The following is a 288,358-nucleotide window of genomic DNA, read 5'->3' as shown; positions in this document are numbered from 1 at the left end:
CTCGCTGGGGGCTCCAAACTGGAGAACGTCGTTGGAGGCTCCGGACTGGAGGCCGTCGCTGGAGGCTCCGGACTGGGGACCGTCGCTGGAGGCTCCGGACTGGGGATCGTCGCTGGAGGCTCCGGACTGGAGACCGTCGCTGGAGGCTCCGGACTGGAGACCGTCGCTGGGGGCTCCGGACTGGGGACCGTAGCTGGAGGCTCCGGACTGGGGATTGTCGCTGGAGGCTCCGGACTGGAGACCGTCGCTGGAGGCTCCGGACTGGAGACCGTCGCTGGGGGCTCCGGACTGGGGACCGTAGCTGGAGGGGCCTGGTCCTTGAAGGAGGCACTGGATGGACCGGGCTGTGGGGGAGCACTGGAGATCTGGTGCGTATCCCTGGCACCACTCTTCCCGGCTGAATGCCCACTTTAGCCCAGCACCTCCAGAGCGCAGGCATAGGTCGAACCAGGCTGTGGGGGAGCACTGGAGATCTGGTGCTTACGACATGCACCTCTCCTCTTGGCTGAATGCCCACTTTAGCCCGGCACTGGCGGAGCGCAGGCATAGGACGCACTGAGCAATCACAGCGCACCGGAGACACAGTGCGCAGAGCCGGCACAGGATACCCTGGGCCGAAACGGCGCACCGGAGACCAAGCGCGCTGAGCTGCCACAGTCTGCCCTGGCTGGATGCCCACTCTAGCGTGGTACTTACGGAGAGCTGGCTCCGAGCGCACCGGGCTGTGCATGCGCACCGGAGACACTGTGTGAAAAATGTTTGGGGCTGCCTCTCGTGCCTGCTTCGATGACTTGCCTCCTCATACCGTCGCCTCTCAGCTTTAGCTGCTTCCAGTTCCTCTTTCGGACGGTGATATTCCCCAGCCTGCTTCCAGGGTCCTTTCCCGTCCAGGATTTCCTCCCAAGTCCATGAAATCTGAACCTGCTGCTCCTCCTTACCACGCTGCTTGGTCCGCTTGTGGTGGGTAGGTCTGTCACGATCCTCTTCCTGGAAATGACTGGACCAAAGCGCAGCGTGGTACGTGTTCATGATATTTTAATAAACTGAACACTGAAACAAAAATAACAAAGAGAAAAACAAATAGTTTTTCTCTTTGTATGATTATGAGTATGATTCTCAATCAGAGACAACGATAGACAGCTGCCTCTGATTGAGAACCACACCCGGCCAAACACAAAGAAATAGAAAACATAGAAATAAAGAAACTAGAATGCCCACCCTAGTCACACCCTGGCCTAACCAAAATAGAGAATAAAAGCCTCTCTATGGCCAGGGCGTGACACCCTCACTCCCTGAACTTGCTTCCCGACTCTCAGCGCGCTCATTACAGTTGTGTAGTAAGCTGTTAGTAGCCCATGTGCCTCACCCTAATAATTTAGTCAATTTTCACCTCTTAATTTCGCCTACTGTTCTGACTTGGTGGTGCACATGTAGCCTATAACCTGTTTTTGAGAAATGTATCCTTGAAAATTTTAAGAGCTTCATTGTCTGCTTATTTGCTCCCTTTATTTATCCTACGGTTCTGACTTGGTGTACAGGGAGAACACTGTAAGAACGGCCCATGTTCTGAATTCTGTCGCTGTACATTTCAAAAGTGCTCAACAAATAGTTATATTGACTAAATTGAAATTACGGATTGCCTCTATCCGCTTTTCGACCCCTTATGCCGTAGTTAACTACATCCGGCGCTGACAGAGATGGTTGCCTAGCTTCGCGTTCCTAGGAAACTATGCAGTATTTAGTTTTTTTATGTGTTATTTCTTACATTGTTACCCCAGGAATTCTTAGGTTTTATTACATACAGTCGGGAGGAACTATTGGATATAAGAGCAACGTCAACTCACCAACATTACGACCAGGAATACGACTTTTACGAAGCGGATCCTCTGTTTGGCCCACCACCCAGGACAATGGATCGGATCCCAGCCGGCGACCCAAAACAACGGCGCCGCAGAAGGGGCAGACGGAGCGGTCTTCTGGTCAGGCTCCGTAGACGGGCACATCACGCACCGCTCCCGAGCATACTACTCGCCAATGTCCAGTCTCATGAAAACAAGGTAGACAAAATCCGAGCAAGGGTTGCCTTCCAGAGAGACATCAGAGACTGTAACGTTCTTTGTTTCACGGAAACATGGCTCACTCGAGACACGCTATCGGAGTCGGTACAGCCACCTGGTTTCTTCACACATCACGCCAACAGAAACAAGCATCTCTCTGGTAAGAAGAAAGGCAGGGGTGTATGCCTTATAATTAACGAGACGTGGTGTGACCATAACAACATACAGGAACTCAAGTCCTTTTGTTCACCTGACTTAGAATTCCTCACAATCAAATGCCGACCGCATTATCTACCAAGAGAATTCTCTTCGATCACAATCACAGTCGTGTATATTCCCCCCCAAGCAGACACATCGACGGCCCTGAACGAACTTCATTTGACTCTATGTAAACTGGAAACCACATATCCTGAGGCTGCATTTATCGTAGCTGGGGATTTTAACAAGGCTAATCTGAAAACAAGGCTCCCTAGATTTTATCAGCATATCAATTGCGCGACCCGGGCTGGCAAAACCCTGGATCATTGTTACTCTAACTTCCGCGATGCATATAAGGCCCTCCCCCGAAAAGCTGACCACGACTCCATTTTGTTGCTCCCAGCCTATAGACAGAAACTAAAACAGGAAGCATCCCATGCTCAGGTCTGTTCAACGCTGGTCCGACCAATCGGATTCCACGCTTCAAGATTGCTTCGATCACGTGGACTGGGATATGTTCCGCATAGCGTCGAACAACAACATTGATGAATACGCTGATTCGGTGAGTGAGTTTATTAGCAAGTCCATCGGTGATGTTGTACGCACAGCGTCTATTAAAACATTCCGCAACCAGAAACCGTGGATTGATGGCAGCATTCGCGCAAAACTGAAAGCGCAAACCACTGCTTTTAATCAGGGCAAGGTGATCGGAAACATGACCGAATACAAACAGTGTAGCTATTCCCTCCGCAAGGCAATCAAACAAGCTAAGCGTCAGTATAGAGACAAAGCAGAGTCGCAATTCAACGGCTCAGACAAGAGAGGTATGTGGCAGAGTCTATAGTCAATCACGGATTACAAAAGAAAAACCAGCTCCCTCGCAGACCACGATGTCTTGCTCCCAGACAAACTAAACAACTTCTTTGCTCGCTATGAGGACAATACAGTGCCACTGACACGGCCCGCTACCAAAACCTGCGGGCTCTCCTTCACTGCTGTCAACGTGTGTAAAATATTTAAACGCGTTAACCGTCGCAAGGCTGCAGGCCCAGACGGCATCCCCAGCCTCGTCCTCAGAGCATGCGCAGACCAGCTGGCTGGTCTATCCCAGTCTGCTGTCCCCACATACTTCAAGAGGGCCACCATTGTTCCTGTTCCCAAGAAAGCTAAGGTAACTGAGCTAAATGACTTCCGCCCGGTAGCACTCACTTCCGTCATCATGAAGTGCTTTGAGAGACTAGTCAAGGACCATATCACCTCCACCCTACCTGACACCCTAGACCCACTCCAATTTGCTTACCGCACTAATAGGTCCACAGACGACGCAATTGCAATCACACTGCACACTGCCCTAATCCTTCTGGACAAGAGGAATACCTATGTAAGAATGCTGTTCATCGACTACAGCTCAGCATTTAACAACAAAGTACCCTCCAAACTCGTCATTAAGCTAGAGACCCTGTGTCTCGACCCCGCCCTGTGCAACTGGGTCCTGGACATCCTGACGGGCCACCCCAAGGTGGTGAGGGTAGGTAACAACATCTCCACCCCGCTGATCCTCAACACTGGGGCCCCACAAGGGTGCGTTCTCAGCCCTCTCCTGTACTCCCTGTTCACCCAAGACAGCGTGGCCATGCACGCCTCCAACTCAATTATCAAGTTTGCAGACGACACTACAGTGGTAGGCTTGATTACCAACAACGACGAAGACGGCCTAGAGGGAGGAGGTGAGGGCCCTCGTAGTGTGGTGTCAGGAAAATAACCTCACACTCAATGTCAACAAAACAAAGGAGATGATCGTGGACTTCAGGAAACAGCATTGGGAGCAGCCCCCTTTCCACATCGATGGGACAGTAGTGGAGAGGGTGGAAAGTTTTAAGTTCCTCGGCGTACACATCACGGACAAACTGAAATGGTCCACCCACACAGACAGCGTGGTGAAGAAGGTGCAGCAGCGCCTCTTCAACCTCAGGAGGCTGAAGAAATTCGGCTTGTCACCAAAGACACTCACAAACCTTTACAGATGCACAATCGAGAGCATCCTGTCGGGCTGTATCACCGCCTGGTTCGGCAACTGCTCCGCCCACAACCGTAAGGCTCTCCAGAGGGTGGTGAGGTCTGCACAACGCATCACCGGGGGGAAACTACCTGCCCTCCAGGACACCTACACCACCCGATGTCACAGGAAAGCCATAAAGATCATCAAGGACAACAACCACCCGAGCCACTGCCTGTTCACCCCGCTATCATCCAGAAGGCGAGGTCAGTACAGGTGCATCAAAGCGGGGACCGAGAGACTGAAAAACAGCTTCTATCTCAAGGCCATCAGATTGTTAAACAGCCATCACTAACATTGAGTGGCTGCTGCCAACATACTGACTTAACTCCAGCCACTTTAATAATTGATGTAATAAATGTATCACGAGCCACTTTAAACAATGCCACTTTATATAATGTTTACATACCCTACATTACTCATCTCATATGTATATACTGTACTCTATACCATCTACTGCATCTTGCCATCCTGATGTAATAAATGTATCACTAGCCACTTTATATAATATTTACATACCCTACATTACTCATCTCATATGTATATACTGTACTCTATACCATCTACTGCATCTTGCCTATGCCGTTCGTGTCACGCTCGTTATAATGAGTGGACCAAGATGCAGCGTAGAATGGTTCCATCCTCTTTATTTTGAAGTGAAACTCAAAGAAAACAATAAATGCAAAACGAAACGTGAAGCTGCTATAGTGCTCACAGGCAACTATACATAGTCAAGATCCCACAAAGCACAAAGCGGAAATGGCTGCCTAAATATGATCCTCAATCAAAGACAACGATAAACAGCTGCCTCTGATTGGGAACCATACCAGGCCAACATAGAAATATAAATCACCTAGATGACCCACCCTAGTCACACCCCGACCTAACCAACATGGAGAATAAAAAGCTCTCTATGCTCAGGGCGTGACAGTTCGGCCATCACTCATTCATATATTTTTATGTACATATTCTTATTCATTCCTTTACACTTGTGTGTATGAGGTAGTTGTTGTGAAATTGTTAGGTTAGATTACTTGTTAGATAATACTGCATGGTCGGAACTAGAAGCACAAGCATTTCGCTACACTCGCATTAACATCTGCTAACCATGTGTATGTGACAAATAAATAAATACATTTTTTTTTTTTTTTTGAGTTTGTACATCTCAATTGTCAGTAGAAACCACATTTGTCAGCCATATCAGCTATGTTTTTTTAACAGGCAGTAAATGAGGCTGAATAAACTGTTTCGCTGCCAGACAAGGCTCCGCTGATAGCCAGATGTAGCAGTGGTAAGGTGTCGGGACTGCTGTTGCGACTCTGCTGTTGGGACAGCTTTAAGTAGGCCCTAGTGCAATTGATGTATTGTTTAGTGTTGTGTTGTGTTGTGTTGTGTAGTGTAGTGACTTTACTGGCATGCATCCCACATATATATATTTTTTTGCACCACCAAGATTTACATGCTAAAATCGCCACTGCCTGTGTCATATCATACATGCTGCTTCTCCACAACAGAGCACAGAGACAGAAACATGATTAGTATCTAGGCTATAATGGTGTAATTAATGCACAATGTCACTCTGCTGAAAGTCCTGCTCAATGCCTTATATAGCGTATTCAGAGCAAGAGATGATAAAACACACTTAGGTAATCAATATATCATTATGTTACAGTCACTTAGATCCCTGAAATAAGTAATAAAAACTCATCAGTAATGTAATGATTTCAACCCATGAACGATTCACTGTGTAGGTATGTGTACTGCCCCTAGATATAACTAGCTTTATTCTACAAATCCATAGCAACGCATGGTTCTTTGTATTCACCCTGATAGCAAGGGCAATGTCACAAGATGTCTCAAAAGATATCAAAGTGAGAACATTCTCTTTCATCAAATAAAAGATGTGCACACCGGTACAGTGGCCTTGATATGACATTATATATATGACATATGACATATACTGTAATTAATTATTCTCTGTGAAACCTTATTATTCAACTCTGTGGATATCAAATGCTTTCCAGTGAATACTAAATATGACTGTGTATTCACCATCATTCTTTCCCTCCTAAACAAGAATACATTTTCTCTAGTCATTTTTCCTGCTTCTACATCTGAATTGCTTGCTCTTAGGGGTTTTAGGCTGAGTAACGTATCTGTATAAGCACTTTGTGACAACTGATGATGTAAAATGGGCTTTATAAATACATTTGATTGATTTAGTATTGTACTATTTTGTGTGTACCTTTTACAACTAACAAAGCTACATTTGCTAGGATTTGCATAATATGTCATTCGTAATCTATAACACAAAAAGAATGCTGTATTATCTTGCAATCGTGTACAGTATGTGGAGTTCGAGACTCTTAGAGATAAAGTTTTAAATGTTCCTGTTCAACTATCTCAACTATTTATGTTGGCCATCCATTCCTTCAGACGTTCAGTCTTGGAGTTACTTGCTTTAGCCTTATCTACCTAGCTAACCTATGGGTCTCCTGAGATCCCAGCTCAAGTGCCAATTATACCAACCTGTTTTTCTTTGGTAATTGAATGCCGAAGTCTAAGGCATTGTCGCCATTCAGACCCAATAATTCTCATCCGTGCAGAAGAAAATAAATATTTAAATGTTTCTTCCTGTGCAGTCAGGCATATCACTCTCACAGAATATTGCATTTCGTTTTTCACCACCAGCGCACTCAATACATCCTTACAAAACTATATTACTTGAAATCCTTCCCCAGCAAGATATATTTTCACCCCCACAAATCGGCTTTTTATTCAAGCATAGCCACTTAGTTAACAGCACAGTGAGAGTTCACAATGTCTGGTTTTGTCAAATGCAAACTCCATAATCTCACTCACTTCTGATTATAGCTCCAACCAGAGTTTGTGAGCGGAGCGTGCCCAATTTGACTGGAGCGTGGAGCGAGATTCCCAAAGGCTGGACCATCGGTCTTCTCGCCCGCTACAATTTCTCTCCAAGTAGCGCTCACTTCAAGAGTTCAGGGCATGCCCTTACAGCTTGCATTTGTAGTCTACTTGTGTGCTGCTATAGCCCCTTGCTTTAGCTACTGTCATGGAAGTCGCTAAATATTTTCATAAAGAAACTGATAAAACACACAGATGCTAAATTAAAGTAATTTACAAAGATGAGGACCAAGAGGAAGAGAGGGAATGCGGTGATTTAGTGTCCACAACTAAAGAATAATTGTGGAATCTGAAAAGGCACATATCCCAAAAGCATGCTACATGCACATGCTAAAAGAAGTGAACGAGGTGGGTAGATAACTAAGTGTATCACTGTGGCAAAGTATTTATAAACTAAAAATCAAATCTCTTTAAAGTTTCGTTCATTTTCGTTCTATTACCTATTCAATAGGCCATACTTGATTTTTGCCCAATAGGCCTGGCATATTTCCACGTTCAAGGAGCTTTTCATTTGATTAAGTCATTTTTCGTTTAATTTGTATTTAATTCTAATTAAGTCACAGCCTATATGCACAATTTATAGACTATAATGACTGAATACAGCAAAATGTGGTTTAAATGCTGAGAGCTTTATGTCCCTGCCAGCCTATTGTGTTGCACTCGCAAATGCTTCACAATGTATTTCTTTGTAGGCTATAGCCTTGAAATAATTGAAATAATATAGCCTTCCTAAATAATTCATTTTCGTTCCTTCTTAGGCTCCCTGCCTGGCTCCTGACCTATTTAGAATGTGTATATGCTGTTTAATATGACATGTGCCTATTTGAAATGATGTTCAATTCTTACATTCACCTTTTCATGTTTATTCAAATACTTTTTATTCAAATCCATATGGTTTGGTTTCAATACTTAAAAACCAATTGGTAGGTTCACGTTATCTTGCAAAAATAGATGGGTGTTGGTTAAATTGTGATTTTAATGAACGGAGCGAATTTGGAGCAGCGTTTTTTTGTTGTAGCTGTGAGCCGGAGCGGTTTTTAGCGGAGCGGTAGGAAAGCACATGGAGCGCTGAAGCGATGAGCAGGACTTCCAACCGCTCAACTCCCCTCACATGTTCTGCCTCCAACACCTCTGCATGTCTAAGCAGCATTAGAAAAGATGCTCTGCTCATCGGATCAGAGAACAACCTCATGAAGTTGATGCTCTGGTGATGTCACTGGTAGAGGCTTCAAGGTAAGATATGACATTCAACAGAAATAAACTCTGAGTAATAGAAACCATCCAAAAAACACTGCCATCTCAGTTAACTGCAGCAGCAGCACACCTCAGCCTTGAAATGTATATCAACCACAACAGGTAAAGCCAGCAGCGACAAAGTCTGAGGCTAGTAGGAGTGTTAACTGTATAGTACTACCTACCCAAACACAAGTACTGACAGCTCACATCCTCTCCAACCTTTGTCCTCATTTTATTCAACACAGGATTAAAGTTTAACACCTGACGTTGGACAATTCTGAGCCTCTAATCAGGACGTTAGTGAGGCACTAGTTTGAACACCTACTGTCTCTCTCTGCCATCATTGGTAAGGAAAATAAAAAATATTTTCACCCAACTAAATCCAATGAACATGGTGACATTTTTTTTTCATGTTTGTTGACAACTCAATCAAATGTACAGTACCAGTCAAAGGTTTGGACACACCTACTCATTCAAGGGTTTTTCTTTATTTGAACTATTTTCTACATTGTAGAATAATAGTGAAGACATCAAAACTATGAAATAACACCTATGGAATCATGTAGTAACCAAAAAAGGATTTGATATTTTTCAAAGTAGCTACTATTACCTTGATGACAGCTTTGCCCACTGTTGGCATTCTCTCAACCAGCTTCACAAGGAATGCTTTTCCAACAGTCTTGAAGGAGTTCCCACATATGCTGAGCACTTGTTGGCTGCTTTTCCTTCACCCTGCGGTCCAACTCATCCCAAACCATCTCAATTGGGTTGAGGCTGGGTGATTGTGGAGGCCAGGTCATCTGATGCAGCACCATCACTCTCCTTCTTGGTCAAATAGTCCTTACACAGTCTGGAGGTGTGTTTTGGGTCATTTTCCTGTCGAAAAACACATGATAGTCCCAAGATGCGCAAACCAGATGGGATTGTGTATCACTGCAGAATGCTGTGGTAGCCATGCTGGTTAAGTGTGCCTTGAATTCTAAATACATCACAGACAGTGTCACCAGCAAAGCACCCCCACACCTCCTCCATGCTTCACGGTGGGAACCACACATGCAGAGATCATCCGTTCACCTACTCTACGTCTCACAAAGACATGGCGGTTGGAACCAAAAATCGCAAATTTGGACTCATCAAACCAAAGGACAGATTTCCACTGGTCTAGTGTCCATTGCTCATCTTTCTTGGCCCAAGCAAGTCTATTCTTCTTATTGGTGTCCTTTAGTAGTGGTTTCTTTGCAGCAATTCGACCATGAAGGCCTGATTCATGCAGTCTCCTCTGAACAGTTGATGTTAAGAAGTGTCTGTTACCTGAACTCTGTGAAGCATTTATTTGGTCTGCATTCTGAGGCTGGTAACTCTAATGAACTTATCCTCTGCAGCAGAGGTAACTCTGGGTCTTCCTTTCCTGTTGCGGTCCTCATGAGAGCCAGTTTCATCATTGCACTTGATGGTTTTTGCGACTGCACTTGAAGAAACTTTCAGTTCTTGAAATGTTCCGTATTGACTAATCTTCATGTAAGCAGAAGGCAGACGTTTTACGTGCCCCCAACCGATTGTGTTTTTTTGTTCGTTTATCTGCGTTGATTGTAACTTCTTTTTTTACTAATTTTGTACATAATGTTGCCGCTACCGTCTCTTATGACCGAAAATAACTTCTCGACCTCAGGACTGCAATTACTCACCATTGACTAGCAGAATCCTTTTTCTTCTTTCACGACTCTGACGAGCCCGAGGCAAAAGATATATGACTCCCTCGGGAACAGGCCCCGACCCTAGTAATCTGCATGAAGAGGAGGCAGAGAAAGAGAGGCCGGAGAGCGGGCTGCCTTCTGAGAAGTCGGAGGCGATCAAATAAATCCCCACTTCCAGCAATTCTTCTAGCAAACATGCAATCTTTGGACAATACAATGGACGAGTTACTGGGAAGATTAAACTACCAACGGGACACTAAAAACTGTAACATCTTATGCTTCACAGAGTCGTGGCTGAACGACGACAATATCAACATACAGCTGGCTGGTTATACAATGTACAGGCAGGATAGAACAGCGGCGTCTGGTAAGACAAGGGGCGGCGGTCTATGTATTTTTGTAAACAACAGCTGGTGCACGATATCTAAGGAAGTCTCAAGCTATTGCCCACCTGAGTTAGAGTTTCTCATGATAAGCTGTAGACCACACTACCTACCGAGAGAGTTTTCATCTGTATTCTTTGTAGCTGTTTACATACCACCGCAGTCAGAGGCTTGCACTAAGATAGCATTGAATGAGCTGTATTCTGCCAAAAGCAAACAAGAAAACGCTCACCCAGAGGCGGCGCTCCTAGTGGTCGGGGACTTTAATGCAGGGAAACTTAAATCAGTTTTACCAAATTTCTATCAGCATGTTAAATGTGCAACCAGAGGGAAATAACTCTGGACCACCTACACTCCACACATGGAGATGCATACAAAGCTCTCCCTCGCCCTCCATTTGGCAAATCTGACCATAATTACATCCTCCTGATTCCAGCTTACAAGCAAAAATTAAAGCAGGAAGCACCAGTGACTATATCAATAAAAAAGTGGTCAGATGAAGCAGATGCTAAGCTACAGGACTGTTTTGCTAGCACAGACTGGAATATGTTCCGGGATTCCTCCAGTGGCATTGAGGAGTACACCACATCTGTCATTGGCTTCATAAATAAGTGCATCGATGACGTCGTCCCCACAGTGACCGTGCGTACATACCCCAACCAGAAGCCATGGATTACAGGCAGCATCCGCACTGCGCTAAAGGGTAGAGCTACCGCTTTCAAGGAGCGGGATTCTAACCCGGAAGCTTATAAGAAATCCCGCTATGCCCTCCGACGAACCATCAAACAGGCAAAGCGTCAATTGAGGACTAAAATCGAGTCGTACTACAGTGGCTCTGACGCTCGTCAGATGTGGCAGGGCCTGCAAACCATTACAGACTACAAAGGGAAGCACAGCCGAGAGCTGCCCAGTGACACGAGCCTACCGGACGAGCTAAACTACTTCTATGCTCGCTTCGAGGCAAGTAACACTGAAACATGCATGAGAGCACCAGCTGTACTGGAAGACTGTGTGATCACGCTCTCCACAGCCAATGTGAGTAAGACAATTTAGACAGGTCAACAGGGCCAGACGGATTACCAGGATGTGTACTTCGAGCATGCGCTGACCAGCTAGCAAGTGTCTTCACTGGCATTTTCAACCTCTCCCTGTCCGAGTTTGTAATACCAACATGTTTTAAGGAGATCACCATAGTGCCTGTGCCCAAGAACACTAAGGTAACCTGCCTAAATGACTACCGACCCGTAGCGCTCACGTCTGTAGCCATGAAGTGCTTTGAAAGGCTGGTCATGGCTCACATCAACACCATTATCCCAGAAACCCTATACCCACTCCAATTTGCATACCGCCCCAACAGATCCACAGATGATGCAATCTCTATTAAACTTTACACTGCCCTTTCCCACCTGGACAAAAGGAACACCTATGTGAGAATGCTATTCATTGACTACAGCTCAGTGTTCAACACCATAGTGCCCTCAAAGCTCATCAATAAGCTAAGTACCCTGGGACTAAACACCTCCCTCTGCAACTGGATCCTAGACTTCCTGACAGGCCGTCCCCAGGTGGTAAGGGTAGCTAACAACACATCCGCCACGCTGATCCTCAACATAGGGGCCCCTGAGAGGTGCGTACTCAGTACCCTCCTGTACTCCCTGTTTACTCATGACTGCACGGCCAGGCACGACTCCAACACTATCATTATATTTGCCGATGACACAACAGTTGTAGGCCTGATCACCGACAACAACGAGACAGTCTATAGGGAGGAGGTCAGTGACCTGGCCGTGTGGTGCAAGAACAACAACCTATCCCTCAACGTGATCAAGACAAAGGAGATGATTGTGGACTACAGGAAAAAGAGGAACGAGCACGCCCCCATTCTCATCGACGGGGCTGCAGTGGAGCTGGTTGAGAGCTTCAAGTTCCTTGGTGTCCACATGGTGTCCACCAACAAACTAACATGGTCCAAGCACACCAAGACAGTCGTGAAGAGGGCACAACAAAACCTATTCCCCCTCAGGAGACTGAAAAGATTTTGCATGGGTCCTCAGATCCTCAAAAGGTTCTACAGCTGCACCATCGAGAACATCCTAACTGGTTGCATCACTGCCTGGTATGGCAACTGCTCAGCCTCCAACCTCAAGGCACTACAGAGGGTAGTGCGAACAGCCCAGTACATCAATGGGGCCAAGCTTCCTGCCATCCAGGACCTCTATACCAGGTGGTGTCAGAGGAAGGCCCTAAAAATTGTCAAAGACTCCAGCCACCTTAGTCATAGACTGTTCTTTCTGCTACCACACGGCAAGTGGTACCGGAGCGCCAAGTCTAGGTCCAAGAGGCTTCTAAACAGCTTCTACCCCCAAGCCATAAGGCTCCTGAACATCTAGTCAAATGGCTATCCAGACTATTTGCATTGCCTCCCCCCCTTCCCTCTCCACACCACTGCCACTCTCTGTTGTCATCTATGCATAGTCACTTTAATTAACTCTACCTACATGTACGTACTACCTCAACTAACCGGTGCCCCTGCACATTGACTCTGTACCGGCACCCCCCTGTATATATTGTTATTTTTTACTGCTGCTCTTTAATTACTTATTTTTATTTTTATCTTTTATTCTTATCCGCATTTTTTGAAACTGCACTGTTGGTTTGGGGCTCGTAAGTAAGCATTTCACTGTAAGGTCTACACCTGTTGTATTCGGCGCATGTGACTAATAACATTTTATTTTATTTTATTTTATTTAAAGTAATGATTGACTGTCGTTTCTCTTTGCTGATTTGAGTTGTTCTTGACATAATATGGACTTGGTCTTTTACCAAATATGGCTATCTTCTGTATACCAACCCTACCTTGTCACAACACAACTGAATGGCTCAAATGCATTAAGAAGGAAAGAAATTCCACAAATGAACTTTTAACAAGGCACACCTGTTAATTGAAATGCATTACAGGTGACTACCTCATGAAGCTGGTTGGGAGAATGCCAAGAGTGTGCAAAGCTGTCATCAAGGCCAAGGGTGGCTACTTAGAAGAATCTCAAATATAAAAAATATTTGGATTTTGTTCAAAACGTTTTTGGTAACGACATGATTCTTTATGTGTTATTTCATAGTTTTGATGTCTTCACTATTATTCTACGATGTAGAAAATAGTAAAAAATAAAGGAAAACCCTTGAATGAGTAGGTGTGTCCAAACTTTTGACTGGTACTGTAAATCAAACTAGAAGTTGAAATGACGTCTGTGCCCAGTGGGTTATTTTGGCAGTTGTGTGTGTGTGTGCTTATATTTGTCCTATTTCGAAATGTTTTTTTTTTGTTGCATATCCCACTCTTCCTGAGACCCTCGGAGAGTGGGGCCACGGCCAGGGTCTGCCATTATCAACGGCGACCCTGGAGCAATTAGGGTTAAGTGCCTTGCTCAATGGCACATCGACAGATTTGTTCACATTGTCGCCTCGGGGATTCGAACTAGCGACCTTTAGTTACTGTGTGTGTGTGTGTGTGTGTGTGTGTGTGTGTGTAATGCAGTGCGGAGTGGGGTCCACAAGACAGTGGTAGATCCTGGGCGGAGTTGCTGTAAACCACTACCCTACAGAGCTTCCCGTCGTCGCTCACTCGACGCGCTCCCGCATTTTACCTGTTAGCCAAGCCAAGCGACAGAGCAGATGTTATACAACTGTAACTGAACACAGTTAGTGAATATCTCAGTATTTAACCCTGACGTTTACGGAAGGAAGTTAACTGATCGATATCAACGAACATATTATCAAACTTTAGGAACAGCAGAACAAGGATATCTGACATTTGCCAGGATGCACTTTTCCAGCTGTCTGTGTACCCTCCTCGTCGCGCTTGTCTACCAAGGTACTGTATGTAGCCTAACATGCATCATATTTTACATTGTTTAAAAGAAAACTGTTACATTTTATCAACATTTTTAATAAAAACTTAATGGGAACTACATGGGGATTATGAGTATGTAGACGATACATCTAAAGTGAAAATGCTCGTTATTCGATTGGCAATATTGATTTCCACGGAGGTTTGTGAAGACAAAGTTGTAGTTAGTTATAGTCATGGTTAGAGGGTTATTTTTTAACCATTATTGCGCATAGCATAACTACTGTGTGCATAAGGGTGTACAGCCTCTGGCCACACTTCGTGTGAGTATAGAATAGGTTTCGCCAGGTGATAGTGATGTGCTCTCAATTTGGGAGAGCTGTCCTCTCGTTTATTACAATACTTACAACAGTAAACCGAGTTTTCACAATAATTTGTGTGGTAAACTTGTGTGGCAACGTTCACCCCCAAACATGTACATTATGCACTCAAAGCGCACACTTACCAGTGTTTCCCCACGAGGCAGGCGCGCCTTGCATCCGCTGTCTAATGCAACACTTGATAAATTATTATGTACTGCTTAAATAATAGAATATATGCCTTCCAAATTAGGAATGTGAGTGAATTACTATTTGAAATGTGGACCTGATTTGGTGCATAACCGAGTTGCAGTCAGATAACCTGCTATCTGACATATCTCATAGTAAGATGTTATTCCACACACCCTTTTCAACATTAACATGATGGATATGTGTTGTGTTCCTTCATGGGGCCCCATCCCTTGTATATTATACAGTCTATTGACCAAATAGTAGCTGAAATTATTTGAAGCCCCTAAGAGTTAATCATTTCAGTGTTTTTGTCATGCTGAATGGGTTCAATTGAATGAATGCTGGAGATGGGTGGGGTGGTGTTATGGGGTGATTTCGTGGTGAGTCAGTTCTAGGAACTGGGGGCAGGGATGATGGGGTATTATAGGAATGAGAGTGCTGTGTGTTGGGGGAGGGGGGTAACTACATTAGATGAGGAAAAATATAGAAATTTGGCTGTTTTACGTTCTGTACATTTCTTTAAATAAATACTTTTTCCAAGCCAACAGGTACACACCATGTGTTTAAACATTCAGTCTCAACATTTAACTAAACTGCAGTGGAGCTCTGAATAGTCCATCGGGAGAGGGAAGGGAAACCTGGTCTCAGAGCATTTCGTAATATTTTGTATGTAAATCCGAGACACTGCATTTAGTATGATATGTTACGTTTCGTATGGTATGTATTAATTTGTGTATGTCCATCACCCATTTCGTTAGCTAGGCTAAGGGTTAGGGTTAAGGTTAGGGTTTGGATTAGGAGTTAGGTTAACCTGTCTGGGAATGGGGTTCGCCAACAGCCAATGAAATTGCAGGGTGCCAAATTCAATCAACAGAAATCTCATAATTCAAATTTCTCAAACATACAAGTATTAGACACCATTTTAAAGATAGACTTCTCGTTAATCCAACCACAGTGTCCAATTTCAAAACGGATTTTCGGCGAAAGCATAACATATCATTATGTTAGGTCAGCAACTAGTCACAGAAAGCATACAGCCATTTTCCAACCAAAGAGAGGAGTCACAAAAAGCAGAAATAGAGATAAAATTAATCACTAACCTTTGATATTCTTCATCAGATGACACTCCCGGGACAACATGTTACACAATACATGTATGTTTTGTTCGATCAAGTTCATATTTATATCCAAAAACCTCAGTTTACATTTGGCTTAGCCTCCAAAACATCACGTGAATTTGCACAGAGCCACATCAATTTACAGAAATACTCATAATAAACATTGATAAAAGATACAAGTGTTATTCACAGAATTAAAGATATACTTCTCCTTAATGCAACAGCTGTGTCAGATTTCAAAAAAACTTTATGGAAAAAGCAAACCATGCAATAATCTGAGTACGGCGCTCAGACAACAAATCAAGCCAAACAGATATCCGCCATGTTGGAGTCAACAGAAGTCAGAAATAACATTATAAATATTCACTTACCTTTGATGATCTTCATCAGAATGCACTCCCAGGAATCCAAGTTCCACAATAAATGTTTGATTTGTTCGATAAAGTTAATCTTTATGTCCAAATACCTCCTTTTTGTTCGCGCGTTTAGCCCAGTAATCCAAATTCATGGCGCGCGATCACTAGGTGCAGACGAAAAGTCAAAAAGTTCCGTTACAGTCCGTAGAAACATATCAAACGAATTATAGAATCAATCTTTAGGATGTTTTTAACATAAATCTTCAATAATGTTCCAACCGGAGAATTCCTTTGTCTTCAGAAATGCAATGCTGAAATGCAAAGCTAACTCTCACATGAACGCGCATGGTCAGCTCATGCCACTCTGGGAGAGACCTTACTCAATCCCCTCTCATTCGCCCCCACTTCACAGTAGAAGCATCAAACAAGGTTCTAAATACTGTTGACATCTAGTGGAAGCCTTAGGAAGTGCAATATGACCCCATAGACACTGTGTATTCGATAGGCCAAGAGTTGAAAAACTACAAACCTCAGATTTCCCACTTCCTGGTTGGAGTTTTCTCAGGTTTTCATCTGCCATATGAGTTCTGTTATACTCACAGACATCATTCAAACAGTTTTAGAAACTTCAGAGTGTTTTCCATCCAAATCTACTAATAATATGCATATATTAGCAACTGGGACTGAGTAGCAGGCAGTTTACTCTGGGCACGCTTTTCATCCAAATGTGAAAATGCTGCCCCCTATCCCAAAGAATTTAAAGGGTTAAGGTTAGGAGAAGGGTTAGCTAAAACTGTAAAGGTTAGGGGAACAGTTAGCTAAGATGCGAAGTAGTTGTAAAGTAGCTAAAAAGTAGTAAGTAGATGAAAAGTTGCTAATTTGCTATAATTCTAAAATTGTCCGTGATGAGATTTGATCTCGCAACCTCTGGGTAGCTAGACGTTGGCGTTATACGCCCAACCAACCACCCTCATTTTGTTTTAGCCTTAAGTAACTATGTGTCTTATGTAACCATACCATACGTAACATATCGTACTAATGGAGTGTCTCGGAATAACGTACAGAATAATACGAAATGCTCTGAGACCAGGTTGGGAAGGGAGGTGGGTGATCTGACTTAGGTCCTCCTCTGTCTGACACTGTTACATGACATGCCTGTCATTGTAAATTACAGTGTGCCTCACTTGTCACTGTCACCCACTCTCAGTTGTTTTTATTTGAACTGGGTGGGAAAAAAGAGCATCCCCTAAGATAATAGCATGTCACGTGTTGACAGTTTTTCTAGTTGGACTGTGTGTTGTAGCTCCGTTGCCATTTGCCCCTGGTTTTAATTTGGTTTATAGCCCTCCACACCAACATTTGATGAGTAAACATGATGCTGGCAGACAGGCCGTCCTCCATAAATGGGGAAACCATGTGTCTGTTTGCTTGTTCTATGGAGGATTGATGATAACTTTTCAATGTGCTGGTTACTCATTACACCTTCATATGCAGTGTCATTTTAAGAATCACTAGGCAACCCTCTAGTTATCTATCTTCGTCAAATCACAGAATCCCGTTTCATCTATCACTACATGCCTCATTGTAAATGTTGAATTGTAGGTTTTAAACTAAGTGCTCTGTTTGTGAAGGTAGTTTTCAGAATAGACACCATCAGTCAGTAATTAGATACACTGTTGATCTTTTATTCCAAAAAGTATCCTCTGGCAGGCAGTTTAGGTCAATCATGACCAAAGCCTCCTACCACCTGAACAGTTTCTTTCCCTGGGCTGTGTCCCTCACCAACCGGCCATCTGGCCCATAGAAACTAAAGGACTATGCACTCTATGCTGCACACAGCAAACAGCTACTGTATCTTTGAATGGTACACAGAATAACTGCACTATTACTGCATTTAGATACAGTTGAAGTCGGACGTTTACATACACCTTAGCTAAATACATTTAAACTCAGTTTTCACAATTCCTGACATTTAATCCTAGTAAAAATTCCTTGTCTTAGGTCAGTTAAGATCAACACTTTATTTTAAGAATGTGAAATGTCAGAATAATAGTAGAGAATAATTTATTTCAGCTTTTATTTCTATCATCACATTCTCAGTGGGTCAGAAGTTTACATATACTCAATTAGTATTTGGTAGCATTGCCTTTAAATTGTTTAACTTGGGTCAAACGTTTTGGGTAGCCGTCCACAAGCTTCCCACAATAAGTTGGGTGAATTTTGGCCCATTCCTCCTGACAGAGCTGGTGTAACTGAGTCAGGTTTGTAGGCCTCCTTGCTCGCACACGCTTTTTCAGTTCTGCCCACAATTTTCTATAGGATTGAGGTCAGGGCTTTGTGATGGCCACTCCAATACCTTGACTTTGTTGTCCTTAAGCCATTTTTCCATAACTTTGGAAGTGTGCTTGGGGTCATTGTCCATTTGGAAGACCAATTTGCAACCAAGCTTTAACTTCCTGACTGATGTCTTGATGTTCCTTCAACATATCCACATCATTTTTCTTTCCTCATGATGCCATCTATTTTGTGAAGTGCACCAGTCCCTCCTGCAGCAAAGCACCCCCACAACATGATGCTGCCACCCCCGTGCTTCACGGTTGGGATGGTGTTCTTCGGCTTGCAAGCCTCCCCCTTTTTCCTCTAAACATAACAATGGTCATTATGGCCAAACAGTTCACTTTTTGTTTCATCAGACCAGAGGACATTTCTCCAAAAAGTACAATCTTTGTCCCCAATTGAAGTTGCAAACCGTAGTCTTGCTTTTTATGGCGGTTTTGGAGCAATGGCTTCTTCCTTGCTGAGTGGACTTTCAGGTTATGTCGATATAGGACTCGTTTTTACTGTGGATATAGATACTTTTGTACCTGTTTCCTCCAGCATCTTCACAACGTCCTTTAATTTTGCACTTTTCTCACCAAAGTACATTTATCTCTAGGAGACAGAACGCGTCTCCTTCCTGAGCGGTATGACGTCTGCGTGGTCCGAAGGTGTTTATACTTGCGTACTATTGTTTGTACAGATGACCGTGGTACCTTCAGCCGTTTGGAAATTGCTCCCAAGGATGAGACAGAATTGTGGAGGTCTCCAATTTTTTTTTTTTTAGTTTAGGTGTCATGATGTCAAGCAAAGAGGCAATGAGTTTGAAGGTAGGCCTTGAAATACATCCACAGGTACACCTCCAATTGACTCAAATGATGTCAATTAGCATCAATCAGAAGCTTCTAAAGCCATGACAGCATTTTCTGGAATTTTCCAAGCTGTTTAAAGGCACAGTCAACTTAGTGTATGTAAACTTCTGACCCACTGGAATTGTGATACAGTGAATTATAAGTGAAATAATCTGTCTGTAAACAATTTTTAGAAAAATTAATTAAATAAAAATGCTTTGCTTTATCTTGGCCAGGTCGCAGTTGTAAATGAGAACTTGTTCTCAACTAGCCTACCTGGTTAAATAAAGGTGAAATAAAAATAAATAAATAAAAACTTGTGTCATGCACAAAGTAGATGTCCTAACCGACTTGCCAAAACTATAGTTTGTTAACAAGAAATTTGTGGAGTGGTTGAAAAATTAGTTTTAATAACTCCAACCTAAGTGTATGTAAACTTCTGACTTTAACTGTATACTATATATACAAAAGTATGTGGACACCCCTTCAAATTAGTGGATTTGGCTGTTTCAGCCACACCCGTGTCTGACAGGTGTATAAAATTGAGCCCACAGCCATCTCCTTAGACAAACATTGGCAGTAGAATGGCCTTACTGAAGAGCTCAGTGACTTTCAATGTGGCACTGTCATAGGATGCCACCTTTCCAACAAGTCAGTTGGTCAAATTTCTGCCTTGCTAGAGCTGCCCCGGTTAACTGTAAGTGCTTTTATTGTGAAGTGGAAATGTCTAGGAGCAACAACAGCTCAGCCGTGAAGTGGTAGGCCACACAATCTCACAGAACAGGACCGCTGAGTGCTGAAACGTAGCACTTAAAAGTCGTCTGTCCTCGGTTGCAATACTCACTACCGAGTTACAAACTGCCTCTGGAAGCAACGTCAGCACAATAGCTGTTCGTCGGGAGCTTTGTGAAATGGGTTTCCATGGCTGAGCAGCCGCACACAAGCCTAAGATCACCATGCACAATGCGAAGCGTCGGCTGGAGTGGTGTAAAGCTTGCCGCTACTGGACTCTTGAGCAGTGGAAACGCATTCTCTGGAGTGATGAATCACGCTTCACCATCTGGCAGTCCGACGGACAAATCTGGGTTTGGCGGATGCCAGGAGAACGCTACCTGCCCTAATGCATAGTGCCAACTGTAAAATTTGGTGTAGGAGGAATAATGGTCTGGGGCTGTTTTTCATGGGTCAGGCTCCTTAATTCCAGTGAAGAGAAATTTTAACGCTACAGCATACAATGACATTCTAGATGATTCTGTGCTTCCAACTTTGTGGCAACAGTTTGGGGAAGGCCCTTTCCTGTTTCAGCATGACAATGCCCTCGTGCACGAAGCAAAGTCCATACAGAAATGGTTTGTCGAGATCGGTCTGGATGAACTTGACGGCCTGCACAGAGCGCTGACCTCAAACCCATCGAACACCTTAATGAAGAATTGGAACGCTGACTGCAAGCCAGGCCTAATCACCCAACATCAGTGCCCAATCTCACTAACGCTCTTGTGGCTGAATGATAGCAAGTCCCCGCAGCAATGTTCCAACATCTAGTGGAAAGCCTTCCCAGAAGAGTGGAGGCTGTTATAGCAGCAAAGGGGGGACCAACTCCATATTAATGCCCATGATTTTGGAATGAGAATTGTTCAACGAGCAGGTGTCCACATACTTTTGGTCATGTAGTTTATATTCATTCTGATACTATAAATATTATTTGTATATTTGTTTACCCACTGCTCATTCTCTTATAGTGTTATGCTCACTCTACCTAGTTGTATATAATGTAGGTAAACTTTGTTTAAATTCCTCTGTCTGTATTCTGTCTCTAAGTGTTGTCTATCACTAGCAGCACCATATCACCAAGTCACATTCTGAGTATGTGTAAATGTACTTGGTGATTCTGATTCTGTTGTTTTAGAGGGAAACAGATGCTAGAAAAAACAACTCCTGTTCAGGTTGTTAAAAGCAGTTCCTCCGGCTCAAACACTGAGAGCTGTGACCCTCGGCCTAGACCAGATAGTGCTGAAAAACAGGGCCCTGAATGTCTTTTAGAACAAATAGTCTGTATAGATGCATTTGTTATTTTGTTCCCTGCTTTCCACCCCCCCCTCCCCCCAACCCCCCATGGAATAGACACCATTCAGTGTCACACCTGGTATTACTCGTCAAGCTTGCTAAAGGACTAATCCGGCCGCTGTTCTCGTGGGGACCACACTTGAAATGTATTCATCCACTTTCTCACTCTCCGCAACCAGTTTTTGTCATGACATTATAGATAAGTGTTCAGATGACTGGTGCAGAGGAAGACTTGGGTGATCTGTATTCTCAGTTTGCACTTGTGATTTTGTGCCTATTTATTTGTATGACTGTGCATTTCACGTCTTGTTTAGAGGCGGTTGTTCTATCTCCCATTGACTCCTTATGCAATGTGACCCTTCATGCAACATTTTGTTTCATAGATGGAAAGCACAATAACATGAATCTATTCATCCTTAATCGTAGATGTTTATGATCCAGATTCTATTTACAAAGGAAATTGTATGCGGGTGGTGCAAGACAGTGATATCAGATAATACAAATGTAATATAATTATTAACTAGATGTCCTACAGTGATATGCTAATTACATGTTTTATGACAGTATTACAGGGCGGTGACATATTAGAATAGAAATAATGTGCTATTAACCATGAGGAAAATGTCACTCTTCTTAGCTCTGAACATAGAGGATGTCACTCATGATGACATCATCATTTGTACATTAACCTTAAGTTTACAGGCCTTCAATCTGCAGATCATGATATGATGTGAGAAATGTCATGATACTGAAAATATGGATGTTTTTAGTTAGTTATTTGTGCCTTGCATTACAGTATCGCCAGTTTTGGTATACAAGACTATAGACTTATTTCTATGAGTGTCTTTCACGCCTTTTCTGAATTCATTTCCTACCCCTCATTTAGATATGAATTATTGAAAAGGGCCTCAATCACACATCATACCCAATAAACATACCCCTTTTATCCAGCTTTACAAATTCTCAACTCACACTGGTAGCTCTTAATTTCCTTCAAAGGCAATGCGGGACCGTCAATGTTGTGTTTGAACTGACATTTTATGTATGTCATAGGAAATTGCCATGAGCAATGTGTTAGAGTTTAAATGGTTTCATTCTCTGAGGGTATCACATGCTTTTCTCAGTCTTCCCAAAGTATCATTCATGTTCTGGGGGGAAAAATAAAATAACTTGTATATTTCGATAAGGGTCTTCTCGCTTTTGGCAATCTGGGAGAGGGAGGACATATTCATTCTAGTAAAGCAATTGCACTATTGTGGCTCTGCGTCTTTTTCATTTAATTCAGATTAGGGTCACAGAGACTCATTTCGTTTTAATCCACTTTGAGGCCTCTCGAGAAAAGGGGTGGGTCAAAGATAGAACCTATCCTTTTACCCAAATGCAGTGGATGAGGGTGAGCTAGCCAATAGGGCAGGGTTCCCCAACTGGCGGCCCGCGGGCCAAATCGTCTGTCCCCATATGACAACCCGTTTTGGTTCTGGGTAGAACCCTTTTGGGTTCCATGTAGAGGGGTTCTACATTGAACCCAAAAGGGTTCTACCCAGAACAAAAATGGGTTCTTCAAAGGGTTCTCCTAAGGGGACAGCCAAAGAACCCTTTTAGGTTCTAGATAGCACCTTTTTTTCTAAGAGTGTACCTGAGTGAGAATAGGCTGTGATGTGCACACGTCTAGCATACTAGATTTATTCACTCTGGTTCAATCTCTGATTTCTCCCCTGTAATGTTCAATTCTCAGTATTCACTTAGTTTAGGGAAAAGTATTGGTACTTTCTGTTAAGAGCTCAGGATTCACTGACGTAGATGTAAAATGTTTCCGCTCTACAGAGCTGTAGTCAGGCAGCAATGAGAACATGTAAGCCAGCCCAGAAAACAGTGTATTTCCGCAATGTAAAAGAGAGTATTTACAGACTGGACACACACAGCGATAAGATGTACAGCTTTGCTTAGAGAAAATGAAAGGGCTTGTGTGGCCAATGTAATCAGTCTCAAGCAATGACTCACCGGTGAAAAAAGTATTTTGTCTGCCTGTGACAGTTTTACACACGAGGGTATCAGTAAAACAGCCAAAGGAGTCTCAATTACGCTAGCTAGTGTGATTGGCTCGTCCCAATTTTAGAGAGTGGGAGATACGTTCTGTTTCAACAGTCACGATTGAGATTTCCCCTTAATCCCCCCTTATCCAGAAAACTCACAACTCGGTTTGTATTGTCACTGGTTAGACAGGTAATAAAGGCCTGGGTGGGTTTTCATTAGACAGCTTAAGATATAGGACATGTTTTACATATAGATTACATTTCCAGTCACACATTCCTGCGTGAAAGCCAAAATGTTACAATTTTGTAGAAAAGCACAGAACACCCTGGTATTTCTTTGAATGAAGATGCCAGCCTTAGAGTCTCTATCTATTTCACTCCCCATTTTCTCACAGCAATCTTTCTTCATCATAGCACTTCTGCTATTCACACACAAAAAAATGCTTTATTTGTTATATGAAGGGAGTGACTACATTTTTGAGAAAGCCTTAACAACAGGAGTGAGATGACTGCAACAGCACTGTCTCCCTGGTCCCTTATGCCGAAATGCACCCATTGAAATGCATGAGTGTATCTTTGGTTTTGGTGAAAGCCTACAGCGCACTGGAATCAGCTCTGCCCCTGTTTTGGGACAAAAATGTGAGGTTGTTTCTCGCTTTTGTTATTCACACTATCCCTCCTGCTTTCTCTAGTTTCCTGCGGACTCCCCCCGACGGTATTGTGAAGCAAGTTTCTTTTGAAACAAATACATGGTATGATGGTGACTTCTCCTGCCAACTCCTCTCTTTGTCATGAAGATGGAACAGCACACACCCCTCTGGGAGGGCATTGAGGATCTTCCCCCTGTTCGCCCACCTCATATGCGCAAGGCAAGCCAAGCCTACTGGGGGAAAGTAGCTCTGGTCCATATGAAAAGCTAATGACATGGCTCATCCGAATGACACAATGATCTTAGTTGAAATATTCCATTGGAAAGCCGTAAGCTTTTTACTAGGTGTGATTTAATTAGAATAGTTCATTAGCTATAGCATTAGCTGGATTGGTAGTCACACATGGTTCCCCAAGGACCCGCTATTTTTGACACGTGAGTTCTCAGAACTCATAGAAGATCATTTCTATTCTTCTTCTTTTCCTCACATTGCCTGATGTTTTCTGAAAAGAGACAAAGCAAAAACAGTGTGTCCCATTATTGAGAGCCTATTAAGAGGCAGGGGAGCCCCAAGCACCAGGAACTTAACCTGACCCACTAAAGGTCAATGGGTAAACTGCCAAGATTTACACTCCCAATAAAGTGATTATATTGCCACCTATTTACATGGGGTCAGGGCTGAAACGGATGGTACTATTCTACCACACCCATTTTTTACTCGCTCTGCAGTCCAGAGTGGTCTATTGTGATGACAATGGCATTGTCCTAAAGATAAAGCAGAAATTCGAAGCGGTGGGCAATAAAATGTCATGCAATTTTCCCTTTCCCATTCACTTTTAAATCGCTTTCTGTTTGGTCAGTAACGTCAGTAGTGACTGGTCTCTATTCATTCCAACGTTATTTTGCAATTTTCAGCCATGAAAAGACAGTGTCATATTTAGTGTTGCTCCATGAAGAATCCTGCCCCAGGGATCCAAACAGAAGTGTTTTATGTCTGCATTTGACCTCAGTAGTCCCCCATTCTAGCACTGCTGATGTCCCTCATCTATCCTTCTGAGATGGCGGCACACTGTGGTGCCTGGAGCTATCTATGATTACATGGTGCTTCAGATGAACTTGCAGGAGTTGTCATTCAATCCCAGAGTCCCTAACTTTCAACAAGGGACAGACATGCAGTCACTGCATATCTCTGCTTTCTGGAGAATAAACGCCTGCCATTTTTGCATGCCAGGGTATGTAAACTGGTAAAAATACAGCACATTCACATGTCAAGAGTGCAGAGTGTACTCTTCCCTAGTTGCTTTGAAGCATTCTTTTTGGTCTTAAACGTCTTGCTCAGGAAGTTTCAAATGCATGCTTCCTCTCATGCGTTGGATTCCTGGCTGTAAATCCCAGGTGGTAAAGGGCTTTGTAAAAGAGTGTTTTTTATGCTGAAACTTATCTGGCTGTGGAGCTCTCGCTGCCTGGAATTCAAAGCCTTGTATTAGCCTTGGATGTATGGAGTTCCTTCACCTGATGGGTACATGAAAAAGCCAGCACCAAGGCCTTTGTGATCATTTGTAACAATACATTTTAGTGAATATTTTATAGATTCTAAACAGAAAGCTGAATTCTTCCTTTTACCAAATGATAAAAAGTACTTTAAAAGGTTTCTGGTGAGGTTGAGAACTAGATATATTCACTGGTCAGTCACTGGTTGATTCTGGTCTTAAGGGCGGGATACTCATAAAACTACCCTGTGAGCGCGAACTGCAATTTACTGTTTATATAGAAGGTATATACAGTACAGTGTAGTTTTAGAATGAACTCTAAATACTCAGAATTCTTCACACCAGCCCTATTATCTTAGATGTTGAACCACTTCACATTCAGTGAAGTAAAATTATGCTCTTGCAAATGTGTCACTGTATGGACGCCGTTGATGATGAATGCCATGTAAAACTGGGTTTGATTAGCTAGTTGCTACTGTGCAGTAGTTGTATTCTAACACTTCCATTGTCAGTGTCACACCTGCTCCCGCTCTTCCACCCTGGCGCTCGAGGGCGCCAGGCTGGCCTGCATTACGCACTCCTGCCACCATCCTTTACGCACACCTGCCTTCCCTCATCACGTGCTTCAGCGATATTAGACTCACCTGGACTCACTCAATCACCTGTTTATTACCTCCCCTATATTTGTCAGTTCCCCAGCTCTGTTCCCCACTGCTGCATTGTTTGTCATATGTCCGTGTTACCCGTGTGCTGACGCTGTTCCTGTCTTGTTCTATGTCTGTTCCCGAATAAATGTCTGACTCCCCGTACCTGCTTCTCCTGTCCGGCGTCGGCTCTTACAGTCAGACATTAGTGGGTAGGCGAAGAACCTCTTGTGCACTAATTAGATGGAGAACCTAATTGTCTAATGGGACCCATCTTGAGAGGTCAAGTAGCCCCATGTTCCTGCAGAGAATTCTAAAAAGTACTTTAACTCCCATCGGAGCTGTTAAACCAGGGTTTCCCAAACTTGGTACTCGGGACCCCAATGGGTGCACGTTTTGGTTTTTGCGTTAGCACTACACAGCTGATATAAATAATCAACTAATCATCAAGCTTTGATAATTTGAATCAGAACCCATGGGGTCCCCAGCACCGAGTTTGGGAAACACCGTGTTAAACTGTAAAATTTTCGCGCTCATCTTTCGAGACAGTTTAAGATGGAGCACAGGAATCTTCAATGAAACACTAGAATCTGCTCTACAATAATGGAGTCGTTTGCTTTAGAAAAACCTTTCATGTTAGAGAGAAGGAATAATGTTTTCTAAGGAATCACAAATAAATTCAGCTGCATAGTTCCGTGTCAAGTAAATGCTGCATTATTCGAAGTGCCAGCCCAGTATATGAGAGCAAATGAATTGTCAAATAAACTTCCAGGTGTTTCATTTTGAGTAATGGAGGTGCCATAATCCATTATGAATTTGTTTGCCTTCTCACCTGTAGTAGATACAGCGAGGAGAGGATATCGCTTTTCCTAATGTAATGATAGTGATTCATTTAAATCCTCCGGGTTAAGCAATAAGAGATTCTCACAATGGAAAATGCATAACAATTGACTAGTCATATTAGTTTATGTGTTGTAGGGATGAATGGGTATGGCATTCCCCCTCTCTCTCTGAGGAAATCTCTGGATTACCTATCCCATGCTCCAGGCCTTGCCACGGTGTGTTTGCCTATAAACAGATATGACACAGGCAATGCATCACAGTGGAGATCATCACTACCCCTATCTGCCATTACATGCACATTTACCCAGACAGTAATGTCTCCAGATGTCCTCGCCAGTAATTGGATCGCTTTGTCACCCTTCGGCACCAGACAGCACTTTTCCGGATTCTGATATACATACATTCTTCATTGATGTTCATGCTTCATACAGTGTTGTTTTATGTTGTGATCCCCACTCAGAATGTTGCTGTTGCTTGTTCTTTTGTCCGTGTGGACTGTTGAGAGGCTGTTGTTCTGTACGTACGGAATGTTCTAGAGGAGGTTTTTCATTTGACTATTCAAAGTATGAGGATCCGGCCCAAGGGCTCTCCAAGCCAACAGACTCTTTAATCAGGAGATGTTTGCTGCGTGGATTGATTCTGTTGGAAGGATATGAGTCATACAGCTGAAATGTTGCTTATCGACAGGCTTCTGTGAAGTTATTGTGTCTTTCTGCTGCTGGTGGCAACTCAGCTCATTATCAGGGGAATCTACAAAGCTCCTGTTCAGAAGCACCAGTGTTGTAAATTGTTCTCTACAGACAGACAGGAGGGGATAATAGGGAAATACGCATAGCATGGCGCCAGGCTAAGTGGTTTAAAGCACTTATGTTGATATATGGCTGCTCCTCTTGTGTGATGATAGCAGGAGAAAATGTAATGGCCATCGAGTCATTTGTAGTAAAACTAATGAAAATATGTTACGCCTGAGAATGAATGCTCATAAGCAAGAGACATCGAAGTGAATGGTAATTCTCAATGTGAGGTGACAGTTCTAACAATTGATTGATTTGAAATTAAAATACAAGTGTTCAACTTCTCTCCTTTGAATCTGAAGAAGGTAACAATCTTACCAGAGCATAACATTTTTATACAAGTCCAGATTTAATGTTCTCTCCCACACAGTATATAAAGTGTATTAATTGTAGTTTTATAATACCCCTGTGTTTTCAAGCCTTTGAAAAAGGTTTAATTGGACGGCAGTCTGCAGTGAACTTACATAAGCAATTTTGCTTTGTAATTGTGAAGTGAAGTGTCGCTGAAGTATGCCATTTTCTTGAAGAGCTTGAATGACATTTGAATGTATGCATATTCTCATATACATTTTTGTGGCAATGCCATGTTTTATAATAATGGGTCAAAGGCAAACTGTAACGATTGTCTATTTCGTCCTCCTCATCGGACGAGGAGAGGCGAGAAGGATCGGACCAATATGCAGAGTGGTTCGTGCTCATGATGATTTATTAAAACCGAAACTGAACACTGAAATACAAAACAATAAACGAAGTGCAGAAAACCGAAACAGTACCGTGTGGTGAAAACACTAACACGGTAGACAAACACCCACAAAACACACGTGAAACCCAGGCTGCCTAAGTATGATTCTCAATCAGGGACAACAATTGACAGCTGCCTCTGATTGAGAATCATACCAGGCCGAACACAAAATCCCAACATAGAAAATCACACATAGACAACCCACCCAACTCACGCCCTGACCATACTAAATAAATACAAAAACAAGGGAAAACAGGTCAGGAACGTGACACAAACATATATTACTCTTGTTGTGTACTGTATGTAGTAGACTTACCATTTTAGGCTTACTGTAATCCCGACAAAATCACGGCACAGAAATTATTACAAATGGCGTGCCTAGCATGCACCATTGCACGCATGTTGATTTTGTACCCCCACACCAGACACGATCAGGACATGCAGGTTGAAATATCAAAACAAACTCTGAACCAATTATATTAATTTGAGGACAGGTCGAAAAGCATTAAACATGTATGGCAATTTAGCTAGCTAGCTTGCTGTTGCTAGCTAATTTGTCCTGGGATATAAACATTGGGTTGTTATTTTACCTGAAATGCACAATTATGCACAACATAATCTATAGATAAAATGGTAAACTGAATTTCCTCCTTCCTCAGGCTTCTTTTTTACTTCTTTGGACTTTATATGGCGGTTGGCAACCAACTTTACGGTGCATTACTACAACTGATTGGAGTGTGGACATCAATTCATCTGGGGTATATGCTCTTAAAAACCATTGAGGAGATGGGAGTGGCCGGACTTGCACCGCGTTGAGCGTCACAAATAGAACCTATTTCTATTTTAGCGCCTGGCCACGCAGACGCTTGCTGAGGCTCGCGAGCAGTGTGGGTGCAATGATTGAATAACATGTATGTGTACATTTATTTTGCAACGTTCGCACATGCGACGCGAGTGGTGTGGTCAGAATGTTAGTGAATGCAGCTTCTTGAGGATTTAATCACATCTTATGAAGGTTGATAGTAAATTAATTATATTTTCTGTACAGTTGCCTGTTGGGGAATCGCTTAGCATTGCACTCTTTAATTGACTGAAAGCCTACTTAAATTGAAAAACACATCTGCAGGTATTAAAACCTACTGACCCCCAAGCTTTATAGCCTGTATCATGCTCAACCAGTTTAAAAAATACCATTGTTTTTTGTCAGAAGTTGTAACTGTCGCCCTTTGCCAGCGAGGCCAGGCGTGGAGAGAGTGAAAGTGTTGTGTTTTCAACTCGTGCTGTCCTGGAGGGATCCATGTTAGTCAGTGGACTGTGTGCTCAGTCTGTTATTGGACCTACACAGCGTTCTTTCTCTCCTTAATCTCTGTGTTTATCTCTCTGAGGGAGTGGGGTGGGGGGAGGGGGATCACTGCACTCTACTCTAGATCCATGGCTCAACATTGACCTCAGGGTCAACAGGCAGAACCTTCGGCAGCCTAGCCCAGAACCTTAGAATGGCTGTTTGTGACCTGGGGGGGGGGGGGGGGGGGGGGGGGGGGGGGGCTCTCCTTTGAGGAAGGTGGGTCATAATTTGGTGCTGGTGACATGCGGGGCCAGCACTGCTCATCAGTGATGGACGTCGGTCACACCTGTCCCAGGTGAATTACTACCACACACAAATTTTACTGCCCAAGAGGGATATCTTTCACTCATAGTCCAGCCAAAGAATAACACATTCTCGAGTGTTGTTCGTTTCTCTTCCAAAGAGTGTGCCAAGTCCCACTCAGAAAGCTTTCTCTGTTTTGTCCAGTACATTGGATGTTACTTCCCGTTAGCACTTTATTTGGTTAGTGCATCTGTAAATGCTCTACAGACTATCAGTAACATTTCAACTAACTATCTACTAACCCTAGCTTTAACACTAACCTTAACCCTTATCCTAACCCTAAACTTCACCATAGCCCTAACCTTAACCCTAACCCTTATTCTAAACCTAACTTAACCTCAGCAAGCAGTTGCTTATCAACAGATAGTTTGTTGATAGTATTACCATCTGTAGAGCATTTGGACTATCCATTTACTAAAGCAGAGTAAACAATGTTATTGCAAGGAAGACACTCAAGACATATGTTCCTTTTGGAATTGATAGCAACAGTAACTAGAAGCATGATATCCCCCTCGTAAATCAAATCAAATGTAACACAAGAAAATAACAATAACGAGACTATATACAAGGAGTACCAGTACCGAGTCAATGTGCAGGGGTACAAAGTAGTTTAGGTAAATGAGGTAATACAGTATGTACATGTAGGTAGGGGTAAAAGTGACTAGGCAGTCATGATATATAATAAACAGAGCGACATATAGTGTGTCTATGTGTCTGTGTGTGTTTGTGTGTGTTTGTGTGTGTGTGTGTGTGTGTGTGTGTGTGTGTGTGTGTGTGTGTGTGTGTGTGTGTGTGTGTGTGTGTGTGTGTGTGTGTGTGTGTGTGTGTGTGTGTGTGTGTGTGTGTGGCGTCAATATGCTTGTGTGTGAGCATATGTAGTGTAATTATGTGTGTTGGAGTGTCAGTGTAGTATGTGTGAGTGTGTGGGTAGAGTAGTGAATGTATCAGGTATCAAGGGAAGACCCAGATGCAGACACGTCGAATTGACAATGGTTTAATATTCCAACAGGGGCAGGCAATAGACAGATAAAGGAAGGCAGGGGTCAGTAAACCAGAGGTGGGGAAAAGGTACAGGTTGGCAGGCAGGCTCAGGGTCAGGGTAGGCAGAGGTCAACAATCCAGAGGTGGGGCAAAGGTACAGGTTCGGCAGGCAGGCTCAGGGTCAGGGTAGGCAGAGTGGTCAGGCAGGCTCAGAGTCAGGACAGGCAAGGGTCAAAACCAGGAGGGCGAGAAAAAGAGAGACTGGGAAAGCCAGGAGCTAATAACAAAAACGCTGGTTGACATGACAAACAAGAAGAACTGGAAACTGACAAACAGAGAACACAGGTATAAATGCACAGGAGATAAATGGGGATGATGGGCAACACCTGGAGGGGGGTGGAGAAAATCACAAGGACAGGTGAAACAGATCAGGGAGTGACAGTACCCCCCCCCTAGGGGCGCCACCTGGCGTTCTACCTGGGCACATACCTGGTGGACCGGGGTGTCGGCATTGAAAATCTGCGATGAGACCTGGGTCCAGGATGTCCCTAGCGGGGACCCAGCACCTCTCCTCCGGGTCATAACCCTTACAGTCAACCAGGTACTGGAACCCCCTGCCCTGAGGTCGAACCTTCAGGAGACGCCTCGCCGTGTAAGCTGGTTGACCGTTGATGAGACAGGGGGTGGGCCTGGAAACAGGAGACAAAGGGCTGTGAGACATAGGTTTGACTCTGGACACATGAAGGGTGGGATGTATACGAAGGGTACGGGGCAACAGAAGACGAACAGAAGAGGGCTAATAATCTTGGAGATGGGAAATGGGCCGATAAACCGAGAGGAAAGTTTGCGGGATTCCACCCGGAGGGGCAGATCCCGGGTGGATAGCCATACCTTCTGCCCAAGACGATACTGGGGAGCCGGGGTCCGATGGTGATCCGCTTGTCGTCGTTACCTGGAGGTGGTCTTGAGGAGGGCCGACCGGTCTCTCATCCAGGTATGACGACAGCGGCGAACAAACATCTGGGCAGAAGGTACGCCGACCTCTTCCTCCTGCTCGGGGAAGAGCGGGGGCTGATACCCCAGGGAACACTCAAACGGATATAGGCCCGTGGCAGAACAGGGAAGAGTGTTGCGGGCGTACTCAACCCACACCATCTGCTGGCTCCAGGAGGTGGTGTTGGCAGAGACCAGGCAGAGCAGAGTAGTTTCAAGATCCTGGTTGGCTCGCTCCGACTGGCCATTGGACTGTGGGTGGAACCCAGAGGACAGGCTGGCCGACGATCCAATGAGGGCGCAGAATGCCTTCCAGAACCGGGACTAGAACTGAGGACCCCGGTCGGAGACCATGGCCCTAGTCCTCACCCTCCCATCAAACAGGTCCCAGACGTGCTTAATCGGATTGAGATCTGGGCTCTTCGCTGGCCATGGCAGAACACTGACATTCCTGTCTTGCTGGAAATAACGCACAGAATGAGAAGTATGGCTGGTGGCATTGACATGCAGGAGATGCATGTCAGGATGAGCCTGCAGGAAGGGTACCACATGAGGGAGGAGGATGTCTTCCGTGTAACGCACAGAGTTGAGATTGTCTGCAATGACAATAAGCTCAGTCCGATGATGCTGTGACACACCGCCCCAGACCATGACGGACCCTTCAGCTCTAAATTGATCCCGCTCCAGAGTACAGGCCTCTGTGTAACGCTCATTCCTTCATCGATAAACGTGAATCCAACCATCACCCCTGGTGAGACAAAACCGCGACTCGTCAGTGAAGAGCACTTTTGCCAGTCCTGTCTGGTCTAGCGACGGTGGGTTTGTGCCTATAGGCGACGTTGTTGCCGAAGATGTCTGGTGAGGATCTGCCTTACAACAGGCCTACAAGCCCTCAGTCTAGCCTCTCTCAGCCTACTGAGGACAGTCTGAGCACTGATGGAGGGATTGTGCGTTCCTGGTGTAACTCAGGCAGTTGTTGCTGCCATCCTGTACCTGTCCCGCAGGTGTGATGTTCGGATGTACCGATCCTGTGCAGGCGTTGTTACACGTGGTCTACCACTGCGAGGACGATCAGCTGTCCGTCCTGTCTCCAAGTAGCGCTGTCTTAGGCGTCTCACATTACGGACATTGCAATTTATTGCCCTGGCTACATCTGCAGTCCTCATGCCTCCTTGCAGCATGCCTAAGGCATCTTTCTTTTGGTGTTTTTCAGAGTCAGTAGAAAGGCTTCTTTAGTGTCCTACGTTTTCATAACTGTGACGTTAATTGCCTACCGTCTGTAAGCTGTTAGTGTCTTAGTGACCGTTCCCCAGGTGCATGTTCATTAATTGTTTATGGTTCATTGAACAAGCATAGGAAATAGTGTTTAAACCCTTTACAATGAAGATCTGTGAAGTTATTTGGATTTTTACGAATTGTCTTTGCTGAGTTTATATACATTGTAAATAGTCCGGGTAGCCGTTTGATTAACTGTTCAGCAGTCTTATGGCTTGGGGGTAGAAGCTGTTAAACTCAAATCAAGTTTTATTTGTCAAATGCGCCGAATAGAACAGGCGTAGACCTTACAGTGAAATGCTTACTTACAAGCCCTTAACCAACAATGTAGTTTTAAGAAAATACAACAAAAAAAGTTCAGAGATAAGAATAACAAATAATTAAAGAGAGGCAGTAAATAACAATAGCGGTGCTATATACAGGGGGTACCGCTACAGAGTCAATGTGCGGGGGCACCGGTGTCGAGGTAATTGAGGTTATATGTACATGTAGGTAGAGTTATTAAAGTGACTATGCATGATAATAACAGAGAGTAGCAGCAGCGTAGAAGAGGGGGGGATGCAAATAGTCTGGGTAGCCATTTGATTAGATGTTCAGGAGTCTTATGGCTTGGGGGTAGAAGCTTTTTAGAAGCCTCTTGGACCTAGACTTGGCACTCCGCTACCGCCTTCCATGCGGTAGCAGTGAGAACAGTCTATGACTAGGGTGGCTGGAGTTTTTAGGGCCTTCCTCTGATACCGCCTGGTATAGAGGTCCTGGATGGCAGGAAGCTTGGTCCCGGTGATGTACTGGGCCGTATACACTACCCGCTGTAGTGCCTTGCGGTCGGAGTTGCCATACCAGGCAGTGATGCAATTTGTCAGGATGCTCTCGATGGTGCAGCTGTCCCCACATGCTTCAAGAGGGCCATCATTGTTCCTGTTCCCAAGAAAGCTAAGGTAACTGAGCTAAACGACTACCGCCCCCGTAGCACTCACTTCCGTCATCATGAAGTGCTTTGACAGACTAGTCAAGGACCATATCACCTCCACCCTACCTGACACCCTAGACCCACTCCAATTTGCTTACTGCCCCAATAGGTCCACAGACGACGCAATCGCAACCACACTGCACACTGCCCTAACCCATCTGGAAAAGAGGAATACCTATGTGAGAATGCTGTTCATCGACTACAGCTCAGCATTTAACACCATAGTACCCTCCAAACTCGTCATCAAGCTCGAGACCCTGGGTCTCGACCCCGCCCTGTGCAACTGGGTACTGGACTTCCTGACGGGCCGCCCCCAGGTGGTGAGGGTAGGTAACAACATCTCCACTCCGCTGATCCTCAACACTGGGGCCCCACAAGGGTGCGTTCTGAGCCCTCTCCTGTACTCCCTGTTCACCCACGACTGCGTGGCCATGCACGCCTCCAACTCAATCATCAAGTTTGCAGACGACACTACAGTGGTTGGCTTGATTACCAACAACGACGAGACGGCCTACAGGGAGGAGGTGAGGGCCCTCGGAGTGTGGTGTCAGGAAAATATCCTCACACTCAACGTCAACAAAACAAAGGAGATGATCGTGGACTTCAGGAAACAGCAGAGGGAGCACCCCCCTATCCACATCGACGGGACAGTAGTGGAGAAGGTAGTAAGTTTTAAGTTCCTCGGCGTACACATCACGGACAAACTGAATTGGTCCACCCACACAGACAGCGTGGTGAAGAAGGCGCAGCCTCGACTCTTCAACCTCAGGAGGCTGAAGAAATTTGGCTTGTCACCAAAAGCACTCACAAACTTTTACAGATGCACAATCGAGAGCATCCTGTCGGGCTGTATCACCGCATGGTTTGGCAACTGCTCCGCCCACAACCATAAGGCTCTCCAGAGGGTGGTGAGGTCTGCACAACGCATCACCGGGGGCAAACTACCTGCCCTCCAGGACACTTACACCACCCGATGTCACAGGAAGGCCATAAAGATCATCAAGGACAACAACCACCCGAGCCACTGCCTGTTCACCCCGCTATCATCCAGAAGGCGAGGTCAGTACAGGTGCACCAAAGCAGGGACCGAGAGACTGAAAAACAGCTTCTATCTCAAGGCCATCAGACTGTTAAACAGCCACCACTAACATTGAGTGGCTGCTGCCAACATACTGACTCAACTCCAGCCACTTTAACAATGTAAAAATGTATGAAAAAAATGTATCACTAGCCACTTTAAACAATGCCACTTCATATAATGTTTACATACCCTACATTACTCATCTCATATGTATATACTGTACTCTATACCATCTACTGCATCTTGCCATCTTGATGTAATACATGTATCACTAGCCACTTTAAACAATGCCACTTTTATATGTTTACATACCCTACATTACTCATCTCATATGTATATACTGTACTCGATACCATCTACTGCATCTTGCCTATGCCGTTCTGTACCATCACTCATTCATATATATTTATGTACATATTCTTCATTCCTTTACACTTGTGTGTATAAGGTAGTTGTTGTGAAATTGTTAGGTTAGATTACTGTAACGGCTGTCTAATTCCTCCTCCTCGGATGAGGAGGAGCATGGATCGGACCAACACGCAGCGAGGTATGCAGACATAAAGAATTTATTTAACAAGACGAACACTGACACGAAATACACTTGAATAGAATACAAAACAACAAAACGACGTAGACAGACCTGAACTTGAGAACTTACATAGACACGAAGAACGCACGAACAGGAAAGACTAGCCAAACGAACGAACAAACGAAACAGTCCCGTGTGGTAGACACAGACACAGGAACAATCACCCACAAACAAACAGTGAGAACAGCCTACCTTAATATGGTTCTCAATCAGAGGAAACGTCAAACACCTGCCTCTAATTGAGAACCATATCAGGCAACACATTTAACCCAACATAGAAACACATAACATAGAATGCCCACCCCAACTCACGCCCTGACCAACTAAACACATACAAAAACAACAGAAAACAGGTCAGGAACGTGACAATTACTCGTTGGTTATTAATGCATTGTCGGAACTAGAAGCACAAGCATTTCGCTACACTCGCATTAACATCTGCTACTCATGTGTATGTGACAAATTAAATTTGATTTGATTTGATCGTTTCAGTTTCCTGAGGGGGAATAGGTTTTGTCGTGCCCTCTTCACGATTGTCTTGGTGTGCTTGGACCATGTTAGTTTGTTGGTGATGTGGACGCCAAGGAAATTGATGCTCTCAACCTGCTCCACTACAGCCCCGTCGATGAGAATGGGGGCATGCTCGGTCCTCCTTTTCCTGTAGTCCACAATCATCTCCTTTGTCTTGATCACTTTGAGGGATAGGTTGTTTTCCTTGCACCACATGGTCAGGTCTCTGACCTCCTCCCTATAGGCTGTCTCATCGTTGTCGGTGATGACACTGTTGTCTCATCGGCAAATGTAATGATGGTGTTGGAGTCGTGACTGGCCATGCAGTCATGAGTGAACAGGGAGTACAGGAGGGTACTGAACACGCACCTCTGAGGGGCCCCCGTGTTGAGGATCAGTGTGGCGGATGTTTTGTTACCTACCCTTACCACCTGGGGGCAGCCCGTCAGGAAGTCCAGGATCCAGCTGCAGAGGGAGGTGTTTAGTCCCAGGGTCCTGAGCTTAGTTATGAACTTTGAGGGCAGTATGGTGTTGAACACTGAGCTGTAGTCAATGAATAGCATTCTCACATAGGTGTTCCTTTTGTCCTTTTGTGTGAAAGGGAAATGTGGAGTGCAATAAAGATTGCATCATCTGTGGATCTGTTTGGGCGGTATGCAAATTGGAGTGGGAATAGTGTTTCTGGGATAATGGTGTTGATGTGAGCCATGACCAGCCTTTTCAAAGCACTTCATGGCTACAGACGTGAGTGGTACAGGTCGGTAGTTATTTAGGCAGGTTACCTTATTGTTCTTGGGCACAGGGACTATGGTGGTGTGCTTGAAACATGTTGGTATTACAGACTCAAACAGGGAGAGGTTGAAAATGTCAGTGAAGATACTTGCTAGTTGGTCAGCGCATGCTCGCAGTACACATCCTGGTAATCCGTCTGGCCCTGCGGCCTTGTGAATGCTGACCTGTTTTAAGGTCTTACTCACATCAGCTGTGGAGAGCGTGATCACACAGTCGTCTGGAACAGCTGATGCTCTCATGCATGTTTCATCGTTACTTGCCTCGAAGCGAGCATAGAAGTAGTTTAGCTCGTCTGGTAGGCATGTGTCACTGGGCAGCTCTCGGCTGTGCTTCCCTTTGTAGTCTGTAATAGTTTGCAAGCCCTGCCACATCCGACGAGCGTCAGAGCCGGTGTAGTACTATTCAATCTTGGTCCTATATTGACACTTTGCCTGTTTGATGGTTCATCTGAGGGCATAGCAGGATTTCTTATCAGCTTTCGGGTTAGAGTCCCGCTCCTTGAAAGCGGCAGCTCTACCCTTTAGCTCAATGCGAATGTTGCCTGTAATCCATGGCTTCTGGTTGGGGAATGTACGTACAGTCACTGTGGGGACGACGTCATTGATGCACTTATTGATGAAGCCAGTTCCTGATGTGGTGTACTCCTCAATGCCATTGAAAGATTCCCGGAACATATTCCAGTCTGTGCTAGCAAAACAGTCCTGTTGATTAGCATCTGCTTCATCTGACCACTTTTTTATAGACAGAGTCACTGGTGCTTTCTGCTGTAATTTATGCTTATAAGCAGGAATCAGGAGGATGGAATTATGGTCAGATTTGCGAAATGGGGGGCGAGGGAGAGCTTTGTACGCGTGTCTGTGTGTGGAGTAAAGGTGGGCTAGAGTTTTTTTCCCTCTGGTTGCACATTTAACATGCTGATAGAAATTTGGTAAAACTGATTTAAGTTTCCCTGCATTAAAGTCCCCGGTCACTAGGAGCGCCGCCTCTGCGTGAGCGTTTTCCTGCTTGCTTATGGCGGTATACATCTCATTGAGTGTGGTTTTATTGCCAGCATCAGTCTGTGGTGGTATGTAGATAACTACGGAAAATACAGGAGGTTTTTGGTCCCGGTACCGCTTGCCTTGTGTTAGCAGATAGAACTGTGTATGACTTGGATGGCTGGAGTCTCTTATATAGCCTTAGACTTTGGGCGACTTTGGTGGAGTGCTGTAGCTCATGTTCATTTTCAACCTGTCACAGCAGTCCTCCAAAACATGTGATGTCAGTTGGTGGACATTTTAAAATAAACAGACAGGATGCCCATGCAGGTATTTAATCCTCTGTGTGTATTATCTGCATTCCGTGTGCTCATTCATGTTATCTGGCCTGTGTAGCCTTCTGAATGACCTCTGACCCAGTGTTTAGAATGTCAAGCAGAACACAAATACTCCGAATTCAACCGCTAATGCTCTCTTATTACCAACCAGGCTGTGGAACTTATCGGAATGGAAGACAGACCTGGTCTGTTTCATTGGGAAGGGTTGAAAGATCAGTTCTGTCATTAGATGTTCCACAACACAGTACACTACTTACTGGGATCATAAGGAAGCATCAAGCACCGCTATGGCAATTACACAAGATGAAAGCCATCACCGGCACTCTTTTACAACATAATAAGACATATATTATTGATAGCCAAAGTGGGCCTTGCTTTAAAATCTGACAATAATGAAACTGTAGGCTCTGCTGAGTGTATACATCCATTAATCATTAATTTTGCATCAGGGAAATGTCAGCTCCTGCTTCTTACACCATCTAATGAAGCACTTTCAGATCAATAGCTGGACGGTGTTTTGTTTACACATTGATATTAGTGATCAGCCTTGGGGTCTTATCACCTGACTCCCTCCACACACGCCGCCATCTACAGAGCCAGGGGAGGAGTGGGGCTGCTAGCATGATCCAGGCTAAGGAAAAGGTTTAGTTTACCCTAAACAGAGGTATTTTGTGGCACCAAGTGTGATCGGTATCTACCAGCACCGTATGCAACCATATGCAGATAGTATAAATACAAGGGGCCCCTCCAGCACCCATGGAAGGCAAATGTTCAAAGCACCAGGTACTGGGGGAGAGAGAGAGAGAGGGGAGGGGGGGTAATAGTGAACCCTGCAGGGGATGCTTTAGGAGAAGACACGTACCTGTAACTGAATCAAATCAAATCAAATCAAAGTTTATTTGTCACGTGCGCTGAATACAACAGGTGTAGTAGACCTTACAGTGAAATGCTTACTTACAGGCTCTAACCAATAGTGCAAAAAAAGTATTAGGTGAACAATAGGTAGGTAAAGAAATAAAACAACAGTAAAAAGACAGGCTATATACAGTAGCGAGGCTATGAAAGTAGCGAGGCTACACACAGACACTGGTTAGTCAGGCTGATTGAGATAGTATGTAGATATGGTTAAAGTGACTATGCATATATGATGAACAGAGAGTAGCAGTAGCGTAAAAGAGGGGGTTGGCGGGTGGGGAGGGGGGGCACACAATGCACATCGTCCGGGTAGCCATTTGATTACCTGTTCAGGAGTCTTATGGCTTGGGGGTAAAAACTGTTGAGAAGCCTTTTTGTCCTAGATTTGGCACTCCGGTACCGCTTGCCATGCGGTAGTAGAGAGAACAGTTTATGACTGGGGTGGCTGGGGTCTTTGACAATTTTTAGGGCCTTCCTCTGACACCGCCTGGTGTAGGTCCTGGATGGCAGGCAGCTTAGCCCCAGTGATGTACTGGGCCGTACGCACTACCCTCTGTAGTGCCTTGCGGTCAGAGGCCGAGCAATTGCCGTACCAGGCAGTGATGCAACCAGGATGCTCTCGATGTTGCAGCTGTAGAAACTTTTGAGGATCTAAGGACCCATGCCAAATCTTTTTTGTTTCCTAAGGGGGAATAGCCTTTGTCATGCCCTCTTCACGACTGTCTTGGTGTGTTTGGACCATTCTAGTTTGTTGTTGATGTGGACAACAAGGAACTTGAAGCTCTCAACCTGCTCCACTACAGCCCCATCGATGAGAATGGGGGTGTGCTCGGTCCTCCTTTTCTTGTAGTCCACAATCATCTCCTTAGTCTTGGTTACGTTGAGGGATAGGTTGTTATGCTGGCACCACCCGGCCAGGTCTCTGACCTCCTCCCTATAGCCTATAGTCTCGTCGTTGTCGGTGATCAGGCCTACCACTGTTGTGTCGTCTGCAAACTTAATGATGGTGTTGGAGTCGTGCCTGGCCATGCAGTCGTGGGTGAACAGGGAGTACAGGAGGGTACTGAGCACGCACCCCTGGGGAGCTCCAGTGTTGAGGATCAGCGTGGCGGATGTGTTGTTACCTACCCTCACCACCTGGGGGCGGCCCGTCAGGAAGTCCAGGATCCAGTTGCAGAGGGAGGTGTTTAGTCCCAGGATCCTTAGCTTAGTGAGGAGCTTTGAGGGTACTATGGTGTTGAACGCTGAGCTGTAGTCATTGAATAGCATTCTCACATAAGTGTTCCTTTTGTCCAGGTGGGAAAGGGCAGTGTGGAGTGCAATAGAGATTGCATCATCTTTGAATCTGTTTGGGCGGTATGCAAATTGGAGTGGGTATAGGGTTTCTGGGATAATGGTGTTGATGTGAGCCATTACCAACCTTTCAAAGCACTTTGTGGCTACGGACGTGAGTGCTACGGGTCTGTAGTCATTTAGGCAGGTTGCCTTTGTGTTCTTGGGCACAGGGACTATGGTGGTCTGCTTGAAACATGTTGGTATGACTCAATCAGGAACATGTTGAAAATGTCAGTGAAGACACTGACATTGTCAGAAGACACTGACATTGTCACAGTGAAATGTCAGTTGGTCAGCACATGCCCGGAGCACACATCCTGGTAATCCATCTGGCCCCGCAGCCTTGTGTATGTTGACCTATTTAAAGGTCTTACTCACGTCGGCTACGGAGAGCGTGATCACACAGTCGTCCAGAACAGCTGATGCTCTCATGCATGCCTCAGTGTTGCTTGCCTCGAAGCGAGCATAGAAGTGATTTAGCTTGTCTGAAACATACTAGGTATCTGAATGCAGGTAAAACACCAGTCATTCATTCACGAACAGCAATGGGTTAAGAGCAGCCTATAGCTTTACGCTTGTTCTTCTCTGTTTTAAACTGACTACTCCAAAGGTCCTTTCCTTGTCGTTGTTGACATAATAGGCCAGCTACGACGGTTTGGGGGTCCAGGTTTACTTGTGAAGTGGTTTGTTACAGGGACATTGTTAGAAAGGGCTAATAATGAAATGGAACTGAATGGTAAATTGAATATCAAACGAACCCAGTCTGAGAGAGAGGACAGATACTGGCCCTAGAAATTGTGCTCATGCTCTGCTGCTTGTGTGCTAGCTTTGCCTCAGGCAGGGAATGATAAGAGAAGAATTTTATGGCTGGCCGTATGGAGAGAAAAAGTCAGACACCTCCTTTCTGATGCAATACCTGTTGAAGAGGTGTGTTGAGAGTAGGAACACTTTGATGTCAAGAATGTTGTCTTCAAGTGCCAATACCATTTTGAAGTTGCCTCAATAACACTTTTGTCACAGCGCAGTCAGACCAAACCTGTCAGAATGGATCAGTGTGCTATGTAATGATTTACCTGTGAGGAGGCTAATGTCTTTGTAAAGAATAGAAAGGCCCGCACACTTTTAATGCTCCCAATTCATCTCCTTGTCTTTTCCATAGACATGGCGGAATCAATTAAATTTCTGCAGCAATTAGGAGAAACATGTTCTTTAAAGGTCACATGTCGACATAGGTGTTGAGCAGAAATAACACTTTCCCTCCTGAGGTAAGAATGTCTGATTTGTCAGTTCATTCAAAGTCAGACTCCAAAACGTGGTTCTCACTTGGTAATCAAGCCCTCCCACACTGTTCTTTCACTCTGTAGTCTAACTAGTTCAATGTTACATTAAGTGCTTCCGTAATATACGGTACGTAACTCATAGACTACTAGACTGAGGTAATCTCAGTTTCTGCAGAAGCAGCAGAATTAAGTCATTGCTAAAAACCTGGAGGCGGTGAATTAGTTTAGGAGTTAATGGACCACAAGGGAAGCAGTGTGGCTGTATTTTGTTAATGGTATGATGTTGGCTTTAATGGCACCCCGTTAATGGGAGATATTGGTGGATCTTTGGGGTCAGTACTGTGAGCCTCCCATGATCTGGCTCTCCCTTGTCTGGAGAGACATTCCTTAACCACCCCTCCCCTTGGGTCCCACTCCCCAGCTGCACCCCTCAAATTCATAATTCACAACATAATGTATGTGATTTCAGAGTGCACTTGTCTCGTAACCCGACAGAAGGCTGCTGTTTCTGAAAGCAGTTCCTGTACCCTCCCTGCTCATCCACGGACGTAATTTATGAGTTTTTTAAAGAGGCTTTTCTGGAACTTGCGTCGGGTTTGAGTGCATAGAAGAGGACATTTGAAAGACTAATGATGCCCACAAGATCAATTTCAGGCCAGCCAGCCTCATGCTGGTCTTTCTAAATTGGTGGCTTTTCTTTTTTCTTATAATGCTTTTTCTCTTCCTGTCTGTCTCGTCCACATACATACGCTAACATACCCTCATTCACCCTAATGGCTACTGACCATCCTCTTTTCTGTACTGCAGTATGGCCTTTCGGTCCTCAGATGTAATGGCAAAGCACAGCATAGATATAGCTTTGTAGTGTCCCAAATTTGAACTCGTGTGTCTGTATTCGTACATAAATCCAGCTATACTAATATAGGTAGCTAACAAACTTTCTATAAAAAATATCAAACTAAACTGTAAAATATATATACAGTTTAAGTCTGAAGTTTACATACACTTTGGTTGGAGTTATTAAAACTTGTTTTTCAACCACTCCCCAAATATCTTGTTAACAAACTATAGTTTTGGCAAGTCAGGTAGGACATCTACTTTGTGCATGACACAAGTAATTTTTCCAACAATTGTTTACAGACAGATTATTTAACTTATAATTCACTGTATCACAATTCCAGTGGGTCAGATGTTTGCATACATTAAGTTGAGTGTGCCTTTAAACAGCTTGGAAAATTCCAAAAAATTATGTCATGGCTTTTCGAATCTTCTGATAGGCTAATTGACATAATTTGAGTCAATTGGAGGTGTACCTGTGGATGTATTTCAAGGCCTACCTATATCCACAGTAAAACAAGTCCTATATCGACATCACCTGAAAGGCCGCTCAGCAAGGAAGAAGCCACTGCTCCAAAACCGCCATAAAAAAGCCAGTCTACGGTTTGCAACTGCACATGGGGACAAACTACTAGGCTACCTGCCGCACCAGGCCGGCAGGTAATGCACAAACAATGCACAGACTGCTGGGGTGGCAGCGTCATGTTGTGGGCGTGCTGCAGGAGGGACTGGTGTACTTCACAAAATAGATAGCATCATGAGAAAATAATATGATGTGGATATATTGAAGCAACATCTCAAGACATCAGTCAGGAAGTTAAAGCTTGGTTGCAAATGGTTCTTCCAAATGGACAATGTCCCCAAGCATACTTCCAAATTTGTGGCAAAATGGCTTAGGGACAACAAAGTCAAGGTATTGGAGTGGCCATCACAAAGCCCTGACCTCAATCCCATAGAAAAATGGTGGGCAGGACTGAAAAAGCGTGTGTGAGGAAGGAGGCCTACAAACCTGATTAAGTTACACCAGCTCTGTCAGGAGGAATAGGCCAAAATTCACCCAACTTATTGTGGGAAGCTTGTGGAAGGCTACCTGAAACGTTTGACCCAAGTTAAACAATTAAAGGCTATGCTACCAAATACTACTACATCCCTAGATATTCCTCTTTCTAAGTGAGTACTCTGCTCAAGCATGTGAACATTTTTAATTAAACAATTTCAGTTATTTGGAAGTTAGAGATACAAGATTTTCTCTCACGATTGCGCTGTCAGCAAGATTCAAAACATAGGATAAATTGCATGTTGGAAATGGAAAATTCAAGTATTAATAATTTACAGAAATGATCTGGCAATGCTTTCCTCGTTTCATCACTGTAAAATCGACTGAGCTATTTTCGGCATTTACTGTTGGCAGCAAAGATCAGTAACACACATTTGTTTTGTTCAGTGACTCCTGATCTTGAATGCAATTGAGCTGGAACCTGTGTGAATATCAAGGCCTTTTTGTTCTCTGTGACACTGGGATGTGGAAAACTTCTCTCATGGGACAGCAGGTGGGGGAAAATGAGGCACCTGTTCACAAACAATGCACAGACTGCTGGGTAATTTGTTTGCCTCACCCGGCGATGGCTTAGGGCTCAAAGGAGACAAGCAACAGAGAGAGGCTTCATATTGTCTGCCTCTGTGTGTTTACTCTTCAAAATAAACTCTGGCGATGGAGAATCTAGAATAGACTTTTCAGCAGGTGTTGCTGGTGCCTGTATTGTGGAGTGATAGAAGAAATGTGTTAAAGGGCAATTCCAACACTTTTCAACATCATTTTCATTATCTCCAGTACCATACCAGTGTCACTGTCTACATATGTGAAAACGGTGCATTTCTACGCATTATAAAATAAATATGAAGTTAAAAAGTTCTACCCGATGACATCATCAATAGGTAAAACATTTTAGAAACAGTGATTTTCAAACACTAGGAGATTCGCGGTGACATGGGGAGCAAGAAGACACCCTCCCTCTGGCTAGAAACTCATTGAAGTTTTTGAAAATCACTGTTTTTTTAACTTTTAATCCTACCCTTATTAGTGGAACCCTGTTGGGTGTCTTTTCAAGGCCACATCTTAGAGAGTAGTAGAATAGTATCATTATGCACCGTTCAAACAAGCACAGGTAACTGTGTATCGTGCACCACAATTTTTTTTTATTGACATTGAGCAGTTGAAAGATGACTAGTTTCTACTCTCATGTTCCTTGGTCTTTCTTGTCCTTTTTTCCTGAGTATTTCCTGCTACCACAAAGAGAGGGAAAATGGGGGACCTGATCTTGTCTCGTGGCAAGTCTGCACAGGTACTGATTGAGCTCTCCTCAGGAACTGTCTTGGACAGAGATGACAGGAGGGGGAATTTCAGTCATTAGATGACGCAGGACGCAGGACAGGTGGGACTGCAGGCTAGGTATGGTATGAGCCCTTAGACTTACGGTGTTGACTTCTTTACATGAAGATCTCACCAGTCATCACTAACAGGCACAGAGGCTCAGCTCAGGAGAAGTCCCTTTTCAGCTGAGGTATATTGTCCCTGCTCCTCTCAGAGCTGCATGTTCAATATGTCTTGTACATTTCTGGAGTGACTGTCAGTGTAACACAGCCGTTTTTTGGTGTGGTCAGTGAATAGAGTATTCACTATAGCTGCATCTTTCCTTTGTGTTATTTTGTTCTTCTGGTACACAGGAGGAAGCATTTACAGGAACTCACAAGGACTGTGTTTCTTACAATGCCCTTCCGTGCATCAACAACTCCATATTATTTACTACTCGTCATAGAGGCTGCAATTTTGTCAGTTCTGTCGGTTGTTTCGAAAATGGGGCTGTAGGCCTAAGTGTTGCTATACTAGCTGTGTGGAGAAAATAAAGCCAATGTTCCAGATAGATTGCACTCTGCACTGTATATTTACTTTTTAGCACATGACTCCTCTGTGTTCATCCAGACCCCATAGCCATTACAATCACTACACAAGGTCATAGCCGCGGGAAGTAGTTTGGGGGTGGGGGTCCTGAAAACATCGTGTAGCCCTCGCTACAGATGGCTATATCGGTCCGCTAATACAGGACTAGTAAAGGCCCAGTGCACTACTTTTTAAAAATATATATTTTTTCCCAGATTTTTCAGGGGGTGCTGCAACACCATCAGCACCCTTACTTCCCGCGGCTATGCACAGTTTTATTTCATAGTCACTGAAAATGGCCAGATATTGATCTAATATATGTTATCCTTCTGGAGGTTTTGTCACCATACATGATTGACTAATATCTGGGGAATCTACAGTAAGTCACATCTGCTATAGAGGACTGATTCATCATTGCACAATTCAACAGAGCCCTGGAAGATGCTAGTTTTGGTCTCAGTGTTAAACAAACTATATAAACATTTAAATTGATCTTTTTCAATTAACAATTGATCGCAAAATATATAGTGAGTGAGAAAGTGAGAAAGGAACATTGGGTTCCTCCTAATTTTTCTGCTTCTCAGACTCTCAGTACAAAATGTTTTAGTCATAATTGCCCTCGGACCTAGAAGTGTTGACCTGAATTGATAAGAACCCAGCTTAAACCAGTCTATAAAAATCTCAATGTGTGTGCTTTCTGTTTTCCCACTCATTTCAGTTGCATTTACCCTGTGTGTCGTGTCTAATCATTACCTAGCTGGACTGGAGCTAGGCTGCAGAACAACATGTAGCTTGTCAAGGGACAGCATCAGGCAGAAAAACATGTAGCTTGTCAGGGGACAGCATCAGGCAGAACAACATGTAGCTTGTCAGGGGACAGCATCAGGCAGAAAAACATGTAGCTTGTCAGGGGACAGCATCAGGCAGAAAAACATGTAGCTTGTCAGGGGACAGCATCAGGCAGAACAACATGTAGCTTGTCAGGGGACAGCATCAGGCAGAACAACATGTAGCTTGTCAGGGGACAGCATCAGGCAGAACAACATGTAGCTTGTCAGGGGACAGCATCAGGCAGAAAAACATGTAGCTTGTCAGGGGACAGCATCAGGCAGAACAACATGTAGCTTGTCAGGGGACAGCATCAGGCAGAAAAACATGTAGCTTGTCAGGGGACAGCATCAGGCAGAACAACATGTAGCTTGTCAGGGGACAGCATCAGGCAGGAATAATGGACACTAAAAAGCACAACACAGATGGCCGGGTACTCCCATGGTATAGCCTGCGTGGTGCGCTGAACAAAAAGGACCCTGTGTGATAAGGTGTGCTGTCAGTTATCCATCAGTGAGATGATTACACCCCTTCCTCAGAATGAGAGTGAGAGAGACAGAGAGAGGGAGATAGAAAGAGATGTACAGCTGTGTGTCACAAACCTGTTCAACTGGTAGCTCTATGCATGTCAAAAAGGTTTACGAACAGGAATCAGTTAAAACATGGTTTACTTGGAATCATTGTGCAAATTAGGATATGAAACGTCGCAGCTGTAGCCCTGCCATTGTAAATTGGCTTACAATGAGCTTGATGAATCATTGACTGAGCCCCATTGATAAAGCATGGACAAGACAAACATACAGTAGTTCAGCTTTTATCTTCAGCCTCACATTCCAATCTAGTTACATTAGTTAGCTCATAGTACTGAACAGCTATGAAGAAATGGTAGGCTAAACTGCTCTGTATTGTTTTGTTTTTTCAGATTCGTTTGTTAAATTTGTTAAATTAGTTTGTTAAATTACTGTTCTCTGTGCTCACACAAGAGACTCTAGGAATATGGGAATCAAAATGCTGTGCTTCTTGGTTAATAATTCAAGAATAGATGGAAGGAAAAGAAAAATGTCATGCAGAGTTAAGTTTCCTTTGATTTCTGCTGCCTATACAAGTAGTGTTCACTGTAGGAGTCTGGCCTTTCTGCAACCAGTATTGATCTAGTTAGAGTGGTTCTCCTAGCTGCTCTCTAACCCCTGCATTCCCAGCTATTTGCCATGGTGACTTTGTGGACATGCACCATGGGATCACCATTCATTGCACAGCCCATCAGTTTCAGCACTTAATAAGTGTGAGCTTATTTTTGTATCTCTCGCCGAAGAGGTGTGTGGCACAGAAAGAGAGAGAGATAGAGAGGAAGAGGAACAACAGGGAGAGGCAGAGGAGAGGAGTGCAGACAGGGTTTGGTGTGGGGGGGGGCTGATTTCCCCAGTGAGCGCGTATCTCCTCAGGGACAGAGACACCTTAATCAGGAACATGAACTCCTGTCCTGTGGTGCCGGTGCCTCTCTGTCTGTCTCTCTATATCTCTGTCTGTCTGTCTGTCTGTCTGTCTGTCTGTCTGTCTGTCTGTCTGTCTGTCTGTCTGTCTGTCTGTCTGTCTGTCTGTCTGTCTGTCTGTCTGTCTGTCTGTCTGTCTGTCTGTCTGTCTGTCTGTCTGTCTGTCTGTCTGTCTGTCTGTCTGTCTGTCTGTCTGTCTGTCTGTCTGTGTCTCTCTCTCTCTCTCTCTCTCTCTCTCTCTGTCTTTCTTTTATTTAATTTCCCAGATCCACTGTATGCAGTATTAACTCATTTCACATTGAACCTGAGGATTTGACAGATGATTTCACATCAGAACTGGTGATCTGATCTGAACTTATTAAAAGGTCCAATGCAGCTGTTCTTATCTCAATATCAAATCATTTCTGGGTACAGTTAAGTAACTTACTGTGAATGCTTTCAATAAACATTTTCAAAAATTAACAAAAATAGCTTCTTAGCCAAGAGCAATTTCTCACTCAATAATTTTGCTAGGACTGTCTGGGAGTGGTCTGAGTGGGGAGGGGAAAACTGAAAACAAGCTGTTATTGGCAGAGAGGTTTGGAACTCTATTTGTTATTGGTCTATTAACTAATGTACAGCATGGTGATGTCACCAGGTAGGCCAAAACTCTATCCCACCAAAACAGGCAGAAATTTCGGGAGGTCTTTTCAAATAGCTTTTACACTAAAAGGGCGTTATCAGCATTTTCACCATTTCACAGTATTATTCCAACCTCATAGTGTGGAAATATATATACAACATAGGAAAATCACATTTTTGACTGCAATGGGCCTTTTAAAGTTTCAGAGGACATAGTTTGATAGGATAATGTGTTACAGTATGGTTGTGATACTATGCTAATGTAGCAGATGTCCCACAAAGACAAGAAGACTGGTCTCGGCACCAGTGTAACTGTTACGATCGTTGGTTGAATTAATGGACCAAGGTGCAGCGTGGTAGGCGAACATCTTACTTTTTATTAAAATGAACACCGAAAAACAACAAAATACAAAACGAACGTAAAGTTCTGCAGGCTACACAGCAACTATACAAAATCAAGATCCCACAAACTAAGGTGGAAAAAAGGCTGCCTAAGTATGATCCCCAATCAGAGACAACGATAGACAGCTGCCTCTGATTGGGAACCATACCAGGCCAACATAGAAATACAACATAGATTGTCCACCCTAGTCACACCCTGACCTAACCAAATAGAGAATAAAAAGGCTCTCTAAGGTCAGGGTGTGACAGTAACAGATGTGATTGTACTTCTTAACTCTCTTGCTGTGTGTTTAAAAAAAAAGACTGGCCAGCCAGCAATCCCAGTTGATTGGTGTTTATTCTGACGATAGACACATTAGATGTGTTGTCCTGCACATTAGTATGTTGATGGCTGTAGATTCGGGAACTAACAGTAAATTGGCAGTTGAATATGTGTGGTTATTAGGCCTACTGTGGGTCGACACTGATAGTGACTAATATTTAACCTGATAGAAATAGGAAACAGAGAAAGTTGGGGGGTAGCCTATAATTAAGAAATTCGATAGTGCCCATCCCTGCAAGTTAAAAAGCTGTACAATTTAAATTCTGCATTTCATTAACTTAACTGTCGGAAAGTTGATGTTGATATGCTTCAGTTTGCTGCCATATGACTGGTTTCACATTTGTCTTCAGCGATTATAAGGTCAAATATATCTAAAATAAGTGTCATTTATATTTACAATTCCCTGATCCAAACGGATTACTCATTTACCTACTTATTATCAATAGCTTTAAACAAGCTGTAAAATACAGTGCAAAGAGAATGGTGTTATTTCTATCAGGAAAAAATTCAGTTGATGCTTTTTCCACTTGGAACCGGTATGTTCGTTAGATCTTATTTATGGTCTCCTTGCACGTAAAGGTGGTGGAATTATGAGGAAATTGAGTCAAGGTCAGGATAAGGCGTATCTGTAGACACACCTCCATCACACCTTAATTTATTAGATCTCCACCCCAAAGGAATAGCGGGTGAATGGCATGCTATTCTCATGCTTAAGTTCAAGGTCAGTATATGCGTAGAGAGAAAAGTGCATAAAAAGGGAATTATGTTTCCCAAATAGAATTTTCTTTGGATGTCAATGCAACCAAATATCAACATTTGAAGAAGATATTTTGTGCCACTGACTTAGTCTGTCCTTAATTCCAGTTTGTCTACAAATTAATACTTCAACTTGTCTGTTAGCATGGAAATAACTGAATTAGCAGGGAGCTAATGCGACCATTACATTTAGAACATGCTAGCTAACTCAGTCGTACAGCACTAACATACATACAAAAGCACATCACTGGAAGCCCCCAATATCTAACCGGGTTCTGTAAACATACATATATATACATACATACATGCATATATATATATATATATATATATATCAATATCAGACTGGGAAGAATTGCCGTTCACGATCTCCCCCCCCATCTGCAAGCATGACCAATGGCATAACACCTTATTAATATGTAAATTCAGCGAACCAATAGGAATACATAAACATCGAATACATATTTGCAGAGGCAAGTGGAAACATAACCAACCTTGTTACACTCATTATAGACCTGACATTTTAAATATATTTCACTATTTAATTCCTGAAAAATACCATGACGTGTTAACGTCATAATTCCACTGTCCCGCAGCCCAGGTAGGAAATTCATAAACTTTATCTCCCACGGGAAAATGGTGTCTAAACATTATTAGTCCATGCTACTATTTGGTTTGCAACAATTGGGGGTTGTATAAACCTAACTGTGCAGCAATGTATCATTTTACAAATGTGATCTCTCCTGGACCAGTAGGGTAGCTAGCCCAAGAATGAACATGAAACTAATAATTCACCATGGAAACCGTAAACTCTTAGAATTCCATTAATGAATTAACCAGCACAGTGCGGCTAGCAACAGTGCCTTCAGAAAGTATTCACGCCCCTTGACGTTTTCCACATTTTGTTGTGTTGCAGCCTGAATTTAAAATGGATTAAATTGAGATTTTTTTCACTGGCCTACACACAATACCCCATCATTTCAAAGTGAAATTATGTCTTTCAAAATTGTTACTTATTAATTAAAAATGAATAGCTAAAATGTCTTGAGTCAATAAGAATTCAACCCCTTCGTTATGGCAAGCCTAAATAAGTTAATGAGTAAGAATTTGCTTAACAAGTCACATAAAAAGTTGCATGGACTCACTCTGTGTGCAGTAATAGTGTTTAACATGATTTTTGAATGACTACCTCATCTCTGTACCCCACACATACAATTATCTGTAAGGTCCCTCAGTTGAGCAGTGAATTTTAAACACAGATTCAACCACAAAGACCAGGGAGATTTTCCAGTGCCTTGCAAAGAAGGGCACCTATTGGTAAATAGGTAAAGTACAGACATTGAATATCCCTTTGAGCATGGTGAAGTTAATTATTTACACGTTGGATGGTGTATCAATACACCCAGCCTCTACAAAGATGCATGCGTCCTTCCTAACTCAGTTGCCAGAGAGGAAGGAAACCGCTCAGGGATGTCACCCTTTAAAACAGTTACAGAGTTGAATTGCCGTGATAGGAGAAAACTGAGGTTGGATCAACAACATCGTAGTTACTCCACAATAATAGCCTAATTGACAGAGTGAAAAGAAGGAAGCCTGTACAGAATACAAGTATTCCAAAACATGCATTCTGTTTGCAACAAGGCACTAAAGTAATACTGCAAAAAATGTGTCAAAGCAATTAACTTTTTGTCCTGAATACAAAGTGTTATGTTTGGGACAAATCCAATAGAACACATTACTGAGTAGCACACTCCATATTTTAAATTCAAGCATAGTAGTGGCAGCATCATGTTATACGTATGCTTGTAATCGTTAAGGACTGGGGAGTTTTTCAGGATAAAAAAGAAACGTAATGGAGTTAAGCACAGGCAAAATCCTAGAGGAAAATCTGTTTCAGTCTGCTTTTCACCAGACACTGGGAGATTAATTCACCTTTCAGCAGGACAATAACCTAAAACACAAGGGCAAATCTACACTGGAGTTGCTTACCATTTTCATTTTCAATACATTTGCAAAAATGTCTAAAAACATGTTTTCACTTTGTCATTATGGAGTGTTGTGTGCAGATGGTTGAGAAAATGTTTATAATTAATCCATTTTGAATTAAGGCTGTAACAGCAAAATGTGGATTAAGTATAGGGTAATGCATACTTTCAGAAGGTACTATAGATGCCAATGATTTGTTTAGCATAGCTATGTCAAATTAATAGAATGATTAGAATTAACGACTGGGTCAAAACATGAGAAAATAACTAGCAACTTCAGAATTTTTTATGAAAAAAAGTATAATATTTGTATTAATATGTTGGCAAGCACTTTATAAAAGCAATAAGGCCCTTGAACCCGGCGACTATCGTGTGATAACTCCCTACTAAGGGCTGTTCTTAGGCCTGAGGTGATAATCCTTTTTGGCTTATTTCTTAAGTAGTTATACACACCGTTCTACTACTAATGTTCTGTAACGACCCTGGGTTTATAACCGCGGAAATCGACTCTGCCGCTCGAGCATGCTTTTGCGGCACAATCGATAACGCGCCGAACTTCGGGCTAGAAGGTTCAGGGTTCGAGACCTGCTCCCTGTTGTTTCATTACACTGGTGTCAGAAGTGATCGGACCTTGCATCCACGACAGTGCGTGTGCTTGGCCGGTGAACTCGTTCCTGTAAGACGTAGAGTCGCAAGCTAGCGCGAGGACGCGCTCTTTGAAAGGAGGGAGTGGTGTAACGACCCTGGGTTTATAAGCGCGGAAATCGACTCTGCCGCTCGAGCATGCTTTTGCGGCACAGTCGATAGCGCGCCGGACTTCGGGCTAGAAGGTCGAGGGTTCGAGACCTGCTCCCTGCCTGTTTCATTACAGTTCTTTGTTTTTATACAGTGGCTTGCGAAAGTATTCACCCCTTGGCATTTTTCTATTATGTTGCCTTACAACCTGGAATTAAAATGGATTTTTGGGGGGTTGTATCATTTGATTTACACAACATGCCTACCACTTTGAAGATGCAAAATCTTCAAATTCTCGTGAAACAAACAAGAAATAAGACAAAAAAACTGAAAACTTGAGCATGCATAACTATTCACCCCCAAAGTCAATACTTTGTAGAGCCACCTTTTGCAGCAATTACAGCTGCACGTCTCTTGGGGTATGTCTCTATAAGCTTGGCACATCTAGCTACTGGGATTTTTGCCCGTTCTTCAAGGCAAAACTGCTCCAACTCCTTCAAGTTGAATGGGTTCCGCTGGTGTACAGCAATCTTTAAGTCATACCACATATTCTCAATTGGATTGAGGTCTGGTCTTTGACTAGGCCATTCCAACACATTTAAATGTTTCCCCTTAAACCACTCGAGTGGTGCTTTATCAGTATGCTTAGGGTCATTGTCCTGCTGGAAGGTGAACCTTAATCCCAGGCTCAAATCTCTGGAAGACTGAAACAGGTTTCCCTCAAGGATTTCCCTGTATTTAACACCATCCATCATTCCTTCAATTCTGACCAGTTTCCCAGTCCCTGCCGATGAAAAACATCCCTATAGTATGATGCTGCCGTCACCATGCTTCACTGTTGGGATGGTGTTCTCGGGGTGATGAGAGGTGTTGGGTTTGCGCCAGACATAGCGTTTTCCTTGATGGCCAAAAAGCTCAATTTTAGTCTCATCTGACCAGAGTACCTTCTTCCATATGTTTGGGGAGTCCCCCACATGCCTTTTGGCGAACACCAAACGTGTTTGCTTATTTTTTTCTTTAAGCAATGGCTTTTTTCTGTCCACTCTTCCGTAAAGCCCAGCTCTGTGGAGTGTACGACTTAAAGTGGTCCTATGGACAGATACTCCAATCTCCGCTGTGGAACTTTGCAGCTCCTTCAGGGTTATCTTTGGTCTCTTTGTTGCCTCTCTGAATAATGCCCTCGTTGCCTGCTGGTCCGTGAGTTTTGGTGGGCGGCCCTCTCTTGGCAGGTTTGTTGTGGTGCCATATTATTTCCATTTTTTAATAATGGATTTTATGGCGCTCCATGGGATGTTCAAAGTTTCTGATATTTGTTTATAACCCAACCCTGATCTGTACTTCTCCACAACTTTGTCCCTGACCTCTTTGGGGAACTCCTTGTTCTTCGTGGTGCCACTTGCTTGATGGTGCCCCTTGTTTAGTGGTGTTGCAGACTCTGGGGCCTTTCAGAACAGGTATATATATACTGAGATCATGTGACACTTAGATTGCGCACAGGTGGATTTTATTTAGTTAATTATGTGACTTCTGAAGGTAATTGGTTGCACCAGATCTTATTTAGGGGCTTCATAGCAAAGGGGTGAATACATATGCACGCACCACTTTTCAGTTTATTTATTTTTCAGAGGTTTTTTAAACAAGTTATTTTTTAAATTTCACTTCACCAATTTATACTATCTTGTGTATGTCCATTACATGAAATCCAAATAAAATTAATTTCAATTACAGGTTGTAATGAAACAAAATAGGAAAAACACGAAGGGGGGTAAATACTTTTGAAAGGCACTATAGCTTACAGTTTATTCACTGTTAGTCAGCACCTCTACACTAAATCATTTTCTCTTGGTGTGCGCCAGCTTATGCTTTTTATTAGACTGTTTTTGATACTAAACTTTAAATGGAGTGCACACATCATTTGTAATTAAAAACAGAGTGGAGTGTTAAGGCTAGTAATTTAAATGGCTGATTATTCAGTTCATGGTTACCATTGTGTCATGTTGATGGTCACCTGCTCCTGTTGCTGAGGATAACCTTATCTCAACAGGCAGCAGGAGCTTTATCCTCTGCAATTGTGTAATTTAGCACATTGCGATTCGTTCCCATTGTTGTCCATTGCACTCTGGACAGTCTTTTTTTTCATACAAAATAATTTAAAGTTCTCCAAGAGGGTGAACACAGCTTTATTTGACTATTCAAAAATAACAATTTGAATATGAAATACAAGGAGTAGCTAATATTCAATGGAAATAGGATAACTTGACAACTGCTGTGTTCGAGATTATACTGTATGGTTTTGTGTTCTTGGGGGTGTAAGGTTTAGAACTTGAATTTCAGACTTTTGGTGAAACATTTATATTGAATAATGTTGTGTTCTTTTGTAAATCCTTGTAACTCCTTTTGTCACTGTCCAGTATTTGCAGGTATACCAGGTTATATTACTGTGTTCAGTTTGATGTGTAACAGAAGGGGTATTGAGTGTTGAAAATCCCACGTTGGGCTATTAGATCTGATGTGCACATACAGTACAGGCTGCAGGATGCCACTGGTCAATCTGGACAGATCTGTGTGGAAGCGATGGTAACCATGGTAAAAGCATTTACTCCCATTCAAAAGGGATTCAAATTCAATGGGGCATGGGAAACAAATGAAAACACTTCCAATGGTTGCTTACTGCGTGCTAACAGGAAGTCAGTGTATTTCTTTGGGAAAAAATAAATACTAAATTGATGTGGCATGTGCAAGCAGCAGTGCTTGACTTGGGCCGGAGTTGTCCGGAGCGCTGTACCGCCACTTCAACATTTTGGGGAATTGCGTACCACCTCTATAAACCTTTTTAACTTCTTCTGGCTGCAAGCCCTAAGTCGGGATCAATATGGCAACAGCCACTTCAAGTGCAGGGCGCGAAATTCAAAATATATTTTTTAGAAATATTTAACTTTCACACATTAACAAGTCCAATACAGCAAATGAAAGGTACACATCTTGTGAATCCAGCCAACATGTCCGATTTTTAAAATGTTTTACAGCGAAAACAGCACGTATATTTATGTTAGCTCACCACCAAATACAAAAAAGCACTAACATTTTTCACAGCACAGGTAGCATGCACAAAGCCAACCTAACTAACCAAGAACCAACCAAACTAACCAACAAACAACTTCATCAGATGACAGTCTTATAACATGTTATTCAATAAATCTATGTTTGGTTCGAAAAATGTGCATATTTCAGGTATAAATCATAGTTTACATTGCAGCTACAATCAGAAATTGCACCGAAATCTGCCAGAATAATTACAGACACCAACGTCAAATACCTAAATACTCATCATAAAACATTTCTGAAAAATCGATGGTGTACAGCAAATTAAAGACAAACATCTTGTGAATCCAGCCAATATTTCCGATTTTTTAAGTGTTTTACAGCGAAAACACAATATAGCATTATATTAGCTTACTACAATAGCCTACCACACTACCGCATTCATTCATCAAGGCACGTTAGCGATAGCAATAGGCACGTTAGCGATAGCGAATAAACCAGCAAGATATATAATTTTTGACTAACCTTGATAAGCTTCATCAGATGACAGTCCTATAACATCAGGTTATACATACACTTATGTTTTGTTCGAAAATGTGCATATTTAGAGCTGAAATCAGTGGTTATACATTGTGCTAACGTTGTGCTAACGTAGCATCTTTTTCCCACAACGTCCGGATATTTTTCTGACACTTTTTCTGACACACATATTCTGACCAAATTACTATTCATAAACATAACTAAAAAATACATGTTGTATAGGAAATGATAGATACACTAGTTCTTAATGCAATCACCGTGTTAGAATTCTAAAAATAACTTCATTACGATATGCAGTTTACGTTATGGCGAGAGAGTACCCAAAACCTGGCCGCAAACGACTAGTTCACATGTACGACAGATATATGAAATAACATCATAAAATGGGTCCTACTTTTGATGATCTTTCATCAGAATGTTGTACAAGGGGTCCTTTGTCGGGAACAATCGTTGTTTGGATTTAGAATGTCCTCTTCTCCAGTCAATTAGCACGGAAAGCTAGCAAAGTGGCGCTAAGCTCTCCTTCCTGAACAAAGGCACACAACGCAACACGCCTAACGTCCCGAAAAAAATTCAATAATCTAATGAAACTATATTGAAAAAACATACTTTACGATGATATTGTCACATGTATCAAATAAAATCAAAGCCGGAGATATTAGTCGTCTATAACGACAGCTGTACAGAAGGCAAATCCAGGTCCCTTCGCGCGCTCTCCAGAAAACAGGAAACTGGTGACACGTCATGCCAAGAGCTATTATGCGACGCCAGATCAAGTTACACACTCCATTTCTTCTCTCACTCCTTGTCGACATCTAGTGGAAGACGTATGAAGTGCATCTAAACTAATAAATATCAAGGACTTTAATAGGCAGCCCCTAGAAGAGAGCATCGATTTCAGATTTTCCACTTCCTGTCAGGAAGTTTGCTGCAAAATGAGTTCTGTTTTACTCACAGATATAATTCAAACGGTTTTAGAAACTAGAGAGTGTTTTCTATCCAATAGTAATAATAATATGCATATTGTACGAGCAAGAATTGAGTACGAGGCCGTTTGAAATGGGCACCTTTTATCCGGCTACTCAATACTGCCCCTGCAGCCCAAACAGGTTAACAGCATTTTGAGGAGCAGCAGAAGTGAACCCTGGAACCCCAGAGAACTTCCGGTGAGTTTGTAAACAAGAGCTGTTCCGTCATAGCTGAAAATAGCTAGTTGGCTAAGCTAACTTAGTCTATTTTTTTTTTTTTTTACCATAGCATTCGCGAGTGGGATGGTCCTTACATTTCCCAAAGAAGCCTCGCAGTAGGCTGCATTGCCTGCATGGATAGTAACATTAGCAGCAGCAGGAGGTGGCAGAGCCAGGATAATGTGTAGCACATCTCTTGCTTTGGAGTAAGATGAATGTCAAAACCCACTAATGTAAGGGGTGCGTACTGGTGGCAGAGAAGTCAGGCGCAGGAGAGCAAAACTGATTTACAACGGCGCAGTTTAATAAATAAAACCATCGTTAACAGTACAATAATCAATGGGTAAAACCCGTCACACACCAGCATAACGTGCACAAGCATTGCAATAAACAATTCCGGACAAGGACATGGGGGGAACAGAGGGTTAAATACACAACATGTAATGATGGAATTGAAACCAGGTGTGTGGGAAGACAAGACAAAACAAATGGAAAATGAAAGGTGGATCGGCGATGGCTAGAAGACCGGTGACGTCGACCGCCGAACGTCGCCCGAACAAGGAGAGGGACCGACCTCAGAGGAAGTCGTGACAGTACCCCCCCCTTGACACACGGCTCCAGCAGCGCGTCGACACCGGCCTCGGGGACGACCCGGAGGGCGAGGCACAGGGCGTTCCGGACGAAGACGGTGGAACTCCTGCAGCATTAAAGGGTCCAACACGTCCTTGACCGGATCCCAGCACCTTTCCTCCGGACCGTACCCCTCCCACTCCACGAGATACTGAAGGCACCTCGCCCGACGCCTCGAATCCAGTATGGAGCGAACGGAGTACGCCGGGGCCCCCTTGATGTCCAGAGGGGGCGGAGGAACCTCCCGCACCTCAGACTCCTGGAGCGGGCCAGCCACCACCGGCCTGAGGAGAGACACATGGAACGAGGGGTTAATACGGTAATCGGGGGGAAGCTGTAACCTATAACAAACCTTGTTCACTCTCCTCAGGACTTTAAATGGCCCCACAAACCACGGACCCAGCTTCCGGCAGGGCAGGCGGAGGGGCAGGTTTCGGGTCGAGAGCCAGACTGCGGTGGCGGTCTGTGTTCTCTTTTTGGCGCAGCACGGCCTGCTGAAGGTGAACACGGACAGCTTCCCATGTCTCCTCCGCGCGCCTGAACCAGTCGTCCACCGACCGAGGCAGGAGCCTCGGTCTGACTCTGATGCCAAGGCGCCAGAACCGGTGGTACCCCAGTACGCACTGGAAGGGAGAGAGGTTAGTGGAGGAGTGGCGAAGCGAGTTCTGTGCCATCTCGGCCCAGGGCACGAACGCCGCCCACTCCCCCGGCCGGTCCTGGCAATAGGACCGCAGAAACCTGCCCACATCCTGGTTTACTCTCTCCACCTGCCCATTACTCTCGGGGTGAAACCCTGAAGTAAGGCTGATCGAGACCCCCAGACGTTCCATGAACGCCTTCCAGACCCTAGACGTGAATTGGGGACCACGATCAGACACTATATCCTCAGGCACGCCGTTGTGCCGGATGACATGCGTAAACAAGGCCTCCGCAGTCTATAGGGCCGTAAGGAGACCGGGCAGAGGGAGGAGACGACAGGACTTTGAGAACCGATCCCCAACGACCAGGATCGCGGTGTTACCCTGTGACGGGGGAGATCGGTTAGAAAATCCACCGACAGGTGCGACCAAGGCCGTTGTGGAACGGGTAAGGGGTGTAGCTTCCCTCTGGGCAGGTGCCTAGGAGCCTTACACTGGGTGCACACTGAGCAGGAGGAAACATAAACCCTCACGTCCTTAGCCAAGGTAGGCCACCAGTACCTCCCGCTCAAACAGCGCACTGTCCGACCGATCCCAGGATGACCAGACGAGGGTGATGTGTGGGCCCAATAGATCAACCGGTCATGAACAGCAGACGGGACGTACAGACGCCCAGCGGGACACTGGACGGGAGCGGGCTCTGCACGTAACGCCTGCTCAATGTCCGCGTCCAGCTCCCACACTACCAGCGCCACCAGGCAGGAGGCGGGGAGTATGGGGGTGGGATCCATGGGCCGCTCCTCTGTGTCATGCAGCTGGGACAATGCGTCTGCCTTCACGTTCTGGGAGCCTGGTCTGTATGAAAGGGTAAACACAAAACGGGTGAAAAACATGGCCCACCTTGCCTGGCGAGGGTTCAATCTCCTCGCTGCCCAGATGTACTCCAAATTGCGGTGGTCAGTCCAGATGAGGAATGGGTGTTTAGCCTTCTCAAGCCAATGTCTCCACGCCTTCAAAGCCTTGACGACAGCCAACAGCTCTCGGTCCCCCACATCATAGTTTCGCTCCGCCGGGCTGAGCTTCTTCGAGAAGAAGGCACAGGGGCGGAGCTTCGGTGGCGTACCCGAGCGCTGAGAGAGCACAGCTCCTATGCCAGCCTCGGACGCGTCCACCTCCACTATGAACGCCAAAGAGGTATCCGGATGGGCCAGCACGGAAGCCGAGGTAAACAGAGCCCTCAGGTGACCAAAAGCCCTGTCCGCCTCAGCCGACCACTGCAAACGCACCGGGCCCCCCTTCAGCAGTGAGGTAATGGGAGCCGCTACCTGACCAACACCTTGGATAAACCTCCAGTAGTAGTTGGCAAACCCTAAGAACCGCTGCACCTCCTTTACCGTGGTGGAAGTCGGCCAATTACGCACGGCTGAAATGCGGTCACTCTCCATCTCCACCCCTGAGATGGAAATGCGATACCCTAGGAAGGAGACGGACTGCTGGAAGAACAGGCACTTCTCAGCCTTGACGTACAGGTCATGCTCCAACAAGCGACCAAGCACCCTGCGCACCAGGGACACATGCTCGGCTCGTGTAGCGGAGTATATCAGAATGTCATCAATATACACCACTACACCCTGCCCGTGCAGGTCCCTGAAAATCTAGTCTACAAAGGCCTGGAAGACTGATGGCGCATTCATCAACCCGTACGGCATGACGAGGTACTCATAGTGCCCTGAGGTGGTACTGAAAGCCGTCTTCCACTCGTCTTCCTCCCGGATACGCACCAGGTTGTAAGCGCTCCTGAGATCTAGTTTGGTAAAGAAGCGCACCCCGTGCATTGACTCATTCGCTGTGGCTATGAGCGGTAGCGGGTAACTATACCTCACAGTGATCTGGTTCAGACCCCGATAGTCAATACACGGGCGCAGACCTCCCTCCTTCTTCTTCACAAAAGAGAAACTCGAGGAGGCAGGTGAAGTGGATGACCGAATGTACCCGTGACGCAGGGATTCGGAGACATATATTTCCATAGGCTCTGTCTCCGCCTGTGAGAGGGGATACACGTGACTCCTGGGAAGTGCTGCGTCTACCAGGAGATTTATCGCGCAATCGCCCCATCGATGGGGTGGTAATTGAGTCGCCTTCTTTTTGGAGAAGGCGAGAGCCAAATCGGCATATTCAGGGGGAATGCGCACGGTGGAGACCTGGTCTCCACCGTAGTAGCACCAACAGAAACCGCTAAACACCTCCCCGAGCACTCTCGCGACCACCCCGTGAGAGCCCTCTGTGGCCAAGAAACAGTGGGATCATGACAAGCTAACCAGGGTAGGCCTAGCACCATGGGAACGCAGGAGAGTCAATAAGGAAGAGACTAATTCTCTCCTTGTGACCCCCCTGCGTCACCATACTCAGAGGAGCGGTGGCCTCCCTGATCAACCCTGACCCTAATGGTCGACTATCTAAGGCGTGAACGGGGAAGGGAACAGCCACGGGAACAATGGGGATCCCTAAACTATGGGCGAACGATCTATCTATAAAATTCCCAGCCGCGCCTGAATCGACGAGCGCCTTATGCTGGGAATGCGGGGAAAACTCAGGAAAAGTGACATACACAAACATATGTGCGACAGAGGGCTCTGGGTGAGAATGGTGCCGGCTCACCTGGGGTGACGCCAGAGCGCCCTGCCTGCTGCCTCGATACCCAGAGGAACCAACCCGGCACCGACCGGCAGTGTGACCTCTGCGGCCACAGATGGTGCACGAGCTGGAACCCCCTCCGGTCTCCCTGCGCACCGCCCCTCCCAGCTCCATGGGTATAGGAGAGGGGGTGCGGGGGGATGGAACCAACAGACCCCGATCTGAACGTCTGTGGGTAGCCAGCAGGTTATCCAGCCGGATGGACAGGTTCACCAGCTGGTCGAACGTGAGGGTGGTGTCTCTGCAGGCCAACTCCCGACGGACGTCCTTGCGCAGACTGCAGCAATAATGGTCGATCAGGGCCCTGTCGTTACATCCCGCGCCGGTAGCCAGGGTCCGAAAATCCAGGGCGAACTCCTGGGCGCTCCTCGTCCCCTGCCTCAGATGGAAGAGGCGTTCACCCGCTGCTCTACCCTCAGGCGGGCGGTCGAAGACTGCAGGTGAACTCCTCAAACTGGTCCAACGCCGCATCTCCCTCTCTCCACACGGCATTCGCCTACTCCAGTGCTTTCCGGGTGGACGGTTGCCAGGTATAAGTCCAGCTCCAAGAGGAACCCCTGGCAGTTCGCAGCCGTCCCATCGTATTCCTGGGGAAGGGAGAGACGAATTCCACTGGGACCAGGAGAAGGAGGGGCGCGTAGTTGCTGGTGGAGGCGCTGGGAGAAGTCCCTGTCTCTCCCAGCAGTCCATTGTCTGGACAACGCAGTCCATGGCGGTGCCAAGATGGTGGAGCATTGCTGCGCGCTCCCGGACGCGCTCCTCCACCCCTATACCCGGGGAACCTGCTCCTGCTGACTCCATAAGTTTGGTCCGGAATTCTGTAAGGGGTGTGTACTGGTGGCAGAGAAGTCAGGCGCAAGAGAGCAAAACTGATTTACAACGGCGCAGTTTAATAAATAAAATCACCGTTAACAGGACAATAATCAATGGGTAAAACCACGTCACACACCAGCATAACGTGCGCAAGCATTATAATAAACAATTCCGGACAAGGACATGGGGGGGAACAGAGGGTTAAATACACAACATGTAATGATGGAATTGAAACCAGGTGTGTGGGAAGACAAGACAAAACAAATGGAAAATGAAAGGTGGATCGGCGATGTCTAGAAGACCGGTGACGTTGACCGCCGAACATCGCCCGAACAAGGAGAGGGACCGACCTCGGAGGAAGTCGTGACAACTAACCATTTACATAGGTGTTCTTTGTATGATATGAAATAAAGTGTTTAATTCAGCGTTGTTTATTTTTTGGTTATTGAACATTCCCTGTTTGTCTGTTTTATTTGTTTGTCATTCACTCTCATTTTGTCTGATGATACTGCACAGATTTGTCCTTAATCATTGGTGTGGGTGTAACAATCCGTGAATGGCTGACCTAGGATGCAACCTCTGTACACAACAGCACTTCATACCCACAAAGCAGCGTCCATTATCATACCAAAACTATGATCTTGGTTGGGCTAAGATAACAGTACTTTAGGTGTGGTCAGGTGAGATCACCACACGATGGCTACTAGGGCTTTCTTACTTTGTCTTTCCTTGATCCTATCTCCTCACCTTTATTGTATTGCAACTGTATTGTCCCTCCCCTCGCACCTTCTTCTCCAATGGGTTTTTAGAAGGAGACGAGGAAAGGAGTCGAGGAAAGATTAATTGAGAAAGAGCTGAAGAATAGCCTAATTGACCAATAATCTCTCCCAAAACATGAATATTTGAACCTTATATATAATACAAATGTCTAGTTAGATACCTTGCTTTGAAGTAGCCTACTTTATCCATTTGATCCCTGATTCGTTGAACGAGGGAATAATTTTAGAAAGACAAAAGTATTTGGTCATAATGTTGCAATATTTTATATCAAGGGTGGGAACCATCCTCCAGGATAGCTACTGGGTATGCAGACGTTTGTTCAAGCCCTGGTCTAACTACATTGTAGCCTAAACATCAACAGGACCTTGATAAGCAGACTTGGGCTGGATCAATAGCCAAGCCTGCACACCCAGGAGCTCTCCAGATAGAGGGTTGACCATATTTTGACAACATGTGACTAACAGTGCAGTTCTACTTTGTGGAGAGGTTAAGTGCCTTGATCAAGGGCACAACGGCAGGAGATGTAGGTCTACATGGGATCAGACACAGCAGCCTTCCAGTGTCAATAATGCTTACTTTTTTTTATTTTTTATTTTTTTTATTTTAATTTTATCCCCTTTTCTCCCCAATTTTCGTGGTATCCAATCGCTAGTAATTACTATCTTGTCTCATCGCTACAACTCCTACAACAAGGTCGAAAGCCATGCGTCCTCCGAAGCACAACCCAACCAAGCCGCACTGCTTCTTTAACACAGCGCGCCTCCAACCCGGAAGCCAGCCGCACCAATGTGTCGGAGGAAACACCGTGCACCTGGCCCCCTTGGTTAGCGCGCACTGCGCCCGGCCCGCCACAGGAGTCGCTGGAGCGCGATGAGACAAGGATATCCCTACCGGCCAAACCCTCCCTAACCCGGACGACGCTAGCCCAATTGTGCGTCGCCCCACGGACCTCCCGGTCGCGGCCGGCTGCGACAGAGCCTGGGCGCGAACCCAGAGACTCTGGTGGCGCAGTTAGCACTGCGATGCAGTGCCCTAGACCATTGCGCCATCCGGGAGGCCCCAATAATGCTTACTTTTTAATGTATATTAAAATAATAGTCATGGAAATTTGGTTAAAAGTAATGGAAAATGTAAATAAACTCTGAATAATCAGGTCTCTATAGCATATAGTCATTTGTGAATTTTGGTGAACATAGTCTAATGGACCGACTTGGAAAAAGACAGCACTTCTTTCATCCCAAATCAAGCACTGGCATGCAGTGTAGCTGTCACGAACGTTGTCAGGGAAATGACCGGACCAAGGTGCAGCGCAGGTGAGCGTACATTTCTTTATATTTTAAATGTCGCCAACAAAAACAAGAAACAACAAAAAACGAACGTGAAGCTGACTAGGGCTATACAGGCCACTAACACAGACAACTACCCACAACTAAGGTGGAAAAACAGGCTGCCTAAATATGATTCCCAATCAGAGACAACGATAGACAGCTGTCCCTGATTGAGAATCATACCCGGCCAAAACATAGAAACAGAAAACATAGAAATAAAGAAACTAGAATGCCCACCCTAGTCACACCCTGGCCTAACCAAAATAGAGAATAAAAGCATCTCTATGGCCAGGGCGTGACAGTACCCCCCCCAAAGGTGCGGACTCCGGCCGGAAAACCTGACTCTATAGGGGAGGGTCCGGGTGGGCATCTACTTCGGTGGCGGCTCCGGTGCGGGACGCAGACCACGCTCCACCTCTGGCTCCCCCCACTTTGATGGCGCCTCTGGACTGGGGACCCTCGCTGCAGGCCCCGGACCGGGGACCCTCGCTGCAGGCCCCGGACCGGGGACCCTCGCTGCAAGCCCCGGACTGGGAACCTTCGCTGCAAGCCCCGGACTGGGGACCCTCGCTGCAGGCCCCGGACTGGGGACCCTCGCTGCAGGCCCCGGACTGAAGACCCTCGCTGCATGTCCCGGACTGGGGACCCTCGCTGCAGGCCCCGGACTGGGGCCCCTCGCTGGCGGCTCCGGACTGGGGACCGTCGCAGGAGACTCCGGACTGGAGACCGTCGCTGGAGGCTCCGGACTGGAGGCCGTCGTTGGAGGCTCCGGACTGGAGGCCGTCGCTGGAGGCTCCGGACTGGAGGCCGTCGTTGGAGGCTCCGGACTGGAGGCCGTCGTTGGAGGCTCCGGACTGGAGGCCGTCGCTGGAGGCCCCGGACTGGGGACCCTCGCTGCAGGCCCCGGACTGGGGACCCTAGCTGCAGGCCCCGGACTGGAGGCCGTCGCTGGAGGCTCCGGACTGGAGGCCGTCGCTGGAGGCCCCGGACTGGGGACCCTCGCTGCAGGCCCCGGACTGGGGACCCTAGCTGCAGGCCCCGGACTGGAGGCCGTCGTTGGAGGCTCCGGACTGGAGGCCGTCGCTGGAGGCTCCGGACTGGAGGGCGTCGTTGGAAACTCCGGACTGGAGGCCGTCGTTGAAGGCTCCGGACTGGAGGCCGTCGTTGGAGGCTCCGGACTGGAGGCCGTCGCTGGAGGCCCCGGACTGGGGACCCTCGCTGCAGGCCCCGGACTGGGGACCCTAGCTGCAGGCCCCGGACTGGAGGCCGTCGCTGGAGGCTCCGGACTGGAGGCCGTCGCTGGAGGCTCCGGACTGGAGGCCGTCGTTGGAGGCTCCGGACTGGAGGCCGTCGCTGGAGGCCCCGGACTGGGGACCCTCGCTGCAGGCCCCGGACTGGGACCCTAGCTGCAGGCCCCGGACTGGAGGCCGTCGTTGGAGGCTCCGGACTGGAGGCCGTCGCTGGAGGCTCCGGACTGGAGGGCGTCGTTGGAAACTCCGGACTGGAGGCCGTCGTTGAAGGCTCCGGACTGGAGGCCGTCGTTGGAGGCTCCGGACTGGAGGCCGTCGCTGGAGGCTCCGGACTGGAGGCCGTCGTTGGAGGCTCCGGACTGGAGGCCGTCGCTGGTTGCTCCGGACTGGGGACCCTCGCTGCAGGCCCCAGACTGGGGACCCTCGCTGCAGGCCCCGGACTGGGGACCCTAGCTGCAGGCCCCGGACTGGAGGCCGTCGTTGGAGGCTCCGGACTGGAGACCGTCACTGGAGGCTCCGGACTGGAGACCGTCGTTGGAGGCTCCGGACTGGAGGCCGTCGCTGGAGGCCCCGGACTGGGGACCCTCGCTGCAGGCCCCGGACTGGGACCCTAGCTGCAGGCCCCGGACTGGAGGCCGTCGTTGGAGGCTCCGGACTGGAGGCCGTCGCTGGAGGCTCCGGACTGGAGGGCGTCGTTGGAAACTCCGGACTGGAGGCCGTCGTTGAAGGCTCTGGACTGGAGGCCGTCGCTGGAGGCTCCGGACTGGAGGCCGTCGCTGGAGGCTCCGGACTGGAGGCCGTCGTTGGAGGCTCCGGACTGGAGGCCGTCGCTGGTTGCTCCGGACTGGGGACCCTCGCTGCAGGCCCCAGACTGGGGACCCTCGCTGCAGGCCCCGGACTGGGGACCCTAGCTGCAGGCCCCGGACTGGAGGCCGTCGTTGGAGGCTCCGGACTGGAGACCGTCACTGGAGGCTCCGGACTGGAGACCGTCGTTGGAGGCTCCGGACTGGAGACCGTCGTTGGAGGCTCCGGACTGGAAGCCGTCGTTGGAGGCTCCGGACTGGGGACCGTCGCTGGAGGCTCTGGACTGGAGACCGTCGCTGCAGGCTCCGGACCGCGGATCAATACTGGAGGCTTTGTGCCATGGATCCTCATTGCAGGCTCCGGGCCATGGACCATCAATGGAGGCTTCGTGCCATGAATCATCACTGGAGGCTTCGTGCCATGGATCATCACTGGAGGCTTTGTGCCATGGATCATCACTGAAGGCTTCGTGCCATGGATCATCACTGGAGGCTTCGTGCCATGGATCATCCCTGGAGGCTTCGTGCCATGGATCATCACTGGAGTGAGGAGACGTATGGACAGCCTGGTGCGTGGAGCTGCCACAGGGCTTACCAGGCTGGGGAGACATACAGGAGGCCTGGTTCTGGGAGCAGGCACAGAACTGACCAGGCTGGGGAGACATACAGGAGGCCTGGTTCTGGGAGCAGGCACAGGACTCACCAGGCTGGGGAGACATACTGGAGGCCAGGTTCTTGGAGCAGGCATCGGATACACTGGGTCGTGGAGGCGCACTGGAGGTCTCGAGCGTAGAGCCTGCACAACCCGTCCTGGCTGGATGGTTACCTTCGCCCGGCAAAGGCGGGGGCGCTGGCACAGGACGCACTGGGCTGTGCAGACGCACCGGAGACACAGTGCGCAGAGCCGGCGCAGGATATCCTGGGCCGTAGAGACGCACTGGCGGCCAGATGCGCTGAGCCGACACCATCCGTCCTGGCTGGATGCCCACTCTAGCCCGGCCGATGCAGTGAGCTGGAATGTAGCGCACCGGGCTGTGAACGTGCACTGGAGACACCGTGCGCTCCACCGCATAACACGGTGCCTGACCAGTACCACGCTCCCTACGGTAAGCACGAGGAGTTGGCTCAGGTCTCCAACCTGACTCAGCCAATCTCCTCGTGTGCCCCCCCAAAAAAATGTTTGGAGTGGCCTCTCGGTCTTTCGTGCCAGCCATGACCCTGTGTAATCCTGGGCCATTTTACTCGCTGCCTCCGCTTTCCTCGCTGCTTCGAACCTGCTCCCCCGGCAGGCGATCCTTTCCCGCCAGGATCTCCTCCCACGTCCAGGATCCTTTCCCATTCAGGATGTCCTCCCGTGTCCAGTCCTCCTTACCACGCTGCTTGGTCCGTTTGTGGTGGGTAGTTCTGTCACAAACATTGTCAGGGAAATGACCGGACCAAGGTGCAGCGTGGTGAGCGTACATTTCTTTTTATTTTAAATGTCGCCAACAAAAACAAGAAACAACAAAAACGAATGTGAAGCTGACTAGGGCTATACAGGCAACTAACACAGACAACTATCCACAACTAAGGTGGAAAAACAGGCTGCCTAAGTATGATTCCCAATCAGAGACAACGATAGACAGCTGTCCCTGATTGAGAATCATACCCGGCCAAAACATAGAAACAGAAAACATAGAAATAAAGAAACTAGAATGCCCACCCTAGTCACACCCTGGCCTAACCAAAATAGAGAATAAAAGCCTCTCTATGGCCAGGGCGTGACAGTAGCGTCTGTAGAGATAGCATACTCTTGTTGGGGAGATTAGATCCCCTGATGTTGCAATGGAGGCGATTCATTTACTGTAAAATTGCTCAGGACAGTTGAGTACTTTGTTTATTGTTTACGTATGGGGTTAAGGCTTTTTACCAGTAAATCTAGCAGGTACAGTTTGTTAATTGCCGTCCTTTAGCCTCCAGTCTAGGTGTTTTGTTAGTTCCATGGCTCTGCTAGGGCATTTCCTTTCCTAACCACCCCCTAACCCCGACCTGAACTCTGAAAAGGCTGAAATGTGAGTGCTGTTGATGCCTAGCTGAGCAACACCTTGTAGTCAGTTGCTCCATGATGTCGTGTCTTTGGCATCATTAAAGGTGAAGACTGTTATTTTATCAAATCAATTTTCTGTAATTATTATTACATGATTAAACTAATCATGTCAATTGAATTAACTAGGAAGTCGGGGCACCACAGAAAATCTTCAGATTACAAAGTTATACTTTTCCGAATATAACTCTTCAGATATTTTAACATCTGATCAATTAGTCTTCTATTTCTGAATTATTCTTTACCTCACGTCAGTCTCATTTGAACATCGTAAATTGTTGGTTATCTGCACAAACCCAGCCTTTACTATAAATCATCCATACACCAATCAGCTTAATCATTTATTTACTAACTAACTAAATAATCACAGAAATGCATAATCAAACAAACAGTAGATATTGGTTACTAACAATGATAGGGAAGATTCCCTAGTGGGCTAAGCCGATATGACGGCTTAGTGGACAAAGGGAAGTGGGTGTGGACATTGAAATGCTTGTCATTCGCACATGAACGAGGATATTCTCTCATTCGAGGATAATTGCAAGTACATATTTACGGTGTATGTCATTGTTGGCTTCTCTGTTGGAATCCGGTCCGTCTGCTGGAGAATTCATCTGAGTCTCTCTCTCTCTCTCTTTCTGTTTCCCTGAAGATCAAAGTATTTCGTGGTGAGAATGGATACTTCAGAGTACCATTCAGAAATGTTATCATAGAATAGGTGTTTCGGCGGCTGTCGGTATTCTCGTCCCAGGTTTACATCATTTCTAGCTGCAGACTAGTAATTAGTATCTAAGATTTGCTCTTATTCTGTAGGGATCAATAGTCTCAGAGTTCAACCATTTCCAGACGTGTAGCCAATGTTCCATGTGGTATAGTTTTTTAGTTTTGGGTCTCAAACCTGTGCCACCTCAGCTTACACCGAGGTATGCATGGTCTTAACTAATCACAATCACAGCTCACGCTGTGGGTTTGCTTAGTCTGAAGAGGATTTCCTCAGGAGGGTTTTTTATTCGTTACAATAGAAAAGGCGGTTCCATGACGCCAGATCATGGCTGTGCTCACGGGGACGGGTCAATGACTTAGTTAAACTTTAAAGGGAACATCACATTATATCATTTCACAAATAGTTTCATATTTACTCATTCATTTTATACAAGAATTAGATGCAAACACCATAATTGAGAAATGTACACATTCAGAGATATATTATGTGTGTTTCCTGTCCTTCGTGAGGTCACCAAATGAAACACATTCAACATAACTGTCCCTTAAGTGTCCACTGACCCTTCCCACATTCTCACAAGTGGACATATAGTTTCATTTTCCCATTTTGGGGATTTAGGAGTTCGGCCACGTGAAATCCTTTGTTCACTCTGTGGTCTCTCTCTCTGCATGAAAAGGGGAAGAGAGTCTCCGCCAGGAATTTACGACCTGAGATAACAGAACCTGGGTGTAGGAGAGAGTGAGAGAGGGGGAAGCTATGATCTACACCCAGAAAGGGCCACATCATGACAATGAGGACCTCTTTTTTCCCCCTCTCTATGCCTGTGTGACAATCCCTTCCATCAGTCTCTCTCTCTCTCATGCTGGACTTTGCCCCTGTTTTCTCACTCTCTCATGCTGGACTTTGTCTACACAGCAACATATTGTACAGATTGGGGGTGGGAAAGGTTGTGAAGTAAAGTGGCTGTAAATAAGCAATTTCAAATGTTGGCTACACTTGTGCATTTCGTTAATGTGCTACAAGGTAGACTGACACCTGTCAATTAACAACCTGATAGATTAGAGATATTTCTGAAGATGAGTTGACATTCCCCACAACAATCAGTAAGACCTGATTTCTTTTGAAAGTCAATAGATCTCGGGCTGTGTTAAATATAATTAGATTTTCCCACTGACAAGGCCTCCTGAGTGGTGCAGTGGTCAAAGGCACTGCATCGCCGTGCTAGCTGTGCCATTAGAGATCCTGGTTCGAGTCCAGGCTCTGTCGCAGCAGGCCGTGACCGGGAGACCCATGGGTTGGTATACAATTGGCCCAGCGTCGTCTGGGTTAGGGGAGGGTTTGGCTGGCAGGGATGTTCTTGTCCAATCGTGCTCTAGCAACTCCTGTGGCAGGCTGGGTGCAATGCATGCTGACATGGTTGCCAGGTGTATGGTGTTTCCTCTGACACATTGGTGTGGCTGGGTTAACCTCTAATTCCTCCCAAACCCGGATCCGGGAGCACCCCCATCAGTAAAAAAGCTGACTAGCATAGCCTAGCATAGCGTCACAAGTAAATACTAGCATCTAAATATCATTAAATCACAAGTCCAAGACACCAGATGAAAGATACACATCTTGTGAATCCAGCCATCATTTCTGATTTTTAAAATGTTTTACAGGGAAGACACAATATGTAAATCTATTAGCTAACCACGTTAGCAAAAGACACCACTTTTTTTACTCCACCATTTTTTTACTGCATCAGTAGCTATCACAAATTCGACCAAATAAAGATATAAATAGCCACTAACCAAGAAACAACTTCATCAGATGACAGTCTGATAACATATTTATTGTATAGCATATGTTTTGTTAGAAAAATGTGCATATTTCAGGTATAAATCATAGTTTACCATTGCAGCCACCATCACAACTCTCACCAAAGCGACTAGAATAACTACAGAGAGCAACGTGAATTACCTAAATACTCATCATAAAACATTTCTGAAAAATACACAGCGTACAGCAAATGAAAGACAAACATCTTGTGAATCCAGCCAATATTTCAGATTTTTTAAGTGTTTTACAGCGAAAACACAATATAGCATTATATTAGCTTACCACAATAGCCAGAAACACAACACCATTTACCAGCAGCAAAGGTTAGCGATCGTAACAAGCAAGCAAAAGATATATAATTTGACTAACCTTCATAAACTTCTTCAGATGACAGTCCTGTAACATCATATTACACAATGCATATAGGGTTTGTTCGTAAATGTGCATATGTAGCGGCACAAATCGTGGTTATACAATGTGAGTAGTGGCCAAAACTTCAAGCAATCTGTCCGGCGCCATCTTGGAGAGGCACCTAATCTAATCGAAAACTATTCATAAACTTGACTAAAAAATACAGGTTGGACAGCAAATGAAAGATACATTAGTTCTTAATGCAACCGCTGTGTTAGATTTTTAAAATTAACGTTACTGCGCAATACAGCGTGCGCTAAAGCGAGACCGTACCGAAATTCATGGCGGAATTATTGTTTAACATTTGTCAACATAAATACAAATTAACAGCATAAAGACTTCTTACTATTTGACGAGCTTCCATCAGAATCTTGGGCAAGGTGTCCTTTCTCCAGAACAATCGTCTTTTGGTTGAAAGATGTCCTCTTCTCCTGTAGAAATAGCAGCTAACGCTAGCTATGTGCAGGAGAGGTGTCCAACTCGTGAAAGCGCGTGACAAAGAATTCCAGAAAATCGCAATAAACTGATATAAACTGCTATAAGTCGGTTTAAATTAACTACCTTATGATGTCTTTAACACCTATAACGAATAAAAACATGACCGGATATATCTAAAGGCCTATAACCGGAGCGTTCTAGAGCCACAGCCAGATGTCCTCCCTGCGTCAGAGCGAAGTGAAAAAAGGCCCGACACTTTGTTCCGAGGTCTTTTATAAGCTCTCAGTTCTGCCTAGCAACCCCATTTCAACTCTCACTATTCGCTGACACCCAGGGGAAGACGTATGCAGTGCATCTCAACCAATAGAAGACAGGTAGATTTATAAACAGATCTCAGAACAGCAAGAAGATTTCTGCATTCTCACATCCTCATAGGAAAAATGCTCTAACTCGAGTTCTGTTTCACTCACAGATATAATTCAAACGGTTTTAGAAACTAGAGAGTGTTTTCTATCCAATAGTAATAATAATATGCATATTGTACGAGCAAGAATTGAGTACGAGGCCGTTTGAAATGGGCACCTTTTATCCGGCTACTCAATACTGCCCCTGCAGCCCAAACAGGTTAACAGCATTTTGAGGAGCAGCAGAAGTGAACCCTGGAACCCCAGAGAACTTCCGGTGAGTTTGTAAACAAGAGCTGTTCCGTCATAGCTGAAAATAGCTAGTTGGCTAAGCTAACTTAGTCTATTTTTTTTTTTTTTTACCATAGCATTCGCGAGTGGGATGGTCCTTACATTTCCCAAAGAAGCCTCGCAGTAGGCTGCATTGCCTGCATGGATAGTAACATTAGCAGCAGCAGGAGGTGGCAGAGCCAGGATAATGTGTAGCACATCTCTTGCTTTGGAGTAAGATGAATGTCAAAACCCACTAATGTAAGGGGTGCGTACTGGTGGCAGAGAAGTCAGGCGCAGGAGAGCAAAACTGATTTACAACGGCGCAGTTTAATAAATAAAACCATCGTTAACAGTACAATAATCAATGGGTAAAACCCGTCACACACCAGCATAACGTGCACAAGCATTGCAATAAACAATTCCGGACAAGGACATGGGGGGAACAGAGGGTTAAATACACAACATGTAATGATGGAATTGAAACCAGGTGTGTGGGAAGACAAGACAAAACAAATGGAAAATGAAAGGTGGATCGGCGATGGCTAGAAGACCGGTGACGTCGACCGCCGAACGTCGCCCGAACAAGGAGAGGGACCGACCTCAGAGGAAGTCGTGACAGTACCCCCCCCTTGACACACGGCTCCAGCAGCGCGTCGACACCGGCCTCGGGGACGACCCGGAGGGCGAGGCACAGGGCGTTCCGGACGAAGACGGTGGAACTCCTGCAGCATTAAAGGGTCCAACACGTCCTTGACCGGATCCCAGCACCTTTCCTCCGGACCGTACCCCTCCCACTCCACGAGATACTGAAGGCACCTCGCCCGACGCCTCGAATCCAGTATGGAGCGAACGGAGTACGCCGGGGCCCCCTTGATGTCCAGAGGGGGCGGAGGAACCTCCCGCACCTCAGACTCCTGGAGCGGGCCAGCCACCACCGGCCTGAGGAGAGACACATGGAACGAGGGGTTAATACGGTAATCGGGGGGAAGCTGTAACCTATAACAAACCTTGTTCACTCTCCTCAGGACTTTAAATGGCCCCACAAACCACGGACCCAGCTTCCGGCAGGGCAGGCGGAGGGGCAGGTTTCGGGTCGAGAGCCAGACTGCGGTGGCGGTCTGTGTTCTCTTTTTGGCGCAGCACGGCCTGCTGAAGGTGAACACGGACAGCTTCCCATGTCTCCTCCGCGCGCCTGAACCAGTCGTCCACCGACCGAGGCAGGAGCCTCGGTCTGACTCTGATGCCAAGGCGCCAGAACCGGTGGTACCCCAGTACGCACTGGAAGGGAGAGAGGTTAGTGGAGGAGTGGCGAAGCGAGTTCTGTGCCATCTCGGCCCAGGGCACGAACGCCGCCCACTCCCCCGGCCGGTCCTGGCAATAGGACCGCAGAAACCTGCCCACATCCTGGTTTACTCTCTCCACCTGCCCATTACTCTCGGGGTGAAACCCTGAAGTAAGGCTGATCGAGACCCCCAGACGTTCCATGAACGCCTTCCAGACCCTAGACGTGAATTGGGGACCACGATCAGACACTATATCCTCAGGCACGCCGTTGTGCCGGATGACATGCGTAAACAAGGCCTCCGCAGTCTATAGGGCCGTAAGGAGACCGGGCAGAGGGAGGAGACGACAGGACTTTGAGAACCGATCCCCAACGACCAGGATCGCGGTGTTACCCTGTGACGGGGGAGATCGGTTAGAAAATCCACCGACAGGTGCGACCAAGGCCGTTGTGGAACGGGTAAGGGGTGTAGCTTCCCTCTGGGCAGGTGCCTAGGAGCCTTACACTGGGTGCACACTGAGCAGGAGGAAACATAAACCCTCACGTCCTTAGCCAAGGTAGGCCACCAGTACCTCCCGCTCAAACAGCGCACTGTCCGACCGATCCCAGGATGACCAGACGAGGGTGATGTGTGGGCCCAATAGATCAACCGGTCATGAACAGCAGACGGGACGTACAGACGCCCAGCGGGACACTGGACGGGAGCGGGCTCTGCACGTAACGCCTGCTCAATGTCCGCGTCCAGCTCCCACACTACCAGCGCCACCAGGCAGGAGGCGGGGAGTATGGGGGTGGGATCCATGGGCCGCTCCTCTGTGTCATGCAGCTGGGACAATGCGTCTGCCTTCACGTTCTGGGAGCCTGGTCTGTATGAAAGGGTAAACACAAAACGGGTGAAAAACATGGCCCACCTTGCCTGGCGAGGGTTCAATCTCCTCGCTGCCCAGATGTACTCCAAATTGCGGTGGTCAGTCCAGATGAGGAATGGGTGTTTAGCCTTCTCAAGCCAATGTCTCCACGCCTTCAAAGCCTTGACGACAGGCAACAGCTCTCGGTCCCCCACATCATAGTTTCGCTCCGCCGGGCTGAGCTTCTTCGAGAAGAAGGCACAGGGGCGGAGCTTCGGTGGCGTACCCGAGCGCTGAGAGAGCACAGCTCCTATGCCAGCCTCGGACGCGTCCACCTCCACTATGAACGCCAAAGAGGTATCCGGATGGGCCAGCACGGAAGCCGAGGTAAACAGAGCCCTCAGGTGACCAAAAGCCCTGTCCGCCTCAGCCGACCACTGCAAACGCACCGGGCCCCCCTTCAGCAGTGAGGTAATGGGAGCCGCTACCTGACCAACACCTTGGATAAACCTCCAGTAGTAGTTGGCAAACCCTAAGAACCGCTGCACCTCCTTTACCGTGGTGGAAGTCGGCCAATTACGCACGGCTGAAATGCGGTCACTCTCCATCTCCACCCCTGAGATGGAAATGCGATACCCTAGGAAGGAGACGGACTGCTGGAAGAACAGGCACTTCTCAGCCTTGACGTACAGGTCATGCTCCAACAAGCGACCAAGCACCCTGCGCACCAGGGACACATGCTCGGCTCGTGTAGCGGAGTATATCAGAATGTCATCAATATACACCACTACACCCTGCCCGTGCAGGTCCCTGAAAATCTAGTCTACAAAGGCCTGGAAGACTGATGGCGCATTCATCAACCCGTACGGCATGACGAGGTACTCATAGTGCCCTGAGGTGGTACTGAAAGCCGTCTTCCACTCGTCTTCCTCCCGGATACGCACCAGGTTGTAAGCGCTCCTGAGATCTAGTTTGGTAAAGAAGCGCACCCCGTGCATTGACTCATTCGCTGTGGCTATGAGCGGTAGCGGGTAACTATACCTCACAGTGATCTGGTTCAGACCCCGATAGTCAATACACGGGCGCAGACCTCCCTCCTTCTTCTTCACAAAAGAGAAACTCGAGGAGGCAGGTGAAGTGGATGACCGAATGTACCCGTGACGCAGGGATTCGGAGACATATATTTCCATAGGCTCTGTCTCCGCCTGTGAGAGGGGATACACGTGACTCCTGGGAAGTGCTGCGTCTACCAGGAGATTTATCGCGCAATCGCCCCATCGATGGGGTGGTAATTGAGTCGCCTTCTTTTTGGAGAAGGCGAGAGCCAAATCGGCATATTCAGGGGGAATGCGCACGGTGGAGACCTGGTCTCCACCGTAGTAGCACCAACAGAAACCGCTAAACACCTCCCCGAGCACTCTCGCGACCACCCCGTGAGAGCCCTCTGTGGCCAAGAAACAGTGGGATCATGACAAGCTAACCAGGGTAGGCCTAGCACCATGGGAACGCAGGAGAGTCAATAAGGAAGAGACTAATTCTCTCCTTGTGACCCCCCTGCGTCACCATACTCAGAGGAGCGGTGGCCTCCCTGATCAACCCTGACCCTAATGGTCGACTATCTAAGGCGTGAACGGGGAAGGGAACAGCCACGGGAACAATGGGGATCCCTAAACTATGGGCGAACGATCTATCTATAAAATTCCCAGCCGCGCCTGAATCGACGAGCGCCTTATGCTGGGAATGCGGGGAAAACTCAGGAAAAGTGACATACACAAACATATGTGCGACAGAGGGCTCTGGGTGAGAATGGTGCCGGCTCACCTGGGGTGACGCCAGAGCGCCCTGCCTGCTGCCTCGATACCCAGAGGAACCAACCCGGCACCGACCGGCAGTGTGACCTCTGCGGCCACAGATGGTGCACGAGCTGGAACCCCCTCCGGTCTCCCTGCGCACCGCCCCTCCCAGCTCCATGGGTATAGGAGAGGGGGTGCGGGGGGATGGAACCAACAGACCCCGATCTGAACGTCTGTGGGTAGCCAGCAGGTTATCCAGCCGGATGGACAGGTTCACCAGCTGGTCGAACGTGAGGGTGGTGTCTCTGCAGGCCAACTCCCGACGGACGTCCTTGCGCAGACTGCAGCAATAATGGTCGATCAGGGCCCTGTCGTTACATCCCGCGCCGGTAGCCAGGGTCCGAAAATCCAGGGCGAACTCCTGGGCGCTCCTCGTCCCCTGCCTCAGATGGAAGAGGCGTTCACCCGCTGCTCTACCCTCAGGCGGGCGGTCGAAGACTGCAGGTGAACTCCTCAAACTGGTCCAACGCCGCATCTCCCTCTCTCCACACGGCATTCGCCTACTCCAGTGCTTTCCGGGTGGACGGTTGCCAGGTATAAGTCCAGCTCCAAGAGGAACCCCTGGCAGTTCGCAGCCGTCCCATCGTATTCCTGGGGAAGGGAGAGACGAATTCCACTGGGACCAGGAGAAGGAGGGGCGCGTAGTTGCTGGTGGAGGCGCTGGGAGAAGTCCCTGTCTCTCCCAGCGGTCCATTGTCTGGACAACGCAGTCCATGGCGGTGCCAAGATGGTGGAGCATTGCTGCGCGCTCCCGGACGCGCTCCTCCACCCCTATACCCGGGGAACCTGCTCCTGCTGACTCCATAAGTTTGGTCCGGAATTCTGTAAGGGGTGTGTACTGGTGGCAGAGAAGTCAGGCGCAAGAGAGCAAAACTGATTTACAACGGCGCAGTTTAATAAATAAAATCACCGTTAACAGGACAATAATCAATGGGTAAAACCACGTCACACACCAGCATAACGTGCGCAAGCATTATAATAAACAATTCCGGACAAGGACATGGGGGGGAACAGAGGGTTAAATACACAACATGTAATGATGGAATTGAAACCAGGTGTGTGGGAAGACAAGACAAAACAAATGGAAAATGAAAGGTGGATCGGCGATGTCTAGAAGACCGGTGACGTTGACCGCCGAACATCGCCCGAACAAGGAGAGGGACCGACCTCGGAGGAAGTCGTGACAACTAACCATTTACATAGGTGTTCTTTGTATGATATGAAATAAAGTGTTTAATTCAGCGTTGTTTATTTTTTGGTTATTGAACATTCCCTGTTTGTCTGTTTTATTTGTTTGTCATTCACTCTCATTTTGTCTGATGATACTGCACAGATTTGTCCTTAATCATTGGTGTGGGTGTAACAATCCGTGAATGGCTGACCTAGGATGCAACCTCTGTACACAACAGCACTTCATACCCACAAAGCAGCGTCCATTATCATACCAAAACTATGATCTTGGTTGGGCTAAGATAACAGTACTTTAGGTGTGGTCAGGTGAGATCACCACACGATGGCTACTAGGGCTTTCTTACTTTGTCTTTCCTTGATCCTATCTCCTCACCTTTATTGTATTGCAACTGTATTGTCCCTCCCCTCGCACCTTCTTCTCCAATGGGTTTTTAGAAGGAGACGAGGAAAGGAGTCGAGGAAAGATTAATTGAGAAAGAGCTGAAGAATAGCCTAATTGACCAATAATCTCTCCCAAAACATGAATATTTGAACCTTATATATAATACAAATGTCTAGTTAGATACCTTGCTTTGAAGTAGCCTACTTTATCCATTTGATCCCTGATTCGTTGAACGAGGGAATAATTTTAGAAAGACAAAAGTATTTGGTCATAATGTTGCAATATTTTATATCAAGGGTGGGAACCATCCTCCAGGATAGCTACTGGGTATGCAGACGTTTGTTCAAGCCCTGGTCTAACTACATTGTAGCCTAAACATCAGCTGCTCAACAGGACCTTGATAAGCAGACTTGGGCTGGATCAATAGCCAAGCCTGCACACCCAGGAGCTCTCCAGATAGAGGGTTGACCATATTTTGACAACATGTGACTAACAGTGCAGTTCTACTTTGTGGAGAGGTTAAGTGCCTTGATCAAGGGCACAACGGCAGGAGATGTAGGTCTACATGGGATCAGACACAGCAGCCTTCCAGTGTCAATAATGCTTACTTTTTTTTATTTTTTATTTTTTTTATTTTAATTTTATCCCCTTTTCTCCCCAATTTTCGTGGTATCCAATCGCTAGTAATTACTATCTTGTCTCATCGCTACAACTCCTACAACAAGGTCGAAAGCCATGCGTCCTCCGAAGCACAACCCAACCAAGCCGCACTGCTTCTTTAACACAGCGCGCCTCCAACCCGGAAGCCAGCCGCACCAATGTGTCGGAGGAAACACCGTGCACCTGGCCCCCTTGGTTAGCGCGCACTGCGCCCGGCCCGCCACAGGAGTCGCTGGAGCGCGATGAGACAAGGATATCCCTACCGGCCAAACCCTCCCTAACCCGGACGACGCTAGCCCAATTGTGCGTCGCCCCACGGACCTCCCGGTCGCGGCCGGCTGCGACAGAGCCTGGGCGCGAACCCAGAGACTCTGGTGGCGCAGTTAGCACTGCGATGCAGTGCCCTAGACCATTGCGCCATCCGGGAGGCCCCAATAATGCTTACTTTTTAATGTATATTAAAATAATAAATAGAATTGAGTACGAGGCAGTTTAATTTGGGAACGAAATTATTACAAAGTGCAAATAGCACCCCCTAATTAAGCGGGCATTGTGTCAAGAATAATTTTTGTATGTATTTTTTTACTTTTACCCCTTTTTCGTGGTACCCAATTGGCATTTACAGTCTTGTCTCATCGCTGCAACTCCCGTACGGACTCGGTAGAAGCGAAGGTCGAGAGCAGTGCGGCTTGGCTTGGTTGTGTTTCGGGGGACGCACTGCTCTCGACCTTTGCCTCTCACGACTTGTACGGGAGTTGCAGCGATGAGACAAGACTGTAACTGCCAATTGGATTCCACGAAAAAGGGGTAAAAGTTTAAAAAAATATATATACAAAAATATTTTCCCACTGACTGAGTAAATGACCATGTGTTTTTCTCTCTCTCTCAGTGAGCGCTATGGATACTGTTATCGGCCTGTATGGAGAGACCGTTGAGGTGCCATGCAACAATGGAGCCCCCAAACCAAAGGACCTGTTCATAACAAAATGGAAATACGTAAGTTGTTCATATACACTGAGTGTACAAAACATTAGGAACACCTTCCTAATATTGAGTTTCCCCCTTTTGCCCTCAGAACAGCCTCAATTCGTCAGGGCATGGACTCTGCAAGGTATCCCACAGGGATGCTGGCCATTGTTTACTCCAATGCTTCCCACAGTCGTGTCAGGTTGGCTGGATATCCTTTGGGTGGTGGACCATTCTTGATACACAATCCATCCACCTGACAGGCGTGGCATATCAAGAAACTTATTGAACCGCATGATCATTACACAGGTGCACCTTGTGCTGGGGACAATAAAAGGCCACTCCAAAATGTGCAGTTTTGTCACACAACACAATGCCACAGATGTCTCATGTTTTGTGGGACTGTGCAATTGGCATGCTGACTGCAGGAATGTCCACCAGAGCTTTTTTCCAGAGAATTTAATGTTAAGCCGCCTCCAACGTCGTTTTAGAGAATTTGACAGTGCGTCCAACTGGCCTCACATCTGCAGACCACGTGTATGGCGTTGTGTGGGCGAGTGGTTTGCTGATGTCAACGTTGTGAACAGAGTGCCCCATGGTCGCGGTGGGGTTGTGGTATGGGCAGGCATAAGCTATGGACAGCAAACACAATTGCATTTTATCGATTGCAATTTGAATGCACAGAGATACCGTGACGAGATCCTGAGGCCCATTGTCGTGCCATTCATCTGCCGCCGTCATGTTTCAGCATGATGTCGCAAGGATCTGTACACAATTCCTGGAAGCTGAAAATATCCCAGTTTTTCCATGGCCTGCATACTCACTAGACATGTCACCCATTGAGCCTGTTTGGGATGCTCTGAATCGACGTGTACGACAGCATGTTCCAGTTCCCGCCAATATCCAGCAACTTTGCACAACCATTGACGAGGAGTGGGACAACATTCCACAGGCCACAATCAACAGCCTGATTAACTCTATATGAAGGAGATGTGTCGTGCTGCATGAGGCAAATGGTGGTCACACCAGATATTGACTGGTTTTCTGATCCACGCCCCTACCTTTTCTTTAAGGTATCTGTGACCAACAGATGCATATCTGTATTCCCAGTCATGTGAAATCCATAGATTAGGGCCTAATGAATTTATTTAAATTGACTGATTTCCTTATGAACTGTAACTCAGTAAAATCTTTGAAATTGTTGCATGTTGCATTTATATTTTTGTTCAGTATATATGTATACACGTCCTCTTCAAGTTTTCAAGCTTCCAGAGCAGCAACAGTGTAAAAATAATGATTAGATATTCTAAAATAGCTATTAATAAGTCATAAACTAAGTCTATTTAGCTCCTTCACCATTAGTGGGTGAATGATATGTTCAATGGTTTCTATACCAAGTCCTACAGTAGTGCAGCTCAGTTAGCAATTTTTTTTAAACCCAAACTGTTTTATATTTCCAGGACAATGGAGACCTGCTGACCCAGCTGAAAGACCAGGATGCCTCTGTCATAGCCACTGACAAGTACAAAGACCGTGTCAGCATGGCCGAAAACTCCAGCCTGCTGATTGCTGCAGCATCACTGAAGGACGAGAAGACTTTCACCTGCATGGTGGTGGCTGGGGCTGACATCTCAGAATACCCTGTCAAACTCCTTATCCACAGTGGGTACATAAGGGCAATATTGCAGCCATACTAATGCATGCTATGGAATGGGCCTTTGAGGTACAGGTCAATGCTGTGCTGTGTGATATGATGGTTAGCCAGAGTGATAGTAAGTGCTTTCTGAGATGCCTACAGCTTGTTAATGTTATTAACTGTTCTACAGAGGCTCCAACCGGAGTGGAGATCACAGCCCTAGCCGCAGAGCTGGAGATTGGCAAACCAACCCAGGTAGGTTCATATGCTTTGCTTATGCCTACATTATATTAAGCAGGAATATCAAGGGAAATTGTTCATTGGAGATGAAGTATCTTGAGGCAAACTAAAGAAGGACGGTGCGGCTGGAATGAAGAGTGCTTTGAAGTGATCCTGATGAATTAGTAAACAGCAGAATATCCCTCCTCCAATTAAAACAGCCATGGGATGGATCTAAGAGGAGGTTTAAAATGCTTTGGGCATTTCATGCTACATGGGGGGGGGGTTCACAAATGCAGTAGATCCACCACAGATGAGAACTAGTTTGCACAGATATTTGATCAATTAAGCAACAAAAATATTGGAATTTTATTGGGCTACTTTTATAACGTAAGGATTTTCCAACCTTTCGTATGTGTAACGCTCGTCGTGGGTGGAAGAAGAGGAGGACCAATGCGCAGCGTGGTAAGTGTCCATATTGTTTTAATAAGAATACTGAACACTGAACAAAAACAATAAAACGACAAACGAACAGTCCTGTACGGTGAAGCAAAACACAGAACAGAAAATAATCACCCACAACACACAATGACAAACAGGGTACCTAAATATGGCTCCCAATCAGAGACAACGACTGACACCTGCCTCTGATTGAGAACCATACTAGGCCCAACACATAGAAATCTAAAACAGAACAAAACATAGAAAAACAACATAGAATGCCCACCCCAACTCACGCCCTGACCAAACTAAAATAAAGACATAAAAAAGGAACTAAGGTCAGAACGTGACAGTACCCCCCCCAAAGGTGCGGACTCCGGCCGCAAAACCTGAACCTATAGGGGAGGGTCTGGGTGGGCATTTACCGCGGTGGCGGCTCTGGAGTGGGACGAGGACCCCACTCCACCATAGTCTCGGCCCACTTCTGTGACACCTTAGGAGCGGCAACCCTCGTCACCGACCCTGGATTGGAGACCCTAGTAAAGGGCACCACTGGACTGAGGGGCAGCTCCGGACTGGAGGGCGACTCCGGCAGCTCCGGACAGGAGGGCGACTCCGGCAGCTCCGGACAGGAGGGCGGCTCAGGCGGCTCCTGACTGACGGGCGGCTCAGGCGGCTCCTGACAGACGGGCGGCTCAGGCAGCTCCTGACAGACGGGCGGCTCAGGCGGCTCCTGACAGACGGGCGGCTCAGGCGGCTCCTGACAGACGGGCGGCTCAGGCGGCTCCTGACAGACGGGCGGCTCAGGCGGCTCAGGACAGACGGGCGGCTCAGGCGGCTCAGGACAGACGGGCGGCTCAGGCGGCTCAGGACAGACGGGCGGCTCAGGCGGCTCAGGACAGACGGGCGGCTCAGGACAGACGGGCGGCTCAGGCGGCTCAGGACAGACGGGCGGCTCAGGCGGCTCAGGACAGACGGGCGGCTCAGGCGGCTCAGGACAGACGGGCGGCTCAGGCGGCTCAGGACAGATGGGCGGCTCAGGCGGTTTAGGACAGACGGGCGGCTCAGGCAGCTCAGGACAGACGGGCGGCTCAGACAGCTCAGGACAGACGGGCGGCTCAGGCCTGGAGAGAGAACCTGGAGGGAGGAGACGGAGAGACAGCCTGGTGCGTGGGGCTGCCACAGGACCCACCAGGCTGGGGAGACCTACAGGAGGCCTGGTGCTTGGAGGAGGCACCGGAAGGACCGGGCTGTGGGGGAGCACTGGAACTCTGGTGCGCTGCCTTGGCACCACTCCCCCAGGCTGGATGACTACTCTAGCCCGGACCCTCCAGAGTGCAGGCACAGGTTGAACCGGGCTGTGGGTGAGCACTGGAGATCTGGTGCATACTACGCGCACCTCTCCCTTAGGCTCAATTCCCACATTCGCCCGGGCACGAGCGGAGCGCAGGCATAGGACGCACTGCACCCTCCCAGCGCCCCGGAGACACAGCACACAGAGCCGGCGCAGGATACCATAGACCGAAACGGCAATACGCCCTGGCTGGATGCCCACACTCGCATGACACTTTCGGGGGGGGGCTGTCCTATAGCGCACCGGGCTATGGGTGCGTACTGGCGACACCGTGCGCTTAACCGCATAACACGGTGCCTGACCAGTAACGCGCTGCTTACACTAAGCACGAGGAGTGGGCTCAGGTCTCCAACCTGACTCTGCCACACTCCCCGTGTGCCTCCACCAAATAATGTTTTGGGGCTGCCTCTCGTGCCTGTCGCGCTGCCGTGCTGCCTCCGCACAGCTTTCGCTGCCTCCAGCTCTGCCTTGGGGCGGCGATATTCCCCAGCCTGTGCCCAGGGTCCTTTTCCGTCCAAAATCTCCTCCCATGTCCAGGAGTCCAGGACTCACTGCTGCCCGATACCACGCTGCTTGGTCCTTGGTTGGTGGGTGATTCTGTAACGACTCTCCTCTTCTTCTGACGAGGAGTAAGAGATATCGGACCAATGTGCAGCGTGGTAAGTGTCCATATTGTTTTAATAAGAATACTGAACACTGAACAAAAACAATAAAACAACACATAAACAGTCCTGTACGGTGAAGCAAAACACAGAACAGAAAATAATCACCCACAACACACAATGACAAACAGGCTACCTAAATATGGCTCCCAATCAGAGACAACGACTGACACCTGCCTCTGATTGAGAACCATACTAGGCCCAACACATATAAATCTAACAACAGAACAAAACATAGAAAAACAACATAGAATGCCCACCCCAACTCACGCCCTGACCAAACTAAAATAAAGACATAAAAAAGGAACTAAGGTCAGAACGTGACAGTATGCCCTTGTGGATTGTTCTAAAATAGGATTTTTCCGCATTTTTCCTCACTTTGTTTTATCGTCTGCACAGCTAGGGCAGTGCAGCGCCCCTGATGCCAACCCAGCTGCCAACATCACATGGTTCAAGAACAAGAAACATCTGGTGGCGGATGGGAAAGGTACGTTATTGAAGTTCTGATGGATTATTTGTGGTAAACAACTGCAGGGGGCTGAAGATTGCACATTCACACATTTCACTTGTTTGGTGTGAGATTCCACAAGAACCGAGTAGTGAAATATCACCTCTCGAGCTACATATTTTCTTCAATTCTCATAAATGTGTCTGTTTCTACAGGATCCAAAATGTCAGTAACTTGGTGATCATATTATTGTTTATCTGTGTGTCGATATGCTACTCTGTAACCATACCATTTCTAATCAGTATTGTTGTTATTTTTAGGCATTATAATCAGTTCCAAAGTGAAGGTGGACGAAGTCACTGGCCTCACCACCACTTCCTCCACTCTTCAGTACACAGCTGAGAAGGGAGACACAGATGCTCTGTTCACCTGTGGGGCCCTGAACGCATTGTCCTCCCCAGTCTCCTTCACTGTCACCTGTAAGTAACCAGAGAGCCACCAAACTACTCCAACTACCTAAAATAGCCCAACTACCTAAACTGCTCCAACTAACTACCCAAACTATCCCAACTACCTAAAAGGCCCCAACTAACTAGCCAAACTGCCCCAAAGACCTAAACTTCCCAAACCAACCTCAAACTCCCTCAACTACCCTTACTACCTAAACTACCCAAGATGCCCCAGCTACCTTAACTGCCTCAACTATCCTAACTGCCTGTAACTGCCCTAACCCGACACAACTTCCCTAACCGCTGTCTGTCCTAGGAAGGCTATTGATTTGCTATCAGCCTCAGCAGCCAGCAGTCAGTGTATCGACAACCAGATTGATGGCTGTTTTATTTTCAAGTTATAGTCCGATCATTTGTGCCTCTGTGGCTCTTTTCTTGCAGCCCAGACAGACAAGAATAATGACACAATAATGACACTAATTTAAAAATGATGTGTCCATGAGTCTGTTGTGGGAGTGATTCGGAGCGTAGCGTTCGAGGAATAGCATAGTCGATGTTATTCACTCGAAATGGCCCTTTCAATATGGCCCTGTTTGAATCCTGTTTTTAAAGAAATGTTGGCAATTTGGCTTGTCTGGAGCAGCATCATTGATGTTTGAAAGGAAAATTTTGTCTAGCGCCTCGGGGTGTGGCTGCCGTTCGACCAGCTCCGCCGCTGCATTCAAAAGCAGCCATCGCCACAAGAACACACTCAGAAATGGAGTGTACAGCCCTGAGGACTTCACTAGCTTGGCTAGTCTGCTTACTGTGATGGTCTCAGAAGCCCTGTCTGCCCAGGGTCACTGTGTTTCAGGTCTCAGCCTCAGTCTCTCCTCTCTCCATCTCTGCTGTTCTCTTGCTCCTGTTCTCTCTCTCCTGGTCTTTCTCTCTCTCCTCTCCCTACAGACCCCACAGAGAGGGTCAGTCTACATGTCATTTCTAAAGGGCCCCTTATGGAAGGAGACAACGTGACTCTGAAGTGCAAGGCCGACGGGAACCCACTTCCCACCAGCTTCAACTTCCACATTCAGGCAAGCTCTCAATGACATGACTCCACTATCCTCCCACACAACCAGAAACCCCACCTGGCATATGCCCTTAGTTCCTAATCTGACCCCTTTAATTACTTGCCTTCTACTGCCATTGTCCTCTTTAACCCAGTCAAACCCTACACCTGGTCAAACTCTACATGTCTTACACTATCCACCCTGTCTGTGAAGCGCTACATTAACCTAGACTCAAGCCCATCTGAGAGTTTCAAAATGTATCCCTTCCTTATGTTCCTAAAGAGAAAGGTGGTGAAGGTGGAGAACTCTGACTCCTACACTGTGACTGATGTCACACGTGACAGCACAGGGGAATACAAGTGTTCTATCATTGACAATGCCAAGATGGAAGACTCCAAGAACATTACCATCAATTGTAAGTCACTCTTTATCTACAGATATCTTGATCAATGTTTTAAGCTAGCTAGCATTAGTTCTTCAATTAAGTTATGTATTATCTTCAACTGAAATACTGCCAGCAATTTATTTAACAATGCTAGGCCAGCAATGGATTCATGGGAAATACCAGCCATAATGATAGCCCATTTCCTGCTACTATAGATTGCGTTTGGAAGTGTGTGGGAAAATTACTTATCATCTAATTCATAATTCATTCTTTGTCCGGCTGTATAAAGTCATTAGGGTTATTTTTCTAAAAGGGGAACATTGTCAGAGTATATTTCCGTTTGCAACCGCATCCCTCAGCAGGAAAGGACATACGGTTTGTTAGAGAGAATAGAAGCCGAGCATCTCGTCTCACGCTGTGAGGTGAAAATACTTGGAAAGCCCACGTCCTTTAATGCGTTAAATAAGCTGGATCAATGTGGACGTGCTGAGGCTTCTATAGGGAGCTGATATGGTTTTCAACAGGAGTGCTGTGGCCCCTTCTCCTCGAGGCGGTTAACTGCCTGTTTACAGTGTGTCTTTCTCCTCCCTTCCTCCCTTTCAGACCTGGATATGAGTTTGAGCCCCTCTGGGAAGGTCATGAAGAGCACCGGCGAAAGCTTGGCTCTGAACCTGCAGACCGATGCGTCTGGAGAACTCAGGGTGTCCTGGACTAAGGTAAGACTAAACAGTACCAAAGTTTTTATAAGGCCTAGATTTATGTTTTTGGTTGAAAATGTGTGATAAAACCTTATCAAAGCAATAAGATGACTTCAGCGTGTTTTTCATAATTTAAATGTATGTGAAGGGCGCCTAGCGGTTAAGAGCATTGGGCCAGTAACCAACAGATCGCTGGTTCAAATCCCCGAGCCGACTACATGAAAAATCTGGCGATGCATCCTTGAGCAAGGCACTTAACCCTAATTGCTCCTGTAAGCTACTCTGGATAAGAGTGTCTGCTAAATGACCAAAATGCAAATGTAATGGTTGATCTTATATCATTCCAGGACAATGGCAAACTAGACAAAATCCCTAAGTTTGACAAGCTGACCTACTCTGATTCTGGAAAGTATGAGGTTGTGGTCACCATGGGCGCTCTCATCAAGAAAGCCTCTTTCGAGCTGGTCGTTGAAGGTAAAGACTTTGGGACATTTACTCAGTTAAGGCTTTTGTGCTCTTACTGGGCACATTCAACACTGTTTTTCAAAGATAGATTTTTGTACCTGTTCCTAATGATAGACTTTTATTCAAAGATACTGATTCCCCAGTAGCTGTTTCACTTCAGGGAGAGGCTTTCTCCATATTTGTTTGTGTTGTCCATACATCATGTGGTGTTGTTGCATGGCATGGTGCGATCATTTTCTTGTTCGTTTTGGTGTAGCTGAGGAGGCCATGCGTCTTCTTGCAGGTATTCCAGTCATCCGGCGGTTGGCCAAGCAGCGTGGCGAGGACGGCCAGCACAAGGTACTGACCTGCGAGGCTGAGGGCTCCCCCAAACCCACTGTGGCCTGGAGCGTCAACGGCACCTCGGTATGAACAAACACAGACATCTTCACTAAGGTGCCAGGACACTCCACTGACACACAGGAGGTGACATTAGACTTCACACTCACAGGGACACTCATTATACAGATCACACTGTATTTATCCATCAGTTACTGTAAAATGCACAACACCCTTATCTATCCTGGAATAGCAGCAAAGACTCACAAAATCATTAGTTTATCTGGAATTCTCTCAAAGCAACACCTTGTGCCATGCACCCATTTTTCTGTGGCGTGCCACCACATGAATGGAACGGAACACACAAATCCTCGCCATCTTTCCGGATGTGTTACTGCCGATATGAAAGCAGCTCCTGACCTTATAAAAACAGTCAATTTAAGCTTCCTTTTATTGGAATCTGTCAGGAAGCCAGGGAACTCTAAATCTGGGAGGTTTACAGTCAATGAACCTTTGGATGTCTTTGTAGTGAATCAGTGCTTGTGGTATTTTACTGTCCACACTATTTCAGACAGACAAACTTCCCCCATAATGTCTTTCACTATGTTACTATTTGTGACTTCCTAAGTAACTTCTCTTCTTGAACATTTTCTGACTGACACTTCCCAAACTGATGGGCTCAGTGTTTTTGTAGATAGGTTTCCTTCTCTCAGATGTACACCACGTTTATTATGCATTGGTCTGTCATGAAGACAAAGGATTTTTGTTCTTGGCGTACCTGAGCCAGTGTGTGTGTGTGTGTGTGTGTGTGTGTGTGTGTGTGTGTGTGTGTGTGTGTGTGTGTGTGTGTGTGTGTGTGTGTGTGTGTGTGTGTGTGGTCATGGGACATGACCACACACACACCCATTGGGTCTGCATGATCAATCCACTCCAAAGCTGCACTGACCTCTTTCAATGAATATTCTACGGCTGAGTCACTCACACACAGTAATTTAGTCACAGCTCACATTTCTGCGCATCTGGGGACAAACACACCAGTGCATTCAAAGTTTAGAGTTGTATAAAACCTGTTCACAGTAAATAGGATAAGACATCAAATGTAAACTTAGTGCTGGCTCTTTTCATAGCAGACGCACCATATCGTATTCTTAGAAGATGTGAAAAGGGTGTTGCCTGTTTGTTTGGGGGTTTCTCTAGTCCTCTGCCTCTATGCCCTGAAGGTACTCCTTATCACGAATAGGTTGAGCCTCACGAAAATACAACACCACCTCCTAGTGGTAGTACATGAAATATACATATTTTATTTGATTCTAGCAACATTCATTATGCCATGGAATAATATAAGATTCCATATATTCCTCGCAATAGAATTCTATGACATGCATCTTTGTGCTATTACTGGAGAGGAAGCAGCTATGTTTTGCATGGCATTTAAATCTCCATCAGATACACAAGATATACGATAAGCCATTGTACACTAACAGCTGCGTCTATTTAATTTTCAGGCTGATGAAAGTCCCTACGTCAATGGGAAGATCTCACACAAGCTGACCATTGTGCCTACAGTCAACCTGACCGTTGTCTGCACTGTGTCCAATGAGCTTGGCCAGGACACCAGGGCTATTAACGTGTCGACCTGTAAGTACAGTGTGGTGGTATGGCCTAAAATTCCCTGTCCTATCCCCTTCCTTCCTCTCTAAAGGGTAACTCACTAATCCTTGTGCGGATCTGGTCGATCACCCTCTCCTGATGCTAACAAATTCCCCCACTGTCTGTATGCATGATGATTAGTAAAAAAGTATGGAAATGTTTTATGGAGGGAACCTTGGCCATGGGGACCTAGTTCTTGTCTCTAGCCAACCTAAAACATGCTACTATGCATACTGGACATACTATGCATGCTCCTTGGCAATAATTTCCCTTTGGTTTCTGCAGTATTTGATTAGATAAATCAGTACAGACAGCCATATCTCACTCATCTTTGTGTTTTTGGAAAAGCATTTTTCCCTTTTTCATTCTTCTCCCTCACTTTTGGTCTGTTTGTCAGGATGCTGGACTCTATCCTTTCCCCCCTCTGATGTCATGTTCTCAGTTTGCATGCGACCAGGAAATCTAAACAACCAACACCGTGTTACAGTCAATCTAGAGTCTAACATAGCCGATAACACACTGTCTGACCAATAACATTATACAGTATACTTAATTGATTTCTGGGTTGGACGTTAATATAACTTTATATCTGATTTCAGTATTTGAGGAGGTGAGAATGGATAAACAAGGTAAGTTGTGATGATCTTATTTAACATTTCCTGTAGCAAGATGGAGGAGAGGAGGGATTCTGTAGAAAAATATATAAGCTTCCCAGAGAAAGTGGAATCTGCTATTGTGCATTATACCCTCCAGAGCACAATCTCAGATTAACATCATCCACAAATTGCCCCACTGCTGAAACGCTGTTGAACAACAAGATGTGGTGCTGGGGGTGTAGGAAATATTTGTTAAGATAAACATACACATTCTGAGGATCAGAAGGAGTGGAGCCACCAGCATCCTGACAATCTCTCAATGTTATCCATCCTTTCATTTGCCAAAATTGTATTTATTACATATTCACAAGGAGCAGTTCACATTTATCTAAATCATAATACAGAAGGTTACAAATTCTATAACAACCATTGAATTTTGCAGCATGAATGTGTATACCTTATTCATTCATATGTATTCGTTGACATTTATACACAGGTTTGGGGAGTAACTGATTACATGTAATCAGTTACATGTAAACTGATAATTTTTTCTTCTTCTGTAATCAGTTACGTTACCAGCAAAAATATTGTAATCAGATTACAGATACTTTTGAAAAAGTAGATTATTGGATTATTTTTAAATGTAGAAAGGATGTTTTGTGAAAAAATACATTGACACCTTTCTATTTTCTTAATGACATTCAATTCAGCATTGAAAAAAGGCCCACGTTTAACTCCATTGGCCTCCCACAGTGAAAAAGCTGAAATTCACTACTTTCGTTGATCTGCTTGCTCTGCTCTCATATTTATCCTCATGTTTTACCATTTTATTTTGGGACTCAAGTTTGTTCCACCTGAGTGTTTTACTTGCCATTACTGTGATATGTTGTTGTTGTTTATCTACCTTAGTTGAATGCACTGACTGTAAGTCGCTCTGGATAAGTGTGTCTGCTAAATGACCAAAATGTAAGTGTTTTGCAAGTGTTCATTTTTACATTTACATTTTTGGTCATTTATCAGACACTCTTATCACACCATTGTCAGCAGACTTCTGATACCAATGCAGGATGAAAGAGGGACACAAAATTGTGAACCGCTATAAAATAAATGGTATAGAAAAGTATTTTTTTTGTTTTTTTGTAATACAGGTCTCGAAAGTATATTGTTACCAAATACATTGGATGTAGTAGTTCAGGCTGGTGAAATACAAAATACTCAAAAGTAATTGAAATACGTCCATCTCTGGTCAGAGACCACTAATGATGACACACCAAATGCGTTTGATCGATCCTTTTTGTCTTCTTCTAATGCCTCTTAATAGTTAAGTAATCAAAAAGTAAGTAATCAGATTACATTACTGAGTTTGGGTAATCCAAAAGTTACGTTATCGATTACAGTTTTGGACAGGTAACTCGTAACTGTATCAGATTACATTCCGAAAGTAACCTACCTAACCCTGTTTATACATACGCAAATTTATTTTTTGCAGTCTCTTCATTTGCAGAATGTTCTCTCCTTGTTTCTGATGTTTCTCCTCTCTCTCTGTGCCTTTACAGGCTCATCAGATGACAGTGACACAACAAAGTTGGTGGTGGGAGTTATTGTTGGTCTGCTCCTGGCCACTGTAGTTGTGGGTCTAGCATACTGGCTGTACCTGAAGAAATCCAAGTAAGTTAATTAAATCAAAATGCCATTCATATATAGCATGTTATGGTGATGTATGTATTATTATTGGAGGGCTGTGATTTGTGTTAAACAACCTGATTTGTGTTAAAAGGCAAGGCAGCTGGAAGACTGGTGAGAAGGAGGATGGATCCACTGAGGAGAGCAAGAAACTTGAGGAGAAAATAGAGGAGAAGCTGGAGGAAAACAGCCAGAAAGTTGAGGTGTAAAGAAAAGGAATGTTTAAAGAATGAGAGAAAAAAAAGGTAAAGAACATGTCTTGAAAAACACGTCTATTACTGTATATTATAATATTTACTTCTTATGTTTTAGATTAAAAGATGCCGTTAACATCATCACAATTTTTCTGCAGTGCGGAAGCGGCAACTAGAAGCTTTTGCTCACTTCTGTTAAAATTTGAAAAGGGGGCATTGAACTGGATGAAGACCATTTGGATTTGGACTTATCCACAAAACTTTATTTCCTCTGAATATTGAAAGAAAAAAACTGTCTAAATGAAATGTGTTGTACATAAGCCTAAATTGTCTGCGCTATGGATAAAATGTGTTAACTTTCCTTTGTAATAGTTTTTGTTTCAAGTGTTGGTTAAGAAGGATTTGGTCAAATTGAGAAAAATGCCAATTGGAGTGCTTGGCTTGGATTTAATTAACGTTATTGCTATTACATTTACATTTAACATTTAAGTCATTTAGCAGACGCTCTTATCCAGAGCGACTTACAAATTGGAAAGTTCATACATATTCATCCTGGTCCCCCCGTGGGGAATGAACCCACAACCCTGGCGTTGCAAGTGCCATGCTCTACCAACTGAGCCACACGGGACCTATTAGAATAACTACTGGACCAGATGCCTTTTCTGTAAGGATGTGTGCATTGACCTATACCTCCCTGACCCTCAATGCATTATAGAGGATCTGAAGGTCTTCACCGCTGTTCCATCTCAGTTCCATATCATCAACACAACCAAACACCCATTAACACAACCGAACGCAGTCAATACATTTTGTCAATTTTTTATGGAACATACACTGCCATTTTGTGTAGTCTCCATTGGAAAAATAAACTGTTGAATATTTTAATGAAAGGGCTAAGGGAAGGGTATAGGCTACATAACTAGCTTTAGTTGTAACGTAATATGAGTTAAGCATTATACCAAGATGCATCACTTTGCATTGCAGGAAGTAGAAGATCTGTTGTACAAATTATTTCATGACATGTTACATGGTTCCTGTTTGTTTTTTGTACATTTTTGCCATCAAAAGTATCAGGAGATAGAGTGATGCTGTTAGAGTGATGCATGCAGAGTGATGAGTGATGCATGCAGTACACTCTGACCATCTGTTTGTGTATCAGTGGGTTGTGTTTAGTTTGGACATAACCACTACATTACAGAATATGTCTTATCTCAGTTGTATTCATAGTGTTAAATTCTGTGCTTTTATGTCATTTTTTATGTGTAAAGAGACAAGTTGTCCAGCAGTTGCATACTTCACAACTTAGGTCAGGGTTATGAGTAGCATTTACTGAACCTGCAAATATATCAGACCTAGATGTAAATGTGATTTGTTTTGGTTATTTTTAGCTATTTATATTGTTCAAGATTACAAGGTTAGCATCTCTGTTAGTTATATTCAATTATTCTCACAAATTTAACCACTTTTTAACCGCTTTAAAATTTAACCGCTTTAAAGGTACTGAACAATTGATAGTAATTTCTTGCAGTTATTTGACAATAATAATTATAATGTAAGCCTTCTGTGGATTTTGAGCCTTCTGTAGATTTCTATGAGATTTACCACATATCTCATACTGTCAGCTTGCTGTTTGTGTCCTACGTTGTAGTTAATGTGAAACCAACAAATTGGAAATAAGACCAAAGAGGGTAAATATTGCCATGCAAGTATTGTAAATACTGGCTTTTGTTTTTGTACTTTTGTTTAAAATAAAGTGTAGCCTACATTTTGAAGACTCATGTTAAAGAATGTTTTGTTGGCTCTGTCATTCTGCTCACAATACATCATAAAAAGTATCGCCATCAGATATCTTTGAGAATAGGTACATATGCACCCCAAAATCCCAGAGAATCAGTCGCTATTCATTCGTATCATCCATAAATCCATATTTTACAATTGGACCACTATTGGGCATTCCTCAACACTAATAGCAGGGCACTGGTAAGTCAATTCAGAATCACACAGGACCATGATAATCAGAAATCCAGAACTGCACATAGAAAGGATGTATGCTGCCATCCATTGGCCAAAGAACATAGCACAAGGATTTGCTTCATCATCATTCAGAGATTAAAAATGTTACTAATAAGATCCCACTTGGATATTTCAATCAGGTTGCTTTCAGTAGTTTGATCTGATTTATGAATATCTTGTCACATGTTAAATGTTACTAGTAAATTCATGTCAAGAGTCAAGTTTTGCAAAACTGAGTTCATAGAACCTTAGAGAACCTTTAAACTGACAGCCATACAATATAGGCTAAAGATAAATAAAATGTGGATGCCCTTTATACAGCTAGTCTGCTGTCCTGATCAGGAATGTACTTTACAGATGGGTTCTTCTATGCAACAATATCACACAGCTTGTTTATACTCAGGAATCATGATGTCAAGTCTGACTGTAAAAAAGACTAGGTCTGTATGTCTTGCATTTCATTTTCTGAAAATGTGCTATTGCAGTCATACAGTTTTATTACTGTCTCAAACATGGATGCAATAAAGTTTGGCAAATTCCTGCAACACAACTAACTATTCATGCATTTTTTTCGAATTTAGAAATCCTATCTAGATTATTGTATTCTACTTTAGAATGTTATAATTAAATTGAGACAATTTATTCATTAGAATTACTGATTGATTGACAGCACACAACGTTGAATCTATGGTTGAATTGTCCTCGCCATTGGTTCATCCGGGGATTTGATAGATTGATTGACAGTTGTCATAGTAACAACTCAGGCAATCGCCATTTTGTCAGAAGGTCTTTTCAAATGTTGTCCCTTCCCGCCGGAATAATGCAATCACTGGATATACCATTGACATTTGTGTTGAAAACGATGCGTCGAATGGATCGGATTAGGACAAGTAAAAGGCAAATGATTTAGCATAGTTTAAATATATCTAGTGGGAGCCGCACTTATAGTTGCCAGTGTTTCTGGTCTACCGGGCCGGTTCACTGCGCAGGTTTGGGACGCGCGCCATTTTGTGAAAATTGACATACATTTTTTTGTCCAAAATAAGCGTGTATCTTAGGGCATGATATTGGTTTCATATTTTGGGGTCTTCATTATTTTTCGTTATGGTTGCCTACGTCCGTGTTTCCCGTGATGAGCTTGCAAGAAAACGGAACAATTTTAATGTAGCTACCTTTTATTTAGCGTTTGAATTCCTAGCTACAGAATCGTGTTAGCTAACTGGCTAACCGTCGCTAGTTAATAGTAGCCACGTTTGTTTAGTCAACTAGATAGCTAGCTGGCGCTAGTCGTCAGCTGATGCTAGTCGAAGTTGGGTGGATAACAAATTTTGTTGGTTGGGGACGCATTTGATCGTCAAGAAGTTTTACTTGGATGGCCATTTTTTTTTTACTTGGTTTGCCAGTGGAGAAGACTTTTCACCTTCGCGTTTCGGGAATTAGGTTGACTGTGACTGACTTAACTTAGCCGACGACAGTGGGGGCGGAGAAGCTCAAGCTGGATAAGTTGCCCTACCATACAGGTTAATTGACTTTAAATGAAGATCGTGCCATCAGAGGTGAGCCCGTGTATGAAGCTGACTATGTGTGTTGTGTAAAAAAGGTAGCTAACGTTACATGGGTGGTAATTAGCTAATGTAACTTACGGTCATCTAGCTAACGATCAGCAGCAACCATTGCATTGGCCGGATGTCGTAAGAATGTTGCTAACATTAGCCAGTACAGATTCGCTAGCTAACGTTAGCGCTCTGGATCTAGCTACACCTAACATTTTTTTAAACCTAGCTAGTTAGTTAAAAAAATCTAACAGCATTGTCCTTTAGTTGTAACTAACGTTAGCTAATATTATCTAGCGGCTAACGTTACGTCAAAGTGTTAACGTAAGTTCATAGCTAGCTAACGTTAAGTATTTATGGGCAAGCAAAGCTGACGCGTTAACTACTGTAGCTAGCTTACGTTAACCTGTTAGAAAGTTGGGCGCAAGATAACGTGGTAGCAAACGTTTGAATATACGATCGTTAGCCAGTTAACAATTAGGGCCCATAACCAGCGTTATTGGCTTGCTAGTTAACGAACTCGCTAACTGGTCATCTAACGTAGCTGGCTAGTAAGCTAACGTTAGGCCCATACAGATCGCTCGCAGAAGACATCGTCACTGCACTCACTGGCGAGAGGAAACGGATTGCTTGCCTTAACGTACCAAAGCTAGATGGGTAACGTTAGCTACTGAGTAAGCTAGCTATGTAGTATTTGTCATTGTAGACGAAGCCAGACTGCCACTGACAACTGCTCTCGAGAAGGCTAAACTGATGATTTGCTTTCGAAATTCCAACCATGGCGAGAAATACTCCATCACCTGTGAGTAGCTAGCTAACAGTTAACAATTCCTTATTTTGAATTGATGACAGGCCGTTTTGAGTGTGCAAGTATGTAGCAAAACTGAATATTTTTAATAAATAAAAAATGTTATAGGGTAGACAGTTAGATATGAAGTTACATACAACACTTAAAATTCGAAATTAAACTATTTCCATGTAGATAGGCCTGTGTTCATGCTTAAACTCAATAGTCATGAAAGGAACTGTTCAGAAGACGGTCCTGAAAACGGAATGTTTCGATCGTTTATGCTTCACAAGCAATTACCTTGGTTATCCTTAGTGGTACAGTTGGAAGCATTTGGAAGCATTATCTTTACTTTATATGCACAGTTCTGAATAATTTAAATGGTGTACAGTTTGTGTTCAAAACACTTTTGCGTTGCAATGTGGGCTTGTACTGCATATCATATTTAGCACGCATTCCCACACTAAAACTACTTAAGCTCACTGTCTATACATAATGTAATATTTTATTAGCTAGTTGCTGTTGAGTCATTCGGGTCATCTTCATGACATGTGTATATAAAGTTAATGAAACTCCAGAACTTTGACAATGACTAAAGACATTCTGAGAGGAGATCTCTAGTTTTACTAGGTCACAACAATGGTCAAGCTGATTTGACCTGCTTGTTCGGATGGCACCTGTTTTGGTGTGAAACCATGTTTCTGAACTGTTCTTGCAAAAAGTCAACAGCCTCATACATCATAGATTTATAAGGTTATTTGTGTTAGGCATGTTGAGAATCATTGGTTCACTGAGATTAACCAGACTGACTGGAAAAAGGTGATTGTTGGAGTGATTATAGTTTTCTAAATTTACAAAATATGTGCATTTTACTATCCAGTAGTTTCAATTTTTTGCCCTTGCCTTTGCAATGTTTTGGTATTTTTCCTCCCTCTTTTTTCCGTCAAGTTTTTGTTCTTTTGGAAAGTAGATCCCACCTAAAATGCACAGTCAATGAATGATACTTATCTCCTTTTTGTTCTTTATAGTGGGTTGTGGTTTGCTGCTGGACTCTCCTTCCAGGATGATATGAAATTTTACAGGAGACGATGCATCCAGGTTAGCTGCAATAACTGACATATTTTATCTTTCGTGGGGAGGAGGCACTCTTCTTAATTCCCCCCCACAGCCTAACCATATCTTGTCAATCAGAAATATACATGAAACATAATGCTTCAATTATTAAATAAATTACCTGCTTACTTCAAAAACAACTTTCAGTTGTCTGTCGGTGCAAAGCAAATTGCACATGAAGACATTTCCACCATAAATTATGTCAGTCACAGTAGAGTTATATTATTTATTAGACTTTCCACATGTTCAAATTCAGTCTCTTTCAATTCTTGATTACCACTGCCTTGTCGTGTTCCTCTCGACCATTACAGTGCATTCTCCCTGGAATTTTGGTTGCATTATTAAGTTTACAATTTGGAATTGGGATTACATGAAATGGAGTGAAGTTTAAAATAGAACCATGGTGCACCTCAAGATGTCAGCCAAGAAAGTGGAGAAGAAGGAAAGAAATGCCAGTCATCCTTGGACTAGTCTTTTGCATTTAGTGAGCTTGGAAGCATGCTCGAACAACTGGCAAGCTTTGTTGAACAATTACACAAAGGACAAGTGTGAACTGACCAGCCCCAGATATAATAATAGTACATAATTATATAAAGGCCTATATAATATTAAATGTACAATATTATACATTTGTCACAATTTATAAAGTATAGTACTGTACTACTTATCGTGATTAAGTAGTAGGGTTAGAATAGGCTACCATATTAGTTTTTGTCAGATTCTGAGGTCACCCCCACAATCAGTTATACCTAATACATGTTTTATTATTGTAAGTATGACATGTCAGAAATTGCATATTACAATTGTATAATTCTAAACTGGATTCTCCTGCACTAGCTACTGTACATTTTTATTTCAAAGGATTTTCTAATATCTCTCTGGATATATTTGTTCCTCCACAGCTGGGTCAGCTCTGTCTCTAGTGCTCTCAGATGGAGTGCAGGTTTTGGGCTGTGCTGCTATTTTGCTGCCAGGCTCTAGTGTGCTGAAAGCGGCCTCTAAGTGTGCCAAAGTTCAATTTTATTTCTTGTTTATTTCTTGGTTTCTCATTGGAAAATGGGAGCTGCTCTGCCCTGGCAACAAAGTAGGTTATTTGCATACTGCGTTGTGATTGGCCTGTGCGTTGATGGGCTTGCCAAATCACGCTGTATCTCTGTGGTGATAGGCTATGCTAATTAGGTGCTGTTGCTGGGATTCTGAATAGTGGTTACTGTGTAGCGCTGGTGAATTGTGTTTTCTGGTGAGAGATGCTGATAGATGAACAAGCTATGTAATAATTTTCTGATTCCTTTTCACATAAAGAGAAGGATGATTTACTTCCCAGGGTGTATTGATATTTCCTTTTTATTCCTGATTTAAAAGTACATATTTTACAGCACCCCCTCCACAAAAAGGCTAATGAAAATATAAATGCCTATATTTTCTTTACCATATGAACATGTTTTTATGTGTGTATATATGTATGTGTGTTTTTTTGTTTTGTTTTTTTGTTGCCTTTACACAATGTACAAGGGCACAGATATTTTGTGTTATTACTAGTATAAGCCAATAACTTCCATTTGATACAAAGAGGCCCTCATGGAAGCTAATACAACAAACATATCATTTGACTAATAGGACTATTTAACAGTAATTTCATGGGCCTATATGTCTTCCTACTCATGTCAATGTATGAGGTAAATTACACTGACCGTAACATGTTAGTTAGAATATATCACCCTTGCCTAGTTAAATAAATAAAAGTTTGAATTTATCAACATCGTATTTCAGAATTGTAGATAATCATTGAGATTCATACTGCATAGTAAGGGTTAAAGGTCAGTGTGCTGAAGTGTCTTACACTTCTAGACCTCTTGAAGTGGTATTTTAGATCAGTTTGTCAAGGCAGGAAACCTTCCATTGACAGAAATCAGTCTGGAAAATTTTATTGAGTTGTCACTACTTCAGGGGAAGTTTGTATAATGTATTATTTTTTTTACAATTTCAGTGTTAATTCATGTCAATGTTGATTTCTTTCAGGAGGAGAGACTTCAGCATGCAAACCTTCGTCCGTCCGGCTTGCGCCCTCTTTTTCTTTCCACGCTGCTGGTCTTCAGATGGCTGCTCCAATGCCCCATACGCACCAGCAGTACAGTGACCGCCACCAGCCGAGCACTGACCAAACTGCTGCGGTCCTACCGTACAACGACCAAACGCAACAGCTCACTGCCAACCCGGTATACAAGCAACACAGAAACCTTTCAATTTGTTACAGACACAAACGTTAAAAAATGTACAGAATCATACACTTTTTAATACACACACGTGCACAATAGAAATCAGAACTTTAACTAGCCTGTCATTTCGATTGCAAAATGTAAGAAATATTTTTTGTGTTGTCAGAGATCATGTTTTTTTTTGTGTGTGATTTGTTGTTACAGAGGCACATGCCCCAGTGCTTTCGTGACCCTACTTTGGCTCCCCTGCGGAAGCTCTCTATAGACCTTATCAAAACCTATAAACAGATCAATGAGGTGAGACTGGTTTCTGCTGTTCAATGTACTGCAATTGTCACAAAATTTCATATTTGAGTGTTTGAATTGCAGATGTAACAAACAATGCAAGTTTAGAATATTTTTCATATTCTCAGTTAGATCAGGAAGTACATAAGCTCATGTCTGTATTTGGTTTCTTTCCTGGACTTTAGGTCTATTATGCAAAAAAGAAGCGACGGCACCAAACAGGTCAGGGTGAAGACTCCAGTCACAAGAAAGAGAGGAAGGTCTTCAATGATGGCTACGACGATGACAACTACGATTACATTGTCAAGAATGGGGAGAAGTGGATGGACCGCTATGAGATTGACTCCTTGATAGGCAAAGGGTCATTTGGACAGGTACACTTTTATAAATGATTATTCCCATGATCAACTTTGGAAGTTGCTCTCATTTTGAGCACTTGGGCAGCTAGTGCTTAATAAAACAACAAGAAAATATGTTGGTGTTTTTTCTCTCTTTTGGATTGCTGTAGGTTGTAAAAGCTTATGACCGTGTAGAGCAGGAGTGGGTTGCCATCAAGATCATCAAGAACAAGAAAGCTTTTCTCAATCAAGCCCAGATTGAAGTGCGCCTCCTAGAGCTCATGAACAAACATGACACTGAGATGAAATACTACATAGGTAATGCACTCTAGTGCTTCTCTGTTGTACAAGCCATTATGGCGCACTGTCATGTTTTAAACTAATCTCTCTTGAATGTGTATCAGCCACACCTGACTCACACTATTTCTCCTGTCATGTAGTTCACCTGAAACGTCACTTCATGTTCCGGAACCACCTCTGCCTGGTGTTTGAGATGCTCTCATACAACCTGTACGACCTGCTGCGAAACACCAACTTCCGTGGTGTCTCTCTCAACCTGACCAGGAAGTTTGCTCAGCAGCTTTGCACTGCGCTGCTGTTCCTGGCCACACCCGAGCTCAGCATCATCCACTGTGACCTGAAGCCAGAGAACATCCTGCTGTGCAACCCCAAGAGGAGCGCCATCAAGATAGTGGACTTTGGCAGCTCCTGCCAACTGGGACAGAGGGTATGCTAATCTACTTATTGTCTTGGTCCAAAAGAGTTTAACCTTGTATCTTGCACAAGTCTCATTTTTTGCGTATATTCTGTATACCTCTGCCATATGTTCTGTTTTCAAGATTGTTGTAATGCTGATGTCTATAATGATATTGATAAGAATGGGTTGTGGTTGACTCTTTCTCCTTCCTCAGATATACCAGTACATTCAGAGTCGTTTTTACCGCTCCCCAGAGGTGCTGCTGGGCATGCCCTATGACCTGGCCATCGACATGTGGTCCCTTGGCTGCATCCTGGTGGAGATGCACACTGGGGAGCCCCTCTTCAGTGGAGCCAACGAGGTACAGTGTGCTTGACTGACTAGCTGGAGGTTGTTTTAAATATAGCCAACTTTGAGTGAATAAATTTGATACATGCAATTAACATTTAATCCATGGCGATATTTGTTCTGTTCTATAATTCTCAGGTGGACCAGATGAATAAGATAGTTGAAGTTCTTGGTATCCCCCCCAATCACATTATGGACCTAGCCCCAAAAGCCAGGAAGTTCTTTGAGAAGCTATCGGATGGCACATGGAGTGTTAAGAAGACCAAAGATGGCAAAAGGGTGAGTCTGCTGTAGTTCCCTTCTCAATGTGGTGTCCTAACATTGGCTTTTGGTAGTGTTGTGTATTCAGGTTCAAGTACCTGACAACCCCTCCCTGTGTCTCCCCCTCGTCTCTCCTCTGAGCAGTATAAGCCTCCAGCCTCTCGGAAGCTCCACTCCATCATGGGTGTAGAGGCCGGTGGTCCAGGTGGCCGGCGGGCGGGGGAGTCTGGCCATGCTGTTGCTGACTATTTGAAGTTCAAGGACCTGATCCTTCGTATGTTGGACTATGACCCCAAGAGCCGCATCCAGCCCTACTACGCCCTGCAGCACAGCTTCTTCAAGAAGACTGCAGACGAGGGGACCAACACGAGCAGCAGTGTGTCTACCAGCCCAGCGCTGGAGCAGTCCCAGTCCTCTGGAACCACCTCCAGCACCTCCTCCAGCTCAGGTAACACTCCCTGGCTCAATCGACCCTCTATCTCTCCTCTGAATATTGCGGTTGTGGACTCATGTCTCAGTTGTCCCTTTTCAGTGCACTGGTGGGAAACCAAACCGATGGTGGTGCTTAAAGTATTTTCAACCTTTTCTATGTTCAGTCATTTTTGCATTGTCTTTGAGTGTGATGGACTTAGTCTGAAGTTGTGCCCTCTTCTCTTGCAGGAGGGTCGTCTGGGACAAGTACCAGTGGTAGAGCGAGGTCAGACCCCACCCATCACCACCTACACAGTGGAGGGCACTTTGGGGCAGTAATGCCAGCCATCGACGGTGACACCCTCTGTCCACAGGTGACATGTCTTTGTCATTCATTTGAATAAGCTAATTAATCAATAGACTACCTGTTGTAAGTCCTAATGTAGTCAATATTATTTAAGTGTAATTAAATGCACTGGGAATTTAATTGTAACATTTTCCAAGGAGCATTTCATATTTTAGTCATTTAGCAGACGCTCTTATCCAGTGCAACTTAGTTAGTGCATTCATCTTAAGATAGTTAGGTGGGACAACCACATCAGTCATAGTAAGTACATTTTTCCTCAAAGTAGCGATCAGCAAAGTCGGAGCTTGTACGAGAGACATTAATTGATTTCTCTGTGGTGCACTGACAGGCAAGAAAGCCTTACCCTCCCCCATTGGTGTGGGGAGGTGGGGTCGGACCAGAGCCGGTGACCGGAGAGACCCACCCAGTCCAGGAGACCACCTTCCACGTCCCCCCTCAGCACCCCAAGGCCCTGCACCCCCACTCCCACCCCCATCATCACCACGGGCAGGTGATGGCCACACGGCCCCGCCCGCGGCACTACACCTCCCCCACACACAGCTCCTCCACACAAGACTCCATGGAGGTGGTGCATGGCCATCTGTCCATGACCTCCCTGTCTTCCTCTGCCTCCTCTTCCTCCACATCTTCCTCTTCCACTGGGAATCACGGCAACCAGGCCTACCAGCTCCGCCACCTGCCTTTTGGGCATCATGGCGGGCTGAGCATGGGGATGGGCGCCTTCTCGAACCCCCGGCAGGAGACAGGCATGGCTGCCCACCCCGCTTACCCCATGGGCACAAACACGGGGCCGGCTCACTACCTACCGGAGGGCCACCTGGGCTTGAGGCAGGGCATGGACCGGGAGGAGTCTCCCATGACTGGAGTGTGTGTGCAGCAGAGTTCCATGGCCAGCTCGTGACTGCACTGACATTTGGCTGTGTGTTCCCCCTGTGCGTCATTTTTAAGGTGGTGTTTTTTACAACAGGTGTGTCGAACAAAAGCTGCTCACGTCAGAAGGGAGATATCACTCAACCGCTACTAAAGAGAAAAACCTTTGTTAAAAGAATGTGATTTCCGTCATTTTTCTTTTTGCAATCATTAGGCACATGATAATGTTGCAGAATAAGCATAGTAAAATTGAGGCATCCATCTACCATTTCACAAAATTCATGTAACAAATAACCACCATCTGGTATTAGGTGGCAAAATCTACTGGTGAGCATTTGGGGATGAAGTTAGAAGCAGTTTTACAGGTAGCTGTCTAATGAAATGCTAACACATCCTCTTATTTCAAACTGGAATTTCTGACATTTTTCTTCCACAGGTTGTAGATTGTTTTACCCTTTTTTAAAGTGAATTTTCACAGAAGAGCTGCTTTTAAAACCTTTAGCTTGACCAGGAGGAAAGTGTTTGCGGTGATATTTCGTGTTGTCTGTCGGTATTGTGTAACTCTGTGAGAGGGGAGCACATAGCAGTGGAGTTCCTATAGTGTGCGCTGGCCCAGACAGTGGAGGGGATACCCTGCAGGTGAAAGATGTCGGGGGGGGAGTGCTGCCCCCCTGGTGAGCTGGTCCCGGCCCTGGCCTGGCACAGACGAGAGAGCAGAGATGGGCTCTGGAGAAGAAAAGGGTCCGGCCCAGCGTGAGGAAGACTGGTTCAGTCAGTGGCTGGTTCTCAGATAACCTTTTGGCCTTACGACTCATGGACTTGGAATGGGTCGGAGCTGGATATTATCATTTGAATTAAGATGGCTTTCCACTATTTTTATCTGTAGACAGCCCTTAATTGTTTAAGGAGAATAAAAATTATAGAAAAGGGTCATTTAAGAATGAAGATTTGAGGCCTTTCTCTACAAAGATTTCTCATCTATGGGGCCCCACGTTACAGGGTCTTCTTGTACACACCAATCTCCTAAACATTACTTCCTTCAAATCTTGTTCACAGTTTAAGGATTTTGTGGTGAAAAAAAAAAATCAATTTTTTCCATTTTTTCCCCCGTTTGCATGTAGTTCCTCATCTGAACACCTGCACAAATGTCTCCATCTTAAACACGGAAACTGAAGAGGGGAAAAAATGTTAAGTGACTGCCTTTCTTTCTCCTCAAATTATGCTGTGAATTTTACAAGAATTTATTTCCCCTTTGGATATTTTTTTTTATACCAAATCAGTTTTATAGCATATTAGGTGTCTGTAACCAATAATGTAGCAGTTCACCACTTTTGACTCAGTTTATCAAGATCTTATTTTAACGTCAATACAAAACCGCTGCAATATATTGCTTTAGCAAAACTGGAAACCGTTAAGTTCAACAACTGTTAGCTACCGTATATTCTAAACAGATTTGATTTCTATGTTTTTCCCAAACCTGTTTCCATATTAATTGGTAGATTATTTTGGGGAGTCTCTTTTAACCTTGGTATGTATAGAGACATTGGTAGTTACTCTGCAGGCTCCGGAGTAGCAGAATTAAAAGCTGATGGTTCAACGTAGACCACTGCATTCTATTTCTGCATTTCTCCCAATTATACTATTTTAAAGGGTTCTGCTGCCTTTCATACATAATTTGGCAACATGCTAGCTACTGCCATAAAACTCAAGACTATTGTAGTCTCATTACCCTGGCAGTGTACAGACAATTGCAGTAAATATGATTTTCTAAGTGATTTGGAAGTGCACCTCCTTGTGAGCCTGGTCCTATTCAAATGGGAAGGGTACCAGTCAGCCCTCTTGCTAATGTCCTGAGCATGTGTGCAACTTTGGCAGACATGCATGTCTGTAGAACTCTACCGTTAGTAGAGGCATTTTCGTTCATTTTATTTTATATCAGGGATTTTGAAGTGCTTTTTTTAATGTTTTTTTTTTTTTAAATTTTACTCTGGAAAGTAACAAGACCAAAGTCCTGCTCATAACAGCCTTCTTAGTTACACACAGACCGCAGGACACTTCTATTGTCATAGTTCAGGGGAGAGACCATCACGAGGGAAAATCATGTTTGGTATAACCACAAACTCAAATGTAAAGCTACCTGTAATGATATTTAAATTTTATCTGAATGTTTAGGTTATAATCACAATCATTTTTCATACCCCTCCATGATTTTTGAGACTCAGAAACTGCCAGTGGTTTTGCTGACACTCATACTGGTACTAAACATTCCAAAATAAAGATTTAAAAAACCTCTTAAGTGTGAGCCTGTTTCAGATCATGCTGATTGACCTCTGATCTAGAGCAGTTGTCATGAAATGCAGCCCCTTTTTAATAGTGGAAATAGAATTTATGTATATATTTATATTTTTTTAATAAAGGAAGTATAGAACTCACTACCTTGCTCCTGCTGGTATGTTGATTATGTTTGTCAATTTGGTGACCGTTCAGTGGGCAAGATCTCAGTTTTCTTAGTCAGTGGTGTAACGTGGCCTCTGGGCAGAGGTACTTGACTACATCAGGACAACACTATGAGGTAGGGTTTGAATCAAACAGGGAAAGCTAGATCTTCAAACCTTAATTTTTACAGGGTATATTGTAAGTGCATGTACATCCACAGACTTTACTTTTTGGTTGTATGAAAAGCACATGGTTGGGGAAAAAGTGGTTCCATTTTCAATAAGGCTGTTATGTTTGTGGGTTTCACACAAATGTTTGAGTACTTGTTGACATATCCTCACCCTACAGAAGCCCAAGTCCTCTGATTTTCATTTGAATATATTTTCCTTCAATTTTTGATTTCACATTTTATAAAAAATTTGTACATGCACTATAAAACTGAACAGCATGGAGAAAAGGATAAGTCCATGTATCCACAGATTGTAAGATCTAGTCAAGACTTTGCTGTGTATATGACAATGCCCTTTGTATTATATTAAGACCGTCTTATGTATGATATATAAAAAGAAGTTAATTGAACTGTTGTGAGCCTCTGTTCCTCTACACTTCTTCACACACACCAGTGTGTATTTCTTCCAGGAATACACTGTCTTGTACCAATGCTATTACCACCACAAATAAAAAATAAATGACCACGATAGTGGACACTTGTGCTCAATAACTGTTTAACCTCATAACTCCTTTGTGTAGCCTATTATTATAATTCAAACTCATTGATAAACTCGGTTTAGCACAACAAATCAAGACTGTATAGTACTAGTGTTGACAAAAAGCCTGAGTGATTCTTGAATAATACACAACAGCAAGCTACATTTAATGGGTGTAGATTAGCTTTAGATGAGTAGTATTATAGAGTATTGTGATTGAAATTACTGTATGAACGTGATTTGTCGTTAATTTGGCCAAATCATGACTATGATATACCTTACCTTATCCAACCTTTCAGTTCCACCACCCACATATGCGATGACATCACCTGGTTTCAATGATGTTTCTAGAGACAATATCTCTCTCATCATCACTCAATACCTAGGTTTACCTCCACTGTATTCACATCCTACCATACCTTTGTCTGTACATTATTCCTTGAAGCTATTTTATCGCCCCCAGAAACGTCCTTTTACTCTCTGTTCTAGACGACCAATTTTCATAGCTTTTAGCCGTACCCTTATCCTACTCCTCTGTTGCTCTGGTGATGTAGAGGTGAATCCAGGCCCTGCAGTGCCTAGCTCCACTCCTATTCCCCAGGCGCTCTCTTTTGATGACTTCTGTAACCGTAATAGCCTTGGTTTCATGCATGTTAACATTAGAAGCCTCCTCCCTAAGTTTGTTTTATTCACTGCTTTAGCACACTCTGCCAACCCGGATGTTTTAGCCGTGTCTGAATCCTGGCTTAGGAAGACCACCAAAAATTCGGACATTTTCATCCCTAACTACGTTTTCAGACAAGATAGAACTGCCAAAGGGGGCCGTGTTGCAATCTACTGCAAAGATAGCCTGCAGAGTTCTGTCCTACTATCCAGGTCTGTTCCCAAACAATTTGAACTTCTACTTTTAAAAATCCACCTTTCTAAAAACAAGTCTCTCACCGTTGCCGCCTGCTATAGACCACCCTCTGCCCCCAGCTGTGCTCTGGACACCATATGTGAACTGATTGCCCCCCATCTATCTTCAGAGCTCGTGCTGCTAGGCGACCTAAACTGGAACATGCTTAACACCCCAGCCATCCTACAATCTAAGGTTGATGCCCTCAATCTCACACAAATTATCAATGAACCTACCAGGTACCACCCCAAAGCCGTAAACACGGGCACCCTCATAGATATCATCCTAACCAACCTGCTCTCTAAATACACCTCTGCTGTTTTCAACCAAGATCTCAGCGATCACTGCCTCATTGCCTGCATCCGTAATGGGTCAGCGGTCAAACGACCTCCACTTATCACTGTCAAACGCTCCATGAAACACTTCAGCGAGCTGGTCTTTCTAATCGACCTGGCCGGGGTATCCTGGAAGGATATTCATCTCATCCAGTCAGTATAGGATACCTGGTTACTTTTTTTAAATGCCTTCCTCACCATCTTAAATAAGCATGCCCCATTCAAGAAATATAGAACCAGGAACAGATATAGCCCTTGGTTCTCTCCAGACCTGACTGCCCTTAACCAACACAAAAACATCCTATGGCGTTCTGCATTAGCATCGAACAGCCCCCGTGATATGCAACTTTTCAGGGAAGCTAGAAACCAATATACACAGGCAGTTAGAAAAGCCAAGGCTAGCTTTTTCAAGCAGAAATTTGCTTCCTGCAACACAAACTCAAAAAATTTCTGGGACACTGTAAAGTCCATGGAGAATAAGAACATCTCCTCCCAGCTGCCCACTGCACTGAAGATAGGAAACACTGTCACCACTGACAAATCCACTATAATTGAGAATTTCAATAAGCATTTTTCTACGGCTGGCCATGCTTTCCACCTGGCTACCCCTACCCCAGTCAACAGCACTGCACCCCCCACAGCTACTCGCCCAAACCTTCCCCATTTCTCCTTCTCCCAAATCCAGTCAGCTGATGTTCTGAAAGAGCTGCAAAATCTGGACCCCTACAAATCAGCCGGGCTAGATAATCTGGACCCTTTCTTTCTAAAATTATCTGCTGAAATTGTTGCCACCTCTATTACTAGCCTGTTCAACCTCTCTTTCGTGTCGTCTGAGATTCCCAAAGATTGGAAAGCAGCTGCGGTCATCAACCTCTTCAAAGGGGGGGACACTTGACCCAAACTGGTACAGACCTATATCTATCCTACCCTGCCTTTCTAAGGTCTTCGGAAGCCAAGTCAACAAACAGATTGCCGACCATTTCGAATCCCACCATACCTTCTCCGCTATGCAATCTGGTTTCAGAGCTGGTCATGGGTGCACCTTAGCCACGCTCAAGGTCCTAAATGATATCTTAACCGCCATCGATAAGAAACAATACTGTGCAGCCGTATTCATTGACCTGGCCAAGGTTTTCGACTCTATCAATCACCACATCCTCATCGGCAGACTCGACAGCCTTGGTTTCTCAAATGATTGCCTCGCCTGGTTCACCAACTACTTCCCCCGATAGAGTTCAGTGTGTCAAATCAGAGGGTCTGTTGTCCGGGCCTCTGGCAGTCTCTATGGGGGTGCCACAGGGTTCAATTCTTGGACCGACTCTCTTCTCTGTATACATCAATGATGTCGCTCTTGCTGCTGGTGAGTCTCTGATCCACCTCTACGCAGACGACACCATTCTGTATACTTCTGGCCCTTCTTTGGACACTGTGTTAACTACCCTCCAGGCGAGCTTCAATGCCATACAACTCTCCTTCCGTGGCCTCCAATTGCTCTTAAATACAAGTAAAACTAAATGCATGCTCTTCAACCGATCGCTGCCTGCACCTGCCCGCCTGTCCAACATCACTACTCTGGACGGCTCTGACTTAGAATATGTGGACAACTACAAATACCTAGGTGTCTGGTTAGACTGTAAACTCTCCTTCCAGACTCACATCAAACATCTCCAATCCAAAGTTAAATCTAGAATTGGCTTCCTATTCCGCAACAAAGCATCTTTCACTCATGCTGCCAAACATACCCTTGTAAAACTGACCATCCTACCAATCCTCGACTTCGGTGATGTCATTTACAAAATAGCCTCCAATACCCTACTCAATAAATTGGATGCAGTCTATCACAGTGCCATCCGTTTTGTCACCAAAGCCCCATATACTACCCACCACTGTGACCTGTACACTCTCGTTGGCTGGCCCTCGCTTCATACTCGTCGCCAAACCCACTGGCTCCAGGTCATCTACAAGACCCTGCTAGGTAAAGTCCCCCCTTATCTCAGCTCGCTGGTCACCATAGCAGCACCCACCTGTAGCACACGCTCCAGCAGGTATATCTCTGGTCACCCCCAAAACCAACTCTTCCTTTGGCCGCCTCTCCTTCCAGTTCTCTGCTGCCAATGACTTGAACGAACTACAAAAATCTCTGAAACTGGAAACACTTATCTCCCCCACTAGCTTTAAGCACCAGCTGTCAGAGCAGCTCATAGATTACTGCACCTGTACATAGCCCATCTATAATTTAGCCCAAACAACTACCTCTTTCCCTACTGTATTTATTTATTTATTTATTTTGCTCCTTTGCACCCCATTATTTCTATCTCTACTTTGCACATTCTTCCACTGCAAATCAACCATTCCAGTGTTTTACTTGCTATGTTGTATTTACTTCGCCACCATGGCCTTTTTTTTTTGCCTTCACCTCCCTTATCTCACCTCACTTGCTCACATTGTATATAGACTTATTATTCTACTGTATTATTGACTGTATGTTTGTTTTACTCCATGTGTAACTCTGTGTTGTTGTATGTGTCGAACTGCTTTGCTTTATCTTGGCCAGGTCGCAATTGTAAATGAGAACGTGTTCTCAACTTGCCTACCTGGTTAAATAAAGGTGAAATAAAGAAATAAAAATAAAAAAGAGATAAATCAACTGGAACTTCTTACTTGATAAGAATGTTGATCAGCTTATTCTATGACGTGGCTCGTTGGTCTAGGGGTATGATTCTCGCTTCGGGTGCGAGAGGTCCCGGGTTCAAATCCCGGACGAGCCCATCTTTTTAAATTTGGAGAGCAACGGTAGATGGAAATAGTTCAATGTTGTACCATAGCAACAACGTCGTAAAAATTGTTCATTTGGTGAAATTACATAGAATATAACAGATTTAACAATAACCTTTTCACGCCGCGAGTATAATTTTTCATCGTTTTAACTCGTGCAAATGTATAGAGAAGTCACCATGTTTCCATCCACAACGTTGAACCTTATTTAATTTCAGACATAAAAAGAGGGCTCGTCCGGGATTTGAACCCGGGACCTCTCGCACCCTAAGCGAGAATCATACCCCTAGACCAACGAGCCAGATAGAACAGAGTTGCCACATGTATTTCATTTATTCACACTTTTATCGAAGCACGTCTGTATTGGCTGTATTATGATTCTGAACTGTAGCGGTTTAAAATGTACTATACTTCGCATTTTATGTCCAATTGCCATGACAAACCATGTCTTTTTTTGCAATTTGGGGCACCTCTGATTCGAGTGTTACCAAATCGTTAGTGTAACGTTGAAGACAGAGCGGCCATCTGCAAGCCTCTGTTCACGGGTTTTAGGCTGATCCGAGGTAAGTTTTGCTTTTAACCCTTACAATGTAAATGTAGAATTGTTGTCAGTTAGAACTGATCTTGGATCTGTACGTAGAGAGAACGCCAATGAGCACGTGACGTGACATACATTGTTTGTGGAATGGAAGCAGTTCGGTTTCCTCTTTCTCCTCTGATGAATCCTCCAGGCCACGCTTAGCACTGTTGCGCGTTTTTTTAGGTTAATTTAAAAGTAACAGGTAGCTAGCTTGTGTAATTTACATTATTTAAACGTAAAACATATTTATAAATACTAAATTGATTTGAAATTGAGTACACGTTTATGCACAATGCCCAATTTTTGCGCGGCTCCAAATTGCACCAGAAAGAGCACTCAATCCGATTTGGCTTTTTTCAGATTTCCAAGAGATCCAGAAAGGTATTACAAAGTTTGATCATCACATTATGAACCCACACTTTTCTCGGGGAGTAATCAATTATTATATAGCTGGCTAAATATAGCTATGTTGTGTTCAGTAGCACGCTAGTCATAGCTAACTTTAGTATATGGAAAATGGCTAGCTAGCCTGCTTGTTAGCCTGCACACTTGTAACGAGCTAGGTGGTGTGTGTGGAGCTGTAAAGATAAGTTAGCCCCCATTGCATTCATGGTGTTGATCCATCGTACCTCTAGTGATACGATTGGGAAATATATACAGGTACCATTTAATTAATGGTTCTCAAACTCTGGTCTTGGCGAGTGAATGGGCATGCTGGTTTTTGTTCCACCCCAGCACTAACACAGAAAAATAATCAATTCAACATTCAAATGTATTTATAAAGCCCTTCTTACATCAGCTGATGTCACAAAGTGCTGTACAGAAACCCAGCCTAAAACCCCAAACAGCAAGCAATGCAGGTGTAGAAGCACGGTGGCTAGGAAAAACTCCCTAGCCAGAACCTAGGAAGAAACCTAGAGAGGAACCAGGCTATGAGGGGTGGCCAGTCCTCTTTTGGCTGTGCCGGGTGGAGATTATAACAGAACATGGCCAAGATGTTCAAATGTTCATAGATGACTAGCAGGGTCAAATAATAATAATCACAGTGGTTGTCGAGGGTGCAACAGATCAGCACCTCAGGAGTAAATGTCAGTTGGCTTTTCATAGCCGACCATTCAGAGTATCTCTACCGCTCCTGCTGTCTCTAGAGAGTTGAAAACAGCAGGTCTGAGACAGGTAGCATGTCTGGTGAACAGGTCAGGGTTCCATAGCCACAGGCAGAACAGTTGAAACTGGAGCAGCAGCACGGCCAGGTGGACTGGGAACAGCAAGGAGTCATCAGGCCAGGTAGTCCTGAGGCATAGTCCTAGGGCTCAAGTCCTTGTGGAGAAAGAAAGAAAGAGAGAGAGAATTAGAGAGAGCATACTTAAATTCACACAGGACACCGGATAAGACAGGAGAAATACTCCAGATATAACAGACTGACCCTAGCCCCCCAACACATAAACGACTGCAGCATAAATACTGGAGGCTGAGACAGGAGGGGTCGGGAGACACAATTAATCGTCATCTTCAGTCTGGATCTTGATTATTTAAAACAAATAGTTTTCAGGTAACTAGGCCTATCAACAAGAAGCCAACTAACCCCTCCTAATATGGTTTGTTCAGATGTAGGCTCTGGGTTGAGAACTGTCGCCGGGCCGATCTGGAGGCAAAAACATCAGACCAACTCAATAAACACTACAGACTGTGTGCCAAACACTTTGACCCGGCTATGGTTTGTAAAACAGTAAGTGTGTGTCAAACCACAAAGATCTTTGTTTGAAACATGTCTACCTCACTGAACAATCTCTTTGTAGAGATGATCATAATCTTACATTTGAGAGGTCTTGAGCTGTGTTTTGATATTCATGTATTTGAATAACTAGTTTTTTCTTCATTATTGTTTTTCAGAGCCCTTACAGAACAGTACTGAAGGATACTGCTATTCCAACCATATTTGATTTAACAAGCCACCTCAAAAATCCTCATAGCAGACATCGCAAGCGGATCAAAGAATTGGTATATCTTTTCTTTTTTGCAAGAACTTTATATACTAGTGTTGCTTCAAAAAGGAACATTTTTGTGGACTACTACTGGCTTCATTTCTGTAGGTCTCTTTTCAATGTAATAGTAAATTGTCTAATAATAAACATTGTCTTATGTTTTAAATAATTGTTTTAACAGACTGAAGAAGACATAAGGAGAATTAAAGAGAGAAGATGTAAGTTGCATTGTTTTTGTTTAAAAGTATTGTTGTATCCATACACCTGTTGAACATGAACATCAAATTTAATTTTTTGGTTTCCTTGCAGTGGCATCCTCCATTGAACAGCTCCACTCAAAGAAAGACATTGAGGCAACCGAGGGTCAAGATGCCGCTGAGGAGGAAATCAAGCTGTCCGCAGAGGAAAAGAACTTCCGAGATTACCTGAGGTCTCTTTTTGAGATCGTTGTCATGCTAGGAAAGCAGAACATCCCATTGGAGACCAATGTCCCAGAAGGAGTAGAGAGAGATCCCAGTAATTTCCAGGCCCTATTGGAGTACCGCATTAATGCTGGCGACGAGGCTCTGAGGAGGCGGTTTGAGGCCACAGCAGTGAATGTGGAGTACCTCTCCGCGTCCCAGCAGAGCCAGCTCCTTGAAGTCTGCGAGGGCACTGTCAGAGAGGAGGTCCTCATGGAGGTGAGAGAGAGTCGCTTTTTCTCACTGGTCACAGGGGATCTGGTGGAGTTTGCTAGGGAGAGACACCTGCCTCTCTTCCTGCGGTTTGTAGACCAGTCCAATGCTCTCAGGGAGGAGTTCTTGGACTTTCTGCCGTTCGAGGGGGACGAGGCCTCACTGGTAGAGAAGCTGGAGACCCAGGTGACAGACGGGTGGGGGCTGAGAATGGAGGACTGCCGCGGCCAGGCTCATGTAGCCACCGGCACCTTCGCCACTAAGATGAAAGCTGTGGCAGTCGGACTGATGGGAAAGTACCCCATGGCAATGCACACGCCTTGTTCCACCTGCGCACTGAATATCCACCTGGCCAACAGCCTTCCCTTCCCCAGCGTGCAGGTTGTCATGGCAACCCTGAGAAAGATTGATGTCTTCTTTAAGCAGTCTCCCTCTTTGCAGGCTGAGCTGGAGAAGGCCATCTCTGTTTACCACCAAGAAAATTATGAGAAGGCAGCCGAGCTGAAGGAGGCCTGTAGCTCTAACTGGACAGAGCAGCACAACGTGTTTGAACTGACTGTGGACCTGCTTGAGTCCCTCCTGCTGTGCATGGACTGCATTCGGGACAATGAGAATGTCAAGTTCCCTGATGCTGTAACTGGGGACGCCTACTCGATCGCAGAGACCCTGGCTGACTTCGAGTTCATTGTCACCTTGGTCATCCTGAAAAACGCTCTTTCTTTCACACGAGCCTTTGGCAAAAACCTGCAAGGGGAAGCCCTTGATGTGTTTTTCGCTGCCAACAGTCTAACAGCTGTCCTGCACTCTCTGAATGAAGTTTTTGACAACATTGAAGTCTACCATGAGTTTTGGTTTGAGGAGGCTGTGAATCTGGCGGGTACCATGGAGATCCCAGTGAAGGTGCCTCGTCTGTTCCTCCGGAGGCACCGTTCGGCCGACGCAGGCGAGATCCCTCCAGAGACTTACTTCAAGGAGTACGTGACAGTCCCTGTGATCCGCGGCGTCATCGATGAGGTGGATGACATCTTCTCCCAGAGCAACCTCAAAGCCCTCAAGTGCCTGTCCCTGGTCCCTGCCATCATGGGCCAGATGAAGTTCAACACCTCAGAGGAGAACCATGCAGATGTGTACTGCAAGGACCTCCCCAACCCAGACACGCTGCCCGCTGAGCTGCATTGCTGGAAGATCAAATGGAAGCACCGGAGCAAGGAGGTCCGCCTGCCCTCCACCATCCACGAGACACTTCAGCTGTCAGACGTCAAGTTCTTCCCCAACGTCAACTGCTTCCTGAAGGTCCTGACCACCTTGCCTGTCCTGATGCTGGAGGACAGCAACAGCTCTGAGACATCCAGGAAACGCCTGCAAACTTATCTCAGTGACACACCTATCAAACAAAGGTGCAAGAGTCTGGCTGTGCTCCACATAAACTCTCACGTTAAGCATGACCTGGATGTCATGGTTGACAAATACTGCAGACTGTACCCTGAGGAGGAGCCTGAACATGGGGTTGAGGCTGAGATCAGCACTGTGGTGATATAGGATATTAAGTTTGTTCAGTATAAGGGGACAAAATCAAATTAAAATTACATTCAAATGACGTCTCCCTGTTGTATTATAGCTTTAGTGTTTTATAGGTTAATGTGAATTGTAACTGTAAAGTCTGAGTAAAATATGACCTCTAGACAAGGGTTATTTTGGGCATAATTGTGTAACAATTTGAGCATTAATATTGCCATTAAAAAAAAATCTAGAAATGTATATTTATTTCTAATTAAATGCCACTTGGTGTCTTGAATGATACTGCTCTTTATTTTATTGGAATTCATCATACACATTTGTTGTTTTAGACGTACTACTATAGGCTACCACTATAACTTCGGAGGGTAAATATGTATTTGTCATCATTATTTGCAAGTCTGTTTTATGACAACTTTACAAAAAAGGTTATACCATTTCCCTCCTTTATGATACAAGCACAAATCTACCAGTTACTGTGACCTGCCCATGACCTCGCGTAGAGGCGGGAAGATGATACCGAGATACTGTAATGATATAATGTTGCAATTTTACCGTAGTCTACGTTATTGCTAGGATGTCAGTGTTGTCTTGAAATTATTTGGGAAAATCCACAAGAGGGCAGTCCACTCTCAAAAGTGTCAAAGTACATATCGTCATCCCGAAAGAGCCATAGGCCTAGTAATGGCGTCTTTTTGTAGACACTAATTCCGCAATGGTTCGTTGGACAAAGCCTATGGGGAAAACAATGCAGTTTTTTTTTATATAAACACCGAAAATAAGATCTGCGGTAAATTCATGAAGGTCATGTTAACGGACTGATATCATCGCACAGAACAAAAGCTCTTATAAACCTTGTGTTAAAGTCGGACCTTATTTTTTGGCATTTATCCCAAAACACTGCTTTTCGCATTAATTTTCCCCGTAGGAGTGGTTGAATGAACCAGAGGCAACTCATTTCCGTTTTTTAGGACTACAATTGGCGAGATGGTAAATTTATTCACATTTTTACAGAGCAAAATTACCTGTTGGAAACAATTCTGATAATAACAAGAATTTGTAATATGTCTTGGTAACAACCTTAATATGGTGTTTTAGTATGTCATCACTTAATTGGGCGAGAGTTATGCATATGGAGCTAGTTGACAGCTTTTTCTGTTTGGTATGTCTGTCATCACACGGAGCCAAGAACTAAGCGTGCACAACTGTGATCTCCAAATACGTTCACTTTTTAAATGGGATGCAAGCAGGTCAAGCAAGACAGTTCATTCTAGCGATTCAGTGAACCGTTCATTTTCCACCGGTTTTATTTTCTGTCTACAGAGGAAATTAAATGAATAGGATATTTATCTAAATGTTTTCCTGGTGGAGGAAATCCACAGTAAAGTAGGAAGCAACATTGTTATTTGGATAGATTAAAAAAGATTGCAGATAAATGAATGATTATCAATGCTAAAATGTACACTCCAGGATTTATTCTGGTAATAAGAACAAAATTCTGAATTTAATTGTGGAATTTATTTTTATATCTGTATTTGAGCAGAAATAATAAGTAAAGAGGCACAAACAAGACATGTTCTATGATATTGAAATGAACCACACTTTTTTAAAGATTCAACGATGACTTCTGGAATAACAACGAAGAGCTACCTCCACTGCCTGTTCTGTCAGTTCCTCCACATCACCTTCCTCAAACTATGCACTGGAATCAAGTGGCTGTAAGCAAATCAATCATTCTCACTAGCTCCATGCACCTTTCTAACTAATTGTCATCCTGATAGGCTACTACTTGTAACATGGTAGGAAGCTTCAGGTAAAATATTTTATTATTGTTCATGTACATCAGGGATTAGCCCGCGGACCAATATATATAAAATATATACACTACCAGTCAAAAGTTTGGAAACCTACACCTAGTTTTTCTTTATTTTTACTATTTTCTACATTGTAGAACAATAGTGAAAACATCAAAATGATGAAATAGCACATATGGAATCATGTAGTTACCAAAAAATGTAAAAACAAATATTTTATATTTGAGATTCTTCAAAGTAGCCACCCTTCATGACAGCTTCGCACACTCTTGGTATTCTCTCAACCAGCTTCACCTGGAATGCTTTTCCAAAAGTCTTGAAGGAGTTCCCACATATACTGAGCACTTGTTAGCTGCTTTTCCTTCACTCTACTGTCCAACTCATCCCAAACCATCTCAAATGGGTTTAGGTCGGGTGATTGTGGAGGCCAGGTCATCTGATGCAGCACTCCATCAATCTCCTTGGTCAAATAGCCCTTACAGAGCCTGGAGGTGTGTTGCGTCATTGTCCTGTTGAAAAACAAATGATAATCCCACTAAGCGCAAACCAGATGGGATGGTGTATCGCTGCAGAATGCTGTGGTAGCCATGCTGGTTAAGTGTGCCTTGAATTCTAAATAATTCACAGACAGTGTCACCAGCAAAGCACCATCACACCTCCTCCATGCTTCATGGTGGGAACCACACATCCGTTCACCTACTCTGCGTCTCACAAAGACATGGCGGTTGGAACCAAACATCTCAAATTTAGACTCATCAGACCAAAGGACAGATTTCCACTTGTCTAATGTCCATTGCTCGTATTTCTTGGCCTAAGCAAGTATCTTATTATTGGTGTCCTTTAGTAGTGGTTTCTTTGCAGCAATTCGACCATGAAAACCTGATTCACTTAGTCTCCTCTGAACAGTTGATGTTGAGATGTGTCTGTTACTTGAACTTTGTGAAGCATTTATTTGGGCTGCAATTTCTGAGGCTGGTAACTCTAATTAACTTATCCTCTGCAGCAGAGGTAACTCTGGGTCTTCCTTTCCTATGGCGGTCATCATGAGAGCCAGTTTCATCATAGTGCTTGAAGGTTTTTGCGACTGCACTTTCAAAGTTCTTGAAATTTTCCGCATTGACTGGCCTTCATGTCTTAAAGTAATGATGGGATGGACTGTTGTTTCTCTTGGCTTATTTGAGCTGTTCTTGCCATAATATGGACTTGGTTAAAGTTAGAGAGGGAGATATAAGTCTCCAGCTTCATTGATTTTTGCAATTCGTTACAGTCATTGGCTGCAGATAACTGGAAGGAAAGGCGGTCAAAGCAGGTGTTGGCTTTGGGGATGACCAGTGAAATATACCTGTTAGAGCACGTGCTACAGGTGGGTGTTGCTATGGTGACCAGTGAGCTGAGATAAGGCGGGGCTTTACCTAGCAAAGACTTATAGATGACCTGGAGCCAGTGGGTTTGGCGACGAATATGTAGCGAGGGCCAGCCAACGAGAGCATACAGGTCGCGGTGGTGGGTAGTATATGGGGCTTTGGTGACAAAACGGATGGCACTGTGATAGACTACATCCAGTTTGCTGAGTAGAGTGTTGGAGGCTATTTTGTAAATGACATCACGAAGTCAAGGATCGGTAGGATAGTCAGTTTTACGATGGTATGTTTGGCAGCATGAGTGAAAGAGGCTTTGTTGCGAAATAGGAAGCCGATGCTAGATTTAATTTTGGATTGGAGATGCTTAATGTGAGTCTGGAAGGAGAGTTTACAGTCTAACCAGACACCTAGGTATTTGTAGTTGTCCACATATTCTAAGTCAGAACCGTCCAGAGTAGTGATGCTAGTCGGGCGGGCGGGTGCGGGCAGCAATCAGTTGAAGATCATGCCTTTAGTTTTACTTGCATTTAAAAGCAGTTGACGGCCACGGAAGGAGTGTTGTACGGCATTCAAGCTCCTTTGGAGGTTTGTTAACATAGTGTCCAAAGAAGGGCCAGATGTATACAGAATGGTGTCGTCTGTGTAGAGATGGATCAGAGAATCCCAAGCAGCAAGAGCGACATCATTGATATATACAGAGAAAAGAATCAGCCCGAGAATTGATCCCTGTGGCAACCCCATAGAGACTGCCAGAGGTCCAGACAACAGGCCCTCCTATTTGATACACTGAACTCTATCTAAGAAGTAGTTGGTGAACCAGGTGAGGCAGTCATTTGAGAAACCAAGGCTATTGAGTCTATCTTCTGTATACCTTGTCACAACACAACTGATTGGCTCAAACACAGTTTTTCCAAATTGTTTACACACTAAAATTGGAACTTGAAATGCAATCACCGAAACCTGAAACTCATATACCAAATCAAACCAAGTCTGCAAAATTGCAAGCACAATTCCTGTTTTACACTCAGTTTACAATTCTATATCACACATTTTGCAAAACACTACACACAGTTCTCTATATTAGGCACAACATTCAAAATTAAAATCTCTGCCAAGTTCTATACACCAATTGGCAACACCCACTCCTCACAGGTGTAAACACTAGTTGCTTAATTGTTCACTTAGAAATCAGAGCTTTAGCGCTATAAAAGGCCACATATGAGCTCTCCTATTCTGGAGGAAAATGGAAGTCAATGGTGAAGCAAGAGCTAGAGGGAAAGGAGTGGGAGCAAGAGGAGGATGAGGAAGGACAGTTGTCTCAGATGAGATCAGGGCCACATTGGTTGACCAAGTGTTCAACCATGGATTGAGTGTGAGGGAGGCTGGGTAGAGTTTAGCCCAACCTGAGCCGCTACACGGTTGTATCTATCATCCGTACATTCAGAAATGACAACCGGTAAGTTACCTACCATATACACTATGCTCTTTATGTATGTATACTGCAGTATCAGTAGGCCTATGTTACTCAGTGATTGTTGGCCAATGTTACAGTAATGTCATTTCATACTGAAAGAAAATAGATTATTTTAGCTTACTGTAACCAATCATATCATTTGTGGATCTTCTGCAGAACTGAGAGCTGGCCAGGCCATGGTGTAAGACACTGGCTGTTCACACCAGAACAGGAGACCACTATTGTGAACATGGTGGTGGCAAACAATACCATTAGACAATGAGAAATCCAGAACCACATAATTGCAGACAACACAATATTCAATAACATTCACCAGGTGGGCTTGTCTACATTGGACCATGTATTACAGCGCAACCGAATCCAGATGAAACAGGTTTACAGGGTGCCATTTGAGCGAAACTCAGAGGGTTAAAGAACAGCACTATGAATATGTGCAAGTAATTTCTATACTGTGAATTTACTATCATATCAGCACTGTATAGACACATTACAGTACTGTAATCCAGTGTATTGTGCCTCACCGTATTGATTGCTCTAGGTCTATGTCACATATTATCTTGTCTGTTTCAGAGAGTCTTGGAGCTGGATGCCGCTGCAATTCAGCACGTTTATATTTACAGTGAGGCTGGCTTCAACCTAGCCAAAAGACGGGGACGGAACATTATTGGCCACCGTGCCATTGTGAATGTCCCTTGACAGCTTGGAGGGAATATCACCATGTGCGCAGCCGTTAGCCTTCAAGGCATCCATCACCATGCCAACCGTGGTCCCTACAACACTGCCCTTCTCATCACATTCCTGGACACACTACATGGCATCCTCATTCCAGCCGAGCAGAGCAGCCCTGGTATGTTGTCATCTGGGACAACGTGAGTTTCCACCAGGCTGCTCTGGTCCGCAGCTGGTTCATCGACCACCCACCATATTCCCCATTCCTAAACCCAATGCTCCATGCTCTGGACACCGCTGACAGACACAGCAAACCTTCTTGCCACAGCTCGCATTGATGTGCCATCCTGGATGAGCTGCACTACCTGAGCCACTTGTGTGGGTTGTAGACTCCGTCTCATGCTACCACTAGAGTGAGAGCACCGCCAGCATTCAAAAGTGACCAAAACATCCGCCAGGAAGCATAGGAACTGAGAAGTGGTCTGTGGTCACCACCTGCAGAACCACTCCTTTATTGGGGGTGTCTTGCTAATTGCCTATAATTTCCACCTTTTGTCTATTCCATTTGCACAACAGCATGTGAAATTTATTGTCAATCAGTGTTGCTTCCTAAGTGGACAGTTTGTTTTCACAGAAGTGTGATTGACTTGGAGTTACATTGTGTTGTTTAAGTGTTCCCTTTATTTTTTTGAGCAGTGTATGTATATTTGAGTAGGTATACTTTACTGTAACAATCTTTTACAACCGGCTACAGTGTAACACTGAAAATGCAAAAGGCATAAACCTACTGATGGGATATTCATAGTAGTGTGTTGAGCACATCAGAGTGTTGTTGGTTGGTAGACAGCTCTATTCATATGATGCGTGTGTGTTTCATTTTGATGCAAAAAAACAATTTGGAGAGAACAGTTGACAGCAGTGTTTGCTTTTGCTAGAGATTTGTAGAGTTTTGTGTTTAGACTTTTGGGAAAATGGGCCAAAGATTCAGCAAACGTGTGGAAAACTGTAAGAAGGAAAGAAATTCCGCTATTTTAATTTTAACAAGGCACACCTGTTAATTGAAATGCATTCCAGGTGACTTCCTCATGAAGCTGGTTAAAATAATGCCAAGAGTGTGCAAAGCTGTCATTAAGGCAAAGGGTGGCTACTTTGAAGAATCTAAAATATATTTTGATTTGTTTAAGACTTCTTTTGGTTACTACATGATTCCATATGTTATTTGATAGTTTTGATGTCTTTGCTATTATTCTACAATGTAAAAATAAAGAAAAACCCTTGAATGAGTAGGTGTGTCCAAACTTTTGACTGGTACTGTATGTTTTATGCAAATAAAATAGGAACTCAGTCGGGGTCTCAATTTACTGTTGAGTTAGAATAATAGAATATACAAGGTGCAATTTAGAAATGAGGTTGTACATCAGCAGTCACTCAATTAGCCCATGTCAGCAATTTTTTTGTAGATTGGTAAAATTAGTCTAGCAGCCAGTGATCTAAACTTGTAAGCATGTTTGACTTACCAACCGGGGTGGGGCCCATTGATCATCAGTTATCATATTAAAAACACCCTATGGCAAAATGTGTAGAATTGCAGGAAATTAACTGTAAAACTGCACATTTTTCTCCCCGCCCCATGGCAAAATAAATAGAATTGCATGAAATTAGTTATAAAATTGTTATATCTTTTCTGCAGCCCATGGCGAAATGTGTAGAATTGCAACGAACTTGCTTTAAAACTGCAACATTTTCTCTACGCCCCATGGCAAAATGTGCAGAATTGCAGGAAATGAACTTTAAAACATTAAATTGTTCTCTGCGTTGTCACGAGAGGGACAGCTAAAATGTTTTGCTCGCAAGGTGGGGGGTATGGATGTGGATACACAGTCACACGAGCCACTGCTGCCGCTCATAAATTCAGTTTTTTTTGTGGCCCCCACCCCCACCAAAGTTGCCCATCCCTGATGTACATATGCATTTGCTTTAATAAAGTTTCTAATTAATTGGAGAATCCCATTGAAAAAGTTGTATAGCCTGCTGAATTGCCTCTGTAAGTGTTCAGGAGAATACAATTCCAGATGTGAGTTGAAGCGAGGGGCTTAAGTACCCTGAACCCTGCCAATGTAGAACAGATCCTCTTATAACACCTGTCTCTCAAAATGTTTAAATCAGGTTTAACACCCCTGTTGACAGTTATCTGGGTCTGGACACCACCCTCTGAAACTAGATCCTGGACTTCCTGACCGGCAGACCACAGGCTGTGAGGATTGGCAACAACACCTCCTCCACGCTGACTCAACACATGGGCCCCCCAGGTCCTCAGTCCTCTGCTGTATGCCCTGTTCACCCACGGCCACGTGGCTTTGCACAACACTAACTCCAAGTTTGCTGACGACACCACGGTTGTAGGCCTGATAACCAACAACGATGAGTCCATATCAATGAGACTGCAGTAGAGAGTCACGAGTTTTACATGTTTAGGGATCCACATCACAGAGGACTTGTCGTGGACCAACCACCACACTTGTCAAGAGGGCGCAACAGCGTCTCTACTCCCTAAGGTGGCTGAAGACATTTGGCATGACGCCCTGGATCCTCTCCCACCCATCCAGGACATCTACTCAAAAAGGGACGCGAGGAAGACATGCAGCATCATCAAGGACCCCACACACCCCAGCCCCAACCTGTGCTCTCCCTTACCGTCGCTCAGATGGTATCTGAGCATGAGGTCTGATACCAACAGGCTCAGAGACAGTTTCTATCTACAAGCCATCAGACTGCTGAACACTTGAACTGGACTGACCACCTGTTCTGATTCTCCGCACCTTAGCACAAATGCACTCACTCATGCACACACCCACACAGACATACACACACACATATACTGTTCATTCATGCTACACACACATCACAACTGCTGCTACCAGACTCTTATTATACTGCTCAGTTTATACACTGCCCCACATCCCCCACCTCCTCAATACACATGTAAATATTGGACTATAAATTGTGCCTTCCTGTATTATACTTATTCTAAAAGGTTTATTATATTCTACTGAGCCATTTACTTTATGTATTCTTATATTTTATTATTTCTTATTGTTGTTGCATTGTCCAGAAGAAACCTGCAAGTAAGCATTTCATTGGACAATGTATACCATGCATATCCAGTACATACGACTAATAAAAACTTGAAACTTGCGCTGGTGTCTCTCCTCCTCATAGGGCACTATCCCAGTTGTCCTTCAATGAAGGCCAGCCACAGTTGCAGGCAGCTACAAGGTCCGATGTCCTCTCAGAGGCAGCTGTGCCGCAGCCACCTGGAGCTCATGCCCACCGTCATCAACACTGCACAACAGGTGAAGAGAATCTGCCATGATACATTCAGTAACATGCGCTGGAACTGCTCGTCTGTAGCATAAGGGCCAACGTTTCCTGCAGACCTCAGCAGAGGTAGAATTCCACATTTCCAATCCTTTAAAACATCCTTCCATCCTTCCGCATTTTAGATTATTGTTTTTTCTCTCTCTTTCACTTATCACTCTTTTTTCTTGTTTTTCCTTCACTCATGATTATTTATTCTTAAGCTCTATGTTCATGCCTGCATGCATGGCTATTGCACTTTGTGTGGGAGTTGGATGGCATATCATCTTATAAAAATTGTTTCCATTGCCTTAGCAGCTTGGTAGTCAGATGAAGTTGGTATCTCAGGAGACCTAGTACTTGCATATCTTGGGATGGGTCGGTCTGTTTTTTATTTATTTTATGGCCCCTGTGTATTCTGGTCATAAATGTACTATGCCACTCCTACCAGTGCTGTTGTAAGATAAGTTTGGAGAATAACCCTCTTACTGTATTTAGGGCACAGAAACATCTGGGGCACAAAAACATTGAAGTACCTCTAAGAGCACACAAAAAAAACTCCTGTTGATCTGAAATATGTTTCAGGAACCAGGGAGGCTGGGTTTCTCTATGCCCTGTCTGCAGCAGCTCTCTCCCATGCCCTATCCCAGGGCTGCTCCACTGGGGCGCTGTGCTCGTGTTCGTGTGGTGTGAACCCAAGCAGTAGCTCTGAACCTGGCCTCTGCTGGGGTGGCTGTCCTAACAACCTGCACTACGGCCTCCACATGGGAGCAACGTTCACTGACACACCCATGAAAGCCAAGAGGTCACGACCCCAGGCCAGCACACTAATGCATCGCCACATGTTGTGATTTATGGTACCCTACATCTAGCAATTTACAACATTTTACAGTATGGTTTATTACTTGGTATTTACAAAGGAAATTGAAGTCAAGTGTCTTGTGGAAGGGAACAACAGCTACAGTATGGTCACCCTAAGATTTACATGTTCAAGTTTTTCAAAGGAACAGTTGAGGAACAAGGGACATTGATAACCTTTGACTGATTGTGTGCATGTGCGTGTGTGTGTTTCAGGCTTTGAGTGAGGCTCTGCAGGTGGTGTGTAAGTGTCACGGCTTGTCTGGCTCCTGCTCAATCAGGACCTGCTGGAGAGGTCTGCAGGACCTGAAGCTGATTGCCAAAGCTCTGAAGACTAAGTACCTGTCTGCCACTAAGGTGATCCCGCGGTCCGTGGGGGTTAGAATGCAGCTAGTGCATCGAGATATTGGCATTCGGCCAATCAGAGACAGCGAGCTGGTGTATCTACAGAGCTCACCGGACTTCTGCATGCCAAGATGGATGCCAAGATGGGCTCACTGGGTACTCCATTCAGGTTAGTGTCCAGTCAGTAGTAACCTTCAGGGCCAAACATTAGCTTGGTGTGTAATATGTTACATGACAAAAATTGGGAATTTGTACACGGCTGTCTACAACCTTAACTCAAATGCATTAAGCCAGGTGTCAGTTGTAAATATTTTAGCTGCTTGTTTCTTCTTTTCTCCATAGACAATGCAACGAGACGTCGAGTGGCAGTGACGGCTGTGATCTGATGTGCTGTGGTCGAGGCCACAGTCCTTACACAGTGTGGCTGGTGGAGAAATGCCACTTCAGCTTCCACTGGTGCTGCTAAGTGAGTTGTAGCACATGTCACAGGACAGTGGAGAGTTTGCATGTTTGCATGTGAACTACGTTTGCATGTGAACTAACCAACTCTTCATCTTAACCCAGGCTTCTCCAGGATTGAAATCAAAGAACTGTACCAACAATGTTTTTACTTTCAGCTCTTGCCTAATATAAATTCTGACGAACAACATTAATTACATTTCAGAATATTTCTATCACTGGGTATTCTATGAATATTGCCAGGGATGTGTGTTTATAAAGAATTATTCATATACTGCTGTTATACCATCAATATAATTTATTAGCATGCATCTTTGATGTATTGACTATATCTTTGTGGGAATGGAAATCCCTCAGGAATCCCTAAAGGGTGTATAATATTTGACTTATGTTTTTTATGTGGAACAGTTGAAACAGGAATTTAAGAGGGTTTCAGGGATCTGCACTTCTCTTATCTGTAGGATGATGAAGTCTCATTTTATACTCCCTTTTTGTAACCTGAGCAGTATTTGGTCGATGTCTGTGACCGGAAGACTGGGAACTTCTGTAGCAAGTATACAGCAGAGTATTTGCTAGGACTTAGCTGCCACTAGGCTACAAAAACAAACTTAATATACTATTTGAAAAACTTGTTGTTTGTATGCAGAATTTAAATATATCACACAGTATGTTGTATATAAAAAAACAATAAAGTATATTTTGCAACATTTCTGTTTTATTTTCTAATCCAAATATCTACATGGGTGTAACGATGGGGAGGTGAGTCGGAAGCAGGTGCAGGTGAAACGTTTTAATAAAACAACAAAACTAAGAACACGACACTAACATAAGGCAGTACGCTGAGACACAAGAACAATACCAACTGGTGAGTGAACCTGGGAGAGTGACATATAAAGGGGAGGGAATGATGAAGGTAATGGAGTCCAGGTATGAATCATAATGATTCACAGGTGTGCGTAATGATGAATCCCAGGACCGGTGGTTAGTACTCTGGTGACATCGTACGCCGGAGGGGAGGAGCAGGAGCAGACGTGACAATGGGACTGTTTTTTAGTCAGTCTATTAGCATCAGTTTTATTTGGAGTCAGTGAAAAGGAATAAGGCATTTTTACTCTAATAGCTGCTGGCTTCTATTGCAGTCTTGGAGCTCCCCTCTGTACTCCTTTACAACCAGAGGTCTTCTCTGACACAGGCCGTAAATTATTTTTATGGACACCACCACTACACAAGTGATCCCTTCCATGAACAAAAGATGGTTCTATGTGGAACATCTGTCAGACATATTCCACACCAGATCAGAGCTACATAACATATTCCTACTCAAACCACAATTTCGTAGTAAAGTCAAGTGCCATCTCTTTTCCCATTTATTATAATCTCCTGTTGTGCAATAAAAAATGCATCCATTTTCCAGAGGCCCAGAGTTTGTCTTATATTTCCAGGTAGCTCCTTTCTTCTTATGTCCTTCACTTCTACATTTTCCTGCCCCCTGTTTTCTTTATTGCATTGATCATTTTTTAATTTTTTTATTCTGTTGGTAGATTTTGAAAAGCTGTGTAAAGCATTCTCCAAATGAATCATGCAAATGAGCATTTTATCATTAGAGGTAGAAAGTATTTTTGAAATAATACTTTAATTATTACTGTAAAATATTATTGTAATATTACACATTCTTGCCAGTTACATATCTAGCCCTCCTTATTACTCTTCCTCACTGCTAATAGAATTAGTAGCATAGCATAGCTAACCAAATACCTAGCCGGACTAGCTGCATTGGTTGTTTTTGCACTAACTGTTTTTGACTTATCACATACGCTGCTGCTATTGTTTATTATCTATCCTGTTGTCTCGTCACTTTACCCCTACATACAGTGCCTTCGGAAAGTATTCAGGCCCATTGACTTTTCCACATTTTGTTACGTAACTGTCACGACTTCTACCGAAGTCAGCCCCTCTCCTTGTTTGGGCGGCGTTCGGCGATCGACGTCACCGGCTTTCTAGCCATCGCCGCTCCATTTTTCGTATATCCATTTGTCTTGTCTTGTTTCCATACACACCTGGTTTTTGGTAATTTCCCCAATTAAGCTACTTGTATTTAACCCTCTGTTTCCCATCATGTTTTGTGTGTAATTGTTTTCATGTTAGATGATGTTAGTTTACGCGCTCTACTTTTATGTTCCGTTTTTTGAGCGCGTTTCATTCATGTAGTGCTCTCGTTTTTTGGAACTATAATAAAAGTGCGCCTGTTCATTACAATCTGCTCTCCTGCACTTGACTTCGCCTCCAATACACCATCCTGTGTCACGACTTCCACCGAAGGTGGCTCCTCTCCCTGTTCGGGCGGTGCTCGGCTGTCGTCGTCGTCGGTCTACTAGCTGCCACCGATCCTTTCTCCTTTTCTTTTGGTTATGTCTGTTTTGTCTTTTCACCTGGTTTCATTTTGGTTAATTAGGGGGGGTATTTATCTCGACATTTCCTTTGGGTTTTTGTGCGGGATTGTTTTTGTTTCCTGTCAGTTTGGGTTGCGTTTTTCGCTAGTTCATGTTTTACAGGTGTTTTTCCCTGGACTGTGTCTTAGTGGGTTTATTGGCTACTGCTGTAGTCAGGTGTCCTGTGATTTTTGAGCTGGTTGATTAAACGCCCTTTTCATTCTGAACTTGTTTCTCCTGTGCCTGACTCCACACCCACATCTCCTTGGGGAGTTCTGACATCCTGACAGTAACAGCCTTGTTCTAAAATGGATTATATTTTTTTTAAATCCTCAGTAATCTACACACAACACCCCATAATTACTAAGCAAAAACTGTTTTTTAAACATTTTTACAAATGTATTAAAAAATAAAAAACTGAAATACCTTATTTACATAAGTATTCAGATCCTTTGCTATGAGACTCAAAATTGAGCTCAGATGTATCCTGTTTCCATTGATCATCCTTGAGATATTTCTACAACTTGATTGGAGTCTACCTGTGGTAAATGTAATTGATTGGACATGATTTGGAAAGGCACACACCTGTCAACATAAGGTCCCACAGTTGACAGTGCATGTCAGAGCAAAAAAACAAGCCATGAGGTTGAAGGAATTGTCCGTAGAGCACCTTTACAGGATTGTGTCGAGGAACAGATCTGGGGTGGTTACGAAACATTTCTGCAGCATTGAAGGTCCCCAAGAACACAGTGGCCTCCATCATTCTTAAATGGAAGAATTTTGGAACCACCAAGACTCTTCCTAGAGCTGGCCACCCGGCCAAACTGAGCAGTCGGGGGAGATGGGCCTTGGTCAGGGAGGTGACGAAGAACCCGATGGTCACTCTGACAGAGCTCTACAGTTCCTCTGTGGAGATGGGAGAACCTTCCAGATGGACAACCATCTCTGCAGCACTCCACCAATCAGGCCTTTATGGTAGAGTGGCCAGATGAAAGCCACTCCTCAGTAAAAGGCACATGGCAGCTCGCTTGGAGTTTGCCAAAAAGCACCTAAAGACTCTCAGACCATGAGAAACAAGATTCTCTGGTCTGATGAAACCAAGATTGAACTCTTTGGCCTGAATGCCAAGCGTCACGTCTGGAGGAAACCTGGCACCATCCCTACAGTGACGCATGGTGGTGGCAGCATCATGCTGTGGTGGATGTTTTTCAGCAGCAGGAACTGGGAGACTAGTCAGGATTGAGGCAAAGATGAACGGAGCAAAGTACACAGAGATCCTTGATGAAAACTTGCTATAGAGTACTGAGAACATCAGACTGGGGTGACGGTTCACCTTCCAACAGGACAACGACCATATGCACACAACCAAGACAATGCAGGAGTGGCTTCGGGAAAAAGTCTCAATGTCCTTGAGTGGCCCAGCCAGAGCCCGTACTTGAACCCAATCGAACATCTCTGGAGAGAGCTGAAAATAGCTGTGCAGCAACGCTCCCCATCCAACCTAACAGAGCTTGAGAGGATCTGCAGAGAAGAATGGGAGAAAATCCCCAAATACAGGTGTGCCAAACTTGTAGCATCATATCCAAGAAGACTCGATGCTGTAATCGCTGCCAAAGGTGCTTCAACAAAGTACTGAGTAAAGGGTCTGAATACTTATGTAAATCTAATTAAAAAAAAAAAATAATAATAATCACTAACATTTCTAAAAAACAGTTTTTGCTTTGTCATTATGGGGTATTGTGTGTAGATTGATGAGGGGGAAAAACTATTTAATACATATTAGAATAAGGCTACACGCTTCAGCACTCGGCGGTCCCGTTCTTTGAGCTTGTGTGGCCTACCACTTCACGGATTAGCCGTTGTTGCTCCTAGTCGTTTCCATTTCACAATATCAGCACTTACAGTTGACCGGGGCAGCTCTAGCTGGGCAGAAATTTGACGGATTGACTTGTTGGAAAGGTGGCATCCTATGATGGTGCCACGTTGCTAGTCACTGACTTCTTCAGTACGAGCCATTCTACTGCCAATCTTTGGAGATTACATGGCTGTGTTCTGCGTTTTATACACCTGTCAGCAACGGGTGTGGCTGAACTAGCCAAATCACCAAATTTGAAGGGGTGTCCACATACTTTTGGTGTAGTGTAACTGCCTCACTTACCTCGTACCCCTGCACATCAACTCGGTACTGGTAGCCTGTGTATATAGCCAAAATATTGTTACTCATTGTGTATTTATTCCTTGTTATTTTTTTTATATTTTATTTTTCTCTCTGCATTGTTGGGAAGGGCCTGTAAGTAAGCATTTCACTGTTAGTCTACACCTGTTTACAAAGCATGTGACAACATTTGATTTGATTAGACTTACTAGCCCATGCTGCTTCTGCTTGCTTGCCTCCAAACTGACTCTCCAATGCAGGATGACATAACACCCTAGCAGGATGAGTTAGCTTAATCTTTTTTTGGCCTCCTCAGCAATGATGGGTGCTGACGTTATCAAAGTTTGAGTGCTTCTTACAGTCCACCTGTCACGACTTCTGCCGAAGTCGTTGCCTCTCCTTGTTCGGGTGCTCGGCGGTCGACGTCACCGGTCTTCCAGCCATCATTGATCCATTTTTCATTTTCCATTGGTTTTGTCTTGTCTTCCCACACACCTGGTTTCAATCCCATTCATTACCTGTTGTGTATTTAACCCTCTGTTTCCCCTCATGTCTTTGTCAGAGATTGTTTTATGTCAGTGTTGTTTATGGTTGTATAGGTGCGCGACGGGTCCTCGTACCCATGTTTATTTTATGTATTTACATATTAGTGTATGGTGAATGTTAAGTGGACATATATTAAAAGACTCCATTTACACTCCATTTGACTCTCCTGCGCCTGACTTCCCTGCCACCTATACACACGACTCTGACACCACCCAGTTTTCCTCTGATTGTGGTTGGCTGCTTTGGGGAACTTATACTTTAGTTTTTTGTAATTCTCTTTTTATTAGAATGTTATTTTCTTTTAACAGGGGTTTCATAGACAACCAAAGCGTACCACAAAGACTAAGTACAATAAAAGGAATAAGGATACAGCAAAACATTATACAAAAAGGCAGTCATAAAATAGAGAAAAAAATATATACAAACATAATTATAACATGGGGCATTTATGGGAGGACTACATAGGACCACAATGGAGACCAGATTTTCCTAAATGTATCAGACTTCTGGTGTAAATCGTAGGTAAGTTTCTTGGGATAGAATAGCAGAAGCTTGAGAAAGCCACATTCTCACAAACGGTACTTCAGGTGTGGACCAAATCAAAGCAAATTTCATTGGTCACATACACATGGTTAGCAGATGTTATTGCGAGTGTAGCGAAACGCTTGTGCTTCTAGTCCCGACAGCGCAGCAATATCTAACATGTAATCTAACAATTCCACAACAACTACCTAATACACACAAATCTAAATATAGGAATAAGAATACAGTGGGGCAAAAAAGTATTTAGTCAGCCACCAATTGTGCAAGTTCTCCCACTTAAAAAGATGAGAGAGGCCTGTAATTTTCATCATAGGTACACTTCAACTATGACAGACAAAATTAGAAAAAAAATCCAGAAAATCACATTGTAGGATTTTTAATGAATTTATTTGCAAATTATGGTGGAAAATAAGTATTTGGTCACCTACAATTGTTAGATACTACTGCACTGTTGGAGCTAGGAACACAAGCATTTCGCTACACCCGCAATAACTTCTGCTAAATATGTGTATGTGACCAATAAAATGTGATTTGATTTGATGAGCAATGACAGGTAGGCTATCCATCAATTCCACTTCTAGTCTCATTGATGGAAACAAAATGTCTAAACGCATTATAAGCCTCATATTGGCTCATCAGATAACTTTCCCACATGATATGAAACCCAAACAATTGTGCAATTTATCCTTTCCCAAAGCCTATCTAATATGTCCCTCCATTATAATTGGTGTTACTCTCAGCCATGTGTAGATGTTTTGAATAATGTACTGGTTGTTCCAACTATTTGTAGCTTTTTCTTTCCCTCTGTGTTTCTGTTTGTTCCCAACAGTGTTTCTGTGACTGATATTTGTGACCTTCACATACTCAATAAAATAGGAAAGCACATTGAATCACACCCCACTACCCTCAAGCACCATAGGTCTACTCATAATTATTCAGTATTGATGCTATAACTAAAGCCTACTCACAGAGCTTTAGGCTATACATATACAGGTAACTGCCAAAAATAAAGGAAACACCAATATAAAGTGTTTTAATAGGGTGTTGGGTCACACCACGAGCCAGAACAGCCTCAATTCACCTTGGCATAGATTCTACAAGTGTCTGGAACTATATTGGAGGGATGTGACACCATTCTTCCGTGAGAAATTCCATAATTTGGTGTTTTGTTGATGGTGGTGGAAAACGCTGCCTCAGGCGCCGCTCCAGAATCTCACATTAGTATTCAATTGGGTTGAGATCTGGTGACTGAGACGACCATGGCATATGGTTTACATAATTGTCATACTCATCAAACCATTCAGTGACCACTCATGCCCTGAGGATGGGGACAATGTCATCCTATGGGGACATAGCCATAGTAGCCAAAATAATGGCCATTTTTATACATGACCCTAAGCATGATGGTTTTAATTGCTTAATTAACTCAGGAACCACACCTGAGTTCGTGATACTTTGTATCCCTAATTTATACTCAAGTTTTTCCATTATTTTGGCAGTTAACTGTACATCTCCCGCCATACATTCTAATTTATAGTATGTGAGTGCTGAGGTATGCTATACTGTACACTAGACCGACGTCTGCCGTGTCTGTACATCATCCACGGGAAAGGGAGGGTTAACCAGGCAGCATCTCCTCCCTCTTTGCGGCCTAACGGTGACGGACCCAGGTGACAGTTCACCGTGCAGACCCCGGGCATCTTCTGAGGTTTCTGGAACGTAGCGGGGTGGGGCCCCTCTGATGCGCAACCAGAAAGCCGATACAGACCGCGAATGCAATGGCAAATTCAGTCTATTTCAGTTTAAATTATATTAGCTGTGTAGAACTAGTAGCCTACAAAGGACTTTCCTCATTTGTATTATAAGGCTCTTCAATTTCTTACCATCCAGCAAGCATCGTAGGATTTCTGAAAAATAGAGACATAGGTAGACACGTACATTGTTCTGACTGGACAGAATCTGAGTGGGCGCAGGGAGCATCATTTTCCCGTCTCTGGTCCGTGAGTAGGACGTTCATTCAGGCCTCTCTCATCAGTAGCCTAAAACGTTGATTCAGATTTTAAGTGCATAGGTTATTATATATCCATCGTTGATTATGGCCTGGCCGTGCATCACACGGGCTTGCTGCATTAACCGCTTCTGGAGTGAGTTAGACAAAGCGGACATCGCTGTGCCTTTGGTTTTCACGAAATATTCGGATGTGGCTGAGGTGCAACATCTCCACCCTCAGCCTCCATCTAGACAGACGAGGACCGGCCCCATCACCATAGAAACCCAGCCTTCTCACAGTGAACAGGAGGCGGCGACTGGTGCCGCATCAGGAAAACATGGCTGTAGTGCGTCTGTGATGCGCCAGGATTTCAGGGAATGGAAAGATATACGCCCGGAGCCCAGCTGCAAACCCAAGAATGAATATCACCCCTCCGCGACACCTTTCCACAACGTAACACAGTATCAGAAGGATTATAAACCATGGCCTGTCCCGAAAAAGGGAGACCACCCCTGGATCCCCAAACCCAGCCCAACTGCCTCCTTCGATGCCCAAGAACGGGGCGTGGGGACCACAACGAAGCATGCAACTACAGAGCACGAGAGCGGTGTGGAGAAGAGTGAAATTGAAGAAAAGGTGCAAGAGAAAGTATCCAAAGAGAGGAAAAAGAAACCAGTGAAGAAGGAGAAAACTGTAGAGAAGAAATTGAGTGCCAAAATGGAGGTACAGCCACCGGCAGATGTCACTGTGGAGGGGAAAGGAAGGGCAGCAGCAGACGCGCTGAACAGACAGATTAAACAGGTCGTCTCAACTGGCACTGGCAGCTCTTATAGGTGAGAATCTGACTACAGTGGGACTATGTATTTCATTGAATGTTTATTATTGAATTACAATATGCACACATGTTCTGCCTCTGAAATATAATTTTTTTCACAGTTTAAATATGTTAACCCTAAATTAAACATGGAATGTAGGCCACAAATAACTTTATTGTGGAGCCCAAAAGTATTTTAATAAAAAGGCCTAACACAATATTTTGTTTTGTCTGGACAATACTCAATGTACAATTTATTACACAACATGTTAATATATCATTGCAGTAACTACCTAAATACATGCATCAATTATTAATCAATTTATTTAAATGTTGTGCACATGTTGGTAAGCTAAGAACATATTGTGCACAACATCTAAATACAATTGATTAATAATTGATGCATGCATTTTTGGTAGTTACTGTACTAGCAGTCGCAAAGCCACGATGAATGTAGCCTTCAGTCTATTGACAATAAAACACACATCATCCCTACTGGGCTATATAATCTACTCAAGAAAGCCCACTCTACCTCTCCATCATGAACTGTACATGTCTGTTTTTTTCTAGATTCTTCCTAAATGTTTTATTTTTGTGAGATATTTGATCTAACATACAGTATGTTCTCTAATTTCAGTGTCCTGTGATCTAATATTGTCATAGATAGCTGCTGCAGCATTGATTTCTCCCCGTTTCATCCTCCTCTATGGTTTTACCAGATCAATACAGTAGCACATCATGTCAGGGCCAAGGCAATAAAGGAGCTCTGTATATCCCTAAGGCCTCTCTGGAGGGGCTCTCCCTCATTTGTTTCCCTCATTTTTGACTGCATGGTCAATTTGTTTTTGTGTAAAATGTGTAGAATGTTTTGCAGTTGTCATCTGTGGGTGAAAGGAACCAGCCCTGTGTTGTAGTTACTGTAATGGGGAGTAAAGTGACTAACGAGTCATGCTACCCTCCCTGTGTAGACTTCGGCTGTAAATCTGATGAGTCATTTCAGTCCATTTCCTTCCACAGATTTTGGGCAACAACATTGTTTGTCTGGAATTCATAATAAAACTAAGTGATTTTTTTGATGATGAACAGTGGAACTAATGCTGAGTTTGCTGATTCATTGTTTTTCAGAAATGAGTTCAAGGCGTACAAAGATGTGAAGCCAGTGAAGTCAACCAAGCCCCAGTCTCAGTACAAACCGCCTGCGGATGACAAGGACAAGTCCAGCCTGGAGACCAGCTACAGCGCCACCTACAAGGGGGAGCAGGCTAAGGTGCAGCCCACTGACAACAAGCTGCTGGAGCGCAGGAGGATACGCAGCCTGTACAATGAGCCGGGCGGCAAGGAGACCACCAAGGTGAGCCCACATCAACATGCATGTGACAATGAACACTGACTATTTTATGTTAAAATGTGTTTCTAATTGCACAAAATACATGTTCAATTTCGAGTTTTCAAACCCGTTGCTGTGACGGGCCAATTCATGTTTATGTCTCAGTGAAAATTAGGGTAAATCCAAATAATGCTAATTAAACTTCAAACTGCATTAGTTACATTGGACATGGTTGTTTTCATGTATATGTTCTCCAAGCAATATACTATTTTGATTTATGTGCTACAGTAATAACAATTTAGATAATGAAATTTGATTAGGAAATTCTACATATTACAAACATCCCTGTAGCCTGTTTCATGGTCCTGTTAGGCGTGTATATGGGAGGCGAAGTAAAGTGCAGGAGAGCGGAGTATATTAAACAGGCGCACTTTAATACCGGTCAACAACGACAGCACATAAAACATACTAGTGCCACAAACACGGTCTATAACAAAAGTGCAGCGCCTGACAAAATATTCACGTAACAATAAACAATTACATACAAAGACATGATGGGGAACAGAGGACTAAATACATGTAGATTGATTGGGGAATGAAAACCAGGTGTGTATGGAACAAGACAAAACAAATGGACATATGAGAAAGGGAGCGGCGATGGCTAGAAAGCCGGTGACGTCGATCGCCCAACGCCGCCCGAACAAGGAGAGGAGCCGACTTCGGCGGAAGTCGTGACAGGTCCTATTAACTTTGTAATGTTGTACAGTGTAAAGTCCCAGAATAACTTTCTAAACTACAAAATTAAGATAAGCATTAGCACATCACTAAACTTATGTAATCAATCAGAGTTAATTAAATCTCCACATGCATGTTTGTGAGCGGTAGGAACGTCTCATGTGTCTGCATGCTGTGTTTAAATGGCCCCTCCATCTCTCACTCTTGTAGGACTGTTCTGAGACTGAGAGCAGCTCTATTCTAGATCTGCTGTAGTCAGGTGTGTTGTCAATTTATTCTGGAAGGCATGGAGGTTGACCTCAAATTAACTCACACCTTGATTAATGCACCTTAACCAACAGGACTAGGGTCACACTAGCCACCAAACTGCCAGACAATTCAATCCTTCAGCAAAGCTGTCAGCCACATCCTCAGAGTTTGTACTGCCTCTCTCAAGACCACCAAGAGAGCTTGGATTCATTAAATTAATGTATTGTTTTCCATGACATTTCACCTCTCAGTCCTTTGGTTTGATTGGTGTCAGGAGAGGCACCTTCTACAAAGGGAAAATAGCACAATTTTCTTTACAAAAAATCATAATTTGTTGAATTTGACCAAAAATATAGTCTCGTCCCAGGGAAAGGGAATACGATTGTGCATATTATGTTAGCTGTTCATAGACTAACCCCAACTTCATACTGTAAGTTTGTATTTTAGACACAACCGTTTTTTCTAAACAGAGATTTTGTTCTAACCACGCATTGCAAATATTACCAACAAGATGGTGACATTTGCTCTTTTCTTTTTATTTGATGTTAGTAACAGTATGTAACTGTATGTATTGCATGCTCAGAATAAATATTTACTGTAACATCTCCAGGAAATGAATTGCCAGTGTTCACCTTAGAGATTCATGAGCTCTTTGTTTCATTGTAGCATACAGTATCAGTCCAAAGATGATACTGTAACCTGTACTGATGACATTTTGGCTGCGTAGTTTACCTACAGTTTTAGGAAGATGTCAAGTACAAAATGTCCTCCTCTCTGCCTCTGTAGGTGGACAAGACAAAAACCAAAGCAAAAAAGACAACGACAACGAGCAAAATGGTGAAAAAGGCGAAAGAGAAGACCATCGCTGGTGCACTGTCAACCAAGAAGAAAACCTCCACGAGCACCAAGCCAGACGAGTCCAAGCCAGAGGGAGGCATTATCTCAAAGAAGAGCAAAGAGATAAGCAATAGACTGGCTGAGGCAAAAAAGTAAAAACAAAACATCTCTGCACTACTTTATTTAGGGAATTAAAGGCTGCCTAATGAATTAGAGGACTCTCATCCATTTGGTCTATCTCTTTCTCTCTGTATTTTCCTTCATGTTCCTCATCTCTATGTATACGCACTAGATGTGGAGCTTTTAAGTTGACATTTTGATGTTTTCACCAGGCTGTCGTTTAACTATAGTGCTTTGTGCGTGTCTGTGTGATCGCGGGTGTGTGTGTGTGTGAGTGTACACTTACTCTCTCTGTTATAAGTTCAGCACAGATTTTGCACATTATTTTGTTGCATTTGTCAATCTTTTGTAGAAAGAAAACCATTGTAAAACAGAGAGTCATTGATACACATAGTATACGTAGAGAACCGTATATGGCTCTTAAATGGCTGTTGAAGGCAGTGAGAGGTTTTGATTATTTTTCTGACTATCTATCCTCATAGTGGTGATGGACTGTCTCTGTTCTTCTTTTCCATCTCTTAGACTGCAATGACTATCTGGTCTCTGCAGATATAAAATCTTAATTACTGTAGCGTTTCCTGGTTACAGTGACTCCACTCTTTGGACCTAATTTTCATTTAATTATTCGGGAAGATATCTGGTTTCATCAATTTGGTTGCTAAGGAACCAGCTGAACTGTAATGTCATTTCTACAGCTTGCATGCAAGGCCCTCTTTCTGGTTGTATAGTAGCATTCAAGTATCCTATTCCCACGGTCACAATCTAGTTTGTAATTGAAATCATTCATGAGAAATCAAAGGGGGCAAACCATTTCCAGAATAACTGCATGTGTAGTGATAGTCTGATCTCATACCATAAGTGTCTACACAAACAAACAACAAAACTGTCACTGACTTACAGTACAAAAGATGGCACGTAGTATTCTAGTGCCTATTGAAGCTGTTATGTCAACCCACCAGCTTTGTAGTTCTGCCTTCACACACGTGGTTCTACTGCCTTCTTCAATGTGAGAACCACTTTGTCAACTTTCCAGTTATTTGATACAGTATGAAAACTGATGTATTTCTGATAATACACCCCTCTTTAATGATATGTCTTTATTTTATCCATTACAAAGCTGTGATGCTATTTGTGTGCAAAACCATGTATAGTGTTAAAAATGAGCATATGTATGATATAGGAAATAGGATTTTGTATTTACTCAATCACCTCCACTTTCTTCAATGGGCTCAGTAGTTCGGTGTAAAAAGATAAGATGTGGGCCAGGATTAGAAGATCAAAATCGCTTTTTGGAACATGCAGCTGCCTGTCTGGAACCATTGATATGAGATCAATTCACAGTGAATGTGAGTGCTACTCTCACCCTGTCTCTCTTATGTCTGTGTACCTGCAGTCCGCCAGTGTGTTACAGTATGTGGCAGTCCTCCTCCCATATGCTGTTGTGCGTCTGCTACTGTCTATTGTATCCCCAGACCACCTTGCTCTCTGCTGCCTGTCAGGGTTCAGTGTGTTAAACCTCCACAGCCCACCGGCTCCTAGCGCCTGCCCCCCAGTACAGTAACTAACGTGTTGAGCACACCACACCTCGGTGCTATGACACTCTGAACTATATGCTGTCAGTTTGATGCTAATGTACTCAAACCGTGTGAAATGATGACAATATGATGTCATATACTGCAGATGTGTTGTGATTGTGTGCTTGTGTGCTTGTATTCTCAGCTTGCTCTGAAGGAACTGATTAAAAATGTTGAAGCAGAATCTGAATGTTGTGATTTATTATCATGATACAGTATTAGTTAATGTACCTATCTTGAAGCCTTGAACTGGCACATAGACACTCTCTCAGACTCCTTGAGAAGATGTACAGTGCCCTCCACTTATATTGGCACCCTTGGTAAATATGAGCAAAAAAGCTGTATGAGCTTTATGAGCTGTAAAAAAAAATCTTTGCTGTTTATCCTCTTGGTCTTTCATTAAAAAATATTCACAAAAAATCAAACCTTTAATAGAAGTAAATTGATTGAAAAAATGTATGTGAAGTAAATGAAATAAATATTTTTCTCCAAAATGTGTGCCACAATTATTGGCACCCCTAGAAATTCTTATGAGTAAAATCTAACTGAAGTATATTTCCATTCATATTTTACGTTTTTAAATTCACCTGAGTGATTAGGATTACTTAAATGGTAAGCCATGACTTCCTGTTTCACTGGGGTATAAATATGAGGTGACATACAGGTCAAGTTCCCATAGTCATCCATCACTATGGGAAAGACCCGAGAATACGGTAATGATGTGCGACAGAAGGTTGTTGAGCTGCACAAATCAGGAAATGGCTATGAGAAAACAGCTCAATGGTTGAAAATGCCCATTTCCACTATCAGGGCAATAATTACGTTTAAAGAAACTGGAGATGTTAACAATCGGCCTGGAAGAGGATGTGTGTCTATACTGACCCCACCCACAGTGAGAAGGATGGTTAGAGTGGCCAAAAAAGCCATTGCCATAAAAAAGCCTTTGCTGTCATTGAACAACAAACTCATGCGCCTACAGTTTGCCAAACATTACTGGAACTTTCAATGGGACCGGGCTCTATGGTCAGATGAGACCAAAGTATAGCTTTTTGGAAACAAACACCAAAGATGGGTTTGACGTAGACAGAAAGATAGCCATGCAGAAAAGTACCTCATCCCCACTGTGAAGTATGGTGGTGGATCTTTGATATTGTGGGCCTGTTTTCCTTCCAAAGGCCCTGGACAACTTGTTAGGATACATAGTATCATGGACTCCATCAAGTACCAGCAGATATTACATCACAACCTGACTGCCTCTGCTAGTAAGCTGAAACTGGGCCTTGGTTGGATCTTCCAGCAGGACAATGAACCAAAGCGCACCTCAAAATCATCACAAAAATGGTTCACTGACCACAGAATCAAGGTTTTGCCATGGCATTCCTAGTCCCCTGGCCTAAACCCCATATAAATCCCATGGGATGAGCTGAAGAGGAGAGTTCACAAGCGTGGACCTCGGAATCTGAAGGATCTGGAGAGATTCTGTATGGAGGAATGGTCTCAGATTCCTTGCCATGTGTTCTCCTATAATGCGTAAGGAGGTTGGAAAAGACTCAGAGCTGTTATCTTGGTAAAGGGAGGTTGCACAAAGTACTGAATGAAGGGGTGCCAATAATTGTGGCACACATATATAAAAAAAAATGTTTTATGTTAAGAATACATTTTTTCTTTAAATTATTTTACTGTAATTAAAAGTTAGATTTCTGTGAATATTTTGAATGAAAGACCAAGAGGATAAACAATAAATATTTTTTTTAACAGCCTGTTTTGCTCATATTTACCAAGGGTGCCAATATTAGTGGAGGGAACTGTATTTGTGATTTTCATGACGCTACAGAGACTGAGTGAGAGCTTGCCAAACCCATTGGAAAATGAGGGCACCAAACTGCCTTTTAAAATTTTTGTGGACATTAAAGATTCAGAGGAATTATGTAAGGTCCAGTGAAGATGGTTTGATTGCTTTGTTATTTCCCATTGGGTGGTAAAATAAAGAGTTTCCTTATGGCAGTGAAATTCACGTTCTGGCAAATTACAATTATTTAAGCATATAGGCCTAAAGTACAATATAATTTACATGTCAACTTGAAAAAAAATTGCATTACAATTTGTAAAACAAGGAACACAGAAACCCATTATCAGGAATTAGTTCTGAGATACAAGCGGTCACTTAAACAGGAAGTCAACAAATTACTTTCCTTATGGCAGGGTTGGCGCCCCCCCTTGGGTTGTGCTGTGGTGGAGATCTTTGTGGGCTATACTCGGCCTTGTCTCAGGATTGTAAGTTGGTGGTTGAAGATATCCCTCTAGTGGTGCGGGGGCTGTGCTTTGGCAAAGTGGGTGGGGTTATATCCTTCCTGTTTGGCCCTGTCCGGGGGTATCATCGGATGGGGCCACAGTGTCTCCTGACCCCTCCTGTCTCAGCCTCCAGTATTTATGCTGCAGTAGTTTATGTGTCGGTGGGCTAGGGTCAGTTGGTTATATCTGGAGTACTTCTGTCTTATCCGGTGTCCTGTGTGAATTTAAGTATGCTCTCTCTAATTCTCTCCTTCTCTCTTTCTTTCTCTCTCTCGGAGGACCTGAGCCCTAGGACCATGCGTCAGGACTACCGGGCATGATGACTCCTTGCTGTCCCCAGTCCACCTGGCCTTGCTGCTGTTCCAGTTTCAACTGTTCTGCCTGCGGCTATGGAACCCTGACCTGTCCCAGACCTGCTGTTTTCGACTCTCTAGAGACCGCAGGAGCGGTAGAGATACTCTTAATGATCGGCTATGAAAAGCCAACTGACATTTACTCCTGAGGTGCTGACTTGCTACACCCTCGATAACTACTGTGATTATTATTATTTGACCATGCTGGTCATTTATGAACATTTGAACATCTTGGCCATGTTCTGTTATAATCTCCACCCGGCACAGCCAGAAGAGGACTGGCCACCCCTCATAGCCTGGTTCCTCTCTAGGTTTCTTCCTAGGTTTTGGCCTTTCTAGGGAGTTTTTCCTAGCCACCGTGCTTCTACACCTGCATTGTTTGCTGTTTGGGGTTTTAGGCTGGGTTTCTGTACAGCACTTCGAGATATTAGCTGATGTACGAAGGGCTATATAAAATAAACTTGATTGATTAATTGACTTTGCGTCCCACAAACAAAAGGTGCCCTCAGACAATGGCAGCTATAAAATGGAAACAGTAATTGATTGCCTTCCTAGCCAATCCATTAAAGGACTAAACACATGCAGTGTCTGTTGTTTGTCTGTGATTCAGTCATCCTGATGTAAAACCTCCTGAATAATTCAGTTGTTATGGGCCACTATTTGGAGAGCTGTATGAAATATTGAATGATGGAGCAGATACAGCAGTGGAAATGCCTAATGCAGTGTCCCCTGTTTGGCCAGAAGTGTCTGCAAGCACCTAGCTCGCCACGTTGTACACCTTTGATAAATCAAATTAAATCATCAAATCAAATTCTATTGGTCACATACACATGGTTAACAATTCTACAACAACTACCTAATACACACAAATCTAAGTAAAGGGATGGAATACGAATATATACATGTAAATATATGGATGAGCAATGACAGAGCGGCATAGGAAAGATGCAATAGACGGTATAAAATACAGTATATACATATGAGATGAGGAGTGCAAGATATGTAAACATTATTAGTTAAGTGCCATTATTAAAGTGACTAGTGATCCATTTATTAAAGTGGCCGATGATTTCAAGTCCGTATGTAGGCAGCAGCCTCTCTGTGTTAGTTATGGCTGTTTAACAGTCTGATGGCCTTGAGATAGAAGCTGTTTTTCAGTCTCTCGGTCCCAGCTTTGATGCAATTGTACTGACCTCGCCTTCTGGATGGTAGCGTGGTGAACAGGCAGTGGCTCGGGTGGTTGTTGTCCTTGATCTTTTTGGCCTTCCTGTGACATCGAGTGCTGTAGGTGTTCTGGAGGGCAGGTAGTTTGCCCTCTGATATGCGCTCTGCAGACCGCACCACCCTCTGGAGAACCTTGCGGTTGTGGCCGGTGCAGTTGCCGTACCAGGTGGTGATACAGCCTGACAGGATGCTGTCAATTGTGCACCTGTAAAAGTTTGTAAGGGTTTTAGGTGACAAGCCAAATTTCTTCAGCCTCCTGAGGTTGAAGAGGCGCTGTTGTGCCTTCTTCACTACACAGTCTGTGTGGGTGGACCATTTCAGTTTGTCCGTGATGTGTACGCCGAGGAACTTAAAACTTTCCACCTTCTCCACTGTTGTTCCGTCAATGTGGATAGGGGTGTGCTCCCTCTGCTGTTTCCTGAAGTCCACGATCATCTCTTTTGTTTTGTTGACGTTGAGTGAGAGGTTGTTTTCCTGACACCAGACTCCGAGTGCACCCACCTCCTCATTGTAGGCTGTCTCACCCTTGTTGGTAATCAAGCCCACTACTGTTGTGTCGTCTGCAAACTTGATGAGTTGGAGGTGTGCATGGCCACGCAGTCATGGGTGAACAGGGACTACAGGAGGGGCTGAGCACGCACCCTTGTGGTGCCCCAGTGTTGAGGATCAGCGAAGCAGAGATGTTGTTTCCTACCTTCACCACCTGAGGGTGGCCCGTCAGGAAGTCCAGGACCCAATTGCACAGGGCGGCGGGGTTGAGACCCTGGGCCTCAAGCTTAATTATGAGCTTGGAGGGTACTATGGTGTTGAATGCTGAGCTGTAGTCAATGAACAGCATTCTTACATAGGCATTCCTCTTGTTCACATGGGATAGTGCAGTGTGATGGCGATTGCATCGTCTGTGGACCTATTAGGATGGTATGCAAATTGAAGAGGGTCTAGGGTGGCAGGTAAGGTGATATGATCCTTGACTAGTCTCTCAAAGCACTTCATGATGACAGAGTGAGTGCTACGGGGCGATAGTAATTTAGTTCAGTTACCTTTGCATTCTTGGGTACAGGAACAATGGTGGCCATCTTGAAGCATGTGGGGACAGCAGACTGGGATAGGGAGAGATTGAATATGTTCGTAAACACACCAGCCAGCTGGTCTGCGCATGCTCTGAGGACGTAGCTAGGAATGCCGTCTGGGCCTGCAGCCTTGCAAGGGTTAACACGTTTAAATGTATTACACACATCGGCCACAGAGAAGGAGAGGGAGGGCCCGCAGTCCTTGGTAGCGGGTCGCGTCGGTGGTACTGTATTATCCTCATAGGGGGCAAAGAAGGTGTTTAGTTTGTCTGGAAGCAAGACGTCGGTGTCCGTGACGTGGCTGGCTTCTTTTTGTAGTCCGTGATTGCCTGTAGATCCTGCCACATATGTTTCATGTCTGAGCCGTTGAATTGCGACTCCACTTTGACCCTATACCGACATTTTGTTTGTTTGATTGCCTTGCGAAGGGAATAACTACACTGTTTGTATTCGGCCATATTTCCGGTCATCTTTCCATGGTTAAATGCGGTGGTTCACACTTTCAGTTTTGTGCGAATGCTGCCATCTATCCACGGTTTCTGGTTAGGGTAGGTTTTAATAGTCACAGTGGGTACAACATCTCCAATGCACTTCCTTATAAACTCATTCACTGAATCAGCGTATGAATCAATATTATTCTCTGAGGCTGCCCGGAACATTTCCCAGTCCGCTTGATCAAAACAATCTTGAAGCGTGGATTCTGATTGGTCAGACCAGCGTTGAATAGTTCTCGTCACGGAATAGAGGTGACATTTAATTATTTTAATCTACATTCACCAGGTCCACTTTAAAGAGTTCTAGCTGACTTTGAATCTCCCATTGGGTAAAAAGTTAAACATTAGTGCTACGTCTTCAAACGGATATGATCAAACACTTCTTCTTCCTTTACCTTTTGTATAGAACAAGGTGATTCAGGTAACCAATGGAGATGCTCCCACAGGCTACAGCTATTTAACTGAGGAGAGACTGGACTCAGTGGTGACATGATGAGACCTATTAATGAATAACTCTGATCTGTGACAGCTTCTCCTGTCTGGGAGTTATTACCCAGGGAACACCCGTCTGTCTGCCCCAGAGAAGTCTAGCCTTCCAAGACTGCCAATGCTGCCATGTGGCCAGTCAAGGCCCCACCATTATAATCATGTAGTCTGGACAAAGAGAAATAGATTGGAGGAGTGAATGAGGAGCTTGTCTGCTAAATATAATCACCGTCCTCCAATATGAATACAGGTATGTTTAAAGGCACATTCAAAACACCAAAATACAAAATAAATGTTTATTAATAGTACAAAGCCCTCAATCATGCTGATTAGTAATAGAACAAATAATAAGACTGCAAACAAACTTCAAATGAGCCAAACTTCAAATTAACTTCAAATGGCATTGTACTCACACTCTGAAGCAGGTGACTTGATGGTACTACAGTGCCTTCAGAAAGTTTTCAGACCCTTTACTCAGTACTTTGTTGAAGCACCTTTGGCAGCGATTACAGCATTACAGTATAACGGTTACAGTATGACATTACAAGCTTGGCACACCTGTAATTGGAGAGTTTCTCCCATTCTTCTCCGCAGATCCTCTCAAGCCCTGTCAGGTTGGATGGGGAGCATCGCTACACAGCTATTTCAGGTCTCTCCAGAGATGTTTGAATGGGTTCAAGTCAGGGCTCTGGCTGGGCCAATCGAGGGCATTCAGAGACTTGTCCCGAAGCCACTCCTGCGTTGTCTTGGCTGTGTGCTTAGGATCGTTGTCCTGTTGGAAGGGGAACCTTCACCCCAGTCTATGGTCCTGAGCAATCTGGAGCAGGTTTTCATCAAGGATCTCCCTATACTTTGCTCCTTTCATCTTTCCCTCGATCCTGACTAGTCTCCCAGTCCCTGCCACCGAAAAACATCCCCACAGCATGATGCTGCCACCACCATGCTTCACCGTAGGGGTGGTGCCAGGTGTCCTCCAGACATGACGCTTGGCATCTTGGTTTCATCAGACCAGAGAATCTTGTTTCTCATGGTCTGAGAGTCTTTATGTGCCTTTTGGCAAACTCCAAGCGGGCTGTCATGTGCCTTGTACTCAGGAGTGGCTTCCATCTGGCCATTCTACCATAAAGGCCTCATTGGGGAAGTGCTGCAGAGATGGTTGTCCTTTCTCCCAGCTCCACAGAGGAAATCTAGAGCTCTATCAGAGGGTCCATCGGGTTTTTGGTCACCTCCCTGACCAAGGCCCTTCTCCCCCGATTGCTCAGTTTGGCCGGGCGGTCAGCTCTAGGATGAGTCTTTGTGGTTCAAAACTTCTTACATTTAAGAAGGATGGAGGCCACTGTGTTCTTGGGGACCTTCAATGCTGCAGATTTTTATTTTATTTAATTCATTTTAGAATAAGGCTGTAGCGTAACAAAATACTGAAAAAGTCATAGGTTCTGAATACTTTCTGAATGCACTGTATATTCAATTCTCAGACAACTGTGGCCTCTAGTGGATTGCTTCAGTACTCTTTTCCACTGCAATAAGATAGAGGCCATTATGCACTCAGTGAAATTGCATATGTACACAATAACACTTTAGATCTCATGTCACTTGTAAAAAACAATATATTTAGTTCATATTGCAATAGTAAATTAAATGAAATCATATTTCTATATCAGCAAATGTCATAAAGTGCTTACGTTTTCTCCAGATCCATACATTATAATCTCTGTTTTCATGAGTGACCAATCTTAACTCCGGGATTCTTGAAAGTCGGGACAATCCTTTTTTATAGTTTACATTTTTTATTTTGTTGCATTATTTGAGCTTAAAAAATACATTTAGTGGAATTTTACAAGGGCAAAGATTTGCTTTTGGAATTGTCCAAATATTTTAAATATGGTTAATGTACATGCCAGCTCTATGCTCAGAAACGTCCTTGTCCAGAGCAAAGAATCTAAATTTCAATGGCCCTCTCTGACTTTAAAGATTATTTCTTTCAAAACTATGATTTCTAAAAAATGTGTCCGGAGATTTGGTCAACTCTGACAGATTTGTCTAAAATCCTAAATGAATCAGAAATGAACAGGGTCAGTTACACCATAAGGACCCCCTTCTTCATGTCCTCATTACATGTAGTGCAACAAGACAACTCATGGATCTGTAAAGTTCTCTACTTCTGATAGATTTAAACAAACAATATTGAAATCACCATTGTCACAACCATAAACTGTTGACTCCATCTGTCTGATAGATTAAGATAGGACATGATATAATTAGGTTCTAGAGCCTTAAAGCAACTGAGGAAAAACTTGTATATCACTTGAATGAAGAACAAAAGCAAAAAATGTTGTCAACTCCATAAAACATTAACTCTAAAGTCAACTCCGTCAGAGTGCTGAAAGATCTGATATAATGGTTATATTTGTATTGTTTTCAAATAAATAATTTTCTATATTTTACAAATGTTTGTATTAAACATTTATTTGTAGAGGCACAAATATGTCTGCTTTGAGTCAACTGCGTCAGTGCCTTATCAACTCACTGATGACTAACCCTCTTAATAAGATCGATCTTTTAGTCAATATTTAGAAAAAATATTTTAACCTTGTTGCAACATATGCTTAAACTACTGATGTATTTGCTGTGGTAGATCCAAGGGATAATGTTTGCTTTCTAAATGTTGTTTTATGTTCTGAATCTAGAAAAACATGCAAAAAAACGAACAAAAAAATCAAGCAAACGCGAAATTAGCCCTGGTGCATTATATAGCACTATAAAATAAAACAATTAAGACGTTTGGAGATTTGTATTACATTTTTGAATAATCTAATGTTACAATTAAACAATCAAGGCCTTTATTAAACACTTGTTCAACAATAAATGTAAAAATGTACTGCCTTTTATTGTGTCTGACGGAGTTGAGTTAGTTGCATTTTATGAAACACTTAAAGTATTAGGAGGTTGTTCCTTTACATGGTGTGATAGCTGATACTTCTGTTAATATTAACAAATATATTCGTGAAAAAAAGTTGAGATTATCTCGTCTTTTTAAGAATCCCTGAACTACACCTGATAAGAATAACGTCCTTCTAAGTAGTCATCGGACACCACTTGTCTGTTGTGCTTTGTTTGCTCGATGTTATATGAGGTCAGCTTGCTAGCTGCTCTCCTCGCTATGGTGATGATCAGAACGACAACCACGACTATCAAAGTGAAGCCCAGCAGAACTCCCAGGACTATTGTCGCCACTTTCCAGCCTGCTCCTGGGGCCATTGATATCTGGGAAACTCCTACAAAGAACAGACAGATGTTTGGTCAATGTCTATCAGTAACTATTGAAAGGACAATATTAGATAAGCAGCATCCCACACAAAATTAAATAGAAGAAATTAGTGAAACCACAACCTGAGTCACATACATACCACAACCAAGTCACATACATTAATTCAACAAAACAAACACCATCATCATGTAATGCCAATTCTTTTTTTTTTATCCTATGTTTTAAACATACTTTTCAAGGTAGCTATGGCGGAGTCGTCCAAGTGTTTGCGGATTGTGTCCTGCAGAGCAGCCTGGAGAGTTCTTTCATCAGCGGTAGTATTCCCATTATAACCACACATCATCCTGACCACCACACTACCCCTCTGGAAGCCCACCACTGTCATGTCAAAGGATGAATCTGACAGAACACACCGCATTCTGGGGACAACCTGGAAACATTTTTTATAGTAAAGTAGACGTCTATTTATAAAAGTACTTATGGAAAAGAAACCATAGTGTTTTAAGATTACATTTGTAAGATATCACAATAAATACAAATCAGAGAGTGTATGTGCATACAGTTTTTATGATCTTTGTAGAGGCATATGCCCAAGCATCGCTCCCTGGGTCGTGCAGAGAGGAGTTGAAGATCCAAGAGTTGAATTCTGCTGTTAATTTGAAAACCTTCCTCACTGTAGGAGGGAAGCAGAGAGAGTTGTTATAATAAGCTGTAGGTCAGTCAGAGGCACAAATAGGCCTCAGTATTACAGATTCGTCTTTCTCTGAAGACCGTATGTGAGATCTGAAGAATTGGTATGATTTCAGAACTTACATGAGCAGAGAAACTTGGATGGAAGACATGGATTTTGGGATGAGCAAATGTCATTTTCTTGATCAAAACAGTCGACAGGATCTATAGTGGCCACATTTTGATGGAATGAAGATGTAATGCAACGTATGTGTAAGATACACAAGTAAGGAATTGATACAGATACAATTGAGGCAGAGGACATTAGTGTACCTTTGCATAGCTTCCCAGGATTAACAGGATTCTCATCTATCAAACCAGGATAGCAGCTACACTCATGGCTGCCTCCAGGACCAACCACACACTGAGCACGTGATGAACACAAGCCTTCACATGGATCTGCACCTGGAGAGATTTTTCCTACAAAACAGTGATTGCAATAGTGGTAAATACTGCTTAACTGGATGTACTTACTAGTGTATTACAGGGTGATAACATAAGTTCCTCCACTGGTAGTTACTCTTGTATAAGGTACTTATTTCATGTAAAGTGTGGCCCAGATTTCAAGCAACAAAGTTTTCTCACTCTTGCAGTCAGTACCCGGTACGGTTGGGTTTTCATCGTAGAATCCTGCCTTACATTCACATGTATGTGAGGGTCCCTCTCTGACACAGCTGGCATTTTTTGAGCATGTGTAATCGCCTCGTTGGCAGATATCTGCCTCTGTAATGTAGTAAAAAATTAAGTCACTAAAGGCCACTAAATACACACGGCGATATGATAACGTCCTAAATTCTGTTAGTCCTTGAATATTTATTTAAAAAAATAATTTGATTGATTAACTAGCATAGAAAATATTATTGTATGTAGTCATTGGAATTCAAAAACCTTTGACTGAGGTGAAATTCAGATCTACTCCGAGTACAGATGATTTCAGCGCATTGATGACACTGTTCTGCACGTCAGAGGTTGACAGTTTGACCTCCAGAGCAGTGACCAGATCAAAGTCAACGATCACACTTCCTCTGTGAACACCTGTCACAACCACCACCATTTCTTTAGCCCTGATAAGGTCCTGGTATGCTTTTGGGAGATTGTTTTCAACCTTTAAAGAAATATGTACATTTAAATCATACAATGTTATATTATACTACCTAAATTAAAAAGCAAATATAAAAAATGTTACCTGCATGGTAAAATTGGCCACAAAGTCTTTGTAAAGTTTGCTGGATTGATTTGAATAATCAGACAAAAACTCTCTGCCTGGAATTCGAGTGGAAGATTCATAGACCTTTCCAGCTTTTGGAGAAAACATAAAGATTTAACAAAACAAATGTGATGTTTGCACAAAATGTCCTATTGTACTAATTTGATCTATAATTGTTTTAAAAGCAAAAGTATGCTCTTAGTGAATTCAATGAGATTACTTGAAAAAGAGTTGACATACCAGTGATTATGTCTCTTGAAATGTTTTTCTTGATGTAGCAGGATAAGTACTCAATAGTCAGAGTGTATATGGTTCCAGGAGTAAGGTCTGAGAAAACAGCTTTGGTGGCTGAGGTCTCAATCTGAGTTGTGTTGGAATTAGATGCCAGCTTCACCTTGTACTGTATCTGCTGGTCCAGAGGAATACCAGTCCAACTCACACTGATTAACTTACTGGTGACATCCTCCAGCCTGATGACATTCAACAGAGCATCTGACACTGAAAACAAATGACAATAAAAATAAAATAATGCAGTGTATGTACAGCAATATATTCACACATTTCAATAGTCTTTGGTATCGATTTGTAAGTTTAAAAAAACTTTACATCTTTACAATCATATCATCTTATGATGGTTTTTGAGAATAAGTTAAAATAATCTTACTGCATTCTGCAACAGTGGTTTTGATTGTTGTCACCAAAGTAGTGTCTCTGGATGTTAGTCCCGGTGAAGGGGTGGACGGCGTAGATACTGCTACAACTGCTGAGGTATCTGTACCTGTTAACACTGTAGTAGCACCACTTGTTGATGACATTATTAGTCTTAGAGTGGTGACCTCACTTGTGGCTGTTGATGGAAAAGCGGGAGTTGTGGGATCACTTGAAGTGACTGTTGATGTAATATAATTTGAAGAGGGTGTTGATGTCAAGAGAGTAGTGTCAACACTTGAGTTCTCTGTCGATGTAGTTGAGGGAGAGATGGTATCACTTGAAGTGAAAGGTAATGTTGAGGGAGAGGTGGCATCACTTGAAGTGACTGTATATTGCAAGGGAGAGGTGGTATAACTTGAAGTGACAATTGATGTAGTTGAGCGAGTGGTGGCATTATTTGAAGTGACTGTTGAGGGAGTGGTGGCCACATTTGAAGAGACTGTTGAGGGAATGGTTGCATCGCTTGAAGTTACCTCTGATGTTGATGTAGTAGTTGTGGCATCACTTGTCAATGTATTTGACGGAATGGTTGCCACAGTTGAAGTAACTGTCAATGTAGTTGAGGGAATGGTGGCCACAGTTGAAGTAACTGTTGATGTGGAGGGAGTAGTATCAATACTTGAACTGGCTGTCTCTGTAGTGCTGGCATCACTTGAAGTGACTTTCTCTGTAGTGATGGCATCACCTGAAGTGACTGTTGATATAGTAGTGGCATTACTTGAAGTGACTGTTGAGGGAGAGGTGCAAACACTTGGAATGACTATTGATGTAATTGAGAAAGCGGTGGCATCACTTGAAATTAAAGTTGATGTCCAGGAATAGGTGGCATCACCTGAAGTAACTGTTGAAGTCAAGGGAGTGGAGGCATCACTTGAAGAGACTGTCGATGTAGTGGTAGCATCACTTGAAGTGACTGTTGATGTAGTTGAGGAAGCGGTGGCATCAATTGAAGTGACTGTTAAAGTCGAGGGAGTGGTGGCATCACTTGAAGAGACTGTCGATGTAGTGGTGGCATCACTTGAAGTGACTCTTGATGTAGTGGTTGTATAACTTGAAGTGACTGTTGATGTCGAGGGAGAGGTGGCATTACTTGAAGTGACTGTTAATGTCGAGGTAGTGGTGGCATCACTTAAAGGGACTGTCGATGTAGTGGTAGCATCACTTGAAGTGACTGTTGATGTAGTGGTGGCATCACTTGAAGTGACTGTTGATGTAGTGGTGACATCACTTGAAGTGACTGTTGATGTCGAGGGAGAGGTGGCATCACTTGAAGATACTGTCGATGTAGTGGTAGCATCACTTGAACTGACTATTGATGTCGACGGAGAGGTGGCATTACTTGGTGTGACTGTAGATGTGGTTGCATCACTTGAAGTGACTGTTGATGTTGAGGGAGTGCTGGCATCACTTGAAGAGACTGTCGATGTAGTGGTAGCATCACTTGATGTAGTGGTGGCATCACTTGAATTGACTGTTAATGTCGAGGGAGAGGTGGCATTTCTTGAAGTGACTGTTAATGTCAAGGTAGTGGTGGCATCGCTTGAAGGGACTGTCGATATACTGGTAGCATCACTTGAAGTGACTGTTGAAGTCGAGGGAGAGGTGGCATCACTTGAAGAGACTGTTGATGTCGAGGGAGTGGTGCCATCACTTGAAGAGACTGTTGATGTCGAGGGAGTGGTGCCATCACTTGAAGAGACTGTCGATGTAGTGGTGGCACTACTTGAAGTGACTGTTGATGTCGAGGGAGAGGTGCCATCACTTGGAATGACTATTGATGTAGTTGAGGAAGCGGTGGCATCACTTGAAGTGAAAGTTGATGTCCAGTAAAAGGTGGCATCACTTGAAGTAACTGTTGATGTCAAAGGAGTGGAGGCATCACTTGAAGAGACTGTCAATGTAGTGGTAGCATCACTTGAAGTGACTGATGATGTTGACTTAGAGGTGGCATTACTTGGCGTGACTGTCAATGTAGTTGAGGGAGAGGTGGCATCACTTGAAGTGACTGTTGATGTATTGGTGGGATCACTTGAAGTGACTGTTGATGTCGAGGGAGAGGTGGCATTACTTGAAGTGACTGTTGAAGTCGAGGGAGAGGTGGCATCACTTGAAGATAATGTCGATGTAGTGGTAGCATCACTTGAACTGACTGTTGATGTAGTGGTAGTATCACTTGAAGTGACTGTTGATGTCAAGGGAGTGGTGGCATTACTTGGCTTGACTGTAGATGTAGATGAGGGAGAGGTTGCATCACTTGAAGTTACTGTTGATGTTGAGAGAGTGTTGGCATCACTTGAAGAGACTGTCAATGTAGTGTTAGCATCACTTGAGGTGACTGTTGATGTAGTGGACGCATCACTTAAATTGACTGTTGATGTCAAGGGAGAGATGGCATCACTTGAAGTGACTGTTAATGTCGAGGGAGTGGTGGCATCCCTTGAAGAGACTTTCAATGTAGTTGTAGCATCACTTGAAGTGACTGTTGATGTAGTGGTGGCATCATTTGATTTGACTGTTGATATCGAGGGATAGGTTGCATCACTTGAAGTGATTGTTAATATCGAGGGAGTGGTGGCATCACTTGAACGGACTGTCAATGTATTTGTAGCATCACTTGAAGTGATTGTTGATGTAGTGGTGGCATCCCTTGAAGTGACTGTTGATGTTGAGGGAGTGCTGGCATCACTTGAAGAGACTGTCGATGTAGTGGTAGCATCACTTGATGTAGTGGTGGCATCACTTGAATTGACTGTTAATGTCGAGGGAGAGGTGGCATTTCTTGAAGTGACTGTTAATGTCAAGGTAGTGGTGGCATCGCTTGAAGGGACTGTCGATATACTGGTAGCATCACTTGAAGTGACTGTTGAAGTCGAGGGAGAGGTGGCATCACTTGAAGAGACTGTTGATGTCGAGGGAGTGGTGCCATCACTTGAAGAGACTGTTGATGTCGAGGGAGTGGTGCCATCACTTGAAGAGACTGTCGATGTAGTGGTGGCACTACTTGAAGTGACTGTTGATGTAGAGGGAGAGGTGCCATCACTTGGAATGACTATTGATGTAGTTGAGGAAGCGGTGGCATCACTTGAAGTGAAAGTTGATGTCCAGTAAAAGGTGGCATCACTTGAAGTAACTGTTGATGTCAAAGGAGTGGAGGCATCACTTGAAGAGACTGTCAATGTAGTGGTAGCATCACTTGAAGTGACTGATGATGTTGACTTAGAGGTGGCATTACTTGGCGTGACTGTCAATGTAGTTGAGGGAGAGGTGGCATCACTTGAAGTGACTGTTGATGTATTGGTGGGATCACTTGAAGTGACTGTTGATGTCGAGGGAGAGGTGGCATTACTTGAAGTGACTGTTGAAGTCGAGGGAGAGGTGGCATCACTTGAAGATAATGTCGATGTAGTGGTAGCATCACTTGAACTGACTGTTGATGTAGTGGTAGTATCACTTGAAGTGACTGTTGATGTCAAGGGAGTGGTGGCATTACTTGGCTTGACTGTAGATGTCGATGAGGGAGAGGTTGCATCACTTGAAGTTACTGTTGATGTTGAGAGAGTGTTGGCATCACTTGAAGAGACTGTCAATGTAGTGTTAGCATCACTTGAGGTGACTGTTGATGTAGTGGACGCATCACTTAAATTGACTGTTGATGTCAAGGGAGAGATGGCATCACTTGAAGTGACTGTTAATGTCGAGGGAGTGGTGGCATCCCTTGAAGAGACTTTCAATGTAGTTGTAGCATCACTTGAAGTGACTGTTGATGTAGTGGTGGCATCATTTGATTTGACTGTTGATATCGAGGGATAGGTTGCATCACTTGAAGTGATTGTTAATATCGAGGGAGTGGTGGCATCACTTGAACGGACTGTCAATGTATTTGTAGCATCACTTGAAGTGACTGTTGATGTAGTGGTGGCATCCCTTGAACTGACTGTTGATTTTGAGGGAGAGGTGGCATAACTTGAAGTGACTGTTAGTGTCGAAAGAGTGGTGGCATCACTTGAACGGACTGTCGATGTATTTGTAGCATCACTTGAAGTGACTGTTGATGTAGTGGTGGCATTACTTGAAGTGACTGTTAATGTCGAGGGAGAGGTGGCATAACTTGAAGAGACAATTGATCTAGTTGAGGAAGCGGTGGGATCACTTGAAGTGACAGTTGATGTCAAAGGAGAGGTGGCATCACTTGAAGTGAATGTTGATGTTGAGGGAGTGTTGGCATCACTTGAGGAGACTGTCAATGTAGTGGTAGCATCACTTGAAGTGACTGTTGATGTAGTGGTGGCATCCCTTGAAGTGACTGTTAATGTCGAAAGAGTGGTGGCATCACTTGAACGGACTGTCGATGTTCTGGTAGCACCACTTGAAGTGACAGTTGATGTTGACTTAGAGGTGGCATCAGTTGGCGTGACTGTTGATGTTGAGGGAGAGTTGGCATCACTTGAAGTGACTGTTGATGTAGTGGTTGCATCACTTGAATTGAATGTTGATGTCGAGGGAGAGGTGGCATCACTTGAAGTGAATGTTAATGTCGAAAGAGTGGTGGCATCACTTGAACGGACTGTCAATGTATTTGTAGCATCATTTGAAGTGACTGTTGATGTAGTGGTGGCATCACTTGGCGTGACTGTTGATGTCGAGGGAGAGGTGGTATCACTTGAAGATACTGTTGATGTAGTTGAGGAAGCGGTGGCATCACTTGAAGTGTATGGTAAAGTTGAGGGAGTGGAGGAATCACTTGAAGTGACTGTTGATGTAGTGGTGGAATTACTTGAAGTGACTGTTGATGTCGTGGGAGAGGTGGCATCACTTGTTGAGACTGTCGATGTAGTGGTAGCATCACTTGAAGTGACTGTTGATGTTGACTTAGAGGTGGAATCACTTGGCGTGACTGTCAATGTAGTTGAGGGAGAGGTGGCATAACTTGAAGTGACTGTTGATGTCGAGAGAGATGTGGCATCACTTGAAGAGACTGTCGATGTATTGGTGGCATCACTTGAAGTGACTGTTAATGTCGAGGGAGTGTTGGCATCACTTGAAGAGATTGTCAATGTAGTGGTAGCATCACTTGAAGTGACTGTTGATGTATTGGTGTAATCACTTGAAGTGACTGCTGATGTCGAGGGAGAGGTGGCATCACTTGAAGAAACTGTTGATGTAGTTGAGGAAGCGGTGGCATCACTTGAAGTGTATGGTAAAGTTGAGGGAGTGGAGGAATCACTTGAAGTGACTGTTGATGTAGTGGTGGAATTACTTGAAGTGACTGTTGATGTCGTGGGAGAGGTGGCATCACTTGTTGAGACTGTCGATGTAGTGGTAGCATCACTTGAAGTGACAGTTGATGTTGACTTAGAGGTGGCATTACTTGGCGTGACTGTTGATGTCGAGGGAGAGGTGGCATCAATTGAAGATCCTGTCGATGTAGTGGTAGCACCACTTGAACTGACTGTTGATGTAGTGGGAGTATCACTTGAAGTGAATGTTGATGTTGAGGTAGAGGTGGCAATACTTGGCGTGACTGTAGACGTAGTTGAGGAAGAGGTTGCATCACTTGAAGTGACTGTTGATGTTCTGGTGGCATCACTTGAATTTACTTTTGATGATGTGGTGGCATCACTTGAAATTACTGTTGATGTCGAGAGAGAGGTTGCATCACTTGAAGTAACTGTTAATGTCGAGGTAGTGGTGGCATCACTTGAAGAGAATGTCGATGTATTGGTGGCATCACTTGAAGTAACTGTTGATGTCGAGGGAGAGGTGGCATCACTTGGCGTGACTGTTGATGCCAAGGGAGAGGTGGCATCACTTGAAGATACTGTCGGTGTAGTGGTAGCATCACTTGAAGTTACTGTTGATGTTGACGTAGAGGTGGCATTACTTGGCATGGCTGTGAATGTAGTTGAGGGAGAGATGGCATCACTTGAAGAGACTGTTGATGTCGAGAGAGAGGTGGCATCACTTGAAGTAACAGTTAATGTCGAGGGAGTGGTGGCATCACTTGAAGACACTGTCGATGTAGCGATAGCATCACTTGAAGTGGCTGATGATGTATTGGTGGCATCACTTGAAGTGACTGTTGATGTCGAGGGAGAGGTGGCATTTCTTGAAGGGACTGTTAATGTCGAGGAAGTGGTGGCATCACTTGAAGTGACTGTTGAAGTCGAGGGAGAGGTGGCATCAATTGGAGAGACTGTTGATGTAGTTGAGGAAGCGGTGGCATCACTTGAAGTGTATGTTACTGTCGAGGGAGTGGAGGCATCACTTGAAGTGACTGTTAATGTCGAGGGAGTGGTGGCATATCTTGAACGAACTGTCGATGTATTTGTAGCATCACTTGAAGTCACTGTTGATGTAGTGGTGGCATCACTTGAAGTGACTGCTGATGTCGTGGGAGAGGTGGCATCACTTGAAGAGACTGTTGATGTAGTTGAGGAAGCGGTGGCATCACTTGAAGTGTACGTTACTGTCGAGGAAGTGGAGGCATCACTTGAAGTGACTGTTGAAGTCGAGGGAGTGGAGGCATCACTTGAAGTGACTGTTGAAGTCGAGGGAGAGGTGGCATTACTTGAAGAGACTGTCGATGTAGTGTTAGCATCCCTTGAAGTGATTGTTGATGTTGACTTAGAGGTGGCATCACTTGGCGTGACTGTTGATGTCGAGGGAGAGGTCGCATAACTTGAAGTGACTGTTGATGTAGTGGTTGCATCACTTGGCGTGACTGTTGATGTCGAGAGAGAAGTGGCACTACTTGAAGTGACTGTTGATGTAGAGGGAGAGGTGCCATCACTTGGAAAGACTATTGATGTAGTTGAGGAAGCGGTGGCATCACTTGAAGTGAAAGTTGATGTCCAGGAAAAGGTGGCATCATTTAAAGTAACTGTTGATGTCAAGGGAGTGGAGGCATCACTTAAAGAGACTGTCAATGTAGTGGTAGAATCACTTGAAATGACTGTTGATGTAGTGGTGGCATCACTTAAATTGACTGTTGATGTCGAGGGAGTCGTGGCATCACTTGAAGAGACTGTCAATGTAGTGGCAGCATCACTTGAAGTGACTGTTGATGTACTGGTGGCATCATTTGATTTGACTGTTGATGTCGAGGGAGAGGTTGCATCACTTGAAGTGACTGTTAATGTCGAGGGAGTGGTGGCATCACTTGAACGGACTGTAGATGTATTTATAGCATCACTTGGCTTGACTGTTGATGTCGATGGAGAGGTGGCATCACTTGAAGTGACTGTTGATGTAGTGGTGTCATCACTTGAATTGACTGTTGATGTCGAGGGAGAGGTGGCATCACTTGAAGTGACTTTTAATGCCGAGGGAGTGGTGGCATCACTTGAAGAGATTGTCAATGTAGTGTTAGCGTCAGTTGAAGTGACTGTTGATGTCGAGGGAGAGGTAGCATCACTTGAAGCTACTGTCAATGTAGTGGTAGCACCACTTGAAGAGATTGTCGATGTATTTGTAGCATCACTTGAACTGACTGTTGATGTAGTGGTAGCATCACTTGAACTGACTGTTGATGTAGTGGTAGCATCACTTGAAGTGATTGTTGATGTAGTCGAGGGAGAGATGGCATCACTTGAAGTGACTGTTGATGTCAAGGGAGAGGTGGCATCACTTGAAGTGAATGTTAATATTGAGGGAGTGGAGGCATCACTTGAAGAGATTGTCAATGTAGTGTTAGCGTCAGTTGAAGTGACTGTTGATGTCGAGGGAGAGGTAGCATCACTTGAAGCTACTGTCAATGTAGTGGTAGCACCACTTGAAGAGATTGTCGATGTAGTGGTAGCATCACTTGGCGTGACTGTTGATGTCGAGGGAGAGGTGGTATCACTTGAAGATACTGTTGATGTAGTGTTAGCATCACTTGAACTGACTGTTGATGTAGTGGTAGTAACACTTGAAGTGACTGTTGATGTCGAGGTAGAGGTGGCATTACTTGGAGTGACTGTAGATGTAGTTGAGGGAGTGGTGGCATCAATTGAAGAGACTGTCGATGTAGTGGTGGCATCACTTGAAGTGACTGTTGAAGTCGAGGGAGAGGTGGCATCACTTGATGTGACTGTTGAAGTCGAGGGAGTGGTGGCATCACCTGAAGATACTGCCGATGTAGTAGTAGCATCACTTGAACTGACTGTTGATGTAGTGGTAGCATCCCTTGAACTGACTGTTGGTGTAGTGGTGGTATCATTTGAAGTGACTGTTGGTGTAGTGGTAGTATCACCTGAAGTGACTGTTAATGTCGAGGTAGTGGTGGCATAACTTGAAGGGACTGTCGATGTAGTGGTAGCATCACTTGAACTGACTGTTGGTGTAGTGGTAGTATCACTTGAAGTGACTATTAATGTCGAGGTAGTGGTGGCATAACTTGAAGGGACTGTGTATGTAGTGCTGGCATCACTTGAATTGACTGTTGATTTGGTTGAGGAAGCGGTGGCATCACTTGAAGTGACAGTTGATGTCCAGGAAAAGGTGGCATCACTTGAAGTGACTGTTGAAGTTGAGGGAGAGGTAGCATCACTTGAAGATACTGTCGATGTAGTAGTAGCATCACTTGAAGTGACTGTAGATGTCGAGGGAGAGGTGGAATTACTTGAAGAGACTGTCAATGTAGTGGTAGCATCACTTGAAGTGACTGTTGATGTAGTGGTGGCATCACTTGAATTGACTGTTGATGTCGAGAGAGAGGTGGCATCACTTGAAGTGACTGTTGATGTAGTGGTAGTATCACTTGAAGTGACTGTTGATGTCGACGGAGAGGTAGCATCACTTGAAGTGACTGTAGATGTATTGGTTGCATTACTTGAAGTGACGGTTGTTGTCGAGGGAGAGGTGGCATCACGTGAAGTGACTGTTGATGTAGTGGTGGCATCACTTGAACTGATTGTTGATGTATTGGTAGTATCACTTGAAGTGACTGTAGATGTCGAGGGAGAGGTGGCATTACTTGGCGTGACTGTAGATGTAGCTGAGGGGAAGGTTGCATCACTTGAAGTGACTGTTGATGTTGAGGGAGTGGTGGCATCACTTGAAGACACTGTCAATGTAGCGGTAGCATCACTTGAAGTGGCTGTTGATGTATTGGTGGCATCACTTGAAGTGACTGTTGATGTCAACGGAGTGGACGCATCTTTTGAAGAGACTGTCGATGTAGTGGTAGCGTCACTTGAAGTGACTGTTGATTTTGACTTAGAGGTGGCATCTCTTGGCGTGACTGTTGATGTCGAGGGAGAGGTGGCATCACTTGGAAATACTATTGATGTAGTTGAGGAAGCGGTGGCATCACTTGAAGTGAAAGTTGATGTCCAGGAAAAGGTGGCATCACTTGAAGTATCTGTTAATGTCAATGTAGTGGTAGCATCACTTGAAGTGACTGTTGATGTTGACTTAGAGGTGGAATTACCTGGCGTGACTGTCAATGTAGTTGAGGGAGAGGTTGCATCTTTTGAAGTGACTTTTGAGGAAGTGGTGGCATCACTTGAAGTGACTGTTGATGTCAAGGGAGAGGTGGCATCACTTGAAGTGAATGTTAATATCGAGGGAGTGAAGGCATCACTTGAAGAGATTGTTGATGTAGTGGTAGCGTCACTTGAAGTGACTGTTGACGTCGAGGGAGAGGTAGCGTCACTTGAAGATACTGTCAATGTAGTGGTAGCATCACTTGAAGTTACAGTCGATGTTGACTTAGAGGTGGCATCACTTGGCGTGACTGTTGATGTCGAGGGAGAGGTCGCATAACTTGAAGTGACTGTTGATGTCAAGGGAGTGGTGGCATCACTTGAAGAGACTGTTGATGTAGTGGTGGCACTGCTTGAAGTGACTGTTGATGTAGAGGGAGAGGTGCCATCACTTGGAAAGACTATTGATGTAGTTGAGGAAGCGGTGGCATCACTTGAAGAGACTGTCGCTCTATTGGTGGCATCACTTGAAGTGACTGTTGATGTCGAGGGAGAGGTGGCATCACTTGAAGTGACTGTTAATGTCGAGGGAGTGGTGGCATCACTTGAAGAGACTGTCGCTCTATTGGTGGCATCACTTGAAGTGACTGTTGATGTCGAGGGAGAGGTGGCATCACTTGAAGTGACTGTTAATGTCGAGGGAGTGGTGGCATCACTTGAAGAGACTGGCAATGTAACGGTAGCATCACTTGAAGTGATTGTTGATGTATTGGTGGAAATTACTATTGATGTAGTTGAGGAAGTGGTGGCATCACTTGAAGTGACTTTTGAAGTCGAGGGAGAGGTAGCATGACGTGAAGAGACTGTCGATGTAGTGGTGGCATCCCTTGAACTGACTGTTGATGTATCGGTAGTATCACTTGAAGTGACTGTTGATGTCGAGGGAGAGGTGGCATTACTTGGTGTGACTGTAGATGTAGTTGAGGGGGAGGATGCATCACTTGAAGTGACTGTTGATGTTGAGGGAGTGGTGGCATCACTTGAAGAGACTGTCAATGTAGCGGTAGCATCACTTGAAGTGACTGTTGAGGGAGTGGTGGGATTGCTTGATGTGAATGTAGAGGGAGTGGTGGCATCACTTGAAGAGACTGCTGATGTTGATGCAGTAGCGGTGGCATCACTTGAAGTGACTGTTGAGGGAGTGGTGGCATCACTTAAAGTAACTGTTGATGTCGAGGGAGAGGTGATATCAATTGAAGTAAATATTGATGTTGAGGGAGAGGTGCCATCACTTGAAGTGAATATTGATGTTAAGGGAGAGATGGCATCACTTGAAGTGAATGCTGAAGTTGATGTAGTAGCTTTGGCACCACTTGAAGTGAATGTTGAAGGAACAGTGTTATCACTTGAAGTGACTGCTGATGTAGATAAGGGAGTGGTGGCATCACTTGAACTGACTGTCGATGTAGCTGAGGGAATGGTGGCCACAGTTGATGTTACTGTCGGTGTAGTAGTGGTGGTGTCACTTGATGTGAAAGTCGATGTAGTTGAGGAAGTGGTGGCATCACTTGAAGTGAATGTTGACAGAGTGACGATAACACTTGAACTAACTGTCAATGTACTTGAGGGAGTGGTGGCATCACTTGAAGTGGGTGTTGATGTAGTATCGTCTGAAGTGACTGTCCATGTAGTTGAGTGAGAGGTGGCATCACTTGAAGTGAATATTGATGTCGAGGGAGATGTGGAATCACTTGAAGTGACTGTTGAGGGAGTGGTGCCATCACTTGAAGAGACTGTTGAGGGAGTGGTGGCATCACTTAAAGTGACTGTTGATGTCGAGGGAGAGGTGGCATCAATTGAAATGACTGCTGATGTTGATGCAGTATTGCTAGCATCACTTGAAGTGACTTTTGAAGTAATTGACGGAATGTTGGCCACATTTGAAGTTACTGTCGGTATAGTGGTGGTGGCATCACTTGAAGTTAAAGTTGATGTAGTTGAGGAAGAGGTGGCATCACTTGAAGTGACTGTTGACAGAGTGGTGGCAACACTTGAACTGACTGTCAATGTACTTGAGGGAGTGGTGGCATCATTTAAAGTGGGTGTTGGTGTAATATCGTCTGAAGTGATTGTCGATGTAGCTGAGTGAGAAGTGGCATCACTTGAAGTGAATATTGATGTCGAGGGAGAGGTGGCATCACTTGAAGTGACTGTTGAGGGAGTGGTGGCATCACTTGAAGAGACTGCTGATGTTGATGTAGTAGTGGTGGCATCACTTGAAGCTACTGTTGAGGGAGTGGTGGCATCACTTAAAGTGACTGTTGATGTCGAGGGAGAGGTGGCATCAATTGAAGAAAATATTGATGTCGAGGGAGAGGTGCCATCACTTGAAGTGAATATTGATGTTAAGGGAGAGCTGGCATCACTTGAAGTGAATGCTGAAGTTGATGTAGTAGTTTTGGCATCACTTGAAGTGAATGCTGAAGTTGATGTAGTAGCTTTGGCACCACTTGAAGTGAATGTTGAAGGAACAGTGTTATTGCTTGAAGTGACTGCTGATGTAGATGAGGGAGTGGTGGCATCATTTGAAGTTGATGTCGATGCAGTTGAGGGATTGGTGGCATCACTTGAAGAGACTGCTGATGTTGATGTAGTAGCGGTGGCATCACTTGAAGAAGCTGTTGAGGGAGTGGTGGCATCACTTAAAGTAACTGTTGATGTCGAGGGAGAGGTGGCATCACTTGAACTGAATGCTGATGTTGATGTAGTAGCGGTGGCACCACTTGTAGTAAATGTTGAAGGAACAGTGATATCGCTTGAAGTGACTGCTGATGTAGTAGTGGTGGCATCACTTGAAGTGACTATTAATGTAGATGAGGGAGTGGTGGCATGACTTGAAGTGCTTTTTGAGGGAGTGATGGAATCGCTTGAAATGACTGTTAATGTCGATGTAGTAGTGGTGGCATCTCTTGAAGTTGATGTCGATGCAGTTGAGGGATTGGTGGCATCACTTGGTGTGACTGTTGAGGGGGTGGTGGCATCACTTGAAGAGACTGCTGAAATTGATGTTGTAGTGGTGGCATGACTTGAAGTGCTTTTTGAGGGAGTGGTGGAATTGCTTGAAATGACTGTTAATGTCGATGTAGTAGTGGTGGCATCTCTTGAAGTTGATGTCGATGCAGTTGAGGGATTGGTGGCATCACTTGGTGTGACTGTTGAGCGAGTGGTGGCATCACCTGAAGAGAGTGCTGAAATTGATGTTGTAGTGGTGGCATCACTTGAAGCTAATTTTGAAGGAGCGGTGGCATTGCTTGAAGTGACTGCTGATGTTGATGTAATAGTGGTGTTATGAATTGAAGTGACTGTTATTGTCGATGTAGTAGTGGTGGCATCTCTTGAAGTTGATGTCAATGCAGTTGAGGGATTGGTGGCATCACTTGAAGTGACTGTCGATGTAGTTGAAGGAATTGTGGCCACAGTTAATATTACTGTCGGTGTAGTAGTGGTGGTAACACTTGAAGTGAAAGTCAATGTAGTTGAGGGAGAGGTGGCATCACTTGAAGTGACTGTAGATGTCGAGGGAGAGGTGGAATTACTTGAAGAGACTGTCAATGTAGTGGTATCATCACTTGAAGTGACTGTTGATGTAGTGGTGGCATCACTTAAATTGACTGTTGATGTCGAGAGAGAGGTGGCATCACTTGAAGTGACTGTTGATGTAGTGGTAGTATCACTTGAAGTGACTGTTGATGTCGACGGAGAGGTAGCATCACTTGAAGTGACTGTAGATGTATTGGTTGCATTACTTGAAGTGACGGTTGTTGTCGAGGGAGAGGTGGCATCACGTGAAGTGACTGTTGATGTAGTGGTGGCATCACTTGAACTGATTGTTGATGTATTGGTAGTATCACTTGAAGTGACTGTAGATGTCGAGGGAGAGGTGGCATTACTTGGCGTGACTGTAGATGTAGCTGAGGGGAAGGTTGCATCACTTGAAGTGACTGTTGATGTTGAGGGAGTGGTGGCATCACTTGAAGACACTGTCAATGTAGCGGTAGCATCACTTGAAGTGGCTGTTGATGTATTGGTGGCATCACTTGAAGTGACTGTTGATGTCAACGGAGTGGACGCATCTTTTGAAGAGACTGTCGATGTAGTGGTAGCGTCACTTGAAGTGACTGTTGATTTTGACTTAGAGGTGGCATCTCTTGGCGTGACTGTTGATGTCGAGGGAGAGGTGGCATCACTTGGAAATACTATTGATGTAGTTGAGGAAGCGGTGGCATCACTTGAAGTGAAAGTTGATGTCCAGGAAAAGGTGGCATCACTTGAAGTATCTGTTAATGTCAATGTAGTGGTAGCATCACTTGAAGTGACTGTTGATGTTGACTTAGAGGTGGAATTACCTGGCGTGACTGTCAATGTAGTTGAGGGAGAGGTTGCATCTTTTGAAGTGACTTTTGAGGAAGTGGTGGCATCACTTGAAGTGACTGTTGATGTCAAGGGAGAGGTGGCATCACTTGAAGTGAATGTTAATATCGAGGGAGTGAAGGCATCACTTGAAGAGATTGTTGATGTAGTGGTAGCGTCACTTGAAGTGACTGTTGACGTCGAGGGAGAGGTAGCGTCACTTGAAGATACTGTCAATGTAGTGGTAGCATCACTTGAAGTTACAGTCGATGTTGACTTAGAGGTGGCATCACTTGGCGTGACTGTTGATGTCGAGGGAGAGGTCGCATAACTTGAAGTGACTGTTGATGTCAAGGGAGTGGTGGCATCACTTGAAGAGACTGTTGATGTAGTGGTGGCACTGCTTGAAGTGACTGTTGATGTAGAGGGAGAGGTGCCATCACTTGGAAAGACTATTGATGTAGTTGAGGAAGCGGTGGCATCACTTGAAGAGACTGTCGCTCTATTGGTGGCATCACTTGAAGTGACTGTTGATGTCGAGGGAGAGGTGGCATCACTTGAAGTGACTGTTAATGTCGAGGGAGTGGTGGCATCACTTGAAGAGACTGTCGCTCTATTGGTGGCATCACTTGAAGTGACTGTTGATGTCGAGGGAGAGGTGGCATCACTTGAAGTGACTGTTAATGTCGAGGGAGTGGTGGCATCACTTGAAGAGACTGGCAATGTAACGGTAGCATCACTTGAAGTGATTGTTGATGTATTGGTGGAAATTACTATTGATGTAGTTGAGGAAGTGGTGGCATCACTTGAAGTGACTTTTGAAGTCGAGGGAGAGGTAGCATGACGTGAAGAGACTGTCGATGTAGTGGTGGCATCCCTTGAACTGACTGTTGATGTATCGGTAGTATCACTTGAAGTGACTGTTGATGTCGAGGGAGAGGTGGCATTACTTGGTGTGACTGTAGATGTAGTTGAGGGGGAGGATGCATCACTTGAAGTGACTGTTGATGTTGAGGGAGTGGTGGCATCACTTGAAGAGACTGTCAATGTAGCGGTAGCATCACTTGAAGTGACTGTTGAGGGAGTGGTGGGATTGCTTGATGTGAATGTAGAGGGAGTGGTGGCATCACTTGAAGAGACTGCTGATGTTGATGCAGTAGCAGTGGCATCACTTGAAGTGACTGTTGAGGGAGTGGTGGCATCACTTAAAGTAACTGTTGATGTCGAGGGAGAGGTGATATCAATTGAAGTAAATATTGATGTTGAGGGAGAGGTGCCATCACTTGAAGTGAATATTGATGTTAAGGGAGAGATGGCATCACTTGAAGTGAATGCTGAAGTTGATGTAGTAGCTTTGGCACCACTTGAAGTGAATGTTGAAGGAACAGTGTTATCACTTGAAGTGACTGCTGATGTAGATAAGGGAGTGGTGGCATCACTTGAACTGACTGTCGATGTAGCTGAGGGAATGGTGGCCACAGTTGATGTTACTGTCGGTGTAGTAGTGGTGGTGTCACTTGATGTGAAAGTCGATGTAGTTGAGGAAGTGGTGGCATCACTTGAAGTGAATGTTGACAGAGTGACGATAACACTTGAACTAACTGTCAATGTACTTGAGGGAGTGGTGGCATCACTTGAAGTGGGTGTTGATGTAGTATCGTCTGAAGTGACTGTCCATGTAGTTGAGTGAGAGGTGGCATCACTTGAAGTGAATATTGATGTCGAGGGAGATGTGGAATCACTTGAAGTGACTGTTGAGGGAGTGGTGCCATCACTTGAAGAGACTGTTGAGGGAGTGGTGGCATCACTTAAAGTGACTGTTGATGTCGAGGGAGAGGTGGCATCAATTGAAATGACTGCTGATGTTGATGCAGTATTGCTAGCATCACTTGAAGTGACTTTTGAAGTAATTGACGGAATGTTGGCCACATTTGAAGTTACTGTCGGTATAGTGGTGGTGGCATCACTTGAAGTTAAAGTTGATGTAGTTGAGGAAGAGGTGGCAGTTGAGGGATTGGTGGCATCACTTAAAGAGACTGCTGATGTTGATGTAGTAGCGGTTGCATCACTTGAAGAAGCTGTTGAGGGAGTGGTGGCATCACTTAAAGTAACTGTTGATGTCGAGGGAGAGGTGGCATCACTTGAACTGAATGCTGATGTTGATGTAGTAGCGGTGGCACCACTTGTAGTAAATGTTGAAGGAACAGTGATATCGCTTGAAGTGACTGCTGATGTATTAGTGGTGGCATCACTTGAAGTGACTATTAATGTAGATGAGGGAGTGGTGGCATGACTTGAAGTGCTTTTTGAGGGAGTGGTGGAATCGCTTGAAATGACTGTTAATGTCGATGTAGTAGCGGTGGCATCACTTGGAGTGACTGTTGAGGCAGTGGTGTCATCACTTGAAGTGACTGTCGATGTAGTTGAAGGAATTGTGGCCACAGTTAATATTACTGTCGGTGTAGTAGTGGTGGTAACACTTGAAGTGAAAGTCAATGTAGTTGAGGGAGAGGTGGCATCACTTGAAGTGACTGTTGAGGGAGTGGTGGCACCACTTGAAGCGAATGTTGATGTAGTTGAGGAAGAGGTTGCATCACCTGAAGTGGGTGTCGATGTGGTATTTTCTGAAGTTACTATCAGTGTAGTTGAGGGAGTGATGGCATCAATTGAAGCGAATGTTGATGCAGTTGAGGAAGAGGTTGCATCCCCTGAAGTGGGTGTCGATGTGGTATCATCTGAAGTGACTATCGATACAGTTGAGAGAGTGATGGCATCACTTGAAGTGACTGTTGAGGCAGTGGTGGCAACACTTGAAGTGGTTGTTGATGTAGTATCATCTGAAGTGACTGTCGATGTAGTTGAGTGAGAGGTGGCATCACTTGAAGTGACTGTTGAGGGAGTGGTGGGATTGCTTGAAATGAAAGTAGAGGGATTGGTGGCATCACTTGAAGAGACTGCTGATGTTGCTGCAGTAGCGGTGGCATCACTTGAAGCTACTGTTGAGGGAGTGGTGGCATCACTTGAAGTGAACATTGATGTCGAGCGAGAGGTGGCATCCCTTGAAGTGAATGCTGATGTTGATGTAGTAGCTGTGGCATCACTTGAAGTGACTATTGATGTAGGTGAGGGAGTGGTGGCATTACTTGAAGTGGCTTTTGAGGGAGTGGTGGCATCACTTAAAGTGACTGTTGACGTCGAGGGAGAGCTGGCATCAAATGAAGTGAATATTGATGTCGAGGGAGAGGTGCCATCACTTGAAGTGAATGTTGATTTCGAGGGAGTGGTGGCATCACTTGAAGTGAGTGTTGATGTAGTATCATCTGATGTGACTGTTGATGTAGTTGAGTGAGAGGTGCCGTCACTTGAAGTGAATATTGATGTTGACGGAGAGGTGGCATCACTTGAAGTGAATGCTGATGTTGATGTAGTAGCTTTGGCACCACTTGACGTGAATGTTGAAGGAACAGTGTTATCACTTGAAGTGACTGCTGATGTTGATGTAGTAGTAGTGGCATCGCTTGAAGTGACTGTCGATGTAGTTGAGTGAATGTTGGCCAAAGTTGAAGTTACTGTTGTTGTAGTAGTGGTGGCATCACTTGAAGTTAAAGTCGATGTTGTTGAGGAAGAGGTGGCATCACTTGAAGGGACTGTCGATGTTCTTAAGGGAGTGGTGGTATCACTTGAAGTGGGTGTTAATGTAGTATCATCTGAAGTGACTTTTGATGTAGTTGAGTGAGATGTGGCATCAGTTGAAGTGAATTTTGATGTCGAGGGAGAGATGGCATCACTTGATCTGAATGCTGATGGTGATGGAGAAAATGTGGCACCACTTGAAGTGAATGTTGAAGGAGCGGTGGCATCGCTTGAAGTTACTGCTGATGTTGATGTAACAGTGGTGTCATGACTTGAAGTGACTGTTGAGGCAGTGGTTGCATCACTTGACCTGACTGTCGACGTAGTTGAGGGAATTCTGTCCACAGTTGATGTTACTGTCGGTGTAGTAGTGGTGGCATCACCTGAAGTGACTGTTGACAGAGTGGTGTCAAAACTGGAACTGACTGTCGATGTACTTGAGGGAGTGGTGGCATCACTTGAAGTGGGTGTTGCTGTAGTATCATCTGAAGTGACTGTCAATGTAGTTGAGTGAGAGGTGGCATCACTTGAAGTGAATATTGATGTCGAGGGAGAGGTGCCATCACTTGAAGTGAGTGTTGATGTCGTATCATCTGATGTGACTGTTGATGTAGTTGAGTGAGAGGTGGCATCACTTGAAGTGATGATTGATGTCGAGGGAGAGGTGCCATCACTTGAAGTGAGTGTTGATGTAGTATCATCTGATGTGACTGTTGATGTAGTTGAGTGAGAGGTGGCATCACTTGAAGTGAAGATTGATGTCGAGGGAGAGGTGGCATCACTTGAAGTGACTGCTGATGTTGATGCAGTAGCGGTGGCATCACTTGAAGTGACTGTTGAGGGAGTGGTGGGATTGCTTGATGTGAATGTAGAGGGAGTGGTGGCATCACTTGAAGAGACTGCTGATGTTGATGCAGTAGCGGTGGCATCACTTGAAGTGACTGTTGAGGGAGTGGTGGCATCACTTAAAGTAACTGTTGATGTCAAGGGAGAGGTGGCATCAATTGAAGTAAATATTGATGTTGAGGGAGAGGTGCCATCACTTGAAGTGAATATTGATGTTAAGGGAGAGATGGCATCACTTGAAGTGAATGCTGAAGTTGATGTAGTAGCTTTGGCACCACTTGAAGTGAATGTTGAAGGAACAGTGTTATCACTTGAAGTGACTGCTGATGTAGATAAGGGAGTGGTGGCATCACTTGAACTGACTGTCGATGTAGCTGAGGGAATGGTGGCCACAGTTGATGTTACTGTCGGTGTAGTAGTGGTGGTGTCACTTGATGTGAAAGTCGATGTAGTTGAGGAAGTGGTGGCATCACTTGAAGTGGGTGTTGATGTAGTATCGTCTGAAGTGACTGTCCATGTAGTTGAGTGAGAGGTGGCATCACTTGAAGTGAATATTGATGTCGAGGGAGATGTGGAATCACTTGAAGTGACTGTTGAGGGAGTGGTGCCATCACTTGAAGAGACTGTTGAGGGAGTGGTGGCATCACTTAAAGTGACTGTTGATGTCGAGGGAGAGGTGGCATCAATTGAAATGACTGCTGATGTTGATGCAGTATTGCTAGCATCACTTGAAGTGACTTTCGATGTAATTGACGGAATGTTGGCCACAGTTGAAGTTACTGTCGGTATAGTGGTGGTGGCATCACTTGAAGTTAAAGTTGATGTAGTTGAGGAAGAGGTGGCATCACTTGAAGTGACTGTTGACAGAGTGGTGGCAACACTTGAACTGACTGTCAATGTACTTGAGGGAGTGGTGGCATCATTTAAAGTGGGTGTTGGTGTAGTATCGTCTGAAGTGATTGTCGATGTAGCTGAATGAGAAGTGGCATCACTTGAAGTGAATATTGATGTCGAGGGAGAGGTGGCATCACTTGAAGTGACTGTTGAGGGAGTGGTGGCATCACTTGAAGAGACTGCTGATGTTGATGTAGTAGTGGTGGCATCACTTGAAGCTACTGTTGAGGGAGTGTTGGCATCACTTAAAGTGACTGTTGATGTCAAGGGAGAGGTGGCATCAATTGAATAAAATATTGATGTCGAGGGAGAGGTGCCATCACTTGAAGTGAATATTGATGTTAAGGGAGAGCTGGCATCACTTGAAGTGAATGCTGAAGTTGATGTAGTAGCTTTGGCACCACTTGAAGTGAATGTTGAAGGAACAGTGTTATCGCTTGAAGTGACTGCTGATGTAGATGAGGGAGTGGTGGCATCATTTGAAGTTGATGTCGATGCAGTTGAGGGATTGGTGGCATCACTTAAAGAGACTGCTGATGTTGATGTAGTAGCGGTTGCATCACTTGAAGAAGCTGTTGAGGGAGTGGTGGCATCACTTAAAGTAACTGTTGATGTCGAGGGAGAGGTGGCATCACTTGAACTGAATGCTGATGTTGATGTAGTAGCGGTGGCACCACTTGTAGTAAATGTTGAAGGAACAGTGATATCGCTTGAAGTGACTGCTGATGTAGTAGTGGTGGCATCACTTGAAGTGACTATTAATGTAGATGAGGGAGTGGTGGCATGACTTGAAGTGCTTTTTGAGGGAGTGGTGGAATCGCTTGAAATGACTGTTAATGTCGATGTAGTAGTGGTGGCATCTCTTGAAGTTGATGTCGATGCAGTTGAGGGATTGGTGGCATCACTTGAAGTGACTGTTGAGGGATTGGTGTCATCACTTGAAGAGACTGCTGATATTGATGTAGTAGTGTTGGCATCCCTTGAAGTGACTATTGATGTAGTTGAGGGAGTGGTGGCATCGCTTGAACTGACTGTCGATGTATTTGAGGGAATGGTGGCCACAGTTGATGTTACTGTCGATGTAGTGGTGGTGGTGTCACTTGAAGTGAATGTCGATGTAGTTGAGGGAGTGATGGTATTACTTTGAGTGACTGGGGATGCTGTTGAGGGAGTGGTGGCATCAATTGAAGTGGGTGTTGATGTACTATCACTTGAAGTGACTGTTGATGTCGTAGTGGTGGCATTACTTGAAGTGACTGTTGAGGGAGTGATGGCATCACTTGAAGGGACTGTCAATGTCGATTTAGTAGAAGGAGTGATGGCATCTCTTGTGACTGTTGACGTAGTTGAGGGATTGGTGGAATCACTTGAAGACACTGTTGATTTGGGCGAGGGAGTGGTGGCATTACTTGAAGTGGGTGTTGATGTAGCATCACTTGAAGTGACTGTTGAAAGAGTGGTGGCATCCTTTGAAGAGACTGTCAATGTCGATGTAGTAGTGGGAGTTGAGGGATCACTTGAAGTGACTGTTGAGGGAGTGGTGGCATCACTTGAAGTGACTGTCAACATAGTTGAGGGAGTAGTGGCATCACTTGAAGTGACTGTTGAGGGAGTGGTGTTATCACTTGAAGTGACTGTCGACATAGTTGAGGGAGTTGTGTGATCACTTGAAGTGACTGTAGACATAGTTGAGGGTTTGGTGGCATCACTTAAGGTGACTTTCGAAGTAGTAGAAGGAATGTTGGCCACAGTTGAAGTTACTGCTGATGTAGTGGAGGGAAAAGTAGTGATGGAATCAATTGCGACTGTCGATGTAGTTGAGGGAGTGGTGGCATCACTTGAAGTGACTGTTGATGGAGTGGTGGCATCATTTGAAGAGTCTGTCAATGTCAATGTAGTAGAGCGAGTGATGGCATCACTTGTGACTGTCAATGTAGTAGTAAGAGTTGTGGAATCACTTGAAGTGACTGTAGACATAGTAGAGGGAGTGGGGGCATCACTTGTGACTGTTGGTGTAGAGAGAGTGGTGGTCACAGTTGAAGTTACTGCTGATGTAGTTGAGGGAGAATTGACATAACTTGAAGTGACTGTTGAGGGAGTGGTGGCATTGCTTGTAGTGGTTGCTGATGTTGATGTAGTTGTGGTGGCATCACTTGAATAAACTTTTGATGTAGTGGAAGCTATACTTTCTATGGATTGATTGGTATTTGCTGTTGGAGTTGATGAAATAGTGGTACCCATTGACATCTGACTGGTTACAGGCGGTGATGTTTCACTTGGGATTTTTGAAACATACTTGGTAATTTCATCCATCACTGAGGTAGATGTTGAATTATGTGATGTTGATGTATTTACTTGTGCTGTGTTTTGTACTTGTTCTGTGGTTGTGCTCTTCTCAGCATTAAACACTGATATGGATGTTATGTTTATGAAAACTGTGAATCAGAAGAAAAAAATATATTAATTGATTTGATGTGACGACGTCATGTATATGTCACAGTTTCTGTGTTATTTGATTGTTGTTTCCTTAGGTTACCGCTGGAGGGCACCCTTACCCTGTTTTCTTGTTTTGAATTGCACCCAAAAAGTCTCATAGCAAAGGGTGTGAATACTTATGTAAATAAGGTATGTGTTTTTTATCTTTAATACATTTGCTAAAATTTCTAATAGCCTGTTTCGCTTTGTCATTATGGGGTATTGTTTGTAGATTGATGAGGAAAATGTTCTATTTAATTCATTTTAGAATAAGGCTGTAATGTAACAAAATGTGACAAAAGTCAAGGGGTCTGAATAGTTTCCGAATGCACTGTACATACAAAGAGCACAATACAATCAGGGGTGAAAGTAAGGGTGTAACGGTCGTCATATTTTTCCTCCTCCTCGGATGAGGAGAGGCGAGAAGGATTGGACCAAAATGCAGCGTAGGTGGAATACATGATGATTTTAATAATAATAATGAAGACGAAAATATACTTGAACAAACTACAAAACAATAAACAAAGTCAACAGACCTGAACAAACGAACTTACATAATAACACGAAGAACGCACGAACAGGAACAGACTACATACACGAACGAAAACGAAACAGTCCCGTGTGGTGCGACATACACAGACACGGAAGACAATCACCCACAAACAAACAGTGAGAACAGCCTACCTTAATATGGTTCTCAATCAGAGGAAACGTCAAACACCTGCCTCTAATTGAGAACCATATCAGGCAACACATTTAACCCAACATAGAAACACATAACATAGAATGCCCACCCCAACTCACGCCCTGACCAACTAAACACATACAAAAACAATGGAAAACAGGTCAGGAACGTGACAGAACCCTCCCCTCAAGGTGCGAACTCCGGGCGCACAACCAAAGTCTAGGGGAGGGTCTGGGTGGGCATCTGTCCACGGTGGCGGCTCCGGCTCCGGACGTGGTCCCCACCCCACCATAGTCAATCCCCGCTTCCGTAGCCTCCTCCAAATGGCCACCCTCCAAATTAACCCCACAGGATTAAGGGGCAACACCGGAATGAGGGGCAACACCGGAATGAGGGGCAGCTCCGGACTGAGTGGCAGCTCCGGACTGAGGGGCAGCACCGGACTGGCTGGCGGATCCTGGCTGGCTGGCTCTGGCGGATCCTGGCTGGCTGGCTCTGGCGGATCCTGGCTGGCTGGCTCTGGCGGATCCTGGCTGGCTGGCTCTGGCGGATCCTGGCTGGCTGGCTCTGGCTGCTCATGGCTGGCTGACGGCTCTGGCTGCTCATGGCTGGCTGGCGGCTCTGGCTGCTCATGGCTGGCTGGCGGCTCTGGCTGCTCATGGCTGGCTGGCGGCTCTGGCTGCTCATGGCTGGCTGGCGGCTCTGGCTGCTCATGGCTGGCTGGCGGCTCTGGCTGCTCATGGCTGGCTGGCGGCTCTGGCTGCTCATGGCTGGCTGGCGGCTCTGGCTGCTCATGGCTGGCTGGCGGCTCTGGCTGCTCATGGCTGGCTGGCAGCTCTGGCTGCTCCTGTCTGGCGGAAGGCTCTGGCTGCTCCTGTCTGGCGGAAGGCTCTGGCTGCTCCTGTCTGGCGGAAGGCTCTGGCTGCTCCTGTCTGGCGGAAGGCTCTGGCTGCTCCTGTCTGGCGGAAGGCTCTGGCTGCTCCTGTCTGGCGGAAGGCTCTGGCTGCTCCTGTCTGGCGGAAGGCTCTGGCTGCTCCTGTCTGGCGGAAGGCTCTGGCTGCTCCTGTCTGGCGGACGGCTCTAGCGGCTCCTGTCTGGCGGACGGCTCTAGCGGCTCCTGTCTGGCGGACGGCTCTAGCGGCTCCTGTCTGGCGGACGGCTCTGAAGGCTCAGGACAGACGGGCGGCTTTGAAGGCTCAGTACAGACGGGCGGCTTTGCAGGCTCAGTACAGACGGGCGGCTTTGAAGGCTCAGGACAGACGGGCAGTTCAGGCGGCGCTTGGCAGACGGACAGCTCAGACGGCGTTGGGCAGACGGGCAGTTCAGACGGCGTTGGGCAGACGGGCAGTTCAGGCGCCGCTGGGCAGACGGCAGACTCTGGCCGGCTGAGGCGCACTGTAGGCCTGGTGCGTGGTGCCGGAACTGGAGGTACCGGGCTCAGGACACGCACCTTACGGCTAGTGCGGGGAGCAGCAACAGGACGCACAGGACTCTGGAGGCGCACAGGAGGCTTGGTGCGTGGTGTAGGCACTGGTGGTAATGGGCTGGAGACACGCACCATAGGGCTAGTGCGTGGAGGAGGAACAGGGCTCTGGAGACGCACAGGAGGCTTAGTGCGTGGTGCCGGAACTGGTGGTACCGGGCTGAAGACACGCACCATAGGGCTAGTGCGTGGAGGAGGAACAGGGCTCTGGAGACGCACAGGAAGCCTGGTGCGTGGTGTAAGCACTGGTGGTACTGGGCTGGGGCGGGGAGGTTGCGCCGGATATACCGGACCATGCAGGCGTACTGGCTCCCTTGAGCACTGAGCCTGCCCAACCTTACCTGGTTGTATGCTCCCCGTAGCCCGACCAGTGCGGGGAGGTGGAATAACCCTCACTGGGCTATGTAGGCGAACCGGGGACACCATGCGTAAGGCTGGTGCCATGTATGCCGGCCCGAGGAGACGCACTGGTGGCCAGATGCGTTGGGCCGGCTTCATGACATCCGGCTCAATACTCAATCTAGCCCTGCCAGTGCAGGGAGGTGGAATAACCCGCACCGGGCTATGCACACGTACAGGAGACACCGTGCGCTCTACCGCATAACACGGTGTCTGCCCGTACTCTCGCTCTCCACGGTAAGCTCGGGGAGTTGGCGCAGGTCTCCTACCTGACTTCGCCACACTACCCTTTAGCCCCTTCCCCCAAGACATTTTTGGGCTTGACTAACAGGCTTTCTACCGCGTCGTCGTGCTGCCTCCATTCGCCGGTATCCCTCCTCACACTGCGCCAGAGAATCCCAGGCGGGCTCCGGCACTCTCCTTGGGTCGATCGCCCACCTGTCGATCTCCTCCCACGTAGTGTAGCCAAAAACAATGGAAAACAGGTCAGGAACGTCCCCGCACCCAGTAAAATAAATAGTGGCGGTATTCCATATCGGTAAAATGTGAGCCTATCACAATTAATACAATGTGCCCAAAAAAACATTATTTAACATTACTACATGTCAGCCACATGAAAGAAAAATTTGAAAATAGACTGGAAACCAGGTGGTAGAGTACTAGTGGGTAACTAGCCCCTCCAAAGAACAATATATATATATATATATATATATACTGTACAGTACCAGTCAAAAGTGTTTTTCAAAGCCCTTGAATGAGTAGGTGTGTCCACAATTTTGACTGGTACTGTACATACAATGTATATATTTCCTGACCTTTCTTATATCTCCTAGATATAGGACAGACACTTCAAAACCTTATTCCTCATGATTTTTTTTTTACTGTCTATTTTGCGATGTATGAATGTGTTATTCAATGCGTTTCTATGGACTTTAGTAGTAAAGGCCAAATTCAATATTTTATTAAATAATAAAAAAATATTTTTGGGGGATAGCTAAAGGGGTTTTAAAATTCTAAATAAAATAGCTAAATGATCCATGATATGACCATCTTAAAACAATTCCAAATGTTGGTTTAGTACACCCACCCCAACGGTTTAAACTTTAGAGGTTAAACTCAACCAGCAATAACCTCTCCTCCAGTTTTATAGTCTTTTGCAGCTTGTTCCAAGACCAAGGAGCATTATAGGAAAATCATATTTATCCCATTTATGTTCTGGCCTTAGGAACCTTGAAAGATAATAGTAGCTGAGAACGGAGACTATACGTTTGTGATGAGCTTGTAAGTGAGGAGCACAGATATGTAGGCAATGGTCCAAGCACTGTGTTGTACACAAAGATGTACCAATGCTTCAGCCTTCTCATAGGAAGGAAGGGCCACTTCACCATGTTGTATAGATCACAGTGATGGGTGAGTGGTCTTGCATTAGTTATAAATCTAAGTGCCCTGTGATAAACAGTGTCCAGCATCTGAAGGGCACTGGCTGAATACGTTTTGATTCAAGCTACTATACAACATAATTAAACCAGTGGTACTTACATAAAATAAAGGCAACCTTGTTAAGCCAAAAGAATGTTCTTTCTTGCATTTTCACTTTTTTCTTTCCTATGCGCATCTAATTTGAACCCAGCCCAGCTATGTGATGTGAGGCAGAGACGATTTCCTTGTTCACAGATGAGAGGCGAGGTGTGTGTGGCAGTTAATTTTGTTTGGAACCACCCATTTGCTCTCAGATTGAGTCAGCACCTCCCCTGTAGTAAAGTCGTCAATAATGTCAGTGGGTCAAAAATATTATTTCATTTGAAGTGTTGCAAATCAGTACCTTAAAAAAATATAGATATTTTTTTATACATAAATTGAAGTTGTATGACTGAATGAGACATTTTCTCAACACTTATTGTTGTCCGAAAGCTTGTTGTCTTAGTAGGATTCTCATTCTTTCACCATATAATTATGGGTAAGGGACAGGCATAACCTGTAGGATGGATCAGGGAAGTGTTGAATTCACAAATATGTTATGGCAGGTCTGAGGGTGGACACCATGGTTCTTAGACCACAGTTGGTCATTCATAAGAAACTTGTGTGACGCAGCACCTGGTAACCAGCATGTTGGCAATATAATTTTAAAATAGACTACTTACACAAAACCTCAACCTCAGCTTTACAAATTGTAAACCATAAATACATATACTGTAAAACTGGTATATAGTGTAATGTATCAATTTCAATGTTCAAATGTTTCTTACACTTTATGAATAGCTATTTCAGCTCCAAACTATGTATGTTACTCATTACCAATCAAACAAGGAAATTGATGGAGAAATCATACTCATTATGGTAATATTTAGTTATATCATCTCATTCCTGGCATAGGGAAGTTATTGTTTTGTTCCACACAGCAAATCATTTAACAGATCACAGTTAAAAAAGGCTGCTGAAAACGACAGCCCTGTGTTTCTACAGGAGAGTGCGAAAAGTGATAATTATACTGACAGCAAAATGTTAAAATAGTCACAATGGGATAATTATCAGGTCATTTAAAATAAAATACCAAGTGTAACGATTGTTCTCCTCCTCGTCTGAGGAGGAGCATGGTTCGGACCAAAACGCAGCTGGTGATGAATACATGTTGATTTATTGAAACAAGATGAACACGAAGCACACTTGATAAATTACAAAAACAACATAGACCGACCTGAACATGAGAACTTACAAAAACACGAAGAACTTACGAACAGGAACAGACTAAACAAACGAAACAGTCCCGTGTGGTAACACAGACACGGAAGACAATCACCCACAAACAAACGGTGTGAACAGCCTACCTTAATATGGTTCTCAATCAGAGGAAACGTCAAACACCTGCCCCTGATTGAGAACCATATAAGGCTAATTAACCAATGATCCCAACATAGAAACACATAACATAGAATGCCCACCCAGCTCACGTCCTGACCATACTAAACAAAGACAAAATAAAGGAAATAAGGTCAGGAACGTGACACCAAGAGGCTAAATCATTGTTCTAGTTGGATATAGTCAGCAAAGGGCTCTCAATAGACATATTTTCATATACCGGTAATCACTGGCATTAGCACACACCCACGCAGCCCCTGCAAGGCGGGGGGGGGGGGGGGGCACGAGCTTTAGGTTGGGGTCCTCCTGGAGGTCGGGCCCCCCAGATAGCATATGAACACGTGATAAGCCATTGTTTGTTTTATTATAGGAAATTAGCTTTAAAACTGCAACATTTTCTCTCAGACTATAATAATCAGTTGTATGACTGGATGAGACATTATTTTCTCAACACTTATTGTTGTCAGAAAGCTTGTTGTCTTAGTAGGATTCTCATTCCTTCACCATTTAATTATGGGTAGTGGACAGGCATAATCTGCAGAATGGATCAGGGAAGTGTTGAATTCACAGAGAGGCCTTTGATATGTTATGGCAGGCCTGAGGGTGGAACACAATGGTAACCACATTCATACAAAATGTAGTGTGACACATCATCTGGTAACTAGGATGTTGGCATAGGGAATTTATTGTTTTGTTCCACACCAAATCGTTTAACAGATTACACCTTGAAAAGGCTGCGTAACACAATAGCCCTGGTGGGGTTACTACAGGAGAGTGGGAAAAGTGATACAGCATCATGTAAAAATAGTCACAATGTGATAATTATCTGGAGTATTTCTCCTTTCTTATCCAGTGTCCTGTGTGAATTTAAGTATGCTCTCTCTCTCTCTTTCTTTCTTTCTTTCTTTCTTTCTTTCTTTCTTTCTTTCTTTCTTTCTTTCTTTCTTTCTTTCTTTCTTTCTTTCTTTCTTTCTTTCTTTCTCTCGGAGGACCTGAGTCCTAGGACCATGCCTTAGGACTACCTGGCCTGATGACTCCTTGCTGTCCCCAGTCCACCTGGCCGTGCTGCTGCTCCAGTTTCAATTGTTCTGCCTGTGGCTATGGAACTCTGACCTGTTCACCGGACGTGCTACCTGTCCCAGACCTGCTGTTTTCACATGAAATCAAATACCTAATACACATGTAACGGATGTGAAATGGCTAGCTAGTTAGCGGTGTGAGCGCTAATAGCCTTTCAATCGGTTACGTCACTTGCTCTGAGACCTTGAAGTAGTGGTTCCCCTTGCTCTGCAAGGGCCGCGGCTTTTGTGGAGCGATGGGTAACGATGCTTCGTGGGTGACTGTTGTTGATGTGTGCAGAGGGTCCCTGGCTCGCGCCCGGGTCGAGGGGGCGGACTAAAGTTAAACTGTTACATTGATGCTGTTGACCCGGATCACTGGTTGCTGCGGAAAAGGAGGAGGTCGAAAGGGGGTTGAGTGTAACGGATGTGAAATGGCTAGCTAGTTAGCGGTGTGCGCGCTAATAGCCTTTCAATCGGTTACGTCACTTGCTCTGAGACCTTGAAGTAGTGGTTCCCCTTGCTCTGCAAGAGCTGCGGCCTTTGTGGAGCGATGGGTAACGATGCTTCTTTGTGGGTGTCAGTTGTTGATGTGTGCAGAAGGTCCCTGGTTCGCACCCGGGTCGAGGGGACGGACTAAAGTTAAACTGTTACACACACAAATGTAAAGGGGTGAATGAGAATATGTAGATATAAGTATATAGATGAGCGATGGCCGAGCACTATAGGCAAGGTGCAATAGATGGTATAAAATACAGTATATACATGTGATATAAGTAATGTAAGATATGTAAACATTATTAAAGTGGCATTATTTAAAGTGGCATTGTTTAAAGTGACTAGTGATCAATTTATTAAAGTGTCCAGTGATTGGATCTCAATGTAGGCAGCAGTCTCTCTGAGTTAGTGCTAGCTTTTTAGCAGTCTGATGGCCTTGAGATAGAAGCTGTTTCTCAATTTCTCGGTCCCAGCGTTTTATGCACCTGTACTGACCTCACTTTCTGGATGATAGCGGTGTGAACAGGCAGTGGCTCAGGTGGTTGTTGTCCTTGATGATCTTTTTGGCCTACCTGTGACATCGGGTGCTGTAGGTGTCATGGTGGGCAGCATGTTTTCCCCCGGTGACGCGTTGTGCTGACCGCACCACCCTCTGGAGAGTAGATTTAAATAGGGGAGTAGGGTGGTGCTATTTTTATTTTATTCATTTTTAGAATGTTTTTGTGAGTGTAGTGTTAGATGGTAGGGTATTTGTTTTTTTATTTTTTCAAGCAAAGTATAAGGGAGTTTACTCCAGTCTAGTAGGTGGAGGTAATGCAACATTTTGGATGCCAACCACCGTTAAACCTCGTCGATGAACAAGAAGAAGAAGCAGTTAATGTGGGAACTTCCTGTTTGTAGTGTGACCGGAAGTGGATAAAAACATTGGAGGGAACGAAAAATATTCTGAGATCTTCTGTTGAAAAGGACAACATAGTCTGTAAGTAAGTTCACATATGGTATTTAGCTAGCAATGTTATTACAGTAATGTTTAGGGAGCTTGTATATTGTATCAGAATTTGTACAAAGATAAAGGGCTAGCATTTGGTAACTAACTAAAGTTTACGCACAGACAGGGGGTGGGGGTTGGTTATAAATATATTTGGTTTACGACGCTTTCCAATGTTGGAAATCCCAGCTAGCTAGCTAACGTTATTAAAACTGCCTGCCAGCTAGCTTTGTAATGTCATGTTAGGTATTTGGCACAGGCACACTGTAAATATCTCCCACTTGAAGCTAGCTAAATAGCATTGTTAGTCATATTGGAAAAATAGTGACCAATTGAAGCTTGTGCCAGAATTAATCCAGTTTGGTTATAATGGTGTTGTGAACTGGCTAACTAAATCGAACCTGCTGTTAGGACTGTTGCTAGCATTGTTAGTCATATTGGAAAAATAGTGACCAATTGAAGCTTGTGCCAGAATTAATCCAGTTTGGTTATAATGGTGTTGTGAACTGGCTAACTAAATCGAACCTGCTGTTAGGACTGTTTTGGCTATTTAGCTATAACAACACCTGCTGTTGTTTTGGTTCTAGGTGGTTTGGGACTGGTGTGGCAGCTCTACCTACCTTGTGTCCAGCTGCCAGATCACCATGGCGAAAAGGAGGAGCCTGTCCAACCTGGTGGTGTCTTGTAAGTGGGCGTCTTGCACCTTCAAAGGCCACTGCATGGAGGAGCTCAGCGAACACATGTCACTGCACCTGAAGGATCACCTAGGAGACAGAGATGCTATGGAAGAACTAGGTGGGTTGGTCAGGGGACTGGCAGATGACAGCTACATCAGTGTCTCAGTATTGTCCCAATAGCTTCTGTAGTCTTTTTTTTTTCACCATCAGGTGAAAGCAAATGTAGAATTTGAAATCTTTTTGGCCTCTGGTCAGTGATAACACACCTCCAAACGAGCTTCAATGCCTTACAACACTCCTTCCGTGGCCTCCAACTGCTTTTAAATGCTAGTTAAACTAAGTGCATGCTCTTCAACCGATTGTTGCCCGCACCAGCCCACCCAACTAGCATCACTACTCTGGACGGTTCTGACTTAGAATATGTGGACAACTACAAATACCTAGGTGTCTGGTTAGACTGTAAACTCTCCTTCCAGACTCACATTAAGCATCTCCAATCCAAAATTAAATCTAGAATCGGATTCATATTCCTCAACAAAGCCTCCTCCACTCATGCTGCCAAACATACCCTCGTAAAACTGACTATCCTACCGATCCTTGACTTCGGCGATGTCATTTACAAAATAGCCTCCAACACTCTACTCAGCAAACTGGATGTAGTCTATCACAGTGCCATCCGTTTTGTCACCAAAGCCCCATATACCACCCACCACTGCGACCTGTATGCTCTTGTTGGCTGGCCCTCACTACATATTCGTCGCCACTGGCTCCAGGTCATCTGTAAGTCTTTGCTAGGTAAAGCCCCGCCTTATCTCAGCTCACTGGTCACCATAGCAGCACCCACCCGTAGTACGCGCTCCAGCAGGTATATTTCACTAGTTATCCCCAAAGCCAACACTTGCTTTGGCTGCCTTTCCTTCCAGTTCTCTGCTGCCAATGACTGGAACAACTTCCAAAAATTGCTGAAGCTGGAGTCTTATATCTCCCTCTCTAACTTTAAGCATCAGCTGTCAGAGCAGCTTACCGATCACTCTACCAGCACACAGCCAATCTGTAAATAGCACACCCAAATTCCTCATCCCCATATTGTTATTTATCCTCTTGCTCTTTTGCACCCCAGTATCTCTACTTGCACATCATCATCTGCACATCTATCACTCCAGTGTCAATGCTAAACTGTAATTATTTTGCCTCTACGGCCTATTTATTGCCTTACCGCCCTACTCTTCTACATTTGCACACACTGTACATCGATTTTTCTATTGTGTTATTGACTGTATGTTTGTTTATGTGTAACTCTGTGTTGTTGTTTTTTTTTCGCACTGCTTTGCTTTATCTTGGCCAGGTCGCAGTTGTAAATGAGAACTTGTGCTCAACTGGCCTACCTGGTTAAATAAAGGTGATAAAAATACTTTCAAGGGAAAGTAGTCAAGAACAGGAAGCCAATGAAAAGTACTGAGACATAGTTGATTATATGCTGACCAGAATATCACTAACAGCACCTACTGCCTTTCGCCAGATAACGTGTGTTGTGTTGCTCCCTCTAGATGACTATGCATGTTTGTGGGAGGGCTGTGAGTTCCTGGCTATGGGCAGCCCCAGGGAGCTGGAGATCCATGCTCACTTCCACACCTTCCACAGCAAACTCAAGTTCATTGGGGAGCAGATGCTCAAGTCCCACCCCAACTTCCCCAGCTGTACCCAGGACCTCCACAGCAACAACCTGGTCCCCGAGATCTCAGAGGGGCTTGTGTGCCAGTGGGAGCACTGTGATGTAAGTTAATAATACCATGGAGGGTGATTCTGCATCCCACTGTTTGACATCTCCCTTATAATCCACTGCCACCCTCAGTGATTCTGTGTATGTGATGTACTTAATGTTTGTTGTTTTTTGCTACAGAGTACATTTAACAACCCGGAGTGGTTCTATCGGCATGTGGACATGCACGCTCATTGCACTGGGCTCTCTCCTCTCCCAGACCAGCAGCAGGCCATCTTCTGCAGCTGGAAAGGTACTGCTAGGAGCAAGGAAGGGATCACATTATACTGTATCAGCACAGCCTTTCCTGCTGTAGTGCTACATTGAATAGACTGGTGTTTTGTTGGCCTGCTTCAGCTGATATCCTCTTCATGTGTTTCCACAGGTTGTGATGCATTCTTTAAGATCAAGTACCGTCTGCGGGAGCACCTGCGCAGCCACACTCAGGAGCGTCTCGTGGCCTGCCCCACCTGCGGCTGCATGTTCTCCAGCAACACCAAGTTCTTCGACCACATCCACAGACAGGCCGAGCCAGAGGGTGAATGGGCTCAGCTCTGCCTGGCCAGAGTCACTGTTTTACAGCTTATAGGCAGATATGTTATTGGCTTAGACATGTACATTTTTATTTGATTGAATGCCCTCTGATTCTTGCAGAGTCCCTGGTGTGTGAGCATTGTGACAAAGGCTTTGCCAATGAGAGACTGTTGAGAGACCATGTACGACAGCATGGTGAGTGTGCTGTTCTCCACCACTTCTGTTCAGTATTATTTAGCTCATTTTCCATGTCTGGCTTGGAAATGTACATCTATTAGTCAGATTTATTTTAGTTGTAGTGCTATCAATAGGGTTTGTCAATAAGATATTTTGATTGGCTGATGATGGCTGTTGTCTGTGTCTAGTTTCTTTCACTGTAAACCTTATGAGTGATCTATCCTCTGCCTCTCAGTGAACCATATCAAGTGTCCCCTGTGTGACATGACCTGCACCTCTCTCGCCACTCTGAAGATCCATATCAAGTTCCGCCACTGTGACGAGCGACCCTTTCCCTGTGACTTCTGTGAGAGCAGGTTGTTGTTCCACAAAGTCATCACAACTTACTGACCCTTATAGACTGTAAACATATTGTGCACATATTATTTTGCTTACACTTTTGTTTATGATGCATGTCTCCCAGCTTTAAGAACCAGCATGACCTGCGGAAGCACATGGAGACACATAATGAGGGGGCGGCCTACCACTGCTCTGTAGAGGGCTGTGACTACTCCTCCCGCATGGCCCACACCATGAACCAGCACTACAAGAGAGTACACGAGGTACTTGAGACTGTCTGTAGGGGATGCCAAACACTCACTCACTGCTCAATAGACCTACAGCTTGACTTTTTCATTTTCAAATATGCTTTTGCGTTTGTGGAATTTTGATCAAGTGTACTCCACTTGACACTTGTGTAATTCTCCTCTGTAGGGTGGAATGGTCTCGAAATACAAGTGTCATCTCTGTGACAGAACCTTCTCTTGGTGTTACACACTCACTCTTCACTTGCGCAAGAAACACCACCTGAAATGGCCCTCTGGACACTCCCGCTTCAGGTATGAACAACGCTTCATCTTTCCCTTGTGTGATTAGTTAACATGAGTTAGTCAGTTTTACCATAAGGGGGTGGTTGTTGATTATTTGGCTTGCTCCAGATACAAGGAGGATGAAGATGGCTACCTGAGGCTGAACATGGTGCGTTACGAGACAGTGGAGGTGACTCAGGAGATCATGAAGAACATGGCTAAGAAGAGGACGCTCCATAAGGGCCCCGGGTCCAGCAGCCGAGCCAAGAGAGCTGCCATCCGGGCAGCCAGGAGTCATGGCTCTCCCCCTGGCTCCTCCTCCCCCTCCTCTTGCTCCTCTTCCTCAGAGCTCTCTGCAGGGGAGGAGATGTCAGCCCAGCCCAGCCCCAGGGGCAGTGACTCACCTGTGTACTGTGTACTGAGTAATGTGTCTGATATGGGGGATGACCCCGACGCCACCCGGGATGGCTCTGACTCCTGTGGGCCCTCAGGTGCTGTGAGGGCCCTGACTGAGGTGGCCAGGGGTCTGGGGATGGATGTGGTGTGATCACACACAGACCCTCCTTATTCTAGTGGTCCAAGTAAACTATTGACATTGCCACATTGTTTTCTCCAACCTTGATCCTGTAGACTAAAGTAGTGATACCAACTTGAATTGTATCTCAATGAATAGGAATATTCCAGCCGATGAATGCAGCCATTCATATCTAACGCACTGTCATTCCTTTATGAAATGAGCACTTGGTTGAAGAAATACAGATCCAGTATCTTCTCAGGACCAGTGTTGGAGACCACTAATGTAGCATTACTGAATCACTCCAATGTTACAGCTGTGCTGCATGTATGATGGCTGGGCTTAACCTGGGATGGACTGTTTATTAAAGTTCACTAAATGTTAGTGTCTCTGGAAGAGATGTGACAAGTTGACAAGAATGTGAAGACTGTGTTAGTGCTTACTATCGCTGATCAAATGTTTTTATTTGTTAGTGTTTTACAGTATTAGCTTTAATGCGGCGAGGGCGTTAGCAGCATCAGAATGTGACCCCATTGACAGCAGTTTTGAAATCGCCTCAGGTTTGTAGTGTAGAAGTCTGTCAGGTCACTTTTTAAAAAACTATTTTCCATTAAGTTATAGGTCTTAGGTTTTCCTTTGTGGTCACTGGATAATCTGATTTCATTAATGCTGTAGCTTTTGATTTGACCTAGTTTTTTTAGATTTAAGTTTTGTCAGTTATATTTTTGTATGTCCATTTTAGGAACAGTAACCTGACTAACTCATGAGTTAACATTTTATGAACGAATTTGGTGGATTACACTTATGTTGAACAAAATCATAAATTTACAGGTGTTTTAAGGGATGTAAATAGTTTTTCAACACAGTAGGTTGTCCTTTATCTGTGTCATACAGGTAATAATCAGAATCACAGAATTTGTCTTAAAGTACCTTGCAAGCTCATAGAATAGCGTCTTCTGATTTCTGTCATTACGAGGTAGTCCTGTGGGGGGAGCGCCAGACAATGGCAGAGAGAAGGGGACCAGAGGCACCAGTGTGCTTAAGGACCCAGGGGGAAGAGTTCTGTTGGGGAGGCTACTCTGGGGGCTCTGTGTGAGACCCACCATGGAAATATGTGACCCGGGAATAGGTGGAGGTCAGGAGGCTGGGATGGGGGAGATGGCTGCCCATGGTGGCAGAATGGAGGCTTTGCTGGTAGTATTCCTCTCTGAGCATGTTCAGACGCTCTCTCCATGAGGTAAGCCCTCTCCTCCTGCTTCAGGGCCAGTGAGGGGTGATGGGGTGGGTGCGGAAAGCCGTGATGAGTGTCTGTATGAACAGTCTGCTGCCTTCAACAGCCTGGCCCCCACTACACCACGCAGAGGATCAGCCCTCATGCTCAGCTCTTGACGGGAGGAGACAGGGAGATCCATACCTCTGTATACATCCCATAGTGGGTCTCTTAACGGAGGTCCCAGGGAAGTGCAGGGTAAGAGTGCCTCTCAGCTCCTGAGTAGGGGATGAGCCGAATAACAGGAGTGCCAACATGAGTCCGGGCCAGTTTACATACGCTATTTACTGGGTAGAGTACTGGAATAATGTTTCCTATGGTCATGTGCTACATCGACATGGAGGATGGTGTGTGTATTGGAGAGGTCAGAGATGGTTTCTCTGTGGGGTCCTGGAGTTGAGGGCCATCATTGAAATCCTGGTCATTCTCTCTGCCGCTTCATGGCCTTTATGTAGTTTTCACACTCAAGCCCTCTTCCTGTAACCTGACACCCAGCTACGGCTGCCATTGGACCACTAACCAGGTTTCAAGGTCATTGTTTGAGGAACAGACTTCTCTTTAGCACGGTGAACTGTCAAGAGTCCCTGCCACATTGTGGCCTGTTTCTCCACTATGTACTGTTTCCCCTCCATCTTCTCTCTGGGTAGGTGCAGCTGCTTTCCCCATTCCCTGTCCTGAGGTTCCCTGCTTGAATCTTCCTGGTTGTTCAGGTTCTGTAAAGCGTGCAGGTTGGCATTCAGAGGACAGGAGTGTCTTCTGCTGCCTGCTCCACCACTCAGGAGTTCCTCCTACTTCTCCATTTGGTACATTTATATTGTCCTTGTGGTAGATCATGGGATAGTCTGTATTTAAGAGGAGGAAGAATAAGCAAGTCAAAGAAATGTGAATTTCAAAAGGCAATTCCATCCTTTATGATTATATATTGTCATAATACTGAACCAATGCTGAAGGGAGACTGAAGGTGCTACTCACTTAGTGCTAGGATTGTCATTCCACCAAAGGCTGACACTCATTGTTCCCAAACCTCCAAATGAAGGATGTGTACTGTGTGACTCTGGAGCAGGAGAACAATGGGAAAATGCTACGTTGAGTAATTTCTCTCTGTGTTAGATTACAGTACTCTAGTGAGATAAGTCATCTTTTTAAGGAGGTTAAGTCTTTGGTCCCTGTCCTCACCTTGGTTAGAGAGTGGGGTGCAGGACTGAATAAGGTCCTGCTGATGGTGGATGGCTTGAATCAGGTCAGGACCAGCAGGCTGAGTCGGACACTCCGGCTCGATACCGAAGTTGATTGCTTGTGAGTCCACTTGCATTTTCTGCTGAGAAATGGAAGGACAGACAGACAGAAAAATAGTGTCAGTTATGTGTGGCTTAGATACAAATAATAATTTTGGGATTTTATATACATTTTAGTGGATGTTCAACACATTTTCATACCTTCACCCTCAGCTTATGGTGGTGGATCTGCTATGCAATGCGGACATGCATTGTATGCCATCTTCCTGGTCTCTGAGAGAATATCCAGTTCAATAAGTCGAAATAGAAACAGAACTCAAAACACTTTTCAAATGAGAACATTTTGGCGATACTCTATGAAGATTTAAATTAATCTAAAGGGTACTTACTCTTAGATTCTTCTGTAGGTGCTTGTGTGACCCAGACCCAGTCCTAGGTCCTGGTGCCATGTCTAGAACATTTGATGTCTGACAAAGACAAGGAAATGTAGACTTCTGATCACACACTACTAACTCATGACACCATAACATGATGATACCTAAATGCTATATATTTTGCCTCAGCCCCAACTTCCTAGTTCCCATTACTCTCTTTTCCACTGGTACCTTGGGAGGGCATGCCTTTGGCTGGAAGGCCCCCTGCAGGGCGCTGAAGGGTCCTGGATGGGGGACAAAGCTGGCTGCCATGGGGGCCAACCCTGGCATCACATGGGGATGGGTCACCTGTAGAGTAAAGAAAAGCAGTGTATGAGAGAGAGAAAGACTTGCATTGTGTCTGTAGAATGGATCCACATTAGTTGAGAATTTGACAAACTGTAAAATAAAATTCAAAGAACATTCATTAGATTTGTACAGGCTTCATCAATATAATTGATATAAAACAGTAGTACTTCAAATCAAATGTTATGTCACATGCGCCGAACACAACAGGTGTAGACCTTACAGTGAAATGCCTTCTTACAAGCCCTTAACCAACAATGCAGTTAAGAAAATACCTTTAAAAAAGTAAGAGAAGAATAACAAGTAATTAAAGAGCAGCTTTAATTGAACTTCTCTGTACATTTCTGTGTGCTGATGTTGGTGTTAGTGGACCTCAGTGGACAGGTAGAGGGTGGTCCGGCCAGGAAGCGTGAACTCATCTGATGCAGCACATTGGGCTCTGAAGAGGACGAGCATAGCAGACATAACAAACACATTCCATGTAACTAATAATTTCTGCTATATTGTGTCTGAAGATACTAACTGATATCTGTAAACAGGACCACTCCAAAAGGCTATATAGGGAGAATGACAGCTAAGCAGATGAAGATGTACCTGAGTAGGAACTACCTTCTGGTTGCTGGGCAGCAGAAGGCAAAGCGCTCACCGAGAGCAGTGGGGTAGGAGGAGATAAGACAGCTGGGGGGGGGGGGAACACACACTTACACACACCAACTGATTAATGGACTGCTGAATGTATATTTTTCTCTTGCTTTGTTTTCTCTTTTCCACTCTGATAAGCTACCCAGGAAAGGGCTGAAAATAGCCCACATTAATAAACAGTCGTGGCCAAAAGTTTTGAGAATGACACAAATATAAATTTCCACAAAGTTTGCTGCTTCAGTGTCTAGATATTTTTGTCAGATGTTACTATGGAATACTGAAGTATAATTACAAGCATTTCATAAGTGTCAAAGGCTTTTATTTACAATTACATGAAGTTGATGCAAAGAGTCAATATTTTCAGTGTTGACCCTTCTTTTTCAAGACCTCTGCAATCTGCCCTGGCATGCTGTCAATTAACTTCTGGGCCACATCCTGACTGATGGCAGCCCATTCTTGCATAATCAATGCTTGGAGTCTGTCAAAATTTGTGGGTTTTTGTTTGTCCACCCACCTCTTGAGGATGGACCACAAGTTCTCGATGGGATTAAGGTCTGGGGAGTTTCCTGGCCATGGACCCAAAATATCGATGTTTTGTTCCCCGAGCCACTTAGTTATCACTTTTGCCTTATGGCAAGGTGCTCCATCATGCTGGAAAAGGCATTGATCGTCACCAAAATGTTCCTGGATGGTTGGGAGAAGTTGCTCTCGGAGGATACATTTACATTACATTAAAGTCATTTAGCAGACGCTCTTATCCAGAGCGACTTACAAATTGGAAAGTTCATACATATTCATCCTGGTCCCCCCGTGGGAATTGAACCCTGGTCCCCCCGTGGGAAATGAACCCACAACCCTGGCGTTGCAAGCGCCATGCTCTACCAACTGAGCCACACGGGACCACAGGATGTGTTGGTACCATTCTTTATTCATGGATGTGTTCTTAGGCAAAATTGTGAGTGAGCCCACTCCCTTGGCTGAGAAGCAACCCCACATATGAATGGTCTCAGGATGCTTTACTGTTGGCATGACACAGGACTGATGGTAGCGCTCACCTTGTCTTCTCTGGACAAGCTTTTTTCCGGATGCCCCAACAATCGGAAAGGCGATTCATCAGAGAAAATGACTTTACCCCAGCAGTCCAATCCCTGTACCTTTTGCAGAATATCAGTCTGTCCCTGATGTTTTTCTTGGAGAGAAGTGGATCTTTGCTGCCCTTCTTGACACCAGGCCATCCTCAAAGTCTTCGCCTCACTATGCGTGCAGATGCACACACACCTGCCTGCTGCCATTCCTTAGCAAGTTCTGTACTGGTGGTGCCCCGATCCCGCAGCTGAATCAACTTTAGGAGATGGTTCTGGCACTTGCTGGACTTTTTTGGGTGCCCTGAAGCCTTCTTCACAACAATTGAACCGCTCTCCTTGATGTTCTTGATGATCCGATAAATGGTTGATTTTAGGTGCAATCTTACTGGCAGCAATATCCTTGCCTGTAAAGCCCTTTTTGTGCAAAGCAATGATGATGGCATGTGTTTCCTTGCAGGTAACCATGGTTGACAGAGGAAGAACAATTATTTCAAGCACCACCCTCCTTTTTAAGCTTCCAGTCTGTTATTCGAACTCAATCAGCATGACAGTGATCTCCAGCATGGTCCTCATCAACACTCACACCTGTGTTAACGAGAGAATCACTGACATGATATCAGCTGGTCCTTTTGTGGCAGGGCTGAAATGCAGTGGAAATGTTTCTGTTCATTTGCATGGCAAAGAGGGACTTTGCAATTCATCTGATCACTCTTCATAACATTCTGGAGTATATGCAAATTGCCATCAAACAAACTGAGGCAGCAGACTTCTGTCAATCTCAAAACTTTTGGCCACGACTGTACATATGTAGCCTTAGAAATAAGGTTCATGAAATAAATTACTTACTTACATCAGATAACATTTATACATTGCATTTGTGAAGTATTCAGACCCCTTCCCTTTTTCCATTACATTACAGCCTTATTCTAAAATGAATTAAATTAATGTTTTTCCTCATCAATCTACACACAATACCGCATAATGACAAATCGAAATCAGGTTTTTAGAAATTTTACCAAATCTATTAACAATAAAAGAAGGAAATGCCTTATTTACATAAGTATTCAGACCCTTTGCTATGAGTCTCGAAATTGAGCTCAGGTGCACCCTGTTTCCATTGATCATCCTTGAGCTGTTTCTATAACTTGGAGTCCACCTGTGGTAAATTCAATTGATTGGACATGATTTGGAAAGGCACATACTTGTCTATATAAGGGCCCATAGTTGACAGTGCATGTTAGAGCAAAAACGAAGCCATGAGGTTGAAGGAATTGTCCATAGAGCTCCGAGACAGGAGTGTCGAGGCACAGATCTGGGGAAGGGTACCAAAACATTAATGCAACATTGAAGGTCCCCAAGAACACAGTGGCCTCCATCGTTCTTAAATGGAAGAAGTTTGGAACCACCAAGACTCTTTCTAGATCTCACTGCCAAGCTGAGCAATCGGGGGAGATGGGCCATGGCACTCTGACAGAGCTCCAGAGTTCCTCTGTGAAGAACCTTTCAGATGGACAACCATCTTTGCAGCGCTCCACCAATCAGGCCTTTATGGTAGAGTGGCCAGACGGATGCTACTCCTCAGTAAAAGGCACATGACAGCCCGCTTGGAGTTTGCCAAAGGGCACCTAAAGGACTCTCAGACAATGAGAAACAAGATTCTCTGGTCTGATGAAACCAAGATTGAACTCTTTGGCCTGAATGCCAAGCGTCACATCTGGAGGAATCCTGGCACCATCCCTACAGTGAAGCATGGTGGTGGCAGCATCATGCTGTGGGGTTGTTTTTCAGCAGCGGGTACTGGGAGACTAGTCAGGATGGGGGAAAGATGAACGGAGCAAAGATGAACGGATCCTTCGATGAAAACCTGCTCCAGAGCGCTCAGGATTTCAGACTGGGGCAAAGCCTGGACTTGAATGCATTCGAAGATCTCTGGAGAGACCTGAAATGGCTGTGCAGCGATGCTCCCCATCCAACCTGACAGGGCTTGAGAGGATCTGCAGAGAAGAATGGGAGAAACTCCCCAAATACAGGTGTGCCAAAATTGTAGCGTCATACGCAAGAAGACTGTAATCGCTGCCAAAAGTGCTTCAACAAAGTACTGAGTAAAGGGTCTGAGTACTTACAGTTGAAGTCGGAAGTTTACATACACTTAGGTTGGAGTCATTAAAACTTGTTTTTCAACCACTCCACAAATTTCTTGTTAACAAACTATAGTTTTGGCAAGTCGGTTAGGACATCTACTACATTCAAACTCAATGCCTCTTTGCTTGACATCATGGGAAAATCAAAAGAAATCAGCCAAGACCTCAGAAAAAAAATTGACCTCCACAAGTCTGATTCATCCTTGGGAGCCATTTCCAAACTCCTGAAGGTACCACGTTCATCTGTACAAACAATAGTACGCAAGAATAAACACCATGGGACCACGCAGCCGTCATACCACTCAGGATGGAGATGTGTTCTGTCTCCTAGAGATGAACGTACTTTAGTGCAATAAGTGCAAATCAATCCCAGAAGAACAGCAAAGGACCTTGTGAAGATGCTGGAGGAAATGGGTACAAAAGTATCTATATCCACAGTAAAACAAGTCCTATATCGACATAACCTGAAAGGCCGCTCAGCAAGGAAGAAACCACTGCTCCAAAACCGCCATAAAATAGCCAGGCTACGGTTTGTGGACAAATATCATACTTTTTGGAGAAATGTCCTCTGGTCTGATGAAACAAAAATAGAACTGTTTGGCCATAATGACCATCGTTATGTTTGGAGCTAAAAGGGGGACGCTTGCAGCCGAAGAACACCATCCCAACCGTGAAGCACGGGGTGGCAGCATCATGTTGTGGGGGTGCTTTGCTGCAGGAGGGACTGGTGCACTTCACAAAATAGATAGTATCATGAAAAGGAAAAGTATGTGGATATATTGAAGCAACATCTCAAGACATCAGTCAGGAAGTTAAAGCTTGGTCGCAAATGGGTCTTCCAAGTGGACAATGACCCCAAGCACACTTCCAAAATTGTGGCAAAATAGCTTAAGGACAACAAAGTCTAGGTATTGGAGTGGCCATCACAAAGCCCTGACCTCAATCCAATAGAACATTTGTGGGCAGACCTGAAAAAGCGTGTGCGAGCAGGGAGGCCTACAAACCTGACTCAGTTACACCAGCTCTGTCAGGAGGAATGGGCCAACATTCACCAAACCTATTGTGGGAAGCTTGTGGAAGGCTACCCGAAACGTTTGACCCAAGTTAAACAATTTAAAGGCAATGACCCACTGGGAATGTGATGAAAGACATAATAGCTGAAATAAATATTATTATTCTGACATTTCACATTCTTAAAATAAAGTGGGGATCCTAACTGACCAAAGACAGGGAATTTTTACTAGGATTAAATGTCAGGAATTGTGAAAAACTGAGTTTAAATGTATTTGGCTAAGGTGTATGTAAACTTCTGACTTTAACTGTATAAGTCAGCAACCACAGCTAATGAAGTCACTGAAACCCTTAACAAAGTGTTGCAGTCCATTTTGGAATGGGTAGCCAGTAATAAATTGTTCCTGAACATCTCTAAAACTAAGAGCACTGTATTTGGTACAAATCATTCCCTAAGTTCTAGACCTCAGCTGAATCTGGTAATGCATGGTGTGGTGTGGGTGTTGAACAAGTTGAGGAGACTAAATTACTTGGTGTTACCTTAGATTGTCAACTGTCATGGTCAAAACATATTGATTTATTGGTTGTAAAGATGGGGAGAGGTCTGCCCGTAATAAAGAGATACTCTGCTTTTTTGACACCACACTCCACAAAGCAAGTCCTGCATGCTTTCTTGATTATTGTTCAGTCATATGGTCAAGTGCTGAAAGAAAGACTTAGTTAAGCTGCAGCTGGCCCAGAACAGAACGGCACGTATTGTCTTCATTGTAATCAGGGGGCTAATATTAATACTATGCATGCCAGTTTCTCTTGGCCAAGAGTTGAGGAAAGACTGCGTCACTTCTTGTTTTTATAAGAAACATTCACGTGTTGAAAATTCCAAATTGTTTGCATAGTCAACTTACACACAGCACTGACATACACACTTACCCCACCAGACATGTCACCAGGGGTCTTTTCACAGTCCCCAGGTCCAGAACAAATTCAAGGAAATGTACAGTATTATACAGAGCCATGAGTGTATGGAACTCCCTTCCATCTTATATAGCACAAGTTAACAGCAAACCTGGTTTAAAAAAACAAATAAAGCAACACCTCATGGCACTACGCCTCTCCCCATGTGACCTACTTGTGGTGTATATGTACTGACATGTACACTATCATTCAAAAGTTTGGGGTCACTTATAAATGTCCTTGTTATTGAAAGATTTTTTTTTATAAATGGTCCATTAAAATAACATTAAATTGATCAGAAATACAGTGTAGACATTGTTAACTATTTTTGATAGAATATCTACGTAGGCGTACAGAGGCCCATTATCAGCAACCATCCCTCCTCTGTCCAATGGCACGTTGTGTTCGCTCAACTGGCAGCTTCATTAAATAGTGTCCGCAAAACACCAATCTCAACGTCAACAGTGAAGAGGTGGCTACGGGATGCTGGCCTTCTAGGCAGAGTTCCTCTGTCCTGTGTCTGTGTTCTTTGCAACTCTGCGTAGAAGGCCAGCATCCCGGAGTCGCCTCTTCACTGTGTGTCAAAGAAGCAGTGTGACGCATGGCTCTCGACCTTCGCCTCTCCCGAGTCCGTATGGGAGTTGGAGCGATGGGACAAGACTGTAACTACCAATTAGGTGTAAAAAAAAAAGGATTCCAAAAGGTTTCTTCGGGCTGTCCCCATAGGATAACACCCTTCTTCAGAGGGTTCTTCTATGGGGACAGCCAAAGAACCCTTTTAGGTTTTAGATAGCACTTTCTTTTCTAAGAGTGTAGACAAATAATGTCATTGGAGTTATAATTGATCATATCTGCCAAGTGATGTCAGACAATGTGACATTCCCTCCCTCTAGGAAAATCCCCAGTCATTTAGGAAATCTCATCAGCTATATGGCCAACTGGTCTGATACTGACACCAGCTAAGGCAAGGTTTATTATGGAGCTATATATCAAACCAAAGTTTATTGGTCACGTACACAGATTTGCGGATGTTATCGCAGGTGCAGTGACATGCTTATGTTTCTAGTAACAGTGCAGAAACATAAGCATTTCACTGCACCTGCAAATCTGTGTACGTGACCAATAAACTTTGCTTTGATATATACTGTAGCTCCATAGTAATAAATCAAAGTGTATTGGTCACATACACAGATTTGCAGATGTTATCGCAGGTAACAGGTTCTTTTGAAAAACATTATAAGGGAACTTGATAACAGCTTGAAAACAAGGGTCTCTATTCAATCAGATCTGCTTTAACCAACATCTATAGCGGGTTTTTTGGCGGTGTCGGAGGTGGAACTACATGCTGTCAAATACATCAGCAACTCCTGGCATTATACCTAGGCTGAAAGAAATCCTCATTATTTCGTTGAATGATTTTTCCATTTGAGCGTAATTACTTGTATATAGCCAACACTTTCTCATTCTGAACTTCTAACACGAGTGGCGGTTGTGGCTTTACAACGATGATCAAGAGCAGCTCCAACGCAGTTACACCTCCTGACACCGCCGAAACATTAGCTATGCAGGTGTCAGCTATCTCCGGTTAACTTTTGATCTGATTGAATCTAGGCCTTCGGTGTGTTTCACAGGACAGGATACTCTAGTTGCAATGACCACACAGACTACATTTTTTTTTTTTTAAATATGCATGTTATGGGTTGCATTATTAGAATAATCCAATTGAGGACTTTGGCTTTACAAATCCATTTAATTGATTTGGAAGGCATTCTTCCCAAGGACACATGACCAGTAATGCTTTTAGTGAATGCTGATACACTAAACAGTTACACACATCAGGCTAGACACTCACCTTTACTGCAAGGTAGAGGACAGACTACTCATGTTTTCTACTACATTAAATGTGTACTGTCTGTGGGTGTGTGCCAGTGGGCCAGATTACTGTCCACATTGAGACAAAAGTTCATAGAGAATCACCAACGCATATAACCTGCAATTTACTCGCTTTGCTGAAAACCTCCTGTGAACAGAAAACAAATCAACAAATCCCCCTTGGATTATGCTTGTTCGTCATGCATGGTGTTTCTATAGTGAAAGTGGCTTTGGGAGTAATGGATTGTTAGGATCTCTTTAGGGTGATGCCCACCTTTCAAGCCCCTCCCTATAGATGGAACAACTGATCCCTCTCTCTGCAGGGAGTAAATCCCTTGGTGAGAGATGGGGTTTGTATGGGGCAGAGTTGATGCAATACGATGGGGTGGTAGCAGCATTAGGCCTGAGGCAATACAGAGAGAGAACATTAGCCCTCCAGGACTACCCCCCCCCCTAGTTGACCACTCGTGAAAATCTGTTGTGTAGATCTACACTGTTGTGTAGTCGACAAATCCATGTCACATATCCATGAACGTAGCCCATTACAGGTTGTGGGTCACATATACCACAAAAAATATATATATGTAGTTGTTGAATGACAGAATCCAGCTCTGAGACAGCATGTAACTGAAGTGTTTTTTGCTGTTTAGGTTACTTCCCTCACAGAGCAGTAGTGGTTTATTTGGACTGGGGTCTGGGGTCAATTATGTAGATAAACCCTGGATTGCTGATGCTATGCATTGGCCATTGATAGGCTTTGAAGCCACCGGTCGACCATATTGGCACTCCCCAGTAGGAACATTCCTCCATAGGAATGAATGGAATTATACAGTATTTTAATGAAATGTTTGAAGGACAAAATTTTAAGTATTTTTGGGGTGTAATGGGAACAGTAACATTCAGTAATACTCATAAAAGAAAAGTATACTTTAAGGAAAATGTTTTTATATTTTGTTTTTATGTTTAGCTCACATAATATAATTTAAAAGTATGCATTACGGTGTCTGTAATAGAATACATGTCACAAACTAATGTAGACATTATTAAATGCATTTCTATAGCTTCTAAAATATTTTTTACAACGGTGGGGGAGTGTCAAGTTGGAGGCACAGTGGCTGCAACACAGTGCCCCCTATCTGTCATCTAGTGTATATATAAATCATTGGGTTAAACCTGTGTTTGGAGCTGTCAGACAGTGGGGTAGGTATGTCCTCCCTTCCTTTACTTCCTGGCTGTTTGTGTCAGTCATCACAGTGCCATGGCTACCCTGACCTCTCTAACCCCTCTGGGCCTGAGAGATCCAATGGATTGATCCCTCCATTCTCATAAAGACAAGATTAGCTGGATGTTAACCACTCCTGTTCTCTAAATTGCGTCCTTGCCTGCACACAAAAAAGAGACGCCAACGAAGGACATGTATGTGAAAACGGCCAAGAATACAGAACACGCACACATAATCCAAAGAAAAAATTAAGATACACCCTTAATTTACAATGTAAGCTACTGTAAGTATTTCAGTCATCTCAATTGGCAGGAAACAGTCCATTAACCAGTTTGCAGCCCTCTCTGGGTGCGTGTCATAGTAAAGAAGGGGTTGAGCTGATAACTAAAACACACTCACACAGTTGTCTTTACTTGCTGACAGATTCCAACATGGTTCTCAGCTCTTTGAGTGAAACAGAGTGAAACTGAGTGAAACAGAGTCTCTCCAAACAGCTCCATTCAAAATAGTCTCAAAGACACAACAACTGATAAAATCAGCTAATAATAAATACAATGCGCAGTAGCCCATACCATATTATGGAAACCAGATCATGGAAAAACTATGTTTATTCGTACCTTACAAATCATTACCAATTAGTAAATCTGGACAAACATTTAAAAGTTTTCAGACCTTCAACGATCATGCCTTTGAAACAGGCAGACATAAACACACATATACTAACCTATCTATTGCGCCAATGCATGTCCAATTTGTCAGCCAGCCTTATAAGACTTCGGAAGTGATTCAAAATCCAGCCTCCAGCATGAGACTAATTTGGCTCTGAGACAATCCTCTGTAGGGTCTGTAGTGTCAGGTAACACTCAGCAAATACTTCCTCTACCTCGCTTTGTCTAACTCACCCTCCCTCTTTCACGTTCTAGCACTCTCTCTCCTCCTCACCCACCCTCTCTCTTTCTCTCTCGTCTCTCTATCATTCACACTCAGTCACTCAGACAGTCCAAGAGGTGGTAATGGGGATACATGGGGATGTCGATTCTCTAAAGGGGGATCTGGAACAGAACATTTAACCCCTTTTACAACCAAAATAACCACAACTACTATGCGTTAGACCAGAGGCCCGAGCTGCCCTAGGAATGCCCAACTTAAGACACACTTACACAATAAACATTATGACTACTACGTATGAGTACTGGCTATAGGGGGGTTAAAACAGTTCATACCACATTGGATATACCACGACATCCATACAGGTAAATTAAATGGCCAAGCTTAACTTTCCATTTATAAATTAAAATACAGAGAATTCATGGAGGGCTGTCTAATCTTCCACTACTTAAGTGAGTAACCTTTATCTCAATTGAATTAAACCAGCTGTAGCAGCTCTTCTTGGCATTGGCTGCTCTGTGCTGTACACAAACATTAGATTCTGAGCATATACAGTACAGAGAAGTTACATGAATGGGCTGAACCCCTCTTTTCATTGATCTGAACACAGTCACCTTTCTATGTGTTTACAGACTTTTTACATCTGTTTTATTAGGCTGACCAACATAATGGACAGCTGCTTCTCTACTGAATGACAAATGGGAGATTTATACTGAACAAAAATATAAACACAACATGTAAAGTGTTGCTCCCATTTTTCATAGACTGAAATTAAAGATCCCAGGAATGCTCCATATGCACAAAAAGCTAATTTTTCTCAAATTTTGTGCACAAATTTGTTTATATTCCTGTTAGTGAGCATTACTCCTTTGCCAAGATAATTCATCCACCTTACAGGTGTGGCTTATGAAGAAGCTGATTAAACAGCATGATCATTACACAGGTGCACCTTTTGCTGGGGACAATAAAAGGCCACTCTAAAATGTGCCGTTTTGTCACACATAATACCACAGATGTCTCAAGTTTTGAGGGAGCGTGCAATTGGCATGCTGACTGCATGAATGACCACCAGAGCTGTTGCCAGAGTAATTAATGTTAATTTCTCTATCATAAGCCGCCTCCAACATAACTTTAGAGAATTTGGCAGTATGTCCAACCAGCCTCACAACCACAGACCATGTGTAACCACGCCAGCACAGGACCTCCAAATCCCGCTTCTTCACCTCCGGGATCATCTGAGGGGGTGCTGAGGAGTATTTCTGTCTGTAATAAAAACCCTTTTGTGGCTCCCAAGGCCCAGCTCCTCAATGTAACCAAGACTAAGGAGATGATTGTGGACTACAGGAAAAGGAGGACCGAGCACGCCCCCATTCTCATCGACAGGGCTGTAGTGGAGCAGGTTGAGAGCTTCAAGTTCCTTGGTGTCCACATCAACAACAAACTAGAATGGTCCAAACACATCAAGACAGTCGTGAAGAGGGCACAACAAAGCCTATTCACCCTCAGGAAACAAAAAAGATTTGGCATGGGTCCTGAGATCCTCAAAATGTTCTACAGCTGCAACATCGAGAGCATCCTGACTGGTTGCATCACTGCCTGGTATGGCAATTGCTCGGTTTCTGACCGCAAGGCACTACAGAGGGTAGTGCGTACGGCCCAGTACATCACTGGGGCTAAGCTGCCTGCCATCCAGGACCTCTACACCAGGCGGTGTCAGAGGAATGCCCTAAAAATTGTCAAAGACCCCAGCCACCCCAGTCATAGACTGTTCTCTCTACTACCGCATGGCAAGCGGTACCGGAGTGCCAAGTCTTGGACAAAAAGGATTCTCAACAGTTTTAACCCCCAAGCCATAAGACTCCTGAACAGATAATCAAATGGCTACCCGGACTATTTGCATTGTGTGCCCCCCCCAACCCCTCTTTTTACACTGCTGCTACTCTCTGTTTATCATATATGCATAGTCACTTTAACTATACATTCATATACGTACTACCTCAATTGGGCCGACCAACCAGTGCTCCCGCACATTGGCTAACCGGGCTATCTGCATTGTGTCCTGCCACCCACCACCCGCCAACCCCTCTTTTACGCTACTGCTACTCTCTGTTTATCATATATGCATAGTCACTTTAACCATATCTACATGTACATACTACCTCAATCAGCCTGACTAACCGGTGTCTGTATGTAGCCTCGCTACTTTTATAGCCTCGCTACTGTATATAGCCTGTCTTTTTACTGTTGTTTTATTTCTTTACTTACCTATTGTTCACCTAACATCTTTTTTGCACTATTGGTTAGAGCCTGTAAGTAAGCATTTCACTGTAAAGTCTACACCTGATGTATTCGGCGCACGTGACAAACTTTGATTTGATTTATGCCACCACAGGCCCACCCATCGCTGCCCCCTTGTCCAGTCTTGTGAAATCTATAGATTACGGCCAAATTTATATATTTCAATTGACTGATTTCCTTATATGAACTGTAACTCAGTAAAATCTTTGAAATTCTTGCATGTTGTGTTTATATTTTTGCTCAGCATATTTTGATATCTTTGTCTACCTATTATAGCACATTGTACAATTAAGAGTAGATATCCAGAAAACAAAGATGCACTGTCTTCAGACCTACTGCCCTCGAGTCCATGTCCTCTGGCTCTAGTCATCCCTGTTACTTACCAACAGAGGAAAATACCATCAACTATCACTCGTGACTGTAATGGTAATCTCATTAAGGCTCCTAAATTCCTGATTTGATTTAGTGCACAACGAGCAACAGGAGTGTGAACAACAGGTGGAATTATAGATAGTGTTGCCAGAGTCTCTCATTTAGCTATGTTATAAAGAGTGACATGGTTCAATGAGGTAGAGGGATAAACCACCATTGAAATCAGTTCGATGTGATGGAGCAGGAATAAGAAGGAAAAGAGAGACTTGTTTTTCTATTGTTATTTTATTTATTTAACCTTTATTGAACCATTTCAAGTAGCTCAGGTAATTTTTAAACTCAACCATAAAACCCAACCATACACATCAGGTCCTCAAACCTAGGGACTGCAAACTCAGTTGCACTTTTACATTATGTACACTATATAAAAAGTATGTGGACACCCCTTCAAATGAGTAGACAAACATTGGCAATAGAATGGCCGTACTGAAGAGCTCAGTGACTTTCAACGTGGCACCGTCATCAGATCCCACCTTTCCAACAAGTCAGTTCATCAAATTCCTGCCCTGCTGGAGCTGCCCCGGTCATCTATATGTGTTGTCATTGTGAAGTGAAAATGTTTAGGAGCAACAGCGGCTCAGCCGCAAAGTGGTAGGCCACACAAGCTCACAGAACAGGACCACCGAGTGCTGAAATGTGTAAAAACCCTCACTACCGAGTTCCAAACTGCCTCTGGAAGCAACATCAGCGCAAGAACTGTTCGTCGGGAGCTTCATGAAATGGGTTTCCATGGCCGAGCAGCCACACACAAGCCTAAGATCACCATGTGCAATGCCAAGTGTCGGCTAGAGCAGTGTAAAGCTTGCCGCCATAGGACTCTGGATCATTGGAAACACGTTCTCTGGAGTAAGGAATCATGCTTCACCATCAGGCAGTCCGGAGGAAAAATCTGGGTTTGGCAGATGCCAGGAGAACGCTACCTGCCCTGATGCAATGACATTCAACATGCAATGACATTCTAGATGATTCTGTGCTTCCAACTTTGTGGCAACAGTTTGGGGAAGGCCCTTTCCTGTTTCAGAAATGGTTTGACGAGATCGGTGTGGAAGAACTTAACTGGCCTGCACAGAGCCCTGACCTTAACCCCCATCGAATACCTTTGGGATGAATTGGAACGTTGACTGCGAGCCAGGCCTAATCGCCCAACATCAGTGCCCTACCTCACTAATGCTCTTGGCTGAATGGAAGCAAGTCCCCGCAGCAATGTTACAAAATCTAGTGGAAAGCCTTCCCAGAAGAGTGGAGGCTGTTATAGCAGCAAATGGGGGACCAACTCCCTATTAATGCCAATGATTTTAGAATGAGATGTTAGACGAGCAGGTGTCCACCTGGTAACTGGGAGCAATGAGTTGTGTACATTCACATACTTTGAAATCGTTGAGAACGCCGATTGGCTGATGGCAAACCAGCTATGTTAACCGTAAACTGAAAGCACAGCTATCATGCAAGTACACAAATTAGTGTTAAAAAAACATGTTAATAGATTGCTTTTTATGTTTTGTTGCATTTGCATGGGAGAAGTCGAAGCTCAGAAATGGTAGATGAGTTTCCCACTGGAAATTACCAGTTGGAGGGGCATTCAAGCGGATTTTTCCCAGTTTATGCTGGTATTTAAGAACATAATTTGAGGAGTCGCCGGAAGCATGAGAGGAATGGGAGATAGAGGAATACTGCACTGCTGAGGCAGAGGGCTCGTAGTGATGACGACTGGCTACTATTCTGAACTTCGTGTGGTGAGCTTTCTGTCGCCCAGAGCAGCTGAGGCATCACCCAAGTGGGTGCTACACAGTGGAAGAGAAGTCCAGTGGCTATAAGTCAGGCTGGTTCCCAGACTTTCCCTCTGCAAGATCAGCAGCAGACTCCATAAACTATCATCCTCTGACCAGGTCTCTCTACTCAAACCATGAACTGACTTGGCTCTCTTCAGAGGATGCAGCTTTCAAAGACTTGGCCTCTATTGATTGACCTGTCATGATATATTGCTTGCTTTTTTTGCTCTTGAAGCGCTTTGAGATTTTATGAAAAGCACTATAGAAATGTAATAAATAATTTACTAGATGTTATGAATGCAGAATTATGTTAAGTGAGATTCCTGGAGAACCAGCTCACACATTAGCCCTCTGATCTCACATCCACTCAGCCTTGTGTGAACCCATACTAGCCCACATGCCAATAAATACACACATTCATTTGTCCTTACTGTACACTGTTTGGTCCCCAGATGATTTCAGTGTGACTAGAATAGTATTGTTGCACAAAAATTGCCCTCAAATTACACAGCTCTGGCACACTGTCCCTAATGCCCACTAACCAATAAGGCAACTAAACTCAGCAAAAAAAGTAACGTCCTCTCACTGTCAACTGCGTTAATTTTCAGCAAACTTAATTAACATGTGTAAATATTTGTACGAACAAAAGATTCAACAACTGAGACATAAACTGAACAAGTTCCACAGACATATGACTAACAGAAATGGAAAAATGTGTCCCTGAACAAAGGGGGGTCAAAATCAAAAGTAACAGTCAATGCAGATGGTGGCCACACCAGATACTAAGTACTGCAGTGCATCTCCTCCTCATGATTTGCCAGTACCTGCTGTGAGATGTTACCCCACTCTTCCACCAAGGCACCTGCAAGTTCACAGACATTTCTGGGGGGAATGGCCCTAGCCCTCACCCTCCGATCCAACAGGTCCTAGACGTGCTCAATGGGATTGAGATCCGGGCTCTTCACTGGCCATGGCAGAACACTGACATTCCTGTCTTGCAGGAAATCACGCACAGAACGAGCAGTAATGCTGGTGGCATTGTCATGCTGGAGGGTCATGTCAGGATGAGCCTGCAGGAAGGGTACCACATGACGGAGGAGGACGTCTTCCCTGTAACGCACAGTGTTGAGATTGGCTGCAATGACAACAAGCTCAGTCCGATGATGCTGTGACACATCGCCCCAGACCATGACGGACCCTCCACCTCCAAATCGATCCCGCTCCAGAGTACAGGCCTTGGTGTAACACTCATTCCTTCGACGATAAACACGAATCGGACCATCACCCCTGGTGAGACAAAACCGCGACTTGTCAGTGAAGAGCACTTTTTGCCAGTCCTGTCTGGTCCAGCGATGGTGGGTTTGTGCCCATAGGCAACGTTGTTGCCGGTGATGTCTGGTGAGGACCTGTCTTACAACAGGCCTACAAGCCCTCAATCCAGTCTCTCTCAGCCTATTGCGGACAGTCTGAGCACAGGCCTCCTAATTGTCCCTATAATTTCTAAGCAAACAGCTGGAGGCAGGGCTTTCTCCTATAGAGCTCCATTTTTATGGAATGGTCTGCCTACCCATGTGAGGGACGCAGACTCAGTCTCAACCTTTAAGTCTCTATTGAAGACTCATCTCTTCGGTAGGTCCTATGATTGAGTGTAGTCTGGCCCAGGAGTGTGAAGGTGAACGGAAAGGCACTGGAGCAACGAACCGCCCTTGCTGTCTCTGCCTGGCCGGTTCCCCTCTCTCCACTGGGATTCTCTGCCTCTAACCCTATTACAGGGGCTGAGTCACTGGCTTACTGGTGCTCTTCCATGCCGTCCCTAGGAGGGGTGCATCACTTGAGTGGGTTGAGTCACTGGCGTGGTCTTTCTGTTTGGGTTGGCTCCCCCCTTGGGTTGTGCCGTGGCGGAGATCTTTGTGGGCTATACTCGGCCTTGTCTCAGGATGGTAAGTTGGTGGTTGAAGATATCCCTCTAGTGGTGTGAGGGCTGTGCTTTGGCAAAGTGGGTGGGGTTATATCCCGCCTGTTTGGCGCTGTCTGGGGGTATCATCGGATGGGGCCACAGTGTCTCCCGACCCATCCTGTCTCAGCCTCCAGTATTTATGCTGCAGTAGTTTGTGTCGGGGAGCTAGGGTCAGACTGTTATATCTGGAGTATTTCTCCTGTCTTATCTGGTGTCCTGTGTGAATTTAAGTATGCTCTCTCTAATTCTCTTCTTTCTCTCGGAGGACCTGAGCCCTAGGACTATGCCTCAGGACTACCTGGCCTGATGACTCCTTGCTGTCCCCAGTCCACCTGGCCGTGCTGCTGCTCCAGTTTCAACTGTCCCAGATCTGCTGTTTTCAACTCTCTAGAGACCGCAGGAGCGGTAGAGATACTCTCAATGATCGGCTATGAAAAGCCAACTGACATTTACTCCTGAGGTGCTGACCTGTTGCACCCTCGACAACTACTGTGATTATTATTATTTGACCATGTTGGTCATTTATGAACATTTGAACATCTTGGCCATGTTGTTATCTCTACCCGGCACAGCCAGAAGAGGACAGGCCACCCCTCATAGCCTGGTTCCTCTCTAGGTTTCTTCCTAGGTTTTGGCCTTTCTAGGGAGTTTTTCCTAGCCACCGTGCTTCTACACCTGCATTGTTTGCTGTTTGGGGTTTTAGGCTGGGTTTCTGTACAGCACTTTGAGATATCAGCTGATGTAAGAAGGGCTATATAAATACATTTGATTTGATGGAGGGACTGTGCGTTCCTGGTGTAACTCGGGCAGTTGTTGCCATCCTGTACCTGTCCCGCAGGTGTGATGTTCGGATGTACCGATCCTGTGCAGGTGTTGTTACACATGGTCTGCCACAGAGGACGATCAGCTGCCTGTCCTGTAGCGCTGTCTTAGCCATCTCAGTACGGACATAGCAATTTATTGCCCTGCCTCCTTGCAGCATGCCTAAGGGATGTTCACACAGATGTGCAGGGACCCTGGGCATCTTGCTTTTGTTTTTCCAGTCAGTAGAAGAGCCTCTTTAGTGTCCTAAGTTTTCATAACTGTGACCGTAGCTGCCTACCGTCTGTAAGCTGTTAGTGTCTTAACAACCTTTCCACAGGTGCATGTTCATTAATCGTTTATGGTTCATTGAACAAGCATGGGAAACGGTGTTTAAACCCTTTACAATGAAGATCTGTGAAGTTATTTGGATTTTTACAAATCATCTTCGAAAGACAGGGTCCTGAAAAAGGGACGTTTCTTTTTCCCCCCCTGAGTTTAGCTACCCTTCCAATGGGATCCCATTAGACTGAAAATAAGGCAGTGATTGGATGAGGCTTTGGGATGAGATGTTCTTATTTAGCCAATTCCACTTTTACCGATCTGCCAAATCCCTTTAGTTGGGGTAGGGGCTAAATGAGGGTAACCCTAAACCTGTGGTCCATTAAGGATCCATCTGAAACCCACCCATGGCCCAGTCAACCCCTAAAACAGCTCATTAACATGCCAATCCAACACTCACCCAGCAGTGATGGAGTGGCTAAGGAAAGAGGTAACATTTGCATTAACTATGATATATTTAAAAGCAAGGGTTAGAATTATGTACAGGTAGAAACGCTCCATTCCCCAACACTGCAAACAATGTTTTCATAACAGAGACCAAGAAAAATGATAGGTAGACGCACTTTATTCCTAAAACAGAAGCTGCGGCACACATGTATATGTACACACACACACACACACACACATATATATATATATATATACATACACACAAAAACAATTCTCTAAATCTGTCATATAAAATATATATATATATATATATATATATAATCTGACAATCTGTACCTCACATCCCATTTAACTGAACACATTGAATTACTGTGCAACAGACTCCGCCACTATAGCTGAGCTGTAAGTCCTGTCCACTCAAAAGGAAAGGATATAAATGCCCAGCCTACCTATCTGTACATCAGGGGAATTAAAATGTAAATACCCTTTAAAAAAAATTACTCTAAAAGCAGCCTACAGCAAATGCAGTTTACAATTTTGTAATTCAAAAAAAATGTGATTACATTTTAAACCAATTTCTTTTAAAGTGAGATGGCAATACACACCATCAGATTTTTTATATATAAAAGATAAAGAAATAAAAATGACAAATTTAAACTTACAATAAATAATATATATGCAGGCATTTCATTAAGCTAACATTTTATCAGAAGATTGAAATCTAAGAATTAAAAAGACAACTTATTCTCCTTTATGAAACGTCCCTTATCCAAAATGATAAAATGGACACTTGGCATTTGATTGATAGGACACCTCCAGTGCTGCCATGGAGACGCTGGCTGGGGGAGATTCCTTATGGCCATGCCCCCACCCTGAAGTGTTGAGGGTCCATCCACTCCAGGAAACCCCCTTCCATTAGTTTCATGATGAGCTCCACAGATTCCACTTGATATCCTTGTTCAGAGCATGTTCATGATAAAGTTGTACATCTGGTTGAGCACCACAAAGTGAACAGGGAGACAGGAGCGCCGGTCCTGAGTGGCAGGGTCACACGTGAGCCAGGAGAGGGCATTGTACTGCTCCAGCACAAACCTGTCAGAGGCAGAGAACACATCACTATGTATAACTAACTATACATTCAATTCCCCTCTCTTTCCTAATAAACCTATGCTCTGCCTATCAAATCAGTGTATTTCCCATTTATGTTATTTCATAAAGGCTTTCATTCCATATTGAGCAGTGTACCTGAGCACGTCTGAGGTGTGGTTGGAGTCCAGAGGGTGGGAGTGTTTGCTGTGGAGAAGCTCATCTGATTGGACCGAGGACACGTGCAGGTGCAGGGAGGCCTGGGGAGTGACGACAGACAAGAGGTCAGCTAGATTAACACAAACGCCACACCAGTTAGATTAGAAAAGGGAAACATTCAAATGACAGGACGCCTGATCAAGTACGCATTTAAGTAAAGCATAAAAGTGCTGCTGAGTTTTAGGACCAGAGAAGAACAAACGCCTTTGGGAGCAGAGTGAGTGTTAGGTTAACTGTCAGAGGAGCAGTAGGTAGGTACAGTACCAGTCAAAAGTAAGGACATACCTACTCATTCAAGGATTTTTCTTTATTTTTACTATTTTCTACATTGTAGAATAATAGTGAAGACATCAACACTATGAAATAACACATATGGAATAATGCAGTAACCAACAAAAAAAGTAAAGAATCTCAAATATAAACTATATTGTTTTACAAAGTAGCCAGCTTTGCCTTGAAAGGTTTGCACACTTTTGGCATTCCCTCAACTAGCTTCATGAGGTAGTCACCTGGATTGCATTTCAATTAACAGGTGTGCCATGTTAACCTAATTTGTGAAATTTCTTTCCATCTTAATGCATTTGAGACAATCGGTTGTGTTGTAGGGGTGCTATACAGAAGATTATCTTTTACCAAATAGGGCCAAGTCCATATTATGGCAAGAACAGCTCAAATAAGCAAAGAGAAACAGTCCATCATTACTTTAAGACATGAAGGTCAGTCAATCCGTGAAAAACACTTTGAAAGTTTCTTCAAGTGCAGTCGCAAAAACCATCAAGCGCTATGATGAAACTGGCTCTCATGAGGACCGCCACAGGAAGAAGACCCAGAGTTACCTCTGCTGTAGAGGATAATTTCATTAGCGTTACCTGCATCTCAGAAAGCAGCTCAAATGCTTCAGAGTTCAAGTAACAGACATCAACTGTTCAGAGGAGACTGCGTGAATCAGGCCTTCATGGTCAAATCACTGCAAAGAAACCACTACTAAAAGCCACCAATAAGAAGGAGACTTGCTTGGGCAGAGTAGGTGAACGGATGATCCCCGCATATGTAGTTCCCACCGTGAAGCATGAAGGTGGTGTGATGGTGCTTTGCTGGTGACACTGTTGGGGATTCATTTAGAATTCAAGGCACACTTAACCAGCATTGCTACCACAGCATTCTGCAGCGATACGCCATCCCATCTGGTTTGAGCTTAATAGGACTATCATTTGTTTTTCAACAGGACAATGACACAAAACACACCTCCAGGCTGTGTTAGGGCTATTTGACCAAGAAGGAGAGTGATGGACTGCTACATCAGATGACCTGGCCTCCACAATCACCTAAACCTCAACCCAATTGAGATGGGTTTGGAGGAGTTGGACCATAGAGTGAAGGAAAAGCAGCCAACAAGTGCACAGTATGTGGGAACTCCTTCAAGACAGTTGGAAAAGCATTCCAGGTGAAGGTGGTTGAGAGATTGCCAAGAGTGTGCAAAGCAGTCATCAAGGCAAAGGGTGGCAACTTTGAAGAATCTCAAATATATTTAGATTTGTTTAGCACTTTTTTGGTTGTGTGTTATTTAATAGTTGATGTCTTAACTATTATTCTACAATGTAGAAAATAGTTTTTAAAAATTAAGGAAAACCCTGGAATGAGTAGGTGTGTTCAAACATTTGACTGGTACTGTAGGTACCTTGAGGAACAGTGGGCACTGGTTCTGTGCCTGGGGGCAGGCTGACCAGAACCAGTCAGGCAGGGGGCCAGCCTTGGCTGTGGAGATTAAGTAGCCCAGGGCCATAGGCTGCTGCAAGATGTTCAGGGCCTCCTCGTGGGACTCCATACGATCTGTGCTCTGGCCCTGGAACACACCGGGACATAGGTTGACACCAATACTTATTCAACCTTCATTTACCAGCAGTCAGGTAAGCATCCTCCTGCTGGTAGTGTTGTGGAGGGGCTTACCTTGCTGCCGTCTCCCCCCTGGTGATAGTGTCCACCGGGGGAGTGAACGGGGGAGGTGGTGGGGGAGTTGGGCAGGATGTTGATGAGATCAGGGTCCACCATATCGTTATCAAAAAGGTCAAAGATGCCCATCCCATCTGAACCATCTATGAAGAGGGATAAACAAAGGGTCATTCAAGACTATGTCCCATTAGCTCAGACAGAGAGCTACTCTGTCTCCCTGTTTCAGTAACATCGCCGTGTGGAGCCAGACTACAGCCAGAACCTAGAAATGCATCAACATTTACAGTGTGTGTGTGTGTGTGTGTGACTGACCAGGGTTGATGGGGTTGAAGGCGATGTCTAAGTTCTGTTCGGTGGTGGCGTTGTTGACCTGCACCATTGCCGAGGTGGGGAACACCAGGATGTGGGTGCAGGACGTGTCCTGAGGAGTGCTCAGCTGGGACGTCTGCATGTTCAGAGTGGTGCTGCGGCCGAACACTGAGCCTGTCGACACAGAGTCTACACAGCAGAGAGAAAGGTTAACACGATACAGATTCACGAAAACATTTCAGGAAATTCAGTGGACTCACAAACAGGGGAAGCAAGGCTGCACTGTGCAGCCATTGCTCAAGGTTCAACTTCTGTTAATTTTTACCTGGCATGATGACAAAGGAGCCTTGGGGCTCCATGGCAACCAGGCAGGCGCTGAGGATGCTGGGAGTGTCTGCGGCAGAGATGCCACACATCCTGCAGGTCTCCTTGAGGCGCTTGCTGAGAGACTGCAGGTTCCTCCTGCTCAGCAGAATACTCCAGTCTGGAACACAGAGGGAGACAGGGAGGATGTCAGTCAGGGCACAACAAATCATGTACAACTCACTGTATATACACTACATGAACAAAAGTATCCCCGCATGTGTGGTTCCCACCGTGAAGCATGGAGGTGGTGGTGTGGGGGTGCTTTTCTGGTGACAGTGTCTGTGATTTAGTTAGAATTCAAGACACTTTACCAGCATGGCTACAAAAGCATTCTGCAGCGATACGCCATCCCATCTGGTTTACGCTTAGTGGGACTATCCTTTGTTTTTCAATAGGACAATGACACAAAACACACCTCCAGGCTGAGTAAGGGCTATTTGACCAAGAAGGAGAGCGATTGAGTGCTGCATCAGATGACCTGGCCTCCACAATCACCCGACCTCAACCCAATTGAGATGGTTTGGGATGAGTTGGACTGCAGAGTGAAGGAAAAGCAGCCAACAAGTGCTCAGCATATGTGGGAACTCCTTCAAGACTGTTAGAAAAGCATTCCTCATGAAGCAGGTTGAGAGAATGCCAAGAGTGTGCAAAGCTGTCAAGGCAAAGGGTAGCAACTTTGAAGAATCTAAAATAAATGTTGATTTGCACACCACTTTTTTTGGAAATTCCACAAATTAGGTTAACATGGCACACCTGTTAATTGAAATGCATTCCAGGTGACTACCTCATGAAGCTAGCTGAGGGAATGCCAAGAGTGTGCAAACCTTTCAAGGCAAAGGTGGCTACTTTGTAAAACAATAGTTTATATTTGAGATTCTTTTTTTGTTGGTTACTGCATTATTCCATAGGTTTTATTTCATAGTTTTGATGTCATCCCTATTATTCTACAATGTAGAAAATGGTAAAAATAAAGAAAAACCCTTAATTGAGTAAGTGTGTTCAAACTTTTGGCTGGTACTGTGTGTGTGTGTATATAAATATACACTGCTCAAAAAAATAAAGGGAACACTAAAATAACACATCCTAGATCTGAATGAATGAAATATTCTTATTCAATACTTTTTTCTTTACATAGTTGAATGTGCTGACAACAAAATCACACAAAAATTATCAATGGAAATCAAATTTATCAACCCATGGAGGTCTGGATTTGGAGTCACAATCAAAATTAAAGTGGAAAACCACACTACAGGCTGATCCAACTTTGATGTAATGTCCTTAAAACAAGTCAAAATGAGGCTCAGTAGTGTGTGTGGCCTCCACGTGCCTGTATGACCTCCCTACAACGCCTGGGCATGCTCCTGATGAGGTGGCGGATGGTCTCCTGAGGGATCTCCACCCAGACCTGGACTAAAGCATCCGCCAACTCCTGGACAGTCTGTGGTGCAACGTGGCGTTGGTGGATGGAGCGAGACATGATGTCCCAGATGTGCTCAATTGGATTCAGGTCTGGGGAACGGGCGGGCCAGTCCATAGCATCAATGCCTTCTCTTGCAGGAACTGCTGACACACTCCAGCCACATGATGTCTAGCATTGTCTTGCATTAGGAGGAACCCAGGGCCAACCGCACCAGCATATGGTCTCACAAGGGGTCTGAAGATCTCATCTCGGTACCTAATGGCAGTCAGGCTACCTCTGGCGAGCACATGGAGGGCTGTGCGCCCCCCAAAGAAATGCCACCCCACACCATGACTGACCCACCGCCAAACCGGTCATGCTGGAGGATGTTGCAGGCAGCAGAACGTTCTCCACGGCGTCTCCAGACTGTCACGTCTGTCACATGTGCTCAGTGTGAACCTGCTTTCATCTGTGAAGAGCACAGGGCGCCAGTGGCGAATTTGCCAATCTTGGTGTTCTCTGGCAAATGCCAAACACCCTGCACGGTGTTGGGCTGTAAGCACAACCCACCTGTGGACGTCGGGCCCTCATACCACCCTCATGGAGTCTGTTTCTGACCGTTTGAGCAGACACATGCACATTTGTGGCCTGCTGGAGGTCATTTTGCAAGGCTCTGGCAGTGCTCCTCCTTGCACAAAGGTGGAGGTAGCGGTCCTGCTGCTGGGTTGTTGCCCTCCTACGGCCTCCTCCACGTCTCCTGATGTACTGGCCTGTCTCCCTCCTGGTAGCGCCTCCATGCTCTGGACACTACGCTGACAGACACAGCAAACCTTCTTGCCACAGCTCGCATTGATGTGCCATCCTGGATGAGCTGCACTACCTGAGCCACTTGTGTGGGTTGTAGACTCCTTCTCATGCTACCACTAGAGTGAAAGCACCGCCAGCATTCAAAAGTGACCAAAACATCAGCCAGGAAGCATAGGAACTGAGAAGTGGTCTGTGGTCACCACCTGCAGAACCACTCCTTTATTGGGGGTGTCTTGCTAATTGCCTATAATTTCCACCTGTTGTCTATTCCATTTGCACAACAGCATGTGAAATTTATTGTCAATCAGTGTTGCTTCCTAAGTGGACAGTTTGATTTCACAGAAGTGTGATTGACTTGGAGTTACATTGTGTTGTTTAAGTGTTCCCTTTATTTTTTTGAGCAGTATATATATATATATATATATATATATGTATGTGTATGTATATACACACGCACAGTTGAAGTCAGAAGTTTACATACGCCTTAGCCAAATACATTTAAACTCTGTTTTTCACAATTCCTGACATTTAATCCTAGTAAAAATTGCCTGTATTAGGTCAGTTAGGGTCACCACTTTATTTTAAGAATGTGAAATGTCAGAATAATAGTAGAGGGAATGGTTTATTTCAGCTTTTATTTCTTTCATCACATCCCCAGTGGGTCAGAAGTTTACATACACTCAATTAGTATTTGGTAGCATTGCCTTTAAATTGTTTAACTTGGGTCAAACGTTTCGGGTAGCCTTCCACAAGCTTCCCACAATAGGGTTGGTGAATGTTGGCCCATTCCTCCTGACAGAGCTGGTGTAACTGAGTCAGGTTTGTAGGCCTCCTTGCTCGCACACGCTTTTTCAGGTCTGCCCACAAATTTTCTATGGGATTAAGGTCAGGGTTTTGTGATGGCCACTCCAATACCTTGACTTTGTTGTCCTTAAGCCATTTTGCCACAACTTTGGAAGCATGCTTGGGGTCATTGTCCACTTGGAAGACCCATTTGCGACCAAGCTTCAATATATCCACAATTTTCCTCCTCATGATGCCATCTATTTTGTGAAGTGCACCAGTCCCTCCTGCAGCAAAGAACCCCCACAGTATGATGCTGCCCCCGCCGTGCTTCACGGTTGGGATGGTGTTCTTCAGCTTGCAAGCATCCCCCCTTTCCCTCCAAACATAACGATGGTCATTATGGCCAAACAGTTCTATTTTTGTTTCATCAGACCAGAGGACATTTCTCCAAAAAGTACAATCTTTGTCCCCATGTGCAGTTGCAAACCGTAGTCTCGCTTTTTTTATGGCGGTTTTGGAGCAGTGGCTTCTTCCTTGCTGAGTGGCCTTTCAGGTTATGTTGATATGGGACTCGTTTTACTGTGGATTTAGATACTTTGTACCCGTTTCCTCCAGCATCTTCACAGGGTCCTTTGCTGTTGTTCTGAGATTGATTTGCACTTTTCGTACCAAAGTACGTTCATCTCTAGAAGACAGAACGCATCTCCTTCCTGAGCGGTATAACTTCTGCGTGGTCCCATGGTATTTATACTTGCGTACTATTGTTTGTACAGATGAACGTGGTACCTTCAGGCATTTGGAAATTGCTCCCAAGGATGAACCAGATTTTCCCATGATGTCAAGCAAAGAGGCACTGAGTTTCAAGGTAGGCCTTGAAATACATCCACAGGTACACCAACAATTCATTTAAATTATGTCGATTAGCCTATCAGAAGCTTCTAAAGCCATGACATAATTTTCTGGAATTTCCCAAGCTGTTTAAAGGCACAATCAACTTAGCGTATGTAAACTTCTGACCTACTGGAATTGTGATACAGTGAATTATAAGTGAAATAATCTGTCTGTAAACAATTGTTGGAAAAATTACTTGTGCCATGGACAAAGTAAATGTCCTAACCGACTTGCCAAAACTATAGTTTGTTAACAAGAAATGTGGAGTGGTTGAAAAACGAGTTTTAATGACTCCAACCTAAGTGCATGTCAACTTCAACTGTGTGTGTGTATATATATATCACACAGTTGAAGTTGACATGCACTTAGGTTGGATATATATATATATATATATCACACACACACACCTCTCTGTGTGGCATACATACATCTCTGTGTGGCATACCTCGTAACTCTCCGTGGCCCATCCTGCCCAGGCGGCCAATCACCACCCTCCAGGGAAGTGATGTCACCTGCACCAAGCCTAGACACCACTCCCACAGCTTCTGCAGGCCCAGTCGTCTGGCTGAACCCTTTTTCCTCCGAGCCCTTTACAGAGGACACGACAGTCACAAAAGAGACAGATTCTGAATTGAATTTGAGCGTCTACCAATTGACATGTGTCACTGACCTGTTTGGCACATCAATGCTGATGATGCATGTCTCCAGCAGCTCTCCTGATTGGTCAGTACAGGAGGCCAGGAGCCAGCGCTGGTCATGCGACAGGCAGTAGCCCACAAACAGCACATTGTACTTCTGAGAGGCCTCTCCGAAAGTCTCCCCCAGCTCTGTCTGCTTGTCCTTGATGGGCGCCAGGATGAACGGTGGTGTGTACAAACGCAGACACTCCGGCCTCTGCAAAGGCGTGAAAGTCAAACGGTCAGACCAATGGTTCCTTACGTGCCACTTAGAAAGCTGCATTTAGTAAGCCATTGTGATTTATTCAACAGAGCAGTGGTCTCTTGGATCATCAAGGTATATGCAAGGAGTTGCCAAAGACCAGGATGTTATGTTAAACAAACCATTCACATTGTGACAAGTTTCTAGAACTGATAAGCAGTCTAAATCAATCCATTAATAATATTTGTGAGGTTTTAGTGCAGTTTCCTATGTGTTATTTACCTCTGAGCTCCTCAGTGCCATGTCGATGGCCAGGCCAGGGCCGAAGCCCGTCAGAGCCTTGATGTTGGTGTTGCTGGGGAGGGGCCGTCTGCACTGGGTGAACACCGAAAAGGCCAGGGACTTGAGGTGCTGACCATAGAGATGGCGCTCCTCAATGCGTACTGGCTGCAACAAGTACTGGCAGGGAATGATCTGACCAACACATAGACACCGTAGTTTTAACCACACCAACCCCACAGGTGTTTGAAAACTGTTGTCAAAAGAGCCAATGTGCTGAACATAAATATGAATGGTCTGCAGTCTGGCTACATGTGTCAAGTCCTCCATTACCTGCACAGACACAGAGTTTCTGATGTGAGGCGGGAGGAACTGGAGCATCTCCACATAGCAGCGCAGCAGACCCAGCGTCCACACACTTGAGTGGGTGTCCTTCTCCCCGTCCTCGTAGCTGAAGGGGTCCACGATGTAGACTACAATGGCCGGGGGGAACGTCACTGCATGGGACTCTCCGTCTGTAGGGATGCCAACCTTATCTCTCTCCAACGTGCTATAGAGAGAGAAGCACTCGGGTCAAAGGTCAAACAACCAATAATCAACTAGCTTTATCTATTAGATTAAAGATATTTAGCAGGCCAAAAGTTCTCTTCCAGACAAGCCGTGGATAAAAATGGGAGAGATGGGTAAGGTCGTAATTCAGCCTATTCCAAGTGCGTGTAAATTAAACTCAGGGCTACAAGTGGTGCTACAGAAAATCAATGTGACTAAACCAGAGGATGTCAGCTGGTGAGGGTACATACGTCTCCACGGGCTCAGTGGTGGCCTGGGGCTGGTTGGCAGTGGGGCCATTCTCTCCTGTGGTCTGAGCACCCAACTGTGGCCCGTTCTGGGAGACGCTGCCCTGCAGGCCTGGTGTCCCGTATGGTGTGTAGGAGCTGGGCTTGGCTGAGGGCATTCCTACCCCCCCTATCCCTCCCACTGCCTGGGGGCCTATGGTGGAGGAGGGTGGGGTGCTGATGGTAGGCTGGGCAGTGCTGCTGCTGGTGGAGCTCTGGGGGCCTGAGGAGTGGGTGGTGGAGCAGGGGGACTGGGAGGAGGAGGACTGGGGAGAGGCCACAGCGGGGCTGTGCTGGTTCAACAAAGAGCTGTCCAGAGACTGCCCAGCCAGGTATGGAGCTGAGGAGTGTAACAAAAATGTTGAGAAAAAGAGGACCAATGTCAGATATTAAGAGGCACCCAACTTGCCTTTGTAGAAGCCAAATCAAAAATTATAAACACAAGAGATACCAGCTCTTATTCAGTACAATCTCCTGAAATAGAAAATGGCAATCTAATGAACGACGTACCCAGGTCATGTCGGCACACTTGGGCGTAGAGTTTGAGTTTGCTGAAGGCCTCGCTGTTCCCGTTGCTGCTGGCCATCTTGAGGAACCAATCACTGAGGGGCTGCTCTGCCAGGTTCCTGCCCTCTGCCGTACCAACCCGCAATATGCCATCTGCATGAGTCTTACAGATTGGTCTGTGCTGACCCAGCCGACAGGCCTGCAAAGAGAAAAACATGGGTAAACGTACCAATTTTCTTAAACATTTATATTTTCTTAGACTATGGGGGGGGGGGGTCTATCTGCTTACCTCGTACACGGCCGTAAGGTCCTTGAAGAAGCTCTTAGCCCCGCGGAGCAGAGCCTCGTTCTCAGGACAGACGACTACATATCCCACGTCCCTGTGGGAGCCGAAGGGGTCCAGCAGGAGCTTCTCCCAGTAAGGCAAGCCGAAAGGCGACAGCACCACAAAGTCATACTCATAGCCCACCAGGAAGGTAGGGATGGGCAGGGGCTCTGGAGACTCGTCAGTGCCTAATGGTTTAGAGAGGAGGGACAGTCAGACTCATTGCAAAGTTTAGTTAAGGGCGGCAGGTAGCCTAGCAGATAAGAGCATTGGGCCAGTAACTGAAAAAAATGCTTTGTGTAAACTTAAACCAAATCAATTTTATTTATATAGCCCTTCTTACATCAGCTAATATCTCGAAGTGCTGTACAGAAACCCAGCCTAAAACCCCAAACAGCAAACAATGCAGGTGTAGAAGCACGGTGGCTAGGAAAAACTCCCTAGAAAGGCCAAAACCTAGGAAGAAACCTAGAGAGGAACCAGGCTATGAGGGGTGGCCAGTCCTCTTCTGGCTGTGCCGGGTAGAGATAACAGAACATGGCCAAGATGTTCAAATGTTCATAAATGACCAGCATGGTCAAATAATAATAATCACAGTAGTTATCGAGGGTGTAGCAAGTCAGCACCTCAGGAGTAAATATCAGTTGGCTTTTCATAGCCAATCATTAAGAGTATCTCTACCGCTCCTGCGGTCTCTAGAGAGTTGAAAACAGCAGGTCTGGGACAGAAAAGAGACAGATAGAAAAGACAATGGACCTATATATATTTTTAATAATATAATATTTGAGAACTAACAAAATAAAAGCTAGACAATCAGGGTGAATTACATTTAGAAAACAATGCATTTTGTAGTATGGATTTTGTCATTATGTTGGAGCAAAATAACACAGCATTAACCATGGCAAAATGCATGTAATTGCAGGAAATTCAATTTAAAAGGGAGAAAGATTCTCAGCTCCATGCAGACATTTATAGAATTGAAAGAATTCTCTTCAATTCAGCTGCACCGAAAGGCCACCACCTAAGCCCCTTTTTGATACAGAAAAAGCCCTGGATGCATTCATCTTTAAGTAGTATTATTATTGTCCTTGTGTTTACCGTAGGATCCCCTGCCGGCCATCTTGTGAAACTGCTGCCAGGTGAGAGGTCCCTGAACTCCCCAGGACCGTATGCTCCTCTTCTTCTGGATGGCATCCTGGAGTACAGGCTGGAGGGAGAGCAACACCCGCAGCACGTCCTGAGAGAACAGCCTGCTCACTTCTGCAGCTGGAGGGGGAAACAGAGGGTGGGATGGATCAGCATCATACAAACACACATCCAACCAAGAAGACTGGGTTTCACATAAGAGGAGTAGGAAGAAAAGGAGGAACAAGAGCAGGAGGGGAAACAAGTTTGTGCATTGTCAATGAGTGAAGGAGCGGACTCACCTTTGCGTTTAGGCCAGTTGTGTAGACACGTACTCTTAACCAGTGCCTCGTCCACCTTGCCTCCTGACATGTTGTCCATGAACTGCCGGCCATGCTCCAGAGCCATGTAGCAGTCATTATAGCAGTCCCTCTCCTCCACCCGTAGAGAAAAGCGAGAGGGGCCTGAGGACAGAGCCCTGGGGTACTCCACCCCAGCCATGGGGGAGAATGGGTTGGTACACTGGTCCTGCAGTAGCAGGATGAGCTCGTCTGGGGGCCTCTCTTTGGGGTTGCCAGTCCTGTGAAGGGAGGCAGCGTGCAGCTCCTGGAAACGCCTCTCAGAGTCCCGGCCAGCGTCAGAGTCGCGCCCCACCACGTCCAGCTCGTCCTCCAGGAAGAGCCCAGCCGAGCTGCCGTAGCGGCGGTTGACCACGGCGCTGAAACCGCAGGTACAGGGGTACTGTGCCTCGCCGTTGTCATTAAGATACACGCCCACGTCTGCGCCACGGATGTTCATGTTGCACACGCACACGCAGCAGCTGTCAAAGTTACAGTCCTTGAAAAGGTTCATGACGGACTCGGAGAGGATGAGGGTGACGTAGAGGCTATGGGCCTCAGGGATGGAGGGCACGGTGGCTGGCTCCACTGAGCTGAGAGGTCGGCAGGTGGAAGGGGTGGAGGCGGGCGAGTAGAGGTCAGAGTTGTCATATTTGAGCGATCCCTGGACACTGGCTGGCCCTCTTGGGGTGCGTGGGGTACGGGGAGTGCGTGGGGTGGGGGCGGAGAAGCGGGGTGTGGCCGGGGAGGGCAGGATGCCCGTGCCGCTGTTGCTGGGTGGGGCACTGTTGGACATGAAGGGCGTGTGGGTCTGAGGTGTGTAGCTCTGGTAGTCTGGCTCAACACTGGGGATGTTACTGAAATAGGGAGACAACAGCACAAACATTAAAACCCCTGACACACAAGTGGGTACATGACTTGTATAATTCAAGGGGACCAGTCTGATTGGTTACCCGTCTTTGGTGAGGAGGCCCATGGATGGCACTGGGGGTATGAGCTCCAGTTTGCCCATGGTCCAGCTGGGTGTGTAAACACAGTCCTCTGGCAGCTTGATGGGCATCATACACTGACTGGGCAGCATCTTCAGCGGAGCAAACATGGAGCAGCCCGTGAATGCCTTGCACGCCTCCGACTTGTAAACAAACGAGAAGTCCTGGAGGTAGATGGGGGAGAGAAGGAAAATAAGCCACTATAATACTTCAGCAAGTCTAAGCTTAGAGAAAGTATTGAAGCTGACAACAGCATGACTAGACAGAGTATGTTAAATAAGACGTCAGTCTTATTCCACCCCCCCCGGAAAAAAAATAACTTACACTACGAGCACTTTGCTGATATCCTGTACTTACTACGACATGTGGTTGTCTCACCGAGCTATCCTTAGATGAATGCACTAACTGAAAGTCATTCTGGATAAGAGCAACCGCTAAATGACTAAAAAGTTAATGTAAAATCGAGACCCTCCACACTAGACTGAAGTTAAAGGCCCATTACAATCAACATTTTTATTTTCCTGTGTTTTAGAAATATTTCCACACCATGAGGTTGGAATAATGTTGTGAAAACGATATTGCCCTTTTAGTGTAAGAGCTGTTAGAAAAGACCACATGAAATTTCTGTCCGTTTTGGTGGGATGGAGTTTTGGCATTGCTTGGGTACGTCACCAGGCGGTATAAGTCACTAGACCAATAACAAAGAGTTTCAAACCTCTCTGCCAATAACAGCTATTTTTCAGGTTACATATCCCTCCCATTAGGCCCCAAACTCCAACCACTCTGACAGTTCTTGCAAATTCTTGCTTGAGAAATTGCTCTGGCAATTTGCTAAGATGCCATTTGTTATTTTTGACCATTTTAATAGAAAACAATAAGAGTAAGTACTTAATTATTACCCAGAAATGATTTTAAATCAAGATAAAAACAGCTGCATTGGGCCTTTAAGATACCTTGATCTCAGAAGGCTTGGGGCTGCAGAAGCCTTCCTCCACCTCCATCTTGTAGTGGCTGCTAAACTGGCTCCCATCCAGCAGAGTGAGGCCCAACCCACCCTCCAGGCCACCGTAGTCCTTCCCCCCAGTGTTCATGGGGGAGTAGCCCATGATGTGCTGTTCCAGAGAGGGGGGGGTGGGGAACATCTTGTGCAGGTCAGCAGAGCCTGGGGACAGGAAGGTGAACAGAGAAATCACCCTATTGTTTGCTAAATTAATGTAGGATACAGTGATGACCTAAAGAGGAACTTTAGGGAAGGAATTTGAGAAAGTAAACATACTTATGCAGGACAGAGGGTCCAGATTTGATGTTTTGTGTTCCTTACTGCCAAACTTGTCTCCATGTACTCCTGCTCTCCTGGATCCAGGCTGTTGGGGACAGATCATTTTAAAAAGGCTTTGAACAGAGAGCTTTTCTAAGACTTTACACAATGTTCTGTTAGCAAATTATCAACTTAAGATATGGAAATGGGCAAAGGGATATGTAACCCAAACAATGTTGCCCCCCATGTAGATGAGAACTACAGTGCCTTCAGAAAGTATTCATACTTCTTAACTTATTCAAAATGTTGTTAAAGCCTGAATTCAAAATGGATAAAATATAGTTTGTTTTTGCCCACCCATCTACACACAATACTCCATGACAAAGTGAACAAATGTTTTGAGAAATGTTAGCAAATGTATTAAAAATGAATTACAGAAATATCTAATTTACATAAGTATTTACACCCACAAGTCAACACTTTGTAGAAGCACCTTTGGCAGTGATTACAGCTTTGAGTTGCCCTGGGTTTGTCTATCAGTTTTGCACATCTGGATTTGGGGATTTTCTCACATTCAAGATTTACTCAAGCTCTGTTAAGTTAGATGGAGAGCAGCAGTGAACAGTAATCTTTCCACAACAGATTTGCAATGGGATTCAAGTCTGAACTTTGGCTGGGTCACTCAAGGACTTTCACATTCTTGTTCTGAAGCCATTCCAGCGTTGCTTTGGCTGTATGCTTAGGGACATTGTCCTGTTGGAATGTAAATCTTTGCCCCGTCTAAGGTTGTTTGCACTCTAAAGCAGGGCTTTAAATCAAGGATTTGCCTATATATTGCTCCATTCATTGTTCCCCTATCCTTACCAGTCTCCTAGTCCCTGCCGCTGAAAACCATCCCCATAGCATGATGCTGCCACCACCATGCTTTACAGTAGTGGTGGTGTTAGACGGGTGATGAGCAGTGCCTGATTTTCTCCAGACATAGCACTTTGCATTCAGGCCAAAAAGTTACATTTTTTGTCTCATCAGACCACAATATTTTGCCTTATGCTCAGAGTCTTTCATGTGCATTTTTGCAAACTCCAGGTGTGCTGTCTTGTGCCTTTTTCTCGGGAGTGGCTTCCGTCTAGCCCAAATTGGTGAAATGCTGTAGACTGTTGTCCTTCTGGCAGGTTCTCCCTTCTCAGCCAATGAACTCTGTAGCTCTGTCAGTGTGGTCATTTGGTTCTTGGTCACCTCCCTTGCCTAGGTCCTTCTTGCCCAGTTTGATCAGACGGCCAGCTCTAGGCAGAGTCTGGATAGTTACATATTTTTTTACATTTCCCAATGATGGAGACCACTGTGCTCTTGGAAACTTTCAACACTGGAAATGGTTTTATAACCTTCCCAGATATGCTTCATCACAATTATATCTCAGGTATAATTATATATAATAAATATAAAGACAGTTCCTTGGACTTTATGGTATAGTTTCTGTTCTTACATGTACTGTCAACTGTGGGACCTTATGTAGACAGGTCTGTTTCTTCCTAAAACAATTTAATGGGCCACAGCTGGACTCCAATCAAGTTGTAGTAACGTCTCAAGGATGATCAAAGGAAAGTTGATACGCCTGAGCACAATTTGGACTGTCATAGCAAAGGACTGCATTTCATTTAAGAAATTTGCTAAAATCTATAAAAACATGTTTTCACTTCGTCAGTATGGGGTAGCGTGTGTAGATGGGTGAGAATTTTGATTTAATCAATTTTGAATTCAGGCTGTAACGCAACAAAATGTGTATTACGTCAAAGGGTATGAATACTTTCTAGAGGCACTGTATACTCCACTGACCGCTAGCTCGTCTTCGTCTGAGTTGAAGAGGTTGTCCAGATCGTTGATGGACACAGCCAGGTCTGTCTCATGGATGAGGCTGGTGGAGGGTATAGGCTTCCCACCAGCCGCACCCTGACCATCTGCACACACAAAGGAAGTGCCGTCAGTAACCACTCTGGATGACAATTTTATTGACATTCCACTCGTAGTTTTATAGGAGTGATTAAAAAAAGTCTTCAACAATAAAGGAGGAAATGCTCACCATCTGCTGAAGTCCCACTGCCATCGTCACCCTAAACAAACACCAGCGTAAAAAAATGTGTTATTCTCTTGGCATCTGCTACATCACTGGCTCCCAACCAGAGTTACTTGGTCTATCCACAGTGGGTACTTGAGAAGACCAGAAGCTTACTGGTAAAATGTTCAGGGGTACTCCAGGCAGAGCAAAATTCAGTTGGTGGTACAGTAAGCAAAAAATGTTGGGAACCACTGTGCTACATCTCATAAGCAAAATAGTGGCATACACATGTCAACTGAACTAACAAATCCGACCACATTAGGTAGGATTAGAAAAAGGGTGTAGGGATAACTATGGAATTAATTCTTAGAAACTCATGTTTGATACTCACCTTGTGTCTCTTGCTGGTCTCTCTCTCCGAGCCTGGTTTGTCCTTCTTGTCAGTGAAGGTGAACTCCTCGTCTCCCTCCACGAAGGCGTAGGGGTCTGGCTCCTCCTCCTGGTCCTCGTCAGACATGGCAGCCGCCAGGTGGCTGTTCCTCCTCTGGGTGTAGGTTCTCACCAGGTCGTCAGACACCTTCAGAGGCCTGCCAGAGCCAGACATCAACCTGGGAGGAGACAATGTTACGTAGATGTTCAGTAATCATGTGAAAGCAGGGGAAACTGCATATATAATGCTCAAAGTGGATGTACAGAGGGAGAAACCAAATATCTATCATAGCCACTCATCACCTTGGTGCTCGTAGTAAGGTTTATCATTACATCTTGAAAGAGAGGAGGGGGTAGTGTACTCACTCTGTGACAGAGACAATGTTCTCCTGCCCTCCTCCTCCCCCAGAGTCATCCTGTAGTTTGTCCACAGGCAGCAGTGGTGTCAAGAAGTCTGAGGCCTTCTTCCGTGGCAGGTTGAAGTACTTCCAGGGGTTGTGGGCCGAGTCTTCGTTGGGGCTGATGGCTGAGCCCACGTAGGCAGTGGGTTCCAGGGATTCAGGGTAGGCAGGGGGGAAAGGCAGGGGCAGATCAGACGAGGTCTTCTGAGGCAGCAGGCAGGGCTCAGAGGAGGGGGGGTAGAAGTGTTGGTGGATGGGCGTGGAGGAGCTCTTCATGGCCCCAGGGTCTTCCTCCCCGTGCTCGCAGGGGTGGGGGCTGAGAGGTGGGGGCTGGGGGGAGCCGGCCAGGTCTTGGGGGGTCCCGTGGGTGTGCAACATGGGGGCTTTGGAAGGGGCTGTGTCTATGTGGTGCAGGCTGGGGTAGGGTCCCTCATCCTGGGTTCTCATACACAGCCTCCGGGGCTCCATGGCCTGCTCCTCAAACACATAGCTGCGGTGGTGAAAGGGTGTCTGGGGCCTCTTCTGCTGCTTCTCCCCCTTCTCCAACTTCTCGCCCAGCTTGTGTTTGGGTGGCGGCTGTGGGGGCTTGCCCACTGATGGGGGGTTTCCTGAGGTGCTGCCTGATCGTTGCTTCTGGTTTTTATGCCTGGGGTGAAGAGTCAAAATATTGGAATAGCAATTTACTGAATGTTCATTTCCAAGACGTTTGTGATAAAAATCAGACCCCCTAAAGGACTCTGGTGAGTTACAGGGAAAAATTCACATCAGCCTAAAACACATGTCAAGCAAGGCCCGCAGGCCGAATCTGGCCCATTTCTATCTGGCTTGCACAATGATTTGGGTTGTCAATTCATTTTGGCCTGCTTCCATACCGCCCACGACACTCTGCACTACAAGTCCCAGCAAGCACTGCCAACTTGATGAGCTCCAAAGACAGTGCATTGCCACACACACACACCCCTCCTCCCAGACACACACATACACCCACCCAACCAGGAGCCAGCTAGTGCGCTGTATCACCTAACTAAACATTTGCAGCAGACAAGCTGTTTTCCTTAATGGTACTGACCGAATCTACCAGACCGAAAGTTTAAGTTGTAGGCAAAATGTTGATGCCAAGTTTCAGTTCCAAGAGGTCATTGCTGTAGCCTACAGACAATGCCATCTTTGATGTCAAAAATGTATTAGATAAAGGATTCACACGAGTATAAATGAATACTAAAGGACACACGTGAGAATGAGTTAAAGGTTGAGTCATCTACTTTATGAAATTACAGCTTGACGTGCTGTCCCATTTACAGAGCAGCAGAGGGAAAGGGCACAGGCAGTCCTCCTAAGCTACTAAAATGTTTCATTCTGGCTTCGGTATATAAGACTTAAACAAAAAAAAACTGCAACAAAATGCTTAAAATATGATTTATTTGGGGCGCAGCATGTTAGCCAATGCACATCTGCAAGCATAGGCTGGACAAATATTATTTATATTTATGTTAAAATGCTATATTCAGCATCCCACATAAATGTATAAGTGGACATCATAAAGTGGCATATTTTTAAAAATAAAAACGGTCCGTTTGGGTCGCGGTTCTATTCACGTTTTATTCTAAAAACAAACATAGGCAATGTCTGGACTGTAAATTCATTGTGTTTTTTCAATATGGCCCGTGCGGTGATTGAGTTTGACACCCCTGGCCTAAAACCCCCACCGTTATAATCAAACGTGATCCACAGTACCTTGAACAGTTGCAGTGTGCCCTATGCGATGACTCCACAAAATCCCATACTCCCGTTTTATCCCCCTCCTCCTCCTCCTCCTCCTCCTCACAGGTGCCATTGGTCAATGTAGCAAACTTCCTCCTGACAAGGAACCAGACAAACAGAGCTCAGCAGGCAGACCCTCCTTCAATAGACCAGTAGTATGATATGAATCAGTAGGGTGAGGTGACGGGTAGTGTACATACTTGCTCTGGGCCCGGTTGGTAGTGCACTCCTGCCACACGCTCTCCACCACCTGGGCAGCAAGCCTACGGGGGATCTTGCTGCTGTGGATACCGCTGCTGTTGGAGCTGAAACCATCCACTGTCAAGCATAGCTTTAACCACCTCTGGGCTGCCTGATGATCTACAGCAGAAAAAAATTGAGAAACACTTAAGGGATAATGCCCAAGAAGCCAGTGTTTGGAGGATATACAGTATTGGCAGAGGTGTTAGCCCAGAGACTAAACACTGGCTTCGAGGGCATTATCACTTTTATAAGACTGGTTACCTACATATTCAAATAATTGACATATTTTCATTAAAAAAAGTTATTCTGATCAATTTATTCATACTATTTCATCCTTCCGCGAGACATAGTCCTGACACAAATCTAGGGTTGCTACCCATGCAGGCTGGTTGTTCATTCTATCGGTTAGGTTAGAACCAGTCGTTAAAGTATTGTTGTTTTAAATCTATGGATCGACAGTCGTTTGTTCTAAAAGTTCCATTGCCACGATGGCTGGTAACATTCTTATCCCTTGCTTGCTAGCCAGCCAACTTTGGCTAACAGTCACGTCAAACAGCACAGCCAGAACAGCAGCAGTAGCTGAATATTTTTTAAGCCGTTTTTCTAGTGAAATAATTTGGGATACATCCATAACAATGAATGTGGTAATGATGCGCAATTTCACCTGGCATATAACATTTGCTCTCTCGCCAGGCCACTGTTCAGAATAGATTGCCAACTGCACAGCTAAAACAATAACTTCAAACTGAAGCTGGAATGACAGCAAACTAGCTGCATTTTGTGATTTTCTATTGACATTTATGTAAACTTAGCAAAAAAAGTAACATCCTCTCACTGTCAAATGCGTTAATTTTCAGCAAACTTAACATGTGTAAATACTTGTATGAACATAAGATTCAACAACTGAGACAAACTGAACAAGTACCATAGACGTGACTAACATAAATGGAATGTGTCCCTGAACAAGGGGGTGGGGGTCAAAATCAAAAGGAACAGTCAATGCAGTCTGTGGCCACACCAGACACTAAGTACTGCAGTGCATCTCCTCCTCATGGACTCCAACCAGATTTGCCAGTTCCTGCTGTGAGATGTTACCCCCACTCTTCCACCAAGGAACCTGCAAGTACATTTCTGGGGGGGAATGGACCTAGCCCTCACCCTCCGATCCAACAGGTCCTAGACATGCTCAATGGGATTGAGATCCGGGCTCTTCACTGGCCATGGCAGGACAATGACATTCCTGTCTTGCAGGAAATCACGCACAGAACGAGCAGTATGGCTGGTGGCATTGTCATGCTGGAGGGTCATGTCAGGATGAGCCTGCAGGAATGGTACCACATGGAGGAGGATGTCTTCCCTGTAACGCACAGCGTTGAGATTGCCTGCAATGACAACAAGCTCAGTCCGATGATGTGACACACCGCCCCAGACCATGACGGACCCTCCACCTCCAAATTGATCCCGCTCCAGAGTACAGGCCTTGGTGTAACGCTCATTCCTTCGACGATAAACGCGAATCCGACCATCACCCCGGTGAGACAAAACCACGACTCATCAGTGAAGAGCACTTTTTGCCAGTCCTGTCTGGTCCAGCGATGGTGGGTTTGTGCCCATAGGTGACATTGTTGCTGGTGATGTTTGGTGAGGAACTGCCTTACAACAGGCCTACAAGACCTTAATTGCCTACCGTCTGTAAGCTGTTAGTGTCTAAATGACCGTTCCACAGGTGCATGTTCATTAATTGTTTATGGTTCATTGAACAAGCATGGGAAACAGTGTTTAAACCCTTTACAATGAAGATATGTGAAGTTAATTCATAAAAATCCAATTATCTTTGAAAGACAGGGTCCTGAAAAAGGGAAGTTTCCTATGATTTTATTATGCTGATTTATGATAATCGACTGGCTCGTTCTGACATCAGACACATTCATTACTATGGGACAGCTGGAATTTGAATGTAATATTGAAACAACTGACAGCAAGGTTAATACAAATCTCCTTAATACAAATCTTTTAGTGTAGATCTATTATATAAATTGCCTGGCTGGGCTGATGAGACAGTGGATTGAGCAGTCAGATGAAACAGAGTAAATAGGTGTTACAATGTCAGATTTAGCCAGTGGTAACTTGTGGAATAGACATCGCCTGGAAGGCGGTATTTATCCAATCAGCATCCAGGATCAGACCCACCCGTTGTATAAATTAATATAATACTCAGTATTAGTAAATCCTTCTACTTACCAAAATAATCAGTTATGAGTTTCATGTACATGTACCTATCTAGGGAGTTTTTCCTAGCCACTGTGCTTCTGCATTGCTTGCTCTTTGGGGTTTTAGGCTGAGTATCTGTATAAGCAATTTGTAAAAAGGGTTTAATAAAATATTTGAACCTGAACGCATCAATGTTTAATCATTCAAAAGATGGACACTGAAGCCAGACAGCTACTCATACCCTATTACACCTGCAGTGCTTGTGGTCCTAATAGACTAATTAGTAAATGGTAAGGCTACCTGTTTGGGCCTCCTCTGGTGATGTGGGAGGAGTAAGGGTGACAGAGGACATGGCAGGGTCTCTGTGGGCCCCCTGGCCCTCACACAGGATGGCTGAGGGGTTGGCTGAGCCCTGGGGGGCTAGGGCAGGGAGGTCTGACTGGGGAACCAGTACTAGACAGGCAGGGTACACCATCCTCACTCCAGCTGGAACAGATCAGCACAACACATTTAGTCAGTGACAGCCTCCTTCAGAAAACACACACAATTGCAATACCACATACTAACCATGAAAATAACACATCCACACGCTGGACAACACACAACTGTAGCAACATCCCCATCTTACCAACAAGGACCTCCACGGCTGCTAGTGAGTCGTCCTCCCAGTCTGCATCCTCCATCTTGTCCTCGGGGCGGTCCTTGGCGCTGGGGCTAATGGGATAGAACTGCCTCCACTCCTCAATGAGTTTCTGGGTGGGGTGGTCAGACATCTTGAAGGACTGGCCCGTGACCGTCCCGTTCAGACCATATGGACTCAAGATGACTGGAAAGGAGAGAGGGGATATAAAGTGTGAGGTCAGAATAGAGTCGTGACTAGAGATAAATTAATTATGACAGCAGGCAAGACTATGCTTGAATTATAAATACTACTGCAGCGGCATTGCCTTTGACAAAAAAATATAATTAATATCTATGGAAATTACAGTATCTAACCAATGACAGGTAGTTTAACTGTTGTCTCAATAGGCCATGGCTGGTTAGACCCACCTTGCAGGGGGCTAGCATTCTGCTGTGCCAGGCTCAGGTGCTCTTCACTCAGCCGCTGGACAGACTGGTGCTGGGCAATCTCTACGCTGGTGCACACATTACTGTCCCCGTGCAGGAAGAAGGTGAATGCACACGACAGGTGTTCACTGCAGAAGGGATGGAAAAACAGTCAGTCAGCCTCAGATCCATCTGGAAATATAGGTAAGACATTCCTCAGAGAAGCATTCCGAGTGAAACATAAGATTCAATGTCTTTTCAGATACAGAAAGCAAAATTATGATTTATTCTCATTTGGATTCACTGGTAACAGGACAAAATGACAGGTTTCCTAAATGCAAAAGAGAACAATTAAAAGGGTTGAACAGGGAGGTCTGTTGTCCTTGACCTGACAGGATACTTCAGACATGAAAGAAAAAAACTATACCAAAACAATCTACAGTCATATGATGCTGTAAGCAGGGTTTGGGCTGGAAATGTAACTGAAAGGTAAACAAAGATTTGCTGCTGTATGCAGAGTAAAGATCTTCTTGCATGATTTCTTGACAGATGGAGCAAGTCAGGATACACTGGTTTATTACAATCGGTGCCATCTTTCTTTCTGCCTGAGGCTCACTCATGTTATACGTGCACTGAACAGTTAACAACAGTAAATGTACGGATTAAAAATTTTAAGAAACTACTTCCAGGGTTTTCTTCTGGATCAAAAAGGAGCGTAGGTGGTGGGTGTGGCGTGGCAATGGGTGCGGTCGGCACTGCTGAATCTCTCTACACCACCATCTTGGCTGTGTAGGCATTTAAGCCAATCTCCTGCAATTTTCACCATGGAGTGGAGATCACGAAATTTGCTAAAAAAATATATATTTTCTGCATATTCTGCCATGGAGTAGAGAGAATGTTATAGTTTTAAAGTTAATTTCCTGCAATTGTATGCATTTTGCCATGCTGTGTTCTTATGCTCAAACATAAAATCAAGACTGCTAAATTAATTATTTTGGGAATTTTCAATTCTCCCTGTCTAGATTTTATGTTGGTGATTGTTAGTTTTCAAAGACATTACAAAAAAATAGGTCTATCTTTTCAACATACTTTATATGTGGTTTTAAGTTCACACCGAAAGCATTTTTCCACCCCAAAAGTGAAATATCTTTTTAAATTACACTGTTTGAATGCTTAGGCGGCCCGCCCAAGGATTACAATGGCCGAAACATCCCCGCTTTCCAGTTAAATCATAACAAAAACCTTGATTTTCTATAAAGTTGAATCAAAGGTGGGAATGTTGGCACGAGAAGGCACAAGACAGGGTTATCAATGTCAAACTAATCTTTACAATCAAAACTTTTACAGTCTGTGTCACATAGATAGCAGCTCCAGTACTTTGCTGGAAGGATAATAGTCTCAACATCCCAGAAATACAACTGAAGACTGCATGACAGGCTATTGGTCTGTTCCTAGAGCGACAGGCCCATGTCTTCACCACAGAGAAAGCAGCTGGAAATCCCGATGAGGGCGCAACGCTAAAACACACCCACACACACAAAAAAAGAAAAAGCTGCCCCAAATGCGCTCCGTTCTTTAAAATCACAATTTAACCAACACCTATCTATTTTTGTGACTACCTGGACCTATCAATTGAAACCAAACCATATGGATTCGAATGAAAAGTACTTGAATAAACATGAAACAGTAAATATAAGCAGCGAACATCATTTCAAATAGGCTACATGACATATTAAAAACAGCATATAAACACTAAACAGGTCAGTAGCCAGATGAAGGAATTTAAATAAAATATTTTGGTAGGGTACATTATTCCAAGGCTATAGCCTACAAATAAATACATTGTGAAGCATTGCGAGTGAAACACAATAGGCTGGTAGGGAAATAAGCCCTTGGCATTTAAACATTTTGTTGTATTAAATCATTAGTCTATTAATTATAGGCTGTGACTTAATTAGAATGAAATACAAATTACACAACCCCTTTTTCATGATATCCAATTGGTATTTACAGTCTTGTCCCATCGCTGCAACTCTCGTACGGACTTGGTCTGTGCAGAGATGCAGAGTTCTTTTTATGGTATGCCCAAAAAGGTTTTTAGGGCAAAATAACGCAATCAAAACAGAAAGCTCCTTGAATGTGGGAATATGCCAGGCCTATTGGGCCAAAATCAATTATGGCCTATGGTATAAATAATACAACAGAAATTAAGGAAACTTTTAAGAGATCTGATTTTTAGTTTATAAATACTTTTCTACAATGATACACTTAGTTATGACTCAGTTATCTACCCACCACATTCCTTTATTTTAGCATGTGCACAGAATAAGTACACCATCTTGCTTTTGGGATATGTGTCTTCAGATTCCACAATGATTCTTTAGTTGTGGACACTACAATCACCGCACTCCCTCCCTTGGTACTAATCTTTGTAAGTCACCCCGATTTAGCACTTGTGTGCTTTATTAGTTTCTTTATGAAAATATTTAGCAAACTCCACGACAGTAGCTAAAGCAAGGGGCTATAGCAGCACACAAGTAGACTACAAATGCATGCTGGGGCGGGCATGCCCTGAGCTGGTGAAGAGAGCGCTCCTAGGTACGCTCTGCTCCTCGCTCTGCTATACTCACAAACGGACTTATATGCCATTAAAACCTACTTCCAGGTCACGATGGCTGCTTACTGTGAGGAAAATGGTCATTGAGGCCTGAGGCATGGCCTTCAACCAGCATGGACAACAGACAGATTATTTTAGTTTCAGTTAAAAGTGATCCTCCAAGACACCTACTTTCCTTAAATAGGCCAAAATGTGATCACCTAGTTAAAAATAACAGACTATTATAGAATTGAAATGTTGAAACAAGGCTTTATTTCCTCACTAGTGCTGCACAGCCAAGCGGGCTACACACACCAAAATAGTTCCTGTTGACAAGGTTAGTGTAAAACCACAATGCAGACTCAGCATTTTCCAAAGACCAGACAGAGTACAGGTGACAGTGAGACCGCTGAATCTCACTCACACACCAACTCTCATTTTCACCAAGTCCAAGGAGGCACTGCCCTTCTTCAACACCCACTTGTAGATGTCTTCATCCTGAACATTGTGGCCAATTCTCACACACTTCACACCCGTAAACACACCATGACAGCTTAACACCCCAGTGATCATGCACTGCTTGAATTTCCAGGGCAGGCGAAACAGGCAGGGCTCAAATTAGCCCATTAGGGCTCTCCAGGATTCCCCCAGGCCCCATTTGAGTGCAGGGGGAAGCCAAAACTGTGATGTCATTCCACTTAAATGCACCTGCATGCTTCCCAGCCGAAGAGTTCTTGCATATATTATGACTACATTTTGTGACGGCTTTGTTAGTATTGGACTTGTCAAGGTATTATTTTAAAAATATAATAAAACATTTTAAGCTGTTAGTGCAAAACAAATGTAGAGCGCAAGACAAAGTCTACACCCCTTCATCTAGGTTTGGTCAACAGTAGGGATTCTTCAATTAAGTATTTGTTTGTTTGTTTGTTTTCGCGCACATTTTTTAAAATGAGAAATACTGCACCAAACATCTTAGATGTGAAATTGCTCAACTAAGATCTTCTCTGCAAAAACCCCAAAATGGCCTTCCGGATGGCGCAGTGGTCTAAGGCACTGCATCGCAGTGCTAGCTGTGCCACCAGAGACTCTGGGTTTGAGCCCAGGCTCTGTCTGGCTCCGGTAGGGATATCCTTGTCTCATCGCGCACTAGCGACTCCTGTGGCGGGCCGGACGCAGTGCGTGCTGACCAGGTCGCTAGGTGTACGGTGTTTCCTCTGTCACATTGGTGCGGCTGGCTTCCGGGTTGGATGCGCGCTGTGTTAAGAAGCAGTGCGGCTTGGTTGGGTTGTGTTTCGGAGGACGCATGGCTCTCGACCTTCGTCTCTCCCGAGCCCGTACGGGAGTTGTAGCGATGAGACAAGACAGTAACTACTAACAACTGGATACCACGAAATTGGGGAGAAAAAGAGATGTATTTGAATAATTCGGACTATTTTGAGAAAGTGTATACTGGCTACGGCGTCTCAAATTTACAAACAGTACTATTGGGGCTTTTTTCTTGTTTTTCAAGCTAAGGTCTTTTAAGGGCTTATGCGACCACACTCGTTTGGTCAGCCTAGCCTTCAGGAAAACTAAAGCATGCTAACACATAACAGGACAAAAATTAATACAGTATGCATGTCTACTCTCAGCAGCAGAAAATAATTATCTGCTGCTTGTTCAGCCTGAGATAGGTGCCGCATAGATTCCCTAATGTTTCCAAAATATCTAATGGCAGTGTAGTAGTTGTCTGGAATCTGAGGTAATTTATAGAACAGAATCTGTGCATGGCTGACTCACGTGAACAAGCATAGATTCACCTGCCCCCACTAAAATACTATCTACGGACAACAGGAAACTCTCCAGATATCCAAGAAGTAATCCAGCAGGGCTATTAACAGAAAAGGATACTGAAGTGTGAATGGCTACTAAACATATGCTGCCTTTGAAGAGCCAAGTGTCCAAGGAGGATTTCAATGAATCCATCAATCCTCAGGGATTATTTCAAGAATAAATCAAAAGGGACAAAAGCTTCAGATAGGGAGTCAATGACAAAATGTGTACATTTCTATGGCCTGTGTGTTACAAAGCATATGCCCGAACATCAAGTAAAAGGAAAACTAATCACATTCACATGCTGACAAGATCAGGCACGCGCGTGGGTCCGCCATCGCACAAATATTGATTTTGTCCATCCACACCAGATGCGATCAGGACACGCAGGTTGAAATATCAAAATGAACTCTGAACCAACTATACTCATTTGGGGACAGGTCGAAACACATGAAACATTCATTGCAATTCAGCTAGCTATCTTGTTGCAAGCTAATTTGTCCTGGGATATAAACATTGGGTTATAAACAGCATGTCAGAAACGGCTGAATTTCACTAGACATTAATGCACGTCATTAACAACTTCCATTGGCATTCACTCAATTTACTATAGGCCTACATTTGTGGCCAACCAATTTACTATTCTTGGCAGATGTTTTTAATCCAGTGCAACACATTACTAAAACCAATAAGGAATTACACTGGATCAGGATGCCTGGTTGACCTGCTGTAGAAATGTACTAGAAAGTCACCAGAGCACTCCGCAAAACTGATGAAGATATCAATGCACTGGTTACAGAAGAGGGTTAATATGGGGACTCTTACCTCTTACTGATGGGCTTCTCATCCTTCTCGTAGGGCTTGACAAACCACTTGCCAATACGGACAAAGCTGCGGTTCATGAGGCAACGCTCCAGCAGGTTGTGGACAGCTTTGAACAGGAGTGTGCGGCACTCGTAGGACAACCCGCTCTCCCACTCGCCTTCCTCTTCACCTGAGCCAGGGAGAGAGCAAAGACAGTCAGATAGCTGCTGAATGCTCCATAAACATCACAACTTTAAACTGTAAACAAGAACTAAAGGATTGGTGGTGTTGCAGTTTGATATGGGTTCAAACAAGATTGGATAGGAATTTTTGACCATCTGCCAATGTTTACGATGAAACTCAACACATTATGCAACTATGTAAATAATATGTTAAAGAGAAAATCCACTCAAAAACAGCAGTCAAACTGTGTAGCTTTCATGGACATTCAAGAAGCAAAGTGTCACCACCCACATAATCATGATGCATCATATCCAAAAGATAATTTGAGTGGAGTTTCCCTTTAAGCTTTCACGATGAACTGTTGCAACAGTTTGACGGGTGGTGGGGATACAAAAGGGAATTTCACCTGACTAGTGTAGGATAGATACTAAACAAAAATGTTCACTTTGTTTTATCAGTGGCAAGGACTATAAGATCTAGCCACCAGGTAGCTTCACCCTGTAGGCAGCTAACTACTGTAACAGGAGCTGCGACTCCAATGAAAAAGCAGATGAAAAAGCAGATGAAAAAGCAGTTGTAAGGTCAACCTTAGGCCCGACATGTAAACTACTCGCATCTTTCACTACCAAAAGATGTAGGTAGTCATTGAAGTGCATCAGGCTGTGGACTACTGGACTACTCATCTGAGCAGTGCCTTGCATGACTCTGGCAGCCTCTCTCCCAAAAGTCAACAGAGTTGATCCTAACTCCAATGCCATGTGAGCCACAAACATCCCTTCACGTAGCAGAGGCTTGCCCTTACTTGACAGATCGTGGTGGATGAGTTCGGCGAAGCTGGGGTCGTCCCCCCACCAGAAGAGCCAGAGCTCACGGCGGCCCGGGGTGTGGTGCCTCCGCCACACGCTTAGCACGTCGGCCGCCAGGCACCGGCTGAAGCTGCACAGGATGGGGTCTTCCTCTGTCACGGGAAAGAGGATGGGCGAGGAGGTGGGCCCCTGCCACACAAAACGTCGCCATTTTATCCCAGTCAGGTCAGCCTGGGGGATGGGGTGAGAAAAGAGAGAGCTGAGACAGAGGTCCAATCACAAATGGACACTAGACCCTATGCACTTGTGGAGACCTGAGAGGATTTGACAGGTGCAATTAATATGGTAATAGCTCCACCTTCCCTTCTGATAGGCTCGATGGAAGTTTCACCATATTGCTTATACCACCCACTTCCTTGCAGATCTCTGAAAGTGCGTAGGGTCCATTTGGGATTGGCCCAGAGACAGGATGCAAGCCGGCTGAATGTAAAGCAGTGCAGTAGTAGCCTAACTCCTGGGACAACTTTAACAGCTGCTTTATCTAACCAGTGTGAAGTACATCCAAATACAAAATGTAAAAGATGCAGTTGTTCCTTTGTGTGCAACCTAACCTTCAAATCATTAGGCTTTAGGGTTCAAAGGATAGGAAACCCATTTCTATCAAAGTATTTAGTGCCAATGGTTATTACCTAGAATATTCAATATAGAATACCTTCGAATGCTATGCAGCATTTTCAAGAACAAGATTAAAGAATTAATTCAAAATATGACAAGACATTTCTTATATCCTAGTTAATAAAATATACAGTTTCAGAATCACTAAAACTATGGGCCTATAGTTGATATAAGGTAACTTGTCTTAGTACCCTGTTGAAAGTTCTATCCATAAGGGAGTACCACATAACACTACAATGAGGAAGTGTGCAACTCACTAGCTTCATGAGTTGTAGTTGACAGCACTGGTGATAGGAATGCTCACTGAAGAAAACAATACTGTAGACCTAGTCTAAGGCTGACTCATATTGTTGGCCTAAAAAGTTAGCCATAACTAACTAACAAGCATCAAGTTGTAAACAAACACGAATGTACACTATGACTAGTTGCTAAGAAATAGTTAGTTGGATAGAAGAAATATAAATAAAATATATAACTAATGGTAATGAGGCGAAGAAGAATCATTAACATCTCACAATGACAGACAACCTCACAAAATAACCTGAACCTTGCAAGCCAGTTAGCCAACATTAGCTAGCTAGCGAAATGATAGCTAGCTAAGTAAGAATGTTTGTAGTTGAATCTGGTGTACTTCAATTGCTATAAACTAACATCGTATCAACAAAGTATTAATGTTAGCTAACTACAGTTAACTCACTTGCAAAATTGCATTAGACAGTAATCTAGAACAGGCCTTGACGCCTCCAGTCAGCTGTAGTCAAGCGGTTTAGCTTGCTGGCTGCCTAGCCAAAATGGCTTTATGGCCTCAGTTTGAGCTAGCTAACGTTAGCATGCCAGCATAGTTTAATCACTTACCAGGCAAAATAGGTTGGAGTGGCAGTCCTCCAAACTGGCCCCGTTTGGTACAAAACATGAACTCATCCTCACAGCGTGGTTGAACAATCCATCGTCTCAGTTACCGAGAAGAGCAATATTCAGCTAAGTCTAAGTTATTTGATCTGGATATTGAGTATTTAGTCAACTAAACTAGAAAACTAAGATGCTAACTTGCTAGTTATTTATACAACCGGTTGATGCCTAGCCACTATGCTAGCTTCTTGCTTGCTAAACAGTCTCGCTGTCTTGATAGCCAGCTAGCTAGTTAGCGTTCTACGCTAACAAATTCATCAACCCCCACTTCGAGTCCGTTTTCTTACTTTACAATACGTTAACTAAAATATATACACGAACCATACCACAGCCTCAGCATGAAGTGATGTAATCTAAAACAAGTTCAGAGTAAAGAAACGCTCCCCTCCCCGAGTTAAGCTATCTAGCTAACATAGCCAATTCAGGCTAAATAAAACAGTTAGCTAACACCACCCTTATATTCCCCATAGTCACCGGAATCCGATAAAACTATCAAAACTTTCACTAAAATACTGACATCATGATGCAAATGTCCAGTAAGGGTAAGCATTTGCGTTTACTGATTCTCGGGTCCTGCAGGTTGCCATTTGAATTCAAGGGTTGAATTCTTTAATGGCGGCCAAGAGGACAACTCTGCCTCCCAACTCCCATTGGCCAATTTGTGGTAATGGGGGGGGGGGGGGGGGGGGGGCGTCACACTATAACTGATAGCTCGTAACTGAGTTTACTGATCAAACCAATGACATCTTTGTATCAAGCCACTCTCATCCTATAATGATCATTATGCTTTCAGGCTCCAGCCAGCCATAATCTAATGGAAATAGTAAAAAAACGGAACCTCTCATCCTGGTCCCAGTCAGTCAATCGCAGGTAATCCTCCTCAGGTAGCCTAGTGGTTAGAGCGTTGGGCCAGTAACCGAAAGGTTGCTTGATAGAATTCCTGAGCTGACAAGGTAAAAATCTGTCGTTCTGCCCCTAAACAAGGGAGTTAAGTTAACCCACTGTTCCTAGGCCGTCATTGTAAATAAGAATCTGTTCTGAACTGACTTGCCTAGTTAAATAAAGGTTAAATAAAAAGACAGAACTACTGCCCAATATGTCACCAAAACAGGGCACAATAGGACAGTTTTACTAAATGTTTGCATTTTTGCAAGTTTTCCCCTGTTCTTTATTAGAGGGGAATATGACATAAGGTAGAGAAAAAAAGTAAATAGAGGTAAAGGAGGGGGAATCATATCTCAAACATACACAACTGTTTGGGGGAGCTCTGACAGAAGTTTGGCATACTTTCAACTCCAGCTGATGACATGAGGGTATAATGTTTAATTTCCAGGGCACTCTAGTGTCTACAAATAGATTTATTTATTCACATCCATCATAATTATTTTGGAGATTTCTGTTACAGCTATCAGAATACATTTCTCAAATACTCCCCATACAATTTCAGGTGTAGAGTGACAGAAAGCACCCTTGTTGATTATGAGTGAAACTCTTGCATCCAATGTACAGTAACATTCAAAAGTTTGGACACACCTAGTCATTCAATGGTTTTTCTTTATTTTTGACTATTTTCTACATTGTAGAATAATAGTGAAGACATCAAAACTATGAAATAACACATGGAATCATGTAGTCACCAAAAAAGTGTTAAACAAATCAAAATATAATTTATATTTGAGATTCTTCAAAGTAGCCACTCTTTGCCTTGATGACAGCTTTGCACACTCTTGGCATTCTCTTAACCAGCTTCATGAGTTAGTCACCTGGAATGCATTTCAATTAACAGGTGTGCCTTGTTAAAACCTCATTTGTGGAATTTCTTTCCTTCATAATGGGTTTGAGACAATCAGTTGTGTTGTGACAAGGTAGGGGTGGTATACAGAAATGGCCCTATTTGGTAAAAGACCAAGTCCATATTATGGCAAGAACAGCTCAAATAGGCAAAATGAAATGACAGTCCATCATTACTTTAAGACATGAAGGTCAGTCAATATGGAACATTTCAATAACTTTGAAAGTTTCTTCAAATGCAGTCGCAAAAACCATCAAGTGCTATGATGAAACTGGCTCTCATGGGGAACGCCACAGGAAAGGAAGACCCAGAGTTACCTCTGCTGCAGAGGATATGTTCATTAGAGTTACCAGCCTCAGAAATTGCAGCCCAAATAAATGCTTCACAGAGTTCAAGTAACAGACACATCACAACATCAACTGTTCAGAGGAGACTGCGTGAATCAGGCCTTCATGGTCAAATTGCTGCAAAGAAATCACTACTAAAGGACACCAATAATAAGAAGAGACTTGCTTGGGCCAAGAAACACAAGCAATGAACATTAGAATGGTGGAAATCGGTCCTTTGGTTTGATGAGTCCAAATGGGAGATTTTTGGATCCAACCGCCGTGTCTTTGTGAGACGCAGAGTAGTCGAACGGATGATCTTCGCATGTGTGGTTCCCACCGTGAAGCATGGAGGAGGTGTGATGGTGCATTGCTGGTGACACTGACAGTGATGTATTTAGAATTCAAGGCACATTTAACCAGCATGGCTACCACAGCATTCTGCAGCGAAACCATCTGGTTTGCACTTACTGGGACTATCAGTTGTTTTTCAACAGGACGATGCTACAAAACACACCTCCAAGCTCTGCAAGGGCTATTTGACCTACACTTTTTTATATATATATACCGTTGAAGTCAGACTTAGGTTGGAGTCATTAAAACTCGTTTTTCAACCACTCCACAAATTTCTTGTTAACAAACTATAGTTTTGGCAAGTCGGTTAGGGCATTTACTTTGTGCATGACACAAGTAATTTTTCCAACATTTGTTTACAGATAGATTATTTGACTGTATCACAATTCCAGTGGGTCAGAAGTTTACATACGCTAAGTTGACTGTGCCTTTAAACAGCTTGGAAAATTGCAGAAAATTATGTCATGGCTTTAGAAGCTTCTGATAGGCTAATTGACATGATTTGAGTCAATTGGAGGTGTTCCTGTGGATGTATTTCAAGGCCTACCTTGAAACTCAGTGCCTCTTTGCTTGACATCATGGGAAAATTTAAAAAAATCAGCCAAGACCTCAGAAACAAATTGTAGACTTCCACAAGTCTGGTTCATCCTTGGGAGCAATTTCCAAATGCCTTAAGGTACCACATTCATCTGTACAAACAGTAGTAAGCAAGTATAAACACCATGAGACCACGCAGCTGTCATACCGCTCAGGAAGGAGACGTGTTCTTTGGTACGAAAAGTGCAAATCAATCCCAGAACAACAGCAAAGGACCTTGTGAAGATGCTGGAGGAAACAGGTACAAAAGTATCTATATCCACAGCAAATTGAGTCCTATATCGACATAACCTGTAAGGCAAGGAAGCAAGGAAGAAGCCACTGCTCCAAAACCACCATAAAAAAGCCAGACTGGTTTGCAACTGCACATGGGACAAAGATTGTACTTTTTGGAGAAATGTCCTCTGGTCTGATGAAACAAAAATAGAACTGTTTGGCCATAATGACCATCGTTATGTTTGGAGGAAAAAGGGGGATGCTTGCGAAGCCGAAGAACACCATCCCAACCGTAAAGCACGGGGGTGGCAGCATCATGTTGTGGGGGTGCATTGCTGCAGGAGGGACTGGTGCACTTCACAAAATAGATGGTGTCATGAGGATGGAAAATTATGTGGATATATTGAAGCAACATCTCAAGACATCAGTCAGGAAGTTAAAGCTTGGTCGCAAATGGGTCTTCCAAATGGACAATGACCACAAGCATACTTCCAAAGTTGTAGCATAATGGCTTAAGGACAACAAAGTCAAGGTATTGGAGTGGCCATCACAAAACCCTGACCTCAATCCTATAGAACATTTGTGGGCAGAACTGAAAAAGCGTGTGCGAGCAAGGAGGCCTACAAACCTGACTCAGTTACACCAGCTCTGTCAGGAGGAATGGGCCACAATTCACCCAACTTATTGTGGGAAGCTTGTGGAAGGCTACCCGAAACTTTTGACCCAAGTTAAACAATTTAAAGGCAATGCTACCAAACACCAATTGAGTGTATGTAAACTGCGAGCAAGGAGGCCTACAAACCTGACCCAGTTACACCAGCTCTGTCAGGAGGAATGGGCCACAATTCACCCAACTTATTGTGGGAAGCTTGTGGAAGGCTACCCGAAACGTTTGACCCAAGTTAAACAATTTAAAGGCAATGCTACCAAACACCAATTGAGTGTATGTAAACTTCTGACCCACTGGGAATGTGATGAAAGAAATAAAAGCTGAAATAAATAAATCTCTCTACTATTATTCTGACATTTCACATTCTTAAAATAAAGTGGGGATCCTAATTAACCTAAGACAGGGAATTTTTACTAGGATTAAATGTCAGGAATTGTGAAAAACTGAGTTTAAATGTTTTTGGCTAAGGTGTATGTAAACTTACGACTTAAACTGTATGTGTTATTTCATAGTTTGTGTTCACTATTATTCTACAATGTAGAAAATAGTAAAAATAAAGAAAAACCCTTGAATGAGTTGGTGTGTACAAAATGTTTGACTGGTACTGTATATAAACATGAACATTGGTGCGAAGACCAGTCTTGCATGCAGTGCATTTGGACCAAACTGTTCCCCGTTCTTTTGATCCAAATTTCTGGGGAGTATTATACCTCATATTTAAAGGGATACACCCAAATTACAAAATTACATTTGTTTCCTTACCCTGTAAGCAGTCTATGGACAAGGTATGACAGCAATCCAAATATATGGTTCATTATGAGTCTAAAATCTATCAGTATCATTGTTTTTAGGGGCGGCAGGTAGGCTAGTGGTTAGAGCATTGGGCCAGTAACCGAAAGGTTGCTAGATCTAATCCCCGAGCTGACAAGGTAAAAATCTGTCGTTCTGCAAATAAGAATTTGTTCTTAACTGACTTGCCTAGTTAATTTTTGGGAGGCAAAATCCAAACAAGTGCATCTAGTCATGCAGTACCACTTACCACCACGTAGCGGCAGCCCCAGTATGAGAAATGTATTTTCACCGAAGTTGGCAGCAGCCACCCAGTCTGGCTCTCAGTTTGGGTACTGCTGGTTTATAGGACAGAAGCAGAGATTTTTCCACAGCGAAGAGGACGTGACAATAATTTATACATGAGGTTGTTGATGCTGACAAATATTATTCAAGGCGAGCTGGTACGACAGGCTGGAAAAATGAGTTACTGACTTGAACATATTTACTTTATGCCAAGGTTTGCCAGGCAATTTAATCTAGGCAGGATACGAACCAGGAGATTTAACACGTTTTAAAGTCATAGTCCCGGGTCTTTGTCACAGCAATTCTAGTCCAACTAAGCAATGGTACCTTTCCAACATTTAAAAATACACTATGACAGTTATTATTCATGTTTACCATTATAGAAGATATGCATGTATTCATTTAGCTCTTACCCGACGCAACATTCTCTTCTCTATCAGCACAATAACAAATATAACCAAATGTCCCCATTTAGTAAGTAATTGACACTAAAAGTGAAAGAATGTAAAAAGTAAACATTTGTTTTTATTGATGCCCTCATGAATTGATCCATCATTGATATAGCACAGTAGATGCATTTATTTTGTATTAAGACATAAAGCTATGTTCAGAACCTCAGCTTATTGATAACCCTCCCAATCATATTTTTCAATTAACAATAATTCATGATTTCATTCTGAGCCAGGAAGCAATCTTCAAGAAATACTGTCAAATCTACTGTCAAATCTCCCAAGTGTTCAGTGGAAGCAATTAATTCCTCATAAGCATTCAATCATCAAACATGAAGCACTTTGGATGATATTTTATATACTGCACATTTTATACATGTTCTCATTCCTTTTTTCGTGGTAGGATGGAGTAATAAAAACAAGTTAAAGATCCAAAGTGATGCCCTGTCCCGCTGGTCCAGTCCTGCTAGGGGTCAGGGTGAAGAGGTCAAGGGGACCTGAGGGAGTGGCCCAGTCCACCGAGCTCAGCTGCAGCACACTGGAGGTTAAAGCCTGAGGGAGACTTCATGTAGTGATGGTGTGTAGAACTGAAATGTAATGTTTCATAGTCTCTAGTGTCTTTATATTTAAAAAAAATAAGAAGAAATATCAACAAAGAAATTTTTTAAAAATCCTCTAAGATGAGCTGCTGGTCATAGGTTAATGCGTAGATGCTCGGGCCGCTTGGCCATGACAGGGTAGGCTTGTTGTTTGAACTGGGACAGGTTGGCACCCGAAGGCTGGCGGATGGGAAGGGGCGCAGAGGCCTCAGAGCTGGCCTGCACTTCCATCTGTTCTGAGGCGGACACCTCCATGACCTGCTCCTGGGGCGACTGGAGACATAGAGAGGATCCGCCGGGCATCAAGGGGCCCCGGGGCCACACGTCACCAGCAGAGAACTTGAAAGGGCTGAAAAGGAATAGGGGACATACTATGACTATGTGATGATGTGGTATATTCAATGTTACTGCACAAGCTATGTAGGAACAGCCGTAGAGGCTGAAACGATGGAATACCTGACTGGTGTTCTTGGGCTCCCCAAAAAACGTCGGGGTGAGCGGATTTTTGGCTCAAATGAGAATTTTTCCTTGACGTTTTCAAGTACTGATGGAGCAACATACGTGAAGCCCTGCAGAAGCAATGACAGAGGGGTTATGGTCACCAGTACGGCCTACAAATGTATTAAGGAGAAATGAAGGTGAATTGTGTCATGATTTTGTATTATGAGCAAAATGAACACTCAACACATGTCCTATGCGATTACACAGGTTCAGAATTTGTGAAACATCACAGCACAGTTAAATTATATGGCACATGGAAATAATAAGAGGGTGGTTTACAGAGATAGGTGGGATGGACAGAGTAGCTGTTGGGTGGGTTTAAAAGCTCATGTTCTATAATAGTTATGACTCAAAACACGATGTATAATGTATAAAGCCGGACAAGTTGAATTACAGTTTCACGGATGCCCCGCGTTTTCTCCAAATCAGATGTGTTCTTTTTTGGGCAATATATGCGGCGCTTTGTTTATAATGCACTGTCCGCTCTTGAGGCTTTCCCATGTTGACGCGCTCAGACCATGCTCGAGCCTCGGATTGGACAGTGAAACACACTCTCTCACCTGCGGGCGACGTGCAGACGTTTCATTTCTCTCTCGTGCTGTCATGGCTGAAGCCAGCGCAAATTCCTAATATTCATGTGTCCAGGTTAAACGTGGGACGTCCCTCATTATAAACAAACAGTTGTTTAAATTCATGGTTAATGCGTAATTTTCAGATCTATTAGAAGCGATTAATAGACGAAACAATGTCATTGAACCAATTGGCCAGAGATCAGAGCATTCATCAGCAAAGACGCAGCGCAAGCTGATAGTATTTTGGACAAACAAATTGAAGTCAAAATGATTGATGAAATCGAAGTGTGTCAGCTGTATGGTGATTTGCGATTCATAACTTACATTTTACCGGTACTACCAGTAGTAGTAGGCAAGCCAATAACACCAAGATGGAATGCGTTTGAAGTGATGATGCGCCGCGGAGAACAGCTAGCATGTCCAGCAAAGTACATCGCTAGTGGCACACTAACACGGAACCCAAAACGATCGTGCATAAATGTATTTTGTCCCCCCACACCAAACGCGATCACGACACGTAGGTTAAAATATCAAAACAAACTCTGAACCAATTATATTCATTTGGGGACAAGTCGAAAAGCATTAAACATTTATGGCAATTTAGCTAGCACTTGCTAGCTAATTTGTCATTTTTAGCTAGCTTGCTGTTGCTAGCTAATTTGTCCTGGAATATAAACATTGAGTTGTTATTTTACCTGAAATGCACAAGGTCCTCTACTCCACACATAAAACGGTCAACTGAATCGTTTCTTGTCATCTCTCCTCATTCCAGACTTTTTCTTCTCTTGGCTTTATATTGCCATTGGCAACTTTCATAAATTAGATGCATTACCTCATCTTTCAATCACCCATGTGTGTATTACCAACGAGGAGATGGCACGTGGGTACCTGCTTCTATAAACTACTGAGGAGATGGGAGAGGCAGGACTTGCAGCGCGATCTGTGTCAGAAATAGAACTGACTTCTATTTTAGCCCTTGGCAGCGCAGACGCTCGTTGGCGCAATAATTGAATAACATATATTTCTAAATTTATTTTGCAACGCTCACGCACGCAATGCGAGCGGTGTAGTCAGCCTGTAACTTCGTGCAGATTAGCAGCTCCACAATGATCTGATCGATTGTCTCCAAGGTGGGGGCTTTTGGTGGCAGCCAGAAGAGACAATCAAAGGAGGATGCGGTGAGCAAAGTTACTGGGCTCGAATTTAGTCAACCTTGTTCTATATAGATGATGCATCTAATTGTGCATGTTATAAACCATTTTTTTGATGATAGGCTATACTCTATGGCTGGATTTATATTTTTTTCCTATGCTACATTAATTTGGCAGACCTAACTTGATTGACCCTCTTTCTACAAGGCCTAGTCTATGAGAGGCCTAATCATATTTGTATGAATATTTTATTAAACGCCTGTTGACGAGTCTACGATACGTAAAACACTAAACAAGAATGGTGTTCATGGGAGGACACCACAGAAGATGCCACTGCTGTCTAAAAAAAACATTGCTGTGCATCTGAAGTTTGCAAAAGAGCACCTGAATGTTCCACAGCGCTACTGGCAAAATATTCTGTGGAGAGATTAAACTAAAGTTTAGTTGTTTGTAAGGAACACACAACACTATGTGTTGAGAAAAAATGGCACATAACACCAACATCAAAACCTCATCCCAACTGTAAAGTATGGTGGAGGGAGAATCATGTTTTGGGGCTGCTTTGCTGCCTCAGGGCCTGTACCGCTTGCCATCATCAACGGAAAAATAAATTCAAGTTTATCAAGACATTTTGCAGGAGAATGTAAGGCCATCTGTCTGTCAATTGAAGCTCAGTTGTGTATGCAACAGGTCAATGAACCAAAACACAGAAGTAAATGGCTTTAACAGAAGGAAATACGCCTTCTGGAGTGGCCCAGTCAGAGTCCTGACCTCAACCCTTTCTACTTCCGGCGCCGACCGAGATGGCCGCCTCGCTTCGCGTTCCTAGGAAACTATGCAGTATTTTGTTTTTTTATGTGTTATTCCTTACATTGGTACCCCAGGTAATCTTAGGTTTCATTATATTCAGTAGTTCCTCCCGACTGTATGTAAGAGCAACGTCAACTCACCATCGTTACAACCAGGAATATGACTCTCCCGAAGCGGATCCTGTGTTTTGTCTTCCACCCAATACAATAGATCTGATCCCAGCCGGTGACCCTAAACAACGACGCCGTAAAAGGGGCAAACGAAGCGGTCTCCTGGTCAGGCTTCGGAGACGGGCACATCGCGCTCCACTCCCTAGCATACTACTCGCCAATGTCCAGTCTCTTGACAATAAGGTTGATGAAATCCGAGCAAGGGTAACATTCCAGAGAGACATCAGGGATTGTAACGTTCTTTGCTTCACGGAAACATGGCTCACTCGAGAGACGCTAACGGAGTCGGTGCAGCCAGCTGGTTTCTTCACGCATCGCGCCGACAGAAACAAACATCTTTCTGGTAAGAAGAGGGGCGGGGGTGTATGCCTTATGATTAACGAGACGTGGTGTGATCATAACAACATACAGGAACTCAAGTCATTCTGTTCACCAGATTTAGAATTCCTCACAATCAAATGTCGCCCGCATTATCTACCAAGGGAATTCTCTTCGATTATAATCACAGCCGTATATATTCCCCCCCAAGCAGACACATCGATGGCCCTGAACGAACTTTATCTGACTCTTTGTAAACTGGAAACCACACACCCTGAGGCTGCATTCATCGTAGCTGGGGATTTTAACAAGGCTAATCTGAAAACAAAACTCCCTAAATTCTATCAGCATATCGATTGTGCTACCAGGGCTGGTAAAACCTTGGATCATTGTTATACTAACTTCCGCGACGCATATAAGGCCCTCCCCCGCCCTCCTTTCGGAAAAGCTGACCACGACTCCATTTTGTTGCTTCCAGCCTACAAACAGAAACAGCAAGCTCCCGCGCTCAGGTCTGTTCAACGCTGGTCCGACCAATCTGATTCCACGCTTCAAGACTGCTTCGATCACGTGGATTGGGATATGTTCCGCATTGCGTCCAACAACAACATTGACGAATACGCTGATTCGGTGAGCGAGTTCATTAGAAAGTGCATTGACGATGTCGTACCCACAGCAATGATTAAAACATTCCCAAACCAGAAACCGTGGATTGATGGCAGCATTCGCGTGAAACTGAAAGCGCGAAGCACTGCTTTTAACCAGGGCAAGGTGACCGGAAACATGACCGAATACAAATAGTGTAGCTATTCCCTCCGCAAGGCAATCAAACAAGCTAAGTCCCAGTATAGAGACAAAGTAGAGTCGCAATTCAACAGCTCAGACACAAGAGGTATGTGGCAGGGTCTACAGTCAATCACGGATTACAAAATGAAAACCAGCCCCGTCGTGGACCAGGATGTCTTGCTCCCAGACAGACTAAATAACTTTTTTGCTCGCTTTGAGAACAATACAGTGCCACTGACACGGCCCGCTACCAAAACCTGCGGGCTCTCCTTCACTGCAGCCGAGGTGAGTAAAACATTTAAACGTGTTAACCCTCGCAAGGCTGCAGGCCCAGACGGCATTCCCAGCCGCGTCCTCAGAGCATGCGCAGACCAGCTGGCTGGTGTGTTTAAGGACATATTCAATCAATCCTTATCCCAGTCTGCTGTTCCCACATGCTTCAAGAGGGCCACCATTGTTCCTGTTCCCAAGAAAGCTAAGGTAACTGAGCTAAACGACTACCGCCCCGTAGCACTCACTTCCGTCATCATGAAGTGCTTTGAGAGACTAGTCAAGGACCATATCACCTCCACCCTACCTGACACCCTAGACCCACTCCAATTTGCTTACCGACCCAATAGGTCCACAGACGACGCAATCGCAACCACACTGCACACTGCACTAACCCATCTGGACAAGAGGAATACCTATGTGAGAATGCTGTTCATCGACTACAGCTCAGCATTTAACACCATAGTACCCTCCAAACTCGTCATCAAGCTCGAGACCCTGGGTCTCGACCCCGCCCTGTGCAACTGGGTCCTGGACTTCCTGACGGGCCGCCCCCAGGTGGTGAGGGTAGGTAACATCTCCACCCCGCTGATCCTCAACACTGGGGCCCCACAAGGGTGCGTTCTGAGCCCTCTCCTGTACTCCCTGTTCACCCACGACTGCGTGGCCATGCACGCCTCCAACTCAATCATCAAGTTTGCGGACGACACTACAGTGGTAGGCTTGATTACCAACAACGACGAGACGGCCTACAGGGAGGAGGTGAGGGCCCTCGGAGTGTGGTGTCAGGAAAATAACCTCACACTCAACGTCAACAAAACAAAGGAGATGATTGTGGACTTCAGGAAACAGCAGAGGGAGCACCCCCCTATCCACATCGACAGGACAGTAGTGGAGAAGGTGGAAAGTTTTAAGTTCCTCGGTGTACACATCACGGACAAACTGAATTGGTCCACCCACACAGACAGCGTTGTGAAGAAGGCGCAGCAGCGCCTCTTCAACCTCAGGAGGCTGAAGAAATTTGGCTTGTCACCAAAAGCACTCACAAACTTCTACAGATGCACAATCGAGAGCATCCTGTCGGGCTGTATCACCGCCTGGTACGGCAACTGCTCCGCCCACAACCGTAAGGCTCTCCAGAGGGTAGTGAGGTCTGCACAACGCATCACCGGGGGCAAACTACCTGCCCTCCAGGACACCTACACCACCTGATGTCACAGGAAGGCCATAAAGATCATCAAGGACAACAACCACCCGAGCCACTGCCTGTTCACCCCGCTATCATCCAGAAGGCGAGGTCAGTACAGGTGCATCAAAGCAGGGACCGAGAGACTGAAAAACAGCTTCTATCTCAAGGCCATCAGACTGTTAAACAGCCACCACTAACATTTAGTGGCCGCTGCCAACATACTGACTCAACTCCAGCCACTTTAATAATGGGAATTGATGGAAATTATGTAAAAATGTATCACTAGCCACTTTAAACAATGCCACTTAATATGTTTACATACCCTACATTACTCATCTCATATGTATATACTGTACTGTATATCATCCACTGCATCTTGCCATCTTTATGTAATACATGTATCACTAGCCACTTTAAACTATGCCACTTTATGTTTACATACCCTACATTACTCATCTCATATGTATATACTGTACTCTATACCATCTACTGCATCTTGCCTATGCCGTTCTGTACCATCACTCATTCATATATCTTTATGTACATATTCTTTATCCCTTTACACTTGTGTGTATAAGGTAGTAGTTGTGGAATTGTTAGGTTAGATTACTTGTTGGTTATTACTGCATTGTCGGAACTAGAAGCACAAGCATTTCGCTACACTCGCATTAACATCTGCTAACCATGTGTGTGTGACAAATAAAATTTGATTTGATTTGAACCCAATTGAGATACTGTGGCATGACCTCAAGAGAGCAGTTAACACCAGACATCCCAAGAATATTGCTTAACTGAAACAGTTTTGTAAAGAGGAATGGTCAAAATTCCTCCTGACCTCTGAGCAGATCGGATCCGCAACTACAGAAAAGGTTTGGTTGAGGTTATTGCTGCCAAAGGAGGGTCAAACAGTTATTAAATCCAAGGGTTCACAAACCTTTCCTACCCTGTACTGTGAATGTTTACACGGTGTGTTCAATAAAGACATAAACTTATAATTGTTTGTGTGTTATTAGTTTAAGAACAATGGGTTTGTCTATTGTTGTGACTTAGATGAAGATCAGATAACATTTTATAACCAATTTATGCAGAAATCCAGGTAATTCCAAAGGGTTCACATACTTTTTCTTGACACTATGTATACTGAACAAAAGCTTATTTTTCTCAGTCTGTGCATAAATGTGTTTACATCCCTGTTAGTGAGCATTTCTCCTTTGCCAAGATAATCCATCCACCTGACGACAGGTGTGGCATATCAAGAAGCTGATTAAACAGCATGATCAATACTCAGATGCACCTAGTGCGGGGGACAATAAAAGGCCACTGAAATGTGCAGTTGTCACACAACACAATGCTACAGATGTCTCAAGTTTTAAGGGAGCATGCGATTGTCCACCAGAGATGTTGCCAGATAATTAAATGTTAATTTCTCTACTATAAGCCGCTTCAAGTCGGTTAGAGAATTTGGCAGCACGTCCAACCGGCCTCACAACCGCAGACCACGTGTAACCAATCCAGCCCAGGACCTCCACATGCGGGATCGTCTGAGACCAGCCACCCAGACAGCTGATGAAACTGAGGAGTATTTCTGTCTGTAATAAAGCCCTTTTGTGGGGGGAAAATCATTCCGATTGGCTGGGTCGGGCTCCCCAGTGGGTGGGCCTGTTGCCCAAGTGGGCTGGCCTATGCCCTCCCAGGCACACCCATGGCTGCACCCCTGCCCAGTCATGTGAAATCCATAGATTAGGGCCTAATGAATTCATTTCAATTGGCTGATTTCCTTATATGAATTTTAACTCAGTAGAATCGTTGAAATTGTTTTGTTTATATTTTTGTTCAGTATAAAATGTCTTTAGAATGTGCATGTAACAAAGAAAGAAAAAGCTGTAAAAACAAAGGGGTGGTGGACAGGCCAAAAAACAAATAATAATAAAATAAAAAATGTAATCCCTAACAAGATATGTAGCCGTCTTACCAGAAAGGCTTGGTTAGCGCTTTCACTCAGCGTGGAGTCGTCTGGGCTGTCTACTGGTGTCTGGCTGGTGAACTTAGAGTCAAACTGGCTCACATCTTCAGCGGATTGCTATGGATACAAGAAATCAGGTGTGTTACAGAGTCTAACGCCTGTGAGAGCTTGAAAGGTTGTCTAAAACAAAACGGAAGCTCTTCTGCTGCTTACCAGGAAAGGCTTGAATGGAGGCTCCACTTTCCTGGCCAGGAGCTCTTCCCAGTTAATGTGTCGGAAGAAGGGATGAGCCTAAGGAAAGATCATCAGAAAATAATTATAACAATAGCTTTTAAATTTCAATACTTCCCTTTCCCTTCTCACTTTTGAACACTTCAATTTAGGGTCATCTTCTGTTGTTTTATGATCAAAGGCTTGAGATAGAAAGTGGTGCTTGCAAGAATGGGGTAAAATCTGAAACTCTCCTGCCCTCAAGGATGAAGTTACAGTTTATTCTTGACAGCATCAAGTCACTCCATCCAAAATCGGTCCATTCCTTCGCTTGTTCTCACCTGCACCTCTGTAGCATCTCCAGCCCCTGCTCCAAGTCTTGACGAGGCATTTCTCTTCAGCAGCTGAAAGACAAGAACTAGTATAAATACATAAGTGATTACAAAAATGAAAATAAAAAGGTAAAATGTTTAAACAAGTAGTCACCCTTTTCAGGAGATCTCTGGCTTCTTGTGTGAGGTAGGGTGGGAGGTTCAGCTTGCATTTTAAGATTTTGTCAATGGTCTTCTTCCTGTTTTCACCAGTGAAGGGTGGCTACATTTGAAGAAAGAACAAAATAATAACCTTGGGTCAACACCACTTGATTGTAATAGAAGTTGTTGTATTACCACATCATTATAAGCAGGAGGCTATGAGAGAAGTTTTGCACTCACCGCTCCAGTCAGCATATCGTACATAAGCGCTCCAAGACTCCACCAGTCTACTGCTCTGTTATGTCCACTTCTCATCAAGATCTCTGGGGCCCTGACACAACATCCATTTTTTTATACCTATTTTCATGATAGACTGAGGCAGTCACTATATAAAAATTGCACAGCTTTCAACAGATTTACATGAAGAACAGGTGGTGTGTATTTTACAAAGTGTGACTTACATGTACTCTATGGTGCCACAGAAAGTATGGGTGACTGTGCCACCGTGGATGGACTCTTTACACAGCCCAAAGTCAGTCAATTTCACATGACCTGGAAAAACACAACACAGAAACAAGTCAGTCAATTTCACTTTGAGGTGGATATGCAGAACATTTAGTAAATTACATTTCCTGCGGAATAATGTTGTGTCTTATATTGATGGGGAGGAAATCAAGTTATATATCGCAATATTATTTTATATATTTGCTACTGTAGGTAGCATTAGCTAGCACTAGTCAGCTGTTAGCCAAAACTCTGGTGTTTGTCATCCTATAGCTTGTTCCCCATCTTTTTATTTTATTTTTTAAAATACATTTTACCCCCCTTTTTCTCCCCAATTTTCGTGGTATCCAATCGCTAGTAATTACTATCTTGTCTCATCGCTACAACTCCCGTACGGGCTCGGGAGAGACGAAGGTCGAAAGCCATGCGTCCTCCGAAGCACAACCCAACCAAGCCGCACTGCTTCTTAACACAGCGCGCCTCTAACCCGGAAGCCAGCCGCACCAATGTGTCGGAGGAAACACCGTGCACCTGGCCCCCTTGGTTAGCGCGCACTGCGCCCGGCCCGCCACAGGAGTCGCTGGAGCGCGATGAGACAAGGATATCCCTACCGGCCAAACCCTCCCTAACCCGGACGACGCTAGCCCAATTGTGCGTCGCCCCACGGACCTCCCGGTCACGGCCGGCTGCGACAGAGCCTGGGCGCGAACCCAGAGACTCTGGTGGCGCAGCTAGCGCTGCGATGCAGTGCCCTAGCCCACTGCGCCACCCGGGAGGCCCCTGTTCCCCATCTTTTTAAATAGTGTTGAAACATGTTTTCACCACTTATTTCCATGACTGATAAAAACTCGTTTTCACATGCCCTCTTGTCTCTCAGCAGCAGACTCACATGCTGACCAGACCGGACACGTCGAGTGCGCGAGCGTCGCAAAATACATTTAGAAATCCATGTTATTCAATTATTGCACCCACACTGCTCGATAACGAGCATCTGCGTTGCCAAGGGCTAAAATAGAAGTCATTCCTATTTCTGACGCAGATTGCGCTGAAAGTCCTGCCTCTCCCATCTCCTCATTGGTTTATAGAAGCAGGTACCCACGTGCCATCTTCTCATTGGTTATACCCACGTTGGTGATTGAAAGACATTTTTTTTTGCCGGTAGTCGTGGTAATACTATGAAAGTTTAGATGCGATCACCATATAAGTTCAACGATGAAAAAGCCTGGAAGGAGGAGAGATGACTAGAAACGATTCGGTTGGCTGTTTTATGTGTGGATTAATTTGTCGGAGTAGAGGACCTTGTGCAGTTCAGGTAAAATAACAATTAAATGTTTATATCCCAGCACAAATTAGCTAGCAACAGCAAGCTAGCTAAATAGGACAAATTAGCTAGCAAGTGCAAGCTAACTAGCTAAATTGCCATACATATTTAATGCTTTTCGACCTGTCCCCAAATTAATGTCATTGGTTCAGAGTTTGTTTTGATATTTTAACCTGCGTGTCGTGATCGCTTTTGGTGTAGGAGGACAAAATACATTCGCAATACATATTGAATCGTGAAAATCACAACCCATATCGAATCAGCACCTCAGCGCGTCTCATGAGGTCCCTGGCAATCCCCAGCCCTAATGTCTAACATGAAGTGCATATACAAGCACAAATGTGGATGTATTTACAGCTAATGTAGCATCGAATATTGTCTGACTTGCAGTGAACATGATTGCAACTCAGGACGTTTGTTCTGATATCCTTGCCCAGCTCCAGCATTACCTTGGTTGTTAAGCATGATGTTTTCAGGCTTCAGGTCTCTATAGATGATGCCTTTCTGGTGCAGATGGCCCAGAGCCATGGAGATTTCTGCCAGGTAAAAACTGCAGATAAGAAAGAGACCACATTTACATTGTATATACACACACTATACTAAATTATTTTCTCTGCCAGGCACAGCCAAAACCTGGTACCCTGATCTTCAGTTTACTGCTTTTATAAATTGCATTTTCCCTTTCACCAACTACATACTGGTGTAGGATATTCCAAAGAAGTGTCTTAGTGCAGTGGATGTAAGAAAACTGCCACTGGTATGACAATATTGCCTTTCGTCTTCTCTACTCACCAGGCTGTGTCTTCCATAAAAATCCCCTCTCTTTCCAGTTGCATAAACAGCTCTCCACCTGAAAATTACAACAAAATTTATTAAAACTGAAACAGACATTAAAAAAAAATATGCAATTGTAGTGTTGTACAAATGCACAAAATAATTGTGGGGAGACTACACCAAATCAACCCATTTACATTTTGAATCCTGACATTGACTGAATTTCAAATACCATAGTGTGCATCAACTCTAGATGTGCACAGACAGGAAGGGATGGTAGACAGGATATAGACACTATTACATACATTATGGTTAGATGTAATGAGCAGAGGCCCATTAAGTGTTGATGTAAAGTATGCAAAGGCCAACATCCTGTGTGTGACAACCAATTCAGATGATATGAATCATCATTTTGGTGAAACCATCCTTTGGTCTAAGAAAAGAAACCATCTGCATGACTGGGACTGCTAATATGGAAGGAGATTCAGTCTGACTCCCCAGCAACTCTTGGGCAACAGGAAGAGTGTGGAAAGAATGGATGGTTGTTTATCTTCTGCTGAATAGGTCGTTTGGTGTAACTGCCTTTGTGACCCCTGATTTACTGACCGCTGAGGTACTCCAGGATGAGGTACAGCTTTCCCCCTGTCTGGAAGGCGTAGATGAGATCCACGATGAAAGGATGCTTCACTTCCTCCAGGATGTTCCTCTCCGCCTTGGTGTGGGCAGTGTCCTTAGCATTGCGTACAATCATAGCCTGCGAGGCCCCAAAACATTCATGACCATTAGTCACGCTATTACCGCTAGTCTGCCATTTCAAAAGCCACATGATAAAATACATTTCATTATCAGTTCACGACAAGCAGCCACTGTCAAGAATGTGCTAACACTGAACTCAGTGTTGCTTAGAATAGTTCTGTTTGAAATTAAGCAATTGGTTTTTCAGTGCATTTTTGTAGCATAGCTTGTTGGACAAATCTTGATGAAGAGGTATGTGACTGCATCTGTCATTAAAGTCCATTTCACTTTCACTGATCAAGCAAAAAAACTTTCTATTGTGCAAAATCTAATGGACTGAGACAGCTTCTTAACAGCCAAGTCTGCAGCAGCGAAGATGGCTAACTACCAACAAGACCTTACCCACCAACAGGCTTCAAGGAAATATTTGTACACAGAAGCAACATAAAACAATGTATATTTGTCATATTTACTAAGTTTGAGACAAAATTGAGAGACACTTAAGGGCTATGCATGCTGCCAATGATATACTAAATGTAAATAAACGTGTGTTTGAATGTTGTTTTTAGGTACCTTCTTTAAAACCTTCATTGCAAATATCTTCCCCGATGCTGCTCCAGCAACTTTTCGAACTTGAAAAACCTACAAAAAGAAAAAGGGAATAACCAGTTCAACACAATGGGCCACGCCAAATAATGACAAGTGTGACATGGAATTAAAAAATGTCATAAAAGTAATCTTATGAAAATAAATTTGAATAAGAGGAGGATACCTTTCCATAACCGCCCTTTCCCAACACTCGCAGCAGTTCAAAACACTCCGGCCTGATGTTCTCTGTTCCTTGATTGACGTTGTCCTCAGATATCTCAATCTTCTCACAGCCGTCCATATTGCTGGGGAAAGAAGTCATGCAATTATATGCTCACTTTCAATACACTGACAGTAGCAAGGTACAATTACTATAACTACTCAACATAATGATTTAATCGACCAGGCCTTCATAATGCTAAGTGTCAACACTTACAATTCAAAGCCGCTGCACTGGTCCATGAAATCGTTGATCTGAGTCTGACAGAAAATGTGAATTAGCACATTGTAAAAACAAATCTGCTTTATAACTGAAATCACTGCAGAGCCATAGAACCGCAGTAGCATGTCATTAGATTCAACAGGAATGTTGATTATATTTTAAAAGTGTTCAATCTTAGACGCAAGGACAACTGAAATCAATACAATATTAGTTAAAACATGAAGTCAACACAAGCCAACATGCGAGAGCATACCATCATGTGAAAGCAGGTTAAATTAAAATCTGTATTGTCTACATTTAATTCAGAACCCTGGATAGCGGATCTTGAGCTGTAGACTGCTTTTCTTGACAGCCTTGGAATTTACCCCTAATTTACGTTTATTATGTTATAAATGTTAACAAATCTTTATGGAGGTAAATATTTTACACCCCAAAAAACTTGTTACGTGATATTCTGTGTTGCCCAAAATCCTTGACAAAGGGCACTGAACATGAGATGCGATTACTTACGAAATGTTTACGCTAAAGTTGTCATTCTTGGTAGCTAACTGTCAGTGCATGAATAGTTATTTCATACCATTTAAACATGGCCCTATACAACCAACTCACTAGCTAGTTGTCGCAAATTGTTCATAGATAGACCTATCAGAACTGTGGATGTCCACTATAACCATGATTAAAAGCTTGTCCAAATTGGGATCTGCCTGTGTCCACATAAGGACCTCCAGTCCATATTGTTCCGAACTGCCAAAATAAACTGTTGCACGCCAGCAACCAAAGCACGCTTGCCTTTGCTGCACAGACTGTCTAGCAAGTTTGAAAATAGTATATTCGATATTAGTATAACGCGTTACGTATGCAAATGTCGTAATGCAATGTATAACAACTATCTCGCGAAAGCTGAGAACAAGTGACAGCTCATGAGTGTTAATTTAGCTGGTTGATCTATGCGGCTAGCTAATGTTAGCTGGTAGCATTGTCAAAATTGGGCCTAATGCATTGGCAACAAACCAAGACGACAGGCCTATACCTAGTAAGCTAGCTAACATGGCTATTAGCAGTTACATCGAATACTCGTGCAACCACACGCGACATAATCGAGCAAATTACCTCCTCGAGCTCATCGTCGGAGTCATTTTCCTCCGGCTGATCCAAATCGATGTCGAATATACCCGCCATCGCTGATCTCGTTCAGTCCGTGAAAATAGCTCGCGTTCCCCGCCTCATGGACAAACACACACCGCGGCCATAACCGGCTACTACACAGAGCATGCGCACCACGCAACCAACCAAGTGAAGCGCGGACATGATCGATTTGTTGCAGGAAACGCGGCGAGCTTCAAACCAGACTGGAATAAAAACATAAAACTGTCATTGACAGTTGGAGGAAACATAGCTAGCAAGTTTATTTTCCACACATAATCATTGAACATTTAGGCGAACATACTTGAAAACAACAGCTTTTGCAAGCAGGAATAGTAATGTCCATCGTGACAGTACAACTTGGACAATGTGGCAACCAGGTAGGCCAAGAGTTGTTCGAGGTGATCAGCAATGATGCAAATGATACGCAAAGAAAGGTTTACAGTGAATGCAGCAGTGAGCGGTTCTTCAATGAGACTGCAAATAGAGGTAAGTTAGCTATTCCTAATGATAATAAGCTGGTGTACCTCTTCTAACATGTAAACTTAACAGATGTGTATTTAACATTTAATGGTGTCGTTGCACAGAACTCGTGGCAAGGTCAGTGCTGATTGACATGGAACCCAAAGTCATCTCACAGAGTATTGCAAAGACTGCCAAATCTGGGAAGTGGAGATATGGGGACCGTTCACACTTCAGTCAGAAACAGGGTTCTGGAAACAACTGGGCAAATGGGTAAGGATGTTTTCAATGTGCAGAATTTGTTTGGAGGGGCTGGCCACCTTGTAATTATAATGGCTCTGACGTGACATGAAAAACTGGTAAGGTGACATCATGTACAGTGCATTCAGAAAGTATTCACACCCCTTGACTTTTTCCAAATTTTTGGAAACGTTACGTTACAGCCTTATTCTAAAATTGATAAAGTAAAAATGTTTCCTAATCGAGCTACACACAATGTCCCATAATGACAAAGTGAAAACAGGTTATTAGAAATAACAAACAGAAATACCTTATTTACATAAGTATTCAGACCCTTTGCTATGAGACTCTAAATTGTGGCCGCCATCATTCTTAAATGGAAGAATGTTGGAACAACCAAGACTCTGCCTAGAGCTGGCCGCCCGGCCAAACTGAGCAATCGGGGGAGAAGGGCCTTAGTCAGGGAGGTGACCAAGAACCCGATGTACACTCTGACAGAGTTCCAGAGTTCCTCTGTGGAGATGGGAGAACCTTCCAGAAGGACAACCATCTCTGCAGCACTCCACCAATCAGGCTTTTATGGTAGAGTGGCCAGACAGAAGCCACTCCTCAGTAAAAGGCACATGACAGCCCGCTTGGAATTTGCCAAAAAGCACCTAAAGGACTCAGACCATGAGAAACAACATTCTTTGTTCTGTCAGGAGGAAACCTGGCACCATCTGTATGGTGAAGCATGGTGGTGGCAGCATCATGCTGTGAGGATGTTTTTCAGCGACAGGGACTGGGAGACTAGTCAGGATCGAGGGAAAGATGAACGGAGCAAGGTATAGAGAGATCCTTGACGAAAACCTGCTCCAGAGCGCTCAGGACCTCAGACTGGGTCGAAGCTTCACCTTCCAACAGGACAATGACCCTGAGCACACAGCCAAGACAACGCAGGAGTGGCTTCGGGACAAGTCTCTGCATGTCCTTGAGTGGCCCAGCCAGAGCCCAGGCTTGAACCCGATCAAACATCTTTGGAGAGACCTGAAAACAGCCGTGCAGCGATGCTCCCCATCCAACCTGAAAGAGCTTGAGATGATCTGCAGAGAAGAATGGGAGAAACTCCCCAAATACAGGTGTGCCAAGCTTCTAGCGTCATACCCAAGAAGACTTGAGGCTCTAATCGCTGCCAAAGGTGCTTCAACAAAGTACTAAGTGAAGGGTCTGAATACTTATGTAAATGTGATATTTCTGTTTTTTATTCTTAATACATTTGCAAAAGTTTCTAAAAACCTGTTTTTGCTTTGTCATTATTGGGTATTGTGTGTAGTTTGATGAGGGGGGGGAACTATTTAATCCATTTTAGAATAAGGCTGTAATGTAACAAAATGTGGAAAAAGTCAAGGGGTCTGAGTACTTTCCGAATGCACTGTAGTTAGGAAAAACTATGCCCCGCACCTGACAGCAGTGTCCATAGCACTATAATATGACAACACTGTGTTTTCTTTTCTTTGCGTGTAGATACTGTGTCCATGGACCGCGTCATGAGGAGGTAGTGATGGACATTGTGAGGAGGGAGGTGGAGCACTGTGACTGTCTGGCAGGAATCATGGCCATGATGAGTGTGGCAGGGGGCACAGGGTCAGGGGTGGGCACATACGTTACTCAGTGTCTCCGGGACGCCTACCCAAACTCCTTCATCCTCAACCACCTGACATGGCCCTATGGCACTGGAGAGGTAAGAAGCTTGCTTCAGCACCTGCAAAACATCACAGATCTGTCAACAAATGTGTATATACAGTGCCTTCGGTCAAGTATTCAGACCCCTTGACTTTTTCCCACATTTTGTTACATTACAGCCTTATTCTAAAATTGATAAAATAAAACATTTTCCTCAGCAATCTATACACAATACACCATAATGACAAAGCAAAAACAGAAGGGAGAAACTCCCCAAATACACGTGTGCCAAGCTTGTAGCGTCATACCCAAGAAGACTCGGTTGTAATCGCTGCCAAAGGTGCTTCAACAAAGTACTGAGTAAATTGTTTGAATACTAATGTAAATGTAATATTTCCTTTTTTTAAATTTAAATTAGCAAACATTTCTAAACCTATTTTTGCTTTGTTATTATGGGGTATTGTGTGTAGATTGATGTGGACAAAAAACTATTTAATAGATTTTAGAATAGGACTGTAACGTAACAAAATGTGGAAAAAGTCAAGGGGTCTGAATACTTTCCGAATGCACTGTAAAGGCCTACCATTTATGTTTTACAATACAGACATATTTCCTATGGAATAAGAAAGTAATATTGCAAAGCATTTACTTTTTACATTTACATTTGTCATTTAAAAGACGCTCTTATCCAGAGCGACTTACAATTAGTGCATTCATCTTAAGATAGCTAGGTGAGACAACCACATTTCCAAAGTAGAAATGAAAAAAAAAATTGACAGTTACAATAATATCATTTTTGAAGGTAGAAACAACATCATCAGTACTCTTTGGATGACCAGTTTTCACTAATTGCTGTATTGTGCTTTCCTTTTGAAGGTGATAGTCCAGAACTACAACTCTGTGCTCACACTGTCACACCTCTACCAGCTCTCAGATGCCATCCTGGTTCACGAAAATGACACGGTTCACAAGATCTGTGCCCAGCTCATGAATATCAAACACATATCATTCAGGGACGTCAACAAAGTCATCGCCCACCAGCTAGGGAGTGTTCTGCAGCCTGCACTCACTGGTGACTCCCATGGTGTCTACAATAGAAACCCCATAGGTGAGCACTGAGCAGCATCAACACTGTACTCTAACAACACACATTCTGTACATATACACACATAAACATATGCCCCCTTGAAGTGTAGTAAGAGGACGAAACAAACCAGTGTGCCAGAAAGTCTTGAAGTTGCATATCACACACTGTGTTTCCAGGTGAACTGATGAGCAGCCTGGTGTGTCACCCAGAGTACAAGCTTCTCAGCGTGTGCAACATTCCCCAGGTGTCCAGCTCCTCTATGGCTTACAGCATGTTCACCTGGCCGGGCCTGCTCAAACATCTACGTCAGATGCTCATTGCCAACTCCAAAATGGAGGAAGGCAAGTGTTGTGTTCTCATAGTGCTGTAATAGTGTTGAACACTAGGAGTCTGTATTGGCTAACTGTGAAATTCCAAATTAATCTATGTCCCCATGCAACTCAACATGGGTCTATTTATATTGATGCTGTTTAGTCATGAATTGTGTTCTGGGTTTTTTTGTGTAGCCATGCTAGTTTGTATCAGCTAGCTTCTCCATCATGTGTTTACTGTTTCATGTCCAGATGTTCATGTTAATGCTCTAAGGACTGTTATTTTTCAGGCATCGACTGGCAGGTGCGAGCCCCCTCTCTCCAGCCTGAAGGGATAGAGAGGACCAGGAGTCACAGACGACCAGGCTTCAACACCTCCCTGGCCAACCTGCTCATACTGCGGGGGAAGGATGTGAACAATGCAGAGATAAGTAAGAGACCAGTACATAGGTGTCTAACTACTATGGGACATCAGACTTTAATATAGATAGTAGTTGATTCTATTTTATTCATTTTAGAATCCAACAACTTTTGAATGTTTTTAAATCTATAGGTGGATTTCAGCATCCAAGTCTATATACCCCCTGGCTTCCAGCAGATGAGGCTTTCAGCATGTGGAAAACCCCAGTCCCCTTTAACAAGTATGAGAAGTCTGCTATACTGGTCAGCAACAGTCAGACTCTGCTGAGGCCTCTGGACAACATGGTGGGGAAAGCCTGGAACATGTTTGCCTCCAGGTACAGTTAGACACATCATGTAAAAAAGGCATGCATGTTCACTTATATTGAAGTTTTCCAATGCTAGACTTCTGATTTAAACTACCTCATTCCCAGGTTATTGGGTTTCCACATATTGATGTGTCTTTGCTTCCATAGGGCCTACATTCATCAATACACTAAGTTCGGGATCTCAGAGGAGGATTTCTTGGATAGCTTCACATCTCTTGAACAGGTCATCTCTAGCTACAGTCAACTTTGATGCTACGGTCTGCTTTGGACCAGTAAGATACTTTTTGGACATGACGAAAACCAGGATTCATTCCAACCGCAAATGTATGTACTTTCAAGGTAATTTCTGATTGAGCTAACATATGCAGTGTTTAGCGTAAATGTGGTCTCTGAACATTGCCTTTTAAACATGCATTGTGGACAAATTGCGTGATCAGATTGTATTTCGGCCTAAGCCAATAAAAACTTGCAGGGAGCTGATACTATATTGGCATGTTATTGGACATTACACACGTACTGTTCTCTTGTACCAAATGAGTCAGAGCATTAATGTTGAAAGAATTACATGTATAAATTCATTTTACAAAAATGTACAAATAAAATGCCATTATTCAAGTACATTGAGGGGTATAAATACAAGTAACACGTTTTATATGAACAAGGCTTTTTATTGAAGATTTTTCAGAAAAGACCACTAAATGCACACAAAACAGCCATGATGCCCTACAAAGATGTCTTTGTTGGGAAGGTAAGTTTGATTTGATCCATTAGCCACAAAAGGTACTTAAATTAGCACATGCTTTAAAAGGTTGTACCATAGTCAAGACAGCACTCTTCAGATGGTTAATACCCAGAACTTCAGACAGCTTACAGACTGTTGTCGCCATGTGATTCAAACAGTCAACACCAGTCTGATAAGCTATCTGACAGGATGGGAGAGGGAGTAAAATACCTGCAACAACCAGGACCAGGTCTTTACAAACCAGCTTCAGAAAACATATTTTCCGACAGGACAATAAGCATAGCAGTATCTGAAACAATAAGCCGTGATGATATACAACTCGCTCATATATCTAGTTTCAAATTACAACATCAATTCCATAGTTTCCTTTAAATACATTCTCCAATTTACAATATAGCGATCCATATGCTTTTTGAGAATTTTGGCACTTACCTTTTGGATGTTAATTCTTTAAAAAAAGAGGTTCAAGCATTTTTTCAATCTTGGTGGTCTGAGTGCCTAAGCACTATTACCTTAACAGTAGAAGATGCTCTATATACAATAACATGGGGCAAGCTTACAAGAATGGAAGCAATTGTTTAAATAGTAAGAGAAACTCAGACATGGAAACACGAATGATTTATGCATTTTTATATATTCTGCTCAAAGACCGTCTAAATGTACAGAATAAAAATGACACTAAGTTAGCTGAGTGTAATGTTAAGTTACAAATCCTTTTTGTTCCGTTTTGGTCCAAGTTAGTTCGTCCAGATCATTCAAAGTACATGTGCATACATACCGTCCTGAAAATATTTCCAAGATGTGCAAACCAATAACACATTGATCCGACTTGATATTGCTATTTCCAAGAAACACAAATGACAGATGGTCTATTTCTGATCAACAGGACAAAACAAGAAAATGTAACCCTGAAAACGTCCTTAGCATCATATCAGTATACACAATGTCTGAATCCATACATACAGTGAAAAATTTGGTACAAATTAAGTCTAGTGATTAAGAACTGTGTTCAATGGAAGTAGGACCCTCCACCTTGCATAAGGCATTGCAGCTGGTATAGCTGCCGGCATTGCAGCTGGTATAGCTGCCAGCAAAACAGTTGACCTCCAGTTTCTGCTTAACTGCTTATAATATCTTATCACATAACATCATCACACACTAAACACAGATGAGGGGAAACTACAAAACCTTAAGGACAAACAAACAGTATACATCCGTAAGCACACACAGAATAGTGCCAGTTCAGCCTCTTAAGAATGGAAAAGGGCGAGGTTAGTTTGAGACAGAGCCGAGGGACTCTCAGCAGTCAGTTGGTGAGTCTCTTATCACTTGGTTTTCTCCTCAGTGTTCCTCTGCTGCCGACTCTGACGTCGCTTGGCGTAGCTCTGAGCCATGGAGTTGATGATGGAGAAGATAAAGTAACAGACCATGACCAGAACCACCTTCTCAAAGACCCATGACAGCCAGTTCTCAGTCTGCACAGAGAGACATGCATACAGAGGAATATTACTCTTGACTAACACGAATGCATTACAATTTGTATTATCTTGGCAATCAATAAAATCACATGCTTTGTCTCGACTTAGGAAGGATGGATGATGGTAGTAGTGCTCTTACCGCCGGGGTGCCAGCGCCAGTGTGGTGGTGGAGTTTACTCCTCTGGGCCTCCAGGTACTCACTGAAGGGCTTCTGTATGGAGGGACCTACCCTCGGCAGAGACCTGACACAGTGGCAGGGCAAGGACATCCACAGGCAAGGGAGGCGAGGCGGGGGAAAAGAGGGAGGGAAAGACAGACAACATTATATCCCAGAGTACTTACCATATCAGCAGTATCCCTTCACATGGTAAAATAATGAGGCTTTGTAGAGGGAACCCTTGGTCCATAGGACCAGGGTTTAAAAGAGAGCAGTCTATTGCTCATGATGTCGAGAGAGTTCCAATTTCTGTGTTTCTAGTTGGGCATCAAGTCTAGCTGGGAGTTCCTACTGCCAGTGTAGTGGCTGAGAGCACACAGCAGAGTGAAGTGAGGCAGTCCTCATCTCTTATTTATTCCTGAGGTCCCTATAAGAAACCAGTCTGAGCCCAATAACCAGGAAGTGACTCGATATGCTGTCATCACAGCCTTATGGGTGGAAACAGATCAAACTAGGCGTGTTCATCAATATGACTGTCCATATATGGGAGGGAGAGCAAAGGATTAGATCACTGTGTGGACCCCTCAGTTCATCAGGGCTCTTTACATTATAGTTACAGGGAATGCAGACATAAATTGATTGGAAGAGAACCCTCAGACACCACAACTTGATGTACCTGAGTAACACCACAATAATTCGTAGTTGACAGTACTATACCAAAATAATTGGTATAGTTTAAATCAATGTATCACAACCATCATTAAATAAAATATACAAACATTTCTTAGACATGGTTAGAGTTTTTTTAAATGCAGGTGTTAATATAAACTTAATCTAAAACTTGGCTAGACAGATTCAAGATAATTTACTATCGGGGTAAAAAGTGAATTGGGTAATTGTAATTGCTGATTTTAAACAAAGGGATATGGCATGCCCATTCCCAGGCTAACTTTGAGTGACTCACTCAGCCACACACAAACTGCTGCAATCACCAACAGTTCCGATTTCAGCATTCCAGCACCAGTGTAACACATAATAGCAAGTCAGACCAGTCAAACAATTGCAATGGTAGCAAGCAATTGTTCTTTCTCATGCGACTCATTTTAACTGTGAATAAGATGGCACTATAAACTGATCATTAGTTGTAAGATTTGTATTTTATTTGTTCATGATTTAAAAATAAAAAAATTGGATGAGAAGAAATAGTCAAGGAAGAGCTGAAGATTTTAGCTCGTTATGTTGGATGTGTTAAATGGAAGTAATTTATTTTTCTTTCATACAGTGGCTTGCGAAAGTATTCACCCCCCTTGGCATTTTTCCTATATTATTGCCTTACAACCTGGAATTGAAATTTATTTTTTGTGGGTTTGTATTATTTGATTTACACAACATGCCTACCACTTTGAAGATGCTAAATGTTTTATTGTGAAACAAACAATACAAAAAAACTTTACTTGAGCGTGCATAACTATTCGCCCCCCAAAGTCAATACTTTGTAGAAACACCTTTTGCAGCAATTACAGCTGCAAGTCTCTTGGGGTATATCTCTATAAGCTTGGCACATCTAGCCACTGGGATTTTTCCCCCATTCTTCAAGGCAAAACTGCTCCAGCTCCTTCAAGTTGGATGGGTTCCGCTGGTGTACCGCAATCTTTAAGTCATACCACATATTCTTAATTGGATTGAGGTCTGGGCTTTGACTAGGCCATTCCAAGACGTTTAAATGTTTCCCCTTAAACCACTCAAGTGTTGCTTTAGCAGTATGCTTAGGGTCATTGTCCTACTGGAAGTTGAACCTGTCCCCATCTCAAATCTTTGGAAGACTGAAACAGGTTTCCCTCAAGAATTTCCCTGTATTTAGCGCTGTCCATCATTCCTTCAATTCTGACCAGTTTCCCAGTCCCTGCAGATGAAAAACATCCCCACAGCATGATGCTGCTAGCACCATGCTTCACTGTTGGGATGGTGTTCTCGGGGTGATGAGAGGTGTTGGGTTTGCGCCAGACATAGCGTTTTCCTTGATGGCCTAAAAGCTACATTTTTGTCTCATCTGACCGGAGTACCTTCCATATGTTATGGGAGTCTCCCACATGCCTTTTGGTGAACACCAAACATGTATGCTTATTTTTTTATTTAAGCAATGGCTTTTTTCTGACCATTCTTCCGTAAAGCCCAGCTCTGTGGAGTGTACGGCTTCAAGTGGTCCTATGGACAGACACTCCAATCTCCGCTGTGGAGCTTTGCAGCTCCTTCAGGTTCTCTTTGTTGCCTCTGATTAATGCCCTCCTTGCCTGGTCCGTGAGTTTTGGTGGGCTGCCCTCTCTTGGCAGGTTTGTTGTGGTGCTATATTCTTTCCATTTTTTAATAATGATTTAAAATGGTGCTCCGTGGGATGTTCAAAGTTTCAGAAGTTTTCTTTTATAACCCAACCCTGATCTGTACTTCTCCACAACTTTGTCCCTGACCTGTTTGGAGAGCTCCTTGGTCTTCATAGTGCCGCTTGCTTGGTGGTGCCCCTTGCTTAGTGGTGTTGCAGATGCTGGGGCTTTCAGAACAGGTGTATATATACTGAGATCATGTGACACTTAAATAAAGTTCCCCTGTGTGCATTCTAACTAATTATGTGATTTCTGAAGGTAATTGGTTGCACCAGATCTTATTTAGGGGCTTCATAGCAAAGGGGGTGAAAACATATGCACGCACCACTTTTACGTTTTTTTTATTTAAGAATTGTTTTGAAACAAGCAATTTTTCCCCTTTCACTTCACCAATTTGGACTATTTTGTGTATGTCCATTACATGAAATCCATTTAAATTACAAATTGTAATGCAACAAAAGGCAAAACACCAAGGGGGACAAATACTTTTGCAAGGCACTGTACATCCTGCAGTTATTGTTTCCCTGCTGCTGTCAGGGAGATTCTGGTGCAGTCAAAGCTAAACTGCTGTGAGTCAGAACAGATTCCATCTGATAGGTGGTCAGCCAGCCGTGTGGGGTCCTATGTTTGGAATTGGTTTGCGTGTAAGGGAAATACCCTTAATGGTAAACACACACATCTGACTTTGATGTGAAGATTTTATGATGGTATTTGTTCAGAATGATCAACACCCCCCTCCAGGGCTTGACATTAACTTTATTTTACTTGTCCAAAAGCTCAAGTCACTTGTCTGTAAGAGCATTTTTACATCATTGTATGAAGCAAGGAACCACTTTACACAATGCATTACTATCTTTTTCACCATAGAATCACACAAATGTAGGCTACACTCTGCCTATTAGCTGCTTTGCATATTCAAGCCTGTCTCAAAATACAACACTGCCCCTTTAAGGCTCTCCTGGAGGATGGTTGACCACCCTTGGTAGCATATAAAATACTGCGTCTTTATAAAATAATTCCCTCCAGGGTTTGAAATTAAGGGCGTCCCGTCGACAAATACTTTATGTCTACGGTACAGAACAGACTCTTGGAAAGTTCTGGGAAGATTCATACAACCACTGCACAAAATTTAAAAAAGCAATGATGCTGATGCAACAGATCAGACAGTTTAGCTTAGAATGTTGATACAGTAGTTTTATTTCTTCATATTATAATCTCAACAATGTGCACATGGCTGTAGGCTGTGCGCAAATGTTCCAAAATGCAATTAGTGGGAAAACACCGCTCCCTACATAGAACATGAGAAAAATGCTGGTTTCAATAGGCTATTCGACCTAAGTGTTTATAAAATAATTCCCTCAACATTTCTATGGTCTTATTTTGGTTAGGCTACTTTGAAAACCGGTTTTAAACAATTCATTTAAACAAATTAAAAAAAAAAAAAAATTAACAAGAGGACAAGCATCCATGTTGAGCCCCTGCCCCCTAGTAAAGCACAGAGGAAGAATGCTGACTGGGCAAAGCAAAGCACCTCTCTTTATCTATATGCATACATTAACAGACACATACTCACCCGATCAGAGACACCATCTGTTCCACTATGTGCTTGCTGAACGTTATAATAACAAACAGTTTCTGTGGGAAGACAAATGAATCAACTGGGTGATTAGTGATCAGTCTCGGTCAGAGACACAGACAGTGAGAACCTGAGTCGCCATCTGCACCGAGTTGAGGGACATATCCTATGAACACAGTGACACATGCCATCCCAGCCAAATCTGGACAGTAAAAGACCTATGAGGTCTGAGGGAGAAGCACAAAGCCTCCCCCGGACCCTGGTCCTCCTCAACCCTGGAGGGCTTTGTCAGAACTGGTGAGATCACTGGCTGGTACCACGGAGATGAATTGGTCTGGTTAGACGGCTCAGCTCTCACCACCACGACTCACAGAGAGACACAGTCAGTCTCTCACCGTCTGGGAGTAGATTAGTCACTGTGGCAGACTCAACAATAAAGCCTACAATTAAGAGTTTGATCTGGTTTACAAAAGCAATGGCTCTCATTAAAGTGCTCTCCATACTCCTTTCATCTGGAATGGTCTTCTACTGCAGCACTAGAAGTACTTCAACACACAGAAACCATGGAATTACAGCCAACTGAACATATTCTGACTTTGTCTGAATGTCTAATTGGTTAGTACAACTAAAATATTTACTTGTATGTGCATCTTGACGATGGCTTTCCCAATAAGCGTCGCTCCAAAGAAGGTCCAAAATGGTACCAGGAAGTGGCCACATGTTATACCAGCCAGGTCAAACAGAGGATTAGGTATCTGAAAGACAGGTCATAACATGTGAAAATATATCCTGTAATAGAGGAGTGCATTTGAATTCTACCTTCATTGCCATAACTTCATTGCAACCAACATCAACATACAATATTCAGTGATGCGCTTTAATAATAAAGGCCTCAACTTTAAAAAACAGTATAAGATAACAGAGTGCACGTCAAGTCATCAAATGTAGGTTTGGACTTACCGAGGCGCAGGCTAGAATCCCAAAGAATCCCACTTTCTGCACCATGTTTTGAACGCACAGTTTTGCTCTTGTGACAAAATCCTGGAAACATAATTCAACAGTTTATTATCAAATATTACATTTATGCTTAACACATTAACAAACAATTTCTTCAATAATATCAATATCATGATATATAACCAAACTGAAAAACAAGTCTTATGTAATTCTGAAAAGGGTGTTACTTGATAAAGAGTTCATGTGGCATAACAAAAGATATCAGATGGGCTATTATCTTTTCCTTTGATCTTTAGCAGCTCTGCTAAAAGTCCAAGCCAAGAGTTGTTGGCAAAGAACTGTTGAACTCTTGATATACACTACATCAAAATCAATGACGTCTTCAGTGATAATGTGTCAACCCTTGCCCTAAAACTATTCAGTTGTAAACGTCAGGTCAAAAGCATCTGACATGAATCTGTATATCAAAGACCTTAGGACTTACTACAAGGTTCCATCTGACATTTGTCAAAAAGGAGTTATTCACATGTGACATATGTCAGATTTGTGAAAAAATCTGAATCTGTGCAAACACCTTTGAACTTGGTGCTATAAAAGTTATATCTACAATCCAATCACACAGAGCTGGGTTGTCCAAAAAAAACAACATGTATGTCGATGTACTTTTTGAATCATGAAAGAGGAAGAAGACATCACAAAACAGTCTGGGACTTGAAATATACTAATACTAATCTCAAAACCATACATTTTGCAGATAGAACCTTTCAGTACCAAGTCCTTTGTTCATATCACAGGTTATGGTCCTCTTTTGCAATTACTTTTTTTCACCACTTTTTCAGAAAAATGGCCATCACTTTATGGTAAACATAAATACAGGTGCCTAAGAACCATTGGAGAGGCATTGCGTTTTTGTCTTGTTCGATATCAATATGAAAACCTTAAATTAAAAATAAATAATAATTAACCTTTATTTAAGTCAGTTAAGAACAAATTCTTATTTACGATGATGGCTCAGTGGGTTAACTGCCTTGTTCAGGGGCAGAATGACAGATTTTTAGCTTGTCAGCTCGGGGATTCGATCTAGCAACCTTTCGGTTACTGGCCCAACGCTCTAACCACTAGGCTACCTGCCACCCCTTAATGGAAGGAGTATTTCACTAAAACTACAAACATACCACATTTTATTGATAACTAGCAAGTAGTTTACTGACTTTGGGTGTCAGAGACCAGAAAAATATATCAGTTTACTCATCCAGAGCTAAGCTTTAGCAATGTTGCTAGTTCTGCATAGGATATAGTGTATTTGTCATTTTAGTGAACTAACGACCGTGTAATGAACATTAATATATTTGCTGATGTGATTATAAAGAAGGGTATTCTCTTTATTTAATCATTAAAATGTCTACCTATTGAAATAATTGTAACATTCTGTGCCAGATAGAACCTTATGGCTGAACCTATATTGACATTTCAGAAACTTATGGTTCTACCTGTGTTTGCACCCCACTTTAAAACATTTTTAAAATGTTTTATTATATATATTTTTTTATTACAATTGTTGGATTGGGTTTGGATACTCTAATTTAGGTACCTTTAAGGTGAGGACCTTAAATGGGTTATGAAAGAAGAATTCACTACCAAACAGTTCTGAGATGTTGGATGTAAAAACTTTGATGCTCAATATCTCAAAACTATGCTTTGCGCAGATAGAACCTTATAGTCCCACAGTCACAATATCTTAATAATAAATGAGTATGCGGTGGTACACACATTTACTAGTAAAGACATGATAAGATATTACTTCTTTATTTCAGATTCCATTAAGTGAGACTAGACTGGAGGAAAATCTGATTCTTAATCTGAGCTCTTTGCTTAGTTAGCAATCTAATCTAAAGGGTAGGCACTGGCTGTCATGTCAGTAGCCTGTTCACATTGCCTGTCCTTCAATTGAAAGGATCATGAAAGAAAGGCCTTAGGGATGATTAAAGGGGAGCTTGTTTCACCGTGACTCACTCCACTAGCAACACTGTTACTGGAAATGGTGGGAGGGGCTTTCAGAAAAGTCATGTGATAACTGGAGACCAATCACAGGCGAGATAGAGAAGTCAGTAGATAGTGATGGACAGTTAGGTAGAGTTCCATCCCCAAATAAAATACTGAATGAGAGTATAAGACTCCAGAGACTTGGGTGGAATGGGGCATTCAAGAGGCAGGCTACTACACTGTGAGAGGGGAGGACAGAGTCCCCACTCACCTGAGCAGTCTGTGCATGCTCCAGCATCTCCTCAAACTCCTCATAGTCTTCGTCGTCTGGGTCTGCTCCAGATAGCCTGGCTGCTCGGGCCATGAAGTAGGGGGGCAACTCCCCAATGGCTGTGCCTGCACCCTGGAGAGACAGTCACACACTGGTTTAGTTTAGCACTGGTTCATACCAGAGTCAAGCATAGCTCTATGGTCTCTCACTACTAGAGAATCTCTTAGGTGAGGTTACGTGAGGTCAACTGAAGACTACCATTGTTGAGCCCTCAAGATGCCCCGATTGTTCTAAACCCAAAGGAGCGGTTTCCCCAGGCACAGATTAAGTCCTGGACCAAAAAACAAAAACGTTTTTAAAATGAACATTCCCCATTGAGCTTGCTTTTTTTTGTCCAGGACTAGGCTTAATCTGTGTCCAGGAAACCACCCCATAGAGTTCACTAGAACGTTGAACCTAGACTTTAGGTTAATTATACTTATTTTTGCCATTGAAGAAAGGCATGTTTACTCACCCACATACACGCTTCCAAGCGGACCTTTGAGACAATGGACCAGAGTGAGATGCTACCCTCCACTCCTCCCTCTGGACAGATGATCTGGTCTGGGTAGGGGGGCTCAGGGAAGTCTGTAGAACCACACTCGTACGCAGCCAGGGTGACTGATGCTATGTGTGGACCCTGAGAGCCAGAGGATGGATGGGTATTCCTTAATTCAACTGAACATGTACAGTTGACACACACTAGAGCTGGGATGATAAACCGAAAATTACCGACACCACCGCCTTCTTACCGAAGCATTTAGCTTAATTTGTTGATTTTGCTACACAACAATGAGAAGCACATGACCTTTGCTCAAAATGCTATTGCGGAACAAAGACAGTTTTCAAAGCAACTACTGTTGTTCTAGTCACAGCTTTCTGTGAGTATGTCAATGCGTTTCTCATCTCATAATATTGAGTTCATAACACCACTTTACAACCGGTGTAGGCTTTAGTTAGTATGGTTTTGATGCGCCCGCAGAGCCCAGTGCGCCATTTGCATACATCAAGTAGCATAGGCCTAGCGCTGGAAAGTGTTTGCAGGACATTAGACTACATTTACTGATAGATCAATCGATTAGTCTACATGGCTATCTAGCTACAATATCATATTTAGAGTTTTGAGTTCCCACTTCCTCAGCTGGTGAATAATAGGCTATAGCTTGTAGGCCAATATGTACAAATATGTCAGCAGATTCTCTACAGAGCCAAAAATAAATCTGATAATTCCAGATCCTATTTTGACAGGTTGCACATCAAAATATCAATCATGCATTTGCTGGATATGTTAGATAAAATCATAGGCTACCACCTCAGTTGTCTTACTTGGCACTGGAAAAATAAGTTGTATAGAGCTGTGTCGCTAATATAAAGTAACTGTCAAAAAAATAAATAATTGGTTGTAATCGAGCAAAATAGTTACATTTAATAGCAATATGACTTTTTGTACACAGCTCTTGCACTTACCCCCCCCAAAAATAGTGTTGTAATTTGTGGTCCCGTGTGGCTCAGTTGGTAGAGCATGGCGCTTGCAACGCCAGGGTTGTGGGTTCATTCCCCACGGGGGGACCAGGATGAATATGTATGAACTTTCCAATTTTTAAGTCGCTCTGGATAAGAGCGTCTGCTAAATGACTTAAATGTAAATGTAATTTATTGCTGATTTATCAGCAATTAGGGGGGGGGGGGAATGGGTCAATTTATTGCGATATGGATTTTTGTCCATGTCGCCCAGCTTTAGCCACCTGGCTTCAGTAACAAGTAAGGGCAGTCAGGGAACCTGAAACCACAACACAGGAAGCCTAGTATGCCGTATCCTATTGAGATACCAAAGTGACAGGAGATAGACAGAAGACAATTAGTCAGTGCTGAACCCCATAGCTCTCCTAGAGAAAGCGAGCGGACATGCTGGGGAGTCTTCTTTTCACAATACGGGTTCACAAGGTCTCAATCCCTGCCTTTCCATTCCTTCCATTACACATCTATACTCGTTTCGCCATGATGGTGAGTCAATGATAACAAAACAACACCTTTTCATTATTTGGAAAGAAATATTCCACGAAACACAGCAAATGAAATGCACGGTGGCCACTGCCTTGAATGTTTAGCAAAATAAGAAACAAACCCTACATTTCCATCTGAATCCAGCATTACCAGACTCATGAATCATACAATTATGCTTGTAACCCCCAGCTGAATGGGAGCATGGTCTCTGCTCCTTACTATGGGGTATCTAATTCTTTAGGTCTGAGGTAAATCCATAGCAGCTCTTTAGAGGGCAGATGTTTCTGGCACCATTCAACTTGGGACTTTCCAACATGTTGACCTCACCTCAGTATGGTAAAGTGTGCACATAGCCTAACTATTTTATCAGGGAGCACAACCTCGCCATTCTCCAGATAGGAGGATATATTGTTTTTAAGTGGAGAGTACAAAAAACAGTTAAGCAAGCACTCTCTCATATCAGCACATATTTACACAAGTGGTTGATATTTTAGTGATGCCTTGATTGAAATATAAAGCAAACATACTGGTAATAGCCACATGAACATTTGTACAATACAAAGTAGGCTTACTGCTATAGAAATCATGACACTGCATCTTTGAATGAATATAGCATCATTTAAGTGTTTATAAGTTGCATTAGACAAAATGGGGCCTACCACTATACAAATCATGATACTGACACTGTCTTTATGAATTCATATTGAATAATTTGAGTGTTTGTAAGTTGCATTAGAGAGCTACAGTTTCTCATTTTGGAGTAGATGACTGAAAGCTGATGGAAATAACCACACTGAGTGGGGAGATGTGGGAAAGGGAATAAGGTCATACACACGTCTAGGGAAGATGACACGTCATGAGGTCAACACCACCAACACTACCAGAGGCTGTGGTTTACAGGCCTGTCTCTACTAGTGGGTTTAGGTAGTGTTTAGTGAGGAAAATGGGTCGTTAGACATAGAATTGGAAAGGCTATCAAAGTAAATTGTATTTCAAAAGCAGTTATTTCAAAAGTTTAGTAGAAACCTTGCAATTTCCCATTTGTAAATGTGGTAAATGTGGAGCTGTTGACTCAAGGGTATCTACATCATAAGATCTAGTGAACAATGGCCACCTCACTGAAAAAAAATGGGGACCTCGGCAGAATCACTTCCTTGTCTTCGTCACAGTTGAATGCATCATTTCACCACAGCCAAGATGGATGTCACAAACATACCACACAGTGAGGAAGGAGCGTGACTCAACCGCAGTCACACTATGATCACTCATCAGGAACTAGGGCTGTGGCGGTCATGAAATTGTCGGACGGTAATTGTCATGCAAATAACTTCCGTTCCATACTATCCCAAAGATGGTCTATTGGGTTGAGGTCTTGGGACTGCGCTGGCCACTCAAGTAAACAGAACTCGCTGTCATGTTCCATGCAATGTTTTTCCACTCCTCAATTGTCTAGTGTTGTTGATCGGTTAGAGCGTTGGACCAGGAACCGAAAGGTTGCAAGATCGAATCCCCGAGCTGACAGGGTAAAAATCTGTCGTTCTGCCCTTGAACAAGGCAGTTTAACCCACTGTTCCTAGGCCATCATTGAAAATAAGAATATGTTTTTAATAAAGGTAAAATAAAAATAAAATAGCTGGACTGAAAACTCAATGTTTGAAAAATGTCAAAGTATGCTTCGTCCGTCTGACAATGGAGCCTTCAAAAGGGGGCATTGCGATTCCTCCCAGTTGTGGACGTCCCCAATGAAATACACAACATCCGGTGTAACAGTGTACTTATGGGTAATGAACGAGGCTTAAGTCTGCAACTCAAATGATTTGAAAAAGTTCCATGAAAGTCATGAACTCTGCTCTGTTTCTGGCGCAGGCTACACACACTTCAGTCTCTAATTCACAATTTGACAAGCACTTGATAATATTCTCACCTATCAGACTATTCTTAATACTACTACACCAGCTCTGATGCTCGTTGTTTGTGGCAGGGCTTGAAAACTATTATTACGGACTACAAAAGGGAAACCAAGACGCAAGCTGCCCAGTGACGCAAGCCTACCAGACGAGCTAAAATATTTTTATGCTCGCTTCGAGGCAAGCAACACTGAAGCATGCACGAGAGCACCAGCTGTTCTGGATGACTGTGTGATAACGCTCTCGATAGCCGATGTGTGCAAGACCTTTAAACAAATCAACATTCACAAAGCCGCAGGGCCAGACGGATTACCAGGACGTGTACTCAAAGCATGCGCGGACCAACTGGCAAGTGTTTTCACTTACATTTTCAACCTCTCCCTGTTTGAGTCTAATACCTACATGTTTCAAGCAGACCACTATAGTCCCTGTGCCCAAGGAAGCATAGGTAACCTGCCTCAATGATTACCGCCCTTCGGTAGCCATGAAGTGCGTTGAAAAGCTGATCATGGCTCACATCAACAGCGTCCTCCCGGACACCCTAAACCCACTCCAATTTGCATACCACCCCAACAGATCCACAGATGACGCAATCTCAATCGCACTCCACACTGCCCTTTCTCACCTGGACAAAAGGAACACCTATGTGAGAATGCTGTTCATTGACTACAGCTCAGCATTCAACACCATAGTGCCCATAAAGCTCATTATTAAGCTAAGGACCCTGGGACTAAACACCTCCCTCTGCAACTAGATCCTGGCCTTCCAGACGGGTCGCCCCCAGGTGGTAAGGGTAGGCAACAACACATCTGCCATACCAATCCTCAACACTGGGCCCCTCAGGGGTGTGTACTTAGTCCCCTCCTGTACTCCTTGTTCACCCACGACTGCGTGGCCAAAAACGACTCCAACACCATTAAGTTTGCTGACGACACAACAGTGGTAGGCCTGATCACCGACAACGATGAGACAGCCTATAGGGAGGTGGTCAGAGAACTGGCAGTGTGGTGCCAGGACAACAACCTCTCCCTCAATGTGAGCAAGACAAAGGAGCTGATCGTGGACTACAGGAAAAGGCGGGCAAACAGGCCCCCAGTGACATTGAAGGGGCTGTAGTGGAGCGGGTTGAGAGTTTCAAGTTCCTTGGTGTCCACATCACCAACGGACTATCATGGTCCAAACACACTAAGACAGTCGTGAAGAGGGTACGACAAAACCTTTTCCCCCTCAGGAGACTGAAAATAATTTTTCATGGGTCCCCAGATCCTCAAAAAGTTCTACAGCTGCACCATCGAGAGCATCCTGACCGGTTGCATCACCGCCTGGTATGGAAACTGCTCGGCATCTGACCGTAAGGCGCTACAGGGGTAGCGCGTACGGCCCAGTACATCACTGGCGCCAAGCTTCCTGCCATCCAGGACCTATATAATAGGCGGTGTCAGAGGAAAGCCCATAATCGTCAGAGACTCCAGTCACCCAAGTTATAGACTGTGATCTCTGCTACCACATGGCAAGCGATACCGGAGCGCCAAGTCTAGGACCAAAATGCTCCTTAACAGCATCTACCCCCAAGCCATAAGACTGCTGAACAACTAATCAAATGGCCACTGGACTATTTACATTGACACCCCCCCATGCAGTCACTTCACCCCTACTTACAAATTACCTCAACTAACCGGTACCCCCTGTATATAGCATCGTTATTGTTATTTTATTGTGTTACTTTTTATCTTTAGTTTATTTGGTAAATATTTGAACTCTTCTTGAACTGCACTGTTGGTTAGGGGCTTGTAAGTAAGCATTTCACGGTAAGGTCTACACTTGTTATAGTCGGCGCATGTGACAAAAAGTTTGATTTGATTAGACTTTAAATATGGTCTTTACATATAGCCTACTAATTTTAACACAAGTGTATAAAACAGCCTCAATTTGTCGGGGCGTAGACTCTACAATGTGTTGAAAGCGTTCCACAGGGATGCTGACTCATGTTGACTCCAATGCTTCCCACAGTTGTGTCAAGTTGCTGGATGTCCTTTGAGTGGTGGACCATTTTTGTGAAAAACCTAGCAGCGTTGCAGTTCTTCATACAAACCAGCGCGCCTGGCACCTACTGCCATATCTCGTTCAAAGGCACTTAAATATTTTGTCTTACCCATTCACCCTCAATGGAACACATACACAATCCATGTCTCAATTGTTTCAAGGCTTAAAAATCCTTCTTTAACCTGTCTCCTTATTTTATTTTTTAAAAGGCCCCCCTAAAAAATATTTTTTAAATAACATAGCCTGCACTCGAATAGCAAATGGAGGAAGCTCTTCCCTCAGTCTCTCATTCACAATTTGAATTAGCAATAAGAATTGAGCAATAAATAGCAGCACAAGAAGCTTGGATCCTCTTTTAAAATAGTGGTCAGTCAAAACTGTTTACACACATGATTGTGCAATGACTGGGTTTATAAGAACACGTGTCACTAGACTCTGTAGGCTCTCCAACTCTGTTCCAGGGATCCTAGGCCTATAGGCTATGCTTAGAGTTATTTGGCCACTTTAGTTGTGATACGAACCTTGTCAAAACATATAGGCCTATTGGCTAGGATACATGATGCATGTGACTATGATTTGAAAAAGTCACAAAAAGTGTCTTCCCTTAGACTGCACATGCTGGCCATCATTCACAAGTGATTATTATTATTATTTCACTCATTAGACTATTCTCAATTTAATTTTGTCTTTACATATGCCAAATAATGTGTGTGAAATTAGTTTTGATTTAGAATGGGCCATTATCAAGCACCTGTAGGAACAGGGGGGGGGGGGGGGGGGGGAACATGTCATAGTGAATGGAGGACACTTTTCCTGTGGTTAATTTTCATGCCAGATAACCTACTCCATTTGTAAAATAAGCAATGTGCTTAATATTAGGAAAGTTGAGAAATAAATATAGTAGTCCTAGCCTATAGAAAGCTGATAGGATCCTCTTCAATAGAGGCCATCCAAATTATTTTTTGCATAGCCTATAGAAATGTTGCGCATCATGGGCTTATAGGAACACTTGTTTCATTCTATGCATCAACCAGCTGTGAGGAGCTGGCTCTCGCTGTGCAACAGGTGATCCTATTCTGCTCAAACTCAATGTCAGGGCTCTCTTTCAGTGTTTGATTTGATTTTCGATCGCATTTGCATTGATGTCAGAGTGATTATAGGAACAGATCGCTGAGTACCAGGTCATTAGCAACCGGCCGTTAGCAAGTTTGGTAGACTACTAATGACCATCAGTGGCATCAGAGCGCAGTTATGGAGAAGCCTAGTTACCGTGACTCAACGGTCACATGGAATTTGAACGCGGGTGTAGCGGTAATACGGTCACTGTAACAGCCCTAATCAGGGCCCAGTTTTTCAAAAATCTTCTATTTGGACTTAGTCCAGATAGATAACTTTTGAAAAACTGTGCCCAGAGGTGAAAGGCAGATCTATGGAGAATTGAACACACAAAGAATGAGATAGGAAGTATGAGGCCACCCACTGGACAAACTGTGGATATGTATTACATTTCTGGTAGTGGTCAGCGTTAAACATCACTAAGATGATGGAAATATCCTGTGCACAAAATATTTCTCTTGCTCAAAGAAGACAAGGACAAGCCTGTCAACTAATTCACCGTAACTATATATTTTTGTATCTATTGTGCCAGTTATGGAACAACAAGCAGAGCAAACAGCCTCACAAAAATATCCAATGTCACATACTGTACCAGCATTCTCAGATAAGAAATTACTACAGAGATACAGCAGGCTTTTCCACTGTCTGAGTGTGATAAGTTAGCTTATGTTTTTGTTGGTACAGCTGACAGGCAAGGGAAGGGTGGTTCTTACCAGGTATAGTAGGAAGGTATGTAGGCCAGTCCCAAGGCCTACTGAGGACAGGATGCCCAAACCTATCCAGTAGGCACACCACAGGAACCTCTTCTCCAGGTACTGCACATACTACAAAGGAGAACAGACAGGAGGGGGAAGGAGAAGTAGAGAGAGCTTTAGGCTTTTGCATGGACATAGATAGCCATAACATACTACTGCAAAATACATGTATCCTTTGGAGAGAACATTGGTGACCTATGTTATGCTAAGGATAGTGGTGGAAAAAGAGGAAATGTAAAAAATTGTACACCATAATATCAACATATAAACTACGTTATATCCAATGTATTGGCCTGAGCCTCAAGCAAAAAATGTTGTCTCTCAGATGACCTTTCCTCTAGAAATGCTGTGTATCTGAATGAACAGTTACTTATCTTTAACCATTAAACATCTCAAATAAATCAATTACAGAGGAGGTGATAGAGGTTTCTGTTTCTCTCCTTCCTTACCTTCTGGTGTGCTCCCTCAGTGGAGTAGGCAAGGGAGAAGAATGAACACAATACCAGGATCAAGAACACTGTACCACTTCTTTGCCATAACCTATAGAGGGGAGAAGTAAAACAGTTTATTAGGTACAACTACTTAATGACTAGACTGGCAAACTGAAAAAAAGCTTTCAACTGAACAGTTGATTTCTAGTTTTACTGTTAAGTAGTGGTGGTTTACTTTAATGTCCATTCCTTTAGTGTGATGAAGGTTTCCAGGAGGAAGTAGTGTAGTGTGACGATAGGCCTCCTCCACAGCACCAGAGCGAGACGCTCCTCCCGATCTTTCTGCCTCCTCTCACTCACCGCAGAGTCTGTAGATACCGGAGCACACTCGTGAGGTCAGACTAACTTATAAAGTGGGTCAGTTTAAAAAAAGCTACTGCAATATCCCATTATTTTGCTGGACACCAGGCAGTGTCAGAGGAAAGCCCTAAAAATTGTCAAAGCCTCCAGTCACCCTAGTCATAGACTGTTCTCTCTGCTACCACATGGCAAGCGGTACCGGAGCGCCAAGTCTAAGTCCAAGAGGCTTCTAAAACAGCTTCTACACCCAAGCCATAATACTCCTGAACATCTAATCAATTGGCTACCCAGACTATTTGCATTGCCCCCCCCCCCTCCTCTTTTACACTGCTGCTACTCCCTGTTATTATCTATGCATAGTCACTTTAATTCTACCTACATGTACATACTACCTCAACTAACTGGTGCCCCTGCACATTGAATTTGTACCAGTACCCCCTGTATATAGCCTCGCTATTGTTATTTACTGCTGCTCTTTAATTATTTGTTACTTTTATTTGTTACTTTTTTTGTTGTATTTTCTTAAAACTGCATTGTTGGTTAAGGGCTTGTAAGTAAGCATTTCACTGTAAGGTCTACACCTGTTGTATTCGGCGCATGTGACAAATACAATTTAATTTGACATAGACTATTGTGACTTTGACAAAGTCATGTGACTGTCTAGGCCTACTTAGGAACATAAAACTAGCAATTGGTGGTGTTCTATAGTCTAGACCTAATACTGAAATAATTTAGTAGTTAATTAACTGTGGAATAAGTTAGTACCCAACAGCTTGGGACCATTCTGGCAATACTGGAATGTTGCAAGAAGAACTGCCAGGAGAATAATTTTTGCAGTTGCTGCTTACCAATAGCAACACACACCATTCTCCTTCCTTGGTAAAATTGTTTATCTATTCTCCATAAAAACACAGCCTTAATGCTGGTTCACTTGGAGAAGTTTCAAAACCAACCTGCAAAATGTCCATTCTGTTTGTCTTTGGTTCCTCGCTTCTGTGGTTGTTCACAGCTTGCCCCATTCTTTGCCATCTCATTTACTGTTGAATCGACCAGACAACCTGAAGACAAGACCAGCAAATACGTTTTTTTTGGGGGGGGGGGGGGGGGGGGGGTTGGCCTCTGTCAACGGTAGGAAGCACATTAGCTAGTTATTGCTTGTCACTAAATGACAGCTAGTGGAAGATGTTGCCACACGCTAAAGTTAGCTAGCTAACCGGCATACGAGCTAACAAACAGCTGATAACAAGTAACCTTTATTCCCGACTCAAACTCCATTGGATTACATTGACCGGCTGTATAAACCACCATGGGTTTTCAAGAACTAGCTAGCAAGTAACGTTAAAGTGTGTAATATCACTCCCTTAGCAAGCTGGCTGGCTGGAGTGAGTTTATAAAAACATAGTTAGCTACAATTAATTGTTCAATGTTTATAACTATGAATAACGGATTATAAACTACAGTAACCCATTGCATGTTGACGTCGCTAGTTGGCCAGATAACTCTGTCTAGCTAAGTGGCTAGCTAACGACACTGTGGAAATAGTATAGGCTACAACAACCATGGAAACATGTTAGGATCTAGTTACTTCAGTTGTTGTGTTGACTGTAATGCCACAACTCTGTTCACATTCGAAAATGATACATATTCTAGACAAATATAAATGTGTTAGTCACACAAATTGAATGAAATGAGCTGTCATACCTCCGAGTCTTCTTCCTGGAGAAAGGTTCTTCTTCTATGGTATATTGGAGATCGCACAACTTCATGTGCATCCCGCCACCTACTGTGCGGGGTGGAAACAGGATTCCCAAAAATGTAACAAAATACCCCCCCCCCAAAAACTACCAAACTACCAAAAAATAAACTAAACCAAATCAAACAACTTTTCAGTAAAAAAATAAAACAGATCTTATTCCTACACAGGCTCAAGGGGAACCTGGGAGGGTGGGTCTTCCGGCGCCAGTACCCCTTGCAAGTCTTCAGATGTAAAATCCTTAAGTCCCAAAACCTTTTCTGCCGCAGCCACAATAATGTCCAGTTTCTTAGACTTCTTTGAGACTTGTGCTGTACAGTTTATACATGTGGCAATGAATGCCACAAAATCCACCTTTTTAACACACAGGGTATCTTTTGACTGGCAGCAAACATTTACTACAGGCTGTGGTGCATTCACTACCATACAGTATCTTCACTTGTTTTCTCAATTATTTGAATCGCCTCCGCATAAGAGATTCGATTGACCGCTCAAACTTTTGCCACCTTAGTCTCCTTCACCCTTACAGGGCACTCCAGGAACTCCTAAAACAACAAGACCGACAAACTTTCTTCTTTTTCTCCATTCAACCAGCGGGTCAGACGCTCAGCATCAACCACCAGTGTTGGGGAGTACAAAAAATTACAAGAAAAACTGTAATTCTAATCCGTTACGTTACCAGCAAAAATATTGTAATCAAATGACATATGCAATAGGTCTATAGCAAATGCACCAAATTGCATAACATTTCACATGTAAATAGCACTTTTCAGTAGTGCTGAAAGCATGCCATTCCATGACGCAGCATTTATTTTTCAACTCGAATCAATGAGCCCAATCAGTCCTCCATGACAACAACATCATAAACAACAGAGTAGGGCTGGCTAATAAGTCCTTTGTTTTGGGGTTATGCTCAGGTAAAACAATTTGGCTAATCTATACTTCTATATTTCCAAGTCCTATTCTTGAAGATCAAGGGGTATAACATTTATTGGAATGACTGGAATTCTGATAGACTTTGGTGTAATGTAAAGATATTATTTAATCGTATATGTTGTAGAAAGTGATGGGTTAGAAAAAGCCTACATAACCAATCCATAAAGTAAAATGTAACATCCATATACAGTATGGCCAGCTATGTAAACTTTAAAATTGATTTATCCTGCAATAGATATCGTTCAGTTGGTAGCATAAATTTTGTCATCTTCGAATGCCTCTTAAGTGAAAAGGAATCTAAAAGTAACTGAATGTAATCAGATTACATTACTGGGTTTGGGTAATCCAAAAGTTACGTTACTGATTACAATTTTGGACAGGTAACTAGTAATTGTGACGGATTACATTTAGAAAGTAACCTACCCAACAGTGCCAACCACACCAGGAATTTTCTCCAGGTATTCAACCTGAACCTCCATCGTCACCCCTGAGATGACTCCTTTGACGGGTGCTCTACTCCGAAGTTCAAAACACAAAACTTCTGTTGTTCTGATTCTTTTGAGGCTCACTGCAATCTTCCTCTGTTCTTCAGAAATACAATTAATCAAAATAAGACCATTCGTGGTCACTCTGACAGACTCCACTTTTCCCAGTGCGTACATCACCATTTTTGACACCTCAAATGGGTTTCCCACATATGCATCCTTACTCAACAAATGCATCCCGGGCCCTCCCGAGTGGCACAGTGGTCTAAGGCAGTGCTAGAAGCGTCACTACAGACCCAGATTCGATCCCGGGCTGTGTTGCAGCCAGCCGCGACCAGGAGACCAATGAGGCGGAGCACAATTGGTCCAGCGTCGTCCGGGTTAGGGGAGGGTTTGGCCGGCCGGGATGTCCTTGTCCCATCGCGCTCTAGTGATGCCTTGTGGTGGGCCGGGAGCATGCACCCTGACTTTGGTCACCAGTTGTATGATATTTCCTCCTACACATTGGTACGGCTGGCTTCCGGGTTAATCAAACAGTTAATCGAGCATTGTGTCAAGAAGCAGTGCGGCTTGGCAGACGCCTGGCTCTCAACCTTTGCCTCTCCCGACAAGAGAGAGAGGACAAGACTGTAACTACCAATTGGGGAGAAAAAGGGATAAAAGTAAAAAAAAATGATATATCAAATAAAAAACAAACGCATCCCAACAAGGAGCGATTCATTTTCATTCATACACGTATCCCAGTGGCGATTTTAGCATGTAAATCTTGGTGGGGTTAACCTTATGCATGCCAGAAAGCAACTACACAACACTAAACAATACATTAATTACACTATGACGGTGACAAACTGTTAGGGCCTACATAAAGCTGTCCCAACAGCAGAGTCCCAACAGCAGTCCCAACGACTTACCACTGCTATACCTGGCTATCAGCGAAGCCTTGTCTGGAAGCCAAACAGTTCACTCAGCCTCATTAAAAAAACATAGCCGACATGGCTGACTTGCTAAAACAAATGTGGTTTCTACTGACAATTGATATCAGAGATCAAGGTAAGACCCAGATACAGACTGTCGAAGTAACTATGTTTATTGTAGCAACAGGAGCAGGCAAAGACAGGTTAAGGCAGGCAGGGGTCGAAAATCCAGGGTAAGGCAAAGGTACAGGGTCAGGGACTCAGGGTGACTCAGGGTCAGGGACAGGGACTCAGTGTCAGGGACAGGCAGAGTTCAGCAATCTAGAGGTGGAGCAAAGGTACAGGACGGCAGGCAGGCTCAGGGTCAGGCAGAGAGGTCAGGCGGGCGGGTACAGGGTCAGGACAGGCAAAAGTCAAAAACCAGGAGCACGAGGAAAGAGAGGCTGGGAAACAATAGGCGCTTCCAGGAAAAAACGCTGGTAAGCTGGAAACAAACCAGGCGAACTGGCAACAAACAGACAGAGAACACAGGTATAAATACATTGGGGAAGATGGGCAACATCTGGAGGGGGGTGGAGACAAGCACAAGGACAGGTGAAACAGATCAGGGCATGACAATTGAGGTGTATAAACTATGGCATAAGGGGACGATGTGCGGGTAAGAGGCAATCTGTAATTTCGATTAAGACAAGGACAGACATAGTCAATATAACTATTTGTTCAGCACTTTTGAAATGTACAGCAACAGAATTCAGAACATAGGCCGTTTTTACAGTATTCTCCCTGTAAACCAAGTCAGAACCACAGGATAAATAAAGGGGGCATATAAGCTGACAATGAAAGCTCTTACAATATTCAATGATGACATTTCTCTAAAACAGGCTATAGGCTAAATGTGTACCACCAAGTCAGAACAGTAGGCTAAGTTGTGAGGGGAACAGGGACCAAATTATTAGGGTGAAGCACATGGGCTACTAACAGCTTACTACACAACATACACTTAGCTACAGCATACATATCTCCATGGCATATGACGTGCAGCACCATACAAGACATTTTTGGACTCACCTTGTTGTGCTATGCTCACTTGAACAGGAAGGTGACACGGCGGTCCTTCGTGGGCAAATTCTGTTGTCAAACTTTGTCATCAAAGTCTGGCATTATCTGGATTTATGGTGCTTCAAGACAACTGGGAACTCTGAAAAAACAAGGTTGAGTCATGACGTCAGTGATCTTCAGGTCGGAGCTCTAGAAAGAGGCCCAAGTTCATGACTTGGAATTCCGAGTTGGATGACGTATTTTCCCAGTCGGAGCTAGTTTTTTTCCGAGTTCCCAGTTGTCTTGAACTCATTGAAGTCTGAGATTTCCCAGTTCAGAGTTTCCAGTTGTTTTGAACTTGGCATAAGTCATGCTAAATTGACAGCATGGTCAATGATGAATGTTTATACTTTTAAGCTTGGAAAAGATTCCCTAAAACCCAGACTTGGACCACATACCCACTCCACTGAAAAGCAGGCTAGTGATTGCATTGCAATGCTTGCAGTTAGCCACTGATTCCTTCCAAACCACTCATTGTTGAATTAGCGTTTTCCAACTTTTTGTGTACAACATGCCCACAAGCTCTATATATGTAATGTATACAATAACTATGTATTTATACTATGATCCTCCCATTTAATGGAATGCCCACCTCCTTCATATGTTGTGTCTGCTAAAATGTTTTACGATGTTTTCTTCGATGATAAACGGAACAGATAAGGTTAACTTTGATTCTAAAGACCAACAAAATCCAACTTATCACATGGAATGTACATATGGTTTTCGAACACTTTAAAAAAAAAATATATATTTTTTTTTATTTTATCCCCTTTTCTCCCCAATTTTCGTGGTATCCAATCGCTAGTAATTACTATCTTGTCTCATCGCTACAACTCCCGTACGGGCTCGGGAGAGACGAAGGTCGAAAGCCACGCGTCCTCTGAAGCCCAACCAAGCTGCACTGCTTCTTAACACAGCGCGCCTCCAACCCGGAAGCCAGCCGCACCAATGTGTCGGAGGAAACACCGTGCACCTGGCCCCCTTGGTTAGCGCGCACTGCGCCCGGCCCGCCACAGGAGTCGCTGGAGCGCGATGAGACAAGGATATCCCTACCGGCCAAACCCTCCCTAACCCGGACGACGCTAGGCCAATTGTGCGTCGCCCCACGGACCTCCCGGTCGCGGCCGGCTGTGACAGAGCCTGGGCGCGAACCCAGAGACTCTGGTGGCGCAGCTAGCACTGCGATGCAGTGCCCTAGACCACTGCGCCACCCGGGAGGCCCGTTTTCGAACACTTTAAGGGATTGTCAGCTGATGTGATTTTCTTGCAAGATTTACATTTAAAAAAAATTGAAATGTAACATTTAAAGAGGAGCTGGGTTGGAGATAAATAAGAATACAACATTTTATCTTCTATCCCACCACATGAACAAAGAAGGCCGTTTTCTAATGTTGAATTGTACCTTACATGGTAAAAAAATACATATTGATTTGAATGTATATCCCACCAGGGGCAAATGTGATGTTTTTAGATAGAATTCAAGCTATATTAGATCAAATCCAGACAGGAAGTATTATTTTAGTAGGTGACATAAATTATACATTCGATAAGACTGATAGACGTAGTAATAAAAAGGGCTAATTTAGGGAGCTTCCAAAGAGGCTGAACATTTTTATCTCTACAAATTATTTACAGGACACCTTGAGATTATTATTAACTACAAAATACTATTCATTTTTTTCTCAAAGTAAGAAAAACTATTAAAGAATTGACTACATTTTAATTTTTTTAAATGCACTCAACAATTTAGTGGATAAAAAAAATCATGATATAGTGATATCGGATCATTCTCCGGTATCATGTTTATTACACCAATAGAAAATACAATTGGCGACAGAATTTGGAGAATGAACAGAGAGCATCTTCTGGGCCCTAAATGCATTAAATACTTAAACAAAAAAATGTAAACCTTTACAACTACATATGTAGACACAGAGGACCGATCCCCGATATAATTTGGGATGCCTTTAAGGCGAACATTAGGAGATGATAATTTACTCTTCATTTACGAATTGTTATACTCTGCAAAAGTTAAATCTGACTTAGAAATTAAAACGAAAGAATAAGGAATCACTATCTCAGAAAAAGACCATAAAAAATCTTTACAAGGTAAAGAAGAAAATACCATTTCAGAACGTAAGCAGGAATATGATCTTTTACTTTTGAAGAAAGCCAACAACTACAGGTTAATCTCAAATAAAGCATACTACTTAATGGCAAATAAACCTGGTAAATACAGTATCTCACAGCTCTCACAAAACGAATACACGATAAACCAGTTATAATTTTCAAAGGTAAAGACACAAACACTGTAATTAGAAGCTTTTATTAAAATGTACACTACCATTAAAAAGTTTGTTCAAAATTAAAATAACATCAAATTGATCAGAAATACAGTGTAGATATTGTTAATGTTGTAAATGACTATTGTAGCTGGAAATGGCAGATTTTTTTGGAAATATCTACATAGGCGTACAGAGGCCGATTATCATCACTCCTGTGTTTCAATAGCACATTGTGTTAGCTAATCATTGTTCATCATTTTAAAAGGCTAATTGATCATTAGAAAACCCTTTTGCAATTATGTTAGCACAGCTGAAAACTGTTGTGCTAATTAAAGAAGAAATACAATTGGCCTTCTTTAGACTAGTTGAGTATCTGGAGCATCAGCATTTGTGGGTTCGATTACAGGCTCAAAATGGCCAGAAACAAAGACCTTTCTTCTGAAACTCGTCAGTCTATTCTTGTTATGAGAAATGAAGGCTATTCCATGCGAGAAATTTACAAGAAACTGAAGATCTCGTACAACGCTGTGTACTACTCCCTTCACAGAACAGCGCAAACTGGCTCTAACCAGAATAGAAAGAGGAGTGGGAGGCTCCAGTGCACAACTGAGCAAGAGGACAAGTATATTAGAGTGTCTAGTTTGAGAAACAGACACCTCACAAGTCCTCAACTGGCAGCTTCACGAAATAGTACTCGCAAAACACCAGTTTCAACGTCAACAGTGAAGAGGCGACTCCTGGATGATGGCCTTCTAGGCAGAGTTGCAAAGACAAAGCCATATCTCAGACTGGCCAATAAAAAGAAAAGATTAAAATGGGAAAAAGAACACAGACATTGGACAGAGGAACTCTGACTAGAAGGCCAGCATCCCGGAGTCGCCTCTTCACTGTTGACATTGAGATATCAGTGACTCAACCCACTCAAGTGACGCACCCCTCCTAGGGACGGCATGGAAGAGCACCAGTAAGCCAGTGACTCAGCCCCCGTAATAGGGTTAGAGGCAGAGAATCCCAGTGGAGACAGAGGAGCCGGCCAGGCAGAGACAGCAAGGGCGGTTCATCATTCCAGTGCCTTTCCGTTCACCTTCACACCCCTGGGCCAGACTACACTCAATCATAGGACCTACTGAAGAGATGAGTCTTCAGTAAAGACTTAAAGGTCGAGACAGAGTCTGCGTCTCTCACATGGATAGACAGACCATTCCAGAAAAATGGAGCTCTATAGGAGAAAGCCCTGCCTCCAGCTGTTTGCTTAGAAATTCTAGGGACAATAAGGAGGCCTGCGTCTTGTGACCAGAGCGTACGTGTAGGTATGTACGGCAGGACCAACTCGGAAAGATAGGTAGGAGCAAGCCCATGTAACGCTTT

At 44.1% G+C, this 288,358-nt stretch overlaps 10 protein-coding genes, 2 non-coding genes and 1 pseudogene across 16 annotated transcripts; 8 read left to right on the top strand and 5 right to left on the bottom strand.

The window, feature by feature from the left end:
- Positions 1–14,153: 14,153 nt before the first annotated feature.
- LOC120018163 (CD166 antigen homolog) lies at positions 14,154–94,502 on the top strand. Of its 2 annotated transcripts, XM_038961200.1 has the most exons (16): positions 14,154–14,423; positions 80,410–80,516; positions 81,947–82,148; positions 82,313–82,377; positions 85,198–85,285; positions 85,567–85,725; positions 86,641–86,765; positions 87,024–87,156; positions 87,730–87,842; positions 88,172–88,298; positions 88,573–88,694; positions 90,113–90,245; positions 90,857–90,886; positions 92,410–92,521; positions 92,631–92,780; positions 92,887–94,502. In XM_038961200.1, exons 1-15 carry the CDS (start codon positions 14,372–14,374, stop codon positions 92,743–92,745), a joined length of 1,683 nt encoding a protein of 560 aa, XP_038817128.1. In that variant the 5' UTR covers positions 14,154–14,371; the 3' UTR covers positions 92,746–92,780; positions 92,887–94,502. The 2 variants fall into 2 exon arrangements, with proteins under 2 accessions (XP_038817128.1, XP_038817129.1); XM_038961201.1 differs by lacking the exon at positions 90,857–90,886 and having other exon boundaries at positions 92,631–92,781; positions 92,889–94,502.
- Positions 94,503–95,533: 1,031 nt separating this feature from the next.
- Positions 95,534–107,004, top strand: LOC120018162 (dual specificity tyrosine-phosphorylation-regulated kinase 1A-like). Of its 4 annotated transcripts, none has more exons than XM_038961196.1 (12): positions 95,534–96,299; positions 98,112–98,181; positions 100,216–100,412; positions 100,617–100,709; positions 100,883–101,071; positions 101,206–101,353; positions 101,476–101,762; positions 101,947–102,093; positions 102,219–102,359; positions 102,486–102,789; positions 103,002–103,126; positions 103,448–107,004. In XM_038961196.1, exons 2-12 carry the CDS (start codon positions 98,172–98,174, stop codon positions 104,018–104,020), a joined length of 2,214 nt encoding a protein of 737 aa, XP_038817124.1. In that variant the 5' UTR covers positions 95,534–96,299; positions 98,112–98,171; the 3' UTR covers positions 104,021–107,004. The 4 variants fall into 4 exon arrangements, with proteins under 4 accessions (XP_038817124.1, XP_038817126.1, XP_038817125.1 ...); XM_038961197.1 differs by lacking the exon at positions 95,534–96,299 and adding an exon at positions 96,453–97,098; XM_038961198.1 differs by lacking the exon at positions 98,112–98,181.
- Positions 107,005–111,061: 4,057 nt separating this feature from the next.
- On the top strand, positions 111,062–111,133 carry trnap-cgg. Its single transcript has one exon. It is a non-coding gene; the product is annotated as a tRNA-Pro (tRNA).
- Positions 111,134–111,369: 236 nt separating this feature from the next.
- On the bottom strand, positions 111,370–111,441 carry trnap-agg. The gene has a single exon. It is a non-coding gene; the product is annotated as a tRNA-Pro (tRNA).
- Positions 111,442–111,833: 392 nt separating this feature from the next.
- On the top strand, positions 111,834–116,179 carry LOC120018750 (52 kDa repressor of the inhibitor of the protein kinase-like). The gene is made up of 5 exons (XM_038961956.1): positions 111,834–112,101; positions 113,329–113,449; positions 113,614–113,721; positions 113,887–113,923; positions 114,015–116,179. The coding sequence occupies exons 1-5, from the start codon at positions 112,013–112,015 to the stop codon at positions 115,916–115,918; spliced, it is 2,259 nt and encodes a 752-aa protein (XP_038817884.1). The 5' UTR covers positions 111,834–112,012; the 3' UTR covers positions 115,919–116,179.
- An 8,314-nt stretch (positions 116,180–124,493) lies between these two features.
- Positions 124,494–126,292, top strand: LOC120018524 (annotated as a pseudogene).
- Positions 126,293–133,999: 7,707 nt separating this feature from the next.
- LOC120018707 (microtubule-associated protein 6-like) lies at positions 134,000–138,012 on the top strand. The gene is made up of 3 exons (XM_038961909.1): positions 134,000–134,727; positions 135,834–136,059; positions 137,806–138,012. Exons 1-3 carry the CDS (start codon positions 134,000–134,002, stop codon positions 138,010–138,012), a joined length of 1,161 nt encoding a protein of 386 aa, XP_038817837.1.
- A 10,505-nt stretch (positions 138,013–148,517) lies between these two features.
- Positions 148,518–181,662, bottom strand: LOC120018523 (uncharacterized protein DDB_G0271670-like). The gene is made up of 9 exons (XM_038961748.1): positions 181,637–181,662; positions 163,271–163,459; positions 159,762–160,252; positions 156,619–156,761; positions 156,045–156,252; positions 154,731–154,844; positions 152,724–152,855; positions 148,969–149,136; positions 148,518–148,744 (listed from the first exon to the last, which is right to left on the bottom strand). Exons 1-9 carry the CDS (start codon positions 181,660–181,662, stop codon positions 148,518–148,520), a joined length of 1,698 nt encoding a protein of 565 aa, XP_038817676.1.
- LOC120018161 (histone H4 transcription factor-like) lies at positions 180,928–188,921 on the top strand. Its single transcript, XM_038961195.1, has 10 exons — positions 180,928–181,007; positions 181,604–181,811; positions 183,241–183,467; positions 183,594–183,705; positions 183,838–183,990; positions 184,107–184,181; positions 184,399–184,519; positions 184,627–184,765; positions 184,917–185,041; positions 185,141–188,921. Exons 2-10 carry the CDS (start codon positions 181,661–181,663, stop codon positions 185,556–185,558), a joined length of 1,521 nt encoding a protein of 506 aa, XP_038817123.1. The 5' UTR covers positions 180,928–181,007; positions 181,604–181,660; the 3' UTR covers positions 185,559–188,921.
- Positions 188,922–206,710: 17,789 nt separating this feature from the next.
- Positions 206,711–237,443, bottom strand: LOC120018160 (mediator of RNA polymerase II transcription subunit 13-like). The gene is made up of 30 exons (XM_038961193.1): positions 236,782–237,443; positions 235,248–235,482; positions 234,284–234,452; positions 229,051–229,196; positions 228,629–228,826; positions 228,301–228,486; positions 225,747–225,906; positions 225,520–225,642; positions 223,751–224,431; positions 223,347–223,563; positions 222,980–223,010; positions 222,736–222,857; positions 220,921–221,008; positions 220,598–220,806; positions 219,609–219,808; positions 218,620–219,512; positions 218,291–218,458; positions 217,157–217,380; positions 216,871–217,066; positions 216,325–216,700; positions 215,858–216,074; positions 215,528–215,719; positions 215,037–215,260; positions 214,812–214,954; positions 210,443–210,601; positions 210,121–210,306; positions 209,806–209,951; positions 209,537–209,701; positions 207,799–207,899; positions 206,711–207,645 (listed from the first exon to the last, which is right to left on the bottom strand). The coding sequence occupies exons 1-30, from the start codon at positions 236,845–236,847 to the stop codon at positions 207,513–207,515; spliced, it is 6,354 nt and encodes a 2,117-aa protein (XP_038817121.1). The 5' UTR covers positions 236,848–237,443; the 3' UTR covers positions 206,711–207,512.
- A 4,921-nt stretch (positions 237,444–242,364) lies between these two features.
- Positions 242,365–256,949, bottom strand: LOC120018156 (ribosomal protein S6 kinase beta-1-like). Its single transcript, XM_038961190.1, has 15 exons — positions 256,800–256,949; positions 255,684–255,727; positions 255,432–255,552; positions 255,233–255,301; positions 254,531–254,678; positions 253,943–254,000; positions 253,600–253,700; positions 251,787–251,877; positions 251,566–251,656; positions 251,339–251,446; positions 251,194–251,256; positions 250,856–250,933; positions 250,652–250,759; positions 243,369–243,481; positions 242,365–243,261 (listed from the first exon to the last, which is right to left on the bottom strand). Exons 1-15 carry the CDS (start codon positions 256,866–256,868, stop codon positions 243,006–243,008), a joined length of 1,518 nt encoding a protein of 505 aa, XP_038817118.1. The 5' UTR covers positions 256,869–256,949; the 3' UTR covers positions 242,365–243,005.
- Positions 256,461–261,955, top strand: tubd1 (tubulin, delta 1). Its single transcript, XM_038961191.1, has 8 exons — positions 256,461–257,321; positions 257,420–257,567; positions 259,038–259,254; positions 260,073–260,304; positions 260,460–260,624; positions 260,885–261,025; positions 261,148–261,331; positions 261,470–261,955. The coding sequence occupies exons 1-8, from the start codon at positions 257,171–257,173 to the stop codon at positions 261,570–261,572; spliced, it is 1,341 nt and encodes a 446-aa protein (XP_038817119.1). The 5' UTR covers positions 256,461–257,170; the 3' UTR covers positions 261,573–261,955.
- A 722-nt stretch (positions 261,956–262,677) lies between these two features.
- Positions 262,678–281,275, bottom strand: LOC120018159 (vacuole membrane protein 1-like). The gene is made up of 12 exons (XM_038961192.1): positions 281,221–281,275; positions 280,473–280,577; positions 279,395–279,527; positions 279,178–279,268; positions 278,687–278,797; positions 271,379–271,543; positions 270,865–270,996; positions 268,614–268,694; positions 268,292–268,408; positions 267,651–267,712; positions 263,682–263,784; positions 262,678–263,539 (listed from the first exon to the last, which is right to left on the bottom strand). Exons 2-12 carry the CDS (start codon positions 280,546–280,548, stop codon positions 263,390–263,392), a joined length of 1,221 nt encoding a protein of 406 aa, XP_038817120.1. The 5' UTR covers positions 280,549–280,577; positions 281,221–281,275; the 3' UTR covers positions 262,678–263,389.
- Positions 281,276–288,358: the final 7,083 nt, after the last annotated feature.

The sequence above is a fragment of the Salvelinus namaycush genome, chromosome 23 (assembly GCF_016432855.1).
Source record: "Salvelinus namaycush isolate Seneca chromosome 23, SaNama_1.0, whole genome shotgun sequence".
Taxonomy (NCBI): Eukaryota; Metazoa; Chordata; class Actinopteri; order Salmoniformes; family Salmonidae; genus Salvelinus; species Salvelinus namaycush.
Note: the sequence above shows the minus strand (reverse complement) of the source record. Positions and strands in the feature narration are given on the sequence as shown.

Bases quoted from the DNA above. Each gene is read 5' to 3' on its own strand.
- LOC120018523 (XM_038961748.1), bottom strand. From the start codon at position 181,662: ATGGTGATCTGGCAGCTGGACACAAG. The intron at 163,460-181,636 runs GTAGGTAGAGCT...AGCTTCTTCAAG, and splicing joins ATCTGGCAGCTGGACACAAG to TGATGCCACCGCTACTACAT. The intron at 152,856-154,730 runs GTAATGCCACCT...CGACATTAACAG, and splicing joins GACTTCAACAGTCACTTCAA to TCAATTCAAGTGATGCCACC.
- LOC120018707 (XM_038961909.1), top strand. From the start codon at position 134,000: ATGGCCTGGCCGTGCATCACACGGGCTTGCTGCATTAACCGCTTCTGG. The intron at 134,728-135,833 runs GTGAGAATCTGA...ATTGTTTTTCAG, and splicing joins GGCACTGGCAGCTCTTATAG to AAATGAGTTCAAGGCGTACA. The intron at 136,060-137,805 runs GTGAGCCCACAT...CTGCCTCTGTAG, and splicing joins GCGGCAAGGAGACCACCAAG to GTGGACAAGACAAAAACCAA.
- LOC120018162 (XM_038961196.1), top strand. The intron at 102,094-102,218 runs GTACAGTGTGCT...TATAATTCTCAG, and splicing joins TCTTCAGTGGAGCCAACGAG to GTGGACCAGATGAATAAGAT. The intron at 102,360-102,485 runs GTGAGTCTGCTG...TCCTCTGAGCAG, and splicing joins AGACCAAAGATGGCAAAAGG to TATAAGCCTCCAGCCTCTCG.
- LOC120018750 (XM_038961956.1), top strand. From the start codon at position 112,013: ATGCCCAATTTTTGCGCGGCTCCAAATTGCACCAGAAAGAGCACTCAA. The intron at 113,450-113,613 runs GTAAGTGTGTGT...ATTGTTTTTCAG, and splicing joins CGGCTATGGTTTGTAAAACA to AGCCCTTACAGAACAGTACT. The intron at 113,924-114,014 runs GTAAGTTGCATT...GTTTCCTTGCAG, and splicing joins GAGAATTAAAGAGAGAAGAT to TGGCATCCTCCATTGAACAG.
- LOC120018163 (XM_038961200.1), top strand. From the start codon at position 14,372: ATGCACTTTTCCAGCTGTCTGTGTACCCTCCTCGTCGCGCTTGTCTAC. The intron at 14,424-80,409 runs GTACTGTATGTA...TCTCTCTCTCAG, and splicing joins CGTCGCGCTTGTCTACCAAG to TGAGCGCTATGGATACTGTT. The intron at 87,157-87,729 runs GTAAGTCACTCT...CCTCCCTTTCAG, and splicing joins CAAGAACATTACCATCAATT to ACCTGGATATGAGTTTGAGC.
- LOC120018161 (XM_038961195.1), top strand. From the start codon at position 181,661: ATGGCGAAAAGGAGGAGCCTGTCCAACCTGGTGGTGTCTTGTAAGTGG. The intron at 183,706-183,837 runs GTACTGCTAGGA...GTGTTTCCACAG, and splicing joins CATCTTCTGCAGCTGGAAAG to GTTGTGATGCATTCTTTAAG. The intron at 184,520-184,626 runs GTTGTTGTTCCA...CATGTCTCCCAG, and splicing joins TGTGACTTCTGTGAGAGCAG to CTTTAAGAACCAGCATGACC.
- tubd1 (XM_038961191.1), top strand. From the start codon at position 257,171: ATGTCCATCGTGACAGTACAACTTGGACAATGTGGCAACCAGGTAGGC. The intron at 257,568-259,037 runs GTAAGGATGTTT...CTTTGCGTGTAG, and splicing joins GGAAACAACTGGGCAAATGG to ATACTGTGTCCATGGACCGC. The intron at 261,026-261,147 runs GTAAGAGACCAG...TTAAATCTATAG, and splicing joins TGTGAACAATGCAGAGATAA to GTGGATTTCAGCATCCAAGT.
- LOC120018156 (XM_038961190.1), bottom strand. From the start codon at position 256,868: ATGGCGGGTATATTCGACATCGATTTGGATCAGCCGGAGGAAAATGAC. The intron at 253,701-253,942 runs GTGAGTAGAGAA...TCTTATCTGCAG, and splicing joins TTTATGGAAGACACAGCCTG to TTTTTACCTGGCAGAAATCT. The intron at 251,657-251,786 runs GTAAGTCACACT...ATGTTGTGTCAG, and splicing joins TGTGGCACCATAGAGTACAT to GGCCCCAGAGATCTTGATGA.
- LOC120018160 (XM_038961193.1), bottom strand. From the start codon at position 236,847: ATGAGTTCATGTTTTGTACCAAACGGGGCCAGTTTGGAGGACTGCCAC. The intron at 216,075-216,324 runs GTATGTACCCTC...CTCTCTCTATAG, and splicing joins ACCACTGAGCCCGTGGAGAC to CACGTTGGAGAGAGATAAGG. The intron at 214,955-215,036 runs GTCAGTGACACA...TCCTCTGTAAAG, and splicing joins AGCATTGATGTGCCAAACAG to GGCTCGGAGGAAAAAGGGTT.
- LOC120018159 (XM_038961192.1), bottom strand. From the start codon at position 280,548: ATGGCAAAGAATGGGGCAAGCTGTGAACAACCACAGAAGCGAGGAACC. The intron at 279,269-279,394 runs GTAAACCACCAC...TCCCCTCTATAG, and splicing joins CTAAAGGAATGGACATTAAA to GTTATGGCAAAGAAGTGGTA. The intron at 267,713-268,291 runs GTAAATATTTTA...GTCTTCCCACAG, and splicing joins TCGTCAAGATGCACATACAA to AAACTGTTTGTTATTATAAC.